The sequence below is a fragment of the Schistocerca piceifrons genome, chromosome 1 (assembly GCF_021461385.2).
Source record: "Schistocerca piceifrons isolate TAMUIC-IGC-003096 chromosome 1, iqSchPice1.1, whole genome shotgun sequence".
In the NCBI taxonomy this organism is placed as follows: domain Eukaryota; kingdom Metazoa; phylum Arthropoda; class Insecta; order Orthoptera; family Acrididae; genus Schistocerca; species Schistocerca piceifrons.
In genome coordinates, this window is record NC_060138.1 from 833,128,006 (window position 1) to 833,409,464 (window position 281,459).

Genomic DNA, 281,459 nt, shown 5'->3' on the forward strand with positions numbered 1-281,459 from the left:
GAAATTAGTTAATATACTTTTGTCCAAAATTCAAGCAACAAACGGGAGTTTTGCAAGATTGCGTTTATTTTACCAAAAACGCTATAAACAAGTGATTGTAAAGTAGGGACAATGTATAGAATAAAGAACGTAAACAACTGCAACAAGCATAGAGATAAACAAAAAAAATTTCGTTTTTTCCAAGTGAACGGGTTTGCGCACACATTCCGACAACTGGTTAATGTGCTCAGTATGTGATGTGGCCACCTCTGGCAAGTAATACAGCCCTGAAAACGACGGGGATTGCTGTGAATGACGTCATCCTTCACATGTTGAGGCAATAAGGCCGATTCTTCTTGCAGAGCTGGTCGCAAGACTTAAGAGAGTGGTTGGTGAATGCTGACGTGATGCAACCCGTCTCCCTAGTGCATCACAGGCGTGCCCTATGACGTTCACATCAGAAGAGCGAGCAGGCCATGCGATGCGTGCAGAATCTACTGTTTCAAAGAAAACTGTTCCTGCGTAGCGACAAATGCCGGCACGATGGTCAGGAACGGAAGAACAGAAGAGAACATAAGCGCCGCGCCGCACAGCTGCGGCCGGAGTAGACGACCAGCCGTGGTAAATTGGAAATTTGTGGTAAGGTCTTATGGGACCAAACTACTGAGGTCATCGGTCCCTAAGCTTACACACCACTTAATCTAACGTAAACTGACTTACGCTAAAGACGATACACACACCCATGCCCGAGGCAGGACTCGAAACTCCGAAGGGGCGAGCCGCGCCGACCGTGACAAGACGACTTAGACCGCGCCGCTACCTCACGTGGCCGACGATCCGTCATAGAAACGCTGCGGCAGTGACTTATGAATTGTATTGTTTTTCTTGCATTGAAATGGTATATAACGAAGGACATTGATTATTTGCATGTCGTCATTTGCTTGCGACTCACCTTTGTAAATATGCAAAGTATTGTCAGTTAATCGTACTGTAATAAACTCCATTAAGACGATTTGCTTGAATTGTTGTCTAGCGATCCGAGAAAACAGCTTCCTAGGCACCCTATATCAGATTAGTGGGAAGGATACTACAAAACCATCAATCACCCGTTCTCTAAGAGGTCGAGCATTAGCGCCCTTGAATACGAAGTCTGAGCCCACAGCACTTCGCAAGAACCGAACATGAAGTACCAAGATCTCATCATGAAACGTGACAACAATTAAATCTTGGCGATTCACCCGTACAATTTCATAAAGAGGTGTTAATGTGGTGAACATAATCTCTGCCCACACCGTTAGGGATCCCCCTCAATAATGATCTCTTTCCATACTGTTCGGGTCCCGAAATCGTGTTCCACGTACCCTCCAGATGCGAATACGTCTCGAATCACTCTCTAGGCCAAATCGGCAGTCACCTGTAAAAGGAACATTGGCCATCTGTTCGACCGTCCACGTGTCATGTTGACTACTCCGCTGTAGGCGTTCCCTTCTGTGAAGACGCGTTGGAGGCAAATATACATCAGGTCTCCGACAATAAAGGCCACTTTGCCGAAGCCTTCTGTACCCCGTTTGCCTCGGTACAACACGTCCAGTGGGTGTAGCGAGGTCAGGTGGCAGCTGCCGTGCAGTAGTAAGCCGGTACGTCGTGCCCCTACAGCCAAACAACAGTCCTCTCTTTGTGATGTCACACGTGGTCGGCCCTGCCATGGTCTTCGGGATACAGTTTATGTCTCTATAAATTGTCGCAACATCCGAGAAACAACAGAAAGATTCACACTAAGCCATCGCGCCTCGTCAGTCTGCGACAGTCCTGCTTTCATTCGTCCTACAGCCCTCCAATGCAGAACGACTGTTAGCCGTCTTCTCTGTGCCATACTGCACTGTCTCTGATAGTGCACACAACGATTGTGATTGTGGTACTACGCGGCGAACGCTATCCCGTTCGATAGGTACCCTGACGTCATCGTTGGCGTGGTTGTCCGTTGATCGGAATGCCATCTTCAGTGCAAAACACGATCCTACGGGTATCTGTTGACAGTTTGTACGACTATATCGTGAATTAGACACAGAAGAGGGAATAGGGGTTTGTTGCTTTAATTTTGGACAGCACTAGTATGTCAACAATTTTACCTGTCTTGATTATTGAAATCTGTGTTAACTCCTAATAGCTTTAATTTCAAAATGTATTTCACTTATAACTGGTTTTTCATTAAACTTCGGTTCCACCTGATTTGACTGTCTGATTATTGATGAGTAGTACAGTAATAATGCAACAAATAGCCGACTAAATTTCGACTGCAGCGCTTTTAAATTTGAATAGAAAATTTGTTCCTAGGTAAATGACCATGTGTTCCTTGGAACATGTTTTCATATTTGGAAAAACCTTAATTTTCCGGAGTAATTTTTGTACAATAATTTCAGGAAAAGACAGTAGCACATAAAAAGTGAGTATCAACATTTAAGAATGGAATAAGAATGTATTTTAAACTTCGCTTGCAGAGAGAGCTGAAAGGCTGAAATTTGTAGCATGGGACAAGTCTCTCCCCTACACTGTGACTGCAACATAAATCTGTCAACTAATACAAATACTTGAAGGTAAAACTTTGTAGGAACAAGAAACGGAATGATCACGTAATCTGTTGTAGCTGACGCAGCTTTCAGACTTCGGTATACTGGCACGATATTGGGAAAATGGCGTCATTCCACGAAGGGGACTGTTCAAAATTCACTTGTGCATCCAACTGTATAATATTGCTCAGGCTAGGGCAATTTATACTTTTCGCATTAACAACAGTTACTTGCAACCATTTACATCTACGTCTACATAACTACTCTGCAATTCATAATTAAGCGTCTGGCAGAGGGTTCATCGAACCACCATCAAGCTGTTTCTCTGTTGTTCCACTCTCGAACAGTTCGAGATATAAACGAACTTTTTCCGTAGAACTCTGATTTCTCTTATTTTATTATGATGATGATTTCTCCCTAAGACACAGAGAAATTACGGATATCGACTGCTGGATCGAAATAGTGTCTGTTCTTTCAGACATGTCCGAAAGAACGGATACCATATATATTTTCTCCCTAGATTTTCACACTCTGAGGAGAAAGTCGGTGATTGAAATTTCATGAGAAGATCCTGCCACAACGAAGAACGCCTTTGTTTTAATGATTGCCGACGCGATTCGCATATTACATCCGTGGCACTCTCCCCTCTTTCGCGCCAAAAAAAACGAACTGTCCTTCTTTGAGCTTTTCGATGTCCTCCGTCAATCCTGTGTGATGTGGAACCCTCAACGTGTAGCATTGCTCCAGAAGAGGACGGACAAGAGTAGTGTAGGCAGTCCTCGAGTGAAAACAGTCGGGTAACATGTTGCGTATCGGAAGCCGCAGTGACAACCGAAATTCCAGCCGGTATGTGCATTCATCAGTGTGATATGCTGCAGAAAACATCAATAGGTGGTCGTCACTTGGGTCAGGTTCCATGTACATATTGCAAACAGAAGTTGTATCTAATGATAGCCACATCTAGAAACGCGTGATGTTAATGTGCAGCTGTTGCTGTATTTGCAATCGTAAAGGGTGACTGATAAATTTCTTTCCACACTCAAATAGTAGATGAGAGACACTACTTTCCTAAGTACCATTTCCTTCCCTAAGCAGTAGCTCTAACTAGTCGGCTATGGCTCAAATTCTAGCACAGACACATTTCGAAATTGGGGAAGACTACGTTTGAAGGTCTCGCCTGTGGAGACGTTATTTGTGACTGTGCGTACGCCAACACTGTTCAAAGATAGGATAGAACTAGTTCATCCATTTTCTATGGTGCTTTCTAACAAATTTCTAATGTAACGCAGGAAAACCTCAGTAAACTTCTTCCGGATGACTCAGCTTCTGTGACATGAGAGTCCATTGCCTTAACTAATGCGTCACCTCATCTCATTCCTGATTCGACGTCATGACTCTTGAGATGGTAGCTGTATTTATCGTTCCATTCTCATCCACATCTATGCTCCACAAGCCACATTGTGGTGTGTGGCAAAGGATTTTTCTGGTTCCACTATCTTTTACCTTTCCCCTGTGTAATCCACCGCTATTATTTTATTGCTTATATATATATAATTGATACCTGCTGTAGTCTGGCTATCTGGAAAATTAGGCATCGGACATTCAGAAGTAGCCAGTTACAAAGGGCGAATTTACTTCCAAGGTACCTGCGCCGATACCTAAAGTTCTGACCGTGAGCCTACGACGTCTGGCCCATCTGTTTGTGCTGTGTCGTGCAAACAAGACACAACCAGTGCAAAAGCACCACAGGCACAAATATGCAAGTTGGTACCAGTGCCATAGAGACGCGCCACTTGTGCGAGTTCCACCAGCACCACGGGCGGCGCTGAGGATGAAGACATCGACTTCGCCTCGGACAGTTTCCGTCCGAGTACACTCCTCCAGTGACCGGACGACAACGGACAAAAGCCTACACGGGAGATAGAAGACAAGCTCTCGCCCACTTGGTTATAGATCATAGTCCAGAGCTGACTTTGACTCAGACAGGGAACGTCGTTTAGTGAACTCTTGGAATTGAACAGACAGTTGTTGTAATTGCCTTTGTTATGTACTGTGAAGTTTACCTACCATTATTTGCTCTTAGCCATTGAGGGCCTTCTTTGGCTTATATTACAAACAGTGTTGCGGACTTCATATTCAACAGCTTTGTAACTATTACAAACTCAAGTAAACCTTTTAACTCATTTGTGTGACTTTGTTACTAATCTCTTGGAGTGTAAAAGAACATTCGTTCTCCTATCTCTATTACCAGGCCCTGGGGCATAGCTGTGTAATAGTGGCAGGAAGTCCGCCTGCTTAGCTGGCAGGTAACGTGCTTGCCTCCGATGAAAGCGGGCCCGAGTTCGATTCCCGGCTGTGTTGGAAATTTTCTCCGCTCAGGGACTGGGTGTTGTATTGTCCTCATTATCATTTCATTCTCATCACCGTCGCGGAAGTCGCGCAATGTGGCGTCGAAGGAAATAAGACTTGCACTGGGCGGTCTAACTTCGCCGAATAGGGGCCTCCCGAACAACGATGCCATACGCTCATTTCAGTGGCAGGGAGAAATTTTCTTAGCGGTGTACTGCACCAGAAGCCGTTTCCGGATCTCAGAAACTCGGCTTCCACAGCAATAGTGAAAAGGTCATTACAAAACTGGCGAGGAGGCTTCACAAAAGTTTTTCCACAGTGTTACATGATTCTGACCCTTCCAAAGTGTTCTACTGATAATGAAGAGGTTGTAATATGTGAACAGTTTTGTACGGCATAGTTAATTTTATTGCACTTTAAATTCAGGTAACAAGTCTCCACTTGTTCTGATTGCACTCACTCTACTGCTGAAATCACTCATTTATCACGATCTGGAATGAGATTACCACTGTCGACATAGTACCGTACGTTCGCCCTTCATTGCATAACAACGACCCGGGATACGAAACTTAGATCTGAGCTTCAACATTCTAACTTTGCTCACACACATACGATATCTGTCCGAGTTATACCTCTGGTAAGACTATCAGTATAAGATTTCCTCAGAATACTTCACATGTATGCGCGATCGCAAGAAGCGCAGGCACTCAGAACCTGCTCTGTAAGCATGCTCCGGCTCTACTAGCTAATTCTTTACTACCGAAAGATCTCCAGGCGGCAATTAGTTCCTTTTAGAACGACGAGGCATCCATGACAGCAATGCCGCTGTGACGTAGCAAAGAGGGTAAGGTTACATTCGATCGACATCTGTACCTTTGCACCAGTTCCATCCTCGTATGACACGTGGGAAGAATACTTGCTGGTAAAACGCAATATTAAATTTATATAATTTTATCGCTATGGTCATTTAGCGATACGTATGTGGGAAGAAGTAGAATGTTCCTCGAATCTTTCCGGAATGCACCCTCTCGAAATTTCGACAGTAAATCTCTCGCCGATGCACAACCCGTCTCTTGCAGCGTCCGCTACTGAAGTTTGTTGAGCTTCTTCATAACGCTATTGCATAGAATAAACGACCCCGTGGCGAGACACGCAGCTCTTCGTTGCATCTTCTCTGTTTCTTCAGCTAATTTTACTTGTCAAAAGCCTCGGATTGATGAAGAGAGGAGTATGTGGAAAGCTACTTCCACTCGATCGCGGAGCCTCCGTGGCGTCGAGCGAAATCACGGCGCTGCAGCGAGAGAGGAAGCAGTCTGGACGACGTGCGCCGCGTCAGACAAACTAGACGTGTACTGCTCCGCAGATTGAATCGGGAACGTAAATTGACAGATCTCGATTAACTTTATACACTGATAAACTTCTAAAGTCGAACTAGACAACGGTTGGTAGGCTCTCTTTAACCTGCGAGACAGGGTTGAAGTGCTCACTGTTCGAATTTCAGTAACCAACCAATACCCCGCAGCTATCTCAATACTTTCTTAAGGATTTCAAGATCCGAACACTATATATATATATATATATATATATATATATATATATATATATATATATATATATATATATATATATATATACGAAGGCCGTTCAGAAAGTAACCTCCGGTTGATTTAAAAAAATACACCAAGTTAAATAAAAATATTTTAATATATACATCTTACAACTACATCTTTGCACTATTTTTCTACATAGTCTCCATAGCGATTGAGGCACTTATCGTATCTCTTCACAAGCTTTGAAATTCCTTCTGCATAAAAATCACCCGCTTGTGCCTGGAGCCAGCCTGTGACCGCATCTTTGAGCTCTTCGTTGTCATCAAACCGCTGTGACCCGAGCAATTTCTTCAAATGCATGAAGAGGTGATAATCACTTGGCGCCAGGTCTGGGCTGTAAGGTGGATGGTTGATAACGTCCCACTTGAAGGACTCAAGAAGGGCCGTTGTTCTGCGAGCAGAGTGAGGACGGGCGTTATCGTGCACAAAAACGATACCGGAAGTCAGCATACCACGGCGTTTGTTCTGTATAGCCCGTCGTAACTTTTTTATTGTTTCACAGTACACGTCTTGATTAATGGTCGTACCACGATCCATGAATTCAACCAACAACACCCCTTTGGCATCCCAAAACACCGTTGCCATCAGTTTTCTGGCTGAAAAATCTTGCGAGGCTTTTCTTGGTTTGGTAGGCGAATTTGAATGTGCCCACATCTTTGATTGTTCTTTTGTCTCAGGGTTCACGTACTTAATCCAGGTTTCGTCACCGGTCACGATTCTGTTTAACAATGGTTCTCCTTCGTCCTCATAACGTGACAGAAAGTCTAATGCAGAGGCCATTCTTTGAGTTTTGTGGTGGTCGGTAAGAATTTTGGGCACCCATCGTGCACAGAACTTACGGTAACCCAATCTTGCTGTCACTATCTCGTACAAGAGAGTCTTAGAAATCTGTGGAAAACCAGTAGACAACTCCGACATTGAGAAACGTCGATTTTCACGAACTTTTGCATCAACTGTCTGAACGAGTTCGTCAGTCACCAATGATTGTCTACCACTCCTCTCTTCATCATGAACGTTTTCTCGTCCACTTTTAAATAAACGTACCCATTCACGGACAACTCCTTCACTCATAACTCTTGGTCCGTACACGGCACAAAGCTCACGATGAATAGCTGCTGCAGAATATCCTTTGGCTGTAAAAAACCTTATGACAGCACGCACTTCACATTTGGCGGGGTTTTCTATTGCAGCACACATTTCAAACTGCCACAAAAACTAAACTAGCGCAGGTACGACGTTCACTCGACCACGGCTTGATGCCGACTGACCTGTTGAGTGCGTGAACGCACAGATGGCGTCGCTACTCCCCCCACAGCCCGCACTGTGACCAATCGGAGGTTACTTTCTGAACCGCCCTCGTATATATACTTTTTTTTAACTCAGCGGTACATCTCGGCTCCGGAGATTTAAAATAGTACACAAGTATTTACAATCTGAGTCCCAACAATACAAAAAATATTTAATTTTAAAATTTCTCACAAAATTAAATTTTATCATCGTAGTAAGCGATGAATACAAGAAGAAATTGGCAAAAAGTAAATAATCAGCTGTTTTAAGGAGGTGGTTTCACTTTGGAACCACTTGGACATACAGTTTTCAACCACCCATCATTTCACGTGATATATTTGAAAGCAAATTCGTGTTTTTCCTAGAAACAATCTCACATCTCGAAACTTCATGAACTCATAACGCCTAAAACAAATTATCTCCTCAATATGAGCACTATGCGTATATAAACGCGTGTCATACTCTCATTCCGTCAGGTAGCGCAGGTTACGCGCCGAACGTTTCTATGAACACTATAAGTGAATTGCTACAATGCACTACATTCGTAGAAGTGCCTCATTGTACCACTGGGTGTCTTTCTCTTCCAGCGGCATCAATGGTTTCATGCGAAAGACAATGGTACTTCAAAACAAAATTAATAAAATTGTGGTTTCAGAGAGAAACTACAACCACTGAAAGGATAATACCACAAATTGACTGTAATTTGCTGCTGCGTGACAATAGGTGTCCAACGTAACGCGGTAGACAGGGGCGTTGGAGTGAAGTACTGTGTTGTGTGTGTGTGTGTGTGTGTGTGCGCGCGCGTGTGTGTGTGTGTGTGTGTGTGTGTGTGTGTGTGTGTGTGTGTCGTTGAGGCATAAATAAGGTAAGGAGAATAGCGACTTGCGCCGATATGTGTCGAGCAGGGCTAGGGAGCAAAGTGAGATTGCTAGGGGGAAATACGGTAGCACCTGTGTTTTCTATTAAATCTTGTGGTTTTATTGTAAGGAATTACGTTTTAAAACCCTGAGCTTCAAAACAGTGTTTTGTAAAAAATGATTTCTCATTTTAAGTTTTATCACAAGTTTTCAAAAATAAAAACCTGTTATTTCTGCGGCTGTGGGAGGGCTGCGAGAGGGCAGGATAGAGGCTTGTGTGGTTGGAAAGACTGCAACAACACAACACAAATACAATTAACAGCCAATAGGGAAACTGTCAGACAAAACAGCGCACTCAATTTTCCGTAGAAACGAACGCTATATATTTATTCAGAGAAATTCAGCTTCCAGCTACTAGATGGCTCCGCACTCTGGTCTCTCTTCCTCTACAGAATTTCTACGTCCACTGAAAGACAACAGTCAACCGGAGAAGACTAAAAAGAATGGGACGCCCTTACGATTGTTATAGCCTTTACATATTTGAAAAATAGTTTTCTTGTCCACAAGAAGTCACTAATGACTACAGTCAAAAGATTTAAAACACGAGCAGCGTGTTACGTGGCGCACCGTTGCCATCTCAACCGTCGCCTGCCAGCGGACTCCCAATTCCGCAAGCTCCAAAAACGCTCCCCGAAATTGTTTGTAACATTCAGGCTTTATACCCAGTTACCCTTCGGAGCAGAAGGTAAGCAAATTAGCCACTTGTTTCTGGAGCTAACAGCATTCGCCGTGAAGTTACTGCTTCTTTCCAGACTTTCAGAATCGTCATTCCAGCGGGTGTTGGGAAATACCGGCCATAATGGAAAGTCGCAAGCCTTTGATTCACCCGTGCCCGTTACAGCAACAACCCAGTCAAGACAATCAGGGAAACGTGTTTCATCACCTCCAAAGGAAAGAAAACCTCATTCGCCATATAGAGGCTCCTCCAATATACAACATCGGATCAGAAGTATCAGCATATCGATATATAATGCAGAACTGATGTCACGAAACCCGACCCACCAGTACAAAAGGCGGCAGGGAATATTGTATTCCCAATACATAAACAGTAAAATGTAAACGTTCAGGGCCGGAAATGTCACAATTAATTAAACGTTCCGGGCTTTTATACCGTGGTCGAATGGATTTCACTTTAAAATCCGACCTTTCGTATCCGTCTGCGGAGGACACTTTCAAGGGGGATGGTAGCTTTGTTGAATGTCCGATTCACACCCTGGATCGCTACTGACTACAGCAATAATCCGCTTCCTCGAGCTCCCGCGCAGTGGCCTGACGTCACATGTTTTGAATACGATGTTGTTGGCGGCAAGAAAATTTCTCCACTACCTCCCTACAAAATTTGACGCGCTATCAATATGGCTTCAGGCTTTCCAAAGCGAGGAAGATAGTCCTTTTCAATTCGTCTGATCAGTGGAAGTACGTTAGGTGACTTCATAGCATAGAGTCTTACATGCTTGGTAAGAAGATCTAACAAAGCGACCAGATACTCCCCTAAGGAAGTGGACCTGCATAATCTAAACTGACGATTTGGTTTGGTCATTCAGTCCATACTGGGTTAAAGGATAAGGCATTTTATAGGTTAAAAGGTTACCCCGTCTGGCAAATGGAACAATTTCTTAACAGTTTGTGAACTTTCTTGTGAGGATTGGGTACGTAATAATAAGCTGAAACTTTAGGTTTACAGGCCATAAGACCCGAGGAGAGGTGAGTATACCGGATGAGATGTTCAACATAATCTTCAGGAATACAGACACACCACTTCCCTGTTAAAAGAGAAGTTCAATGAAACAAAACTCCATTTTGAAGTTTATACAATTTTGACAATGAGTGATCAGGATTGTTTTGAAGAAGTTGGTTAATTTTTAACCATTTGCGATCGTTGTCTTGTAGAGTGTTCATTTGACAGCAGAGACGAAGAAAGTAACTCCGATGCAGAGGATCTTTTATGAGAAGTACCTTATTATTAGAAACTCAATATTAATTCAATAGGCTCCGGCAATCCTTCCGGCATACGTGAAAATGCATCAGCAATAATGTTATTCTTGCCCTTTACGTAAATAATTGCAAAATCATACCCTTGTAAAAACAGGCACCATCGGGTAAGCCTAGGACGATCAAGTTTGGAGGAGAGTAAAAAGCTCAGCGCTTGATGATCTGAGTATACTTTGATTTTATGCCCATGAATACAGTAATTAAAACGGCGAAAAGCCCACACAGCTGCTAATCCTTCTAATTCAGTTACCGAGTACGATCTCTCACACTCGGTTGGGACTCGACTGGCAAAACTAATTATTCTGATTTCATCTTTGTCCGTCTTGAAAATGCCCTCCGCAGATGAGGACGAAACGTCCGATTTTAAAGTGAAATCCATTCGACCACGCTGTAATAGCTCAGGACATTTTATTAATTTTATTGTAATACACAAGCAGTAACAGCAGAGTATACCGGACAGGGGTTCTCAGTGACTTAGAACGTAGACTAGTAATTGGATGTCGCCTGAATTACAAATCCATCAAGGACACTTCAACCCTTTGAACCTGCACGCTTTGACTGTTGGTAATGTGAATGTGAAATGGAAACGCAGAGAAACAGCTGCAGCTAAAGAAAGGCCAAGCAGACCTCATGTATGGACGGAGAGGGTCCTTCGGTCATTGTGAAAGATGGTTGTAAAAAGACTCGTGAAATCAGCGGGAGGAATCACTCCTGAGTTCCAGAATGCTATAAGAAGTCCAACGGCTATGCTTAAGGAGATAAAAATAAGGCGGTATAATGGTTTAGCAGCTCCTCATAAGCTACACATTTATGAAATCAGTGTTAAACGATGCTTGTTGTTGTGTACAGAGCAACAGTACTGAACAATGGAAACGAACGATTTCGAACGATGAATCACGCTATACCCTACGGCAGTACGATGGAATGGTTTGGAGGTGGCTAATGCTGGGGAAGGTTATCGGACAGCATGTGTAGTGCCAACAATGAAGTATGCAGGAATAAGCTCATTTTATACCACTGTATACTGTGTACAGAAGAGGAACAATTCGAAGACAATCATTGCTGGTGTCAGCATAACAATGCGTCCTGTCATAAAGCGAGATGTATGAGGCAATAGCTTGGGCCAATTGCGTCCCTAAAATGGACCGACCTCCTAAGGAGCTGACCTGATAACTATGGAACACCTTTGGGATGAGTTAGGCTGTTAGTTCACATCAGACCCCAGCGTCCAACATGACTGCTTTCTCCAGTTTCGGCACTTGAGGAAGACTGGGCCAACGTTGCTCCACACTCCGACACCTCCGTGAAGGTATCTCCTGCAAAGCTGAAGCCGTCATAAAGAAAAAGATGTCTGGGTACTTTTGATCATTTAGTGTATTCGGATAATAGCCTCCAAGACGCGCTCAGGAAAGATCTTACAAATCATCGCCAACTCATGAAAAATGTATTTTAATTACAGTTGGTGGTATGCCGCCTGACTATGTTGGATATGTTTCGTGATTATATTAGATGGGCAGAAATCTTGCAAAAGCCATTCCTAATACTGGCCTTGTTCACGTAAAGGACGTATCGAAAACTTACATCGGAATAGCTGTACACAAATCGCAAATATCTTGATAATTATCTGTCAACTAACGTAAAACTTAATTTCTTCATGCGTAGCTCCACACCCTAGACAGAATGTCAACTTTAGTGTGACGAGGGGCTTTCAATAAGTAATGCAACAAATTTTCTTCTGAAAGCAGGTCAATTTTACTCAGGATTCCAACACACCAAATTATTCACTACTCTTTTGGCTATAAAACCTTGTTTTTCGTCATAATCTCCGTTCAATGCCACGGCATTACGCCTCCTTGTTGGAGGGGCTTGTTTGACCGCATGGGACCACCCTACTGGTCAACGTCTGAGCCAATCATCCATGTATTGCTTCTCGTGGAATGCATTCTTCATCGGGCCAAACAGACGGAAGTCGTAAGGTGCGAGATCCGGGCTGTTAGGTGGATAAGGAAGAACAATCCAATGAAGTTTCGTGAGCTCGTCTCGAGTGTGCATATTTCTGTCAGGCGTTGCTTGGTCATGGAGGAGGGAAGTTCGTTTGCAGTCTTGCCGCGTCGAACACGCTGAAGTTGTATCTTCAACTTCCTGAGGGTATCGCAGTACACTTCAGAGCTGATCGCTGCACCATGAGAGAGGACATCAACAGAATAACTCTTTTTAGAGTTCCAGAAGACCAACGTCATGACGATACTGGCTGAGGGTGCGGCTTTGAAATGTTTCTTCGGAGGAGGGGTAGTGTGACATCACTCCATGTATTGCCGTTTTGTTTCCCGTTCGAAGCGATGGACCAGTGTTTCACAGCCTGTGACGATCTTCGACAAAAAATTGTTACGTTCAGCATCTTAACGCGCAAGCCACTCTGCACATATCTGTTAGGCGACGAGGAATCCAGTTTCAGTGAGCACCCACCCTTGAGTACGCAAACAGCTGGATAAGTGTGTCGGCACTACCGACACAGACGTCCAGTTGAGCAGCGAGGTGTCTGACTATGATCTGTCGATCGACTTGAATGAGAGTGCCCGCACGTTCCAACATTGCATGAGTCAGAGCTGTGTGCAGTCGGCCGGCACGTGGGAGATCGGACTGGTTTGTTTAATGTCGTTGCGATGATAATAGACGCCTCGGCCAATGACTCACCGTGCTTTTGCTCACTGCCACATTTTCGTAGATATTCTGCAGGCACCTATGAATATTTATGGTACCCTATTTTTCCGCCAAAACAAACTCGCTCGATACCACATCTCTGTATTCCAACACACCATATTATTCCCCACTCTTTTGGCTATAAAACGCTGTTTTTCGTCATAATCTCCGTTCAATGCCATGGCCCTACGCCTCTTTGTTGAAGGGGCCTGTATGCCCGCATGGGACCACCCTACTGGTCAACGTCGGAGCCAGTGCTACAGAGGCTTATTGGAACTTCATCAAACTACAGAAGCCGAAGCGGGAATACCACACGATGTGCCACAACAAATTCCGTATTTTTTTCAACCGAAGGCCGAGAAAAATAATGTTTTGCATTACTTATTGAACATTCCTCGTATTACATTACTGGCCGAAAATGGCTACAGATCGAAGCAGGCCAGTAATTTAATACGGATGCATAAAAATTCCTCACAGTCTACGGTGGACACTGAAAATGATCTGTGATTTCGGTAATGTAAAACTGGAGCAAATTTTTTCCCGTAATTGATATTTCTCCTCAGAATAATGGTTTTTCTCTTATAAACAATAGAGAATCACGGAACTCTTACTGTTTCGAAAAATTAAGACGACTTTCCGGGCAAACAGGTCTTCAGTTGCCGTGTGTAGGACGCCCCGAGTGCAACAAATCCGAAAGCAGTGTCCACAAAGACTGCAGCGGGGTTACGTCGCGGCGCTGCGTGGCGCAGAGCGACGGCTACCTCGCCGGGAGAAAATCTTGTTTCGTGGGGACGTGAGTGGGGAGCATAACGGCTGCCAAACGCACGCCGCCCGCGCCTTCCTCCCGCGGCTCTGCCAAGAAATATCGCCCGCCCCGGCCTTCCTCGCCGGCTCTGCTCTGCTCTCGAGAGCGAGGTACGTGGACGCTGTCTGCGGGAGCACCAGCAGAGACCGAGTGCACGGGGTTTCTCTCCAGGATTTTGCCGGCCCTCGAGGCAGTTACCTGCTGAAAAACTTGCGGCCTGCCGGCGTCCTGCTCCCCATACCGCCTTACTTTCCTTATCCCTTCTCCTTCTACAAGTGTTATCCTCTGTGTCTCATTCTCTCCTTTATTTTCTGTCCCCAACATCCATTGCAGTGGGTGAACCCGTCATTCACACGTATTCCGATTGGAGTATGTGTGGCTGAAAAGTTAACTGAAGTCCATACAGGATGTTCGGAAATCCCCATTACAAACTTCTAGGACTTTTAGAGGGCAGCGAGTACGTAATATTCTGAACAGGAACCCATGTCCGGAAACACCATCCAGCGACGGTACAGAGCATCAAAGTTATAGGCGCTGGTGCTTGTTAATCTATATGAGTATGTATAGAATGATTGCGTGATGCTGTTACAAACTTTCTAGAATAATGGAGGAGTATAAATGCATCAATTTCAGGTAAGGCTCCCTGGTTTGGAAACGAACGAATCGACAGTTATAAGCGAAACCTGTTCTGAAACCTCTGACAGGGTAGCGATACTGTTGCTAAGACTGTAGGGCAGGAAATTTTCGGGGGTGGTAGCATGAAGCAATACAAGGAAAAATGTCCAATAAACATGCACTCTAAAATGAATACCTGAGGATCACTTGTTCATCTTCGCAACTGTGAAACACAACGGCCGGCGAAGTGGCCGTGCGGTTAAAGCGCTGCAGTCTGGAACCGCGAGACCGCTACGGTCGCAGGTTCGAATCCTGCCTCGGGCGTGGATGTTTGTGATGTCCTTAGGTTAGTTAGGTTTAACTAGTTCTAAGTTCTAGGGGACTAATGACCTCAGCAGTTGAGTCCCATAGTGCTCAGAGCCATTTGAGCCATTTTGAAACACAACGCCTCTATTTAGCAAGTGCTCACAGCTCTCAAGGTAAGCATTTTAGAGCCTATGCTTAACAGACAGTTTGCCTTGGTTTGGTCCATAGTACCACAGGTTCGTACTACCACTTCTGAAAGTTGCCTATTTCCAATCTTAGCAAAAACAGTAGCATTACATTATTCCACTGTCAGAGATATCATAACGGTTTTCACTTACAATTCTCGTTCCTTTCCGAACCACGGCCTCTTACCTCAGGCTGATACATTTATGCTTCTCCATCATCCTACGAGTTCCTCAAATCATCACAAAATTACCCTGTAAGTCAATATACGTACATTTACAGGCACCGGCGCCTGTAACGTTGCAACCCTGTAGCGCCGTTGGATGACGTTTCCGCACATGGGTTCTAATTGGAAATATTATACACACATTCTCCTCTAAAGATACTAGAAGTTTGTGACGGGAATTCCCGAACACCCTGTATATGAAGTCGCCCTGGCCAAACAAGAGTTTTTCTTTATAGCGTGTGTCATTTGTTCTGATTCAAGTGTACTCTCATTCAAACTGTTGCTGTTGTTAGGTCTACAGCTTTGCTTCCACCATTTTTTTTTCTCGAAGTTTGAAGCTTGAAACTTAAGAAAGATTTACGGTTCCATGTATTGAGCACTGCTGGCTGCTACTATCTCCCATGTTTCAGGCGGTATACGAATCTCGCGCCGGAATAACTCTGCATCTTTTGAGGGAATCCATGAATCGATCCAGTTTTGCACTTCTTCACATGACTGGAAGCGGTGGTCGGTCTGGGTGCGTGCTATTGATCGAAAAGAATGGTGGTCAAGGGGAGCAATGTCTGGAGGATACGGCGGATGGGGTAGGACTTCCCACTTCAAAGTTTCCACGTACTTTTTGACGGGGTTTGTGACATGGTGTCTAGCATTATCATGCTGCACATTCACATTTTCATGCCTGTTGTATTGTGGACCGTCCGTATTTTAGTTCTCGACTTAAACGCATCAGTTGTTTTTGAAAACTATCCGCAAATGAAGAAAGTTGGACACGTAAGTTGACGTATTCAGTCGAAAAGAACTATATGATGCAATCACAAATCGACTAATTTTGTGGTGGCGTTATGTTTACAATTTCCTGATCTTATTGTATGACATTTACGACCTTCCACCTGCCAACCACCACTTGCCTCTCCTGTTATCTATTAAAAAACGGCGGGAGCAGAGTTGAAGTCATAATATAAAACCTTTATTCGCTAATCTTTTTGCCAATAACGTTTTATTGCCTTGACACGTCCTGTGGCTTGAGCCGAGCAGCTCCAATATACAGGATAAACTATGTAACTTGGGCACCATCAATATTTCGTAAGCGGTTCTGGATATCAACGCCAACACGACAGAAATAGAACACAAAGGGGCCACTAATTTGTTCCATTGGCACCTCTTGAATGTATATTATCTAAAGCGATACTGAAGCAGCTATGTTGCTGTTGTTATTTTAAAGTAATGGAACGATTAACAGTGATACGATTATTCTTTTTAATGTGGTTGCCTTTGTAACAGCGCGAGCAGAATCAGTTTCCGTAACGAAGTAAAATCTAACACTCTTCTGGTTTACAATAAATGTGATAGCGATACCAAAGAAGCCACGAAACAGCTGCTGGGATGTAATATAATGGGGGACACTTACCGTCGTAACTTAAATTATCTAGCTAATTGTTTTGAGAAAATACCTTTGAAGACATTAATAAACGTCATATATCTTAACCCCTCTTTCCACGTGTTGTCGAATACTGCTACAAAAATACATCTTTCCAGTTAAAATACCGGAGAGACGCGAAATGTTCGTGTTATGTAGATCATTAGGTGTATATAGCAAGCTGATATTCTTTAATGTTTTTCAACAATGTTAGTATCATAAATGATATTAATTTTCATATATGGTATAACTGAAAAAATTAATAATGAAGATTTGACGAAGCCTAAAGGGAATTCTTCGCCCTTATCAGTAATATAACGTTGCACTCCAGTGCAAAACATATCCACAGCAAAACTGTGAAAATTTTAACTCAACTAAAAATAGTTATCTCACTTTTACATGCTAGAATAAATCCCATAATATTAATTTACACTTAATTCACTATAATGTACAGAGAATACTGAAGTCTGTCTAAGTCACGAATTATTGGGCGATAAATCTTCGCTCGACAAGAGAAACTTGCGTCTTTAGATACCTTTCTTATTAACGTAAAAGTGTACATCAGGGTCACTATGACACTGCAGTTCTTGCAACTACGCATGCATCACTGCACATACACAGCCAGCTGACACTACTACAAATTCACTACTGAGTGATACCTAGTGGAGGACAGACGTTTGAAGTTATGAGACACTGTTGTTTAATTAATTGGAGAGAACTCTTGTTCCAAGGCACGCTGTGACCCTGGAGTACAGATCATGTAACTACCTTTATGTGAAAATGGCACGTAGGAATGATATTTTACTGAAGGACGAGATTTTACAGAAGGCATTGTTTGAAGAATTCAATCGTGAAAGTAACGTAAGCGACTTAGTAATGTAAGTGATTCTGAAGCTGATGCTCTTGCAGCAGTTACGCACAATGGCGAAATTTATCAGTTTGCCGAATTTCAGACAACGATAAAGAAAATACAGTTTCCCATAGTGATATCGGTCATATTGGAACACAACTACCCCTAACAGAGAATGCCTGCCATTTGCCTGTGACACTGTAGTCCTTATACCAAGACTGTGGAACTAAAGAATCAATCAATTTACGAATAACTGAGGAAACCTCAAAGTATTGTATATTTTGTGCATTTAAGAAATGAATAGCATCATCATCTAATCAAGCTGCAAATAAAGTCTTTATATTCTGATAAGTTACAAGTTTCTTTATTGAAAATCTTCCATGGAAGTTTTTCCTCAGTCTCGAATTTTGGATGTGTTAATACTAATACTGATTGAGAAAGTACCTGATCGGGGGTGAAATAAAATGCGTTTAGTATATGACAGTCCAATTTCACTACAAAACATATTTTATATTCAAACAGTTTCTCTGGCAAATAATTGAGGATCACTGTGAACCTCGTGTACAGTTCGTGCGACGATTTCAGAGGACTGCACTACTAGGGTTAAGAGACTTCGTTTCTTCTCACTGTGCAGAGGTGCCACTTTATTCAAAGTAAATTCAGCCCTGTCACCGCACCGACAGTTTTCAACGTACAAAATGTTTTGATCAATGTTTACTTATTAGGGTTCCGTACCTCAGTTTGTAAAAACGGAACCCATATAGTATCGCTTTGTTCTCCGCCTGTCATTCTGTCTGACTGTCCGATTATTAACGAGTAGACGAATGTAACATATTAAGGACTACGGTCCCTTGGCGGTGTAAAAAAATTAATCTTTTATGTCACTGCAATCAAAAATACGGCCATTTATGACATATTTTGAAATTCGCTAACTAACACACAACTACATACAGAGCACTTACCGTTGACCTGGAATCTCGAAAGTTGGTAAGAAGCATGTTTACGCACTACGACTAAAGGGAAAAATCCGGAAGTTGTTAATCTGCAGTTATATCACATGATAACTGTTTTTGTGATCTGTTATCCGATCGTCTCTGCGCACTTCTATTAAAGCCTCTTTTTCTCAGGAAAGGGTTGATCCATCAATTTCAAATGATCCCTCTGCGGTGTAAAAACTCAAAGCTTCTGGGTCAATGTAATAAAAACACACAGCCATTTCATTCACATATTTATACTGTCAGAATCACTTATCAAGACCTATGGGGTGCTTTCCATTGAACAGGAATCAATATTTGGCCAAAAGAAAAATTTCACGATACAAGACAAGGAAAAGAATCCGAAAATTATTAATTTGTAATTACATCACATGGAAAAAAGTTATCATTTGTTATCCGCCTGTCTGTCTGTCCTTCTGTTAAGACCCTTTTTTTCTCAGGAATGGATAGACGTATACCTTATATTGTATGGAACTGGGGACCTAGAAAAGACGGAGAGGCTTCGTCCCCGCCGTAGCCCTCTGTGGTTCACAACAGGCTACAGCAGTCCACTCACCCCACCGCCGCCACACACCGAACCCAGGGTTGTTGTGCGGTTCGGCCCCCAGTGTACGCGTACGTGGAGACAGTGTTTGTGCAGCAATCGCCGACATAGTGTAACTGAAGCAGAATAAGAGGAACCAGCCCGCATTCGCCGAGGCGGATGGAAAACCGCCTTAAAAACCATCCACAGCCTGGCCGTCACACCGGACCTCGACACTAATCCGCCGAGCGGATTCGTGCCGGGATTGGCACGCCTTCCCGCCCGGAAAGCAGTCCGTTAGACCACACGGCTAACCTGGCGGGCACGTATACCTTACTAGTATCGACATCGAAAAAGGGCAAAATTCTTTGAGATACTCGATTCCCAGGGTGGACGAACTACACTCTTGGAAATGGAAAAAAGAACACATTGACACCGTTGTGTCAGACCCACCATACTTGCTCCGGACACTGCGAGAGGGCTGTACAAGCAATGATCACACGCACGGCACAACGGACACACCAGGAACCGCGGTGTTGGCCGTCGAATGGCGCTAGCTGCGCAGCATTTGTGCACCGCCGCCGTCAGTGTTAGCCAGTTTGCCGTGGCATACGGAGCTCCATCGCAATCTTTAACACTGGTAGCATGCCGCGACAGCGTGGACGTGAACCGTATGTGCAGTTGACGGACTTTGAGCGAGGGCGTATAGTGGGCATGCGGGAGGCCGGGTGGACGTACCGCCGAATTGCTCAACACGTGGGACGTGAGGTCTCCACAGTACATCGATGTTGTCGCCAGTGGTCGGCGGAAGGTGCACGTGCCCGTCGACCTGGGACCGGACCGCAGCGACGCACGGATGCACGCCAAGACCGTAGGATCCTACGCAGTGCCGTAGGGGACCGCACCGCCACTTCCCAGCAAATTAGGGACACTGTTGCTCCTGAGGTATCGGCGAGGACCATTCGCAACCGTCTCCATGAAGCTGGGCTACGGTCCCGCACACCGTTAGGCCATCTTCCGCTCACGCCCCAACATCGTGCAGCCCGCCTCCAGTGGTGTCGCGACAGGCGTGAATGGAGGGACGAATGGAGACGTGTCGTCTTCAGCGATGAGAGTCGCTTCTGCCTTGGTGCCAATGATGGTCGTATGCGTGCTTGGCGCCGTGCAGGTGAGCGCCACAATCAGGACTGCATACGACCGAGGCACACAGGGCCAACACCCGGCATCATGGTGTGGGGAGCGATCTCCTACACTGGCCGTACACCACTGGTGATCGTCGAGGGGACACTGAATAGTGCACGGTACATCCAAACCATCATCGAAGCCATCGTTCTACCATTCCTAGACCGGCAAGGGAACTTGCTGTTCCAACAGGACAATGCACGTCCGCATGTATCCCGTGCCACCCAACGTGCTCTAGAAGGTGTAATTCAACTACCCTGGCCGGCAAGATCTCCGGATCTGTCCCCCATTGAGCATGTTTGGGACTGGATGAAGCGTCGTCTCACGCGGTCTGCACGTCCAGCACGAACGCTGGTCCAACTGAGGCGCCAGGTGGAAATGGCATGGCAAGCCGTTCCACAGGACTACATCCAGCATCTCTACGATCGTCTCCATGGGAGAATAGCAGCCTGCATTGCTGCGAAAGGTGGATATACACTGTACTAGTGCCGACATTGTGCATGCTCTGTTGCCTGTGTCTATGTGCCTGTGGTTCTGTCAGTGTGATCATGTGATGTATCTGACCCCAGGAATGTGTCAATAAAGTTTCCCCTTCCTGGGACAATGAATTCACGGTGTTCTTATTTCAATTTCCAGGAGTGTATCTACATACAGAGTGTTTCACAATTCCTGTTACACACTTCTGCAGGTTGTAGAGGATACTTAGTAGATGAAGTTTCACGTAGCAAACCCCGTCCGGAAACGTTATCCAACGACGTTACAGAGCATCAAAGTTATAGACGCTGGCGCCTATAACTGTATGTACATACAGGGTCATTCCGTTATGATATTACAAACTCTCAAGGATGATGAAGACGCATAAATGTATTAGTTTGAGATAAGGGTAACTGGTTCGCAACGAACGAGTCGAAAGTTACAAGCAAAACTCATTCCGATACCTCTGACGTTGGTACACCTGTACTGGTATTGTTGTTGTTAAGAATGGGAGGTATGCAACTTTCAGGTGTGGTAGCATGGGCCAGGACAAAAAAAATGTGCCATTAACAAGGGCTCTAAAATGCATACCTGAGGAGCTGTGAGCACTTCTTCATCTTCGGTAGTATGAAACACATTTCGTTATTGAATAAGTGCTTATAGTTCTCAAGTTAAATATTTTAGGGCCCATGTTTACTATACAGTTTTTCTTGTTCTGGTACATATTACCACCTCTGAAAGTTGCCACATTACCACCTCTGAAAGTTGGCTTCCCTACAATCTTACTAAAACAGTACCACTATATTATTGCACTGTGAGAAGTATCAGAACGGTTTTCGCTTAAAACTTTCGACTCGTTCATTTCTGAACCAGTTGCTCTTACCTCAGACTGATACACTGATGCTTCTCCATCGTCCTTGACAGTTTTGTAACATCATCAAGGAATCACCCTGTATACACATACATTTACAGGCGCCGGCGCCTATAACATTGACGCTCTGTAGCGTCGGTGGGTGACGTTTCCTGACTTGGGTTCCTGTGTAAAACTTGATCCACAAAGTCCCCTCTACAACCTCCAGAAGTATGCAACACGGACTATGAAGCAGCCAGTACGTACTTAAGTTCGTACGGAACCCTCGGTGCGCGAGTCCTACTCGTACTTATCAGGATTTTTTTTTATTACTCCACTTTTCTCGAAATTTTGGAAGCACGAGGTGTCTGCACCTGGGAGGTTATTCGATAGTTGTCAGTCGTACTGGAATCCTCTATGCTCCGCAACGGAATGTGCCATAATTTTTTGTCCTCTACATTGGCCACCTAAGCCTCGGATTACTGCGTTTAGGTCGAAAGATATATCGAGTTTATCTAGTGGAAACGTGTAAAAATGAATTTACTCGGATTTAGAATTTGTCTGTTTCGTTCTCAGTGTTCTGCTTTCTGCTTTGTGTGACGCCCGCTATATTACAGAAAACCGTATGGCAAGTGTCGGTGATTATTCTCAGCTCTTAAGACGAGCTAATAACTTTACGTAATTAGGAGCAAAGAGTCGTAATCGCCTCTGGACTGTGTCGAGTGCTGAGTATGCATAAGACAAACATTAATGTTTTACAAAACTGATATTTGTACAAGTGAAATTTAGACACACTATACTGATGAATTAAACGACAGTAGACTTTTATTTATCGTCGTGGTTCCTAACTCCTTTGCAATATTCTTAGAGAAATACAACATTTTATTTCAGTTTTCGTGAGCTGAGTAGTGAAACTCTGGAGTGAAGATTATTGAGCAAGATGTGCTTCATCGTTTCCTGGCTATTCGTAAAAATAGTTTTTAGGACCTTGTAAAACGCTGTGGTATCCGAAAATCTTATAAACTAAATAACAAACCATGTAAGTACACCCGCCACCTCACAAAATGTTCGCCTCGGAGGGAAAAGCCAGTTATACAGTGACTTTTCGTAGTAATTGACTGAAAGTCATCGAGAAAAACAGCAGCGAGATCTGGCGTTCCCCAAGGTAGCGTTCCTTATCTATATAAACAATCTGCGATACAATCTGAGCAGCCGTCTTAGGTCGTTTCCAGATGACACTATCGTTTATCGACGAGTCAAGTCATCTGAAGATCAAAACAAATTGCAAGACAATTTAGAAAAGATATCTGTATGGTTTGAAAGCAGGCAGTTGCCCGTAAATAACGAGAAGTGTGAGGTCATCCACATCAGTGCTAAAAGGAATCCGTTAAACTTCGGTTACACGATAAATCAATCAAATCTAAAGGCCGCAAATTGGAAGGAACACATAGAAAATGTTGTGGGGAAGACTAACCAGAGACTGAGTTTTATTGGCAGGACACTTAGCAAATGCAACAGATCTACTAAACAGACTGCCAACACCACGCTTGTCTGCCCTCTTTTAGAATACCGTTACGCGGTGTGGGCTCCTTACCAGATAGAATGGACGGAGGACATCGAGAAAGTTCAAAGCAGGACAGAGAGTTTTGTATTATCGCGAAATATGGGAGAGAGTGTCACTGACATGATACGGAATTTGTGGTGGACATCATTAAAACAAAGGCGGTTTTCGTTGCGCAGGAATCTTCTCACGAAATTCTGATCACCAACTTTCTCCTCTGAATGAGAAAATATTTTGTGGACGTCGACCTGCTTAGAGAGAAAAGATCACCATGACGAAATAATGGAAATCAGAGCTTGCACGGAAATATAATAGGGGTTGTTTTTCTTTCAGCGAGCTATTCGAGATTAGAATAATAGAGAATTGTGAAGGTGGTTCGATGAACCCTCTGACAGACACTTAAATGTGATTTACAGAGTATCCATGTAGATGTAGTTGTAGATGAGCCACTGCTGGTAGAATAGAAGGCTCTAATAACCATAACAAAGGTCAAAAATTAATTAAGATTGTAGTGTTTATTTTAAATCCTTTGTTGTCCCATTGTTTTTTGCGTCCATTTTTCGTCATGCGGTTGTGGCTTCTTAATATTTGATTGTCAGGTTTTTGTCGATATTTTTCATAACAGATTCACTATGTACTTTTCCTGAAACACATCTACAGTTAATTTTTGAATGTTTGGTGCTGCCAATCCCGGCAAGTGCACCCACGCTGGTCACGTTGTGAACTCATGGCTCAATCGTCGAAAATCTAGGTAGTGATGGTTCCAAGCTCGGATGCAAAGACTCCTAGGTGTTATTCTGCGATATTCAAAAGTTTTATAGATGTGTTTCATAAACTATTCTTGAAGATTAAACTTTTGCAAGTTAGGACAATGGTGCTGTAAAAAAGTAATCAGCACTCCGAATTTAAGTTATACTTCCTTTTTATTACTTTTGTTGCAATATCACTTCACAATATAAAACATATTTCAAAATATCTTCCTCACTGTTAAAGGTCACATTTCATAAACTGACTACAATTTGCGTCTTTTTAACATGACGACCAAAGCTTGACTCTCTAATAACCGCTTACGCGCCCAAAAATCAGAGTTACGTCAAAGATCATAGTGACAAAAGAAAGAATACACATAAAAATAATATCATTGCAATATATACATATCGATGTATCGAAGTACCTCTACATTAATGAAATCAAATCTGAATGTTGTCACAGAAATATGTTAACTATTTTACAGAAACACAGTAGAATATTGCTGGTATCGAGAGGTTCAGGTGAGGTGCCGTAATGGTTACGTAATTCAAGTACCATTACAAGGCTTAGTGTCAGTAATCACAGGTATTGTATGTATTGTATTGTGTATTAACCTGGGACCCAGAAACGACGGAGAGGCTCCGACCCCGACGCAGCCACAGTGGTCCACAACCCCACGACGGCTACCGCAGTCCACTTCTCCCCTCCGCCTCCCCAAGCCGAACCCAAGGTTATTGTGTGGTTCGGCTCCCGGTGGACGCCCAGGGAACGTCTCACACCAGACGAGTGTAACCCCTATGTTTGCGTGGTAGAGTAATGGTGGCGTACGCGTACGTGGAGAAGTTGTTTGCGGAGCAATCGTCGACATAGTATAGCTGAGGCGGAATAAGGGGAACCAGTCCACATTCGCCGTGGCAGATGGAGAACCACCTAAAAACCACCCAGACAGGCCGGCTTACCGGATCTCGACACAAGTCCGCTGGGCGGGCCAGTCACAGGTTATTGCTGTGAATTAATGATTAGCGGATTTGTGCAGAGTGATTTCGTTCGTGCCGCGCGGAGTGGCCGCACGGTTTGAGGCGTTATGTCACGGACTGCGTGGCCACTCCCTCCGGAGGTTCGACTCTTTCCTCGGGCATGAGTGTGTGTGTTGTTCTTAGCATAAGTTAGTTTAAGTAGTGTGTAAATCTAGGGATGACCTGGCAGTTTGTTCCGTTAGGTATTCACACGCTTTTGGACATTTTGAACATTTCGTTCGTTTATTGCTACTCTGCGAAATTTTAATCCGGTTATGTAACCTAGTAGGAATTGGGACGTAGATTGGTATCCTATAGAGGGCAGACTAGAGGTGGTAGCTTCACAGTAGTCATGTCTTTCGAAAATGACTGTTATGATTTGTACCTAGCACATGTCGTTTCTTCTCATAAGCACTTTTTTAAGTAGTATATACAACAGCAAGTTGTTGAAAGTTTCGATAGATAGAACAGTCTTGCCTTAATTTGTATAACAACCCCTTAATTATCTGACTTTTCTTTAAGTTTAAACTCTTATTTTGTTTGTTCCTGAGGAAGAACAACTTTCAGCCACAGCAGTGAAAGCAGGTGCTGTTGTTTAGGAGACCGAGCAGCGACTGGGAGCTTGTTACCTCACATTTCCTCGTCGTCCGGGCAGTAGTTACTCCAAATTGGGACGCGAGGTTGGCATGCCTGCACGGGCGGGGCGCGCGTCCTGAGCGCACGCGTGCTGTGCGTGCTGGGGACACGTGGCCGCGTCCCGCACGTGTTTGACATTTGCCGCCGTGGAGCGGGCGGGGCGCCGGTAGCCGGAGCAAAGCCCCGCGGCTCATCCCGTACCGAATAACAATAGCTGTCAACTTTGAGCCCCGGTGTTTCTGTCCAATAAAAACTTCCGGCGTTTCAAACAATTTCATAAAGCAGAAACACAACAGGTTATTTTAATCATACAGGCTCATTCGTCTAAAGTTACCACCGCGAATTTTTCCGCAACCTCCCAAAAGTGCTTCTGACAGTTTCCTGCCTAATAAATCCTCTTTTAACAGGCGAAACAGAGCAGAAGAAATGGAACAAACGCTAACGATAGGGGTCGTCTATTGAGAGAGAGCTTTTGAGAATGAGAAATGGAAACAGTCCACGTATTGCAGCTTGTGTGGCTTTCCTTTTTACTAATTTTTTGTATTCTCTTTATTTTTATTTATTTTACTTTTTACCTTTGTCGTTAGTCTTCGTGCTGCCTGTATTAAAAATCCATCACTACAGGTTTCTAATTTTGTATATCTTCCATAAATTATATTTCACCAGTTGTTTCATCTGCCAGTGCGCGGTGAAAAGTACTACCTCAGAATTGTTTATGTTGAATCCGCGAAAGCTTTTTTAAATAAGACAAACTTTATAAACAAACTGCCTATTGGCTTCTGTCTCGGGTTCATCTAATGATTTTACTGACGTTTCGCCAGCACGAGTGGCTGGCATTGTCAAAGCTTCACCCTCCATTGGCGGTGGTGAACCGTGAAGCTTTGATAATGCCAGCCACTCGTGCTGGCGAAACATCAGTAAAATCATTAGTTGAACGTCTGCCGAAGAACCCGAGACAGAAGCCAAAGGCAGTTTGTCAACAAGTGGCCACGAAAGCCTTAACAATTTTGTAAACTTTATAAGCATTTTACATCATAATGTTCGAAAATTTTGGGTATACTTATTGATGAAATACTGCGCTGAAAGAAGCATATTACTCTGCTTGTACTTTAAGTTCTCCTGCTTTTGCTCTTCGTATAATTACTGGTGTTGCAAACCTCCTGATATATCTTGCATATTTCCACTTTCTAATAACTTACACGTTAAGTGTGTGGGCTACCTCGTCACTTAGAAGGAAAGTACTGATTGCACAAAAGAGAACAGTAAGAATAATATGTGTTGTTCACCCGTGGACGTCATGTAGGTGTCCCTTCAAGCAGCTAGAAATTTTAACTGCGCTGTCACAGCGTATATACTGAAGAAACTGATACACCTGCATAATAGCGTGTAGGGCCCCCGCGAGCACGATCAAGTGCCGCAGCACGACGTAGTATGGACTCGACTAATGTCTGGAGTAGTGCTGGAGGCAAATGACACCACAAATCCTGCAGGGCTATCCGTAAGAGGGGGGTTGAACAACACGTTGCAAGGCATCCCAGATATGCCCAATAATGTTTATGTCTCGGGAGTTTGGTGGCCAGCGGAAGTGTTTAATCTCAGAAGAGTGTTCCTGGAGTCACTCTGTAGCAATTCTGGACGTGTGGGTGTCGCACTGTTCTGCTGGAAATGCCCATGTCCGTAGGAATGCACAGTGGACATCAATGGATGGAGGTGATCATACAGGATGCTTACATACGTGTCACTTGTCAGAGTCGTATCTAGACACATCAGGGGTCCCATATCACTCCAACTGCTCATGCCCCACACCACTGTAGAGCGTCCACCAGCTTGACCAGTTCCCTGCTGACATGCAGGGTCCATGGATTCATGAGGTTGTTTCCATCCACGTACACATCCATCCGCTCTTTGCACTTTTGAAACGAGACTCGTCCGACCAGGCGACATGTTTCCTCTCATCAACTGTCCAATGTCGATGTTGACGCGCCCAGGGTATACGAGTGGTCTTCGGCTCCGAAAGCCCATATCGATGATGTTCCGCTGAATGGTTCGCACGCTGACGCTTGTTGATTGCTCAGCACCGAAATCTACAGCAATTTGCGAAAGGGTTGCGCTTCTGTCACGCTGAACGATTCTCTTCAGTCGTCGTTGATCCCGTTCTTGCAGGATCTCTTTCTGGCCATAGCGATGTCGGAGATTTTATGTTTAACCAGGTTCCTGATATTCACGGTGCACTCGTGAAATGGTCGTACGGGAAAATCCCCACCTCATCGCTACCTCGGAGATGCTGTGCCTCATCGCTCGTCCTCCGACTGTAACACTACGTTCAAACTCAATAAAATGTTGATCATCTGTCATTGTAGCAGCAGTAAACGATCTAACAACTGTGCCAGACACTTGTTCTCTTATGTAGGCGTTGCCGACCGCAGCGCTGTATTCTGCCTGTTTAAATATCTCTGGATTTGAATACGCATGCCTATACCAATTCCTTTAACGTTTCAATGTATATTCGCTAATGACATTCCTCACAAATAATACAAAAATGGTTCAAATGGCTCTGAGCACTATTGGACTTAACTGCTAAGGTCATCAGTCCCCTAGAACTTAGAACTAATAAACCTAACTAACCTAAGGACATCACACACATCCATGCCCGAGGCAGGATTCGAACCTGCTCCGTAGCGGTCGCGCGGTTCCTTACTGTAGTGCCTAGAACCGCTCTGCCACTCCGGACGCCACAAATAATCCATCACAATTTGAGAAGAATAGTGATGTGAAACATTTCTCCTTGACAACGAATTTCTATTCAAAAATTTGTTTGTTTGGTGCTTCATTGAACATCGGTGACTGGGAAACAGCGTGCGTAATCGAATCCGACGCCTTGGGTTCACTGTCATCGAACATCTTCCGTACAATCCCGACTTTGCCCCATCCGATTTTTATCTGTTTCCAAAACTTAACGAAAACTTCCGAGCCTGCCGAATTGGCCGTGCGGTTAAAGGCGCTGCAGTCTGGAACCGCAAGACCGCTACGGTCTTTGGTTCGAATCCTGCCTCGGGCATGGATGTTTGTGATGTCCTCAGGGTAGTTAGGTTTAACTAGTTCTAAGTTCTAGGGGACTAATGACCTCAGCAGTTGAGTCCCATAGTGCTCAGAGCCATTTGAACCATTTGAAAACTTCTGAGGAATTCACTTTGGTTTGCGATTAAGCGGTGCAAGCATAGGTGAGGTTGCGGCTCCGTCAAAAAAGTCAAACATCCTACAATGACGGTATAAAGAAACCTGTAATGTGTTCGACGCCAGGGTGACTACGTTAAGAAATAAAAATTTGGACTTGAAGAATAAAGATGTGGAAAGTTGATAACGTTTGTTTAATTTAAAAAGCGTTAAGAAATTTCGCATATAAATTCGGAGGCCTTAGTTTTCACTTGTATCTACCTCTTCACTCCGTAAGCCACCTTATAATCTGTCGCGGAGGGTACATCTTCTGCCACCATCATTTCTGCCTTTGCTGCTCCATTCATGAACGACTATCGACAAGCCACCGTATGAACTCTGATTAATCTAAGTTTATGGTGGTGATAACTTCGCAAAATATAAATGGAAAAAAGTAACATGTAGCCTGCCGCATTTAGGATCGTACGCTCTTGGAATTTTAGCGGTAAGACTATTCGCAACGCTCAATGCCTTTCCTATAGTGACACTTCGTGACAGATTAAAACTGTGTGCTGGGCTACAGTCGAACTAGGAACCTTCATTCTGGGTACCTCTCTTGTAGTGTCTGCCGCTAGGGTTTGAGGAACACTTCTCTACCGCTAGCATTGTTACTAACGGAACGAGTGACGAAATGAGCTGATCTCTATTGGATCCTCTCTATCCTGTCTGTTAATCGGATGGTCGCACGCTGATAATCTGTACTCAACATTTTTTCGAACAAGTATTTTCTACACCTCTTCTTTTACGGAAGTCCGCAGCTCATGGTCTTGCGGTGTTGTTCTCACTCACCGCGCACAGGGTCCCAGGTTCGATTCAGTCAGAGATTTTTCCTGCCTCGAGATGATTGGGTGTTGTTGTGTCGTCTTCTTCATCATCATTCATCCTCATTACGGTCGGAGGAAGGCAACGGCAAACCACCTCCACTAGGACCTTGCCTAGTACGGCGGTGAGTGTCTTCCGCATCGTCCCCTACGCTCCTCGGAGTATGGGACCTCATCATCATCATCTATCATGGAAAGCGTTCAATTCTTCACAATTCTTGCAACGAATCGCAATAAGTTTTATGTTACAATTCTACTCGAAATCGTCCTGAACAGTTACTTCTCCGTATTTTACAATTATTACTGTTTTTGACAATGTAATAGAACAATAATAGAGTCCTCTGTCTGTATACGATTAATTTCCTATTATAGCATACCAGAAACAGATTTCTACAGGAATTTCATACGTTGTTCAGCAAGTGCGATTGAAACTATATCACATATATTTTCGAGTTCTCCATGAGAGTGGTGATTGAGTGTAAAATATGCCATTGCTGTAAGTATTCTACCTTCGTGCAGAGTGGAGTGTTATAGGGCTTACGACTTCCATGTGTTTTCTGGTTATCCACTGTTCGATCATCGCCCGCTCATTCTCTTTTTGGTTTTCAGTTATTTTCATAAATAACTTAAGATGAATGCCGGCATGGTTCCGCCATAGATGTGATCAACTTCTCCTTTTCTGATCACCGAAGACCTCGATTCTGACTGTACGTCCATACTGCATTGGCGCTGACATTCTCCCTGACGAAGCCAATGGAACTGTCGACAGACCAAAGATGCATGTTTCGGCATTTTACCTGGCTGTTATTGGTAGATGTGGCTTCATCACTAAACAAGATACATAACGCATCTGGAATATCCTGTCTTAATACCTATGAACGGAAGTTAAGACGATTCTCATTTTCATGAGAGAGATGTGATAGGGATGGCGAGAGATGTGATAGGGATGGAACCTATGCTGATGGAGAATGCGTTGAATACTTGCATGACTTGTGATACTTCCTCGCGCTGCTGTGCTAAGGTTCTGATCAACTGCAACAGCAGGAAGAAAATTAATTTCCCCCTCCCACCCCCCCCCCCCAACCCAACTCACACAACCTCTTCTGTCGTCTTTTGTTTCCTTCTGCTATAGCTAGCAACTATGTAGGTTGAATGGCACAAACGAGTGTCAGTGTGGGAACTTTCCAAAATACGATATCTCGTAAACGACTCGCACTAGAATCTTGCAAAAAATGTTACTAAGATTCTAGTATGCCATACTTTCAGTTAGTTAATATCAATAGGCATTGTTCAGTTTTAAAAAAAAATGTATGTTTGCGCAAACAATACACTTTTTAAGTATTATTACAATCTGTTTATTGTCTAACAATACGAGCCCCCGACTACTACTCAATTCTGTGAAAACCGTACATCGTTAGCGCTTTCTGCTTCTTCAATATTTGTGTAGGAAGTTGTAGGTCATTCACCCTGTGTATGGGATTTCAAAAGCTCTTTCTTGGGGTGACATAATATTCGATAACACTAAACACACTGTACACATTTACATATTACTTCCCTTAACTTACACAATCGTCTGTTATACCTTAACTGAATTACAGCTCATCCCTCCCACCACAACACCATCACCGCACATGCTCTACTACTTACGCACCCAAAAATTTCTGATAAATGGCCGTACAATGGCCGACTGAAATCGTCATAAAAATCACAGATTCAGCTGCAGTCGTTAACTTCACCTTTTGGAGGAGAAGCAGTGACTCTCTTTGTTTTATTGCGTCATAACTCACTCTCTCTCTCACTATCTCTCTCTCAGTCACACACACACAATACAAATATGCGTGTTTGTGTGTAGTGCAATGCGTAAAATAAAATATAAAAGAGGCAATATACATTTGTAGGAAACTTGATAAACAAGTCTTAACCGGTGCCCTTTTCGTTGATGAACTCCGATCGATTTTCATCCCATCTTTCTGTTCTTTAGGGCTTTGCAATTGATACATGTACTACCGCGAGACAAAAGCGAGAAATGAAGGTGTGTAGCTGGGAGAAACAGAGGGAACACAGCGCGTTTTGTCTGTGTTGTCCTACCAACAATGGCCGTGATTCACTGCTCTCCATAAGTGTTATTACCTTGCATTGCACGCTACGAATATGAATAGGAACTCGACTACTCATTGTAAGCAACCAGTATTGTGTGGGATGCAGAGTAGTATACGTGTGGGGCGCCGAGAGGTCATGTACAGAGCCACAGGAACAACAAAGAGAGACCACACGTTACCCATTCAATTCAGCGTTCGAACAGCCCAAAGACCTTCACAAATGATCAGAAGAAAATGAGAATACACCAAAAAACACACGATTGCGATAGAAACTAAATGTTTTAAATATTCACTGTTCTCATAATCCATTGTTTCGTTATCGGCTACCCATAATTTATCAGACTATCAGTATTATCACATTAGAGAAGAAGCCGTGACACCAAGAATAGTGCTTAACTCAGTATGAGTTCTTATTAAAAACTGACATGATTCGTAAGTTCATGCACACATTACCATTAGTGAGCTGGAAATTTTTATGTTTTCCAATTGATAACGAAACTTTCGAGTTTATTCCTATAATCACTAGTACCGTAATCAGTGCTGTCCATCCAAACCACCAAGTATATTATAATGACACTGAGAATGCCCACACATGTTAACAAATCACCATCATTTGGTTAGTAATGAAGCTTTAGTGGTACGTCGATCAGCGTCGTCGTTTCTATGGCAGTAATGGATGAATAAATAAAGTTTGCCGATGACAGAAACGAGGCGTGGAGGGTATAGACTTCCTTCAGCAGTTTCAAACGATTAACACTGAGCTCAGAATTTTTCCTAAAAACTGAAAATCTACGACACGATGCAAGGCCAAACCTGGGTGAACATAATGCCCACCGAATCACGATAGAGTGCCTTGTGGGTTGAAAAATGCATTGAGTGTTGTGATTCCGGTCGGCTGGCCGGTTACAGAAAAACTGCTATTCCGGTGTCCAGGAAAAATGCTGCTTTGCTATTACAGAATGGCCACAAGTGAAATCGCCCGGTAAACACTCACCAGATACCAATCTTAAAAATATGATTTTCACAGTAAGTCTTCATTTACCATTTCCTAAGGGCGCATGACATTAAAACATTGCGTAACTTACCTAGATTCTGAGCTTACCACTAAGAAGAGCGCATAAAAGAGGCTGAATATAAGAAGGCCACGTTTATTCATGCTTAATTAGTTACTACCGTTCCTTTTTGTGTTTTAATAAACTTTTTTTCAAAATGTTTGTCAGCTTTACACAAAGAACCTCTAAACAAGATGATGATGATTAGTGTATTAGGGCGCACAACAGCGAGGTTATCAGCGCCCGACTCTAAACAAGTTTTAATCTACTTCAATTCGTCATAAATCCACGCGGATGATAGATTCGTGGAAAAGGATTGGTCAGGGCTACACAATGCTGTAATTATATTACGTGTGTATCTGAGTGATTCGGCATTCCAGCACATTTGGATAATCAGATTCAACTGAAACAAGCAGTAATATTGATTTTACACGAAACTGTTATAGAAGTGTTGACAACCGACTCTTTCGGTTATTGCTTAACGGCTCGTTTATGAACGTTGTTATATGCATTTGCGTGTTATTAATTTTTGCATATATGTTATATGAGTTCTGATTTATGTATACTGTCCAAATTTTGTCAATTTTTAGAGTGCAATCACTGAATGAATTACAATGAATTGGTCTCATTGACGGGAGCACTTTCGTGCACCTGTAATTTTTCAAGGATTGATTCAACTTGTGGAACTATACTTCTGTAATCTCGGAAGCGGCCATATTTATAACTTAACACAAACTTTGCCATTACAGTATGGTGCTTTCACTCGATTCAGAGCTAGTCATGCTATCCTTCTGCAACGGCCAGGATGTTCCGGTGCCCCGCCGGACTTTCTGCTCGCTGAGACAACTCTCATCTATCTGACTTTCCAAGCGACTTGTGACGACCATACCCACATGTTTAAAACTGTCGGCTGTTGACAACCAAGTAGTGGACGTTACCTTACCTCGTACAACACTTCATTTTCTAATAACTTCTCGCACTCCAAGTTTTTAATTTCCTCTTTCTATCTTTCTAGATCTGTAGTTATTCACATTCAGTATTGTAGGAAAGTCTGCTATCGTTTTAAATTCTAAAATGGTTACATTTACAGGACGGTAAAAAAAAAAAAAATAAAAAATAAAAAAACTCTGAAAAGTTTGTAATGATGTTGCAGGGTAGGCTATCTTATGAAATAATGTTTAAGAAAAAATTCGATACGTTGCCCCGTTTCCGAGGTAAATAACACTGAAGTTAGCTAGTCGGGCCGTCGAGTGCGCAAACGTAGGCGGTCCGCCAGAGACGTGGTCACAAAACGTGTTCTTCGTTTGATTTCCTAAAACCGAATATGAGAGCCACACAAAATTTGTGCTTGGGATGGTAGTAAGTATCGAATCCAAGCCAAAGGCTGAGCTATCTCGTGCGCTATCATCTACGCTATGAGAGCAACTGACGCTAATTGTATCTGGCGGAGTGATTGAATTTGCGCGCATTGGCCTGGCTAGCTAACTTCAATGCTAATTAACCCGGAAACAGCGCAACATGTCGAATCTTTTTCTCAAAAGTTTTTTTTTTTTTTTTTTTTTTTTTTTTTAGCACAGTCTACCCTGCAACATCATTGCAAGCCCCTGCACACTGTTTCTGACAGACTGGTTCTCTTAACAATTGTTTCTTATCACAATCAATACTGAAACGCTCTTACAAGCATTGCGCGGTGTTTGTGACCACCTGTACACAGGATGTCCCAGGAGGAATGTTCAATATCCACGGATGACAGGAACGCTCATTTGAAGTAAAAACATATGGACGTATACCATTGTCCGAATGTTTTCCGAAATGAGCACATTTAATATGGATTTCTTTTCGGGCTAGTGACGTGGACGTGTGTGTCTTTCCCACCCAACGACTTCGACGTTTTATTTTAGACCAGCGTACATCGTTGCTTTCGACCACTTAGCTTGGGATGTCTTTCTGCCAGTAAACTAGCCCGTTGAACGAGCACTTGTCTATGGTGTGTTGTGAATGAAGTAGCGCGAGACATTGAGAGCGTACCACAGAGAAGCATCGCTTAAGGGGACATTGTACGTGAAATTCGTTGAAATTTGACACTTTCTGTTTTCTATTCCATAATGTACTTCGGACTTTCCTGAGCATTTTGGTATATAATGCATTAAAATCAGACAATTGTGGGACCTTCAAATAATATTTTGAATGTTGACATGTGACTGTCAAATTTCGCGGCTACGCATATACTGCCACAGTTGAGCAGTCATATCTTGGGAACTACACAGTCTACAAGGCTGTGAATTTCTTTGTTTTGTACCTACTCCTACGTCTCAGAAGTTGGCATTACGAATAAACAAATGAGTCCTTTGTTTCTGATACCAGTTTTAGTGTGATTAGTGTGATTATCGGCTATTTTTCTAGTAACCTAACTTCTATTGCTTTTTATACGTAAATAAAATGACTAAGCGTAAAACTAACTTCAAGAAACGCAATTTTTGGGGTAACAGATATGTGAGACCTGCATTTTCTTCTGAAGTACTTGAAAACACGTGTGCTAGCAGTGAAGGAAGCCACGATAACGTTTCTGAAGTGACCACGCTCCGTAGTGCATCGCAAAGGAAAGTAACTTTAGAAACGGGTGACAGTGGTAAAAGTAATGATATTATGGACAACTTCATTATTGATCAGCAAATCCTTGCAAAACCAAGCTGGGTAACACAAAACTGTGTGATGGCAAGACAATAAAATGTGCTGAAAGACTAACGGACAAAGTAATTGATGAATTACAGGAATATTATGGGAAGGCCATTAGAGATAACTGTGACAGTTAAAAGAAGATGAAAAGAGCTGTGTGGAGCACTTTCTTTCATCGAACATTAACTGATGAAAAGCTGTGTGATGTTTTGTGTCCACTTCCGCCAAACACTTGGTGTAAATACAGGCAGGCCGAATTTTCTGGCACCCTGCGTGAATTTACACGTTAACATTCTCCCCCTTTGGTAATAATGGAGGCAATCAAACCTATTTACAGAGGTTTGGTGTGTTTACAAGGGAAGACCCAGATGAGTCCTTCAATAAAGCTGTGTAGTGCCGGATGGGGGGGGAGGGGGGGTGGGCGGTGCCGGATGCCTAAAAATGTATTTGTTGGCCTTATGACTAAAGATAGCAGTGTCTGATGCTGTAATAACTTTTAATGGTGGGAACATTGGAAGACTGAAGCTTCTGGAGAAGTTAGGGGTAAGATTTTAACTTTTAATGGTGGGGACATTGGAAGACTGAAGCTTCTGGAGAAGTTAGGGGTAAGATTTGGACAGAACACAGCTAAAGGACTGCGGGAACTGGATGATCTTCGTATACGTAAAGCAGAGTTAGCTGCTCAACAAACGACAAAAGAAGCAAGAAAGAAAAGGAGGAGGCAAGCACTGGGCTGTTGTGACACTGAAGAAGACACATACCAGGGCAATTATAGCGCATAAAAGATGCAGAAATGTAAGTCTGTATAAGAATTTGTAATGTAAAAGGTTTTAAACCTCAATGTATCTGAACTACATTTTTTTGCAATAAATTACCCGTTTTCTAAACCATATTGGTGGTAGAGACATGAAATTTTCACAGCATGTCAAGTGTGAGATTCAACACATATGGAACTAGAATAACTAAAATATCCTGAGTTCTTTTGTTATTATGTTCATTTATTTACAAAAGTCTGAAAAAATTGAGTGCCTTAGAAAAAGATAACATGCCCCACAATACAATTTTAGTAATAATTCCAGTTCAGTGTATCTAGAAAGGTGCATTCTATAATTATTGAAAATTGTATGTTGGTGTCTTAAAAATTTTCCAAGATAATGGGTTTAAAAATTCGGTAATTTAACATTGGCGGCATAGGACACACAATGTCCCCTTAACTGTGTTTGTAGGCACGCTGGCTGTAACGCGATGGTAGTGCTTCTGATGCTGTCGGAGAAGACGGTCGTCGCTATCCGTCTCGTCGAATTCCTGAACGTAGAGTGTTTACCAGAGCTTTCGGCACATTGCGGGAAACAGGTATTCTTCCGTGCTCCCGTGCTCCTTATGAACTTCTAATTCAGCACTCTGCACATAAACAGCAACATATTGTTGAAATGGTGCAGCGTAGTCCTACCACCAGCGCACGGGTACTTTCTGCACGTGTCAGTGTGCAACGAACACGTGTACGGCGAACATTACATGCGGAAAACTTGTACCCGTTTCACACACAGCGTTTCAACAATCTTCACGTTGGCGACAATGGCACACAACGTGAAGATTGTCACTGGTTAAATGACAATCTTCACTTCCTTCCATTAATACTATTCATTGGTGAAGTTACGTTTACACAGAATGGCATCAACAACACACATAATAATCGTCGATAGCAGCAAGAAAATCCACACGCTGCGCTAGAGACTTGTTTCGTTTCTCTATTAGTGTTTGGTGCGGTTTCATTGGTAACGTGTTGATAGGTCCAGTTACTTTAGAAGAGCGAATGGTGGGACGGAATCACTTGCAGTTTTCTAGGAATTTCGTTTGTTGAACATGTTGAGGACGTTGCTTTGACCATGAGAATTCTAATAAACTTCCAGGATGATGGAGATACTGCACATTTTACCAGACGTGTAAGGGAACAACTCAACAACACTTACCCTGATTGCTGGATCGGTCGTGGTAGTACAATCAAGTGGCCACCAAGATCGGTAGACGTTACGCCATTAGATTTTTTTCACAGCTTTCAAAGACGTCTGAGGTGTACCAATGTTGTTGCGGTCTTCAGTCCTGAGACTGGTTTGATGCTGCTCTCCATGCTACTCTATCCTGTGCAGGCTTCTTCATTCTCCCAGTACGTACTGCAGTCTACATCCTTCTGAATCTGCTTAGTGTATTCATCTCTTGGTCTCCCTCTACGATTTTTACCCTCCACGCTGCCCTCCAATACTAACTTGGTGATCCCTTGATGCCTCAGAACATGTCCTACCAACCGATCCCTTCTTCTAGTAAAGTTGTGCCACAAACTCCTCTTCTCCCCAATCCTATTCAATACCTCTTCAGTAGTTATGTGATCTACCCATCTAATCTTCAGCATTCTTCTATAGCACCACATTTCGAAAGCTTCTATTCTCATCTTGTTCAAACTATATATCGTCCATGTTTCACTTCCATATATGGCTACACTCCATACAAATACTTTCAGAAACGACTTCCTGACACTTAAATCTATACTCGATGTTAACAAATTTCTCTTCTTCAGAAAGGCTTTCCTTGCCATTGACAGTCAACATTTTATATCCTCTCTACTTCGACCATCGTGAGTTACACTCCTGGAAATGGAAAAAGGAACACATTGACACCGGTGAGTCAGACCAACCATACTTGCTCCGGACACTGCGAGAGGGCTGTACAAGCAATGATCACACGCACGGCACAGCGGACACACCAGGAACCGCGGTGTTGGCCGTCGAATGGCGCTAGCTGCGCAGCATTTGTGCACCGCCGCCGTCAGTGTCAGCCAGTTTGCCGTGGCATACGGAGCTCCATCGCAGTCTTTAACACAGGTAGCATGCAGCTACAGCGTGGACGTGAACCGTATGTGCAGTTGACGGACTTTGAGCGAGGGCGTATAGTGGGCATGCGGGAGGCCGGGTGGACGTACCGCCGAATTGCTCAACACGTGGGGCGTGAGGTCTCCACAGTACATCGATGTTGTCGCCAGTGGTCGGCGGAAGGTGCACGTGCCCGTCGACCTGGGACCGGACCGCAGCGACGCACGGATGCACGTCAAGACCGTAGGATCCTACGCAGTGCCGTAGGGGACCGCACCGCCACTTCCCAGCAAATTAGGGACACTGTTGCTCCTGGGGTATCGGCGAGGACCATTCGCAACCGTCTCCATGAAGCTGGGCTACGGTCCCGCACACCGTTGGGCCGTCTTCCGCTCACGCCCCAACATCGTGCAGCCCGCCTCCAGTGGTGTCGCGACAGGCGTGAATGGAGGGACGAATGGAGACGTGTCGTCTTCAGCGATGAGAGTCGCTTCTGCCTTGGTGCCAATGATGGTCGTATGCGTGTTTGGCGCCGTGCAGGTGAGCGCCACAATCAGGACTGCATACGACCGAGGCACACAGGGCCAACACCCGGCATCATGGTGTGGGGAGCGATCTCCTACACTGGCCGTACACCACTGGTGATCGTCGAGGGGACACTGAGTAGTGCACGGTACATCCAAACCGTCATCGAACCCATCGTTCTACCATTCCTAGACCGGCAAGGGAACTTGCTGTTCCAACAGGACAATGCACGTCCGCATGTATCCCGTGCCACCCAACGTGCTCTAGAAGGTGTAAGTCAACTACCCTGGCAAGCAAGATCTCCGGATCTGTCCCCCATTGAGCATGTTTGGGACTGGATGAAGCGTCGTCTCACGCGGTCTGCACGTCCAGCACGAACGCTGGTCCAACTGAGGCGCCAGGTGGAAATGGCATGGCAAGCCGTTCCACAGGACTACATCCAGCATCTCTACGATCGTCTCCATGGGAGAATAGCAGCCTGCATTGCTGCGAAAGGTGGATATACACTGTACTAGTGCCGACATTGTGCATGCTCTGTTGCCTGTGTCTATGTGCCTGTGGTTCTGTCAGTGTGATCATGTGATGTATCTGACCCCAGGAATGTGTCAATAAAGTTTCCCCTTCCTGGGACAATGAACTCACGGTGTTCTTATTTCAATTTCCAGGAGTGTATTTTGCTTCCCAAATAGCAAAACTCCTTTACTACTTTAAGTGTCTCATTTCCTAATCTAATTCCCGCAGAATCACCCGACTTAATTCGACTACATTCAATTATCCTCGTTTTGCTTTTGTTGATGTTCATCTTATATCCTCCTTTCAAGTTACTATCCATTCCGTTCAACTGCTCTTCCAAGTCCTTTGCTGTCTCTGACAAAATTACAATATCATCGGCGAACCTCAAAGTTTTTATTTCTTCTCCATGGATTTTAATACCTACTCCGAATTTTTCTCTTGTCTCCTTTACTGCTTGCTCAATATACAGATTGAATAACATCGGGGAGAGGCTAAAGCCCTGTCTCACTCCCTTCCCAACCACTGCTTCCCTTTCATGCCCTTCGACTCTTATAACTGCCATCTGGTTTCTGTACAAATTGTAAATAGCCTTTCGCTTCCTGTATTTTACCCCTGCCACCTTCAGAATTTGAAAGAGAGTATTCCATTCAACATTGTCAAAAGCTTTCGCTAAGTCTACAAATGCTAGAAAAATGTGTTTGCCTTTTCTTAATCTAGCTTCTAAGATAAGTCGTAGGGTCAGTATTGCCTCACGTGTTCCCATATTTATACGGAATCCAAACTGATCTTCCCCTAGGTCGGCTTCTAGCAGGTTCTCTATTCGTCTGTAAAGAATTCGCGTTAGTATTTTGCAGCCGTGACTTATTACACTGATAGTTCGGTAATTTTCACATCTGTCAACACCTGCTTTCTTTGGGATTGGAATTGTAAGTATAAAGATAAGTAAGGGAGATAATCTGCCTCGTCACATCATGGACGCTGCTGTCCTTATTAGGAAACGTGAAGAGGCACTCACACAAGAAACAAGCAACACAACACGTTTTCGCAAGAATACACGAATACCGTGAAGTTGATGGCGGGATGTTCGGGTATTTGTTGTGAACTGTGCTACAGCTGTAATGTGATGTGAATAATAATTATTAGAGGTGGACGTATTAAAAATAAATATATATTTTTCAAATGATACTTTGTAAAACGCATGTTGTAATGTGTACTAACTGTTGTGTTTGTGTACATGTGTAAATGTGAGAATCTACTGAATAATACAGAAAATAAATAAGAATGTGCATAAATGTGTTCTGTCTCGGAAATCATTCTGATAGGATATATGTCCACATGAAATATTTAGCTTCAAATGATCGTTCCTGAGTATGACCATTCGTCCTGTGACACCGTGCATATCATCTAGTGGATAACGTCGGAACTTCCATGAGGCTTTTTGCGTCTGATGCTATTGTATACAGCGAAGTGGCAACGCTAGGAAATCGTAAAGAAATGCAGGAAGGCTTGCAGATGATCAGTGCTTCGTGCAAGGATTGTAAACTGGGCATCTACGTAAATAAATGTAACGCGCTGTGCTTAAATATGCAGAAAAACCCATTATTGTATGTTTACGCGACTGCAGAACAATCACTCGGAGTTGTTGCACCCATAAAATAGCTAAGAATATGCGTACGAAGAAGTTTAAAGGATCAGACAAACCCAATCGCAAGTAAGGAAGATGCCAGACTGAGGTTCATTGCAAGAATCCTCAGGAAATATAGTCTACTCACAAAGGAGGGAGCTTACAAAACCCTAGTTCGACCAATACTTGAATGATGAACCTCGTCAGTCTAGGATCCGATCCTCTTGGAAGTGATAGAGGAAATAGAGAATATCCAAAGTAGCGTAGCACGTTTCGTTAAAGGGTTGTTCAGTAAGCGTGAAAGCATCGCGGAGATGCTCACTCAACTGCAGTGGCAGACACAGCAGGAGAGACGTTCTGCATCACGGTCACGCTTACTGTTAAAATTCCAATATCGCGCGTCCCCAGAAGGGTCAACCAGTATGTTTCTTTCTCCTAAGCACATCTCGCAAAAATACCATGAAGATAAACTCAAATAGGTTCGATCCCGCATGGCAGGTTACCAGCAATTGTCCTTCCCGCGAGCCATCCATGAGTGCAACAGGAAAAGATGGGAAGTGACAGTTGTACACAAAGTACGCTGCGCCATACACCGTAAGGTGGCTAGCACAGTATAAATGTAGATGTAGGGATGATACGCCTGGTATCATTTCCTTATTATTTTATAGAGAACAGGCCATTTCATGTAAGTCCCATTTTGTCCTTGCCATCCTCATCATTTCCGTCGGGACGAACAAGTTCAGAACTGTAAGTATTGCGACACTGATCTCATAAATGTACGAACTTAAAATCAGTAGATACGACGGTAGTACTGTGCCAACTATGTTGAACAGATGTTTCACTGGAAAGTTGTTGAGGAAGTAAATGCGGTATTCCATCATATTATGACTACCGATTACTTACAAATCATACGCAGATAGTGTTGTAAGTGATTGTGAACACTGAGTTTAAATGAGACGTAGAAATGGCTTGAAAAAATCTGGTTGACAACGTTAAACGCAATGAAGTTCTAATAAATATTTTAAATGAAGAACAACTAAATTTCATCTAGTTTAACTATTTTAACACTTGATGTCATATATACCATGTACACGCTATTGCTAGAGGAGCATTCAGCATTTCAGAAGGCATCTTCAGTAATAAATTTATGTGTATTTGGTTTCAACTTTGGAAAGAGATGACTAGCACTCTTCACTCTATTGTGTGAATCAGTACAACCAATTCAACAATGTAATACAGGTATTTGAAGTAATTTCACGTACTGTACCACCACCCTTGCTGTGTATATTAATATGATATTTATTTGATGTGCTCGTAATGTAGCAGTTCTTGCCGGGTTCTGAGGTTATCGTAACTCCTTTCTTGACCGCAGGGCAACAGCTAAAAAAAATTCATAGAAGTAAAGCAGACACTGATTGCACAAATAAACAAAACAAGAAAGAAATGGAAGTCGTACTTACGTCTGAACTACGACAATTGTATGAAAGTCCTCCCATATGTTCCACACACAAATTGTGTGATAGCTGATGTGTCACCGTGCTTGTACCCCTTTAACCATTAGCGTATACAACGACTTTATGCGGGCGATGTAGTTGGACGATACCAATTGTTTCGATGAGCAATTGGTAAATGTCGGTCAATTCCACTCGTGCAGCTCAGCGACGATACTGCATCATTATCGGCATTAACAACGTCTGCAACTCACATGGATGGAGCATTGAAACTACAGATGCCTTTATTGAGACACATCGCTGGTGTCCAGCATTACTTCTCTGTAAATGAGTCAGCAACAGTTGGTCAATTTTACATCCGTTATGAGTGAAGCGTCCTCCAGGGCGTAGGAATTATGACTTTTTGTAGTATGATTTGTAACTCTTCTCGGCAAAGATTGCTGTGGCAACAACACAAGGTACGTTCGTCCAAAGTGACATGGCTACTACAAGTTCTGGCGTCATGGATCATATTTGCTAAATTTGATACTCATTGGTCATCAAGATGCCAGACATTACTTCAAAATTTTTCAGTCTGTGGGAAGGGGTAAAATGCTAAGTACATAAAGTACATGCAGACAATGACAAACTGTGTTATCCTCATGAAACTACATCGAGAGATTCTGAAATAACAGCAATGAAGTGGAGAGAGGCATAATACGAAGTGGCTGGTGGTATTTTCGAATTCTTGCTTTAATCTTTTAATGGTTTCGTGTGTTTTGGAGTAAAAGCTTTGATTCCATAAATTCTTTGTGTGCCTTTGACCTCATTTGTAAGATTTATTTTCAGCATACCAGTCACACCTTTAATTTCACCCTCATTAGAAATTGGACATACGCTTATTTTTCATCTTAAAGTTTCCACGGTATCAACGCGGCTTTATTACATACTTCGCTTAGTACATACATGTCCACTTCTTTTATATTGAGTTTCTACAATAGATGCACGTGGCAGCTTTTAGCTAGAGTGGTTCTAGAGAGACCATACTTCTCGAGTTGCGGCTTTATAAACATTGCTGTCTGTATTCGGGCCGTGGACAATCACACTTTGACCCAAACTGTGTAAGAGTTTGAAATTTGGCTTGGGTAAAGCATGTAACTTAAGTCTGTACTATTGCTTAAAATATTCTCGCTTTAAACAAAGCCTTCTTCACACAGCAAAATAAAATCACTTTATTTGTTTTCTTATAAGGAGCACTCAAATCTGTCTATAACTGCAAATAGGAACATTCATTGTTTTCTTCCAATATAATCCGTCGTTCAGTGCGCAGAAGAAATAAAGCAAAAGAATCATCGACTTTCCTAATTCGTCAGTTTTTAGGTCGAGAAATAGGTGTGGTGTTATCTACAGAAATGTACGCAACAGATTTGCTACCTTCAGCCAACGAAGCGACAGCAGACTGCCAAAATAAATTGAAACAAACTCCGAAACCTCATATTACTTGGAGAAAAATGTTCTCCCACATAATAGTTTTAGGCGTAACCTGTTAAAAAAAAAACGCCATCAGCAGCTTTCGAACTCATGACCTGCAGCACGACAATCTGACGCTCTACCAACTCCTTTAACAGAGATCTTCACATTCAGAGCACATGGACACGATTTTGCCTATGCGCCGTAGTTCTGGTGTTACTTTTAATTATCGTTCATGCATCTTCTACTGGACCACAGCATAAACTAAATCGGTAGTTTAGTTGATACTCTATCGACACACAACGTTTGGTACCGATCGGAGTGTCAGACATCTGGTGGTTTGGGTGTGAGCTCTCCTAAATGGTCCATACTGCTGTGACTGCTTCTCTGCTGACAACATAATACGCTCCGCCTCCGTTTATCCTGGCGGGTCCTCCGCTCGTGATTCCAGCTGTCTATTCTGCATACATAGGGGTGTCAGGAAGCTTTTGATCAGATGGTGTAGTTCATCGGGAATCAGTAGCAGGTCACATAAACAGGAAGAAGCGGTAAAGGCTCTGTGCAAGTGCAAGGCAGAATTGTCCTAGGACACACAGATGCACACAGAACTACGTCAGCTATACGCCTAATCGTAAACTTATAATGTGAAAGAAGCCAAACCTGTGCTGGCTTCGAGACGCGAACAATAAATGGCAGCTACTGGACAGGGAGAAGTAATCGTTGCGTGCAAATACTGGTAGTATGCGGCGTTCATGCCCGACCTGTATTAACGACGGAAGGAGGATGAAACACTTAGTTCCAACAAGAGCTTGATACACTTACACTAGTTATTGGCTTACCCATACTGTTTATACAAAGCTCAACAACGGAAGGAGGATGAAACACTTAGTTTCAACAAGAGCTTGATACACTTACCCTAGTCATTTGCTAACCCATACTGTTTATACAAAGCTGAACGAAGACGAGATAACTGCCGTCGGTACGATAAAGTACGAGCCCCATAATAGGTTATTTTTCACTGTTGATTCGGCGATCCTTATTTTAAATGCAACAAGTTTACCATCACATGAATGTATGCTTTGGAAGAGGTGCGTTTGGAAAACATGAGAAACGTTAAGAAGTCTTGCAGAGGAGTACTAAGAAAAGAACTGTCTTATACTGTGCAGCATAGTACAGTGAGGACTACGAATCGCAGTGACAGGAGTGAACTCGAATGTCAGTTACTGCAGTGACCATATGAAGCAACCACCTGCTGTAGACACGAAAAGTACGAGTATCAGATAAGTGGAGAGACACGACACAAGACTATTATTTATTTACCACCTCGGATACCAACCCACCGTGGTTGTGCAGCTCTGCTGAAACATTGTTCTAGGACTCTGCCTAAGACCTAAGGAGACAGATACTACAGCTGCATTAGGAACGGAAGAGGGAGATAAATGCTGTGACGGGAGGTGAGAAGGTGTTGGTGGCAGTTTTTGATAGATGCACCTACCTAGTGGTTACAATTAAACTAAGGGTCTGCCGAGTGCTGCAGTGCGTGCTGTATACGTATCGTGGACTATGCTGAAAAAAAAAATAGTTTCACTTTCTACCACCAGGTGAGAATATGGCACAGTAAGCAGCCAGAACATGAAATATTTCTAGGTTTTACATCAGTATGCTGTCCGTCACTTGGCGACATCTGTTGGTTTCTTTTGTGACGTGGCGGTGTAAAATGTTGAGAAGGCTGAAGTTTTCTATACGAAACGCAATGACTGTTGAGAAGAACGACCTGCACTTCTGGTAAGGTTGTTTCGTCGAAACGGCAGCAGTAGCAGCGCTGCATTGCAGGAATGTCACCGATAAAAGCAAGTGCGAAGCGGCCCCACGTCGATAAATGAGCTATAGAAAATAGTCAAGAAATATGAAGAAACAAGTTAATTAGATGGTGCAGCAGGGAGAGGAAGATGGGCCAGCCCCATGGCAGTTGTTGATGAAGTTGCTATAGCTGTAGCCGACCGTACAGCACGTGCCTCAAGTTTGTAGCCAGTGCTCGAACTGTGTCATGGGAATTGTCTCTCCCTTGGTCAAAAGTTCAAGAGATTTTACGGCGGATTTTACACTGGTATCCATGCAAGATTCAGAATGTGCAGAAAATGAAGCCCCAAAATAGGATACAACGCTATGAACTAGCCCTTCATCTATTAGCGTGCTTGGAAATGGATGAAATGTAGCTGGGGAATATTCTTTCGGTAGAAGAGGCACATTTTCTCTGCACAGTGTCGTGAATGCACAGAACTGTGATACACAGGACTCTATTCCGCCACATGGTGTGCAAGAACATTCACTACACTCAGCTTCTGTTACTGTGTGGTGTGGCTTCATAAGTTCCTTCATTCACGGTACGTTTTTCTTCGAGGCGATGATACCTCGCGGGCCTGTTAGGAATACAGTGATATCTGCACATTACAAGGCCTTCTTTGTGCAGAAAGTGAGCCCAGATTTTCAAGAACGCAACTGTATCCATATTACTATTTTCATGCAAAATGGGCGACACCACACTTGCCAGGTGAAAGATTTGCTCCGAGAAACCTTCAGTAACGACCACATCATCTCTAGGCAATTTCAAGATGTGTCGTCTTACAGATCCTCCAGCCCAAATCTGTGTGACTTCCGGGTCTTAGGATATCTGAAACACCGTGTCTGTCAGGCATGTATCCGGCTCTTCCTGATCTGAAGGATAGCATACGATGATGTATCGCTCTGATTACACTGGATGTGCTACGGGCAACTGTCGACCATGCCGTGTTACGTATGCAGCCTGTTGCTGAGTCGGGAGACTATATTGAACACATGTTGTGAGTTGTGACCGTATGCTAAGAAACATGCCACAACCATCGTTATCATGTATTTGATCCTTCCTGCACCTACACCACATTCTGACTCTTTACAGTCCCAGATTTTCGACTGGTGACAGAAAACTGAATTTTTTTTTCAGCACACTCTGCAAGCGCTCTGATTAATGAACACACCTGCAATGTTTCAGCGTCCTGCGATATATACAACCAGCACTACAGTTCTGAAAACACCGTCAGTTTAATTACAACCACTCGGTACCAACTGGGCTCAGCATTAGATCAGTAAGCTCTGGGTGGATGGGATGGAGGAAGGTCTCTCTTGCCCTTGGTCATGGCTGAAAATTGTGCTCTAGATGCAGCAACAACTACTCTCCATTTCACGCTCTTCGCTGACAAGAGACATCGAGGCCTTTTGTCCAGATAGCCGAGAGACTATCGTAAGGAAATGCAAGTAGACTTGAACAAAGTTTTTTACTGGCGAAATGAGTGACAGCTCTCTCTAAATGTATGCCATAATACCTATAACAAAAAGAAAGATTCCACTGTAACGGATTATACCATTAATGGCGAAAATCTAGAGCAAGTCAAATCAATAAAATCCTTATCAAGTAGGCATGACAGAGACAACGAATGAATTCAGAGATTTGTTGGATAGCAAGAAAAAGGTGTAGCCCAATCTAAAGTGGAACAAAGTTGCTAGAGACATTTTTGCTGCCATTATCATATCTCTCGTTTAGGGATCACGAGAAAAACGAGAGATTTTGGCACATACTGAGACCTGTTGCAGACATTTATTCATCACTATGTCCGAGATTGGAGTTACATAAAATCGCAATTGTTGTACCCTTCATCACGAATTGTATAGTGGCTTCAGGAGTACATATGTAGGATTAGATATGGAAGGCATTTGAATATTAATGTGGCCTTAATGTTACAGAAATAAGTAAAATACGGTTATAATAAAGTAATAAATAAACGTAATTAATGTAAACCTAGTGTGATTTATGGATAAATATAATTACTGTAAAGCTAGCGTGTTAGGGACATAAAAATATAGGCTACTTAGCTTACAACCTGAAACTATTTTAGATATATCAACACTCTGTCGCATTCTCACAAAATGAATGTTATACAAGAGCATTAATGTAAAATAGCAAAAATATCCTCACGTTCTTTGAACCTTGATCATGCATAAAAATAGTTAAACTGTAAGTTAGTGACAAACATACATGATCTATAATACGAGTGGGGCCATGGTTATATCTTAAATGTACATATCAGGCAGTAAATAAAAAGAAAATATACTCTAGTGAGAGGTACAATCAGTGTGGCGCGTGAACATTTGTGTGCTAAGTTTTGGAAAGAGTACACTCAATTTAACGAGCAGAGGATAATATCTAATTTATTGTGAATCTTGTCCACAGTTTTAGATAGTGACATAGAGAGCGGTAAACGCCAAGTAAACTTTAATCTCCTTTGCATTTATTCTACAAAATATTCGTGAAGAAGGATACTCGTACTGGTCGTTTTAACATCACAACCCTTACAAACTTTCATGTATTCACTTTTCCTTATATATTTTTGGGCACCTATGTTTTGTAATTTGCATTCAAATTAATTTTTTATGTTTCATGTTCATATGATTGTTAATTACCAGCTGTACTGTGCACTTCCACCGCAACAGCTGGTACCTGGTCCCACAGATTTTTGGAAGCGGGCAAAAACAAAAACTTCTACTAGAGATAGATTAGCATCACTTGTTAGTTGGTATATCAAGCTTTGAAACTTACTTCCTAAAACCAGAGCTCTCAGTGTTGCACGTGAACTGTTCGCCGTTGAAAAACGCCGGTACAAAGAGTCATTTCGCTTGCAGCGTTCGAGCAGCATGATGTACAGAGGTTATCAGCAACACAGCACCCCATCTAAATGAGGCCGGCCACTGCGAGTATATCTGCAATCTGCCAATGGCCTATACTGACAGTTAGATATCTGTTGTTTGAGTCTTAACAGAGGAATAGCTGATGTCTGCAGTGGAAATAAATATAAATGTCAAATAACAAGCCGCGCGGCATAGCGGCGCGATCTGTGGCGTCTTGTAATGGTTCGTGCGGCTTCTCTCGTTGGAGGTTCGGGTTCTCCCTCGGGCATGTGTGTGTGTGTGTGTGTGTGTGTGTGTGTCATCCTTAGTGTAAGTCAGTTTAAGTTAGACTACGTAGTGTGTAAGCGTAGGGATCGATGACCTCAGCAGTTTGGTCGCATAGTACTTACCACAAATTTCCAATTATCTCAAATAACAAGTTACCGGACTGTATTTTTTTACTACATAGTTGAGTGTGCGCCATTTCAAATTTTTTGTTAGATTAAAACATATGCCAGAGTGAGGCTGCAAGCGTGAATCTTGCCTTTCGTGGGAAATGCTCTTCCTTTTTTTTTCTTTATATCAGGCTTGAAATGGAGGCTCCCTATCGGGCCCTGTACTGAGCACCATCTTTCATCTGCCTCTACATTTATCCATTTATAATGTCATCCAATATTGTAGTTCTCTTCCTATCATTTGTCAGTATGTGGGTGTTATGTTGACGAGTTGTGCAACGTATTGATCTGACAAGTACCCTTTGAATCCTCCAAGAAGCAGTTTCCACCCTACTCTACTACAGAAGTCAGGCAGACGCTCCTGATGTACCAAAAAGAAATGCCTGAAAAACTTTCAGCAATAAATATCTTCTGGAGTCGTCCGCTGTAAGGAAAAGACACAAAAATATTCTATTTTCTTACGTAACTAGTGGGATACTTGGGTACTGGAGAATTGCTAGTTAGTGTAAGAAAAACATTAAACGAACGGAAAATATTATTCATTGCAAAATTTAAGAAAAATCAGAATAAACTTCTATTTGTAAACAGATACACAAATTTCCAGGTTCTTTTCGGAATAGGAGGTTACCTCTTATGGATAGGAATCCTGTTAATGACATTTATATACAAAGTGTGGGAAAACTCTTTTATCCCTTTTCTTTATGAATGTTATTTAATCGGCAGAACGGCTGAGCCGCACCTTTTCAACTTGAATGATTATCCGATTGCAGTTTTCTAAGTTTGGTCGAGTCTGTCACGTGAGAAATGTAATGGAGTGACGTGAATAAAGTATGTTATTTCCAAGGGAGGGAAGATGGGGCTCGCCTGCGCTGTAGCGCACAGTACCTTGAGCTGTGACGACTGCTGCCTGCATCGTTCGCCACTGAAAAATAACAAACTATCTCTCTCTATCTGGATTGACCTTCGCTAATCAAATTTTCACTGCGCCTTGATGAAGTCAAGGACTCCTGCCTGCCCCTAGTCTAGTATAGAGAAAGGGTATATCATCCGCTGTCTTTCCCTCACTCCTCCGGCTCACTGTGTCAGAAATAGTCCACCAATCAGCGTTACTCTTACAAACAGGAGACTGGCTAAGCCGACCAATCCAAAAATATATAGTATCTGTGTTAAGAATTTACTGTCCACTTGTGAGAATTCTGAAACCACACACTAGGTTCATCAAAAAAATGTGTATGCTGGGGCTCTCCCAAACAATACAGTGGGTTTTGCTTTTAAGGTGAACACACAGACCATTATCCCTTTCCTCTGACATTAACTGTTTTGGTCTGTGGGTGGTCGGCCAGCCAGCATAGCTGTGTGCTAATGCACCCTCGTACAGACTTTCCAGCGGTCTGGTTGCCTCCACCAAAAAAAAAGAAAACTCCTGTGGCTGTCGTGTCTTGAATATTTGTGTACGTCAGCCTCGAGTTTTTAATCTCAGTGCGCACTTGCGATTTATTTATTAGATTTGCATATCGATTAAATGGAGATATGTAAAATTGGCTCTACCCTATCGAGTTTGGCCTCAAATGAAACGTCCTGATATGCAGAATACGATGGTGAGGTCGGAATATGTATGAAATGAAGGTCAGGAGACCACATCACTCTTCCTCTTATTCGTTCCACATTTGCCATTATAATTATTTGCTTCAGACAATATTTATGCAGTATTTCTGATCATTTCCTCTACTTTATTCATTACTTATTCATTCGTAAGTCTCTCAGTCCATTTAACCTTAAGCATACATTTATGTTTGAAAAGTTGCTAAACATTTTTTTCACTGTCCGTGATTCACTGCTACATTACACTACAATCCAGAAATAACACTTAGCGAATCTCTTCTTGAGTTATGATGGAGTTCTTCTAGCTGTCAGTAGCTAGTTGACTTTTGAAGGGGCTCTGTTTTCCACTGATATTCTTCTCTTTATCTCTTCTTTCTAGCTTCTATTCCATGTCGTTAAACTTCCCAGTTACATAGAGGATTTCACTTCTTCCATCATTCTTTCATCTAAGAATGTGTTACTGGTGCTACCTTCTTGACTGTCTTCATCATATTTATTCTTTCCTATATTTACCCTCATTCCACAGTCTGCACCCGTTCTCGCAATACTCTTCAACACCTGCAGTAGCTCATCATCTGATTCTGCCAGCACAGGTCTATAGTATTTATTCTTCTCCTCCAATTACAATGCCCTTCGCGACCTCTATGGCCTTAACTGTAAGTTCTTCTTCATATGCAGAGTGATTTAGCTGTCCTTATCCCTGAGTTTTATGCAACCTACAACGCCCTAAAACACCATGCTCAGTATTTTCGTATTGTCTTGCTCACTAACATACGTAAACTATAGAAAAATTAACAGGATCTTTACATAGGAAATTTTATGTAGTTAAGTTTCGTACTGGGATACTTTCTCGGTAGAGGCCATGGTTTTCGAGTTATTCAAGAGAAACGCTTTTTAAGCTCACTTTTTCACCTTTTTCGTGAATAATTCTAATACTGCGCTACCTATTGAAAACGGATCCCGGCACAGAATACAACTACATTAAGTTTTGTACAAAAAGGTCCCGTTCATTTTGATCTGTATGAGTACTAGTTTGCATATAGCGAGGGAGAGAATGTGATAATCTCGTGTGTGGTATTGGAAGGCTAAAGCCTAAAACCGAGCAGTAAGAGCAGCTGAATCATCCTGTATGTCGAACAGCTTCCGTGACAGCGCTATACTTGCCGTAGTCCTCTTTCAATGCTTATCTCTTCCATCTCCTCTTTCTATATTCTGTCAGTTTTTGATTTGTGTACGTCTTCTACAAACCTTTCTACCTTTCCAGTCTGTGCCAACGCCTTTTCAAATCTCAGCAGTATGCTCCCATTACTGTATCTAGTTAGTGCCTTTTCACAGCACATAACACAGTAGGTATTGAAATCCATGGACAAGAAATGAAAACTTTGAGGTTCGCGGATGATATTGTAATTCTGTCAGAGACAGCAAAGGACTTGGAAGAAACATTGAACGGAACTGAAGTATCTTGAAAGGAGGATATAAGATGAACATCAACAAAAGCGAAAAGAGGATAATGGACTGTAGTCGAATTAAGTCGGGTGATGCTGCGGGTATTAGATTAGCAAATGAGACACTTAAAGTAGTAAAGGAGTTTTGCTATTTGGGGAGCAAAATAACTCATGATGGTCGAAGTAGAGAGGATATAAAATGTAGACTGGCAATGACAAGGAAAGCGTTTCCGAAGAAGAGAAATTTGTTAACATCGAGTATAGATTTAAGTGTCAGGAAGTCGTATCTAAAAGTATTTGTATGGAGTGTAGCCATGTACGGAAGTCAAACATACACGATAAATAGTTCGGACAAGAAGACAATAGAAGCTTTCAAAATGTGTTGCTACAGAAGAATGCTGAAGATTAGATGGGTAGATCACATAACTAATGAGGAGGTATTGAATAGAATTGGAGAGAAGAGGGGTTTGTGGCACAACTTGACTAGAAGAAGGGATCGGTTGGTAGGACATGCTCTGAGACATCAAGGGATCACCAATTTAGTATTGGAGGGCAGCGTGGAGGGCAAAAATCGTAGAGGGAGATCAAGAGATGAATACATTAAGCAGATTAAGAAGGATGTAGGTTGCAGTAGGTACTGGGAGATGAGGAAGCTTGCACAGGATAGAGTAGCAGGGAGAGCAGCATCAAACCAGTCTCAGGACTGAAGACCACAACAACACAAACATACGCCGGATGAGATATGGAGGCAGCAGTCCCGCCCCGCGCTCACCATTACACTCCTGGCAGGCAGTCTGAGGTGACGAGTGCACCTGTTACTGCAGGCCCGTGCTCGCTGCTGTCGTGCGGCGCGGGCCGCGAGTGCCGGCTGGACGGGGCGGGGCGCGCCTCCTGCGAGTGCCGGCGCCGCTGCCCGGCGCGCGCGCGGCTGGTGGTCTGCGGCAGCGACGGCCGCCGCTACGCCTCGCACTGCGACCTGCACCGCCAGGCCTGCCTCCAGCGCCGCCGCATCGCCTTCGACCACAAGCTCGCCTGTCTGCGGCAGCCGACGCCCGCCGCCGCCGCCGCCGCCGCCGCCTCCGCCGAAGCCGACGCCGACGCGTATGCTGGTCAGTTCTCTACTAGATCGATACTTTGTCAACACGTTTTTATTAGGTCGCCTTCATATCTACCTTTTGTCCATGTTTTGCAATGGCTTTTAAACTACACTACTGGCCATTAAAATTGCTACACCAAGAAGAAATGCAGATGATAAACGGGTATTCATTGGACGAATATACAGTGTGATTCAAAAAGAATACCACAACTTTAGGAATTTAAAACTCTGCAACGACAAAAGGTAGAGCTAAGCACTATCTGTCGGCGAATTAAGAGAGCTATAAAGTTTCATTTAGTTGTACATTTGTTCGCTTGAGGCGCTGTTGACTAGGCGTCAGCGTCAGTTGATGCTACGATGGCGACCGCTCAACAGAAAGCTTTTTGTGTTATTGAGTACGGCAGAAGTGAATCGACGACAGTTGTTCAGCGTGGGGCTCTGAGAATCCGCGGGAAACAACTCAGTATGAACGTGACTCGCCTAAGGTGAACGTTTTCTGTGCCATTTCAGCCAATAAAGTTTTTGATCCCTTTTTCTTCGAAGGTGCTACAGTAACTGGACTACAGTATCTGGAGATGTCAGAGAATTGGCTGTTCCCTCAGCTCGAACAAGAAGCACAACAATTCATATTTCAGCAGGATGGAGCGCCACCACATTGGCACTTATCTGTCCGTAACTACCTGAACGTCAACTACCCGAGGCGATGGATCGGCCGCCAGGCAGCCCGTGACAGAGCACTTCATGACTGGCCTCCAAGAAGCCCTGATCGTACCCCCTGCGACTTTTTCTTATGAGGCTATGTTAAGGATATGGTGTTACGGCCACCTCTCCCAGCCACCATTGATGATTTGAAACGAGAAATAACAGCAGCTATCCAAACTGTTACGCCTGATATGCTACAGAGAGTGTGGAACGAGTTGGAGTATCGGGTTGATATTGCTCGAGTGTCTGGAGGGGGCCACATTGAACATCTCTGAACTTGTTTTCCAGTGAAAAAAAAACCTTTTTAAATACTCTTTGTAATGATGTATAACAGAACGTTATATTATGTTTCTTTCATTAAATACACATTTTTAAAGTTGTGGTATTCTTTTTGAATCACCCTGTATTATACTAGAACTGACTTGTGATTACATTTTCACGCAAGTTGTGGTATTCTTTTTGAATCACCCTGTATTATACTAGAACTGACTTGTGATTACATTTTCACGCAATTTTGAGGTACAGCTGCCCGTGCAGCTTCAACTCGATGACACAGTTCATCAAGAGTAGCGACTGGCGTATTGTGACGAACCAGTTGCTCGGCCAACAGTGACCAGACGTTTTCAATTGGTGAGAGATCTGAGAATGTGCTGGCCAGGGCAGCAGTCGAACATTTTCTGTATCCAGAAAGGCCCGTACAGGACTTGCAACATGCGGTCGCGCATTATCCTGCTGAAATGTAGTGTTTTGCAAGGATCGAATTAAGGTTAGAGCCACGGGTCGTAACACATCTGAAATGTAACGTCCACTGTTCAAAGTGCCGTCAATGCGAACAAGAGCTGACCGAGACGTGTAACCAGTGGCACCCCATACCATCACGCCGACTGATACGCCAGTATTGCGATGACGAATACACGTTTCCAATGTGCGTTCACCGCGATGTCGCCAAACACGGATACGACCATCATGATGCTGTAAACACAACCTGGATTCACCCAAAAAAATGACGTTTTGCCATTCGTTTACCCAGGATCGTCGTAGAGTACACCATCGCAGGCGCTCCTGTCTGTGATGCAGCGTCAAGGGTAACCGCAGCCACGGTCTCCGAGCTGATAGTCCATGCTGCTGCAAATGTCGTCGAACTGTTCGTGAAGATGGTTGTTGTCTTGCAAACGTCCCCACCTGTTGACTCAGGGATCGAGACGTGGCTGCACGATCCGTTACAGCCATGCGGATAAGATGCCTGTCATCTCGACTGCTAGTGATACGAGGCCGTTGGGATCCAGCAAGGTGTTCTGTATTACCCTCCTGAACCCACCGATTCCATATTCTGTTAACAGTCATCTCGACCAACTCGAGCAGCAATGTCGCGATACGATAAACCGCAATCGGGATACGCTACAATCCGACCTTAATGAAAGTCGGAAACGTGATGGTACGCATTTCTTCTCCTTCCACGAGGCATCGCAACAACGTTTCACCAGGCAACGCCAGTCAACTGCTGTTTGTGTATGAGAAATCAGTTGGAAACTTTCCTCACGTCAGCACGTTTTAGGTGTCGCCACCGGCGCCGACCTTGTGTGAATGCTCTGAAAAGCTAATCATTTGCATATCACAGCATCTTCTTCCTGTCGGTTAAATTTCGAATCTGTAGCACGTCGTCTTCGTGGTGTAGCAATTTTAATGGCCAGTAGTGTATGTTCCTGGTAAGCTAGAGACTTTAAATTTTAAACACAACTCAGAAATGGATGACTGTGCAGTATTAACTCGCTTTCTTGTCGGTCTTTTCGGAAGGGGTGCCGGTGAAAAATTTTGCCAGTACCTCACTTCTCAGCTGCCCTGAATAACCAGTGTTTTGTGTTGATAGTGTTGGAATGCATTCCAGGCGATACGTGAGCGGACGGGCATAGCTGAGCAGAGAGATGTGGGTAGAGGAACTGAACAGAGAGAGGGGGAGGAAGAGATATGTACACTATATTTGGCACACATGTGCAGTCATAGACATAAAAATTGACCACCGGCCGGCCGCCACAGAGACTTGTCCGAGTCATTCACTTAAGGTGGCCAATAAAACAGACCGCACCTGACAACGCTAAGTCCTGACATCTGCACACTCTGGCCACACTGTAATATGCAGAAGTATCAAGAGGAAGTGTTGTTTACTTCCGAGATGTTATTGTGCGAAGTGAGCCCGTGGTCTAGTGAGAAAGTATCCAAATTCAACTGTTTGGGTATTGAATTCAAGAACAACACCCAATACACCACGTATATTTTTGGATAGGGTCCGCCTTTAGCAAAACACAATTTTGTTTTTTAACCCAAACATGTTTCACTGCAGTTTCAGCATCTTCAGTGGGCATTTATTTTTCATCTGTTAAAGATAAAGAGTGTTCTTTGCTGTTTGTATACATGTTGCTATTAGTTTTTAAATCGTAATTACAGATATTTATAACTTAAAGTATATAAATTGTTTAAGCCAAAATTTATCTACTTTAAGGTATAAGTGGTTGCAGATGACAAACTGTGCAACAAAACGGTCACTGTAGAAACTCAACACATCAGAAAAACCACATCATGTGGTAAAAAGATGTGATTTCGTAATTTACGTGTTTCTTCAAATATCTGTAATTCAGAAAAGAAATACAGTCCTTGGCAAGAAGCACAGGACTAAATCCTCATGAAGAAACTTTTATTTTTTAATCACGTTTTGTGACAAGAAGAGAAGTTCTACGTTCTAAAAAGTTTACTTCCAGGGGATACAAGATTTTATGTCATCCTGTGAAGATGAGATCTTCACGTTCATTTTAATTTAATATACTTATCATTCTATTCTCAGGAGGAAGACTAATTTTGCCTAATTAATATTAAGAAGAAATATTTATCTCATTGATGTTAGCAAAAATGGCTAGGGCGTCGGGATTACAGAAAAATAGGAAGCCGACCAGAACAAAAGGTGACAGAAATCTGCTAAAAAAGGTAAGAAAAATGAAAATCGGCTTAAAAAGTTAAAAATGTAAACATAAAAAATACAAAAAATACCAAAAATAAAAAGGTAAAAAAGTTGGTACACCGATGGCCTCTCTTAATAATAATAATATTTAAAAAATTAATCCTAGAAGGTAGCTGAAGAAGGCAAAACAAGATGAGCGTTTGGAAGGGCTGTGAGGGGGAAAAAAAGTGGTAATCATCGTGCATTCCAAACTTACAGTCGTGTGTTCGTGTCGAACAGTATCTCCTTGATTTTTGGCATTTCGGCCCTTGTGTAAGATTATGAGTCTGACAGAGCATCGAAGATAATTCGTTTCACATTCTATCCAGCAACAATAACAAATACTTCCAGACAGAAACAATTCCGCAGGACAGCTCGAGCGTTTCGTCGCGCTGCAGCGGCTATCGGCCACATGCCCCACGCCACACGCCGCCTGAAATCGGCCGCCACCCAAATGAATGCGGCGCGACGCTGTCAGTGTGTGTATCAACTGTCATTTTCGAATTTGAAGTTCTAGTTATCATCTTGCAGTTAAGCATTGGATTTTGCATACTTGAAAATCATTAACTGCGGTTAGGCGTTGTGGAATTGGGTCGCATGTGGAAAAAGGTGTAACATCTGCAAGACATTATTTACTTTGGGTATAATAGAGGGGTCAATGCAGAGGAGGCAGCTCGAAAGATTTGAACTGTATGTGGAGCGAGTGCTTTTGGAAAAATACGTCAGAAAAAGATATTCTTGTTTCAACGTTCTGGCATGAATGATTTTCCACATTAAGGAAATCTCGAGTACTGATATAAGTGATGGATTACAATTTAACCATCATGCAACGTTTGCATTTAACAGGCAAGGTTCAGAAGTCTGGTGTAGGAGTACTGGCTGCTCAAATTCGAAACAACGAAAATCAAGAGAGTGATCATTATTGCAGTTTTGCTTGAATGTCATCAGTACAGTCACTGAGCATTCCTATGCCGATCACTGAGCGTTCCTATGCAGTACTGTTACTGGTGACAAGTTATGATGCCTTTACAGTTAACTTACTAAGAAGAAATGAAAGGCTGATCTCTACCAAAAGACGTAATCTCGAGCAAAGTGTAGTGTGGACATAATATTTTCCATCTGATAGCTCCAAAAGTTCTCCAAGGGTGTGTCCATCACAGCTGGAATTTGTTGCCAACAACTGAGACACCTTTCGGTCGCAGTGTAAGAAAATCGACCTACAAAACTACATCACATGTGTTATTGCATGGTAACGCACTCTGTTGATTTGAGAAATAAAACTATCCAGGATAGTGACAGGGAAGTCATCTCTCAGGCGCTTGCTACTCTGATCGTATTACTCGTAAACATTTACCTTTCCCACACCTGATCGATAAACCGTCAAGGTAACTCATTTTTAGAGGAAAATGCTCGTGAAACTACACTGGTTTTATGGCATCGTTAGAACCAGTTGGTTTGTACAGGCGTTGATTCTGTAAACCACTTTAGCATTGTCCGATTGTTTTAGATATTGTGAAAGAATAGACTGTTTCTGATTAATTTCTCTTTGATTATTTCTGTTGAGTTCAGTAAACTAACGGAAAACGCAATTAAAATATTCACTGTTCTAATACAAATTAAATTCAACTTACTACAGAAACATCACGACGGCAGTCTATCTTAGTAAAGCATTAAGCGTCTGTAAGACGATTGCGCCTATTTTAACACGATTTTGTAGGATATTACCGACTTTTGACTTTGAAAAGTCTGTATTTAGTTCTTGTCCTATATCATTCTCAAGTATTATGAAAATGTGGCAGTTCATGGAAAAAATGATGTATTCACAACAAAAAATATATCGGAGGAAAAAAAGTGGCATTATGAATTTTAATTTTACAGTACCATAAGATTTTCGCTCTGGCACTAACGAGTACTGAAAGTAGCAAGACGAACTTTGCTCGAGTGTTGTCTTACGAACCTCTTATTGAGTTTCTATCTGCCTGCTTTTAGCTCTGCTACAAAAGAAATAAAAATTTGGCTTTCCGCGAGTCTCGAAAGCAGCTGGCATCTGGAAGCCAAACACGTTACCTTGAGGCTAGTGAAGAGATGCGGCATGTGCGTCATTTATTGCGGGCTAATAGAGATAAATCGCAACATAAGAGACGAGAGTAGTTGTATTTCCCGTTTGGAACGAGTTTCGTGTACTCAGAAGCATTAACTGATATTCTTATATCACGTCTCAAGAGAAAATCACATTATTCAATTGAAATTACACGATAATATCAAGATAACTTAGCAGGATAGTTCTATGCCATCAAGCAAGTAACTTGTCGGTCACGGAGTTGCCGAACATACTCTGTGTTGTTCACAAGTTTCAGTTATACTACCAGGAAGGATACAAGCTGATATGTTCTGAGACTGATCTCGGATGTGACTATAGCTTCGTCTCAAAGTTGTGGGTGGCAATGGCCGGAAAATTCCTCATTACATGTCAGTGAGTGTTATTCGCATTTCTGTAACTAGTTTTAGGGGCTAGACTGTAATTACTTGTAATACATCGATGTACTGAGTGAAACTAAACGGCATAAATTAATAACTGCTAGAGTTATTTGTGTTTTACTGTCTTAATCGGACTGAAACCTTGAAAGCGTATTCACCAGACTCGATTCACAATTTTGGAGTTTCTCCAATGGCTGAGTTATCAACGTATCTTTGCTATACAATATTGTTATTGAGATCACCGTCATTGGCACACTCACCATAATACAAGCATGACCTGGATTCCTGTTGTCAGCTCTTCTGAAGGATATTCTGCCGTTGCTCGAAACGTGAAGATTTAAGGTGAATTCGAATATTCCAATGGCGAAAATCTGATGTTTCTATTCTTTCAGCTCTAACATTCAAAAAATTGTTACAATAACTGGTAGGAAACCAAACATTAATAATTCAGTCATAATTAGTGGAATCTGACAAACTCCATCTGTTATATGATAACTCTGAAAAACTACTTTTTTCATCTGCACAGCACAGCAGTATGATCTGAAGGGTTTCGAAGGATTCCTATGCTCAATATCATTGTGACCGTTTTCAGTGACAGTAGAGGAGGAGAAAAACTATCTGACTGGAAATATACTTTTCCAGTGGGATGAGTGTGAGCATTCACTCATTGGTGTAGTAAAGGCTAGGGCAGAAAGAAGCAGGTTTCCCACAAAATAAACGATGAGAGACACTGTAATTAACGCTTAAAGTAACCCTCTCGCATACGTAAATTTTCAAAATCGCTCTCATTTATTAAATATGAATTGTTCAGAAAGTAACAGCTATATCTAGTGAAATGAGTAGGTTAATGCAGCTCCAGTGCGTCACTATCAATGAGTTGCCAAACGTTTTCCGAATAGCACTTGAGATAGAAATATGTCTGTGTCCGAAAGAACAGATTCTACGAATCGAAACAGCCTTGTTAATCAATTAAATATCAAGGGACAGATGTCCAGGCTGTCACAGGGCGTTAAAATACAGCTATGGCGACAGATGAAAATTTGTGGCTGACCAGATTTGAACCTGGATTCGTGGTGTCTTTTCTTTCGGACATGTCTCGAAGGACAGACACCATACATATATGCATATACAGGGGGTTTCAGGAGGAACAGTAGATATTTTAGCAGGTGATAGTATAGACGTCTTGCATACAAAATTCCATATGTATGTGTTCACTTTTTATTCAGTGCAGAGATACAGCTGTTAGTATGCAACCCTAACAAACTCAAAGCAAAGGCAAATAAGGACGTTCAAAGTTGATTTTCAAAAATTCCCCCACCAACTTCAATGCATTTTTGCCTTCTCTTGATAACACCACGCACAGCTCTTAAGAGGTCGTCCCTGAGTTCCTTAATGATGGCAGCGTTATTCATAATCCGAGCGATCAAATCGGCTCTTGGGTTTACTTTTTCTTTGTAGACTTCGCCTTTCAAGCATCCCCAAAGGCAAAAATCCCACGAGATAAGATCCGGGGACTTTGGTGGCCAAGAAAAGAGCACATATCTACTGATCCATCTTCCGGGAAATGTTAAGTTTGGATGATGTATCACCTGATGACTAGAATGTGCAGAAGCCCCGCCATGCTGGAGGAACATACGCATTCTTGAAGCTAAAGTAACCTCTTCCAATAATGCTGGAAGCTCATTTTCAAGGAAGTGCAGACAACGGGGCCCTGTAAGGATCAACAACCCAGCTGTATGTAATCAATGAAAATTGGACATTTGTTACTCGTATATGGCATTTTCTCTGCAATTTGTCTATACTACCATCTCCTACAATATTTACTATACCTCCTGAAACATCCTGTATAATTATTCCGGTCTCGTCGGGCCATCGAAAGTTTCCAGTGCTAGACGCACGTCATCGTCCGAACCCTCGCGGGAATGGCTGCGAGCGAGTGGAATAATGGACGTGGGGATACCGCGCATGTGGTACGCTGCAAAGATGGAAATTTGCGTCTGACGAGGAACGTGTGTAGATAGGTCCTATAGGGAGATTGGGCGTTGTGTCTCGATAGTGTAATGGTCAGCGCGTCGGCTGAGTAAGCAGTAGGTCTATGTTCGAACCCCGGTCGAGCAAAAATTTTCATCTGCCGCCGTTGCTGTATTACAACGCCCTGTAACAGTGTGGACGTCTGTTCTTCGATATTTAAGATGAAATTTTTTTGGAGGTAATATAGGTGATTTGCGAATATTTGTCTTGCCATCTATGTAACGGGACTTCACCGGCATCCATTCCTTAGTCATTGCTTTGTCATGGTGCTAACCCATGTCATATACCTGCGAATCAGATTGTAGCGCATATTTAGTGAAATATCTAATGGTAATTGTACAAGTATTTACGAACAGTAGAAGCAGGATTGCAGCGAGCTGATAATTTAACCAAGTGCAACATAGATTACCTGTGTAGTGAGTCATTTCAGCTGCATACCTGACGTTATTATTTGCCAATCAGTTCACTGCAGAATTAATGTAATACCCGCACGATGATCTCTGTAGTCATAATGTATCATTAGCAGCTGGTGAATTGAGTACTATGTGCGTTAAATCAGATTATTCAAGCTAAAGGCGAACAAAGAGATGACGCCACCACACTACTTTACTTGGGCAGTCAGCGCTAGACTAGGTGCGCCACCATTAACGTTACTGTAGGCAAATGCTTCCAATGGCGCTGAGCACTATGGTACTTAACATCTATGGTCATCAGTCCCATAGAACTTAGAACTACTTAAACCTAACTAACCTAAGGACATCACACACATCCATGCCCGAGGCAGGATTCTAACCTGCGACCGTAGCGGTCACGCGGTTCCAGACCGAAGCGCCTAGAACCGCACGGCCACAGAGTGCGTTATTATGCAGTAGCGCATGTGATGTTTAGTAGGTCGATTTTCTTACACTTCGACCGAAAGGTGTCAGTTGTTGGCAACTAATTCCAGTTGTGATGGACACACCCTTGCGGAAGAATTCGTAGTGCAAAACACACTTTTGGAGCTATCAGACGGAAAATATTATGTTCACACTACTCTTTGCTCGAGTTTACGTCTTTTGGTAGGGCTCAGCCCTTTATTTCTTTAAAGTCTGATTTTAAAATATGGTATATTAAAACTTAACGGTAAAGCCATTATAACCTGTCGCCAGTAACAGTATTGGATAGGAATGCTATGTGAGCGACCTGATGACGTTCAAACAAAACTGCAATAATAGTCACTCCACTGATTTTCTTTGTTTCGAATTTGAGCATGCAGTACTCGTACATCAAACTTCTGAACCTTGCCTATTGAATGCAAACGTCGCATGATGGTTAAATGGTAATCCATCACTTACATCAGTAGTCGAGGCATCCCTAATTTGGAAAATCATTCGTGCGAGAACGATCTTTGTTGAAACAAGAATATCTTTCTCTTGCGTATTTTTCCCAAAATCACTCGCTCCACACACATTTCAAATCTTTCGAGCTGCCTCCTCTGCATTCAGCCCTCTATTATACAAATAGTAAATAATGTGTTGCAGATGTTTCACCTTTCTCCACTTGCAACTCAGTTTTACAACGCTTAACCGCAGTTAATGATTTTAAAGTATGCGTGTGGCGTGTGGCTAGCGGCCGATAGCCGCTGCAGAGCGACGAAATGCTCGTCGCTGTCGTAAGCTGTTCTGATCGCGATGCAGCCACGAGCTGTCCTGCGGAACTGTTTCTGTCTGGAAGTATTTGTTATTGCTGTTGAGTAGAATGTGAAGCGAATTATCTTCGATGTTCAGTCAGACTCATAATGTAACTTTAGAATGCACGATGATTACCGGTAGATCACGGACTCGCACCGCACAACATCTCGGAAGTAGACAACACTTCCTCCTGACATTTCCGTATATTACAGTGTTGCCACATTGTGCAGATGGCCGGACTTAGCGTTATCAGGGGCGGTCGGTTTTATTGGCCACCTTAAGTGAACGACTCGGACTTAGTCTCTGTAGCAGCCCGTCAGCGGTCAGTTTTTATGTGTAAGAGTGTACATCGGCAAAACTGTGGATATGAAGCTAATATATACATAAATAATTGTTCAGATAAAAATATTATTTCATCAACGTGTTTACAATCCATTGAGAAATTTCACAGACTTTCCCCTGGCCTCTCACAATTGGTAGCCCGATATGGACAGTCTTCATAATTTGAGTTTGCGAAATTTTAGTACCTATAACGACGTTTATAAGATTTGTAACGGAAAAGGCCGGGCACATGCACTAATAACAGAAGATTAACTGTTCACACGTTAATTATGTATCACGTGAGGCCAATATACGGGGCTAGGAGAAATTATTTTATACTTTGAAGTCTGATTTTAAAATGTGGTATATTAAAAGTTCGTTTTTATTTAAGTAATTAGTGTCCTGTAACTACTATGCTGTTGGCCCTAATGACACAACATCTGCAGTGTGAACCCTAATCCTACAAACACAATTTTTTCAAGGATATTTTACGTACCCGCCCTTATAGCCAAGGTCGGTAATGCTTGACTGTGCATTAACGCTCGGCTCGGAGAGACATCATTTCAAATCCTAATGGTAGATAATTTTCACTGCTACCAGTAGGCCGGCAAGAGAGGAGTGGTGGTGGCGTAAAATTCCTGATGACCGGTCTTTGCGCCAATGTCTAGGATTAAATTCCAGAATTCTCCGCATTTGTTATAAAGTGTGTTCATGTGATACTGATGATGGTGATCTGTTTGTCGGATGGGGATGTTGCGTTTGGTGACCCCTTGGCGGTATCCGTGACGAATAGGCTGTGTGCCGCCACTGGTTTCCAGCCTTCCCGTCCCTTCATTCACAGCACAAGCCCAAGACTACACTGTACAAACACTCATCATAGCCAGCCAAACAGCACAGATACACACTGAACACTTCATAACAAGTCTGAGGAAAGTAACGGCAAACCACCCCCGTAACGATATTTGCTATTACAGCGATGCATCCACTCCCCTGTGCTCTTTTCCTGATCATGGGCCAACTTTCAAGCTTTATTTTCTGAATATTTTCATATAAGTGAACTATGGTCACTACAACAATGGCACCACACGTCACCACAGTTTTCCCCAATGCCACCGCGAACGTGTGACACGATGGGAAAGTTGTCACACCAACAGTTGCGCACATTTTACTCCTTACCTCGATGCCTCTGTGACGGAAGTTACGACCACAACGCCCACTGATGAAATCACGTGATTCTTTTATGGGTGGCAGAGGAAAGCATTTCCGACACATCACTGTTCAGAGTCGAAACGAAAAGGCCTGAGAGAGGATGGAGAGGTGGGGAAGTGATAAACGGTGTGAAAGAAAAGCCTCTCTTCAATTGTGGATTTCATTTTACATACTTCACAGTCGAAAGCAACAGTTTACAATGTGACGTGCAAGGGAATCATGTTCTTGACAATCTTTCACACTGCTGACACTCCCAGGCGGTTCAGTCCTTCTCTGAGGATATCACTGGGCTGCAAACTCATTGAACATAACCTCACCCCTTTGAAGTGTGGCACGACCGGCAGCTTTGCTCTGGAATAAAAGGTGGAATACTACGGTTTGTTCAAAACTATTCGACGAAACGTGAATGTGACCCGAAGCAGAAAAATGTACTCGGGGTTTTTTACCCCTCCTTCTTTGTATGATCCAGTGGAGGGGAACATTGATACACATCTGAATAAGTTGACAAAGGATCACTCTAATTATCCACTACCACACGTCTTAGCGACACCATGCGTACGTCAATATTTATCATTCCAGGTCTACTGCTTATCTGTTACCTATAGCCACCAATGTTTCCGCGTCAGCTGGTCTTTTGCAGCCCATGCTACGTTCTACCTTTCGAGTCTCAAGGTCCATCGCAATATGTTTTACCGCGTCGCCGTTCATCGTACTTACAATCTGAACGAGAGCGCCCGCGACTGTGGACAGCTTCGGTGGTGCACTTGCACCATACGGGCGTCCCTGTTGTACACTAATCCACCATCGCCGTACTGCCTGTCGTAGGTGCCGGTGGTTGTTGCGGTGCCGAAGTTCCAATGCTGTGTAATTCCTGCGACGCCAAGGTACCTTAGTACCGAACTATACTCGGGAAAAAAGTACATATGAACACTTATCCAATTATCTGAGATTCATAGGGCGCGAAATTTGATATCGACTTCCGTAGAACGGCTGTTGCTAAGCAACTGGACGTTGTCAGAGCAACGACTATTTCTGTTCAATACTGATACACATCTCATACAGTTGTGTACATTACAGGACCAAGAGATAGGTCTTTCCTTTTTTTCTTTTTTTTTTCCAATGGTCTACATCGTTTTGTCCCTTTCTAAGATGGTTCTTACGCATCGCAGAAACAATGTTTCCACACGGAGAATTAGCCGCGCAGTATGACCACAAGTGTTTCACGAACGGACATCACGTCGCCTCCAAAAACCCATACAGAGGGATTGATAGTATACTGTGTCAGCGTAATTTGACATGGGCCGTCAAGAATCGATTTCTGCCAAGACCGTACGAGGCCAAATGCTCGGCACAGGCTTCAGTGGCCGACGACCAACGTCATACACTGCCTTCCCTTGACTTCTGGCCACTTTGTGTAACGTACGTCATTATTATGGCTTCCAGATACTTACACGAATATCGCTCCGACTATTACTTTTCAACGATGCACACTGCAAATTCTGCTCATCGTGCCGAGAATGTTTCAGCATATGAGTACACCTCTGAAAGACCACCTGGCTGTAAATAATTCGTCAACTGCACGTTACGTCTCTCATTGTGTTGTGTTCCAGGATGTCACTTTCATTACTGCTAACCTTTGTGCTGCGGCAGGGAACTGGACGGAACAGGAGCAGACGACACCTGCTGCGGATGCCTCGCAGGAGCTGAGTGCTTCGCAGGAATCTGGTTCAGACCTGGACTTTCTCAATAACTCCGTTCCGGACGATCCAGGGCCGCGCGTGTGCACTCTGCAGCAGTACGAGATCATGAAGGTAAGGGAGCACCTAACGACGTGGGACACGTCGCACCTACTGTTGTCACATTCACCCCAAAGTGTTTCGACACGGTAATACATTTAGTTATTTTCTTCTGGTTGGGCCACACAACCTCAATAAGTTTGAAAAGAGACATGATTCCACCAGGCTCTGCATAAAATTACTTTATTTGCACTATTATTTTCAGACACCGTCCATTTTCAAGTGCACCTAAAAGACATGCAACACACGATGATAAAAATTAAAAAGACGACGAGTGTAATCTCGTCTTCTTCTTCATCACAAAAATTAAAAAATTATAATATATAGAAAAGAACGCAAAAACGTGAAAGTTACATATATAACACTGTCTGTAGCGCTGAACAAACATAATAGTCACCAACAACAATCGATGTGGACACGTCGTCGTCAGTTTGTTGAAAAATCGTGTGCCATGAGATCTGTGCGCTGCAAAATTGTCAACGGTCATCTTCTAAAACATGAGGTGCATGACATGCTACATACTTTCGAGAACGATAATATTACTGCCTTTTTAAGACGTCATATATAGCCCGAGCACCAGGGAAGCGAACCATGCAATGTTTACTACTAATCACACACTGAATGTCGCATTTGCATAAGTGCATAGGGAAATTTTAACTGACAGTTAACGAATAAATATGAAAGGAACTTAATGTACTACAGAAACGATTCCAGAGTATTTCTCTGTCTTGTACTAACAGTTAGGTGGGTGACATTGATACTTACATATACAAATCGATGTGACACATAAGCTCAAGTACAGAGGAGTTTAGTGTAATAGTCAAGATAGAGCACAAATATTTATACGATACATGTTCGGGCTCTGTTTGTAAGCGACACATACAGAGTCAAATCTCGAACTTCATATCTTAGTGCAAAAGGTTGATGAATTGTTTGAAGTCATACCCATGACTTTTATTGCAAAGCAAGCGTTTACAATTGTAGCACATCATAATGTGGAGTAGGCACTGGAAATGAAGCGCTGGGAAAACAGGCTTGTTAGGGCTCATATATAACCTATGTCTATAAAGAAAATAATTAAGGTAAAATATAGTGGATCGAAGGTAATGGAAAAAGCATTAGAGTTGAAAATGTACATAGTGTTGTACCTGGTCTATATCTATGCACCACACAGCATGTGCATTTAGGCATGTGTGTGTAATTATTTGTAGTTGTTGATAGCACAGCACAAACCATCTCTAAAGGTAACTGTTATGTTTGTTTATCGCTACACCCAACGAAATTATATTACTTTGGTATTTTTATTCCATTTTAATAAAAATTTTAATTGTTTTAATTTTAACTATGGTATGTTTTATGTCCATTAGATGAACTTTAAAACCGACAGTGTCTGAAACTAGTAATTCTAATAAAGTTTTCAAAACAGCACCAGGTGGAACCATGTCATTTTTCGAAATTATAGTTTACTTCTGAATAGGACCGATCACTACAAACAACTACTTTCCTCTCCTCTGTAAACACTACAAGAAAAGCGAAAGACGCGAGCTGTAACTTCACTGAAATACGTCGGAGATTCTTTTCGGATATTGCATAATTTAACTCCGTGTTGCACAGTGCTCAGATCTAAAGTAAACAACATCGTTTGTTATTTGAATTATCTCTAGTGATTTATTCAAATCGTAAGATTATTGTGAAACGTAACATATAGAAACCAATCTATCCTCAAGTAGAATAACCAGAATTTTTATGTACCTGAGTGTGTAAATAACAGTGGAATAATTTGTTTTGACGTACCATATTATAATACACACACTGCTATACGAATTCTCTGATAGAATGACAGTTTGGTAGCCTAACATCAGAGTTCCTATACAATTAATTATAAATTTTACTATCTGAAAGTGCATTTTCAGCGAATATCTACAAGTAGTTTATAGTTAACATTTTCGAAAAATCAGTACATTGTTCTCCATGTAGCCAAAATGCTCTTGTAAGGAATTCCATATGAGAAACTACATCAAAATATTAACACACGCTTGCACACATAGTAATCCATTCACAAATGACACGGGAAAGCAGTTAGACAAATTTGCACTGATTCCAAATGTTAACTTGTGAAAACTTATAGCGACGGTCAGAGTTTTGTTATTGTTTAATTTAACGAAAATAAGTATGCATTTCTGTACTTATTTAATCTATTTTAAGTTCGTGTATTTCATTGTTGTTGGTTAGAAATAAGTTACGGTTTGTTAAAATATCGCACCAACCACTTTTATGAACACTTGCTTATCGTACTTTGTCGTATTTGTAGTCTCACTGCTCAAAGTAAAAGTATTAAGGAACTGTTTCTATTCTTGTCGAACTATCACCATACTATTAATTAGAAAACTGTTACCTTGCACCCTGGAGGCGCTTCTCACGACATTAATTACGAACTATAAAATTTTCCATTATTTTCAAATATTGCAATATTTGTTTCACATTAAGCTCTGTTAACATAATAATTTTAAATGGTGACAGCTGGTTTAAAATTTCAATTAACATAATCCTGCGAAGCTGAAACAATTTAGAAAAGTCGTGTCAAAACAAATTTAAATTACTTTACGGTCATGTAATATTTAATTGGGTTGAGAGATTCCATTTATAAAGAGAATTGTAGTTTATAAATTTCACACTGTCATAATCATAATACTCGGTAATCGACAATGAATAAAGAAAAAGAACTTTTAAAATCAAGGGCAGAAGTATTTTCATTATTCGTAAAATTTCACTGAAGACTCGCGTCGACCATTCTGTTCGGAGTGACTTTGTGTAACCATTATCACTAAAATTAAATACTGTCGCTGCTGGCCTATATTTAAATTGTCTGTTCTTCAAAAGAGCCAAAAACATACGATCATAGTCACGCTAAAGCACACGAATTCACATATAACTTCTCGACGTTACTCTCGCTGATCTCGTCGCAAACCACTTGAGAACTCTTTCACTCTTTTACTCTTGGCATTTTGGGTGCATCCGTCTTTCATGCAGGTCGTAGATGTACTACCATCCACACAGTTCAATTCCATACTTTCCTGAATACGAGTCCTTACTTCTACTCAGGCAATGTACTCCTTACTACAATGGTAATAACGGTAAAATGAATTTTGGCAGACGTCTCCCATACAAAAATTATAAAAGTAAAATACAAAATCCTTACGTATTTAATCTAAAAGCAATTACAATTTGGGATTAATTTTGCACATACATAAAAATAAGTCTTGAAATGTATTCATATTACGATAATAGCTAGTTTAGCTGCCACTAGGTGAACATTATTTCGCTCAACCTTATAACTTCCGAAAATATGACAAAGAAGTAATAAAACATACTATAGACACTTCTGTGCCCTGTACTGTTACAATGTACGTAATCTGTCAAAATATAATGGCGTTTCGGATGAGATGAAAACAATTGGGTCTTTAAATTAGATGTGTTTACGATGCTTATATCCAAGTGTCAAGTTTCCAACACAACATTATGTCTTATTAATTATTATTTTACTGTGGCCGCATATTTCTACAGCTTTTCTTTTCAAATATATGTCTAAGTAGCGCCTTGAATGTGCTTTCCACTAAATTCGCTGTTCCCTACGGAGTATGAAAAAAAATGATCGTATGGCATTTGTTGGCCGGGATATACCCTTCGCGTTTTGGCCGCCGTATTGCAAGTCTTTTGATTCAAATGGCTCTGAGCACTATGGGACTTAACTTCTGAGGTCATCAGTCCCCTAGAACTTAGAACTACTTAAACCTAACTAACCTAAGGACATCACACACATCCATGCCCGAGGCAGGATTCGAACCTGCTATCGTAGCGGTCGCGTGGTTCCAGACTGTAGTGACTAGAACCGCTCTGCCACTCCGGCCGGCAAGTCTTTTGACTTGACGCCAGTTCGGCGACTTGCGTGTCAGTGATGATGAAAATGATGATGATGGACACACAACAGCCCGGTAATCGAACCCGGCTCCCCTTACGTGGTAGGCGGTAACGCTACCCCTGTGCTACGGAGGCGGACTTTGGAATATGAATCATCTTAGTAAATGTGTACCTGTACGAGAAAGTAAAATTTTCTGGGAAAGGCGTTACTAAAAATTTCCGTGGCCGAACATTTCTTCAAGTAACATGAAATCGTAAGACAGTAGTAAGTTGTACCCTCTAATCAATCTGTAGCAGAGCGTTTGTTGGGTTTAGAAAATTGGTAGCAGACTGAAACAAGTTGAATCTAACACATTATCAGCCTGGTCTGCTGTATGATATCTTACCGTCCAATCGTCCATTTAACCGTAATATCTAACACACGCAATTTTTTTTAGTCTTTCTCCACACCGATTCTCAATGATGACACTACTTATACTCCTACATAGTCTTTCGAAAAATGACGTATTGTCAATGGAGATTATGTGATTGACTGATTATATTCTTTTATTCTCTTACTACAAAGCCAAAAATGCATTTTAAAATACAGAAACCGGTTTCGAACAGTGAGTGTTCATCATGGGACTATAAATGGTTAAAAAAAGGAGACATCGAATCATTATAAATTGTATGAAGTCTGCCAAATAACTTTATATGTTATAATAAGAGAAGAATAAAATCGTACCTAAAAGCATGCTGCAAGCAATGACCTAACGTTCCTATCTTGTTTTCAATATAAGTATGAGCATGAGAAGGTAGAGGTCCAATCCAAAAATAACCTTGATTAACATCTCCAACATCATCATGTGCCTATGAAGTGTTCTCTCACCACATTCATTCTCCTCCCCAATCTGCCAACAATAAAATTTAAAAACTGTTCTTAATTTTTAAACTTTATTCAAACATTATCTAGAAGTCATTAATATTTCTCTAGTTATAACGCCGCGTACCACATGTTTTATGGCACATTTTTTTCTTGTTTTATCATTATAAAGATAGTTATTTGCTAGATTTTGTTGATTCTTTTCGCTCTGCCTCCTCTTTTTTATTTTGTTGACGACCACTGGCTGATCAAACTGGTTACTTCATTGTAAAATGATGTTACCACTCGATGCTTACGATATTCTTTCCAAAATTTGTGTAATAATTGTGGAACTGATGATCACCATACAGGAGGTCAAGAGTCCTGTCCAACAACGTGACACGTTAATGTACAGTGAACAAATCCTTGGCTGTAAACTAACATGAAACAACCAGCTACTAACCTTCTGGCAGCAAGCCCACAATGGAATCGACGAAAGTCCCTACTACCATACCCTCGTTATGTTCTACGCATAAAAACACTTCATTCAGCCACTTCTTTCCACCATGTAAACATCACCTGGATTTCTACATAATCAAAGTTCCATCACAACATCGAAGGACTTGAACGCTATGCAGTTATCTTGCACTCTCTTACCGTCCCAAACATGCAGTTTGTCGATTCAGAGTCAACTCTGACCCACACTGAATGTCTGCTACACAGGCCAGAATAAGTGTGGTGTTTATGAGGGACATTCAATACGAAATGCAACACATATGTCTATTTGAAAACAGAATTACTTTATTCAGGATTCGAGTACACCATATTATTCTCCATTCTTTTGGCTACCAAACCTATTTTTCAACATAATCTCCGTTCAATACGACGGCCCAACGCCAACTTACTGGGAGAGCCTGTATGCCAGCATGGTGCCGTTCTACTAACCGACGTCGGAGCCAACATTTAGCTACATCAGTAACCTCCCCAGCATCCACGCACTGCTTCCCGCAGAGTGCATCATTCATTGGTCCAAACAGATGGAAGTCGGAAGATGTGAGATCCGGGCTGCATGATGGATGAGGAAGAAGTTGAGTTCCTCTCGGGTGCGCAGACTTGTGTGAGGCCTTGCGTTTGCATTTTTTTTTCTTTTTTGCGACACATGTTGAAGTATTCTTTTCAGTTTGCTGAGAGTATGTGCAGCCTCTCGTGCACTGGAGATCGGGCAGGTTTCGTGATCTTGTTGTGATGATAGGCGCCTCACCCAACGACCAACTGTGCATTTGTTCACTGTCAGGTTTCCGTTGCATTCTGCAAGCGCCTATGGATCTGCGATGCTCTGGTCTTCCACTGCAAATACATCTACATATACAGGGTGAACCATCTAGAACTTGCACAGCAAAAAATGTGGAAATGTAAAGTGCTATTGATGTGCGATTTTCACGAAATAGACCGGTAGTCAGGGGCTAGTACTTTTGGGCAACCAATATAGTGTCAAAATATTTTGAAACTGTATTTTTGTGCATACATACACTTTTTTAGATAGAACAGTCCCTACTGATGTTAACAAACTAAAGGTAGAGTGAATTAGAAGGTGAGTGGTATCTGGTGAAGGAGTCTAGTGGGAGTCGTTTACGTGAGACTGTACTTTTAAAAGTTCACGTACTGACATCTGCGCAATAACTGTGGTAACACACACTGAAGAACAGCACAAGTTCATACACCAGTTATGTGGATTCTGACCAGTAACGAGACAACTGAACAATTAACCACCGGCAGCGGCAGTAAACGCTTGCAGTCTGCTGCACACATGCTAACATTTCAGCGGAGATGTCAAGGCAGGCTGCGGTAATCATCGGATGTAGTTGAAATTGCTTTTAAGTCAGCGTCTTTCAGATTTCCCCACATAAAAAAGTCCACAGGCATCAAATCCAGGGAACGGGCCAACCAAGAAACAGGTCCTCTGTGTCCAATCGAACAATTTGGAAACAATTCGACAAGACATGCTGCAGTACTTCGTGCAGTATGGGCTGGATAGCCATTGTGTTGATACAACGGGTTCCTCCTAGCCCGTAGAGAAACCTCTTCTAGCGTCTGTGGAAGATGGTATGTTAGGAAGCTACGATACTTGTGCACGTTCTGTGTTCCGCCTATGAAAAACTGGCCGATGAGCTGATAGTTCGCTATCCCGCACCACACATTTACACTCTATGGATGCTGACGTTCCGCCTGACGAAGCCAACGGGGATTGTCAACAGGCAATAGTACATGTTTCGGTCGGTTAGCTGCCCACGATTTATAAATGTGGCTTCTTCACTAAACAAGTCACATGATTCGTCTGGAGTAACCCGTCGTAACGCTCATGTACAGAAATTAACGCGATTCTCATAATGGTTTGCATGCAGCTCTTGATTGAGAGAGATGTGAAGCTCTTGGTGGAGAGATATGTGATGGGGATGGGAGCTGTGTCGATGTAGGACAATTTGACTCATGCCACTTCCTCGTGCGATTGCGTGGGGGCTTTGTTGCATTGTCTATGTGTTACACTACCACTTTCACGTAACTGATAGAAGAGGGTGATAAATAATTGCCAAGATGGCTACGTCTATTGGGATGCCTTGCAGCATACATCGTACAAGAATGAACTGAATTCTTCCTACACACTCTATACACCATGAGCATATTGGCTTTTTGTGCATTGGGAAATCCATCGTCTACTCGCAATCCGCTGCTTGGATTGTCACACTATCACGCATTCAAGGAACACACAAGCACACTGTAAGCAAAGGTAACAACGTCGTACCTAGCAACTCCGCAAACTGAATGACACAAATAAGTGTCAATGTGAAAACTTTTCAAAATAAATATCACACAAAGGACTCGCATTTGAATCCTGAAACACACACCACTCACATTCTAATGTACCAGTCTTTTAGTCTGTTAATTTCTATAGGCATTGTTCCGTTTAGAAAGAAGTATGTTTCGACAAAAGTACGCATTCTAATAATACGAGCCCCTGCCTACTACTCCACTCTCTTAGAACCACACATCTACAGCATTTCCCATTTCCACAATATTTGGGGTGCACGTTTTAGGTGATTCATCGCGTGTACACCGCAAATTACTGTTAGTACGTGACAGAGGGTATCCTGTACTATTACTACTGGTCTTTTCATTTCCTATTCCACTCGCAAACTGAGTGAGAGAAAAACGACTGTCTGTATGCCACCATACGAACCCCACTTTCTCTTATTTTCGCAGTCCTTACGAGAAACGTACGTTGGCGGCAGTAGAGACGTTCTGCAGTCAGCTTCCAATGCGGGTTTTCTAAGTCGTCTCAATAATATTCCTCCAAAAGAACGTCGCCTTCTCTCCAAGGAGTCCTATTTGACTTCACTAAGCATTCCCGTAGTTAGAACCTACCAGTAACAAATGTAACAGCCCACCTCTGAATTGGTTTGATGTATTCCTTTAATTCGAGCTGCTGTGGATCCCAAACACTCATGCAGTACTCAAGAATGGGCCACACTTAGTGTCCTGTATGCGATCTCCATCAGCTACGAACCACATTTTTCCAAAATTGTCCCAATAAACGGAAGTCGACCATTCACCCTGCCTAGTGCAATCCTTGTATGTTCGTTGTAGTTCACGTCACTTTGCGCCGATACGCCTACATATTTAATCGACGTGACTGAGTCAAGCAGCACTCTGCTAAAACTCTATTCGAACATAACGGGTTTGCTTTTTCCTGTTCATCTCCATTGACTTACCTGTTTCTACATTTAGAGCTAGCTGCCATTCGTCACACCAACCAGGAAATTCGTCTAAGTAATCTTGTATCCTCCTATAGTCACTCAAGGACGATACCTCCTCGTATACTACAGCATCATCAGCGTATAGTGGCAGATTGCTGCTCACCCATTCCACCAGATCGTTTGTATACACAGAAAATAACAGCGTCTATCATTCTACCCAGGATCACTCCTGACAATAGCCTTGGCTCAAATAAACAGTCTCCATCGAGAATAACGTACTGGATTCTGTTGCTGAAGAAGATTTCAAGTCACTGACATATGTGGGAACCTATACCGTATGCTTGTACCTTCGTTAACAATCTGCAGTGGGGCGCCGTGTCGAAAGCTTTTCGGAAATCTAGGAATTTGGAATTTGCCTGTTGCGCATTATATACATGGTTCGCAGCATATCATTAGAGATAGGGGCAATCCGAGTTTCAAACGAGCCGTGCTTTCTGAAACCGTGCTGATTCGTGGACAGAAGATTCTTCATCTCAACGTAATTTCTTATATTCTGATCAAGGATGTAGGTCTGTAATTTTGTGGATCCGTTCTTTGACCCTGCTTAAACTCAGGAGTCACGTGTGCTTTTTTTCATTCGATTGGAATTTTGCGCTGGGTAAGAGACTCACGATAAATGAAAGCTAAGTAAGTACTCTGTATAACCTAATTGGGGCTGCTTGGAACTGCGCCCGAACCCCAAACCTGGCGCTGTAAACAGTATCTATGGCCTATGTTCACTGGAGTTCTAGAGAAATTCTCATCTGACCTAAACCTACATTTCTCTGTTTCAGGATAATCTGCTTCTGTACAACCACGCCAGGCTGATGGCAGAAGACAACCGCAGTTCTGGTAAGGAGTATCTGGTGAGCATCATGTTCAGCCATTACGACCAGAACAACGACGGCGCCCTGGAGAAGGAGGAGCTTGACGAGGTGAGGGTGCACTCCTTTCCTTTCATCTACATCTGCATCTGCTTCTACAAGATTACTCTGAAATTCACAATCAAGGGCCTAGCAGAGGCACCATCCTAGAAAGGTTGAGATAGAGTGGCGACGGCAGGCAGCACACCGCATGCCTCTTTACCCACCCCGCGTAACACAGAGTGCATCCCATTAGTACAAAACAAAAGTTCAGAGGTGCGAAGTAGTACTTTAAATTTCCGGTCGATAATAAAGAGAACCTTAGATTTTCTCATGCATGATTTTAAGTGTGTGTCTTATTTCAGCATCGACAAAGGATCTTGGCCACAAATTGTAGCTGTTTAATCACACATGGCTGTTAGCGTGTCGGATCTGAACGCGAGCTCGTAACGTCAGCGAGGAATGAACCATCTTTTGCCGCAGATCACGACCAAGGAGCAGCTGCGGCAGCTGTCCAAAGGCTGCACGCTGGGCCACATGGTCGACTTCGACGACGCGGACAAGGACGGCCATCTCGACATCAACGAGTTCTACATGGCATTCAGCAAGCTCTACAGTGAGTAGTCGGCGACTGCTCCACGGCACACTTCATCGCAATACTGTACGCACACGATGCTAAAACGCTCGTTTCTTATATATTTCTCACTGCCCTACTTCCTCACTCGCTGGACATTATTTGAAGGACCACTCGCGACATCTTGCTGTACAAATCAAATGCTGGCAGCATTTCACAAAACGCAGTCTCTTAAAAATACACTACTGGCTACTCCACGAAAATGACGTGCTACAGACGCAAAATTTAACCGACAGGAAGAAGATGCTGTGATATGCAAATGAGTAGCTTTTCAGAGCATTCACACAAGGTTGGCTTCAGTGGCGACACCTACAACGTGCTGACATGAGGAAAGTTTCCAACTGATTTCTCATAAACACACAGCTGGTGAAACGTTGTCGTGGTGCCTCGTATAAGGAGGAGAAATGCGTACCATCACGTTTCCGACTTTGATAAATGTCGGATTGTAGCCTATCACGATTGTGGTTTATCGTATCGCGACATTGCTGCTCGTGTTGGTCGTGATCCAATGACTGTTAGCAGAATATGGAATCGGTGGGTTCAGGAGGATAATACGGAACGCCGTGCTGGATCCCAATGGCCTCGTATCAATAGCAGTCGAGATGACAGGCATCTTACCCTCATGGCTGTAACGGATCTTGCAGCCACGTCTCGATCCCTGAGTCAACAGATGGAGACGTTTGCAAGACAACAACCATCTTCACGAACAGTTCGACGACGTTTGCAGCAGCATGGACTATCAGCTCGGAGACCATGGCTACGGTTACCCTTGATGCTGCATCACTGACAGGAGCTCCTGCGATGATGCACTCAACGGCGAATGGCAAAACATCATTTTTTCGGATGAATCCAGGTTCTGCTTACATCATCATGATGGTCGCATCCGTGTTTGGCGACATCGCGGTGAACGCACATTGGAAGGGTGTATCCGTCATCGCCATTCTGGCGTATCACCCGGCGTGATGGAATGGGGTGCCATTGGTTACACGTCTCGGTCACCTCTTGTTCGCATTGACGGCACTTTGAACAGTGGAAATTACATTTCAGATGTGTTACGACCAGTGGCCCTACCCTTAATTCGATCCTTGCGAAACCCTACATTTCAGCAGGATAATGCGCGTCCGCATGTTGCAGGTCCTGTACGGGCCTTTCTGGATACAGAAAATGTTCGACTGTTGCCCTGGCCAGCACATTTTCCAAATCTCTCACCAATTGAAAACGTCTGGTCAATGATGACCGAGCAGCTGGCTCGTCACAATACGCCATTCACTACTCTTGATGAATTGTGGTATCGTGTTGATGATGCATGGGCAGCTGTACCTGTACACGCCATCCAAGCTCTGTTTGACTCAATGCCCAGGCATATCAAGGCCGTTATTACGACCACAGGTGGTTGTTCTGGGTACTGATTTCTCAGGATCTATGCACCGAAATTGCGTGAAAATGTAATCACATGTCAGTTCTAGTATAATACATTTGTCCAATGAATACCCGTTTATCATCTGCATTTCTTCTTGGTGTAGCAATTTAAATGGCCAGTAGTGTGAATAATGCCATGGGAAGCATGGAATAAACAATCTGAGGAGACAGCAAGTTCAATAGTTTTCGAGGAAAGTATTCACAAAAGTATGCATCTATATGAGGCAGTCATAGAGATGACGGCTTGATAAGGGTAGGGTGAGTGTCTGCACGAAAGTATGGCACAATACGACTAAAATTTTCTATGTGGATGATTTCTGTCTATATTAACGTCTTCAATTTTAAAAAATCACCCAGAACTTTAACATATTAACAGTTCAGGTATCTTACGAATACCTGTGGCTCAACAATGCTCCACACACAATCACAGAAAAATTTTTCTGCGCATCCGTGCAGTGGTTATTGGTTTAATTATCATGCTGAACTGTCTAAAGGAGTATTATACGCACAGATCATGTTATTCGCCTATACGATTCTAGAATATTACTTATGAGAGTTGTGGATATGTAAAGCGAGATCCACAGAGAAGGAATGAGTGACAAACAGCGTATTCCGCATGTTGTCAAAATCATCCTGGTACAACGGTCTTTGCTTACCTTTGGACTAAAACGGAATCTTTATATTAAACGTATTTGCAATTTTTAGAAGATAATTTATTAGTAACACCAATAATTTTGGCTCCTACGGTTTTAAATTGAAATACATCAAATAATAAGTTCCCTTCGTGAGCTGAAAGGCTAATTATAGTTATAATAAGATAAATAATCACAGTTCAAAAAATTGTAATTTTGTTGGGATAATTTACGTGAATGTATCATCATTTATTTACGAGTCAAAGATATATTAGATAAATTCAGTCGGGTGGTAATATACTGCAGTCAGTCTGTTGAATGTACGTCCGCAGCTCGTGGTCGTGCGGTAGCGTTCTCGATTCCCACGCCTGGGTTCCCGGGTTCGATTCCCGGCGGGGTGAGGGATTTTCTCTGCCTCGTGATGACTGGGTGTTGTGTGCTGTCCTTAGGTTAGTTAGGTTTAAGTAGTTCTAAGGTCTAGGGGACTGATGACCATAGATGTTAAGTCCCATAGTGCTCAGAGCCATTTGAAGCCATTTTGCTGAATGTACGTCCATTTCGAGCAATGTTCAACTGAACGTGTCAGACATTTCCTCCGTATTTCACGGATTTTCAGACGATTCTCCAATAAAACAGTCAGAATAGGAAACGACATAAATGAGCCAAAACGTTATGATCAGTACCCACCGCGAAGTTGAGTGCCTCCTGGTAGTGTTACGGTCACGAGGCGAAGTTAGGAAATCATTTAAGCGGAAGAGAGACGAACGGGCAGTTAGTCATCTTAGCGAAGACACAGGCCGCAAATGCGGAAATCCACTACTATAAGCGGTCTTGACAAAGGGCACGTTCTTATGGCACTGCGGCTGGAAGCGAGAATCTCTCAAACGGCGAATATGGTCGCCTTTTGGCTTATTTCTGTCGCGAGCGCCTGTGAAAAGTGGTTGAATGATGGCCAAATAGCGAGTAGACCTTATGGTATTGGGTGGCCACGTCTCATCATACAACGTAGAAGTCGGAGGATCCCCCCACTGTGTGATCCAAGATGGGCAGCGATCTGTGGGAGATATGACGACAGAGTACAATGCTGATGCAGACACAAGTGTTTCGGACTGCACCGTTCGAAGACCGTTGTTGAAATCGGAACTCCATATCACACCAACCCTACGTGTTCCTGTGTTGACCCATCGACATCGTCAGTTATTATTGCAGTGGGCACAGCATCACTGATTTTTCATTGTGGATCAACAGAAACGTGTCGTTTGTTACACCAGATCGCTGGTTGGTTCCTTACAAGCCGTCATCCAGGCGAATAGCTGCACGAAATATCCACCATGCCACACATCCATGCTGGTGGGGGAAGAGCTATGCTATGGGGTACAGTGAGTTGGACTTCCATAGAATCTGTGGTGGTAATGTAAGGCATCATGGCAGCAGTGAACTACGTGAATATTATTGCAGACCACCTGCATCACTTCATGCAACATCATCTTCCAGCAAGACAACTGTCCGTGTTTCAAGGTTAGAATCATTATATAGTGATTCGAGTGGCATTATAGTGAACTTTCATTGATGTCTGGGCTAGCAAATGTGTTTCATCTATACCCACTGGAACACATATCGGGTGCAAGCTGCTTGTCTGTATACCACAATCCCGTAATTTACGGGAACTGCTTGACCTATACATAGACATATGGTGCCACATACTTCTGGAATCCTGTCAAGGACTTGTCGAATTCGTGCCAAGCAGAATCTCTGTTGTACTGTGTTTGAAAATGGTAGTTTGAAAAGTGGAACAGGACGCTAATAAACAGGTGGTCATAATGTTTCGGCTCATCGGTGTATGCTACTAGCACTTATGACCTGAACGATGTTTTTCTATCAAGTAGGTCCCCACCGTAGGAGTATTTCGTGAAGTACTCGTGAAGACATCGTCTGCCTGAAAATGCTTACAGATGTTGAATACATAAAAGATTATACATGAGTATTAGTTTAGTTTCCCTTTGTTTCGCATAACTTTTATTCTGCAATGAAGTCGATACTTGTACGTAAATGCGCCAATGAAATACGATAATGGGCTCATTGGAAACCAATATCTCAACACTGCCGCAGCACAGCTCATTAAGGAAAGATTCCTCACTACGTTCAACTGCAGAAAAAAAGGGACTATCATTTTTTTCTGTAACATCAAAAGTAGCCCCCTTGAACTGAGACATTTGACGCAAAAAAAAAACAAACGAATATACTCTTACATTCATCTATTGAAACGCTCAAGACAGTTTCATTATTGACATAGAATGAAAATCACGACAAGAAATAAAAATGCCCTACAGCCGTCCTTAAGATTTTATTTTATTTTGTCGCTACCAGTTCCGACGCTTCATTGCGTCATCTTCAGGCTGTTTTAATGCGGTACAGGTTGATACGATCCCCATGCATAGCCCATCAGTTGCCAGCATTACTGGATTCGCAGATAATGTGTCAGCAATCAACCTGTACCGACCGCATCAAAACAACCTGAAGATGACGCAATGTAGCGTCGAAACTGGTAGCGACAAACTAAAATAAAATCTTAAGGACGGCTGTAGGTGTTTTTATTTTTTGTCACGATAGTAAACGGCCGTCGTCCCAGAGACGTCCTGCTAAAAAGACAGACATACGAAAATAGAATGAAAATTGTTAAGCTGCATATGAAAAGCGTGTATGAAAGCCACATTACTTCTGAGCTGGATCTGTTTCTATTAGAGATGTAATGGCGTTGAAAATCAGCAGGCCGCTTACGGGCAAACTTTCAGAAACGCCATATAAACGGTACTTCCTCACAAAAATTCTATTCTGTGTATCTCATTGGCCACTCTATTACTATTCCTACTCCGTGGCACAGTGTACAGATAAAATAAGAGCTAATCGGTATGCGATAATGAGAAACCTATCAGCGTTGTGCAAGAACGTCAAAACAGATTCAATAACAGAACACCGGGACTGGTTCACAGCATTATGTATGCTGAATTACGAATAAAGAGGAAGATTAGGGCTTAATGTCCTGTCAGTGATGGCAGCAATTAGAATTCCACAATAGGAACGGGGCTGAGGAAGCAATCTGGCCTCGTTCTTTTCAAATGAACTGCCTGGTATCCGCCTTAATCGGTTTGGGTAACTCACGGAAAACCTTCATCTGGGCGACAGAACCATAATTAATACCTGGCTCCTCTCAAATGAAGATTCATTACCTTAAGTACCGCATCACCGCGTCACGTCACTCGGTGCAGGCATCAGGAAAGGACAAGTTGAGCGAGACTTCCGATAGAGGTACAAACAGAACTGACTATGCAAAAAGGAGCTACGCTATTTCGTTAACATTTACTTTGAACTACCAAAAATTATCATTAATTATAGTAGTCAATAAACCCAAACTGTAAGTTCTGTTTTTCTTCTCTATACCACTGACAAAAAAAACTTTTGTCTGAATTTCACACCAATGTACAGAGTGCCATGTGAGAATTCAAGTAAGAATATGGAACATTTTTTTCCGGATGAAATATTTCGTAGATGCTATCCAGTAGAGCAATAAACGGCCTTCACTCACATGATACCAAATCTGATCGTACAGTCCTCGTATATGCCCTCATTGTGATTGCTGTTAGAATGTTTATGATCGGCCTAAAGGAAAGTGGTCGAAGAGGAGAAGTAAGGATAGCCTAAATTATCAGCTTACCATATATGTGTAGATAATGAGAGATGGAGCTCTATTTCGTCTGGAGAAAGGGTGGATGTTCCATAAACCAACACACCATTTGCATCAAGTAACTCCGGAACACAGGAAGTCTAAATGAGGATCGCCACGCTATACACTGAACCCCATTTATTCAGAGTACTAATTCTCTAATTTGCTTCACCAACGAGAAGCGATCGCAAAAGCACTGACATTCTTCTTTCAGTTTAACCGTTAACGAAACTGCTGAATGAAATTAAATGAGAACAGTTGGAAGGAGGGTGACGTTCCCTGAATGTCTCTCGAGCATGCAGCCGGAGTAACTGGTCGTCATGGAACGACTGTTCGATTAGATTAGATTAGATTTACTTTCATTCCAATTGATCTATAGTGAGGAGGTCCTCCAGGATATAGAACATGTCATAAAAAGAATAATACATGACAAATATTTACAACTGAAACAAATAAGCTAATGCACCTTCCACAGGTCCCAAGTGGAACGATCATCACTTTTTTAATGAACGCTATATGAAAGAATCATTTACAAACACTAATGCTCTGAATTTAAAATAAAAAAGTTTTTTATTTATAAGGTAATAAACATATAATAGAACTACTATAATACTTATTTACAACGAACAAATTACTGCACTGAAATGGTGCAGAAGTTAGAGTGTACTTACACACACACACACACACACACATACACTTATTTACAATGAACACATTACTGCATTGAAATTGTGCAGATGTTATGTTGTACTTATATATATATATATATATATATATATATATATATATATATATATATATATATATACTCCTGGAAATTGAAATAAGAACACCGTGAATTCATTGTCCCAGGAAGGGGAAACTTTATTGACACATTCCTGGGGTCAGATACATCACATGATCACACTGACAGAACCACAGGCACATAGACACAGGCAACAGAGTATGCACAATGTCGGCACTAGTACAGTGTATATCCACCTTTCGCAGCAATGCAGGCTGCTATTCTCCCATGGAGACGATCGTAGAGATGCTGGATGTAGTCCTGTGGAACGGCTTGATATGCCATTTCCACCTGGCGCCTCAGTTGGACCAGCGTTCGTGCTGGACGTGCAGACCGCGTGAGACGACGCTTCATCCAGTCCCAAACATGCTCAATGGGGGACAGATCCGGAGATCTTGCTGGCCAGGGTAGTTTACTTACACCTTCTAGAGCACGTTGGGTGGCACGGGATACATGCAGACGTGCATTGTCCTGTTGGAACAGCAAGTTCCCCTGCCGGTCTAGAAATGGTAGAACGATGGGTTCGATTACGGTTTGGATGTACCGTGCACTATTCAGTGTCCCCTCGACGATCACCAGTGGTGTACGGCCAGTGTAGGAGCTCGCTCCCCACACCATGATGCCGGGTGTTGGCCCTGTGTGCCTCGGTCGTATGCAGTCCTGATTGTGGCGCTCACCTGCACGGCGCCAAACACGCATACGACCATCATTGGCACCAAGGCTGAAGCGACTCTCATCGCTGAAGACGACACGTCTCCATTCGTCCCTCCATTCACGCCTGTCGCGACACCACTGGAGGCGGGCTGCACGATGTTGGGGCGTGAGCGGAAGACGGCCTAACGGTGTGCGGGACCGTAGCCCAGCTTCATGGAGACGGTTGCGAATGGTCCTCGCCGATACCCCAGAAGCAACAGTGTCCCTAATTTGCTGGGAAGTGGCGGTGCGGTCCCCTACGGCACTGCGTAGGACCCTACGGTCTTGGCGTGCATCCGTGCGTCGCTGCGGTCCGGTCCCAGGTCGACGGGCACGTGCACCTTCCGCCGACCACTGGCGACAACATCGATGTACCGTGGAGACCTCACGCCCCACGTGTTGAGCAATTCGGCGGTACGTCCACCCGGCCTCCCGCATGCCCACTATACGCCCTCGCTCAAAGTCCGTCAACTGCACATACGGTTCACGTCCACGCTGTCGCGGCATGCTACCAGTGTTAAAGACTGCGATGGAGCTCCGTATGCCACGGCAAACTGGCTGACACTGACGGCGGCGGTGCACAAATGCTGCGCAGCTAGCGCCATTCGCTCGGCCAACACCGCGGTTCCTGGTGTGTCCGCTGTGCCGTGCGTGTGATCATTGCTTGTACAACCCTCTCGCAGTGTCCGGAGCAAGTATGGTGGGTCTGACACACCGGTGTCAATGTGTTCTTTTTTCCATTTCCAGGAGTGTATATACAAATCAGTTGGTTCTACTGAGAAATTCATCAACGGAGTAGAAGGAGTTGGCCACCAATAAATCCTGTAGGCTTCTCTTAAACTGAATTTCATTTGTTGTTAATCTTTTTATGGCCGCTAGCAAGTTTTCGAAAATGTGTGTTCCTAAATAATGCACACCCTTTTGTACAAGAGTAAGTGACTTTAAATCCTTGTGCAGATTATTCTTATTTCTAGTATTGATTCCATGAATTGAGCTGTTGGTTTGAAAAAGTGATATATTTTTAATGACAAATTTCATTAAGGAATAAATATATTGGGAAACAGTAGTTAGTATCCCTAGTTCCCTAAACAGGCTTCTTGACTTCACACCACATATAACTCTTGCGGCACGTTTTTGTGCCCGGAAGACTTTAGCTTAGCTTGATGAATTACCACAAAAAATAATCCCATATGACGTTATGGAAGTAAGTAAGCATAGTATGCCAGCTTTTTCATTTTTATATCCTCTATGTCTGACACAATTCGCATTGCAAATAGAGATTTGTTAAGAAGGCGGGTTACTCATCCTGATTGACGTACCGATATGGAGGATAAGACATACGCTATCTGATGAAAAGTATCCGTGGACATTGTGATGACTTGGACTGTCCCGGGGACAATTTCATTGACGTGCCTGAATATTTGAGCACGAAAGACATTCGATTCGTCCTCAGGAGCTGAAACCACAGAACGCTGGGATCTGGAGCGAAGTGGGCGTTGTAAGTCATCCCTAAAGTATTTCATTGGAATGAGCTCGAGACTCCGAGGAGACCAGTCCATTTCAGGAATGTTACTGTCCTTGAAGCTTTCCCTCGCGGATGCAGCTGTCTGACAGGATGGCCGGGATGCAGTGTAACGCTAATAGACACAAACCACGTCTCCGAACTGTTCCTCCAATGTGAGCAGTATTCAGTGCTGTAAAGTATGTTGGTATCCTTCCGCTTTCAACATTTTCTTAAGCGCTGTAAGGGGACCACACCCAAAACATGGAAAACACACCCATACCGTAACACCACCTCACATTCCCTTCACTGGTGGCACCTACGAGTAGTGGCAAGTAACGGTCTGCAGGCTTTCGTCAAACCCAAACCCTTCCAGTGGACTGCCACAGAGTATAGCGAGCTTCATCGCTTCGAATCACTCATTTCAAATCATCCACTGTCCAGTGAAGTCACTCTTTACATCACTTCAGGCGTCGCTTAATAATGAGTACAGAGATGTATAGCATATGAGGATCTGCTCAACATTGTACCCCATTCTTTCTAACTCCCTATTCACAGTCATTGTGCTAGCTGGAATCGGGGTATCACTTTGGAACTCACGGGCAATTACTTCCGCTGACTTCATGCGGTGTTTTACAACTACTGTTCACGATGATTGTTTATGTTATGAGATCTGGTAGGTCTTATTTTAGCTCTGGTTCCACTTAACAATCACATTACCAACAGTTGATTTGACTAGTATGAGAAGGGTTAAAATGTTCCTCTCGGATTTGCTACTGGGGGGGACATCCAACGATTACCATACGTTCTAAGTCACTGGGCTCTGTTGACTTACCCATTCTGTTGTTAACACTTCTCTACCGACAGTATAATACTCCCCGCCTCCTTTTATACTGGCGGTCCGTCTCTCGTGCCATGGAATGGTCGATTCGAATTACAATGGGCTGTCCAGACACCTTCTATTAGGTGATGTTTAATCTCCGTACGCCACCAAAAATGGATGGTGAAACTCTGACAACGTCAGCCAATCTTGTTGGCGAAACGTAAGAAAAATCATAAAACAAAGGTCGGTGGAGGATCCCGAGACAAAAGTTAACAACCAACAAGTCAATGAGCTGCCACTAATTCCTCAACAATTTCTGATGAAAAGTAGTTTGTAAACTTGTCGCTTCAAATTCCGATAAAATCCCAATCTTTCGATTACAGCCTTGATCGTCATCGTCAGGGCCCCTATGTCTGATTGTCATGAAACCGGCGAGACTTACTCTTTTATATCCAAGAGACGGCATCTGGAGGGCTGGATTACGTAATCCAGCCTCCGACGACGATGAGGGAGGAAGTCATCAAAATCTTAGAATCTTATCCCAATTTCAAGCGGCACGTTTACTGAGAACTTTTTATCCAAGGACTACGTCGCGAAAGATATCGTGGACACACTCAGCAATTTTGTATTTAGGGACTATATATCAGTAAAATGTCGACACACTTTATTATTACGGAGAAGGCGAAACACCATGCAAGGGATGAAATCAAAGTGCGTGCAACCAAAAAATTTAACTAATTTGACATAAAAGACTAACTTATTTTTATTTGTGTAGCCCAGGATAATTGTAAAACGTAACCTTTCATGGCTGTAATAAGCCACAATTCATAAAATATTCTGGGGTATTATGCCGTGGACGCATGGGTTTCACATCAAAATCAAACGTAGCGTCCCCATGTGCGGATAACATTTTCAAGGGGGATCGTAGCTCGTTTGAGTGTCCGACTCACGCCCTGGCTCACTACTGACTGCTGCAAAATTACTTTTATGCGTGTTCCCACGTAGTGGCGTGCCGTTAGAACTTTGAATACCCGAACGCAACTGGCCGTTGTCTGTTGCCGACGTCCGCCGTTGCGTGGAAGACTCTTTCACATATTCTTCAGCACCGATATCAGCTCTACGGCCACTCTGTTCAGCATTTCATGGTGTCCACTTGTGGCTACCAGTATTTAACTCCTACGAAAATGAATGTGATGGTTTCCTGGATGCAAAGCATGTCAATCTCCCCTCTTTTTCAGTTGCCCTTACGCTCTTCTAGTCGTTTTTGGGCCGTTCTTTTTTGTATTATCCACTTCACATCCCCACAACTACATGGAATGCTATAAGAAAGAAGATGGTAGCTTAGACCACATGCTGTACCGAAAACCCACGCATACAAAACATTACCTACACCGGTAATCTAACCATCACCTAAAACAAAAGCAAGGCATCACGAAAACATTGGCGCATGGAGCAAGGAACGTTTGCAAACCAGAGCTCCTTGACGCATAATTAAAATGTCTCATCAATGCATTGCTCAAGAATGGTTACTCGTCCGATGAGGTAAAAAGAGCGTTGAGACTGCCGTGCAAAAATCATAGTGATGCACAAGCCCCCGTGAAATCGAAAGTCTTCCTGCCTTTCGTTAAGGACGTTACTTACTGCTTAGGACAAATCTTAACAAACGGAACATCAGTCTTCTGACTGGCTTGATGCAGCCCGCCAAGAATTCCTCTCCTGTGCCAATCTCTTCATCTCAGGCTAGCACTTGCAAACTACGTCCTCAGTTATTCAATTATTTACTAGATGTATTCCAATCTCTGTCTTCCACTACAGTTCTTGCCCTCTACAGCTCCCTGTAGTACCATGGCAGTCATTCCCTGATGTCTTAACAAGTGTCTATCATCGTATCCGTACTTCTTGTCAGTGTTTTCCACACACTCCTTTCCTCTCAGATTCTGCACAAAACCTCGTCATTCCTTACCTTATCTGTCCACCTAATTTTCAACATTCGTCTGTAGCACCACATCTCAAAAACTTCGGTTCTGTTCCGGTTTTCCCAAAAGTCTATGTTTCAGTACCATTCGATGCTGTACTCCAGACTTACAATCTCAGACATTTATTTCTCACATTAAGGCCTACGTTTTATACTAGTAGACGTCTCCTGGCCAGTGCTATTCTGTTTTTGACATCCTCCTTGTTCCGTCCGTCATTGATTATTTTGCTGCCTAGGTAGAAGAATTCCATAACTTCATCTCCTTCGCGCCCATCTATCCTGATGTTAAGTTTCTCGCTGTTCTCATTCCTGCTACTTCTCAGTGCTTTCGTCTTTCTTTTATTTATTCTCAATCCATATTCTGTACTCATTAGACTGTTCATTCCATCCAGCAGATCATGCAATTCTTTTTCGCTTCCACTCATGATAGTAATGGCATCAGCGAATCGTATCATTGATATCCTTTCACCTGGAATTTTAATTCCACTCCTGAACATTTCTTTCTTTTATTTCCATCATTGCTTCTTCGATGTACAGATTAAACAGTAGGGGCGAAAGACTACATCCGAGTGTTTCGTTCTTGGTCGTTCTCTCTTATTATTCCGTCTTGGCTCTTGTAGTAATTGTATATTATCCATCTCTTCCCATAGTTTACCCTTATTTTTCTCAGTTTTTCGAACATCTTACACCATTTTACATTATCGAAAACTTTTTCCAGGTCAACAGATCCTATGAACGTGTCTTGATTTTTCTTTAGTCTTACTTCCATTATTAACCGCAACGTCAGAATTGCATCTCTAGCGCCTTTACCTTTCCTAAAGCCAAACTGATCGTCATCTAGCGCATCTTCAATTTTCTTTTCCATTCTTCTATATACTGTTGTTGTCAGCAACTTGCATACATGAGTTGTTAAGCTGATTGTGCGATAATTCCCGCACTTGTTGGATCTTGCAGTCTTCGAAATTGTGTGAATGATATTTTTCCGAAATTCAGGTGGTATGTCGCTAGACTCATACATTGTACACACTAACGTGAATGGTCGTTTTGTTGCCACTTCCCCAAATGATTTTAGAAATTCTGATGGAATGTTATTTATCACCTCAAATTGGACAAGAATGCTCGAACACCCTAGAAATGTAGAAATTTATAGGATTCCATATAGTTGTGGGGGCGGTGTTTGTGGATACTACAAAAAGAACAGTCGAAAAACGACTAGAAGAGCACAGGGGCACTGTGAAAGAGGATACTGACAGATCAGCTAATTCGGGGCATGGTTTACAGCCATGATACCACGGCATTCTAATTGATGGGACTCAAGTGCTGGCAAGTACAAGAGGACATCATGAATGATTATAGAGAGAGGCCATAGAGATTATTAAACACCACAGGAATATCGACAGAAAGGAGGAGGGAGTGAAACTGAATGATATCTGGAACCCGGTACCAGTCTTCCACCGTGGCGTGATGGCAACAGCGGACGACGGCAAACGACAACAGCAAACTGCGCTCGGGTGTTCAAAGCAAGTGATGTCACGCCAATGCGCGAGAGCAAGCGTAAACAGAATTTTGCTGCAAGCCAATAGAGAGCCAGGGTGTGAACCGGACACTCAAACAAAGTAAGATCCTCCTTGGAAATGTCCACTGTAGGTGGGGACGAAACGCTAGGTTTTAATGTGACGTTCATTTGACTATGACTTAATATCCAGCAATATTTAATTAATAGTCTAGGATAAGCCATACTCTATTGAAAAGAAGAAGCGGCTCTTTACTTGCTGGGCACCCTGTCGGCTTTCCGCAGGCGTGTCGGTGGTGTCGCTGGACAAGGCGCTGCAGGTGAACCGGCTGTCGGCGCGCGTGGGCGACAACGTGGAGATCAAGTGTGACGTGAGCGGCACGCCCCCGCCGCCCATCGTGTGGCGGCGCCACGGCGCCGACCTGGCCGCGCTCGCCGGCGACGGCGTCGGCGTCCGCGTCTTCAGCGACGGCTCGCTCTACCTGACGCGCGTCCAGCTCGTGCACGCCGGCAACTACTCCTGCCACGCGCAGCGCAACAAGGACGTCGTGCAGACGCACGTGCTCACCGTGCACAGTGAGTCCAGACTCATTCTTCCTATCAAGTACTTTCAAAACAAACACAGATTCCAATACTAATTCTGGGCAGAACCTTGCAGCTTTGATTACTTACTTTCACTGAGTAGCGAGAAACTACATACTATTTTCAGTACAACGTTTTTTCCCTTACCATGTATTTACGAAAACGTATAAGAAATTCGAACCTTCATTTATATTTCATATTCCTTAATACAATGAATGATTTGGTTGTGAATTGTGAAATATACTAAACTTAGCCCAAATTATTTGATTTAGCCCTCTTTCGAACTGTTACTTTGTCTAATGACTATCGGTTTCGGATCAAAGTACCATCATCAGACCATCTTATGATCAAAGAGTGGAGTTATTATTATTATTATTAAGGTCATTATCATATGCGTCAGCTACAAAAACAAGAAAAAATGCTCATGTGCAACTACTTGTACGATGAGGGGCGGTCAATAACCAAAGCAGCATTAATTTTTTTTAGCAGGTTGGGTTTACTCAGGATTCCAATACACCATCTTATTCCCCACTCCAGCCGGCCGCAGTGGCCGTGCGGTTCTAGGCGCTGCAGTCCAGAACAGCGGGACTGCTACGGTCGCAGGTTGGAATCCTGCCTCGGGCATGGATGTGTGTGATGTCCTTAGGTTAGTTAGGTTTAAGTAGTTCTACGTTCTAGGGGACTGATGACCTTAGATGTTAAGTCCTATAGTGCTCAGAGCCATTTGAACCATTCCCCACTCTTATGGCTACAAAATACTATTTTTCAATGTAATCTCCATCAATGCGACACACTTACTCCACCTTATGGTACTACTCTACTGGTCGGAGCCAAAGTCTTTCTGCATCAACAACCTCCCCACCATCTTTTGTCGGCGGAATTTCCAGTAGCAACGTCCAGCGTAAAATTAACTCTTCACCCACGAAAGAATATAGGTACATTCAATATAACAGATTGGGCAGTTCCATTTCCTTCAAGTTTATTCTCGAAGCTGATTATATGTTTGTAGAAGGGAGTGCGGTGGCGGCGTTGACGATACACACGTCGACGAGGCGTACTGCTTCAATGCTGTTGCAGGTATAGCTCACAGCGGAATGGTTCCGCAGGCGTGCACTGCCCGCTTATACAGGGTGTTACAAAAAGGTACGGTCAAACTTTCAGGAAACATTCCTCACACACAAAGAAAGAAAATATGTCATGAGGACATGTCTCCGGAAACGCTTACTTTCCATGTTAGAGCTCATTTTATTACATCTCTTCAAATCACATTAATCATGGAATGGAAACACACAGCAACAGAACGTACCAGCGTGACTTCAAACACTTTGTTACAGGAAATGTTCAAAATGTCCTCCGTTAGCGAGGATACATGCATCCACCCTCCGTCGCATGGAATCCCTGATGTGCTGATGCAGCCCTGGAGAATGGCGTATTGCATCACACCCGTCCACAATACGAGCACGAAGAGTCTCTACATTTGGTACCGAGATTGCGTAGACAAGGGCTTTCAAATGCCCCCATAAATGAAATTCAAGAGGGTTGAGGTCAGGAGAGCGTGGAGGCCATGGAATTGGTCCGCCTCTACCAATCCATCGGTCGCCGAATCTGTTGTTGAGAAGCGTACGAACACTTCGATTGAAATGTGCAGGAGCTCCATCGCGCATGAACCACATGTTGTGGCGTACTTGTAAAGGCACATGTTCTAGGAGCACAGGTAGAGTAACCCATATGAAATCATGAAACGTGCTCCATTGAGCGTAGGTGGACGAAACTAAAATGAGCTCCAACATGGAAATTAAGCGTTTCCGGACACATGTACACATAACATCTTTTCTTTATTTGTGTGTGAGAAATGTTTCCTGAAAGTTTGGCCGTACCTTTTTGTAACACCCTGTATAGGAGACGTGTGACCTTCATTACGTAACGCGCTGATAACAGACTTAGACTCTGCAGGCACCAGCAGGCGGGGATTATCCCGTACGCGTGCTGTAGTCGCACTAGCGGCACGCCTCCCCATGTGCGCCGGCCTGGCGCCGAGCCAAGTTGGGCAGGTTGCGTCACCGACCCGCTAGGCGCTCAGCGGGCAGTGGGGCACTATGTTTTGAATTTTTTCAAACTGCTGCATCCTTGACCGCCCCGGTTCGCGATGTACGCTCCCCGGTTACAGGAGTCAAGGATCACACTTTATTAATAATTATAGTAATTATGGCTACAAAACACTATGTTTCAATGTAATCTCCATCAATACGACACACGTACGCCGCCTTACTGGGAGGGCTCGTGTGCATCCATGGTACTACTCTACTGGTGTGAGCCAACGTCTTGCTGCATCAACAACCTACCCACCATCCTTCATCGACTCAAACAGATGAAAGTCGGAAGGTGTGAGGTCTTGGCTAAAGGGTGAATGGGAAAGAACAGCCCAATGAAGATTTGTGAGCTTCTCTCGCGTGGGCAGCCTTGTGCGAGGCCTTACGTTCTCATGGAAAAGGAGAAGTTCCTTTGAATTGTTGTGGCGACAAACACGCTGAAGTTATTTTTGCAATTTCCTGAGAGTAGCACAACCGTCTGGGGCTGACCGGCAGGCGGGAGATGGTATAGGATTGGCCTACCTTGTTGTGATCTCGACAGACGCCTCGCTCAACAACTTGCCGTGCTTTTGTTCACTACCGGGTCTCCGAAGACATTCTGCAAGTGAATATGACTATCAGCGATGATTTGGTTTTTCGCCAAAAGAAGTTCAATGACAGCTCTTCGCTTGGAACGCACTATAGTTACAGACGTCATTTTGAAGGCAACGTATAGCGCCACCAACTATTGGAACTTCATGGAAATATAGGAGCTGAAGCGGGGAGATTCCACGATGTCCCAAAACAAATTACGCATTCTTTCAACTGAAATTGGCCGAGAAAAAAGTGTTGCATTACTTATTGAACGGCCTACATACACTACTGGCCATTAAAATTGCTACACCACGAAGATGACGTGCTACAGACGCGAAATTTAATCAACAGGAAGAAGATGCTGTGATATGCAAATGATTAGCTTTTCAAGGCATTCACACAAGTTTGGCGCCGGTGGCGACACCTACAACGACAACGTGCTGACATGAGGAAAGTTTCCAACCGATTTCTCATACACAATCAGCAGTTGACCGGCGTTACCTGGTGAAACCTTGTTGTGATGCCTCTTGTAAGGAGGAGAAATGCGTACCATCACGTTTCTCAGTTTGATAAAGATAGGATTGTTGGCTATCGCGATTGCGGTTAATCGTATCGTGACATTGCTGCTCGCGTTGGTCGAGATCCAATGACTGTTAGCAGAATATGGAATCGGTAGGTTCAGGAGGGTAATACGGAACGCCGTGCTGGATCCCAACGCGGATGAATCCAGGTTCTGTTTACAGCATCATGATGGTCGCATCCGTGTTTGGCGACATCGCGGTGAACGCACATTGGAAGCGTCTATTTGTCATCGCCATACTGGCGTATCACGCGGCGTGATGCTATGGGGTGCCATTGGTTACACGTCTCGGTCACCTCTTGTTCGCATTGATGGCACTTTTAACAGTGGTCGTTAAATTTCAGATGTGTTACGACCCGTGACTCTACCCTTCATTCGATCCCTGCGAAGCCCTACATTTCAGCAGGATAATGCACGACCAGATGTTGCAGGTCCTGTACGGGCCTTTCTAGATACAGAAAATGTTCGACTGCTGTCCTGGCCAGCACATTCTCCAGATCTCTCACCAAATGAAAATGTCTGGTCAATGGTGGCCGAGCAACTGGCTCGTCACAGTACGTCAGTCACTACTCGTGATGAAGTGTGGTATCGTGTTGAAGCTGCATGGGCAGCTGTACCTGTACACGCCATCCAAGCTCTGTTTGACTCAATACCCAGGCGTATCAATGCCGTTATTACGGCCAGAGATGGTTGTTCTGGGTACTGATTTCTCAGGATCTGTGCACCCAAATTGCGTGAAAATGTAATAACATGTCAGTTCTAGTATAATATATTTGTCCAATGAATACCCGTTTATGATCTGCATTTCTTCTTGGTTTAGCAATTTTAATGGCCAGTAGTGTATATAAACAATCAACACCCCATATTACACACTAATGTCGGAACACTCAATCTAGCTGAGCATCTCGGCTGATGTTTCATGTAGGCTCTTTGTATCTCCAGTAAAACGCCTATTAGGGCACTCATATTCTATTAAGCTGTATACAAACGTCTCTAGAATGATAAAAGACTGGAAATTGAACATTTGTGGTGCCAGTAAGGTCGATGTTCGCGAGTTTAGTGACTTGCCACTGACGTTTCCATTCAGCATCTCAATTGCACTCAGTGGAGATCATTTCGACATCTTCTTCATATGCTGGTATTCAGAAATTTATGGTGTTTGCTAGCCAGCTAAAGTAGATATTCGTGAAGAGGGGGTGAGTTATTTTTAGGAATTTGCTACAGAGGTTGTAAAGAGACACCTTTCGACGAAGAAGAGTTGGACAGATCTTTGATAGTACTGGTAACCAACATGCAGGCGTAGATTTTACTGATTCACTGACAGTTATCATAGCCTTTGTCAAATGAACGTCAAGTTTCTTCGCATGAGCTCTGCAGAGTGAAACTGGTGCGCTATATTCTGTTGCAGAGTATAGCGACGCAGGGGATGCTCCGTAGTGAAGCGATACATTTGCTCCGCATGTTCTACTTACCAGTTGCTCACCAGGTTCACACGTTCACTCGTCTTTGCACCTTCTTAGCTATGTTGTAAAAGTGTCTATGGTTTTCAGCGCTCTGTTTGAAGTGACACCTACATATTTTAGCTTATTATTGTATCTGACTATGCTCAGATGGCTAAATCGTGAAGTGATTTTTGCTGATGTTGGGCGATTAGAGAGGCCAGACGACATAGGTATTTTAAAAACACTTCTGACTACAATATAGGAGCTATCAACAGAGCATAGCTATAATAAAAACATTTGCTAAATATTTTTCTGTATGGTAGCTGAAGTATGGTGTCAAGTGAAACCTTCAAATACATATAGGCAGCCTCTTACGTATGGTTCGCAGTTGTCACCTTCACTTACCCAAGCAATTGTGTCATATACTAAAAGTACATGTCAGTGCTATCCTTTAAATAGAAGCAAGTACGGCCAGTGATGATAAAAGTGCCTCTTATGTGCAGAGGCTTCTTTTATGCCTTAAAATGGTCTGAGCGATGTTTTGTAGCGGAAAGCATCGTATACAAACGCTGGATGAAAACATAGCAGTTTGTATATATAATTCTGTCTTTATTGATTCACTGCAGTTCCGCCTGACTGTTTCATTTTTTATGTCTTGTTAGTTACATTCTTACATTCCATAGTTTCATGCAACTTTCATTTTTAGATATCTTTTGAATTCTGACTATTTTTTGCGAAATAAAAAAGAACTCTGTGCTTAGCGGGCAGTTATATCATTTGAGACCGCAACTTGCGCCTGTAGAAATCACTGCATTCGGTAGTACTTTTAGTGAATGACATGACTACTTGAGTAAGCGTGCTTGACAACTGCACTTGATGGTTTAGAAGCTGACAATATTTTAAGACTGCACTTTATACCATGAGTTAGCTATCACAGAGAAAAATATTTTGTAAATATTTCTTGAAGAACTACATACTCTGATTTTTTCAAAATAGGATAGCCTGATGATGTTTCTTGCTACCGAAACCGGCAGGTGATAGTAATGGACACTGTTCTAACCTCTAGTATGTAAGCTAAATGTAGGCTTAAATTTAGTCTTTCGGAAACTAATGTTGGTGTTCGTACAGAGCGAATCAGAACACCACTGACAAACTTTCAGAGGCTGTTCGAGGATATCTTCTGTATATTTTGCTACAAGGGACCCATGCTCCAAGCAGCTCGTAACAGAGTAGTAATGTAATTGTGATTTATTCAGTTTGTTACTAAAATCACCCTTGTTCCTGTGAAAATACCATCATAACAGCGAAGAAGCCTGCAATATGCAACAGCCAAAACATGGGCCACACAAGACAGAGTAATACAACAATTCTCAGACAGGCACAAAAGTCCTGTGATGTAGCTGCCGTCGCTATGGGAACAGCTGAGCTTAGCGACGCTGTGCGTCCCTCCCCCCCCCCCACCCCCACCGCTCTCTATGCTCCCAGCCCCCCCCCCCCCCCCCCCACTGAATTCTGTGAACCCATAACGAGGTGCATATCAACCTGATCTACAACCAAAACCCATCCATAATCACACCGTCGACATTATCACTGCTGAGCACCGTTTACAGTACTATACAGACATAAAGCTAACTGTGGCAAGAAACAAAACGAAATGCAAAAGCTCTGTAACGAGTCGCCGGTGACCATGGATCCCTGATACCAAAATAGTCAGAAGGTATCCCCGAACAGCCGTAGAGTTCTGATGCACCTTCGATACTGTTGACAAGCTTAGTAGTGTAAACTTCCGCTGTTTGAACCCCTACACATTTTTAAGAAATTACTCAGAGTATTGGGTTGACCCTACAAATAATATATCTCTTCTGGCCACCACTTGTCAAGACTTTGGTTTCGTACTCCATACACATCCCGACGAGAGGCCGTAAATATCTACAGTGACTTTAACTGTTTCCTTCTCAGGAAAAAGACCATCCTTGTATGTCTGTAATAATCAGCATGCCTCTGAACAGATAACGTTGTAGTGTATGATTTGGATCGTCATCAGGCATATGCAGGAACAGCAACAATTAGAACAGCTTATCTGCTGAAGTCAGCGGAATATCGAATATTCAGACATTTATGCCGTCCTTACAAGAGGTCACTCCTACATTAGGTAATGAAGCAGTAAGGGCTGGTGGGTGAAGGGGCCGTAGATTGTTTTTACATCGGTTAAGCAGTGCAATAATAATAATAACAACGTTAATAACAATAATAATTGAATGTAAATGGTAAGATCACAAGAGATGTTGATAATTCACTGCACTATATGATGTTATACCAAGTCAGAGATAATAATTAGCATTATCATAAGAAAGTGGACGTAAGTGAAGGACGGTGGCAGCCGAAAATCGTGTCTCATCGACTATTTGCGTTGTTCTCAGCAGTGACTTGGAGCCTTATATTCTATTCTGTAAGTACTTCAAAGGAAATTTTGTTATTCTCTAATAACGTACAGCAAGCTTGCTTAGTTCCAAGACCTCACTTCGACATTGTCTCAACTGGATGACAATATTGCTCGCTCACAAAGCACACAAGATTGTTTAGAGTGTTACTACAAGTTTCTGCCCTCGCAATATACTACATAACTGTCTTCATTAATGGCACTTGTCCATTAGATAAGAAAGTGGCATTCTATCACTTTTGGACCTTCTTTTTCGTTTTCAGCAATACCGGAAGTGAAGGTGATGCCGAAGATACAGTACAGACGTCCTGGTGAGCAGGCGTCCATGTTCTGCCACGTCGTGGGAGAGCCTTTCCCTAAGGTAAGAGCAACACCAACACATGCTGTAACTGCGCAGAAGCGTCCATTACTACGAATTACGCAGTGGCTTAAAGTCCTTGTAGTAGTTGCTAAATTGCGAAATGCTTCTTGTAAGACTCAGAACACACTTCAATATACGAAAGACGTATAAAGTCGAAGAGCACATATCTCAATAACCCATACATTTCACACACTCTACGACTTCCAAAATTTCTTCAAAAATTCATGCCTATTGACGTGGAAAGCGCGGTAGGGAAAAATTATTACTGTCCTGCGGCGTGCTTTCTGTTTCTGGTTAGTGAAGGAATTCCTTTCCCTCAGTTCCCGTTATGTGAAAGGCTCGTATGTCTGCTATTTATGGAGTAAAAGGAACCTATATTGATGATTAATCAGCAGTTGACATCTAGGTCATTAGAGACGCAGTTTGAGCTCGAGATGAGACGTGTCTTATTCAAAGGCATCTGCCTCAGGCTATTTATGAAAGTTACGGACAACCTAAATGAGAACGTCCGCACGGGCATTTGAACATCTGTCGTCTTGAATGCGATTCGAGTATTTCACCGATCTCGTAGCGGACTTGTCTGCCTGTGAAATGTCTGGCATTTCGCACAGACTTTTCTCAGATACGTGCTGGTGTCCTAGGGTCGCTACGAAATAGGCTCTTCTATCTGCCGCTCCACACTGGTACAATCTCTAACTTCATAGTTGGGTCTCTTTTTCAGGCGAAAGGGTATAAGACTATAAACAGGAGAAAAATGAGATATTGTAACTCCCTTAAGGAGGGACTTCCATTAAAAATACATACTATTTAAAAGATCCAAATCCACAATTCTGAAGAAACAGTATGAAATTTTGTCCCATGCTTTGCATGAAAGTAGCTCATTTCCAGTTTAGTTTCTTGTATTCTACACTCCTGGAAATTGAAATAAGAACACCGTGAATTCATTGTCCCAGGAAGGGGAAACTTTATTGACACATTCCTGGGGTCAGATACATCACATGATCACACTGACAGAACCACAGGCACATAGACACAGGCAACAGAGCATGCACAATGTCGGCACTAGTACAGTGTATATCCACCTTTCGCAGCAATGCAGGCTGCTATTCTCCAATGGAGACGATCGTAGAGATGCTGGATGTAGTCCTGTGGAACGGCATGCCATGCCATTTCCACCTGGCGCCTCAGTTGGACCAGCGTTCGTGCTGGACGTGCAGACCGCGTGAGACGACGCTTCATCCAGTCCCAAACATGCTCAATGGGGGACAGATCCGGAGATCTTGCTGGCCAGGGTAGTTGACTTACACCTTCTAGAGCACGTTGGGTGGCACGGGATACATGCGGACGTGCATTGTCCTGTTGGAACAGCAAGTTCCCTTGCCGGTCTAGGAATGGTAGAACGATGGGTTCGATGACGGTTTGGATGTACCGTGTCCCCTCGACGATCACCAGTGGTGTACGGCCAGTGTAGGAGATCGCTCCCCACACCATGATGCCGGGTGTTGGCCCTGTGTGCCTCGGTCGTATGCAGTCCTGATTGTGGCGCTCACCTGCACGGCGCCAAACACGCATACGACCATCATTGGCACCAAGGCAGAAGCGACTCTCATCGCTGAAGACGACACGTCTCCATTCGTCCCTCCATTCACGCCTGTCGCGACACCACTGGAGGCGGGCTGCACGATGTTGGGGCGTGAGCGGAAGACGGCCTAACGGTGTGCGGGACCGTAGCCCAGCTTCATGGAGACGGTTGCGAATGGTCCTCGCCGATACCCCAGGAGCAACAGTGTCCCTAATTTGCTGGGAAGTGGCGGTGCGGTCCCCTACGGCACTGCGTAGGATCCTACGGTCTTGGCGTGCATCCGTGCGTCACTGCGGTCCGGTCCCAGGTCGACGGGCACGTGCACCTTCCGCCGACCACTGGCGACAACACCGATGTACTGTGAAGACCTCACGCCCCACGTGTTGAGCAATTCGGCGGTACGTCCACCCGGCCTCCCGCATCCCCACTATACGCCCTCGCTCAAAGTCCGTCAACTGCACATACGGTTCACGTCCACGCTGTCGCGGCATGCTACCAGTGTTAAAGACTGCGATGGAGCTCCGTATGCCACGGCAAACTGGCTGACACTGACGGCGGCGGTGCACAAATGCTGCGCAGCTAGCGCCATTCGACGGCCAACACCGCGGTTCCTGGTGTGTCCGCTGTGCCGTGCGTGTGATCATTGCTTGTACAGCCCTCTCGCAGTGTCCGGAGCAAGTATGGTGGGTCTGACACACCGGTGTCAATGTGTTCTTTTTTCCATTTCCAGGAGTGTATATACATATAAACGTCTTTAGAGAACTCAAAAAATTTATTTTCAAAAGTAACATATGGACATTTTTCCCAGAAACTGTTCAAATACTTCTACAAAAATTTCTCTGTTTGTTTTCCTTACATGTAGTAAGTTACTCTCATGAAGTTTCTTGAATACGTCGAACAGGAAAATTTTAATAATTTTCAATTATAATTCTGTAAGTATAATATAAAATTCATACAAAAATCCAAGTACTTTGCTCGATATCTCACTCAGCTTGCAATCATAATTTCAAAGTTTACACTCAGGATAACATTTATTGGGTTTATAGAAATAAGTGTAAAAAAATTCATGATTCTAGGCTTCACAGATTCTAAGAAAAAGGTATATAAACTTTAAAAAATATAATTTTCAGGAAATGCAGTACTAAGTTAAATGTAACGTTTTTTATTATGTCGCCTCTTTGAAAGGTCTCGGAAATCTACTCAGCGCCCGCTGTTCCTTCAAGGCTTCTCATCTGGTATCTTGTTTTCTGCCTTCTTTTCTTTACCAGGTTTTCAACTGCCTTTCCAGCTGCAGAAAGGCAATGAAAATCTATTTTTCCCAGGAAGTCTTGAATGAAATTTTCTACCTTCAAGCCCATTCTATCTAATACCTTCATCTTCCCCACCTTCCCATAATTAAATACAAGAACTGCATCATAAGCTACAATTCTGGATGAAAATTCGTCATGAGTACGTGGCAAAACAAGAATTACTTCTTCATAATCAAAGCAGCTGGGTTGTTATTGTACGAGGTGGCCAATGGTGTTCACAGCATTCGACGCTCCGCCTATTGTCTACCACGCCACAACAGTACTGGCTGCTAATAGCAAACGAGGGTAGGGCTGGAGTTATCCAATGATGAGAGGAGTATGTGGATACAGAGCGTGGTTCAACTGTTTAGTCAACGAGTAACTGACAACAGTGCTACAGCGCTAGTAATGTTGATACACGCCAGCGTGGGCTAGTAGCCTGGGTACCATTCCCGAGGGTGTGCAGTTTTCTAACAGACGAAAAATATCAAGTAAGGCGACCAGGAAAGGGAAGAGGGAGGGTGAAGTACAAGATGGGGAAAAGAAGCAAAACAAGAAGAATACGTAAACAAAAGTTCGATGACACGACGGCCGCCGAATATTCCCCTGGCGCATGAATGGTTTGTGTCATACACATTGGCCATCTTACTTTTCTTTGTTGTAGCCGTCCAACCCCATGTTAAAAGCGCTATTATGGCAGACGATTTACATTGCCTACTAGAAGCAATATGGGTTTTCCACTTGTCTCCCAATACTGTAAATTGGGATTCCATTTATTTTGAACGTATAGGGTAAAGACCTAATGGGAGGTGAATGGATGACATTAGACAATGTGCAGGATCAGCTTGGCTGTTTATTACTGAAGACTATAATGCATGGGAATGTCTACAGAGGGCTTTATCCAGCACTGAATATTGCAGCTACTGATGGTTTTGTTGTTTCCAGTCAGCGTTCATAATCCTGTTCTGCGTATGGGACTGAAAGAGGTGGTGCGGTGATTAAGATCTTGGGTTTGCAGTCGGTAGGACACCACATTTAGGCTTCCCGTGTATTCCCGATACTGCTTACCACAAAGGCCACGCAGATGCCTATGGAAAGAAAGTGGGCGATTTGCCATATCTAACGTACTTCGTCTCCGATGACCTCGTCATCACCAAGACAGTAAACACTAACGATTCTTCTTTGTTTTCTACACTGAAAAGTAGGTTATGTGGATCTAGGGCTGTAAAAATAAAGACTAAATTTTGTATTATATTTATTCAGTATTGTCAAGAAACAGAAGTATTCCTCACTTCATACTTTACTGAACATCATTCAAGATGTAGTCATTAGACATAAATACTTTTTTGCCAACCTATCAAGTTGTGTGTATAGCCGAGCTCGTGAATATGCCGTTTGAGTGGGATATTTTCCAGTACCGACTTTCTCTTCTGCTGTCTGATGAACACACACCGTGGCTCTACTGATGAACTTGCAAGAGTAGAACTATGTTGCGTCAAAATTATTCGAAACTGAATCGCGGCGCTGCTACTTCTGGTAGGCCGTTACCACACACGCGGCAGTTCTCCCACCTGGCTGTCCTCCTCTGGAGCGACAAGGCGAGGCGGAGTGCGGTCGTCGGACAGCAGAAGGCCGCAGCCCCGTTCAACAACCCCGCCCCCTAACGTTGTGGGCTATCTAAAGACGGCAGTTTGTAGTACGGTGGAAACTGTAGCGTGTGTAAAAGGAATTGGAGGATTACGAATAGCAGACTCCACCTGAGTCGGACACGAAATGCATGCGAGGAAAGATGGTGGTGAGTGACTTAAACGTAGTCGGTACTACGTGTCACTGATAATAAGAAGGCTACGATAACTAGCGAGTCAGCACGAACGTGTGGGAAGCAGAAAGGCCAGTAACGAAATGTTTCCGTTTCTCCGATTCCGCTGAAGGCAAAGGCTTGGAAGAATTTGAACACTACCGACCTTATCCGAATCGGGCAGGAACTCTGTGCTATGAGGAAAAAATGCGAATAACTAAATCTCTGAGATAGTAACGAACCGATACCTCGACTCTTGTCGCATATCCATTACTCAGTAATTAACACGAGAGTGGATCAAAAAATAATGTCTCCTGTGTCATAAAATTTCAATAAAGAATTTATAACTGTCAAATTAGTACAGGTCATAAACTGAAGTCTCCTCCGCACAACAACGACTTTCAACGTAGTCGTCATGCATTTGTACCCATTTGTGCCATCGCTGAACCCAGGCATCAAAATGAGTTTGAAAAAGTCACAGATTGGCTTCTTGAACCATTTTTCTCTTGATGATTTTAAAGGTGGTGACTGTCGTCTCTAACGCGCCTGTCTCCGCGAATTACCTCTTCAGCGCGTCCTCGATTGGCATCATTGACAGACGTAATCGAACGGTGGCCGCACGGTCTATCTGCAGCGTCATTTTTTCCACTACCAGCTTCTTCACCCAATGCCTCACATTGCTGATGTCCATTACACCATCGCAATATATTTTGTTTATGGATGAGGCTAAAAGAGCTTTAAAACCATGGATCAAGGAGCAAAACGCTGAAATTTTACAAACTGGTTTTGTTGCCTGGGTTCGACGATGGTGCAAATGTATACAAACGCATGCTGACAATGTTGAACGGTTGTGTTGTTCAGAATTCAGGGAATGATCTGCACTAATTCTGCTGTTATACACTACAACACAATAAAACGAGGCATCACGAAGGAATTTACGGAACGGGAAGCAAATCCGTAGCTGTTATGTAGATCTACAGACAAACAAAGTAACTACACTTTCAGAAAAAATGGATGGTTTATTGAAGAGCTTCACATATAACGCGTTCCACCTCTGGCCCTCACGCAAGCAGTAATTCGGCTTCACATAGATTGACAGAGGTGTTGCATGTCCTGCTGAGGGATATCATGTAAAATTCTGTTCAATTGGCGTGTTACATCGTCAAAATCGTGAGCTAGTTGGAAGGACCTGCCCTCAATGCTCGAAACGTTCTCAGTTGGGGAGTGGCCCAACGACCTTACTGCCCAAGTATGGTGTGAAAAGTACAAAGACAGGCAGTAGAAACTCACGCCGAGTGTGGGGAGGCATAATCTTGCTGAAATGAAATCCCATGATGGCTTTCCATGAAGGGCAACAAAAAGGTGCGTAGAATATCATGGACGAGCCATTGTACTGCAAGGGTGGCGTGGATGACAATCAAAGGGATCCTGTCGGGAAAAGAAATGGCACCCCAGACCGATTCTCCTGTCTGGCCCCATTTCGAGTGACAGTCAGGTTGGTATCCCACCGCCTGCTGGGGCATGTCTAGGCAACTCTTCGCTTGTAATCGGGGCTCAGTTCGAAGTGGGACTCATCACTGAAGTCAATTCTTCTCCAGTCAATGTGATTCGAGGTCCAATAAGTGTCTGGACACGACCCGGACATCGACTGGATACTGACATGACTGTCGCGTGCCATATGGCCGATAGCGAGGAGCGACGATTTGGGGCGCCATTTCTTTTCACAGCAATTCCTCTTCGGCTGTCATCCACGACAGCTTTACAACATAGCGGTACGTCGACGATTTTCTACGCCCCGTTTTGTCGCCCTTCATGGGAAGCGATCCTGACCCTACATTTCAGCAAGTTAATGAGCTCCCACAAGTGGCAACAGCTTCTACTGCTTGTTTTCGTTTTCGGCAAACCTTACCTTGGCCAGTAAAGTCACCGGATCTCTTTCCAACAGATAACGTTTGTAGCCCTACGGACAGGGCCTTCCAACCATCTTGGAGGTCTGACGGTCCAATGCGCCATTTCGACGGAATTCGGCACGATATCCCTCGGGAAGACATCGAACAACTCTATCAATTAATGCCTAGCCGAATAACTGCTTGCAAAGGACCAGAGGCGGACCAACGCGTTACTGACTTGCTCAATTTGTGAAGCTCTTTCTCTTGAATAAATCTGTCAATTTTGCTGAAATTGTAATCATTTCTTTGTCTGTAGATTTACTTCACTTCTACAAATGGTTCAAATGGCTCTGAGCACTATGGAACTTAACTGCGGAGGTCATCAGTCCCCTAGAACTTAGAACTACTTAAACCTAACCAACCTAAGGACATTACACACATCCATGCCCGAGGCAGGATTCAAACCTGCGACCGTAGCGGTCGCACGGTTCCAAACTGAAGCGCCTAGAACCGTTCGGCCACTCCGGCCGGCGTAAAATGACAGCTCGACCAATGGACTGCCCTTTTATACCTTGTGTACGCGATACCACCGGCATCTTTATAAATGCATATCGCTAAGCAATGACTTTTGTTACCTCACTGTAAGGTACCGAAATAATTTACACGAAATAAATTTGTAACACAAAAAATCAGATGTTATCCATTTTCCATTTCATTTATAGTACCTGGAGCAATATAATACCCAGACTGTATGGTAATACCTCCATAAGGGCAAGGAAAAATACGTTATTCGCCTTTGTAGGTAACTGTTCACAAGCCCCATTGGTGTCTATATCCCTACCTGATTAATTTACTCTAATCATGATTCATTGAATACATACGTGTTTTATCACGACTGACTATTGATGTCACGTTTGGTTTCCTCATCTTGATTGATTTACAGAATTCTACATTTATTCGGTTATATACTTTTATGATAAGTTTTGCCTTTACTTTAAAGTGATTTTATTTAATGTCCTCTTGCTACGAACAGAAAATAAAGTTTTATCGACTTAAAACCTGACGAATCAGGAAAGTCGATGACTCTGTTGCTTTATTTTTTTCCGAACACTGGACGACAGATTAAGCTTGAAGAAAGCAATGAGTGTTCCTGTTTGCAGTTATAGACAGATTTGAGTGCTCATTATAAGAAAACAAATTAAGTGATTTTATTTTGCTGTGTGAAGAAGGCTTTGTTTAAAGCGAGAATATTTAAAGCGTTAATACAGACTTCCGTCTTAGAGTGTATGTTGAGTATTAAATCATTTATGGCACAGGTGCATTACTTTTTGATCCACCCTCGTATTTACGAAATATGTTTTCCAGCCATCTCTTTTAGAGAAATATTCGTTTTACGCCTCTCGGTACTCTGCACCCTGTTCCTGACGAGAATTTCATCCTTAAGCTTCGGCACTCCTCTTCGTCTTGGTTATAGAAATGAAAGTCGAGGTATTAATTTTTTTTAAGAAAAGCATAGTATTCATTTGGACGGTAAGACAAGAACATGTGTTTTTGCCTCGAACCGTGCCCCAGTAGCGAGCCATTACACTGTTCATCCAACCTCCTGAACATTTCTCCTTCTGGAGTCTTTCGTCCCCGTTTAACTGCCATGGCAGACAAAAATCCTCTTAGCGCCGTGCAGCGCCCGCTCGGCAGACGGCCGGCAGTGAGTGGGTGGGACGTCCGCAGGTGGAGTGGCTGAAGAACGACGAACCGCTGCGCGCGCGCCAGTGGCCGCGCAAGTACGACCTAGTGGGCAACGGCACCGAGCTGCGCACGCGCCACATCGCCTACGCGGACACCGGCGCCTACATGTGCCAGGCGCGCAGCGTCGGCGGCCTCACCAGGGACATCTCCTCGCTCGTCGTCCAGGACGAGCCCACGCCCAGTGAGTAACCTCGCGCGCGAACCGCCGCTGCGCACCGTACGATTCCCATACTTCGTGACAGGCTCGAATTCGGGACCTTCGCCTTTCGTGGGAAATTGCTCTACCGACTAAGCTACTCAGGCACGATTCATGGCCCGTCCTAACAGCTTTACTTCCACCTATACCTCATCTTCTACTTTCCACACTTCACACAAGCTCTCCTGCGGAACTTACAGGACTAGAACTCTTCGAAGAGAGGTTACTGCAGAGACATAGTTTAGCAATAGCCTTCGGATCGTCGATTGGGCAGCCCACTCGGTAAAGCACATGGCTGCGAAAGGCAAAGGACCCGAGTTCGAGTCTCGGTCTAGCAGACAGTTTTAATCTGCCAGGAAGTTCCAGTTTTTGAGGAATTTTAAACGTAGCTCTCTTGATATTTCACATGGAAGGCTGAGGATTTTACTCAACATAGCTACACATCTCCTCTTCCAAATTCCAGCTTTTCAAAAATCTGTCGCTTATAGGAGTGGATGGAAAATTTTCTTTTGCGTGTCATTACATACCCACTTTACCCACCTTATTCACCTAATCTTGCGCCCTGATGGGAGCGCAAGTTGCCTAAATGTGTGACAGTCTTGATTCTAATAGAGTGGTGCCTAAGTTCGTAGAGTCTTCCCGCAAATTTGGTAACTACAGCACTTAACAGAGCGTTTAGTCATCAATAATATATTCTCCTTCACTATTACAAGAGCCTGCCAACCCTGGAGTAATTTTTAGATTCCGCAACAATAGAAAGCACGTGGTTTTGAAGCGAAGAACTTGTCGATGCATGATCGGAGCGTATTACCATCCGGAGTGGAAGGTCCTTCATCGTTGATCGATAGGGAGTGGGAAAAGATCAAATCTCAGGGCGCAAGATTAGGTGAATAAGGTGGGTAAAGTGGGTATGGAATGACTTCTCAACTCAACTCCCGTACAGCGTATTTTGTCAGTCTTACAGAACACAGGTAGGCGTTAACATGGAGCAGCATCATGTCTCACAGTCTTCCTGGTCGTTGTTCTCGGATTGCGTCTCCAACACGTCCCAGCTGTTGACAATAAACGTCAACGGTGATAGTTACAACTAGGGGAAACAATTCGTACCACATCACACACTCTCTGTTCCACGAGGTACATAACATTCTTTTGTGGATGCTGGAGGGCTTTGTACGGAGGACTGCTGCTTGATTTGCTCTCAACCATTTCTTTCTTTTACTTACATTAACATAAAGATACCATTGCTCCTCACCATTATCAGTAGAAGGTATGACTGGTCGGTGATGTTCACGAGCCAAATGGCGACGAGCAAGCAGAGAGCACACATGGCCACCCTCTGGTATTTGTAATACTAGCTTAGAGCATGAGGTACCCATACACTATCGATTTTTGAACTTTCCCCATTGAGTTTACACCACTGGCCATTAAAATTACTACACCAAGAAGAAATGCAGATGATAAACGGGTATTCAATGGACAAATATATTATACTAGAACTGACATGTGATTACATTTTCACGCAATTTGGGTGCATAGATCCTGAGAAATCAGTACCCACAGCAACCACCTCTAGCCGTAATAACGGCCTTGATACGCCTGGGCATTGAGTCAAACAGAGCATGAATGGCGTGTACAGGTACAGCTGCCCATGTAGCTTCAACACGATACCACAATTCATCAAGAGTAGTGACTGGCGTATTGTGACGAGCCAGTTGCTCGGCCATCATTGACCAGATGTTTTCAATTGGTGAGAGATCTAGAGAATGTGCTGACCAGGGCAACAGTCGAACATTTCCTGTATCCAGAAAGGCCCGTATAGGACCTGCAGCATGCGGTCGTGCATTATCCTGCTGAAATGTAGGGTTTCACAGGGATCGAATGAAGAGTAGAGCCACGGGTCGTAACACATCTTAAATGTAAGGTACACTGTTCAAAGTGCCGGCAATGCGAACAAGAGGTGACCGTGACGTGTAACCAATGGCACCCCATACCATCACGCCGGATGATACGCCAGTATGGTGATGACGAATACACGCGTCCAGTGTGCGCTCACCGCGATGTCGCCAAACACGGATGAGACCATCATGAAGCTGTAAACAGAATCTGGATTCATCCGAAAAAATGACGTTTTGCCATTCGTGCACCCAGGTTCGTCGTAGAGTACACCATCGCAGGCGCTCCTGTCTGTGATGCAGCGTCAACGGTAACCGCAGCCATAGTCTCCGAGCTGATAGTCAATGCTGCTGCAAACGTCGTCGAACTGTTCGTGCAGATGGTTGTTATCTTGCAAACGTCCCCATCTGTTGACTCAGGGATCTAGACGTGGCTGCACGATTCGTTACAGCCATGTGGTTGGTTGGTTTGTGGGATTAAAGGGACCAGACTGCTACAGTCATCGGTCCCTTTTTCCAAATCCTAAAAACACCCACAGAGAATAAAAACGATTAACAGAATAGAGAACAGACGACACAGAACAAGAGAAACGTAGATAAAGACCAGGCAAAACGAATTAAATCACACAGAGTGTGACGGTGGTTGGCCGACCATAGGAACAAAAGAAAAGGAAAAGCCAACCACCGAGAACACATTAAAAACTGAATTTAAAACCGTAGGCCAAAGGCCAGAATCAACACAAAACAATGAAATAAAACACAAACACTCAGATTAAATGATAAAAAACCCCTGCCCGAAAAAACGTAAAACTAAGCCAGCCATAGCAGGGTCATCAGATAAAAGGGCAGGGAGCGTGTCAGGCAGTGCGAACGTCTGCCTGAGCACAGCTAAAAGCGGACACTCCAATAAAATGTGCACCACAGATAAAACGGAGCCGCAGCGACACAGAGGTGGGTCCTAACGGCGCAATAAGTGGCCGTGTGTCAGCCGAGTGTGCCCAATGCGCAGCCGGCACAGGACAACAAACTCCTGGCGGGAGACTCGAATGGACGACCGCCACACAGTCGTCGACGCCTTGATACGACGGAGTTTGTTTGGTACGGGCAGGCTGCGCCATTCAGCGTCCCATAAATCGAGAATTTTGCGGCGTAATAGTGCCCGCAAATCAGTCGCCGGGAGGCCAATCTCCAGAGGTGGTTGACTGGTGGCCTCTTTCGCCAGGCGGTCAACATTCTCATTCCCGGGGATCCCAACATGGCCTCGGGTCTAAACAAAGACCACAGAGCGGCCGCAACGGTCAAGAGTATACAGGGACTCCTGGATAGCCATCACCAGACGAGAACGAGGGAAACACTGGTCGAGAGCTCGTAAACCGCTCAGGGAATCGCTACAGATCACGAAGGACTCACCTGAGCGGAAGCGGATATACTCTAGGGCTCGAAAGATGGCGACCATCTCAGCAGTGTAAACGCTGCAGCCGGCCGGCAATGAACGTTGTTCACTATGGTCCTCTAGAGTTAGCGCATACCCGACACGACCAGCAACCATCGAACCGTTAGTGTAGACAACGTCAGAGCCCTGATACGTGGCTAAGATGGAATAAAAGCGGCGGCGGAAGGCCTCCGGAGGGACTGAGTCCTTTGGGCCCTGTGCCAATTCGAGCCGAAGGCAAGGGCGAGGCACACACCACGGCGGCGTATGCAGAGGGGCCCGGAAAGGAGGTGGAACATGGAAAACCCCTAGCCCGGAAAGAAGCTCTCGGACGCGGACCGCGATCGTATAACCAGCCTTGGGCCTCCGCTCTGGAAGATGGACGTGCGACTGTGGGAATAGTAGCCGGTAGTTAGGATGCCCGGGCAAGCTGAAAACATGGGCAGCATAAGAAGCCAGCAAACGCTGGCGGCGTAATCGCAGTGGAGGGACACCCGCCTCCACAAGTATGCTGTCCACTGGGCTGGTCCGGAAAGCAGCAGTGGCAAGGCGTATCCCGCTATGGAGGATTGGGTCCAGCACCCGCAAAGCAGATTGGGATGCTGAGCCATAAGCCAGGCTCCCATAATCCAGACGAGACTGGATTAGCGCCTGGTAGAGCCGTAACAGGGTAGATCGGTCGGCGCCCCAGTGGGTGTGGCTCAAGCATCTCAGAGCATTGAGATGCCGCCAACACGCCTGTTTAAGCTGCCGAATGTGAGGCAGCCAAGTCAGCTGGGCATCAAAAACTACACCCAAAAACCTGTGGGTCTCCACCACAGCAAGGAGTTCGTTGGCAAGATAAAGCCGCGGCTCAGGATGGACTGTTCGTCGCCGGCAGAAATGCATAACGCGGGTCTTAGCAGCCGAAAACTGAAAACCATGCGCGAAAGCCCAAGACTGCGCCTTGCAGATAGCGCCCTGTAGCTGACGTTCAGCAGCTGCAATGCCAGTAGAGCTGTAGTAAAGGCAGAAGTCGTCAGCATACAGGGAAGCGGAGACAGAATTTCCCACCGCCGCAGCGAGCCCGTTAATGGCTATTAAAAACAGGCAGAGACTTAAAACAGAACCCTGTGGCACACCGTTCTCCTGGACGTGGGAGGAACTATATGAAGCCGCGACTTGCACGCGGAAGGTACGATACGACAGAAAATTGCGGATAAAAATCGGCAGAGGCCCCCGAAGACCCCATCCATGAAGCGTAGAAAGGATGAGATGACGCCATGTCGTATCGTACGCCTTCCGCATGTCGAAAAAGACAGCGACCAGGTGCTGACGGCGGGCAAAGGCAGTACGGATGGCCGGCTCCAGGCTCACCAGATTGTCGGTGGCGGAGCGGCCTTTACGGAACCCACCCTGAGACGGAGCCAGAAGGCCCCGAGACTCCAGTACCCAATTCAAGCGCCGGCTCACCATCCGTTCAAGCAACTTGCAAAGAACTTTGGTGAGGCTAATGGGACGGTAGCTGTCCACCTCCAGAGGGTTCTTTCCAGGTTTCAAAACGGGGATGACAATGCTTTCCCGCCATTGCGACGGAAACTCCCCCTCGACCCAAAGACGGTTGTAAAGGTCGAGGAGGCGTCGCTGGCAGGCGACTGAAAGGTGTTTCAGCATCCGACAGTGGATGCCATCTGGCCCAGGAGCGGTATCAGGGCAAGCGGATAGGGCACTGCGAAATTCCCACTCACTGAATGGAACATTGTAAGATTCTGGGTGGTGGGTGCGGAACGAAAGTCTCCGACGTTCCATCCGCTCTTTAATGGAGCGGAAGGCCAGTGGGTAATCGGAAGAAGCGGAACTAAGAGCAAAATGCTCTGCCAAGCTGTTGGCAATTTCGTCGGAGTCTGTACAAACTGCTCCATTCAGTGAGAGCGAAGGGATGCTGACAGGGGTCCGATAGCCATAGAGGCGTCGGATCTTGGCCCAGACCTGCGATGCAGAGACATGGAGGCCAATGGTGGACACTTACCGCTCCCAGCACTGCTGCTTGCTTTGGCGGATAAGGCGGCGGGCCTGCGCACGCAGCCGTTTGAAGGTGATGAGGTGTTCAATGCAGGGATGTTGCTTGTGACGCTGTAGCGCCCACCGGCGATCTTTAATCGCTGCAGAGATCTCAGGCGACCACCAAGGCACAGTCCGCCGCCGAGGGGACCCAGAGGAACGGGGGATGGCAGATTCGGCGGCAGTAACGATGCCTGTGGTGACCGATTGAACCAACGCATCAATGTCATCATTAGAGAGAGGCTCAATAGCGGCAGTGGAGGAGAACAAGTCCCAGTCAGCCTTATTCATAGCCCATCTGCTAGGGCGCCCAGAAGAGTGACGCTGTGGTAGTGACAGAAAGATCGGAAAGTGGTCATTACCAAACAGGTCGTCATGCACACTCCATTGGACAGACGGTAAGAGGCTAGGGCTACAGATCGAAAGGTCAATGGCGGAGAAGGTGCCATGCGCCACACTGAAGTGTGTGAAGGCACCATCGTTTAAAATCGAGAGATCGAGCTGCGACAATAAATGCTCAACGGTGGCGCCTCGACCTGTTGCCACGGACCCACCCCACAGAGGGTTATGGGCGTTGAAGTCGCCCAGTAGCAAGAAAGGTGGCGGCAATTGAGCTATCAGCGCAGCCAGGACATGCTGCGAGACATCACCATCCGGTGGAAGGTAAAGACTGCAGACGGTAACAGCCTGTGGCTTCCACACCCGAACAGCGACAGCCTCTAAAGGTGTTTGGAGAGGGACAGACTCCCTGTGCAGAGTGTGAAGGATATAGAGGCAGACGCCACCAGACACCCTTTCATAAGCTGCCCGGTTCTTATAATAACCCCGATAGCCATGGAGGGCGGGGTTTCGCATTGCTGGAAACCAAGTTTCCTGAAGAGCAATGCAGAAGAAAGGGTGAAGGCTGATAAGTTGGCGGAGCTCAGCTAGATGGTGGAAGAAACCGCTGCAGTTCCACTGGAGGATGGTATTGTCCATGGTGGAGAAAGGCGTGACGGGACTGGGAAGGCAGATTACGCCGCTGGGTCACCTGCTGCCTCCAATGGAGCACCCGTGCAAGTGCTATCCATGGCGTCTGAGGGACCGGCGAGATCGAGGTCCTCAGCGGATGCAAGGATCTCCAGCTCATCCTCAGACACAGAGCTTTGAGGTAGCGGTGGAGTAGGTGCCACTGCAGGTGTCTTGGTCTTACGGGTCTTCAAAGTCGTTTTCTCTCGCTGGTCCTTAGGTTGCCATTGTTGAGAGGGCTTATTGGAGTCAGTGTCTGGGACCGAAGAGGATCGTGAAGCCCATCGACCAGCGACCTGTGGCTTCTTCAGCCACTGGTTGGTGTCTGCTGTGCCGCCGGTAGGAACCTGGGAAGAGAGTGACCCAAGGGATCCCTTCTGAGAGAGAGAAGCAGAAGAAGACTTACGCTTCTCCAGCTTAGAAGTGGGGACTGGTGTCCCCAGTGGTTTAGTGGGTGCTGCTACCGAGGTAGATGGTGTGGGAGCAACAGCAAGAGAAGGGACCCCCATCGTCAAGGGGGCAGGTGAGGTCCTCTGACTCTGAGAGCTGACTGTATATCTTGCAGCTGAAGGAGCTGGAGCAGGAGTGACAGTGGAGGCATAAGATGACATCATGTGCACGGGATGTAGCCGTTCAAATTTCCTCTTAGCCTCAGTGTAGGTCAGTCGGTCCAGGGTCTTATATTCCGTGATTTTGCGTTCTTTCTGGAAGATACTGCAGTCCGGCGAGCAACGTGAATGAGGCTCTCCACAGTTTACACAGACGGGAGGCGGAGCACATGGAGTATCGGGATGAGATGGGCGTCCACAATCTCGACATGTGAGGCTAGAAGTACAGCGAGAGGACATGTGACCGAACTTCCAGCACTTAAAGCACCGCATTGGGGGAGGGATATAGGGTTTGACGTCACATCGGTAGACCATCACCTTGATCTTCTCTGGTAAGGTATCACCTTCGATGGCCAAGATGAAGGGACCGGTAGCTACCTGATTGTCCCTCGGACCCCGATGAACGCGCCGGACGAAATGTACACCTCGGCGCTCTAAATTGGCGCGCAGCTCGTCATCAGACTGCAAAAGTAGGTCCCGATGGAAAATAATACCCTGGACCATATTTAAACTCTTATGTGGGGTGATGGTAATGTTAACATCCCCCAACTTGTCACAAGCAAGTAACCTGCGTGACTGGGCAGAGGATGCCGTTCTTATCAAAACTGACCCAGAGCGCATTTTGGACAAGCCCTCCACCTCCCCAAACTTGTCCTCTAAATGCTCTACAAAGAACTGAGGCTCTGGTACAGACGAGATACCTGGGCGAATACACGTCACTGTCATTCATTGCCTTTCGTTCCTCCCATGGTGTGGCCAGGGAGGGGAACGATTTGGGGTCATAAACGTTAGCTTTAAAATGAGCCCTCGAACGCTTAGAGACTGCTGGTGGCTGGCCGCCAGCGTGAGATGATGTACCTCGCTTCATTGCGGGTCATCCGCCCTGATGCCACCTACTCCGACCAAGGGCCTTCCCCACGGCGCCACCCAGCCGCGGCAATAGCCACCTGGCAGGATGGCCATTGCCGGGAGTCCTGATGCCCCAGGGAGATGGGCATCTACTCCTTGGCATACGTGGGGAGTTAACGGCGCAGGCATCAGTAGAGTGATCCCTGTGTTGTCAGGGGGCTACAACCAACAGGGTACATGGTGGCCTAACCACAACGGACTGGCTACCGTGCTGGACCTTAGGTGCAAAAATGTCCAAGGTCGTCGTCGCAGTGAAAAGCAACACTGCAGAGTGCAGCGTGGTAATCGCACCCAGGGACGTATCCTCGCCCAAGAGATGGGAAACGAGCGGGACACCATTGCAACGACGAAAATGCCGGCTAAAGGTCTCAATGTACGACGGATACAGAGCACCATGTAAGGCGTCCTTCCCCAATTGGCTCGCTCTTCGGAATAATTTAGAAAGATGGAGGTCAAACCCGAGAGGGGACCATCACATAAGGCCGAAACATTTGAGACTCCTTTTAGTCGCCTCTTACGACAGACAGGAATACCGCGGGCCTATTCTAACCCCCGAACCCGCAGGGGGCTTACAGCCATGTGGATAAGATGCCTGTCATCTCGACTACTAGTGACACGAGGCATTTGGGATCCAGCACGGCGTTTCGTATTACCCTCCTGAACCCACCGATTCCATATTCTGCTAACAGTCATTGGATCTCGTCCCACGTGAGCAGCAATGTCGCGATACGATAAACCGTAATCGCGGTAGGCTACAATCCGACCTTTATCAAAGTCGGAAACGTGATGGTACGTATTTCTCCTCCTTACACGAGTCATCACAACAACGTTTCACCAGTCAACGCCGGTCAACTGCTGTTTTTGTATGAGAAATCGGTTGGAAACTTTTCTCATGTCAGCACGTTGTAGGTGTCGCCACCGGCGCCAACCTTGTGTGAATGCTCTGAAAAGCTAATCATTTACATATCACAGCATCTTCTTCCTGTCGGTTAAATTTCGCGTCTGTAGCACGTCATCTTCGTGGTGTAGCAATTTTAATGGCCAGTAGTGTAACTCTTGGCCTATGGTGGAATAATCGCAGTTACTCACAATTACCAGTTCTTGAGTACAATGACGTGGATTATTGTGGATTAATGCGTTCAAACGATCATCATCAAATCTGGAAGATCTTCCTAAAAGTGAAAAGTCATCAATGTCAAAACGATCCCCCTTAAAACAACAAAACCATTTTCTTGCCAGACTGTGTCCCACTCACGGCGAAAGCGTTTCTAGCTGTTTCCGTTGTGTCACCTCTCCGCTGAATCCAAACAAAATAATATGTCGCAAATGGTCCGATTCCTCCACTTGGCATCCATGTTACAACGCCCACAGCTCCACTCACTAACTCTAAATGACAAAATGAAATTATGTAAACTCAGTAGCAAAAATATACTACAAATAAAGAAGACAATCGATAAATAAACCCATAGCAATCGGATACCAATACGCATAACAAAAACGCTAAGAACTTTCCACCAACCTGATGCATACAAACTCATCCATAGTGCATGTCTCACATTGGGTTAAAACAACAGCCTAACACGCAATAAAGTTTTATCATCGACCGGTTTAGACTTCATTTGGATGTCATCTTCAATTTTCAAGCAACCTGTCCCATGGGTCGTCCACGCAAAGGTCATTGAAGATATCGACCTGTGCCTTTACCATGACTACAGTCGACGTTCATGTGTATATTTCTGTGATTTCTTAGCTCCCACCTTGGTCTCTGTTTTACCTTGACAACGGCGTCACTTCGAGTCCTCACTGGATGACAGTCCTTAGCGGCTATACAGCTATATCTACATATTTTAGTTTTTTTTATCATTTAATGCAATTATTTTCTGGTTCTGTGTCACGTTGAGCCAGCACTTACAATTAAAAAGGAGAAAAACTTCTGTTTTGTTCTTTTGCTTATCGGGTGGAAACTATTAAGAACGACTTCCCTGTAACTCGTTCCAATGTCACTATGTGGCATTTCATCTTCTTTCAATCTGCAGGCTCACTAATTTTGACATAAAAAAGAATACTTGTCTGATGGTCCGTGATTATCTACATATTTATATATTCGCACCTAGTTTACGATAACTTGTTCGGAAATTCCATATAACATGAATATCTCACATTTTGTGAAGCGTTTACCATTGGACAGGGCTGACATAAACCGTTTTCGGTCCGAAATTTGCATACTGTTTAATCCGTCACTCTGCAGCCATCAGTCCGCAGTTTACGATCGTGTTGCCGCGTTCACATTCCGAGGAGCCGCCAGCAGCAGTTAGATGGGTAAATACTACATTCTGCTTGCTGTAAATTGTCGATTTCAACCTACAAGATTTCAAAAAAATAAACTTTAGGATAGAAATCTTAAAAATAAATGAATGGTTTTTGTAAGAGAACACATACATATAAAAGATAGGGAAATGAACAGGGAAATCTACTGCTTCAGGTCGGTAAGAAAGATACCTGTTGTGATCTCGTGAGGTGGATCTGCCCGGCGAACGACATCAGAAGGATCGACCACGTCCAGAATTTTCTTACTTTGGCCATGGCTGATACTGGTGCTTCCCCTATCTCGTCGGGAGCAGAGAGTCAGAGCCCAGGATATATTACATCACAGTATTTCACAACTACATACAGGTAATTCTCGTGCGTATCAGCAGGTCCTGGGTGGTGATTAAGGGAGGAGGAGAAAGGAGCCTATTCATCAACGAGAGTGGTGACGGCAGTAGACATTTCATTGATGGCTACGTCCTGTCGTCCAGATTTGTCATTATTTGAAATAACTGCTTCAGCAGCAATGATGTAGTGGGTCGAATGAACAATTTCTCATATAAACGCTCACAAAACCGGGATGAACAAACAATTCCAATTGCCAAAGGTCGCAGTTTTTAGCTGATATTATTCAGATGAATATACAGATTTGCCAGGTTTCTCAGTTCAATGGATATAGTGAAGTCATAGGTGACTATATCAATCACGTTATCACACGAACAACACACACTTTTGTAAACGTATAGAAACTTGGAATTAAGGCACATACCACGTGGAATCTGTTCCAGCTCTTCCAGACAGGTGCCACAACCCCCAGAATTATTTCCGGAACTTTAGCTGGACCACCATTGCAGCTGGAGAGAGCTGTCAGTCAAAAATCGTAACTGTCACGTACTTAGTAGTCTTTCACGCAGTTGGCGAGGCTTGCACTGGAAATAGCCTACTGACGGCGCCATGACTACCACTTGTGGAAGGCTATTTCTAAACTGTCCGTTAGCCGATTACATCCCACTGTATACGTTGGCGTGATGTGCAAACATTCCTTTAATAAATTTAAACGATCATTTCTTGGTACAATCTAATATTTATTTACGTTTTAGACGAGGTTCCGCCTGTTACAAAGAGTATAAGCTATATATAAACATAGCCGCCCGAACAAATTTGACTGAATGCTGCAGCTCACTTCAGAGTGACACAGATACGTGACAATATTTTTCAGCATAATTACCAAGTCTCTGTAAACAATAGCCGGTACGTTCTACTAGTGGTTCAGTTTCTCGACGATAGAAATCCGCTTCTTGGTCATGACGTCACTCCAGAACCACTGAGTCAACAGCCTCATCGTTGGACAATTTCTTCCCACACACCCCAGCCCCCAACCCCGGACTGTCTTTCAGGTTCCCGAAAAGATGGAAATAGCGTGCTCCAAGGTATGAACTGTATGGCGAGTTAGAATTATCTGCGTCTATGCGGTCTTGGTCACATTGTTCATATCATTTCACTTCGGCTGGACGTGACATTGTATTTGGTCCGTCAACCCCCAGAATTTCAAGGAGAATCTGTGTGAAATTTTCCCCCGAAAGAATCATATTGTCCCAGATACTTTAAATTTGAGGTTCGTTTCCAGAAACAACGCTATGTCAATTTCACACTATGACGCACATGTTATCTGTACCGCAGCACACTATGTCTACAGGAGTTGTAGCTACACTTAGTCGAGAGCATACGATGTTAGCAACAAATGCCTATGTGCTGCTGATGTAAGTGTAAAATAGGGGCGCTACTCAAGAGCAACATAAGGCACGAATGCCTTGAAACACAACTGCTGAAATGTATTCACGACAGTACACAAGTGTTCTACCACACATACATACTCCACTTGAGGAGATCGTTGGACAATACCCCTAGCCTGTGGCACTCCTGGACTGAGGCTAAATCCAGTTGGTGCACACTACTGTCCTCTCTACAGGGTAGGCATTGGCGGGTCAGTGCCGTGCATTCATCTACATCTACATCTACATCTACATCTACGTGATTACTCTGCTATTCACAATAAAGTGCCTGGCAGAGGGTTGATTCAACCACCTTCAGGCTGTCTCTCTACCGTCCCAGACTCGAACGGCACGCAGGAAAAACGAGCACTTTAATTAATCTGTGCGAGCCCTGATTTCTCTTATTTTATCGTGATGATCATTCCTCCCTATGTAGGTGGGTGCAAAAATAACGTTTTCGCAATCGGAGGAGAAAACTGGTGATTGAAATTTCATGAGAAGATCGCGTCGCAACGAAAAACCCCTTTGTTTTAAAAATTGCGACTCCAGTTCACATATCATGTCTGTGACGCAATCTCCCCTATTTCGCGATAATACAGAGCGAGCTGCTCGTCTTTGAACTTTTTCGATGTCATCCGTCAGTCCCACCTGATGCGGATTCCACATCGCACAGCAGTACTCCAGAATAGGGCGGACAAGCGTGGTGTAAGCAGTCTCTTTAGTAGACCTGTTACAGCTTTTAAGTGTTCTGCCAATGAATCGCAGTTTTTGCTTTGCTTTACCCACAATATTATCTATGTGGTCGTTCCAATTTAGATTATTTGTAATTGTAGTCCCTAAGTATTTAGTCGAATTTACAGCCTTCGGATTTGTGTGACTTATCGCGTAATCGAAACTTAGCTGATTTCTTTTAGTACTCATGTAAATAACTTCACACTTTTCTTTATTCAGGGTCAATTGCCACTTTTCGCACCATACAGATATCTTATCTAAATCATTTTGCAAGTCGTTTTGATCATCTGATGACTTTGCAAGACGGTAACTGACAGCATCATCTGCAAACAATCTAAGACGGCTATTCAGATTGTCTCCTATGTCGTTAATATAGATCAGGAACAATGGAGGGCCTATATCACTTCCTTGGGGAACGCCAGATATTACTTCTGTTTTACTCGATGACGTTCCGTCTATTACTACAAACTGTGACCTTTCTGACAGGAAATCACGAATCCAGTGGCACAACTGAGGCGATACTCCGTAGGCACACAGTTTGGTTAGAAGACGCTTGTGAGGAACGGTGTCGAAAGCCTTCTGGAAATCTAAAAATATGGAATGAATTTGACATCCCCTGCTGATAGCACTTATTACTTCATGTGTATAAAGAGCTAGTTGTGTTTCACAAGAACGATATTTTCTGAATCCGTGCTGCCTACGTGTCAATAAATCGTTTTATTCGGGGTACTTCATAATGTTCGAATACAGTGTATGTTCCAAAACCCTAATGCAAATCGACGTTACTGATATAGGCCTGTAATTTAGCAGATTACTCCTACTTCTCTTTTTGGGTATTGGTGTGACTAGAGCAATTTTCCAGTCTTGAGGTACGGATCCTTCTGTGAGCGAGTGGTTGTATATTATTGCTATAAAAATGGAGCTACTGTATCAGCATACTCTGAGAGGAACCTGACTGGTATACAGTCTGAACCGGAGGCCTTGCCTTTATTAAGTGATTTAAGCTGCTTTGTTACACCGAGGATATCTACTTCTATGTTTCTCATCTTGGCAGTTGTTCTTGATTGGAATTCAGGAATATTTTCTTCGTCTTCTTTGGTGAAGGAGTTTCGGAAAATCGTGTTTAATAACTCTGCTTTAGTGGCACTGTCATCAGCGACTTCACCGTTGTTATCGCGCAGTGAAGGTATTGTCGAAGAGCGGCGAATTCTCTTCGAGCAAGACGGTTTGATGTGAGTGGCTCTAAAGCGACGACTGGAACCGGCTCTAGTTGAAAACCTCGCTGAAAATCTAGAGCATCCTCTCGAATGCACTTCGCAGTAACTCAACCGGTTAAGCTGCGGAGCGCGGCTTGCATCCCAGCGTGCACCCATATTAAGCGCCTCATTAACAGTTGCACGTAATGCGTGCCGTAAACACAGTCCCGCGATGCTAGAAACGTCTGCATCCGACCGACAGAATTTGCTGAAAAACTCGCTTCCCATGCGCTTGTATGCTGCCCCGTTTCTCTCCGTTGCTGGAGGGACGTCTATATTGCCAGGGCTGCGATACGGTGTCAGCAGGAAACTCGGAACTTGTACACTTCTTTGAAAATGCACCAGTCTTGTTGTGCAAACGTCTTAGCGTGGAACAACTTCTGCAACTTTCTTTCAGAAGTTCCTAATGTATTAAAAGGGTCTTCAGTCGATGTTCAGTCGGTCGTTTGTTCTGCTAAAATATGCGTTTCCTGCCATCAGACAAACGAATAACTATTAAATCCAGCGAAGATTCCTTTAATACAAAAGCAGAAACGCTTTTCGACGTAAATAAGTACAAGATGTTACAAAAATGACTTTACAACTTTGAAAATTCTTACAAATGTATTGATACGAATGACGGACATATATTTGGCATAATTTTGTAAGACAATAGACGACTCACGGATTGCGCAAGTACGAATCACAAATAGATGGAAGCATTTGGGTATGGCGAATGCCTAGAGAACGTTACTTATATCTCGTATGTTGGCAACAGTGAAGTACGGCTGTGGTGGTAGTGTTTTTCGTGGTTAGAGTGTGGTTCCTTATTGGACTTAAGAGAATGCTTAATGCGTGAGGATATGAAAACAGTTTACAGCATTATGTAGTGCGTACAACACAGGAACATCTAGGAGATGATTAACGTTTGTATTTGCTTTACAGCGCACCCTGCCAATGCAGCATCTGTGGACAATAACGTCTCTGAAATGGACTGTCCTGTCCAGAGTCCTGAGCTGAAGAGAATGGAACTCCTTTAGGATAAACTATAACGTTGACTACGTTGCAGACCCAAGCGTCCATCATCATTATCTCCTCTTTCGGAATAATATAATTCCATCTTCTGGCCTACAATAAACCTTTCACCATTTGTTATCTGTGGAACAAAAGTTCCGTGTTCCACTTTATAAATTAGAGAAAATAGGATCCCAACAGCAAACACTGTCTTGCTGCCGTCGTCTGGTTTCAGCACTTGAGAAAGAAAGGTCTACAATTCCTCATCAAACATAACGTCGAAGAGTGAACAGACCCCACAGGATACACCTGATCGGCGGTGTGTCCAACGAACGCAATGGACCACTCCAAAACAATAATGACACTGAAGAAAATTGGCCGCAAAAATTAATCCGTTATCATTTTCGTTAAAATATTTTGTGAAATTTCGTTATTCGTTAAAAGGTTGTAGAAGAATATTCTAAGATCAGACTCAGTTTCTTTGGAACTGTGCTGAGAGAATAGAAAGTGACGACTTGAAGACTGCTACGGTTAATTGTACAGTATACAACAGCTGCCCCATAAATGTGTGATCCCTGTGGCGGAATGTACGAGGGTCACTAAAAGAAATGCACACTATTTTTTTTAAATCCATCTTCTATTCTACATGTCTAAAAGTTTTACAGTGTGTAGATACATCCTTTAGGAACAATATTTTCATTTCTCCAAATAATTTCCATCCCTCTCAACTGCCTTACGCCATCTTGGAACCAGCGCCTGTACACCCTCACGATAAAATTCTGGACCAACCTGTTGGAGCCACTGTTTGGCAGCGTGCACAAAGGAGTCATCATCTTCAAACCTTGTTCCACGAAGAGAGTCTTTCAGTTTTCCAAAGAGATGATAGTCACATGGAGCCAGGTCCATCCGAGTTTCGTGATCGCTTCCATGGCTTTTTGACTGACATGTGGCCGTGTATTGTCGTGCAACAGCACAGCATCATGCTTTTGCCGATGTGGTCGAACACGACTCAGTCGAGTTTGTGGTTTCTTCAGTGTCGTCACATATTCATCAGAATTTATGGTGGTTCCACTTGGCATGATGTCCACAAGCAGGAGTCCGTCGAAATCGAAAAACAGCGTAGCCATAACTTTTCGATCACAAGGTGTGGTTTTGATTTTTTTTTTTTTTTTTTTTTGCCCCCTTGGGTGAACTTGCATGATGCCAGTCCATTGATTGCCTCTTCGTCTCTGATGAAAAATGATGGGCCATGTTTCATCACCTGTCACAATTCTTCCAAGAAATTCATCTCCACCATTCTCGTACTGTTCCAAAAGTTCGCTGCATACCGTTTTTCTAGTTTCTTTGTGAGCCACCGTCAACATCCTGGAAACCCACCTGGCACAAAGCTTTTTTAACGCCGACACTTTCAGTATTCTGCAAACTTCCTTCCCCTATCCCAACGTAGCGTGACAACTCGTTCACGGTGATGCGTCTGTCAGCAGTCACCAATTCGTTAACTCTCTGCTCATTGTCTGGAGTTTGTGCAGTACGAGGCCTGCCGCTGCGAGGACAATCCTCAATATTGCCGTGCCCGCTTTCATCACGTAACCTGCTTGCCCACCGACTAACTGTATTGCGATCGACAGCAGCATCTCCATACACCTTTTTCAACCTCTTGTGGATGTTTCCCACAGTCTCGTTTTCACAGCACAGGAATTCTATGGCAGCGAGTTGCTTCTGACGAACGTCAAGTGTAGCAGCCATCTTGAAGACATGCTGTGACGGCACCGGTCACGGGAACAGGTTGAACTAAATTTGAAAACAAACGGGAAGGATGTATCTACACATTGTAAACTTTCACACACGCAGAATGAAAACTGTATTTTTACAAAATAGTGTGCATTTCTTTTGGAGCGACCCTCGTAACTGATCCACGAAGGAAGTGGTTTACAAGGCGCTTGTTCGACCAGTTTTTGAGTGCTGTTCATCAATCAGCGATTCTTACTTTGTATAAACGACAGAAGAGATAGATAAGACCCAACGAAGAGTGGTGTATTTCGTCACGGGCTCCCTTAGTCGGCGTGAGAGCGTTACACAGATGCTTCACAACCTCCGGTGGTAGACATTACAAAAGAGGCATTGTCCGTCACGGACAGGTTTACTATTAAAATTTCCAGCACTTTCGAGAATAGTCGGAAAACACTGTAATTTCTCCCACATAAATATCGAGAAATGACCACGACGAGAAAAGATGAGAGAACAGAGCTAATACTCGTGAGCTACCGAGGGCTTCCACCACTCCTGCTAGTAAAACGACTGCGAGTAAGGAGTTAAAAGAGATGGCGTGCAGTAGTCGACAAGCTTACCGACAAACATTGTTCACAAGTGCCATACGCGAGTGAAACAGGAATGGGGCAATGAGTTAGTGGTACGAAAAGTACTCACCATGAAGAAGGAGCCGATTAGACGGCTGATGAGGAAGTATGTAACCGGTACAGCATCGGTATGATAGACTCCGCTTACAGTGTCGTACCCGTTTGATACAAGTGTAGACAGCTACACTGTCGGTGATACACCGCACGACGATCGAAATGACGTGTATTTACTCAGCATGTCTGTCGATGGACTGGGGGTATGACATGTGCAAAGGTCTTACTCGAGCTATCTGAGTCGGATATCAAAGAGCAACGGTTCCCAACCTGCGGTGTAGCTACTCCCGGGGCAGCGAGCGGAGCGGATGAAGTTGTCTTCGGAACAGAAAAAAAAGGATTTCATTAAGTTATGGAAGTAAATTATATTCAAAAATCAAGTTCTATTGCCAATATTTCGTTAAACACTGATATGAATTGTTCTCATCGTCTTCACCAGAAGACTAGTTTGACACAACTCTTCGCACTAATCTATCCCGCGCAAACTTCTTCATCCCTGCATAACTACTGCAACCCAAATCCGCTTCAACTGTCTTATTGTAGTCAAACCTTGGGATCCATTTACTATTTATATTCCTGAAATTTCTTCCGTTACCAAATTAATTACTTCTTTCCACCTACCCTATCAGTCTGTTCTTTCAGTCGAGATGCACTAAATTTTTTTCCTCCTCGATTAGATTATACACGTCTTCATTAGTAATCTTATCTACCAATCTAATCTTCAGCATTATTCTGTAGCATTTTTCATTTCGGTACAAATCTGCGCTGCACATAAATACTTTGATAAAACGCGTTCTGTAAGTTTAATTTGCAGTAGATGTTAAAATATTCCTCTTTTTCAGAAGGCTTATAGAACTGCAGTTTGTCTACACCTATATACGTTCTCCGCAAGCAGACATACGGTACGTGGCAGAGGGTGCCTCGTTCCACGACTAGCCATTTCCTTTCACGATCCGCTCGCAAATGGAGCGAGGGATGAACGACAGTCTATACGCCTCCATGCGAGCCCTACATCTACGTCTACATGATTACTCTGCATTTTACACTTAAGAGCCTGGCAGAGGGTTCATCGAACCATTTACGTACTACTTCTCTACCATTCCACTCTCGAATGGCTCGTGGGAGAAAGGAACACCTAAATCTTCCCGTTCTAACTTTGATTTCTCTTATTTTATTATGATGACCATTTGTCCCTACGTTGGTGGGTGTCAACAAAATATTTTCGTATTCGTAAGAAAAAGTTGGTGATTGAAATTTCGTAAATAGATCTCCCCGCAAAGAAAACCGCCTTTGTTTTAGTGACTGTCACCCCAACTCGCGTATCATATCAGTGACACTCTCACCACTATTGCGCGATAGCACGAAACGAACTGCCCTTCTTTGGACTTTTTCTATATTCTCCGTCAATCCTACCTGGTAAGGATCCCACACCGCGCAGCAGTATTCCAGCAGAGGACGGACAAGTGTAATGTAGGCTGTCTCTTTAGTGGGTTTGTCGCATCTTCTAAGAGTCCTTCCAACAAAGCACAGTCTTTGTTTCGCCTTCCCCAGAATATTATCTATGTGTTCTTTCCAATTTTAGTTGCTCGTAATTGTAATTCCTAGGTATTTAGCTGAATTGACAGCCCTTAGATTTGTGCGATTTATCGTAGACCCAAAATTTATCGGATTTCTTTTAGTACCCATGTGGATGACCTCGCACTTTTCTTTGTTTAGTGCCAATTGCCACTGTTCGCACCATACAGAAATTCTCTGTAGATCATTTTGTAATTGAAATTGATCGTCTGATGATTTTAAATGACGGTAAATTACAGCATCATCTGCAAACAATCTAAGGGGGCAGCTCAGATTATCACCTAGATCATTTATGTAAATCAGGAACTGCAGAGGGCCTATGACACTACCTTGCGGAACGCCAGATATCACTTCTGTTCTACTCAATGATTTACCGTCTATCACTACGAACTGTGACATCTCTGAGAGGAAATCACGAATCCAGTCACACAACTGAGACGATACTTCATATGCACGCAATTTGATTAATAGTCGCTTGTGAGGAACGGTATCTGGAAATCTAGGAATATGGAATCGATCTGAGATCCCTTGTCGAAAGCACTCATTACTTCATGAGAAAAAAGAGCTGGCTGTGTTGCAAAAGAACGATATTTTCTGAATCCGTGTTGGTTGTGTATCAATAAGTTATTTTCTTCTCTTATCTTGTCCACATTCGCTCCCTTTAATGTGTGTCAGGGCGCTGATGACCTCGACGTTGAGCGCCCATAAGCCCCAACACACACACACACACACACACACACACACTTATCTTGTCTTCACGGTCTTTGCACGAAATGAACGTTTGTGGCAGTAGAATCGTTCTGCAGTCGAACGCAAATGTTGATGCTCTAAACTTTCTCAACAGTGCTTCCCGAAGAGAACGTCGCCATCTCTCCAGGAATTCCCATTCGAGTTCACTGAGCATTTCCGTAATACTCGCGTGTTGATAGAAACTACTGGTAACAAATCTAGTAGAAAATTTCTGAATTGCTAGACTGTTTTTCTTTAACCCGACCTGGTTGGAATCTCAAACACTCGATTATCACTCAAGAGCGGATCGCACAAGTGTTCTGTACGCGGTGTACTTTACACAAGAGTTACTCTTTCTTAGAATTCTCCCAATAACTCAAAGTCGACCACTCATATTCCCTACCGCTGACTTTGCAACGTTACACTTAGATACTTAATCGACGTGGCTGCTTTACACAACATACCACTAATACGGTAATCGAAAATTACGGGTTTTTTTTAGCACTCATCTGCATTAACTTATATTTTTCTACAGTTAGAACAAGCAGCCATTTATCACACTAAATATAAGCACAGTCTAAGTCATCATGTATCCTTCTAAAGTCATAACACTTTCTCGTGCCGACACGTCATCAGCAAGTTTCAAAAATTGATGCCCACGCTACCCGTCAGAACGTTTACTTACATAGAGAAGAAGCGTGGTCATATCAGATTTCCTGGCTGCAGAAAATATCCAGTTGCTAGACTGTTCTCCTTCAACCCGACCTCGCCACCAATTAACACGCTTTGTGCAAGACAACGTACTTGGTTCTGCTACTTAAGAAGGCAGCGAGCTGCTCACGCATCTGTGAACCTATTCTATATGCTTGAATCTCCGTTAACAACCTGTAGGGGAGCACTGTGTGAAACACTTTCCGGAAATCTAGGAACATGAATTTCGTCATTCCCTCTTCATTCCTGTTTCGCACGAGATCATGCGAAAAAAAGGCAAGCTGAATTTCACAAGTGCGAGGCTCTCTAAATCCGAATTGATTTGTGGACAGGAGTTTATCTGTCTCAAGGGAATTTCGCTTTTTTCCCGTCGCTTGGAGCTCTGCATTGTGCGTGAAATTTGCAGTAAATGCAAGCTAAGTAAGGGACCAACGCCGAAGCTTACTCTCAATAAAGCCGAATTCGGACTCCATTTGGACCAGGCGACTCATTTGTTTCGAACTCTTTCATCTGATTCTCAGTGCCAGGAAGGGTTATTTCTACGTCCTCCGTGCTGGAGTCTGTGCGACGGCCAAACGATCCGTACGATGCTCTTGCGTGAATGATTTTTTAAACACGAAATTCAATACTTCTGCTTTCCTTTCGCTCTGCCTTATTGCCACGCCAGGCAGGTCTGTGAGTGACGGAATAAAAGACGTCGACCAGTCTAGTGATTTTACGTATGACTAGATTTTTCTTCGGTTCTCGGCAAAATCTTCCCTTAACGTATGCCGATGGAAGCTGTTGCAGACTTCGCGAATCAATCTTTTACAGGCAGCACGGATTTCTACTGACTCCTGATTGTCGACATTTCTACGTTCTTTTTTGAACCGAGAGTGCAACAATTTCTCTTTCCTCGGCACTTTCCAAATTTTGCTATTAAAACCACGTTGCGTCTTTTTCGTTGTTAACCCTTTTACTCGGCACATACCGCTCCAGAGCGCGATTTGTGATATGTTTAAGCTTTGCCCTTAATTTCTCTTAATCCATAATATTGGAACCAAATGATGTCCATTCAGTGTCTGAGTGGGATGCTAAGAACTGCTTATCTGCTCTTTCTACCACAAAAATTCTCCTGGCCTTCTCGATGGATATACAGTATTAGCTTTAGTAACCGTCGTCGCTACGAAGATATCATTAGCACTAATCCCACATCTCGGAACCGACAGTGCAGCTAAGGTCAGACCTGTTTCCAACTAGAGGGTCTAAAATAGAACGACAATTATTTTTCTCCAAAAATATCAAAACCCGGCCAGAAGTTTTAGTGTCTCATTCCCTCTTTCAGTCCGCTCAGCATAGGCTTATGTAATTCGAACACATTCCATTACTATTGTTTTATATTTGTTCGTGTACATCTTTTAACGTCTTTTCACTACAACACCCATTCCTCTCAATCTACCTTCAGTGTCGGTTGCCGTATACGAGAAAACTGCAGTTTCTTCGGCAAACCTTAAAGGTTCCTTTCTTCGCCTTGAACTTCCATTTAGTTTCCAAATTTTTCTTCAACTTCCTTCACTGCTTGCTCTGTGTACAGAGTGAATAAAATTGGGGATATCCTACAATTCTGTCGCACTCCATTTTGAATCACTGCGTCTCGTTCGTCACGGTCGACTTCTATAATTTCAATTTGGTTTCTACACAAGTTGTAGGTATGTGAAGTAAGTAAACAATAATTCCGCAGAATATTCAAAAATACGCATCATCGCGGTCCCGATATGGCGCAAACCGCAGCCTGTGAGACTGATATGGGAACGATGTTATCTGAAATTCGGCACGCATTCAGAGATAACCACAGCTTATCTCTTCCGGTAACTTGCTTTGTGCGGGCGGCCAGTGTTTCGTCCGTATTTCCGCCTCACTTGTTATTCATTGTTTCACGAAACAGGTGTTCACGGGCCAGCAGAGCATATGCCGTGAAGTCTCCCTTCATTGCTGTGGTGGATTAGTGAGAAATATGATCATATTTGCGACCGGTTCATAGGGGTGGGGTGGGGTGGAGTGGGGGACGTGGCGATGTTCGTCGGGCTCTGTTCGTGTTTAAAGACAGAAAACAGAAAAGCAGTGAGAGTTACTTGATAATAAACAACAGATGGTCTATACTTGGCAGAACACTTTGGCAATAAACTTACTCTTAACTTTGAGTAATACGAAATGAGATGGACACACAAGATAAAGCGGTAGTTTTCTTCGTAAACCTTTTACAAGACAGGACAGAAGTTGATACATTTAACTGTTAACAGAAGTAATCATGACGATGATTAACGTATTAAGTTGGCTAAACTATGTAATAAACAATACATTATATTAGCAGTTACACACTAGTATGCAATACTTTCGCATGATGCATCACTGCTAAGTAATATAGTGTGATGAAACTCGGACCATACGCAGACAGAACTAGTACACAAGATAACTGAAAGAAATACGCAGTGAGAGGGACAGAAATGACACTTTTATTCAAAGATAATAATTATTGCATTGAATTCGCCGTGATACATTATGGTCCTCTAGACAACATAAAAGGCAGGAAACGGTGTAAGTGGGCTGTTTAGGTTTTTATGTTGGTAACGCCACATAGCGCTCTGTATGAAAATCACTGACTGCGCTGTGTGCAGTCCGTGGCTGGTTGGACTCAGTGTTGGAATATACGCTTCTGTAGTGTTGGGCAGTTGCATGTGAACAGCGCGTAGCGTTGGGCAGTTGGAGGTGAGCCGCCAGCAGTGGTGCATGTGGAGAGTAAGATGCCAGTTTTTTGAGAGGTCACTATAAGAAGACGATTTGGACGTGTGTCCGCCAGAAAAAGGAAATTTGTAAAGATGGATGTCATATATATGATGATTTTTGAACATTATTAAGGTAAATACATTGTTTGTTCTCTATCAAAATCTTTCATTTGCTAACTATGCCTATCAGTAGTTAGTGCCTTCAGTAGTTAGAATCTTTTATTTAGCTGGCAATACTGGCGCTCGCTGTGTTGCAGTAGTTGAATAACGAAGATTTTTGTGAGGTAAGTGATTCATGAAAGGTATAGGTTATTGTTAGTTGGGGCCATTCTTTTGTAGGGATTTTTGAAATTCAGATTGCGTTGGGCTAAAAATATTCTGTGTCAGTTTAGTGATGATCAGAATAAGTGAAGAGAAAACTGTTTGAGTACGTTGAGTTTTGCTCAGTTGTTTGTAAATCAAATAGCATAAGAGGTTTACTAACACAGTAATTCATAATTTTTCTAAGGGGACGTTTTGACGGTTTTTGTGTCAGAGCGTTCTAGTCGTCCACCAGCCCGTTGGTGTATGTGGACGTGTTACAATATCTCTCCCCAACGCACACCACACATGGCTGATGGGATTGAAGTCGGGGAAGCGGGCAGACCAGTCCATTCCCCAAATATCCTCTCAGTCTAAGAGCTCCGCCACTTGCGTTATTCCATAAAATGAAGTCAGGGACGAATGCAGCTCTGAAAAGACGCACCTGGCGAATGAATACAGTGCCACAACTGCGTTGACCGGTGGGTGTCCCGTGTGCAAAGATTTGCAGGTCACTATGGCCACTATGCCTTACCACATTATCACTAAACAATCATGTTCAACAACGTTCCAGGATGCATTACATGTCCCCACCTCTCACCATATGAATGTACGAAGTCGAACATGGTCGCCTTGGTGGTCCAGTTGGTATGGTGTCTAGATCTATGAACATGGCAGACTCACCAGTCTACTTTATTGTGACACTGTACTCCTTCCGCAAGTGCATCTTTTCAGGGTGCCTTCGGCCCTGACTTCATTTTTGTAGCTGGCATTTCTCGACAGATCTGAACAGTGCAGGTGGATGAGCTTATGTAACAAGAAGATATTCGGCGAATGGAGTGCCCGCCCGTTCTTCGACTTAAACTGCATTGAGCTCGTGTGGCATGCTTTGGAGAGGCGTATTAGAGCACATTGACGTGCACCACCGACCATCCAGCAGATGTCAAACGGACCGGTGGGGGAATGAAACGCTCAGCCACAAGACCTCCGTATTAACCTCGTTGCCATCGTGGCAGCACGTAGAAGAGCATCAGAAAATGGCTCTAAGCACTATGGGACTTAACATGTGAGGTCATTAGTCCCCTAGAACTTAGAACTACTTAAACCTAACCAACCTAAGGACATCACACACATCCATGCCCGAGGCAGGATTCGAAACTGCGACCGTAGCAGCCGCCTGGTTCCGGACCGAAGTGCCTAGAACCACTCGGCCTCAGCGGCCGGCTTGAAGAGCATCGAATGCCGTCTGTGGTGATCATACACCGTATTGATAACCATGTCCTGATTTTTGGAATGTACAGGGGCCATCGTGAATAGCGGTAACTTCAATGTAGTCATTGTCTATGGAAAAAAAAGTCATTTCTGCTCGTCTCATTGCGTATTTCCTTCACTTTTGTATGGTACTGTAGCAGTTCTTGTCAAATACGGTCCAAGTTTCATCGAGCTACCTGTATTTTACTTGGTAGTGACACATGATGCGCGAGAGTGGCGTATTTCTGATAAGGAGAATCGAGAAGTAAACGCCTGGCTTGTAACATGAACTTTAGTGCATAAAGAACAATTTTCAGACAGAGTGCAATTTCTTGGACCACAGGACGACAGCATACAGCAACTGAGTCTAAATTAAACTGAACTGTCATCATATAGGGGAAAGTATGGTAGTACACACTATTTTCGAAAAAGTTTTATGGTTACCGATCCCAAACACCCAAATTACAGGTTTCAAGGTGAATTTTCGCGTGTGATTCGACAAAAAAGATATGGACTAAATTAACTTCGAGGGAAAAGGGCCAGTTACGAATTGACCGAGGCCAAACAGATAGAAAATAAAGGTTAGAGTTAAGCAGAATCAAGCGTCTGGTTGACACATTACCTTTTACAATAAAATACCTACAAGGGAGTATTATTTATTTGATCGCTGACCGAATATTATTTACATTTTGATATTTTAAAAATAAGCGTTTTCTATTCTTCTTCCAGTGTAAAGTTTAGTTTGGCGCAAAATGGTTGTAGAATATGTAGTGTAATACCTGACCTGCTTCACACGTAACGGTCACTGTAAAGCTGAGAATAGCTGTCGCAGAGCTTTTGCATGTTTTTTTATGAATACTATCAAATGTTTTCCAGACTTTACATTGACGGAAAACTGCTTTGACCGCTTTATTTCTCAAGTTACTTTCATTAAATAACTGTTCACTGACAGACGCTCCTTGATTCTTCATACATCAGTGATAGGTCATGGCTACCCTTAACTTTACAGAGATTGGCTCAGATCGCGTCCCTTCTCAAAGCGTACGGATCCGTGTCACTGGCGTAACAGAAGTGTTTCCGAATGTGGTAGAACCTCCTAGTTGCTGTAGCGGTTCACTTCCTCGCTTGATACGTCAGTATCGATTACTTCAGTAAAACTCAAAGCTCATGGTGAAAGTACAATTTACTCATCCATGAGATGTTCAATTACGATTATGGTGCGAAAACAACAACTATTTTCATTTCAATCAATGTATCGTGATATATGCAAAGTGTGATCGAAAAGTCGTGTGTATCAAAAAATAATCATACATATAATTTCATATCCTCACATATATTGTTTAATTAGTTACAAGTTCCCTAGATCATCTGAATGCTTTTTTTATCGAAATGAGTCAATTTGTAGGACATGGATAGATGACTGCTGTTAACATTAATCATATTTTTAGTACTACTCATGCAACTACACTTAAAATATATAGAGTTTCCCTCCTAAAAGTCATCAGGCTAATTTTCTCTTGTGTTGCGCCATGTATTTGCAATCTCGTTGTTGCAATGTGCAGCTGAAATCAACCCAAACACATATAGCGCATCAATTCTTTCTTGCGGGCCGTGCGATTCTAGGCGATTCAGTCTGGGACCGCGTGACTGCTACGGTCGCAGGTTCGAATCCTGCCTCGGGCATGGATGTGTGTGATGTCCTTGGGTTAGTTAGGTTTTTAGTAGTTCTAAGTTCTAGGGGAGTGATGACCTCAGAAGTTAAGTCCCATAGTGCTCAGAGCCAATTGAACCATTTGAGCCAATTCTTTCATGCGACACCCAGTGTAGATGGAAAGCGTCGGTTTATTTCCCTTTACAAACAAAATGATTTTTAAAAATGGAATTTTACGTGCTTATTCGGTAGAGCGATTCTAATTTGGTCTAGTGCGATCTACGTTTTATCGATTTGTATCAAAAGGCACAGTACTGAAGCAGCGACGACTTCACCCCGGGCCGCGCGGACTGTTGCCGCCACTCAGTAGCGCCGCTCAGTCGCTGCTGGTGTACTGATTGTGCTCTGTGTTTTACGTACCCCGTCTTCACAAATCGATGAAATGTATATCACACTAGACTAAATTGGAACCGCTCTATCGAATAATCAAGTAAAATTCCGCTTTAAAAATCATTTTTTTTACAACGAGAAACAAACCGACGCTTTCCGTCGACAGTGTGCTCCGCATGAAAGACATGATGAGCTGTATCTGTTGGTCTTCCTCCAGCTACACACTTCAAAAACGACGTTCCAAATGTCTGCGGAAACAGCACGCTAAATGGGTATGATCACTCTTGGGAGAGGCACTCGATATATACTCCACTGAGGTGACACAAGTCATGGGACGGCGGAATGAACATATACAGATGACGTTAGAATCGCATACACAAGGTATGAAAGGGCGGTGCATTGGCGAAGTACTCAAGTGATCCATGTCAAAAGGTTTCCTACGTGATTATGTCATGGGACATTCAGTTTCGGAAATCGTTTGGGAATTCAGTATTTCGAAATCCACAGCGTCAAGATTGTGCCGAGATTTCCAAACCACGGACTACACAGTGGCCTCCGGCTTTCGTTTAACGACCGAGACCAGCAGGGCGTGCGTAGACTTGTCAGTGGTAACGGACAAGCAACACTGCGTGAAATAACTGCAGAAATAAATGTACGACTTACGACGATGTTATCCATCATAACAGTGCGTCGAAATTAAAGGGCATGGCAGCAGACGACCGACTCAAGTGCCTTTACCAACAGCACGACATTATTTTCAGTGCCTCTCCTGGGTTGGTACCGATATCGTATGGACCCTGGACGACTGGAAAAACCGTGACTTGATCATATGAGTCTCGATTTCAGTTGGTAAGAGCTAACGGTAGGATCTGAGTGTGGCGCAGACCATACGAAGCCATGAACCCAAGTTGTCAATAAGGGCACTATGCTAGCTGGCGCAGGCTCCATAATGGTGTGGGCTGTGGTTACGTGGAACTGACTGGGTCCTCTGTCCGACTGAACCGATCACTGACTGTAAATGCTTATGCTCGGCTACTCGAAGACCATGTGCATCCATTCATGGACTTCATGTTCCCAAACAGCGATGTCATGGCACCGAACCACAACTGTTCGCGATTGGTTTGAAGAACATTTCTGAAATATTTGAGAGAATGATTTGCCAGCCAGGTCGACCAAGATGAACCCCATCGACCAGTTATGAGGCATAATAGAGAGGTCAGTTCATGCACAACATCCTGCAGCGGTAACACTTTCGCAGTTACGGACAGCTATAGACGCAGCATTGCTCATTATTGATGCAGGGGACTTGAAACAACTCAACGGCTTATTGAGTCCATACCACAACGAGTTGCTGCAGTACGCCGGCCAAAATGAGATCCGACGTGATATTAGGAGGCACCCCATGACTCTTGTCGTCTCAGTATATGTATGTGCTCAAAAAGGTTGCTTTATTCACTAACGCACACACAAACTCGTTTTACCATGTCAAAGGCCACTTTGTGATGGTATTGGCACTGTTGTAGTTAAACTTCTGAGTTACGTTAATCTTTAGTTGCTCCAGTGAGACTTCTGTTTTTATAGTTCCCTTATTTATGGTAGCACCACAGGAAGAAGTCTGAAGACCTTAAACGAGAGAATGTGAGGACCATAATCCTTTACAGATGGTTCTATCACAGAAAAATTAGTTTAAGAAATTATTTGTTTCACTAGCTGTGTTAGAAGTGGCATGTCTTATTATCATCAAGAATATCATTAGTCTTCCTGCGGCAGTAAAATAAATTGTGAAATGATGTTTTGGTACACAATATTTCACTGTAGTTTCAAAGTAAACAGGTTCCATCACCCTGTGACTCGATACAGTGCAGCACTATCAAAATCTGAGATAGTGCGAGGTGTTTTTATGAAACATGTGTTGATTTCTGGTTAACTGAACTGTTGTGTTCAACAAGGAAAACTCTTTGTTGTTCGGTAAACAGCATGTTCTGTCAAGCATTGAATTGCCTATACGTCATGTGTCACATGCCCATTTTTTGTGTTGCCTTCTTCGTACTACCTTTAATGGCATGTTGCGGTCGATAATCTGTCTACAAACAAATTTATTATCAAACATCCTGGCAGATTAAAACTGTGTGTCGGACCGAGACTCGAACTCGGGACCTTTGCCTTTCGCAGGCAAGTGCTCTACCAACTGAGCTACCCAAGCACGACTCACTCCCCGTCCTCACAGCCTTAGTTCTGCCAGTACCTCGTCTCCTATTATTCAAATTTATTATTTAAATGTAAATTTATTATTTAAATTTATTATCATGTGCACGACTTTTCTGTTGCACTGTAGTTGTAGTGACGACATTATTTCTCCATATACAGGGAGCGGACAAAAATAGATTACCATGACTAATGCGATATAGGAAACCCGTTGGCATGCAAACCAGCTTCCAGTCATTTCGAAATGGAAAAAAAACAGGTCCTGTATGTTTTTCGAGACAACTTATACCTTACTTACTGAAAAATAGATGTAGTTCAGACAACGACGATGGAAGTGCATAGCGATCACGCACTCTTTGCTCCAAAGTACACCACAGACACTCAATATATTGAGCTCTGGTGACTGCGGTGACCAGAGGAGATGCGACAATGCATCGTCGTTCTCATAAAACCCGTTCTGGACGATGCGATCTTCCACAGCAACCATGAGGCCCGTATAATACCACGATATGGCTGCCCAGTCATCACCGAACCACCCCCATGTTTCACTCTTGGTACGTAATCTTGGTCAAAAGCTGGAAACAGTTTGAAAAGAGACTTATCCGACCAAATGACTTTCTTTCGCTGCTCCATAGTCCAGGGTCTACGAATTTGGCGCCACTTTTTCTTGTTACGAGGATCTTCATCACTGATGAGTGGTATTGGTATTACAGCTCTTCCTACAATCCCTGCTTATTGAGTTTCCTTCTTGTCCTTTGATGCTGGCAAGTTTCTCGAGTGCAACGTTCATTTCTACGTCGACTTTTGCAGCTGCCGTCCTCTTATTTTCCGTCATAATCCTTCTCAATGACCATCCGCGACGATCACTAAACACCCAGTGTCGTCCGCATTGTGACTTAGCAGATGTTGTTTCTCCATTTCGCTACTTTTGATATAAATCTTAGATACGGTGCCTCTTGAATCACCAAACACTTCGGTTCCCTTGGTTACGGTAGAACGCACCACACGAGTACCAATTATTTGCCCCGTTCCACTTCATTTATCTTCCAGTAATGCGCTCCCAACTACAGAGACCAGTGTTGTGACAGCAACTGACACCTGCAACATATTGAGGACATTGTAAGGGTGTGGTTCGTGGTCAGATGTGACAGCGAAACCTGCAGTTTTGCCTAGCACCTGCATTTAAGTTCAAGTACGTATTTCTCGATGTGTTTCCATATTTTTGTCCACTGCCTGAACGTAGTATATACTGATCATGAAGCGACAGCAGTGAAAAAATGTATTTGTATTGTCCATAAAGCAAAACCATGTCTATTCACTCTCTCGAGCTTGGTTGCTAAACTGGGAACCAGTAGCGGTGAGAGTTAGTCGCTGATCGATGTGTTCCATTGAAGTCGCAGACTAGATGCGGTGAAGTGTCCAGTATTTATCCAAGCGGTGCTGTGTGGACAGGGTGGTAGCAAATCCACTCATGGTACCGCGCTTGCTAGATCATCAAAAATTTCAAAATATCTGGAGTATCTATCAAGATATGGGTCTGAGCACTATGGGACTTAATATCTGAGGTCATCAGTCCCCCAGAACTCAGAACTACTTACCCAACTAACCTAAGGACATCACACATATCGATGCCCGAGGCAGGATTCGAACCTGCGACCGTAGCGGTCGAGCGGTTCCGGACTGAAGCGCCTAGAACGGCTCAGCCACATCGGCCGGCGAGCCGAAAACAAAATTTTGCGTATGGGACATGTTGGATTAAAGCTGTTCAGTGTTACTATACATAGAGGAAAAACACAACTCTGATCGCCTCTATACATGACTGACTGACAAGTGTTACGTAGAATACTGCAACGCTAGCAAGTGGCGACTAACTGACGCCTATACCCAGCAGAATTCTTAGGGCCGGGTACCAGCACATTTTAAGCAGTGTTGTTAGCGCAAATTAAGATGACACTCGGTGAGGTGGTTTGTGGGAGCGAGCGTAAAGGCATTTCCCATTTACGGTCACTCACACCAGCCACTGCACCGAGTGCCATCTTAGTTTGCGCAAATAATACTTCCACATGGAACGCTTGTAATCTCTTACCGTCGACGTATATCGTGCTAGTTATCTGTATTACATAACTGACCGTCTGAGTTCTAATCTTTAACTGAAGTTCATTTTTGTACAACACTAGACGAATTCTTCCGCAACTAGTTCAGTATATTGTGTAAGCTTTAATGCAGTCCTGTATTCATACAAATACACTATAATAAAGGTGTCAAATGCCATCCTTAGAAATAATGTTAATCGGGCTTTCCTCCTGTTTTCTCAGTTTGTATAGACACAGTATCTATAATTCACTCTTAAAATAATACAATCTTTAAACAATAGCGTGTCACCAGTTGCTACTTTTTGTGATCTTTCCAAGATTTTTGATTCTGTAGATCATGATACCCTTTAGAAAAAAAAGTTTATAAAATTGATGGCTTTACACATCATAGTTAACAAATAGAATGCACGTAGTTCTGCTGAGTAATTCAGACTAGCTATGTCGGAAAGGTAGAAAATTGTAGTGACGGGGAAAATCACAAAGGGATTTCCATAAGGTCCACTTCTGCATTGGTTCGTATTCCTTATATATGTGAATGACCTTCCACTTAACATCCAACAAGCAAAATTTGTACTTTTTGCAGATGATACTGGTGCTGTAATAAATCCCACTAGAGGGGAAGCAACAGAATAGTTGGTAGATGATATTTTCCAAAAATTATTAAGTGTTTCTCTGAAAATGGCCTCTCCATAAATTTTGAAAAAAGACACTACAATTCGTTGTGTAAAACAAAATAATGAAGAATGCATGGGAACGTGCATGCATTGTCGGATGTCAGTTCGTGGATTGGAGGTCCATGCCTGTTGCACTGGTCAGTTACTGCTAATTGTTGTTGACACTGGAGTTATTGTTCGACGATGTCCCATATACACGTGCTCGATTGGAGACAGATTTAGTGATCGATCAGGTCAAGGGACATGCCAGCACTCTGTAGAGCATGTTGTGTTGCAATAACGGTATGTGGGCGAACGTAATCCTGTTGGAAAACACCGCCTGGAATCCTGTTCGTGAATGGCAGCACAACAGGTCGAACCGCCAAAATAACGTACACGTTTGCAGTTGGAATTCTCCTGCTGTCAAACGAAATCGCACCCCAGAAGATAACTCCAGCTGTAAGTACAGTGTGTCTAGCATGCAGACAGGTTGGTTGTAGGCCCTCAGCAGGCCTCATAATAACCATCATGAGAAAACGCAACAGACTTCCTTCCTGCCCTCCAATGAGCTCTTGCTTGCCATCACTGAAGCGGTAGTTTGTGGAATGCACGCTAAAGAGCGTCTGGATCGGAGCTGTCCTTGAAGTAACCGATTTGTAACAGTTATTTGTGTCCCAGTGATGCCAACTGCTGCCTGTATTGCTGCTGCAGATGCGGTACGATGCGGCACAACCTTAAGTCGAACATGATGGTCTTCCCTCTCGATGTCCAGAGCCCGGTCTTCTTGCGACAAAACATTCTCGTGACCACCGCTGCCAGCAGTCATGCACAGTGGATACATTCCTGCAAAGTCTTTCTCCATTGTCGCAGATGGAACATCCATCTTCTCGTAGCCCTATTACATGACCTCGTTCAAGCTCAGTGAGTTGCTGATAACGGCGTCTTTGTAGCCTTAAAGGTATCTTGGCTAACATCAATTCGAAGGTAGCCGACGCTCACGACCGTTACAGCGTGTACTTAAAGCTAACATGATTTGCATCCTCATAGTGGTCCTACTAGCGCCAATCTTATGCGACTGCGCGAAATTTGAATAGATATCGTATTTCGGATGTAGAAACACACATACGAACATTCGCGTTTATGTCGCACAGTTCGTCCTTGGTGCTGCGATTTATCCCGTTAGTGTATATTCACTAATGAAATTAGTCATGAATAATCCATCACAATTTGAGAAAAAAAGACCTTTAGCAGCAATCAGAAAAGCCGCAGTTTTAAATTTCACGTTCAAGGGATCGTTCACGCAGGAGAATCGTACTAACATACCGTTGTTTGACCATCGAACAGACTCCCGTGTCAACGACAAAGTAGTCAGCATTCCCGGCAGAGACAAACCGCTGAGGAGTTGAAATCAAGTAAGTCATCATTACTGGATGCAATCCCAGTCTGCTTTTTCAAAGCATATTCTAGATAATTGTACCCTCATTTAGCTTGCATTTATCGCGAATCTCTCTTCCAACGCAAAGCCCCAAGCGACTGGAAAAAAAGCTCATGCGACTTCTGTGTATAAGAAGGGCAGACGAGCGTACACACAAAATTACAGACCAATATCCCGGGTTGCTGCAGAATCCTTGAACATATTATCGGTTCGAATACAATAAATTTTCTTGAGACCGAGGAGCTTAGGTCCACGAATCAGCATGGGTTTAGAAAACATCGCTCGTGTGAAACTCTATTTGACCTTTTCTCACATAATATACTGTTTATTATGGGTGAAGGGCAACAGGCAGATGCGATATTTCTAGATTTCCGTACGGCTTTTAACATGGTGCCCCATTGCAGGCTGTTAGCGAAGGTAGGAGAATATGGAATAAGTCCACAAATATGTCAGTGGGTCGAATACTTCTTAAACTATGGAATTGAGTGTTCACCCAGAGACAAGGGTATCGTCAGGAGCTTATCAAGGAAGTGTTATAGAACTGCTGTTATTCTCTATATACATACACTATGTGATCAAAAGTATCCGGACACCTGGCTGAAAATGACTCACAAACTCGTGGCACCCTTAATCGGTAATGCTGGAATTCGATATGGTGTTGGCCTACCCTTAGCCTTGATGACATCTTCCACTCTCGCAGGCATCCGTTCAATCAGGTGCTGGAATGTTTCTTGAGGAATGGTAGCCCATTCTTCACGGAGTGCTGCACTAAGCACAAGTATCGATGTGGGTCGGTGAGGCCTGGCACGAAGTCAGCGTTCCAAAACATCCCAAAGGTGTTCTATAAGATTTAGCTCAGATCTCTGTGCAGGCCAGTCCATTACAGGAACGTTATTGTCGTGTAACCACTCCGCCACAGGATGTGCATTATGAACAGCTGCTCGATCGTGTAGAAAGATGCAATCGCCATCCCCGAATTGCTCTTCAACAGTGGAAAGCAAGAAGGTGCTTAAAACATCAATGTAGGCCTTTGTTGTGGTAGTGCCACGCGAAAGAACAAGGGGTGCAAGCCCCCTCCATGAAAAACATGACCACACAGTAAAACATCCACGCCCTGCCATCGGATCGCCACATTGTGTACCGTGATTCGTCACTCCACACAAAGTTGTTCCACTGTTCAATCATCCAATGTTTACGCTCCTTACACCAAGCGAGGCGTCGTTTGGCATTTGCTGGCGTGATATGTGGCTTATGAGCAGCCACTCGACCATGAATTCTAAGTTTTCTCACCTCCCGCCTAACTGTCATAGTACTTGATGTGGATGCTGATGCAGTTTGGAATTCCTGAGTGATGGTCTGGATAGACGTCTGCCTATTACGCATTACTACACTCTTCAACTGTCGGCGGTCTCTGTTAGTGAACAGGCGAGGTCGGCCTGTATCTCTTAACGTTTCCACTTCACTACCAAATTGGGAACAGTGGACTTAAGGATGTTTAGGAGTGTGGAAACCTCGCGTACACACGTATGACACTAGTGACACTCAATCACCTGACCACGTTCGAAGTCCGTGAGTTCCGCGGAGCACCCCATTCTGCTATCTCACGATGTCTAATGACTACTGCGGTCGCTGATTTGGAGTCCCTGGCAGTAGATGGCAGCACGATGCGCCTAATATGAAAATCGTATGTTTTTGGGGGGTGCAGATACTTTTGATCACATAGTGTAAATGATTTGGCTCTAAATGTAGAAAAATGTAAGTTAATGCTGATGAATAGGAAAAACAAATCCGTAATTTTCAGATACAGCATTAGTATTGTGCTGCTTGACACAATCACGGAGTTTAAAATCGATAAGAAATAGAACGAGCATGTGAGGATTGTGGCAGGAAAGGCGAATGATAGACTTCGGTTTATTGAGAGAATTCTAGGAAAGTGTGGTTCATCTGCAAAGGACGCTTGTTTTCGAGGAAAACTATTGATTAAATTTAGAGAACCTGCATTTGAGGCTGCAGAAGGAGTCTCTTGCTTCCAACATACATTGCGCGTTGTTGTTGTTGTTGTTGTTGTTGTTGTCTTCAGTCCTGAGACTAGTTTGATGCAGCTCTCCATGCTACTCTATCCTGTGCAAGCTTCTTAATCTCCCAGTACCTACTGCAACCTACATCCTTCTGAATCTGCTTAGTGTATTCATCTCTTGGTCTCCCTCTACGATTTTTACTCTCCACGCTGCCCTCCGATACTAAATTGGTGATCCCTTGATGCCTCAGAACATGGCCTACCAACCGATCCCTTCTTCTAGTCAAGTTGTGCCACAAACTTCTCTTCTCCCCAATGCTATTCAATACCTCCTCATTAGTTATATGATCTACCCATCTAATCTTCAGCATTCTTCTGTAGCACCACATTTCGAAAGCTTATATTCTCTTCTTGTCCAAACTATTTATCATCCATGTTTCACTTCCATACATAACTACACTCCATACAAATACTTTCATAAGGACCACGAAATACGACACGAGGAATTGGGGCTTATAGAGAAACACATAGTCGTCTTTCCCACATGCTGTTTGCGAGTGGATCAAAAAGGAACTGACTAGTAGTGGTAGGGGGTATCCTCCGCCAAGCGCAGTATATATTAAAAAAAGGTCTTTTGATCATTTCCCTAATAATCAAGTTTTAAATCTAATTCATAGCACTTTTTGTAGACAACGCCTTCTATTTCACTGACGAATTTTTACTTAAAAACTGGTAGCCAATAAAAAATGTAGTTGCATGGGTAGGACTAAAAATATTAAAGTGCTCATTAATGTTAACACTAATCATGTATGCATAATTTGTAAACCGACTCGACCTCATCATTTCGATAATAGAATCGTTCGAATGATCCATGGAACACGTAACTAACCAACTAAGAGAGAAACCATCACGTGCCACAATTACCTTTTGAGGAACAGGAATGATGACCGTATCGGCTCTTTGGTTGTCGGAAGCTGACGATCATCTTGCCAAAGTAGTTTAGGTGTCATGAGATGTGTGTACTGTTCTTCACCCAGGCGTCGACGAAAATTTAACAGAAAGAGCGGTATGATGTGCTGGGTACATACTCGACTGGTCACTGTTTTGTCAACACAGTACATGGACATAATCGGCTACGCCCATCCACCATCCACACACTCCTAGTCGATATAGTTCGCCTTTGCCTGATAGATTCCAGTAATCGCCGTTCTCTCTGCAAACGCGGCACTCGCTAATGACCGGCACTGACGCTAAAGCAGAAACTGCTCTCATGAGTAAACACAACTCTGTGCCATTGATCCCTCAAGTTGCCGGTTACTCTGCACTGCTATAAGCGGGCTGCAAGGTGATGTGGGGAGGAATCCAAGTGAGCGGATCCTTCGCTCGTAGGCCAGCTTCTAGCAACGCTTCTTGATGGTACCAGCTAACGCCCTGAGACCAGTGTTGTCCATAATTGTAGTTGCGGTCGCCGTACCATGAACCCTCAGTGTTCGTCTTACGTGGATGTTTCACTCAATTTAGTGTTATTGTTCGAAGCATATCGACTAGGCTGTTTACCTTTCTCGGACCACCAGCATCCACGGTGGAAAGCAGCAGACTTCGTGCTAATACGCTAAGTTATTCTTTTGAGCAACTCTCCAACGTCTGCCTGACTCAAGATAGGCCCTCAATGAAATTCATTTTACTCCACGAAATGATATGCTCCATCCCTCATGATCTGACTGATTTGCTGTGTCGAGCAAGTGAACATTACAGTTTCAACAAGTGAGACAAAGTAGATAGGTTATGAACCTTATCATGCGAAATACCCTCAGACTTCAAAAAGAACATAATAATTCCAATCCCAAAGAAAGCAGGTGTTGACAGATGTGAAAATTACCGAACTATCAGTTTAATAAGTCACGGCTGCAAAATACTAACGCGAATTCTTTACAGACGAATGGAAAAACTAGTAGAAGCCGACCTCGGGGCAGATCAATTTGGATTCCGTAGAAATATTGGAACACGTGAGGCAATACTGACCCTACGACTTATCTTGGAAGCTCTGAAGGTGGCAGAGGTAAGATACAGGGAGCGTAAAGCTATTTACAATTTGTACAGAAACCAGTCGAAGGACATCAAAGGGAAGCAGTGGTTGGGAAGGGAGTGAGACAGGGTTGTAGCCTATCCCCGATGTTATTCAATTTGTATATTGAGCAAGCAGTGAAGGAAACAAAAGAAAAAATCGGAGTAGGTATTAAAATCCATGGAGAAGAAATAAAAACTTTGAGGTTCGCCGATGACATTGTAATTCTGTCAGAGACAGCAAAGGACTTGGAAGGGCAGTTGAATGGAATGGATAGTGTCTTGAAAGGAGGATATAAGATGAACATTAACAAAAGCAAAACGAGGATAATGGAATGTAGTCGAATTAAGTCGGTTGATGCTGAGGGAATTAGATTAGGAAATGAGACACTTAAAGTAGTAAAGGAGTTTTGCTTTTTGGGGAGCAAAATAACTGATGATGGTCGAAGTAGAGAGGATATAAAATGTAGACTGGCAATGGCAAGGAAAGCATTTCTGATGAAGAGAAATTTGTTAACATCGAGTATAGATTTAAGTGTCAGGAAGTCGTTTCTGAAAGTATTTGTATGGAGTGTAGCCATGTATGGAAGTGAAACATGGACGGTAAATAGTTTGGACAAGAAGAGAATAGAAGCTTTCGAAATGTGGTGCTACAGAAGAATGCTGAAGATTAGATGGGTAGACCATATAACTAATGAGGAGGTAATGAACATAATTGGAGAGAAGAGGAAATTGTGGCACAACTTGACTACACGAAGGGATCGGTTGGTAGGACATGTTCTGAGGCATCAAGGGATCATCAATTTAGTGTTGGAGGGCAGCGTGGAGGGTAAAAATCGTAGAGGGAGACCAAGAGATGAATACACTAAGCAGATTCAGAAGGATGTAGGTTGCAGTAGGTGCTGGGAGATGAAGAATCTTGCACAGGATAGAGTAGCATGGAGAGCTGCATCAAACCAATCTTAGGACTGAAGACCACAACAACAACAACATATCTCCCTATTCTGTGAGCAGCGCTGCTATTATTCGTTTATTGCCCCGTGTCAGTATCCCATGAGATACACTGTCGGAAAAAAATAGAGTAGCCTTTTAGAATTTTTCCAACTCGGTCACTATTTATTGTTGCAACAGTGGACATGGAGTACAGGAAATGGTTACATTTGCACATGAGTAGCACGAGTGGTTCTGAGGTACCAGGTAACGATTCATGCTGCAACACTCATATTAGTACGTTGTGTACCCTCTACAGGCGGCAATGGAGGTGTTGACTCTGGCATCCAGTCGATCGTACAGATTGCGAATACTGTTATGTCCATCCTGCTCGTCCTGTTCAGCTAGGTCCGTAAGAGTTGTTGCTTGACGAGTCGCACGAGCCACTTCTCCTCCCATCATTTACCACACGCGCTCGGTTGGAGACAAGTCCGGAGATCGTGACGGACAGGGAAGTTGCTGCACATCTTGCGATGCACATTGAGTTACACGGGCAGTGTGTCGCGAGCATTATCCTCTTGGAACAACACATTAGCTTTCTGTTGCAAGAACGGCAAAAGGACGAGTCAAACAACATTCTGTAATTACCGAGCGCTCGTTCGCGTCACCTCCACAAACATCAAAGATGAACGACAGTTGTAGCTTATTGCATGCTAGATCATAAGGCCTGGTGTTGGCCGGTTTGTCTTAGACGAATGCATTCTACGAGGCAACGCTCATCAGTGCTATTTCGAACGCGCAAACGACCATCACATGCGTGCGGGCAGAATCTGCTTTCGTCGCTGAAGACCATGGCGCGCCATTCCGTCTTCCAAGCAATCGCCTGACGGCGCCATTCGATGCATGCATGTCGATGCTCTGGTGTGAGTGGAATACGGGCTAGAGGTGTCCGTACCAGTGGTCCCGCAGCTAATAACCGTTTCACAATAGTTCATATTGACACGTCTGGACTCACAAGCCCTCTAATGTGTGGTGTGGTGGCTGTACGGTCTGCCACTGCTGCCCTTACAATGCGACGATCGTGGTGAGCGACTGTGCTGCGTGGGTGTCCAGAAACTCGTCTACGGGTGGGAAAATGTTCACGTGACCATGATACCAGCGTCTTTGCACAACTCACCCAGTACGTCCAACTTGTATGTAAGTTCTCCGAAAGGACTGTCCCGCCACTCGGCTGGCCACAGTTTGACCCCTTTCAAGCTCGCTCCGTTTGGCTAAGGGAAGCATGAGTGCGCCTCCATGGCGTGTATGCCTGCTTTCTTAACACGCTTGCACCACACTGGCCTCGTAACTGTGAGCATTCCCTATTAAAGGGTACACGCAGCTGGTGCCTTGCTAGCTAAATCAGTACGCTATCTGCTTGGCTGTTATCAGTACATCTACTATTCCCCCAGGTGGCATATGAAATCATCGAATTAAAATCAACGTCGTCTTTCCAGGTGCATTTCTTTTCCGGCAGTTTATATTGTTTATTTGCAGTGTGTATAGGGACGTTCAGTTTTTTTTATTTTCTTCTAGTGTATTTATTCCTAATTCAGCTGATCACAAAACGCTCGCCTGCTCTGCTTTGTAGCTACTTATTTAAATGTCACATTCTATTTTCATAGTTTTGTAAGCGCCTAATCACGCTCAGATTCCTTTGGCTGTAGTCCAGCCTCTTTGAGCTGTAGTGTATTACGCATCACGTGATCGTCAGTGCTGTGTTGCAGCGGCACCCAACGAGGAGAGGCGCTTCTTCTCATTCCACGACTGGGGCGTGTCCGTGTACGAGCCGACGGCGTGCCGCCTCTACCACCAGATACAGGCCACCGACATCATCCCAGGAACGCAGGTACTGCCGCCACTCAGCACCAACGCCATACGCTTTAGAGAACACTCTACAGCGTATCCGTGAAGTTCAGATAACATGCCAACAAATATTTTCTTGGGAACCATTAGAGAGAGAGAGAGCACCTCGGATTGCTGCAAAACTTTTATCAGTTTTCAAAGATTTTTTTCTGTTACGCCAGAATTTCCGTGTGTGGCCCTACTCGTCCCTCATACAGTAGCAACGCGTTATTCCAGTTCTGCCTACGTACATATGAGCATTGCAGCATCAACAGTTCTGATTGCTTCATTGATGCGTGTACGAAGAGCAGCAGTCTGACGTAACCTCACAAAAAAGAAATCTAATGGAGTGACACTGGGAGAGCGCAGGGTACCATGTGATGGGACCATCAGCACCCATCCACTTCTCAGGAAATGTGTCACTGGATCATCCAGCACGTTCTAACTCCAGTGTGGGGGTGCACCTTCTTGCTGAAAGATGATGAACGGTTGCAGCTCCTTGATCCGTGGCAGCAGCAACTATTCAAGTATATCCAGATAAATATTTTCCGTTACGCTTTTTTCTGGGAAGAAAAATGGGCTTATCACGCTATCTTGTACTAGACCACACCAAACATTAAGCTGTCCAAGATTTATCCATGTCTGTTGTGTCGGTTTTCGGAGCCCCAGATCCTAATTTGGCGATTCACTTGTCGGAAATATGGAAAACTATTTCGTCTGAATACGAGCACTTCTTCAGGTAGTCATTGTCAGCATCAGTGGAGGCCAGTACTGTCCACACGAGTACATAATGCAGAGGACGATCGATTGGCAGCCGTACATGGACCATTTGCACTTTGTTCGCAAAAAGGTGTAACCGCCTCTGTAACACTTCACGGACCGCTGATCTTGCTTCTTGCAATTCGCGTTATACACGATGAACTGACTTCTGTGAGCTGCGTTGATATGCAGGTTGCACTCTGTCAGCAAGTGCTTGAAACACGGGGGGACGTCCACTTCGAGGAAAGTCTCAGATATTGTCTGGATCGTTAAGGTTTTTGAACCACCATATTATGCTTGTGTTTGGCGATGGTGTGCTCCCACACTGGCGTCGATAACTCTGCAGTACCCTTTTCACAGATTTGGATTCTGCATACCAGATGACACATTGCAACTTATCCTGCCCTGTCGCCGTTTTGATGCACTCCAAGTCAGGTCTGCAATGCATTACAAAGGAAAAATACTTTGAGATGTTATTATTTTTTGAAATGGCATCGGGACTATATGAACGCACTCTATTTTCAACATACAATATCACTGCACATTTCATGAGAAAAGTAGACACTTGATTGCAAAGAGCCTAAAATCAGTTTCATCAACAGACTTGTTCTTAACCTAAGTGAATGTGAATGGGCATTTCAGGGATCAATTTGCTTCCCAGCGAACTGAGGACAATTGGATAGTGTTCAAGGGGAGTGATAATTGCGGAACATGTAGCAAGTAACGTCTTGTCTTGAAATTTTTCTCTTGTTTCAATTTCATTCTGGTACACACAACGAAGTACTTGGATTGTAAAAGGTGTAAGACAATGACATAGTCATTCGCCCAGAGTTTACAGTCTTTATGTCGTAGAAAGAGTGACGCAAATAAAATAAAAATTAGGGATGAGATTAAAACTCAAAATGAAAAGGATTCAGTATTCACTAATGACGTTGGTAGCCTCATTGAAAGTGAGTAAGAATCATGTGACCTGTTGAATGGAACGAACAGTCTAACGCGAACACAATGTGGATTAAGAGAAAACCGAAAAAAGACGAAAGTAATGAGGAGTAGCAGAAATGAAGTTAGCCACAAAATTGACATAAAATGTTTCGACCTAACAGTACACGAACTGAAGCAGTTCTGCTACAATGGAAGCTCAAATGGTTCTGAGCACTATGGGACTCAACTTCTGAGGTCATTAGTCCCCTGGAACTTAGAACTAGTTAAACCTAACTAATCTAAGGACATCACACACATCTATGCCCGAGGCAGGATTCGAACCTGCGACTGTAGCGGTCTCGCAGTTCCAGACTGCAGCGCCTAGAACCGCACGGCCACTTCGTTGGAATCTATTAGGACATGAAGACAAAGCATGGAGGTTATAAGAAACAAAGAGGGCATAACTCTTTAAAAGAAGTCCTCAGCTATAAAATACAGATTTTAAGGAAGAAGTGACTCATGGACCGTGGGAAAACCGGAAAAGAAGAGAATGAAACAGTTTGAGATGTGGTGCTGCTGAATGCTTCTGAAAATTGTGTGTGCTGTAAAGGATAAAAAATGAGGATGTTGTCCACAGAATTGCTCAGCAAAGGAATATTTGCTAAACATTGACAGAAATGAGGGTCAAGATGACAGAAAGTGGTTTAAGACGACAGGAGATAATTTTCACAATACTAGAGAGAATCGTAGAGGATAAAACTGTAGGAGAAGGCAGAGACTGAAACATATGACTTGTAGAGGGTAAATATCTATGGGAAAGAAGAGGCTAAAATATACCCAACTAATAATTGAGGATGTTGGGTGCAAGTACTATAACGGAATGATGAGTTTGGCAGTTATGCTGTAGTTTTATTCATACAAATGATTTCGACTTAAGCCCAGGTCATTATCCACTTGAAAACGTGCATGGCCTTCGAAACTTATAGATTTTGCTATGTGACTGTGCTGTTCGTGGTTAGTACTTAACACAAACTGTAATGACTCGGAAATTAAATCGAAACCGATTGTGTAAATAAATCAACAACATAATTAACAGCTGTAGTGTTTTTTTTTCAGTAAGTAGAAAATAACTAATTTATTGCTAACTGCAGACATTCATTTCTTAACAGTATGGTTATGGTTACTGAAGTTGGTCCAACTGAGGGCGTCAAATATCTCCATAAAAGACAAGACCTCGTCCTTAATTTTGCGTTTTCCACCGCAGAAACAAAAATAACAAACAAACATTCAGTATTCATTCCACTCAAGATTTCTCCTTTGTCCACACATTTATGCTTTTCGTTAAGATCATATACTGACAAGGGGAGGCCACGATGTTTGGAACGCGGATTTACTGCAAAACTTCGTACACTCGTAGTACTCCATGAGGACAACAAAATGTGTAAGCAGTAGCGCGTACTTCTCAAGTGTTATTGAGAAAATCGCAAGATAATTTCGGTCGTCGAATATATGTCTGTGGGTGACCATTAAAACCATAAAGCGGCTGCACCCGAGTGGTGCCTTCACTGTAGCTTAGCGTGTTGGGCCAGTGCGATAGCCACCTTTTATAATAAAAGAACTGAGCGAACGGATCATCGAACAAACTGAACGGGTGTCATCGGACGTCCGGCCTGAACAAATTCAGTGAACAATATAGAACAATTTTTTTTTAAGTGTTTGGCGTTCAAGCCGCTGGATCACTTTATGCGTTTGGTCGTTTATTAGTCGATAGTTACGAATATTATATTACTTGTGACCATAATAATTATTAGACTGCCAAATAACATTGTAAATTTAATAAAAGTTCATCCGATTACACGTATTTTTCCCATCATATCAATTGTAATATAAATATTAAAGAAAATGACTGTGTTGAAAATAAAAAAAAACTGACGAACGGAACTCGATCCAGCGGCTTGAACGCCAACCACTTAACAAAGAAAAAAATTGTTCTATATTGTTCGCTGAAATTGTTCAGGGTGGACGTCCGGTGACACCGGCTCAGTTTGTTCGTTCATCCGTTCGCTCAGATTTTTTTTATTAGAAACAGAAGCTAACGCTCTGACCGAACACGCTGAGCTACCATGCGGGCACCACTCAGCTGAAGCCGCTTCGTGGTTAAAATAGCCACTCACAGAAATATATCTGACGACCGAAACTATCTTGCGATTTTCTCAATAACGCTTGAGAAGTACGCACTACTGCTTACACATTTTGTTGTCCTCAGGGGTAATACGAGTGTACGAAGTTTGCAGTAAATCCGAGTTAAAAACGTCGTGGCCTCCCCTTGTGAGTTGCACTATTGTAATTAAAATGTTACAATATCATGTGTAGTACGCACATAAACAAATTTATGTGTAATACGTAAGTAAACAGAAAACAAGTAAGTTAATAACATTTGTTATTTACATGCTGCAGTTAAGTATTTAACACAAAGCTGTTGGTGTGCGCGGTAGCTGGTGGTGGCGAGACGTGTGTGTTTGTGTGTGTGTGTGCCGTGCCAGCAGCAGTACGTGTGCGGCGACAAGGGCGCCAACTGCAGCTGGGGGCAGGCCATCAACGTGGCCAACCGCTACGTGTACGTCGCGCAGCCCCGCAACGACCGCGTGCTCGTCATCAGCAAGATACAGATGGTCGTCGTCGACGTGAGTAAGCCTTGCTTCCGCACACTGCTTCCCCTCTAGTACTCTCAGATCTTACATCGAATGTACAAAGGAATCGTACTGGCGACTGTCAAGGAGTTTTAATTTTCACCTCGACAAAATTAACTTGCGACCTTGAAAGGTAATGATGCCAGTCCTGCTCCACAATTCAGCCCTCAATGTGGCACATTTTTCTTAACCATGCATGACTTGGTCGTGACCTGGTAGCAGAAGTTTGCATCTTGGGTGTTCAACAAACGTTCCGCCTACAAAATTATCTAGTTGTTATTATAGAAATTCTTGCCACGCAATGGTGTCTTCACCAGAGAAAAGAGGAAGAAGTAACTGCGTGCTGTGTCAGGAGAATGCGGCAGGGAGGCAAAATGTGGTAGCCCAAAAAAGCAGCATGTCTGACTGTGTGCTGTGCAGAATGACCGGGTGCGATGTCATGGGGCAGAAGTACCTCCTTGAACCGAATCCCACGGCGCTTCGTCCTAACAATCACCCGTAATTCCGTCATAAGATTTCTGTAGTGTGCTCCTGTGTTGGTTTGTCACTTATGAGCATAATCTGTTAACATCACTCTATTACAGTCGCAAGAAATGTCCAGCGTCACCATGCCCGATGATGGTTGAGTCTTCGCCTTTTACGGCTTTAGTGAATCCCTATTTTTCCACTGCTTGGTTTGCTTTTTTCTCTGTCTTAATGATAGACCTAGCAGTCGCCCATAGTGACTGGCCTGCTAGAGAAGTTGTTGGTGTGACAGTGATGCCGTATTCCCGCTGATACCTCAGTTCAGTGATCAGTTCTAAGGAGTGTGAGCAGTCGCATGACTCTTTGTCATGTTCAATATTTCGTGCAAGATGTTGCAAGCTCATCCAAGACATATTCTCTTCAGTTTTTCCCCTATCGCCTCGATTCTGGTGCGTCGGTTGTAGATCACAAAGGTCTCCACACCTCTTGCTGCTCCTGGTTCTCCACAGAGAGATGTCTACCAATTCGTTCTTCGTCATTCAGACTTGTTTGACCACTATGGAACCGTCCATTTCATCGACGGGCTGCTTAATTTTGTTTTGACTCCTCTTGTGGCGGCCCACGGCACTCTGCTGTGTGTACGAAGACTGCAGATATGGACCAGCAAGCAAATAATAAAATGTAAAGGCAACATGTCTCTGAAATAAATTTTCCTGAGCTCCTTGGACATTTTCATAAACATTCCCAAGAGATAATTCGCTTCATAAACTACATATTTCCGTTACAACATTTTTTTTTAAAAGCTGTGTTACACTTGGGCGACACGTCCCACTTTGGTTGAGTATCATATGTTCGAGCCTTCTTTACATATATGTAACACCATACTTCAAACTATATTGGTAGTATTTTGGTAATTTAAACACAGCTCACTACAAAAATTCAACTCACGACTGGGGCATTTTGGAAAACTGTTGTAAGTTACACCGGAAGGACTCCGTAAGAAAACACTGAGAATTGGATTTACATGTATCCAGCTACTTCTAAATTAAGTTTTTCATCTGCCAGTTTTTCGATATTTCCTCTGATAATTTTCTTTGTCGCACAACAGCTAAGGAGGGATGAGTGCCAGGTTGCAAGGTTCTTGAGTCGATAAACAAGTGAATTTAAAAGATAGTCTTGGAGACACAATTTTTGTTCTGTAGTATGAGAGACATACGCCTTCAGATGACTTTTCAATCCCATGCTTAATATGAAAGTGAAATTATGATGGAATCAGTAAATCACTGCTTGCAACGAAATTTAACAAGAGACTGGGAAAGTTGGTCTAAAAGGTAAAGTGTAATAAACGAAACATTAGTAAGTTAAATCAGTTTTAGCGCCAAATAAAATGAAAGTAGATTCTCCAAAATCGCATTAGGAAATCACTGAATTCAGAAGTAAGGATCTCGAGATTTTTTCACTGTAGGGTTTGGGATTAGAGAATCCAAAATTATCTGTTTAGTGTTGAAGTTGGGAAAGTAAATCATCTTCAGGCCTGATAGAGTAACTTTCATTTTCTTCTGCGGCTATGGAGCCCAGGCCGTATGAAAAGTCTGCTTTGTTTTAGAGCAACAAGTGCGAAGATTATCGCATACTGTCGTCACCAGTTTCGTATTTTAAGGCATTATTAGACAGCGGCTGTGTAGAAAGACTGCTAGTGTAAGCTGAGGTCTCCTTACTTTCGGCTTAACTCACTTTGTCGCCTCCGGTGAATGTAATGTTTGCACTTTTTTTAAAAAACCCGCACAAAATGTTTGAGATCTGGTGAATGAGCCATGCGGGTTCTTAAAGAGTGACACCGTTTGGGGTAACTCAGTGGTTACCTCACTGGCTTCGAATTTGGGAAGATATCAGTTCAAACCCGCGTTCGGTCATCCTGATTTAGGTTTTCCGAGATTTCCCCAAATGGCTTGAGGCAAATGGTGAGATGGTTCCTTCGAAAGGGCACGAACGCTTTCCCTCCCCATCCTTCTATAGTCCGAGCTTGTGCTCCGTCTCTAATGATCTCGTTGACGACGGGACGTTAAAGACTCATCTCCTCCTCCTCCTCCTCCTCCTCCTCCTTTACAGATTGACTCCGCAATCAGGTCCAGAGAGACGCACGAATCTGCCAGTTGGTTTGTCACACTGTGCCTAACGCATCAACATACCTTAGTGCCATGTTATCCCATCCGCTGATATCAGATTACGACACTTCACCAGCTGATTCTCCTTCAGATAGTTCCTCATTTCTCCTCACGAGTGAACAAACCATTTCCAGTTCAAGGATAAATTTCATGTCCTACTAACGGAGAAAACTCCTCTGTAGGGAGCCTACCAAGTGTACTGCACAGCTACAGACGCAAACTGCCACTCAGGTGTCATGTAGCGGTAATCTAAAACTGCTAGGCTGCCACTTTGGTGCTAATTCGCTACCACAGATGCCCTCTGTACTAAAACCTATTTTATTTCGGCCTATCCCTAACCAGTCTTGTGATTGTTGCTGCATTCAGGATGAAGCCATAACATTTGTCCTCAGTGGTATGGGTGGGTAAGGATGAGGTGTTGGGCTGCAGGTGGTGGTGACGGACAAGTTCCCCGTGGAGCTGCACTACGTGCCGCACCTGGACCAGGTGTGGGTGCTCAACTGGCGCGCTGAGCACGACAGCGGCGTCAAGACGATCCAGGTGATCCGCGACGCCTCGCAGAAGCGCAAGCACCACACCGTGCACCCCGAGCCCATCGACGGCCAGTTCGACCTCGTCCAGGGGCTCTTCGTGCCGCCGCTGCAGGTCTGTACCTGAGTACTCTCTACACTGGGAGGATCGTAGGTTTCGTGGGACAGATATTGTTTTTGTGCAGTCTGATGCTGTTACTGCTAAAACTGTTTACAATTACGTTGTGTACCTTTTATTAGTTCATTTCATTAGTGGCTTATGGTGTGTGTGTGTGTGTGTGTGTGTGTGTGTGTGTGGGGAGGGGGGGGGGCGTGTCTGACGGTGTGCATAGAGGGCACGTGCTGGACAGAATAAGATAAAGGTGATGAGGTACTGAAAAGGTGTATTGTAAGTAGACACATAAGACAATAAGCCGGGAAAGCTTTAAACAGACAAATATTGTAGAAGTTGCCTAAGAATACTTGCTCAGTAACAGATTCAGCAGGAGGGAAGTAAAAGGAAAAAGCTCAAGAGGAAGGACTAAATAGAAAAACCGTAAGGACAGACAAAGTGAAACTGCTGCATTTTCGTGTAATGTGAGTAAGGGATAGATACAGGATACACAAAAATGGGTAGCTATCACTCCATAATTCCCCAAGTTTCATGTAGAACATTAAATAAAAAATAATTAATTAAGGCAAGTTAATTAAAGAACTTGAGATCTGCTCTTACTAACGTGCTGTATTTTGCGGACAAAGGAATGAGGGAGCATGAAGACCTTCCCATTGTGTGACACGTCCTCTGTGACATTGGGCGGAATTGTTGTGAAATTTGGTGCCAATGTGACTTAGTTTATCCATCTTACACCTTAAGTAAAAAATTCTGAGCCCTGACCCTTTTCTTCCCGTGTGTCGACACATTGCCGTTTGAGGCGTCGCCGAGCCCGAGGGTGACGTCCAAGGGCACCACTTCTTTGAGCTTTTACATAGGAAGGCTGTAGGAACCTTTCAGCCAAATTTCATACCTCTGTATCGCGACTGAAGACGATTATGTGGTTTCAAAAAAGTGACCTTCTAATTGTGATGCGGTGTGTAGAATAAGGTGACAATTAACCTTTTACTCATTTAACGTCACTATCTATGTCTCAATATCCTCACAAGCATCAATCACGCTCACTACTTGTAGAATCACCTCTCTGGAAACGAAGTAATGTGTGTCAAGTCTTCGTGCCCTTTAGCTTCAGTAGCTACAGCGTGCGGCTCCGAGTTTGCTACCAAAAATGGAAAGTTTCGTCGGATGTGGGTGAATTATTAACAGACTTCGAAGGAGACTAAAAGCCGCTACAGATTGATTCGTGCAAAACATAACATTGAATTTACGCATCACAGACAAAGGCAGTAAAATTTTGTCTCGTAAGGAATCACAGTGTAGTACCTTTGCCTTTAAGTACTGAGTTTCATTCCTAAGCTTAGCCTAGGTAACATTAACTTCTGGTTACTAAAATACGACTTATTTTTCGCACTGTGAGAATACATTATGTTATTATTTTTAATCAATGTCATAACGTAGTCGTGTGAGAATGGTTGGTGAGTATATGTAGAACTTGCGATAGGTATTGTTCGTAAGAGCACAGCTGGACAAGACTTAAGACGATAAATCGAAAAAAATACTAGAAATCAAAGAAAATACTAGTTTTGCATCATCTCCTTCATCTCTCTTTCCCATCCTTTATCCGTTGGTTATACCCCCGGCATCCCTCATAAAGTGTCTTAGATGAATATTGGTAAGTGGGTAGATATACTTATTACTGGTCGAGAAGGAATGCCGCTTGAGGAGCAAATACAGGTGCGATGGTCTTCATTCTGCATTGTAGAAATAGCGGGAAAACATTTTCTTCCGCATATGAAGCAGACCACATTGCTTCTACAGAGGAAGCTGATTTCTGATGTTGACTAACCAACGGCCATCCACATCGTGAACTTATAGTACAGATGTCCAGTTATCAAATTTTGAAACCGGCAGAGATTGGTTGCATCTATTTCAGCAACGCTTCGGCATTGTGTATCACTTGGCAGTGCTATCATCGAATTCTTCGGATCTAATAGCCTAGTTTTCTACCACATGGGTTATCGAAGAGCCTGCAGTGATTTTTGAATGAATCCGAAAATGAAAGTTGAAAAATGTAGAAAGTACCAGTCTGGGACAGAATGTCCAAACGAGGTCGCTCGACGACACACTACAAGGAAACAGTTGCCAAAATGAAATATGAGAGTGGAGAAAGACATGTAGAGATTAGGTAAATGCAATGTTATGAAGTTGGTTGCAGTTAGTACGAAGGGACATCAAAAAGTGTGTTACACAGTAATGTGGCAGACCAAGTAACTTTTATTGAATGCTGCACTATACCACAAATTAACACAGATACACGACAGTATTTTCCTGCGTAGTCACCAGGTCACTGTAAAGAAAGATCGAATCGTACTATCAATGACTCAGTTACTCGACGATAGATATCTGCAAGGAACCATTCGAGCACCACTTTCTGATCATCCACGTTGTCAGGAAGCCTGTGATTGCTGCGAATTAGTTCCTCGACTGCTTAGACAACTGCGTCTGTGGTCGACGTCGATTGCCTTCATTCCCGATCAGTATCAACCACGTCTTTAGCACAGCCCTCGACTGTACGGCCTTTGCCACATGATTAGCACCTTTTTACTACGGCAGGATATGATATTGCATTTGGCCTCTATATCGCCACAATTTTCCGGTGAACGTTTGTGCAATTTAGACTCTATGCCAACAAGACTCGCACTGCTCTGTGCACTTCAGCTGTGGAGTACGTTCCCAGTTGCCGCACCACTTTACCCCACACCGTGATGCATCTTTTATCAGTACCACCGCTGAAGTGTGCCTGCACCACACTTGTTGCGCAAAGGTTTTAACGTGGGACGAAATGTGTAACTTAGTGTTTGAAGTCCCCTGCTACTTATTTGACGTCTGTGGTGATTTCGCATCATACGAGTCCCATTACGATACTTTTCGTGACATACCAGAAATAAATCTGTAGAAAACCTTGTCTGTAGGTTTCCATTGCAGATATCTATTCTAGGTTAGGAACTTGCGCTTAGAACGTAAAATTTTTATGCCCTTTATAACTGGGCACTGTATACAAGCCAAACACATTTGCTTAACTCAGCGGTAAAGACCGTGAGTATGTGAATTTTGTCTTTTAGGTTAAATCTATAGAGCGTGCAACTCCTCCTCTCTGTTAACACAAAAAAGGTACCTTTTAGCTCAGTTTGATGTTCGAAATTTACATTGGGGATCACCACATCGTCATTTGGGTGCTCGACCAACAATCAAGTATAATGTTGTAGATTCCGCATCCTCCGACATGTACGACAGTTTGGATCTAAATGTCACAAAACAGTAGTTCATGTAACTCACACTCTAGCATCCGTCTAGTATCTGTGACGACTTCAACGAACAGTATAAAACTAAAGTGAATAATCAGAGTTTTTGTTTTATGTCTACCAGTGAGTAATATTAGTGCCCTTCCGAAAGTAAAGCCTTCTTCCCCGTTTCTTAGAGATTTATAACATCCGAATGAAATACCGATTGTTTTAAAGTAATTTAAGTTTCGTTGTATTTACCAAAGGAGCAACTGCGTAGTCTTCCGGAATGATATGGAAATGCGTAAAAAACCGAGGCGCGCCTTTCAATTCATTTGCAATTCTTTCTTGTTTCAATTTCCACAATCCCACTGTGGCTCTGTAACACGACACATTTCTAGTATTCCTTTCTGTCATACGTATTACTTCTGAATACACATAAATACTAGCAAAAGACGCAGAGAACGAAATAATGGAGCTTACTGCAATTACGCACTCATACTTAATTTTGTACTAATTTGTTAAATCAGCGTCATGTTGACAGCAGCGTGGTGGAGCAGTGGTATAAGAGAATGGAATTTGATTCGCTAAACAGTGGTTTGAGTTTCCATTGGCAATCAAAATTTGTCTTCCCATGGTTTCTATAATTCATTGAGAATACTGGAATGGTTCCTTAAAATAGAGACATAGCCTGTGCTTTGTCCTCGTATGAGCTTGTGCTCCATTTCTAATGGCCTCGACGTCGATAGGGCTTTAAGCTCTAAGCTTCTTTCCCTACTTCATGCCGACTGACATTTTATGACATTACGAGTATTCAGGTCAGATAACTGCAACGTTCAGCTCGACTGCCGAGCAGGTCTGGCTCCAATTAAGCAGAGTGACAGGTGGGCGCGGGATTTTTCCCCGTGGCTCCGTGCAAGCGCAGGTGAGGCGCTGCTGTGGCTAAAGTCAGCTAAATATAAGATGGATGTTACATTTTCAGGGATACTACATTACACACGTTACATACATAACACAACAGAAACAAACACAACATCAAAATCTTAAGGTACTGGCCTTTAACACTGCTACACCACGAAGATGACGTGCTACAGACGCGAGATTTAACCGACAGGAAGAAGATGCAGTGATATGCAAATGATTAGCTTTTCAGAGCATTCACACAAGGTTGGCGCCGGTGTCGACACCTACAACGTGCTGACATGAGGAAAGTTTACAACCAATTTCTCATACAAAAACAGCAGTTGACCGGCGTTGCCTGGTGAAACGTTGTTGTGATGCCTCGGTAAGGAGAAGAAATGCGTACCATCACGTTTCCGACTTTGATTACGTTACATTTCAGATGTGTTACGACTCGTGGCTCTACCCTTCATTCGATCCCTACGAAACCCTACATTTCAGCAGGATAATACACGACCGCATGTTGCAGTTCCTTTACGGGACTTCCTGGACACAGAAAATGTTCGACTGCTGCCCTGGCCAGCACATTCTCCAGATCTCTCACTAGCTACAAATAGCTTTAAGGCAATTCCTCACCTAATCATCCAAGATTATTATGAAAAATAATTCAAATGGTTACGTATGTCAATGGCCATTGATAAAAGTTACACTAAATCGCTGTGGAAGTGGCAATAACAAACACTAAAACATATGCAAGAAAAAACATGTATCTAGAGGCCGGAAGTACGCTCTTTCTAGCTGATAAGATGTATTTTGTAATTTTAACGTACCCACCTACCTCATATAGTAAAACCAGATCCATGAACGTTTATGCATTTTCCTAATAACTTATGTGTCACACTATATTGTTTTTATAATAATAGGACGCAAATTGATCGTAGTAATTGTGGGCTTATTCTAACACTGTGTACATTCGTGCAAACGATCTTAGTTTTGATGACGGTCTTTTCTGAATAGTTAAAGCAGATTAATTAGTGTATAAACTAACAGAAAATATTTACAGGCGATCGAGGCACGCATAATTATGGTGTCTGCTCTTGGTTAGTACTCTGTCGTTGTTGGAGGTTTCCGTCTGTTGCGAGTGGTACTGTGTTGATGGATGTGCCTGGTAGTAGTTGAGATAATCTGGGTGGCAGAGCACCCACGATAGTTAAATACCGTTTCGGGTGAGTGCGATCTCTAACTTCTCATTTGATTTAGAGTGTCTGACACCAGTTTACGGTGATTGAGTATGAACGCCCATACGAACTTCATCTTCGTTTGTGAAACTAGAGGCAACTAAGAACCATTTTCTTGCAGTTAATATTGAGACTCGCTTGTGATAAACATGTTTACTTGTAATTGCAGTGATTACTTAGAACAAAGAAATTTAGTTTTATGTCGTGATTGATTCTGAAAATTCCTGCTGTTGGTCTTTTCGTGTTTGCTTCATGAGTAATGGGTTTTTAAACGTCTTTGCAAGCATGTTTTGCACTTACGTTTCTCTGTTACACTACATTAATTATTATTTACATCTACATCCACACTCCGCAAGCCACCTGACGGTGTGTGGCGGAGGGTACCCTGAGTACCTCTATCGGTTCTCCCTTCTATTCCAGTCTCGTATTGTTCGCGGAAAGAAGGATTGTCGGTATGCTTCTGTGTGGGCTCTAATCTCTCTAATTTCATCCTCGTGGTCTCTTCGTGAGATATACGTAGGAGGGAGCAATATACTGCTTGACTCCTCGGTGAAGGTACGTTTTTGAAACTTCAACAAAAGTCCGTACCGACCTACTGAGCGTCTCTCTTGCAGAGTCTTCCACTGGACTTTATCTATCATCTCCGTAACGCTTTCGCGATTACTAAATGATCATGTAACGAAGCGCGCTGCTCTCCATTGAATCTTCTCTATCTCTTCTACCAACCCTATCTGGTACGGATCCCAAACTGGTGAGCAATATTCAAGCAGTGGGCGAACAAGTGTACTGCAACCTACTTCCTTTGTTTTCGGATTGCATTTCCCTAGGATTCATCCAATGAATCTCAGTCTGGCATCTGCTTTACCGACGATCAACTTTATATGATCATTCCATTTTAAATCACTCCTAATGCCTACTTCCAGATAATTTATGGAATTAACTGCTTCCATTTGCTGACCTGCTATATTGTAGCTAAATGATAAAGGATCTTTCTTTCTATGTATTCGCAGAACTTGTCTACGTTGAGATTGAATTGCGATTCCCTGCACCATGCGTCAATTCGTTGCAGATCTTCCTGCATTTCAGTACAATTTTCCATTGTTACAACCTCTCGATATGCCACAGCATCATCCGCAAAAAGCCTCAGTGAACTTCCGATGTTATCCACAAGGTTATTCATGTATATCCTGAATAGCAACGGTCCTACGACACTCCCCTGCGGCACACCTGAAATCACTCTTACTTCGGAAGACTTCTCTCCATTGAGAACGACATGCTGCGTTCTGTTATCTAGGAACTCTTCAATCCAGTCACACAATTGGTCTTGTAGTCCATATGTTCTTACTTTGTTCATTAAACGACTGTGGGGAACTGTATCGAACGCCTTGCGGAAGTCAAGAAACACGGCATCTACCTGGGAACCCCTGAGTCTCATGGACGAATAGCGCGAGCTGGGTTTCACACGATCGTTTTTTTCGAAACCCATGCTGATTCGTACAGAGTAGATTTCTAGTCTCCAGAAGAGTCATTATACTCGAACATAATACGTGTTCCAAAATTCTACAACTTATTGACGTTAGAGATATAGGTCTATAGTTCTGCACATCCGTTCGACGTCCCTTCTTAAAAACGGGGATGACCTGTGCCCTTTTCCAATCCTTTGGAACGCTATGCTCTTCTAGAGACCTACGGTACACCGCTGCAAGAAGGGGGGCAAGTTCCTTCGCGTACTCTGTGTAAAATCGAACTGGTATCCTATCAGGTCCAGCGGCCTTTCCTCTTTTGAGCGATTTGAATTGTTTCTCTATCACTCTGTCGTCTATTTCGATATCTACCATTTTGTCATGTGTGCGACAATGTTTGGGTTCCTCTTTATCCGCTATTTTGTAAGGCCACCATCCATAAATGTACGAATTATTTGCAATAAACCTTTATTTGATTTAAATGATAGTTATCCTGTTTTCAAAAACATTATTAATGATACAGTTAATTTACTTAAATTATTTCGGTAACCAATCTAGTACTTTATAGCTATCTAAGGGAAGCTTTTTTAGTAAATGCTTGTCATATTAAACACAACTCTTTTCTCTCATAATGTACAGATCTTTAGCGAATGACCCACCCGTACAACACTGTAGTGCGCCAAGCTAATTGTGCACTGGCCTCACAAAGAGCAGGCTGTAAAACCTCTGGAAATGTCATAATTTATCACAAAAATTGATAACGATTATACTCGTAGGTTCTGAGATAAATTGAGGTCTATGGATACCATGGATATTGTCACAAAAGCAGTGTAAATCTATTTGTAAACGTAGACTATTTGACAAAAGTGAAAATTTTCGAGAGTATATAGACACGGAGGATATGACACAATCCCGCAATGAAGAGCTTTGATGATGTACACAGTTTAGGAAATTGTGGCTGTTGTTGGAGCTTAGAGAATTTACCGAGAAAATCGATTACGCTAAAGATCTGTACATCATGAGAGATAAGAGTTGTGTTTAATATGACAAATCTAAACTCAACACCAGTTTAGTGGACAACAATTACTTCAGAGTTTGACTGGACTGACTATCGTCTTCAACCGCCCATTCCCATGGGCATAAACGTTAACAGACTACTTGGACAGGACGCGCGGGGTACCCGCGCGGTCTTAGGCGTCTTGTCACGGTCCTCGCGGCTCCCCCGTTCGGAGGTTAGTGTCCTCTCTCTGGCATGAGTGTGTGTGTTGTCGATAGCGTAAGTTAGTTTAAGTTACATTAAGTAATGTGTAAGCTTAGGGACCGATGACCAAGCAGTTTGGTCCCATAAGACCTTGCCACAAAAAAAATTACTTGCAACAGTGACGCTGAACCAGTGTGTCACGAGAGGAGACAACTTGCTATGCCGAAGGCGTACCCAGTGAGGGGCAGGGCAAAGCAGCTTAACTGCCTCACCTCTCCTCTTCCTACTAGAAAAACATTTGTCTTCGTACGGCGTCATCGCATCCAGCGTCGCCAGACAGTCGTCCTAACACAGTATCAACTTGAAGAAAGCCAGAATGTGCAATGGGTATTGACTAACAGCGAGTGTACCCACAGCAATTCGTTATGAAATCTAAGCTTACAGTAGCATTGCAGATGCAGTTCACTATGTTTTCCTCGTGTTACAAGGAAGTGTAAATAAACTGTCAGATTTTGAGTACAGCAAGAATTTAGATCCATCTGAATGTTATCTGTCTGCCAGCAAAATAATATGTGCAAAAATCGCATAAACTACATTTGGTCGTATATTATAGGTATGTATTAGCAAGTTTAGTGGGTAATAAAAAAATAAAGCTGTAGTGATTGAAAATCTGCGTTTAATTGTGCTGAGTTCCCTCCACGCCTCTGCTTTCACGAAACTAATATAAGCAGCAACCCATCCCCCCCTCCCTCCCCCACTCACACACACACCTAGCTAGGTTTCTGAGAAAGCTCTTGAATGATATTCTCATTCTGAAGTATGAGTTTTTTATGATATGATTGTCCACTTTTGGATGTACCTGTTTTTAATGTGGTATTGCTGTTTCGAGTTACATGTCATAATCAAGTATAAGATTCGATGTCATCTTACGACACAGAAATACGTAGGTTATAAATAACAATGTACACGCAGCAAGCGAATAACACAAATCTACGTATCTCGTTGCCCATGTACTCATGTCATGGCTAACAAACACTGACTTTATTATCATCAAGAGTGAGATAGCCCTACAGGATCGTTCTTATTATGAATCTGTTTCTATATCTACGCCATAATATGGCATCAAATCTTATGCTTGATTATGCACATAAGCCGAAATAGCAATGGCACAATAAAAACAGTTACAACCAAAAGCGAAAAGTGGCGTCATTTAAAGAATTAATAGAGAATGTGGTCGTTACTGCAAGATGTTAGTGATATGTCGTAGTATACTCGTAACTGTTGCTTCGCATGTTCGTGGAGTATTTCCGCTGACAAACTGCTAGATAGCTGTAGGGAACTTGCGTGGTGGCTACTTTAAGCGCACGCTGTGCCTGCAGGACCTGCGCTACAAGTTCCAGTACGGCTACGTGTCGCACTGGAAGCAGCGCGGCCTCTACAAGATCGACCTGGCCAACATGCGATACGTCCGAAGCGTCGACCTCTCGCTCTACAACTGCGTACCACGCCATCTGCAATTCTCATCTCTGTGTAAGTACCTGCTACGAACACGCTCTCACTATTTTTACCCGTAGGACTTTCTGTACTATTTTGACTTCTGTGATTTTTAACGGTTTGTGACAGATATGTCACAATACTACACCTAGCGTGTACTGCCCACAGCTGAGAAGAATGCAAGTAACAGGAAAGCAGCAAAGAGTCGGATGTGTCTTGTGACATACTCTAGGGAACAACAGTTCACGTTGTTCTGACAATGTTTTTTGTAAACCCCTCGTAGCCAGTTTTGTAAAGGCCACGTCGCTACTACTGTAACGGTAGGCCGAGTTTGTGAGTTCGTGTAACATCTTCTGGTTCAGTACACCGATAAGACATTTCTCCCTGCTACTATTACACAGCTATGCCCCAGGGCAGGTAAGAGGATACAAATAAGTAACGAAGTCACACAAATCAGTTAAATGGTTTACTTATCTTTGTGACTAGTTGAAATATGAAGTCTGCAACACTGCATGCAATAGAACACAATAAAGCTCTCAATCGTTAAGTGTAAATAATCGTAGCTAGACTTCACAGTAAATAGCAAATGCAGTTTACGATAACTGTCTGTTCACTTCTAAGAGTTCACTAAACGACGTTCCCTGTGTAAGTCAGTCCTGGACGATGATCTATAACCAAGTGGGCGACAGCTGCTCTTCTATCTTTCGAGTAGGCTTCTGTCCGTTGTCGTCCACTCATTGGCGGATTGTACTCGGCCGGCAGTTGGACGAGGTTAAGGCGATACCTTCATCCTCAGCGCCTCCCGTGGCGTTGGTGAAACTCGCGCAAGTGGCGAGTCTCTACGGCACCGGCACCAGCTCGCATATTTGCGCCTGTGTTGCTTTTTACGTGGCTTTGTCTGTATCTACATCTACATGATTACTCTGCAATTCACATTTAAGTACTTGCCAGAGGGTTCATCGAACCACAATCATACTGTCTCTCTACCACTCCCGAACAGCGCGCGGGAAAAATGAACACCTAAACCTTTCTCTTCGAGCTTTGATTTCTCTTATTTTATTTTGATGATCATTCCTACCTATGTAGGTTGGGCTCAACAAAATATTTTCACATTCGTAAGAGAAAGCTGGTGATTGAAATTTCATAAATAGATCTCGCCGCGACGAAAAACGTCTTTGCTTTAATGACTTCCATCCCAACTCGCGTATCATATCTGCCACACTCTCTCCCCTATTACGTGATAATACAAAACGAGCTGCCCTTTTTTGCACCCTTTCGATGTTCTCCGTCAACCCCACCTGGTAAGGATCCCACACCGCGCAGCAATATTCTAACAGAGGACGAACGAGTGTAGTGTAAGCTGTCTCTTTAGTGGACTTGTTGCATCTTCTAAGTGTCGTGCCAATTAAACGCAACCTTTGGCCTTCCCCACAATATTATCTATGTGGTCTTTCCAACTGAAATTGTTCGTAATTGTTACACCCAGGTACTTAGTTGAATTGACAGCCTTGAGAATTGTACTATTTATCGAGTAATCGAATTCCAACGGATTTCTTTTGGAACTTATGTGGATCACCTCACACTTTTCATTATTTAGCGTCAACTGCCACCTGCCACACCATACAGCAATCTTTTATAAATCGCTTTGCAACTGATACTGGTCTTTGGATGACCTTACTAGACGGTAAATTACGGCATCATCTGCGAACAACCTAAGAGAACTGCTCAGATTGTCACCCAGGTCATTTATATAGATCAGGAACAGCAGAGGTCCCAGGACGCTTCCCTGGGGAACACCTGATATCACTTCAGTTTTACTCGATGAGTTGCCCTCTATTACTACGAACTGTGACCTTCCTGACAGGAAATCACGAATCCAGTCGCACAACTGAGACGATAGCCAATAGGCCCGCAGCTTGATTAGAAGTCGCTTGTGATGAACGGTGTTAAAAGCTTTCCGGAAATCTAGAAATACGGAATCAACTTGAGATCCCCTGTCGATAGCGGCCATTACTTCGTGCAAATAAAGAGCTAGCTGCGTTCTTGCGTCTTGTTCGGGCGACACATTAACGTTTTCACAGATGCAAGTATGTCAACATTGCGAAGTTCGAACGATGTAAATGTATTAAATGGGCCTACCTTTCAGCATTGTACTAATACTACCAGAATAATGTTAATAAGACTTCCCATTTGTGCGGCTACAGCATGTGTGGTATGAGTATAAATAGTTTATTAATTTCAAACTGGTACTGTGTGTGCACTACTGAAGTACTCTTTTCCTTTACGATACACATTTCGCTTCAGTCAATCAAAACATCATCAGTGGTAAGGTTGTCTCATCCATTTCTTCCTTACAGTGAGAATATAACGTTTGCGTACACGTTTTGTGATCGAAAGTATCCGGACGCTCTGTGTGATGCTGAGTTGATCAATACTGAAATGTCCCCTTAGAAAAATTTATGAATTACTGTGCTGATAAACCTCTTACATTATTTGATTTTCAAACAGCCGAGGAGAACTGAACGTACACAGACATTTCGCTCTTTACCTATTCTGATCAACACTAAACTGACAGCCAATATTTTTAGCCAACGCAATCTGACTTTCAATAATCCCTACAAGAGAATGGCTCTGACTAACATTAACCTTTACGTTTCACAAATCACTTACCTCACAAAAATCTTCGTTACTCGAACTACTGCAATACAGCGAGCGCCACTACTGCCAGCTAAATAAAAGATTCAAACTACTTAAGGCACTAACTACTGATAGGCATAGTTAGCAAATGAAAGATTTTGATAGAGAACAGACAATGTATTTACCTTAACAGTGTTCAAAAGTCATAATATATATAGCAGTTCATGGCATCCAGTCTTAGAAATTTACTGTCTCTGACGGACAGACGTCCAGATCATCCGCTCTCAAAACTCCGCCATCTCTCTCCCCACATCCACCACTGCTGGCGGTTCACCTCCAACTGCGCAATGCTACGCGCTGTTAACAGCCAACTGCCCAACACTACAATAGCAAATACTCCAATAATGCAAACCAACCACGGCTTTCACACAGCACAGCCAGTGATCTTCATACAGAGCGCATCGTGGCGTTACCAACATAAAAACCTAAACAGCCTACTTGCAATACGTGTCAAGAGAAGGGGACCCGCGGGGAGTGCTGTGCTATCAGTAGAGGGAGCAGCAAAAAGCAGAACGGGTTACTCAGGAGAGATTAGTGCCATCGAACGTGTGTTATTCATTGGATGTCAGATGAGTAACAAACCCACAAGGTACTTTTCAACTCTTCTAAAACTGCCCCGGTCGACGGTCGTGAAATAATTGTGAAGAAGAAACGCGAAGGAATAACCATAGCTAAAACAAGATCAGGCAGACCCCATCTGGTGTCGGGGGGCGACCGTCGATCATTGCAGGGAATGGTTGTAAAGAAAAGCATGAAATACGCCGAAGGAACCACTCGTGACTTCCAATGCTACCAGAAGTCAGGCTAGCACAGCAGAGGAACAGTTGTGCAGCCGTCTCGACAGCGGATGAGCCTCTGTTTTTAACGCAGGACAATGAGGTCATCCTCACCACAGCAGTCACTGTGAAGGTAAACTATCCGTTCGTGGGAAAACCCTGGCACAATTGCTCCTTTGTTTTCTTCCAGGCTCATCGAATTTCCGCGTTTTTTTCCATTACAGCATGAACATTGAAATTCGTTAAGAATATCAGCACTTTTTACCAGGATTTGGTGCCATTTGATCCAGCGCACATCGATTTCTGAGGGTTGACTCATTCAGAGGAATCGTTGAGTTATAGAAACCTGATGAGCGAATTCCATTCAGTCATTTCAGAAAGCCAAACAGCCGCAATTGGCGCCTTGAGTAATGCAGTAATCTCAGTCAGATACCAACAGATGGGTACTCTCAGAACCATACAAGAGAATCAACGAAACACAACAAGGCTGACAGTGAAGACTGCCACAGTCGAGTCGATGTATGGAGATCCCAGACAGTTGCAGTGACGGAACTGGATTCTGTAAACGTCTCTATCGCAACGCTTCAGTGTCGCCGGAGCTTTATAGACGGCTATTGTTTTCGCCTGCTGCCGGTTGCGTTTTGCAGCTGAAAGTGGCAACAGCGCCGCCAATCAGGGTTCATCTTACACCGACTCGACTGTAGGAATGCAAAAGAAAGAATTCCTTTCCCACACCTTGTCTCACCCCGCGCAGACATTCCTCTGAGCTGTCTACTGTACATCTGTCACTGACTGATCATGGCACATGTCATACAAAAATATTTCTGGACGGTATTTCATGTTGATATTAGGGATAAAAATGTTAATTTATAGACTCACGTTAGGGAGAAGAAATGTTCAGATCCCTAGCTTCAAATTAGGCATTGGTCTTACCGCAGTGAATACACCGGTCCCCGTCAGATCACCGAAATTAAGAGCTGTCGGGTGTGGCCGGCACTTGCATGGGTGACCATCCGGGCCGCCATGCGCTGTTGCCATTTTTCGGGGAGCACTCAGCCTCGTGATGCCAATTGAGGAGCTACTCGACCGAATAGTGGCGGCTCCGGCCACAGAAAACCTTCATAAAGACCAGGAGAGCGGTATGCTGACCACATGCCCCTCCTATCTGCATTTTCAGCTGAGGATGACACGGCGGTCGGATGGTACCAATGGCCCACTTGTGGCCTGAAGGCGGAGTGCTGAGCGCTGGCTTCAAATTCCATATTTCTCTAAAATCACTTGCTGAAGACGTGATAACGATACAGTCAATTTGCTACTCTAATCATGTTTCATTTCTGGCTACTGACATACGCGAAACCACATTGTTACAATCTTATTTTCCTCCAGTTCGCTACTCGGAGTCGAATTTTTGACAAAAAATGTGCACGTTTGGAGAAATGCTTCCGCTGTGTTGAAAATACGAGATTTATTGATTGTGAGTGGGTTTGTATATCGGTGAGTTGGGATGGGGCTGTGTATATAAACTGAATGTACTTATGCTCTTTTATGCTTCTTTGTGGTATGTAAACTGTGCTTTCTAACATGCACTGTGTCACTGTTTATCCGATAATCACCTCTGTTGTCTTGCTTTATGTCTTTTACCAGTAATTTCGTATATTGTAATCACAGCAGGCGTTAGTGTGTCTGCCTGTTTGTGTGTGTGTGTGTGTGTGTGTGTGTGTGTGTGTGTGTGTGTTTGTGTGTCACGTGCTTGAGTCTTTGATCGTTCTTTTAGAGCAGAGAACAGGGTACCATTGCAGAGATTCATTATCTGTTTTCATTCTACTATGATTTCTTGTACATGGTAATTTTCTTATATTATAAGTTTATGTGGAGGGCTTTTGTTCCATTCAAGAATATCACATTGGTGTTTATATCTGTTGGTCTGTAGCTGGTATCCATATCGACTCTGCAAACGGAGAATGATTGCTGTGACTCTGAAGCACCCTTCTATGTTCACTGCTTCTAACGCTAAACTTTCTACCCGTCTTTCCAAATGTAAATTGAGTTGCACTCTTGAGATGTGAGCTAACAGATTTCAGATTGTTCTGTTTTCAGTTCTTGTTGCTTTCTCGTTTCCAACCATGCAAGATGCTTTGTTGTTGTGGGCGAGTGTCTGCCATTTGTTTGTTGTTATGGTTGATCCTTATTCAGACCTGTTGTCTCGGTTTGTGTTCTGTGTATTTAAGTACTGTGCGCTTTTGTTTGTAAGTTGTTGTCGAGCTGTGTGTTGGACATCTTTTTCATTTTTGTTGTGGTTCATTTTGTCTATCATATTTGTCTCTACAGGTGCTTGTTTGACATTCTGTAGCTCATTTTTGTAGTTCTCCTCACTGGCTGGAGTTTTATTGAATGTGTGTAGCATCTTCAGGTTTGTTTGTGTGTGTAAGTAGGTCTGAGTCTTCGTACACGGTTGTGTTAGTGGTCGTGAGTTTCCCACATATGGAAAATTGTTGTTTGTTGTATTTGTGGAGTAAACTGCGTATTGTGAATTGTAATCGACTGAAAGGTTTTAATTAAAAATAAGAGACTTAATATAAAGAGTAGATAAAAATAGTATAGTACGGAGTAAGAGCAACATTCAGCTTAATTCAATGAAAGCGATATATTGAGTTTGTTTCTGAAGTCTATCTAAACTGAGAATGGTTCCATGTCATTCTAGTTTCTTAGTACTTACCCACACATACAACAGTGGAAAACGTGATGATTTGAAACAAACGAACTGCTGTGTTTCTCAAAGAGCATTTGTTATCCTAACGTTCTCGTGCGATTTGCGAATGCTCCCAAGAGGGTTTAACACTGTTCACTTTGTCTCCGCCAGCATTTTGAGATTATCTAGCTTTTTTTTTTCATTATCAATACAATACTGAAATAGGATGAGTAAGAAATGTTTGAACGCTATGGTTGTAATTCTCGCAACACTTTCAATGCATAGAAACTGTAAACAATTTTATACGAAAAGTTTTGTGCCCTTGCCGGACTCAGACATTAGTATCGGCGAGAGGCGGGGACTTCGTGTCTGCTGGATAGGCGTTCTGGCGGCGTAAGCTAGGACGAAAGTGTGTGCTGATGTTTTCGAAGCTTTCCGATCACCGACACTACTTTCACTACTTTCGCACCGCTACTCACTTGCTCTTGTCTTTCCTCTCGGTTTGCTTCTGTAGCTTTGTTTTGTATACTGTTAAGGATTATTTACATTCATGTTTTTCTTTTATTTTGTCCTTTCGGATTTATGTGTAATTTTTGCTGTTGAGTACTTGGGCCTTTCAGCCACTCGCTGTTTCCTCAAAACCGATGTGTGGCAGTCCCACATCAGGATAATGCGTCGTTAAAAGGCGCCAAGGCATACTCTCGCGTGCGAATAAGCAAGTAATGATCAATCAAAAACGTCCGTAGCTTTGCCTCCATCAAATAACGCTGCAGGAACAACACCATGAACAGACGCGGCGGCAATGACAGCAAAGGAACAGATGTGTCTGCAACAACTACAATAGCAAGAGCAGGTGCAGCAGCTGCCCAAGCAGGATTCGAGGTGATATGAAACGGGAGGCCGGCCGGTGTGGTCGAGCGGTTCTAGGCGCTTCAGTCTGGAACCGCGCGACCGCTACGGTCGCCGGTTTGAATCCTGCCTCGGGCATGGATGTGAGTGATGTCCTTAGGTTAGTTAGGTTTAAGTAGTTCTAAGTTCTAGGGGACTGATGACCTCAGATGTTAAGTCCCATTGTACTCAGAGCCATATGAACCATGAAACGGGAGCATGCCGCCGGCAGGAAGATCATCTGCCGGGTAGTCTTTGCCCCCACTTCAACCATTCGCTGACGAAGCTGTAGAGACGGAGGGAACTACATGCGTAGATTTGTGCTGTATTACAAGGTAATAAACATATCATATCACGGAGTAGTTTGTGCAAGGTTGTGCACAAACTGTCTCAGCCCCCGGTTCTCGAAGTATTGGAATGTAACTGATTGTGTAATTTGCTGAGAGAGCATTTCTGCGATCGACAGATATCGTGACTGTGAGATTGCAGTTTACTCATACAACAAGCTAAGCAAAACGGTCTTATGTGTCGTAGACAATGGATCTGCAAGGGATCGCCCATAAATTGATGTTTTAGTGTACTAATTGCAGTGTCTCATGCGATGATTCTTTAGGTAGTTGTAAGATAATCACTGGACGAGGAGGTCGAGAATAGAGCTATGAAATAGTCCAACACCGAGTTACGCAAAATCGCAGATATAGCCTGAATGATTGTCTGCAGTAGGGCAAATGAATTTTCAAATAGTTGGTAAGTAGCTCAGCTCCCCGCCATGCGTCGACAAGTAAGTGATCTGGATGACATCTAGGCTGTGACCCCTAAGTAAGAAAGCCTTTCTTCCTATCAGGTAGATTTCAGTAGACTTGGCGAACAGACAAACTTAGTCAGGAGTCTAGAAGCAGGTTATAGTCTTTAAATAATAAGAAAAGTTCCATCTAGGCTGCAGATTCGCTTCCAGAGAGGTTTAAGTCGTGTCCACCCTGTAGGATGCTGCCGCTTTACTTCCCCTATCTGAGCCAGCTCTTCGTCTCTAATGACACACTCGTCGATGGTACGCTAAACCCTGATCACCCTGCCTTTCCTTTTGTTTCCAGATTTCTCTAGCTTGCCATAGAATTCAACACTTGTTAGTATGTATCGAGAATTCCGTGATTGAACTTGTCATTTTAACTACCCTACCGCAACGACGTCGACGGTAGTGTTTTCATATGATGCAAATTCTTTTTTCTTGCAGTAGCTTAACCCCGCTTCAGTATTGTTACTCTGAGGAATTGTCTCGTACATAGGAAACCAGAAACAGATAATTGATTCACAGTCCAGTTAAAGCAAGCTTCCGTGGTATTGTGACTTTACTGAAAGATTTACGCCAACGTCGAGCTGTCCCTATCCTCGCAGAATTTCTGCGATTCCACCCACTCAGCTGGTATTTTCAAAGCTCGTTGCCGTTTCATTGCCACAAACATCATTTTTCGATTATCGCGACTGGACCAGCCGTAAATCATTTCTGTCGGGCGTTATTTACTTTCCTAATGCATGATCACCGCCCTCGCCGCATCCCGCACGTTGCGCCCTGTCCACCTGTGACGTCCTGCCGTCACAACACATCGTTTCCATTAGCGCTCGCATTGATTTACTGCAGGTTCCCCTCATCGTCATCCGGTGTGTTTAGTTTCACTCCTACAGGGACGGTGTATCGTACGAAATGCACTCTTGATCGAGAAGGTGTTCCGGTATCCATGTAAATCAGGCGGACAACATGCAGAAGGGCTAGAGCTGAAGTGTTAAAATACCTTTAATTACGAGGGAAAATCAGTAAGCAATGGCAGTTTTTTCTAGTTCATAAGGTGACAGAGCTGGCTCAACGTCTACAGACCGTAAGGTCAATGTTGTACTTGTGCGCTAGCAGTGCTGTTCCACTCAGTAGCTCTTTCGTAGTGATTCTATAGAACGTTGTTAAGGGTCTAATTCTGCGTTTAATATTCGCAAATGTAGCTGCATGTCCTTATTGAACGAAAAATTTTCTAATGCAAAAATTGTTTGAAAAGTGGACGAGTATCTGTCTTTGACGGCGAACGTTCAGGTGGGCCATCCACTTCGAAAGCTAGCAGTACCATTGAGAAAACAGTGAATGATTCGTGGAGATCTTCGTCCCAAAACTGATGGTCTTGTGCAAGTTGAACACTACCCGAGGTTCAGCGTTTGCAGTGGTCCACAATGCTGTAAATCGTTGCAGTGCCCGTGCTCACTGTATACCACATCAAATGACAGACAAGCGCAAACGGGGACAGATTTTCAAGTCATATTTGACGCGTTTTTAAGAGGAAGGAGACGACTTGATCGGTGGAATAAAAACCTTTGATGAAGACGTCGGTGAATTACAACGAATCGCAGAGTAAGCGGCACAGTTGCGTACCTTCACATGAAGTAAGAATGTTTAGAATACAAATTTCTGTGGGAAAGCTGATAATGAAAGTGTTTTAGTGTGTGAATGATCCTCTGATAATTTATTACAGACGAATGGAAAAACTGGTAGAAGCCGACCTCGGGGAAGATCAGTTTGGATTCCGTAGAAATGTTGGAACACGTGAAGCAATATTGACCCTACGACTTATGTTAGTAGAAAGATTAAGGAAAGGCAAACCTACCTTTCTAGCATTTGTAGACTTAGAGAAAGCTTTTGACAATGTTGACTGGAATACTCTCTTTCAAATTCTGAAGGTGGCAGGGGTAAAATACAGGGAGCGGAAGGCTATTTACAATTTGTACAGAAAGAAAATGGCAGTTCTAAGAGTCGAGGGGCATGAGAGGGAAGCAGTGGTTGGGAAGAGAGTGAGACAGGGTTGTAGCCTCTGCCCGATGCTATTCAATCTGTATATTAAGCAAGCAGTAAAGTAAACAAAACAAAGTTCAGTGTAGGTGTTAAAATCCATGGAGAAGAAATAAAAACTTTGAGGTACGCCGATGACATTGTAATTCTATCAGAGGCAGCAAAGGACTTGGAAGAGCAGTTGAACGGAATGGACAGTGTCTTGAAAGGAGGGTATAAGATGAACATCAACAAAAGCAAAACGAGGATAATGGAAAACAGTCGAATTAAGGCGGGTGAAGCTGAGGGAATTAGATTAGGAAATGAGACACTTAAAGTAGTGAAGGAGTTTTGCTATTTGTGGAGCAAAATAACTGATGATGGTCGAAGTACAGAGTATATAAAATGTAGACTGTCAATGGCAAGGAAAGCGTTTCTGACGAAGAGGAATTTGTTAACATCGAGTATTGATTTAAGTGTTAGGAAGTCGTTTCTGAAAGTATTTGTATGGAGTGTAGCCATGCATGGAAGTGAAACATGGACGATAAATAGTTTAGACAAGAAGAGAATAGAAGGTTTCGAAATGTGGTGCTACAGAAGAATGCTGAAAATTAGATGGGTAGATCACATAACTAATGAGGAGGTATTGAATAGAATTGGGGAGGAGTTTGTGGCACAAGTTGACTAGAAGAAGGGATCGGTTGGTAGGACATGTTCTGAGGCATCAAGGGATCACCAATTTAGTACTGGATGGCAGGGTGGAGGGTAAAAATCGTAGAGGGAGACCAAGAGATGAATACACTAAGCAGATTGAGAAGGATGTAGGTTGCAGTAGGTACTGGGAGATGAAGCAGCTTGCACAGGATAGAGTAGCATGGAGAGCTGCATCAAACCAGTCTCAGGACTGAAGACCACACAACAACAACAACAACAACATGTAGTGGGACGGCAACAAAAAATTCTCAGACTCTGAGGAGAAAGTTTGTGATTGAAATCTCATGAGAAGTTCCTGTCGCAACGGAAAATGGCTAAGTTTTAAAGACTGCCACCTCACATATCATATCCGTGGCACCGTCTCCTCTATTTCGCTATAATACAAAACGAGCCGTCCTTCCTTGGACTTTTTTGATGTTTTCCGTCCACCCTCTCTGATGTGGGTCCCATACCAAGTTCCAATGCTCCAGGAAAGGCCGGACAAACATAGCGTTGGGAGTCTCTATAGCCGAACTGTCGCGTTTTCCAAGTGTACTGCCATTATTTACTGGTTTGCTTTCCCCAAAACATTATGTATGTGATCGCCTCAGTTAAAGTTATTTGTAATTGTAATCCATAGGTATTTAGTTGAAATCAGAGCCTTTAGATATGTGTGATTTATCGTGCAACCGAAATCTAGTGCATTTATTTTATTACTCATGTGGATGAGTTCTTGCTTTTGGTTACTGTCAAGTCCATTTTTCGCACCATACATATATTTTGTATAAGTCATTTTGCTATTTGTTCTGGTCATCTGATGACTTTGTAAGACGGTAAATGACAGCATCAGCTGCAAACAATCAGAGGGCTGTTCAGATTGTCTCATAATACGTTTATGTAGATCATGAACAGCAGAGGAGCAATAAGACTTTCTTGGGGAACGCCAAATATTACTTCCATTTTACTTCATGATTTTCCTTCAGTTACTGCGAACTGTGACATTTCTGACAGTAAGTCAGGAATCCACTCGCACAATTGACACGATACTCCACAGACACGCAATTTATTTATAAGTTGCTTGTGAAGAACGGTGCCAAAAGCCTTCTGGAGATCCAGAAATGTAGAATTAATTTGACATCCCCTGTCGATAGAACTCGTTACTTCGTGAGAATAAAGAGCTAGTTGTGTTTCACAAGGACGATATTTTCCGAATATGAGTTGTCCACTTGTCAATAAATGCTTTTCTTATAGGTAATTCATAACGGCCGAGTATAGTTTCTGTTTCAGAGTCCTACTGCAAATCGACGTTAGCGTTATAGTTCCGTAGTTGGAAGATCTGCAGCTAATAGGCACTTGGCGCAGGGAGTGATAACTGACCCTTAACATAGACAAATGTAATGTATTGTATGATTATATGATAGCGGAACAAACAATGGTAGCAGTTACTTCTGTAAAATATCTGGGAGTATGCGCACGGAACGATTTGAAGTGGAATGATCATTAAAATTAATTGTTGGTAAGGCGGGTGCCAGGTTGGGATTCATTGGGAGAGTCCTTAGAAAATGTAGTCCATCAACAAAGGAGGTGGCTTACAAAACACTCGTTCGACCTATACTTGAGTATTGCTCATCAGTGTGGGATCCGTACCAGGTCGGGTTGACAGAGGAGATAGAGAAGATCCAAAGAAGGGCGGCGCGTTTTCTCACAGGGTTATTTGGTAAGCGTGATAGCGTTACGGAGATGATTAGCAAACTCAAGTGGCAGACTCTGCAAGAGAGGCGCTCTGCATCGCGGTGTAGCTTGCTCGCCAGGTTTCGAGAGGGTGCGTTTCTAGATGAGGTATCGAATATATTGCTTCCCCCCACTTATACCTCCCGAGGAGATCACGAATGTAAAATTAGAGAGATTCAAGCGCGCACGGAGGCTTTCCGGCAGTCGTTCTTCCCGCGAACCATACGCGACTGGTTCAAATGGCTCTGAGCACTATGGGACTCAACTGCTGTGGTCATAAGTCCCCTAGGACTTAGAACTACTTAAACCTAACTAACCTATGGACATCACACACATCCATGCCCGAGGCAGGATTCGAACCTGCGACCGTAGCGGTCGTGCGGTTCCAGACTGTAGCGCCTTTAACCGCTCGGCCACTCCGGCCGGCATTTAGAATTGTGCTGCCCCCTGTGAGAATCGAACTCACGACGCCTGGTTTACAAGACCAGTGCTCTGCCCCTGAGCTAAGGAGGCTACGCGACTGGAACAGGAAAGAGAGGTAATGACAATGGCATGTAAAGTGCCCTCCACCACACACCTGTGGTAGGCTTGTGGAATATAAATGTAGATATATATGTAGAATTCAGCGGACTATTCCTGTTGCCTTTTTTTGGGTGTTGGTGTGACCTGTGAAACTTTCCAGTCATTAGGTACAGATTTTTCGGCAGTTGAGCGGTTATATATGTTTGCTAAATATGAAGCTATTGCATCATCGTACACTGAAACGAACATAACTGGTATACAATCAGGAACAGAAGGCCTGGCCTTATTGAGTGATTTAAGCTACTTGGCTACACCAAGGACATATCCTTGTAAGTTACTCATAGCGGTTGTTGTTCTTGATTCGAATTCTTGAACATCTAATGAATCTCGTTCGGAATTTCAGAACGCTATGTTTAGTAACTCTCCTTTAGTGGCATTGTCATCAGCAGTATGACCACTGTTATCGCGCAGTGGAGGTATTTATTGCGTCCTGCCACTGGCGTGTTTTGCTTACGACCAGAATCTATTTGGGTTTCCTGTCAAATTTCGACACACAGTTTAGCTGCGGAAACGGTCTAAAACATGTCACGTTGACGATCGCGCTTAACTTCGTGCTTCTGTAAAACTTGGCGTGTACATAGGTAGCCATGTGCCGCCATTTGTGGTAACCACATGTCGTGTGCTGCGCAGACGGGCTGGTCATCGTGGAGTGCGAGCAGCCGGCGGGGCAGCTGCTGCTGGACTACCTGACGGACGCCGTGGTGTCCCACAGGGCTCAGGTCTCGGGCCGGCCCTACGTGTCGCCCGACAGCCGCGCCGTCGTCACGCTGGACCGAGGCCGCGACGGCGTCACGCTCGTGGTGCAGCGCGTGCAGGGTAAGCACTCTCTGGCCCTGTAAGCCACCAGCACGCTCACTGTTCTGCCTCTGGAATACTGGAGCTCCTACAAATCATTTTCATTACATCTATCAGTTTTTCCTCTTTCCTGTCGTCTTCCATAGTTTAACGAAAATTATTATCACTCAGCCACGATGTTACAAAAGAACGTCGCCTGTCACCCGATTTGTTCGTCTTTTATTAGTATAAGTTAATCAAGGAATAGCCACACGGTCTGAGGCATGGGTGCCTGTGTTGTCCTTACAGTTAGTTTGAGTTAGATTAAGTAGTGTGTAATCCTAGGGACCGATGACCTCAGCAGTTTGGTCCCATAGTACCTAACCACATACATAATCTAGGAATAGGACAATCAAGCACCTAATGAGACATACTGACATTCATCATTCAGTGTGCTAATCTGCACTGCTCTAAAGCTATGCAAAAAATATGAAGACCTTAAGCAGCATTCCACCTGTGATCTCTTAGGTTTTCTCGCTGTGATTGCTTGATACTGTGGAAGTACACTATTAATCATTTCACCAGCTCAGTTAGCTGCGTGCCGAGGAAACTTGGAAGTTTTTAGAACAACAGTGTCATTTGAGCACATGGAACGAGTACACATAGTTGTGAAAGTCACAACGCCTAAACAAGACGAATAGGTCGGTCGTGGAAATATTGTGTAGAGAACGGAAACAACTCTGCAGAACACCCAGAAGTAAAACATTCAGCATTCCAAATGTTTCTCTTGACAACATTTGATATCCATCACCACCGATAAAATCCTCTGCAGCTACGAAAATTATTTATTTCTAAAAAGGAAAGCACAAATCAGTTTCAGGACCTGCGTTCCATCATCAGGCGCTTCTGCAAAATTAAAAATCAGTAATAACACCTATCCACATTGCTAAAATGAGAAACGTTAAACAGAACCAACATAAATTCTTAGAAAGAACCCCTGCACATACATTAACTGAGTTTGAATAGGTTAAAATATGGTAAAATCGTGCATACCTGGTACGTGGCATGAAAAATATTATCCTCTTCAATCCTAAGCCTGCGAGAAAGCTTCTCGCATAGGAGGACCTAGATAAAAGGACAAAGGTCCCCAAATGAAAGAGCGAAACCACCCTTAAATGGAATCAAATACGAAGTATTAAAAGTTCGACATCCCAAATCCTCATTACAAAACTTACAACACTCTGGGCTTGCGCGCGTACCACAGATGGAACCACTTGTAGGTAGGTAGGCGATGTTTCAAACACTGAAACATCCAAAAAAGACGGTTATACCACACTGTGTACCTCAGGCATGTGGTTGTTATCAATGATTTTTTCGTTTTATTTCAGATTTTTTTCATATGGTCAGTACTACTATGAGCAGTGTTACTTAAAAATTTTTCATTATGATTTTTATTGTAATGGCTCTTATTAATATGATCAGTATTGCTCTAACGCATGAGTAGCTGCTTTTGCTATAATTTCTGGTGGACTAAGAGTGTTTTATAGATTTCTTCTTGCTGAGTTGTTCCACCACTTTGCATCACTAAATAATGCTGACAGTTTGGGAATATGCTCCCTAAGAGAGCTACACGAACTCTTGAGTCGCAGTACAGGAACTACGTCTATTTATTTTGGTTTGATCCTATTAGTTGGTTTGCAGTTAATCCTAGCACAAACTTGGTAATCTGTAATTAGAGTCTCACTGATACGTGTGAGCAGTTATCTTTCACTGCAACGGATTCTAGTTTGTGGTTTATTAGACGTGGGGTTAGCAGTAACATTAATTCAAATTTTCACCCTCAGATTGTGTGAGTAGTCCACTGACTTAAGCTGTTGGCACATGGAATGAGGCAGGCAATGTTGACATGCACGCAGACAGGACAGCCAGCGTCGCGAGACAGAGCGCCGTCGTCACAGGGCACGAGCTGGCTGACGTGATTTTGCGCTCTCAGCGCTCTCCAACGGCAGTTGCAGGCTTTATTTGGCTAGCAAATCATGAAATTTGTTCACGAAAATGGACGTGAACAAAATTCCTACGTTTATCTCTATTAAAACCCAAATTTCCTCCCTCTATCATAAGCTAATAATGTTCTCTATGTGGTGCGCAAATAGAAACATCAGTATCTGTGAACATGTAATTACACAAAAAGAAAAGGTACATGGACATCATCTCACAAAACTTCCCCAAAATGAACAAACTCACTTCTGACAAAGAGTGCATTTATATCAACATAACACCAAACATTATAGAAATCATACCTACTAATTTCATAGGGAAGAATTTCATAGGGAAGTCTGACAATCTTTAATAAAATGAGAAGGTGGGAAAACATTTGCATAAGCAGGGCGCAAACCCTCTTTCACTTTTTTTTTTTTTTTTTTTTTTTTTTTTTTTTTTTTTTTTTTTACTTCCATAACGTGGAGCCTCTCCCAACTACACTCTGCTGAAACTCCTCTGTTATACTTCTTACATTTTCTGTTACAGCCTCCTAAAGGCTTCAATTGTCGAAATGTTGTTAATTGGCTTTTAATTACAAGAAATTCTGAAAGGATCGACAGGTTTTTCATTAATCTTCAATGGTCCATTGCCTTACAATGGCATATCCTTGCATTTGCAACAAAACATATCTATAACGATTCACGATTTATTCTCGAGACGTTCAATGTTCTCGTGCTTAGAAACAGTTTATATTTTCATGGTATAAAATACAACATAAAACCCTGTGAATATGCTTCTACTGAACGCGAAAAATACAACACGGCACCTCACTTTCTGCTTGTGGCGTATCGGAATGTTCTTACTTCCTATTGGTTCTACTTTACATGACACATTGCCGAAATATCGAAGAACTCATTTTTTGTTTCACTTGACGGAATGGCTTCTCAACATGACATAGCGCGAAGTGGCGTCACAAAACTTGTAGCGCGCACGTCAGCGTTACCTAACTCGTCCCGTGTGCCAACGGCCTTACGTTTTCGGATACACGGCCGCTCACACCGATACTTCAGTATTGGTTTCTGCTGGGAGCGGCTCCGATGAGTGTGTATGTAGCAATAGTGAGTCGCAAATTTTACTCCAGGGGTTACGTCTGCAGGTATAAATTATATGATTCCCTTTCTTTGACTTTCATTCTTCGAAAGACATCCTACCTACCTCCATGCGGATCCATCTGTGATACACCGTTAAGCCCAGTCTGTTTTCAGTTTTGTGATGGATATTTGAGATATCGGACAGTTAATACTTTATAACTGATTCCATTTAACAATGGCTTCGCTGTTTTAATTGGGTATCTTTGTCCTTTCATGTAAGTCCTCCTCTACAAGAGGCTATCTGGCATCCATAGAATTGAACAGGATATCCTGTTTCATCCCATGTACCACGGACATACTATTTTAACGTATTTTAATCTATTTTAACCTCAATTAAGCATCCTTTATGGCCTCTCTTTTTAATGCACGTATAGGGATTTTTTCTAAGAATTTATGTTGGTTCTGTTCAGTTTTTCTTATGTGAACAATGTGGGTTTCTTATCTTAACAATGTGGGTTGGTGTTATTGACTTATAAATTTACAGATGCACCTGAAGATGGGACACAGGTCCTGAAACCGGATTGCGCGTTCCTGCTTAGAAATAAATAATTTTAGCAACTGTGATGATTAAACATTCCGCTGTTCAGTTACGGCAGTGCAGACAAACACCTGAAATTATAAGAAGAAGAGCTATCGATATTGCATTGCGAAATATATCTGTATCTCTTTAGCCTCGAACTAGTAATGCAATCGATGTGCTTTCAATACTTTGTTTGACAGCTTGGGTAAACATTTTAAATCCAAGCAAACTTTTCAAAGACGTCTAAATCATTTAGATATCTTATTGAAGTTACACAAAAACGATATTAAGTGATATCTTTACTATTGTACGCCACTTTACAAGGACAGGAAAACCAAACACAAATATCTGAACTGAGACAACTGATTTAAATTTTCTTATAGGAGATAAGGACTGCCCAAGACGAGATTCTCAATAAATGTCTAGAGAAGATCTGAAAATGTAATGGAACTCATGAATCGTTATAACGATCCCACCAACTTAATAAACAAATGGCGAAAACGTTTTTATCAATGCTAGTTCTAAGGTACTAATCACAGATAAAAATGGAACTCATGAATGGTTATAACGATCCCACCAACATAAGAAACAAATGGTGAAAACGTATTTGTCACTGCTGGTTCTAAGCTACTTATCACAGGCAAAAAGGAAAACGAGATGAGAAGGCAAAATGTGGGCTCATGCTTTGGAACTAGCATGTATGCTGCCAATGATGATGGTAGTAATAACCACGACTATGAAACAATTATTCATGTGTACCACCATTATTTCGTGGCTAGTAGCAGTCTGATGACTATGATGAAAGAGTTCAGTGGGTGGTGTAAAGTAGAAACTGCTACTTTCTATATTTGATCTTGTCTTTTTGCTAAATGCGTCATAGAGAACGCGTTTCATCAGCTGACTGTAAGACGTTCTCCCCTTGGCTACAATTATGGGATCACCAGACATCTGGGTCAAGGCAGCTTTTGAGAGCAATATTACTCTTCAGTTGCCGGCCGGAGTGGCCGAGCGGTTCTAGGCACTACAGTCTGGAACCACGCGACCGCTACGGTCGCAGGTTCTAATCCTGCCTCGGACATGGATGTGTGTGATGTCCTTAGGTTAGTTAGGTTTAAGTAGTTCTAAGTTCTAGGAGCTGATGACCTCAGTAGTTGTCCCATAGTGCTCAGAACCATTTGAACCATTACTCTTCAGTTATTGAATATATGTATCATAAACACTCCCTTCGAGAAGCTATAAAATCATATAAGTCAGTGATCAAGTCATCACTAATCTAAGAAAACATTTCCATCAATCGATATAGTACAGCTACCTTATTTTCCTCTGAAGTGTGTTGAAAGTCATGCTAAATCAATGTTTGATAAGAGGTATTCGAAACCACAAATCAAAAGCAAAAGCTTGGGTCTTGTGGGACCAAAAAATAATGTTTCTACCCTCATGGTTACATCAATTCCACATTTGGAGCCACGTCAGTTTGAACAAATGTCCAGTAGTAGCACTGTATTTTTTTTTTCAAATTAAATTAGACTATAATCTGAGGTTCCTTCAATAAAATTGTTTGATGTTCTTAGTGGCTGGCTATTCAGCGGATGTCTTACGTGTGATATTGTGTTTAACTGGTCACCTGAGGAATGTACAGCTATGGTATTGATGGTCGGCCCGTACAGAATTCATGATTCGATTCCTGGTTATCACATGAGATTTTCCTGGAATTGGATGAACTGGATGTGAACTGATTCCACTTCTTCAGGTGAAATGAGTAGATGACAAAATAAAAAAATAATTTACGCAGAATCTGCAGACATGGCGTCAAACTGAAAGCGTTCTACCGAATTGAAATACGCTACATACGTTTGCTTAACACTACATCACTGTCCGAAAATTTTAGATTTTCCTTTTGCAAATAGCTATAAATGATTTTCAATTAGAATTTTTTAGGGCAGTGAACAATAATGGGTATCTTAGGACAGGTTGTGATATCGGCTTCACCAAAAATTTATCTAATGTCTTCCCTGTTGTTTCTGTCTAGCGTGCAATTTTTTTTAGAGGTTTCTCACACTGCACTTTAGATTTTATAAATAATTTGCAAGTAATCTCAATGTTGTGCATCTGTATGACAGTCGTATATGCAATACACCATTATGTTTAGTGTAAATAGGAATTAAACTTTAACTAGTATGTATTATCTGAATGTTATTTACTTATAAAAGAAATATTATAGTTAGTGTTTTCGAAAGAAGACTTTAAAGCTCTTATAGTATAATTTAACAAACCTGGAACGACTACCGTCACCTAAAGCAATCCACAACGATTCCTAATTAGTGGAGGAAGTTTAACCATAAATCACGTTCCCTGTACGATCAGTATACGACCTCATTTTCAGACGACGGCCTCAAGTTTCTGTTCGACGTGAAGACGACGTTGAACGTCAGTGACATCGCCTTCTACCCGTCGAGAACGAACCACGGATACGACCTGTACGCCAGCGGAACCGATAAGGAGGACATACTCTTTCTGAATCTAGTCACAGGTAAGCTGCCTGACGTGTACGACACACGCCTCCTGCAGTTACTCTAGTTCCGTGCTTCCTCTTGTTTAATTTGTTGACGCTGTGTACCAGAGAAGTAAAAGCAGGCTAAACAATGAAACAAAACAATAACCCTCTTGGGAAGGTAATGAATCGTGTTCGTTTTTGCGTATGTGTTATTTGAAAACTTGGCATTTTCTTCTCGCACGACTTCCATCGCTTTATATTCCCAGCTTGTTTACAAGTTATATAAAATGTTTTACAAAAATAACTGTGTTACTCGCTTCTTAACAAATTAAATTTTCGTTGTCAGTCTTTCCGTTCAAAAGTGAAAGAAACCCGTTAAAATATTTTGAAAAACATTATGGATGAATTTTTCGTAAGGAAACGAATCGCAGATTTGACGAAGAAATCATAAACGAAAGAAACTAATAGGGAGCAAGTGTTAGTTAAAAATGATGCATTCTGGACGAGCAAGTGGATTATTCAAGCAAACGAAACGAACAAAATAATAAGAAAAAACTATTAATTTCCATCGGAGACTTATGTCAGCTCTCTTTGGGATCGGGAACAGCAGAAGCACGGGTCATAGTCGTGCGAAATGAGTTAAACCTAAATCGAGCTCTGCACCCGCCGGTAACTAACTACATTAACAATACGCCTAGAACGGCTCTCTTGTTGTCAACGCATTCAGTTTTCTTATTACACAATCACAAATCGCATGAAGAATTGATTCTTTCAGAGGAGAGCCATTTCTGGTGGGGTGACCCAAAGACACATCCACTTCAACGTACACAACTTTCCAAACAAGAGGGACAACAAGGAAACCACATTGCTTCCGAAGTTTCTCAGTCGGGAAGTTTAGTATCGGTGTGTATTACCAGTAGGGACTTAACCGACGGGACATAGATTTTAAAGTGCAAAAACTATTTCAGACTCTCAAGGTTGCACAGGAAATTATGGAGAGTTGCATGTGTAGAATTACTAGGACACGCAGGAAAAGGAAGAGGTCATGGAGTAGGCTGTAGTGGAAGACATAACTGAAAGTGTGTGGGAAAAGGTTACTATATGTGTCAGGGATATTCTTTTCTGAATCTCAGAAGATAAGACATACAGAGGCAAAATAAAGTCATAGATGTACTATAGCCGTTTCTCAGGCCTGAATGTTTGTTTGGCTGAATGAAATATTCTAAATTATGGAAAGAGTGTTGATACGTCTGCAACTGTTTTATGTCTATCTCTCTTTTGTCATGTGAACTACAGAAGTTAAAGACTATACGTCTCATTTTTTGTTCCTGTCATAATTTCTTACTTATTTTTATATTTTCTATCATTCTGATTCGTCTGTTGCACTCTGTAAATGTTTAAGGAAATCATCAAAATCTTGCACGGTTTCTGCTTCTGCGTCACCTGTCGTGTTGACAGCTCAAATATTACGGGTATATCTACCCAACATATGTCTCTGTTCTATTTTCTTCATACTCGTACTGTTTAAGTTTTCTTTCTCTCTTATTAAATTTTTCTTGTGCCTTTTCACAATCTTTTGGTGTCATTTCTGAACAGATATTATTATTATTATTATTATTGTCATTATTCAGGATACTTTTTTATCATGTGTATATGATGTATCGCCAAAACTCTCGATTGCTCTTTAACTGTTTCCTAGTTCCAGTTCAGATGATCTTTTATTTCCCCTCAAAGAACTGTAGCTAAGTATGCGTACTTTTACGTTTGTTTAAACTGCATTTTACTAGAGGCTAAACCTGACTCGTCTTTCATTCTAGAATAGTTTCCTATTCTTACATAAATTCTCCTAATGTACGTTACTTGTGTCCCGCTTTGTGAGTTTGTTTCTCCCCATTTTTCTATGTGTTATTACTACGCATTTTAAGAGTTCTTATTTACTAACAATTTAAAAATTATTTGCCAGACATGCATTTTGAACAAATATTTTCTTGCCTTTGTGAAGTGTATTGTAATTCATTTTAAGCTCTAATTGGTCAGTGCAAGGGAAGTAATTTTTTCTTTCTTTAAGAATGTGTTAGGGACATGATAACGTTGCAGCAATGAACGGTATGTATGGAAAGTGCGACCAGTGGCTTTATAATGTTTCTTACAACTTTTATTTGAGCGTTAGTCAGTTTTGGTGTCACCGTAAACTCAGCATAAGGTGGTAAGTATTTATAGGTACCTTAAATTTAGAACCAAACATTTATCCGAATGGGACGGAAGTTGCTGGATGTGATGTACACGTACAGACAAAAGAAAAAGTTCATAATTTCAGAAAAATTGGACGATTTATTCAAGAGAAAGAGCTTCACAAATTGAGGAAGTCAATAACACGTTGGTCCACCTCTTGCCCATATGCAATCAGTTATTCGTCTTGGCATTAATTGACAGAGTTGTTGGATGTACTCCTAAAGGATATCGTGCCAAAATCTGTTCAATTGGCGCGTTGGATCATCAAAATCCCGAGCTACTTGGAGGGCCCTGCCCAATCTGCACCAAATGTTCTCAAATGGGGGGGGGGGGGAGGGGGGAGATCTGGCAACCTTGCTGGCCACATGTTGGCAAGCACTAAGACAGGCAGTAGAAATTCTCGCCGTATGCGGGCGAGCATTATAGATATAAGCCCAAGGTGGCTTTCCCTGAACGGCAACAAAACGGGGCGTATAGTATCGTCGACGTACCACTGTGTTGTAATGGTGCGCGGATGACAACCAAAAGGGTTCTGCTACGAAAATAAATGGTATCCCAGACCATCATTCCTGGCTTTCTGACCGAATGGCGGCCAACAGTCAGGTTGGCCTTCCATCGCTGTCTGGGGCGTCTCCAGACAAGTCTTCAGCCTGCAGTATCATTGACTGGAGTAGAACTGTCTTCAGTTATGAGACCTTCTTCGAACTGAGCGCCTATGAAGACGACCAGGACAATGTTGGGATACCAACCTGACTGTCGCCAACCGTTAGGCCCGCAACCAGGAGTGATGGACGGGATGCCATTTCTTTTCATAGGCAGACCTTTTTGGTTGTCCTCTGCGACACCCTTACAGCATAGCGGTAGGTCGACGATATTCTGCGCACCATTTTATTTCCCTTCATGGCAAGCCAATCTGGGCTTACATTTCAGCAAGATAATGCCCGTCCACACATGGCGAGAGTTCCTACTGCCTGTTTCGTGCTTGCGAACAGGTGGCCAGCAAGGTCGCTGTATCTCTTCCCAATGGGGGACGTTTGGGGCAGTATGTACAGACAGGGCTCTCCAACCAACTCGGGTATTTGACGATCAAACTCGCCAATTGTTCGATTTTGGCATGATATCGCTCAGGTGGACATCCAACAACCCTATCAATCAATGCCAAACCAAATAACTGCTTTTATAAGGACCACAGTTGGACCAATGCATTATTGACGTCCTCAAGCTGTGGGGGTCTTGCTCTTTAACGAATCATCCAGCTTTTCTGAAATCGTAATCATTTGTTTGTGCGGGCATGTACACAACATCTACCGATTTCCGTCTCGTATTTCATCTGTGATTCATTCAGTTAGTGGTTGAAATTTCGTTTCAAGCATTCTTTATTCAGTTGTTCCTTTATAAGACCATAGTCACCACAGGTATAGCTTCAGTCTACTTGACACGGTGGACGGCCATTCACGAGTAGTGTACTGAATCCGGCGAAGTGATAAACTTAGGCCATGTGAAGTGTAGTCTTCAGCGCTTTCCGTATCTTTGTGACATACATGTTGTTTTCATTACAGACAGTGGTCAATATAAATTTTGCATAGTGTCGAAACTGTAATGTTCAACTTTTTGATCCAGAAATATGTTATGATATGTACATATTAATTTTTTGTAATGTAATTCTGGCGGAAACAGACCACGCTCCTATAGTGAGGGGGCAGTTTCTGCAGTCTATGGTAGTCGTGTTACCTGTAAATATTGCAGTAATTATACTGGGTGTCATTACGAGATTTGCCAAGAGCAGGTATTGCCTGCAGGGGGAGCAAATATTAATACCAATTGTCGAAGACAGCCGAATTGTATATTTTATTGACCGGTTTCGCGCTGTCAGTGTCAATTTCATCATCTACTACTGTACTTTATACGTACGAGGTGCATTCAAGTTCTAAGGCCTCCGATTTCTTTTCTAATTAACTACTCACCCGAAATCGATGAAACTGGCGTTACTTCTCGACGCAATCGCCCTGCAGACGTACACATTTTTCACAACGCTGACGCCATGATTCCATGGCAGCGGTGAAGGCTTCTTTAGGAGTCTGTTTTGACCACTGGAAAATCGCTGAGGCAATAGCAGCACGGCTGGTGAATGTGCGGCCACGGAGAGTGTCTTTCATTGTTGGAAAAAGACAAAAGTCACTAGGAGCCAGGTCAGGTGAGTAGGGAGCATGAGGAATCACTTCAAAGTTGTTATCACGAAGAAACTGTTGCGTAACGTTAGCTCGATGTGCGGGTGCGTTGTCTTGGTGAAACAGCACACGCCCAGCCCTTCCCGGACGGTTTTGTTGCAGTGCAGAAAGGAATTTGTTATTCAAAACATTTTCGTAAGATGCGCCTGTTACCGTAGTGCCCTTTGGAACGCAATGGGTAAGGATTACGCCCTCGCTGTCCCAGAACATGGACACCATCATTTTATAGCACTGGCGGTTACCCGAAATTTTTTTGTGGCGGTGAATCTGTGTGCTTCCATTCAGCTGACTGGCGCTTTGTTTCTGGATCGAAAAATGGCATCCACGCCTCATCCATTGTCACAGCCGACGAAAAGAAAGTCCCATTCATGCTGTCGTTGCGCGTCAACATTGCTTGGCAATATGCCACATGGGCAGCCATGTGGTCGTCCGTCAGCATTCGTGGCGCCCACCTGGATGACACTTTTCGCATTTTCAGGTCGTCATGCAACTCTGGAGGCGATCTGTTCAACAGTCATTCGGCGATCCCCCAAAACAATTCTCTCCACTTTCTCGATCATATCGTCAGACCAGCTTGTGAGAGCCCGAGGTTGTTTCGGTTTGTTGTCACACGATGTTCTGAATTCAGTAAACTGTCGCACCCACGAACGCACTTTCGACACCTCCATAACTCCATCACCACATGTCTCCTTCAACTGTCGATGAATTTCAATTGGTTTCACACCACGCAAATTCAGAAAACGAATGATTACACGCTGTTCAAGTAAGGAAAACGTCGCCATTTTAAATATTTAAAACAGTTCTCATTCTCGCCGCTGGCGGTAAAATTCCATCTGCAGTATGGTGCTGCCATCTCTGGGACGTATTGAAAATGAACGCGGCCTTATTTCAACACAATGCGCATGTTTCTATCTCTTTCCAGTCCAGAGAAAAAAAATCGGAGGCGTTAGAGCTTGAATGCACCTCGTAGTTTAAACATAAGTTTAAGAACTATAGTACTACCAGATTACTCCTTAGAGATGTTAGGCAATTCTAAAGCCAATCTTTAATGCTGTCAGCTAACGCTATTCTGTGTATTCTGATGATGCTCTTGTTCATTTGAAGAGCGAAACAGGTCAATATTAAATACAAAGTGCGATTTGTGGCTGTCTTAGAAAACTCAGTCATTACGAGAGTTGGGTTGTTTCAGAATGGTTCAGACAGAAATAGTGTAAGATGAGAGGCGCTGTACCGTCACTCAATGGAGCAGGGAATGAGACAGAAGAACATCGCAGTCAATGTCGCAATCAGACAAAGTGATGTCTCTAGCTTCCAGAGCAAGTTTCTAGCGACAGGATCAGTTCCGGATCGTCACAGAAGTGTCCATGAGAGAAAAATAACCTGTGTGCAGGACCCATATCTGTGTATGATACCAAGTAGAAATCCTCAACACACCGCTCCACGTCTACAGCAGCAGTTCCAAACAGCTCTGGGGGTGCAGGTATCAACACAAGCTCCATGAGTAGGGATTACGTGCCAGAAGACCTCTCAAGGCTCCTCCTCTAAATCGGATTTGGAGAGGGGCTCGTGTCGCAACGGCATGGAAACACTCGTTGTGGACGAGGTAGCAGTGGGCCACATCGTTCTTTTTTCTCAGACCGGTACCCGTCTCCTCGCTGACGCTACTGCTATTCGTTTGTGGACGCAACGGTGATAATGTTTACACCCTAATTGTACGCAGACAGCCATCCTTATCAAGGTTGTTCAGTTATGTTTTGTGGTGGAACCATACACTATGTCATCAAAAGTATCCGGACATCTGGCTAAAAATAACTTACAAGTTCGTGGCGCCCTCCATTGGTAATGCTGGAACTCACCTTGATGACAGCATCCACTCTCGTTTGTGTGTGTGTGTGTGTGTGTGTGTGTGTGTGTGTGTTGTGCCATAGCGTAAGTTAGTTTAAGTTAGATTAAGTAGTGAGTAGGCTTAGGGACCGATGACCACAGCAGTTTGGACCCATAAGACCTTACCACAAATTTCAAAAAAATTTCCACTTTCGCAGGCATACATTCAATTAGGTGCTAGAAGGTTTCTTGGGGAATGGCAGCCCATTCTTCAAGGAGTGCTGCACTGAGGAGAGGTATCGATGTCGTTCGGTGAGGCTTGGCACGAAGCCGGCGCTCCAAAACATCGCAAAGGTGTTCTATAGGATTCAGGTCAGGACTCTGTGCAGGCCAGGCCATTACAGGGATGTTATTGACGTGTAACTATTCCTCCACAGGCCATGCGTTATGAACAAGTACTCGATCGCATTGAAAGATGTAATCGTCATCCCCGAATTGCTCTTCAACAGTGGGAAGCAACAAGGTGCTTAAAACAGCCCTATGCTACGATAGTGCCACGCATAACAACGGTTGCAAACCCATCCATGAAAAACACGATCACACCATAACACCACCGCCTCCGAATTTTACTGTTGGCACTACACACACTGGCAGATGACGTTCACCGGGCATTCGCCCAACCGCCATACCCACACCCTGCCATCGGATCGCCACATTGTGTAACGTGATTCGTCACTCCACACAACGTTTTCCCACTGTTCAATCGTCCATTGTTTACGCTCCTTACACTAAGCGAAGCGTCGATTGGTATTTACCGGCATGATGTGTGACTTATGAGCAGCAGCTCGACCATAAAATCCAAGTTTTCTCACCTTCCGCCTAACTGCCATAGTACTTGCAATGGATCCTGATGCAGTTTGGAATTCCTGTGTGATGGTCTGGATAGATGTCTGCCTATTACACATTACGACCCTGTTAAACTGTCGGCGGGCTCTGTCAGTCAACAGATGAGGTCGGCCTGCACGATTTGTGCTGTACGTGTCCCTTCACGTTTCCGCTTCACTATCAGATCGGAAATAGTAGACCAAGCGATGTTTAGGCGTGTGGAAATCTCTCGTACAGACGTATGACACAAGTGACACCAAACCACCTGACCACGTTGGAAGTCCGTGAGTTCCACGTGGCGCCCCATTCTGCTCCCACACGATGTCTAGTGACTACTGAGGTCGCTGATAGGGAGTACCTGGCAGTAGGTGGTAGCACAGTGCACTTAATATGAAATACATTTGTTTTTGGGAGTGTCCGGATACTTTTAATCACATAGTGTATATGGCCACAGGACACCCCTTGTGAAAATATTTTGGAGGATGACTGGTGTGAAGTATCGGGACGACATCTTTGCATACACATTGGCCCCATTTGGTGAACATATTGGAATGGGATTCACACAGAGGATGACAATGCACGCTCTTATGTCATAATCTTGTAAAAACCTTCCAAGTGGAGCATAGAATGAGCACTATGGAGTGGCCTCCATATTCTTCAGGACGGCATCATAGAGGCAACTGTGCAGCAGTGAGGCAATATTCTACGGCCTTATTTGGACAGTTTCCTAAGGCGTAGGCCTAACTCCAATAAAAAGTGTCTCAAACTAAGAGGGCCAACTGGTTAATGAACAATGTGTTTTTCAAGATGACAATGAAAAGAAACTTAGTGTTTGCAGTGGAATATTTCGTATGGTTTTGTTTTGGTTCTTTTTTGTGTTTATCACGCGGAAGTGTGTCTATTTTCTTTATTTTTGTTTTCTTACAACTGTACCTGACAGAACAAAATCAGTTTTGTTTTCTATTATGTCCATAAATTGACAATAAAGCAATATTCAACATTTATTTTCACCACTGTTCAAATATTGTAACAAAATTATTAATTTAATAATAGACCTCACGATGCGTCGTGTAAGCGACAAAGCTCTCAGTGATAGGCGAAACATCTCTGTCACTACTAAATTGATGCTCTGTGGTTTATAGCATCTGACGTTTGAGGGGACTTCCCACCTTAATGAGAGTCGATATAAGAGGTTTAACTCGCACATCCAGTAGCCTGCTTCCGCATAGTGGTCAGGGTGCAGCCGTGTGCAGCGAGCTCGCTCGTGCCCGCAGGCAAGGTGGAGATGATCACAGGGGTGGGCCGCGCGATGCCGGCCCGCCTGTCGCAGTGGGGCGCGCCCAACCGGCCCATCGCCGCCTCGGGCGTCTTCGGCCACTACATGGTGACGTCGGCCAGCGGCGCGCTCTTCGTCATCAACGGCGAGACGCGCACCGTCAACTGCGAGATCGGCGGGCTGGCGCGGCCGCGCGCTCTCGTCTGGGTGACGATGCGCCTGCAGTGACGCCGGCCCGCACGCCTCGGCGCGGCGCAGACGTCCTCCGCCACTCACCGCTGCCACCCGGCCTCCGACTCGCAGCATCCGTTCACCAGACTGGCAGAATTCTTCCTCCCTCGCTGTACTCAGTGACTCTCCCGTCTAAACCCGCGTGTCTCAAGACTGTCAAATGAATAATTTCGTCTACAGTCCACGTAATATGCAATTAGCTGTCGTCACAGCAGCGTCTCCCCCCTTCCCCCATCGCCCCTTCACGTAACTCTCCCTATTGTATACACGCAGACTGAAGCGACGAATGAAAATTTGTACCAAGACCAGGATTCAAACCTGGGTCTGCAGCTCAGTAGGCAGACGCGATAACCACTACGCCACCCTGGCACAGTGGCTTTGCATAACCACGCAGACTGCCACAGCGCGCCTCCTTCCTCAAACCAAATTCACTCCTCAGCCACCAGGTATTCCCGCGAAACTCGAACAGAATTGCAGAGACTCTCCAACTCTATTGGAATATCACCTTAGTAATACTGTTCGACTCCAGGGGGAATCCCAAGTGAACTGAGGCGTGAATAGGAATTTTGACTGAGGAGTGAGGCGAGCGATAGTAGTCCGTGCACTTGTGCAAAGCCGCTGAACCAGGGTGGCGTAGTGGTTACCGCACCTGCCTAGCGAGTAGGAGATCCGGGTTCGGATTCTGACTTCGGTACAAATTTTCATTCGTTACTTCAGTCTGCATATACACATCACAGATGTTTCGGACTACAAAACGGCTCCGAACAACGTAGTTTCATTTGATCTCTTCTGTTTGGCTGTGAGATTATTTACTATCACCATGGTAAAAGGGCCGGGTCTCTGAAGCGTCACTAACATTAAACCCTCTTACGGACGACTTTTAGCATCGTAGGCAATTTTCTGTTGATATGTTTGCTGCGTCCAGAAAAAAATTAGACAGCTATATGGAGCTATGCCACATGATAATTGCGCTACGCAAATCATGCAGCCCGAAGCACACTCTGAACAGACGTGCCGTTTTTTAAGTCGGCACCGTATCTCCGTTTTACTTATAGACTATTCCACACGACTTTTACGAGTACACATTTCTTACTTTACATACTGTAAAACGCAATATTTTTTAAAGGAAACATTTACGCAAGTCTCCGTGAAATATTCATGTAGGCTTTGCCGAACGGAATGTTTCGTCAATGTACGCAGGCTTTTTTCGCTAGTAGACACAGAAACATGCTTTACTTTATAGTAAGTCTATTTTCTATCTTCTATTATTAATGTTTTCTGAGTGGTTACATGACGATGAATTGGAATTCTTAGACTACATGAATCTAACGTTCATTGTACTCACAGCCCTATACACTATCTATTGTCTGACGGGACAGCTTTCTTAACAATCACTTGCGAAACCTTTAAACACACAGTTATGCCTCATTTCCTTTTATGATAGCGTACACTATATTCATTTCAGGAGTTTGGGAGCGAGCTTTAAATGTAGTCTACATCTTTGCCCTCTGATAATGTGTTTACCATTTTGGGACGTTTCATGTAACTTATTCCAACTAACTCTTTTAGAACCTCTTTTCCACTATTGTGACATTGTTTCATCAGTGCAGGTCAGAGACATCTACATTGTACGTGAGAGAAGCGTTATAACTTTATAGCAACTCTACAGGAAAAAAATCAAGAGATAAAACTGGGAAACGAGAATCTGCCGAATGATCAGTGTCATTATTCTACCCTGTCTGACGCAATTAAACTATCACTTTTTCGAAACCCCGTAATTGTCTTGCACTGCGACGCAAAAGTTTCATGTTTGGCTCAACGGTGCCTACAATATTCCTCTACGTGCAAAAACGTGGCGTTCTATGACGGCATCCTCGGGCCTGGCGACGATTCAAATAGCATGGTGCGCGACATATGCGAAATAAAGGGCAGAGCTCACAAGTCCATGTGAGGTGTAAGTCGGGTTAGTGGTGTCACATTGGCATCAAATTTCACTCCTATTCTGCCAATGCCACCACGGAGGTGCCACTCGACGGGAAGGTCGTTGGTTCTTACCACATTTCACACCTTTTCATGACGCCTCTGCGATGGAGGATTGAACAACGACGCCCAGCGTAAAAATCGCGCAATTTTTTTATGGACAGCCGAGAATAATATTTCGGACACACCGCCGCTCACCACCGACATAAAGGGCGGCAGTGGGAGGCGTACATCATGTCATGCAAAACATCCCTTCCCTTGGGGCGCTGATTCCCACACATTCGTAGTCAAAACCTAGAGCTTGCAGTATGATGAGCAACAGGACGACGTTCTTGAACACTTTTGAAGCTGCTGACATCTCTATGACCATTCAACTCTTTTCTAAAGACGTCACTGGCCAGCCGCCACAATGAAAATAATTGCATCTTTTTGAAGCGATGCGCGACCCCAATTATTGCTCTGGTGTACTGTGAAGAGCCACTAGCGACCGTTCAAGACTATCAGACGAAATGTGAACATTCTCCAAACCAGAGAAGGGTGTTTATGCTTTTTCAGTCCTTGTGCTTTGCACAAACTTTTAGCGTGATCATGGACTGGAGAGAATTGTGAGTCACATTCACATGTACATGAATAAAACGGCAAAGGCTTCCTCTAAAACCCCAAGCATTGTAACACCCTAAACTGTGACGGTTCCTTGGCGCCAGCAAGTAGGCAACCCATTGGACACCCCTCAGATTCGGTATGCCCGCAAGCAGGCCCTATAGCAGCAGTGTAGCGCCACTAAGCTCAAAGGTTTCAAAAGATTGCCTCCCTGCAGGTACCTAGCGTTCTGTCACAGCTTGTCTCTGTAGAGTTGCGTGTTATATTTCTGAACAATGGTTTGCACGTAGTACCACGGGTGTTCACATTCTTGGAGTCTTAGAATAACCCTTCGCTATTCTTTTCACACATATGTCAGTGTAAATGTCCACATCCCCCCTCCACTCCCCCCATCCCCCCCCCCACCTCCACCCCACGCCGACGGTGTAAGAACACGAGGCCTCAAAAAGCGCAAACACCCATTGCTGTTTCGGAGCACGTTCAAACTTCGTTGAACGGTTTTGAACGGTTTGTAGAGGTTACACACTGTACGACAGAGCAAAAATTTTGGTCGCACTACAGTCCAAAGGGACGAATCACGTTCAGTGGTGTTTCAGCCACTTGATGACCTTTGAGAAAGACTGAATCGTCCGGGTGGTGTCAGCGGTGTCAAAGGTTGTCAAGAACGTCATGCTGTTGCTCGTCACACTGGAAACAGTGACCGAGAAATGTCTGGGACTCAACACCCCAGCGGAAATGGTGGTTTAATTGACGCCCTTATGCGCCCTTTATGACGATTCTGAGCAGCGGTGTGTCTAGAATGTTTTCTCGGTCACCCATGAGAAAACCGGATGATACCAGCGCCGGCTGTCGCGGCTCTGACCTCCATCGCACAGGCGTTACAACAAGGGGTGGTATGTGGGTAAGGGGGGGTGTGAAGACCTCCCCATCATGCGACATACCTATGGTGGCACTGGGCAGAATAGTGGCGAAATTTGGTATCAGCGTGAGACCATGAACCCACCTTGCAATTACATGAACTTCTGAGCTCTGGCCTACATGTCGACACCTTGCTGTCTGAAGCATCGCAGAGACCAAGGGTGGTGTAGCAGGGCCTCACGTTTTTCCAAAGTTACAGAGGAATTTTATAGACACCACTGAGCTAAATTTCAAACTTCTGCTTAGCAATGGGAGACAATGACGGGGTTTCGTAAAAATGTTCGTTTAATTTTATTCCATAGTGTAGTTTCATGGACATCTCCCTCGGATGTTAGTAGTTTCTCTGATCACAACATCGATCCGCAGTGTCTAGTTGTTAATGAATTTGATGAAATTTTATGAAAAATTAAAGTCAACTGATTCTTCGAGTCATCTGACCAAAATTTCTGTGTGGTTTGAGAGTTACAATGTGTAGGCCGGGTTAATTGTTACTTCGTCGGTTCGTTTTTCTTATCGCTAACACTTTAACTTCTGAACAAACTAACAGAGATGCGTAATGCATTGGGTATTCAAAAATTGAGGAAAAACTGTAAACCACATGCTTGATGGGGTACAATGAAGACTTATTTTATTAACGATACAAAACGATAAAGAAAGATACACTTTATCTCCGTGAACCGGTGGTTAGCGTACAAATAGCCATGGTTGCGGATTTAGTGTTTCTTAATAGCACTTCACACATTTCAGATAGAGCGAATCGCCTCACAATTTTCAGTCAAATGAGTCTTCAAAAGCTTTAGTCGACGGTTTTTAGTATTTTACACGATGGTCGTTAATCACGTAGAGACCATTACATGAGTAAGACAGCTATGTGCATTCATCGACAGTGTTGTAAATTGAGACAAATAGGGGCATCTTTACTAATATTACCCCTTATAACAAAGCCAGAACCATTTACAGATCGCTCTGTTTTGTCACGTCAGCGCAGACTATTATTATCTACACGGAAACTATTAGACAGTAAACCTTAGCTCAAAACTGTGACAGCCTTTTATATATCCGTTTGGTGTTACACGTGGCTTCTGTAGCATTAATGTCTCAGTTCCAGAATGGCAGTATAATGCTTTCACTTTCGTATGCGACGATCAACAGATGTAATAAGATTTCTTGCACAGTTATTCAGCTGTATAACAAACTTTTATTTCGTAATCTGTTTCAGTCTTGCAGTTTGTAACAAGCAATAAAAATCAAAATGTGAAAAATATGCCTCAGGCGATTTCATGCTGAACATTGAATATTTATACAAAGACTGACATTGTTAGTCCAACAATGCCTGTAACCATATACAGATAACGAAGGACAACTAATGACGAAGTATACTTCGAACTTATACATACAGTATCAATACGCAGTGTTGTAATACCATTTTTTACGCAGGTATCTGATGATGTAAAAAATGTAAGACCGAAACTGGTTATAAAATGAAGTTTTATTATACAACTGAGTGACTGTGGATCGTGAAATTCAGAAAGTGTTAAATACTTAGTCGTGGATTCCATATTGCTACCATAGAGTGTAGAGCCTTGCAGACTTCTTCATTCGCTCACATCCTCATAGTGACACACTTCTTTGACAAAAAGAAAAAAAAAGGGTTTAATAGAGAGCGTGTAAGAAACTGACATCTGTCGCAGTTCTCAAATTTGTTACATGCAGAGAAAAATAAGTAATTTCATACCCCACACAATTTCATTTTTCGCTTTTGTACCTTCTGACTGGTTGGATGACACTGTAATAACTGAGCTGCTACTGATGAATGACGCGCTCACAATAACATATTGAGTTTATAATTTGTTTCCCTTGCATGTATGATAACAGTATGTGTGATGGGTTATGTGGATTTGTTGTTGTTGTTGTTGTGGTCTTCAGTCCTGAGACTGGTTTGATGCAGCTCTCCATGCTACTCTAGCCTGTACAAGCTCCTTCATCTCCCAGTACCTACTGCAACCTACATCCTTCTGAATCTGCTTAGTGTATTCATCTCTTGATCTCCCTCTACGATTTTTACCCTCCACGCTGCCCTCCAATGCTAAATTTGTGATCCCCTGATGCCTCAAAACTTGTCCTACCAACCGGTCCCTTCTTTTTGTCAAGTTGTGCCACAAACTCCTCTTCTCCCCAATTCTATTCAATACCTCCTCGTTAGTTATGTGATCTACCCATCTAATCTTTAGCGTAGTATTTTCGTACGAAGAATCAGCATCTTGCTTTTAGCCAATTTTCCAAATAAGTACTGACACACCTTTACGTTACCTTCAAGCCATGGTTACTTAACTCCGAAATATGCTGCTAATTCTACTAACGTAAGACGAAATTTTCATCTGACAGTCGTATCTCATACTATTTCAGACGCCTAAAGGCACCCATATTCCTTCAACAAAGATTTTTATTTATTTTAAAATTATTTTCATTCTATTACTATGAGCCCAACTGCGTGGACTCTGACTTTCATTGAAACAAAATTATGTTTTCAGAGTAACGTAGCACTTTAAAATATTTGTGAAAACATTCAGTTTAATACCTGGTACTGGATTAGCTGCCGTAATTGCTGTACTTTTACAGTACAATTTCTCTATTTTGGAAACCTAGAAGGAATGTGTAAAGATATTAAGTTTCTGTTACTCACTTCGTATTTGTTAAATTTTTACAAGTGGGATTGCCTTGAAGAGTTGAAACGTCAGTTTACAAAGAAATTAACCTACTCATTGCACTTACTGGAGTAGTGATGACAATTTTTCTTGCACTCTTCTATAGTATCAACTACAAAAACGCAGTTTTCTAATCGGAGGTTGAATGTAATGCTATGTACCCAGTTGGCTTAAAATATGAAAATGGTGAACGAATGTGAGCTGTCGCCATGAAAGGTCCGCGGTGGTAGTTTTACGAGGACCTCACAGCTCCATTCTTTGGGTCCCAGAGCGTGTGGGTGGAAACGCAGCGCCCGTTTGCTGAGACGTGCAGTCCTGGCCCTCTCGTCCCGATTGCAGGCGCAACTGGTGTCCGCAATTCTTTCATTGTCTAGTCACTGTGTTTCTTTTCCTCACTAAAAGTTTTGTCTGCGTGTTCATGTGATGTACAGCAAACGAGAAGAAATGAACTTCTACAATTCACAAATGTGTACATAATATTTTTACATAGATTTAAAATTTTCCTTATTGTGAAGTACTGTACATCATGGCACAAGTTTAGTTCTATAGCGTAATTACATGGTACAACAATAAAAAAATTATACTGATTTTTGTATGTAAGACATGTTACACTGCCTTGTACATAAGTAGCTAAGTTATAGAATGAAGCATTTGTTAATCGTTTACACATGTAATAAAGATCAAAGTCGTCGAGTGGAAAGAAACAGGACAGCATTGTACTTAACATAGCGATTTCACACACTCACATATCTAAAAGAATAATAATATTCGCATATTACAACACAGCTTGCTTAGCATACCAGCGTACACCTAACGTTTGATAGGGAAGGGAGACGGGAGCTGGAGGAAAAATGCAATTGTGGCAAAGCGGAGCAATGCATGAAGTAATGTCCTGAAGGCCTCCACCCACTGCATAATTACGTAGTGGAAGCAGGAACAGCTTTCGCTGCCCCCACATACCTACAGGTTAGATATAGGCGAGGGAGAAATTGGAACGAGACTTGCCTGATTATGACGATGAAATACTGTAGAGGAAGACGCAATTATTACCTCAGATGATTCAGTGCATAGGTGTTCCAAGAGTCCACTATACATTAAAATGCTATAATAACGCACAGGACAGCACCAAAGGCGGCGCCATTATGATACACGTGGAACTGGCGCATACGTGCGTAATTTTAGCTTACTACCTCCCCCTGCTGTTGCCAATGGAATCGAAGGGAGCATTATGACTTTGGACTATGACGTCAGTGAGGGCATGAGAAAAGCAGTGAGTGAGACTGACTGACTGAAACCATGAAAAGCAGAAAATTTCCCACATCTGAATGTCCATCATTTTATTCTGACAGTCAGTGAAGCCAGTGACCGAAGCTGAGAGCTTTGCACAAGAGTTGATTTCCATTTATTTTATGTATAATTAAAAATAAATCAGAACAATCATAAGAATCACTTAAAATAATCATCTTATCATTGTTAAATTTACTATTGTCAGTGTACTTGGCTTCTACTTACAGCATGTGTTTCACAGTTGTCGTGTGTATTGTGTCCAAGGAAGTTACTTGAGTGACTATGTACATTAATTTACGAATATTTCGAAAAACTTTCGTACTACAGATCATCTACTTAAATGTGCTAAATGCCAGAATAGCCTGCATTCTCAGATTGACAACCGTATAGACTGCGTAGATCATGCATGCTTTGGTAAAATATCCTTTTTAAATGGATGGAATCTGTCTGTTACACGTGTTCTCACAACATATTATATGCCTTTGTTATTTTAATAAAAAGTGTTTAAAACGAGAACAGCGTTCAACACATATACAGTTTAAGAGAAAAGAGATCTGTTGTTCCCTTGACTTCCAATCCTACATCAATCTAAATTTATATTGCATATCTCATGAATGAAAGCATACATCTATTTATTCTTTACTTCTATTAATCATGACTCATATATCGCAGCCACATTTGCGAAATTAATAACTGTAGCTCACTGCATACTATGAATGTTCTTTGTAGAACAGCAAGCTCCAGATTATCTGGTTAACGCAGATTTGAGATTTCCCAGCTACACATAGATCACGGATAATCAAAAATAACATGTTTTCCCCTGAAGCTTCTATTTGCTGTATTATCAAATGTGAATTCCCACTACATTACTTTCGTGTTACTCATCGAAAACTGGTAATTTATTTACAACATTAACTTGGAAAGCACTGTATTCCTTACTACTCTTGGGAAATAATATAAGTGTATATTTTTTATTTTTATAATTATATATTTTATGATTTTGGTTGAGGTGGCTTTAAATATTGTAGGGTAGCAAGAGACTTTTAATTAACTTATACCGCGATAACACTCGTACGGATATCGGCTGCCCCGAAGTACGTACGATATAATATTTTTTTAAACACAGCGCGCGACTCACCGCCTTCTAATAAATAGTTTGCGTAAGCGCTGCTATTTAGAAAAGAAATTATGCGTATTCTTACGCAAACTGTAATTATTAATACGAGTCTCAGGGGCTACTGGTTATTTATGTACCAAATTACACAAAGATTAACTGAGATATTGCGTAATGTAATGATTTTTTAATATTTATTTTTCATTATTTGCAAGGCAAAACTGGAGAGAATCTCGTCTGCCGTTAGGCGGCCAAAGTGAAACATACTGAACTCACTCAGTATTCTAAATATTAATAAACAAAATCTATTTTGACTCTTTTTAACTTTGAAATTAATGAAAGATCAAAACTGAGAAGCCTCTCGCATTTACATTTAACATTATGACATGATATTTTAATTAAATAATACAGTCAGCGTAATGACCGACCAAATTCTGCTAGGGGAGATGAGCTCCCTGTACTGCGAAGTTCTGTAAAAACTTTGTTAATTATAATTAATGGTTGCGATCATGAGAGGTGACAACTAAGTCAATAATAGACACTTCCTAATAACAATTCCTATTATATTTTTCAAAATACAGATAAAACTTACGTGAATTATCAGACAGCACAACAATGGCGGCCTACCGCTAGACGAAACAAAACAGGAGAGCTAGTTTAATCGAAGGATTGTCTCTGATCTTCATGGCCTATGTTACACAGAGATTATACCAAAAAAACTGTGTTTTGTTAATTACATCGATATTTGTGTTTTGAAAATAATAGCTTACGTTCTTTACTATTTGCTATACATTGCGCACACGTACACAGTCTTGAAATAATTTATAATTCACACGTCTCATAACAAAAACTTCCTTTCCCTTTCTCCAAATGTCCATTTATGTGACGTACCGTCACAATTCCCACAACATTACTTACGCGTTACTCATCGAAAACTCGTAATTTATTTACAATATTAACTTGGAAAGCACTGTATTCCTTACTACTCTTGGTAAATAATCGTCTTGTGTTTCACATTCACTTTTTCCTGATAAGGGTTCTCTTTTCCCGCGCCAGATCATCGTCATACAAAAAATGATTCTTTTTTGCATACCATAATAAAAGGCCAATGCACTTAAGTGGGTCAGTGTGCATATAAAACATGTATCACAATGACAACAGAGTATTCTAACCAGAACTGGCATTTTAAACTGTTTTAATCGCCAAACCATTCATGGGTAATCCGCACACCGTACAGTTGGTAAATCTGAAGTTTGCTGCAACTCGTTTCAGTGTCTACATCACTGTTTTATTCGTCTATGTTCTCCCATTGTTATACACTGAAGCACCAAAGAAACTGGTATAAGCATACGTATTCAAATACAGAGATATGTAAACAGGCAGAATACAGCGCTGCTGTCGGAAACCACTATATAAGACTACAAATGTCTGGCGCAGTTGTTAGATCGGTCACTGCTGCTACAATGGCTGGATACCAAGATTTAAGTGAGTTTAAACGTGGTGATATAGTCGGCGCATGAGCGATGGGACACAGCATCTCCGAGGTAGAGATGAAGTGGGGATTTTCCCGTACGACCATTTCACGAGTGTACCATGAATGTCAGGAATCTGGTAGAACATAATATCTCAGCGAAATCACTGCGGCCGGAAAAAGATCCTGCAAGGACCGGACCAACGCCGACTGAAGAGAATCGTTCAACGTGATAGAAGTACAACCCTTCTTCAAATTGCTGCAGATTTCAACGATGAGCCATCAACAAGCGTCAACGTGCGAACCATTCAATGAAACATCATCGATAATACGAAATAAAACTTCACGGCTGAGAGGCTATGCGATGTTGTTTCAGTGCTTACAAAATACAAGCATACGAAATAAAACTTCAGGGGTGAGAGGCTATGTGATGTTGTTTCAGTGCTCACAAAATACAATCATATTTACAAAGAACTTGACAGTATCGGCCCTCTTATCAATATGACGTTGCACTTGCTTTGGCCTGGATGCTTGTGCTGATTCGGATTGCAGGGATGTCATAAGGCCATTGTACAATCTCCTGAGACAAGCTGGCCCTCAACTGTTGTAACTGGTCGTTGATATCCTGCATAATAGCAACGGTATGGAGATGATGTCTGAACTGGTCCCACACATGTTCTATCGGCGACAAATCTGGGAAACTTGCTGGTCACGGCAGTACCTTATCAGCACGCAGAAAGTTCACAGAGAAAGGTGTCATACGTTCCCGAGCATTGTCCTGCTGGAAAATGGCACCACGATACAGTGTTATGAGAGGTAACACACGAGGATGCAGCATATCCCTGACGTGCAGTGGTGCCGCCAATCACTACCAGACGTGACTTGAATTCATACCCAATGACTACCCACACTGTGGCTGATGAACCTCTGCTAAATGTTGGAAGAATGAGACCTCTCTCCCGGTCGGCACCATACATACAGACGGTGTTCATCCGGAGTGATGCAGTACCGTGATTCATCTCACAACTCAGAGCGACGCCTTTCATCTGCAGTCATTGCTTCCCAGTCCCGCCACCTCTCCAAAGAAAGCCGTGACACTGCTGTGTTAACAGCAACCTAAGCCTCGGATGGTAATTCCCTACACCGGCTGCTGTCAGTCTCCAAATAATGATGGAGAGTGATACAGAATGTTGCAACGACTCCATTACTTCCTTTCATATGGCAAGTGCGGACGTGACGGGGTTACGATGTTTTTGGTTCCCAACACAGCGGTCATCCCTTGCGGTGGTCAGACGTGGTTGACCGGGCCATTGTCACATGCGAATGCTACATAGATCTGACTATTGCACGATTCGAACAACAGGTGTAATGAAGACCCACTATGAATCTCTTATCATACTCTGTCAAGTATCGATAACGCTGTCTCGCACGAGCGCTTGGCATCTCACAGTCCTTCAGAGTGATCACTCAACAATTGACACTATTCATGCCTCTTGTGTACCACACCAAACCTGACGGCACTACACACGAACAACTGTAATGCACACTGCTGGTTGTTCTACCACTCAAAAAAGTACTGTAACATTAATTGTTTACGTACCAGGCGATGGTGTGTACATGTACGAAGCTTCACTGACGTCCGCCGCATTTCTTAATGATTCTTTTTTTTTCTCAGGTAGTGTATATTTTAATCATTTACAAAAAAAACTAAAATTCTTCTTCTTTAAAGATTCTGCACCATATTTTGTTCTTTAAAATTGTCTGAATGAAGAGAGGAATACTAGTCCGCAGCGAGGGACAAGGGAGTGAAGTAACTGTAAAGAAGAAAAATCGGCCTCGTCCACCATGACATTGCGCAAATTTCCAATGGCTGTAGGTGGAGAGCCGTTTTAATAAAGTTCCTATAACTCAAGACTTTCTGTGAGAAAATGAGACAGAGGACACTATTAACAGTGATTATTTCCGTTTGACACTGTTAGGACAAATATTTAACTAAGTGCAGCTACAGCTACGAAGACACATTCAGTACGTTGTTCGGACGGCCTGGCGGTGAAAACGGTCTGGCAGATTTCGCAGGCTGGAATTTTAGAGGTATTCTGTGACAAAGCAACTCTACTCCATGGATGCTTCGTTACAGTTCTTGCAAATTCCTCAGTGTGATTGTGAGTGGATGCAGAGTTAACACCCTTAACGACCACATTTTGGCTGGCCACCGACGCAATCTCCAGCTTTCAGGTAAGCTATTGAGCTCGTAAGTAAACAAAGATTGGAATTATCATACTGGACGAACAAAGGTACAGAGTCATGCCCTATATCTTAATGCCATACCACATTATTACAAAGAGTTTATCACGGCTTTGTCACATTGCCTCCACACTTAAAACAGTCATTTCCCCTAAATCTAAAGTAAGACTTCTTTTTCCAGACTCCAAGGCCAAAGATTAAGCTGCGACTTGGGTTTCTGGTAACCTTTCTGTAGTAGTAACTGTAGAGACAGTAACAGTCAATGACCTGTGTGTATCGATTCTTCCCTTGAAGGCAACTGTAATGTCTTTCCCCGAAAATCCGCACTTCGGGCCTTCCGTAGTTTTATAATGATCTCTCAGTTCAATTATACTCTGACTGTGTACCCTACATATCAACAGAACCCTTCATCGTGTTCCTCGGACATTTTCATGATTGTTTTTTATCATCTATGTTCATATTAGTTTCAAATGGCTCTGAGCACTATGGGACTTAACATCTGTGGTCATCAGTCCCCTAGAACTTAGAACTACTTAAACCTAACTAACCTAAGGACATCACACACATCCATGCCCGAGGCAGGATTCGAACCTGCGACCGTAGCAGTCGCGCGGTTCCGGACTGAGCGCCTTAACCGCGAGACCACCGCGGCCGGCGTTCATATTAGGGTCCTACAGTAACAATATTTATAGTACAAATATGGTCCTTCTTACACAATTATTTGATTTCTAACCCTTATGCATGCTGTGTCCGACATACCAGAAGAAGATAACGGCATTCTCAGAGAATTTCAGATATCGAAGCTCGTCGATATCGCAGGAGTGAAGCTTTCTGCACTTGCACACATCTGGCCATTAAAACTGGAATACCAGCAAACGTTAAATAGGCATTGTTGTAAACCGAGAATTCTTGTCTGCTGTCGGACATGAAATGGCGAGAAGATGATTTATGAGACTACCCCACTCTGGGCGCCAATAATTAAGTGACATCAATTATTAAATGAAACCAGACACGAAATGTTATAACATTAAGGTGTTGATATATGAAACTAACAGACTACTTGATGATTAAAACATGAAATAAATGCTTTTATTTCAGTGCTGTTTGCACAAACCAAAACAAAATTGTAAATGCCAGCGCCGCTTTGATTGGACGTCGACACGACTAAGTTATTAAGGGGATGACGAGGGGACGTATCGTCTCGCCATTATTCGCGATCATTCGCCCTGAACTGCTGTAGACGGGAGGCGCTGTGTCGGTACGACGCATCGCCTCGGAGCTGTGCGGCGGGAGCCGGCTGCCCTCATCAGCAATTGTGACTGTGCGGCGATGTCCTAGTAGGATCTCCGTGTTGTCTGCCTGTTGTCGACTGCGAGACCGAAGCTGTGATATCATGGTGTCGAAAGGGGATATCAGCGGTGAATGGAAGAGCCCTCATTTCCTCTCGCTTCCGCACCGTCTCGCCGCCCCCCTCCCCTCCCCCCTCCCCCCATTTCACTTCTCATCCAGCCATCAGCTCAACTCCTCTTCCAACCTGTCTTCCTTTCGGTGTTGTCATTGGCGGACAAAATTTTCAATGCAGCCCAATGACAGATCGCCATTTCACAGCCACGTCTCTCCGTGTAGTGTGGAAATTTCGCCGGCCGCTGTGGCCGAGTGGTTCTAGGCGCTTTAGTCTGGAACCGCGCGACCGCTACGGTTGGAGGATCCAATCCTGCCTCCGACATGGATGTGTGTGATGTCCTTAGGTTAGTTAGGTTTAAGTAGTTTTAAGTTCTAGGGGACTGATGGCCTCAGATGTTAAGTCCCATAGTGGTCAGAGCCATTTGAACCTTTTTTTTATTGTGGAAATTTCCTATCTGGCATGAGGTGGTGTGTATCTTGAGAATCGGCATCTTTCTCACGATTTCACGTACTTACGATGTTTTCCTGCAGTCAGAAGCTGTTGTGAGAGCAGCTGCACAAAGCTTCTTTGTAACTGTTCTCTCTGTGTGAGGCCTGGACAGACTCACGTTTGGACTTCGTCCCAAAGCCCTTTGACGCCAGTGATTTATGAGGTACGTCCTTATTGTCGAGAAAAACATCTCAAGAACCCTGACTTCTTTCACACGCGTCCCTGCGCAAATCCTCCCCGTTTTGTGTATGCTCCTCCCTGTGTCCGACGGGTGCTGGAACTGTCGCCACATTTCTGCTTTCCAAAGGAGGTAAAATGACTGCCGCCAGGCCAGAAGAACTCGTACATTCCCGATGAATGATAAACTGCTGTCTCGACAGGGTACGAGGCGTAACACGATCTTCCCACAGTAAACCAACATTCAGATTCAGTTTATGAATGGGAAACCCGCTCCATAGTCTTTACATATATACAGATTATAAATGGCATTTCCCCTGCCTGCTTGTGTGGCTGTGATATCATGGTGTCGGAAGGGAATGTCAGCGGTGAATGGAAGAGCCCTCATTTCCTCTCGCTTCCGTGGCGTCTCGCCTCCCTCTTCCCCCCCTCCCCACCCCTCCACCGCCCCCCGGGATTTCGCTCCACATCCAGCCATCAGCTCAACTCCTTTTCCAAACATTCCCGATGTTCCGTCCTAATGGCTGCAGGTGTCCATCAGTCCTCAGCACGCTTCTCGTTGTCAGCCAGGTCCCCCCTTCTTGAGTGAGGCGAGGGCGTGAGCCCAGCTTCCCGCTTTGTGCTTGCAGAATAGCTGCAGTGTCCTCTCTTCGGGCGCTCGCCGCAGGGTATCCAGCTCCCTCCTCCTCCGCGGCCACTGGCGCTGCGAGCTGGCGAAAGTGGCAGCAGCCGGAGGCATCACAGCATTAACTGTACAACACGCATGTATAGAAATGGTTAGTATTTCAGCGCAGCCACGCAAGCAGGCAGGAGAAATGCTATTTATAATCTGCATATATGTAAAGACAATGGAAGGAATTTCCCATTCATAAACTGAATCTCAATGTTGCTTCACCGTGGGAAGATAGTGTAATGCCTCGTGGCCTGTCGTGGCAGCACTTTATCGTTCAGCGATACTGTTGTCGCCATGGTCAGGATCCCATGATTGTCATGCAATGGGTTCACGACAGCCCTAGACCAGCTTCTCTCATCCTTTCAATACTCGCAACCCGATTTCCATTACGTATGTACGAGGGCTATTCGGAAAGTAAGGTCCGATAGGTCGCCAAATGGAAACGACACTGAAAATCTGATGACATTTTGAACAGATGTGTCGTGCAGTGTCTCTAGTACGCCTTTCTATCGAGTTATGTCGCTCTGTTGGGTTCTGAGCACACAATGAGCACGTAAATATGCCTAGAACAATACTATCTCCCACTAAGTACGGGTGCGTGCTGAGAGAGTTCGCTGATTTCATGCTACCTGACCTAACGTAATTGTCATGCAGTTCATTTTTCAGGACGCCCCTGCAGCGTTTTTGATAGGAAGTGTTTGATCACCCACCATACAGCCTGGACTTGGCTCTCTGCGATATTCGTCTATGCTCACATGAACTGCTGGCCATGAAGACAAGCTTTTGGCAGAAACAACGAAATGCAGACCAATGTAGGGAAGTGGTGGAAAGCACAGGCGGCTGCAGTACGAGGGCATTGAAAAGTTAGTAGAACGCTACGACAAATGCCTAAGTCAGAGAGTCGTCTAAGGAGAGAATTAGTTGGAAAGTGTACCAAACTGTTGCAGATAGAACACTTTTCATTTTCACTGTGGTTTCCATATAGCGGCCGTCGGACCTTTCTTTCTGAATAGGCCCCGTCGAAGACCGTGAATACAGTTCTCTTACTGATGTTCACCACAAATACAGTCGTTAAAGTCTTCATTTCTCGTCATAAGTCTCTCGTCATAAGTCTCTCGTCATTACATCATATGAAGAGAGGGCTTGGAGGCTATACGACTAAGAGGAAGGATCGCTTTCAGCCCTTTGGCTGTATATTAATACAAGTAGACCCTCCACTAATAGATTCATTAAGGTAATTCTGGTGTAAACCAGGAATGTGTTTTGTGTACCTTGTTATTTATTTTATTTATTAAAGACCTTGTGAATAATATTAATAATAACAACAGTCTTTTCGCAGAAGATGCAGTTATCTTACAGTCTGGAAGAAACTTCTCGTACATTCAGTCAGATCTCCATAATATTTCAAAGTGATACAAAAATTGAAAACTTGCTTTAAACTTGAGAAATGTAAAATTGAGCACTTCACAAAACGAAAAAACTTAGTATCCTATAACTCTAATGTCATTGAGTCACAACTGGAATGGGTAAACTCATACAAAAGTGTAACACTTAGTAGGGACGTGAAATGGAACAATTAAACAACCTCAGTCGTGAATAAAACAGGTAGCAGACTTAGATTAATTATACGAATACTGGGGAAATGCGATCAGTGTACAAAGGAGATTGCTTGCAAATCAAACGTGTGACCCAACCCAGAATACTGCTCAACTGTGTAGGACTGGCACGAGATAGAAGTGACAGGGGATGTTGCACGTATACGAAGAAGGGCAGAATGAATGGTTACAGGCAGCCGTTGTGGCCGAGCGATTCTAGGCGCTTCAGTCCGGGACCACGCTGCTGCTACGATCGCAGGTTCGAATCCTGCCGTGGGCATGAGTTTGTGTGATGTCCTTAGTTTAGTTAGGTTTAAGTCTAGGGGAGTCCGCCCCCGTTAGCTGAGTGGTCAGCGTGACAGAATGTCAATCCTACGGGCCCGGGTTCGATTCCCGGCTGGGTCGGAGATTTTCTCTGCTAAGGGTCTGGGTGTTGTGTTGTCCTAATCATCATCATTTCATCCCCACTGACGCGCAGGTCGCCGAAGTGGCGTCAACTCGAAAGACCTGCACCAGGCGAATGGTCTACCCGACGGGGGGCCCTCGCCACACGCCATTACATTACAGTCCAGGGGATCACTGCACACCAAGAGGTTGAACGTTGATGTTAAGTCCCAAAGTGCCTAGAGCCATTTGAGCCATTTTCGAATGGTTACAAATTTATTTGACCTTGAAGAGAGTGTCACAGAGATGTTGAAAGAACTTTAGTGGCAGACTTTGGAGATAGACGTAAACTATCCAGAGGAATCCTGCTTATAAAGTTTCAGAAACCGGCTTTAAGTGGTGACTCTGGTAATATACTTCAACTGCCTACATGTTTGTCCCATAGGGATTGTGAGGACAAGTTCACAGTAGCTACAGCATGCATAGAGGCATTTAATCATTCTTCCTGCTCTCCACGTGTGAATGGAATGGGAAAAAGCCCTAAAACTGGGACAGTGGGACGTACCCTCTACCAAGCAATTCAAAGTGTTTCGCGCAGTATGGAGGTAGGTGTAGATAGGTAAATAGAAATTAACGGAGATGTCCGCTGGCCGATCCGCATATGCACAGCAACGCGTCATTGTTGCAGTATTCGTGCAGGCACTATTCGTTAATGTGTAGCGAGCTGCCTGTGGCTCAGTTAAGGAGCGTAACACGCAAAGCACAGCGGGAAAACTGTCGAATCTCAGGCATTCTCCTGCTTGGCACAGCGCAGTTGCATGTCTCGGATGAGACTTCCCCAAGCGGCAACACCTAAATTAGACATTCTGTGCCGGAGATGCCCGCAGTGGTCTCCAGACTGGTTTCGGCCGCCTGCGGGCGCCTCTGCTGTGAGAGGGGTATTTGCGGCTGAGCGGGTGTAAAGCGGCGGTGGCAGCGCCGACCACTGTGAGGTGGCGCCAGCCAGCCAGCCAGCCAGCTCGCTCGCCCTCGTGCCTCGCCAGGCCACGGGGGGCCGCGCCGGCACAACTTGGCGGAAGCTTACGCGCCGGAGACCGGATTACGGCGGGTTGCCGCCCCGCAGGCGCAGTGCGCCGCCAGGCTTTGTCGCGTGTGACAAAGGGGCGGAAGCACTCGCTACGAAAACAGTATTAACTGCCGACCGCGCTTCTCGCTGTGTCACTAGCGTTACTGCTGCTGCTGCTACCGTAGAAAGCCAGAATAAGCCTTCTGACAGAACTCCAGGAACACTGATGAGCGAAATCATTATGATCACTGCATACCAAAAGATTGAACGTCGTCTGGTGACGCTCTGGGCACATGAGAAGGTACATAAAGTACGGAAGCGGAGCACAACAAATGGAGAATCATTCTAGCGATGAAAAGGTCCCATAAAGAACTCTGATGAAGGGCAGAATGTTATGGCCCGATGACTAGGAACCACCATCTCGTAAACAGCGAAACTGGTCGGCTGTTCGAATGCAACTGTCGTGAGCATCGAAGGAAATTAGTTGAAGAACGGTAAAACCACGAGTATCTGAACAGGTCTTGGACGTCAACGCCTTCTCAAACAACGTGGATATTAACGGTTTGCCTGCTCAATAGGTGCCGATTGCAGTGGGCAAGGGATTATCGAAATTAGGACAGAGGATAAGTAGAAACGTATCTGCTGAGCTGACGAATTACGTTTCTTGTTACACCAGATCGATGCTCGTGTCAGGATACAAAGCCAAAAACGTAAATGCCAGCTCAAGCCATGCACTACACTATAGACACAGGCTTGGTGGAAGCAGGATTGGATACTTTTACGTGGGTTTCCATGGGGCGCGTTGCGGGCTTTCAAAATAGTAAATGAAAACGAATGAAATGGTGTGATGTCCATCAACTACGTACCTTCCTACACAGGGTTGCAAAATTAAAAGTTTTGGCTAGTTTCGTTATCTAGGGGCTGGGATATGTAGTTGCCGCATTACAGGCCAAATACTGCTGAATCTATAGTATACGATAAGAATACACACATGAATCGATCGGTCGAAGGTTTCTATCACTCGGCAATGGCGAATTATGAATGTAACATAGAAATTTATAAATGAAAGATTGCAATTAAATAAAATCTGCAGGTACTATCTTAACGACGTTAAATGATGAGTACAATAGTAGAAGTACTTTTGAGAATGCGGTATATTTCTGCAAAACACTTACTGGTGTCGATGGTTCAGCAATTAAATGAAATATAAGTTGAATAACGGGGAAAAAGTAGATTCCTACTGCACGTAATTAGTTATGAACAAAAACTCAGCTCGCGAGATATTCACTTCTAAACGCACACTACGTCTTCACTGAAGAAGCCACGGAAATCTCACAAGTGCACAAGTCGTCACTCCAAAAGATTTCTATCTGCCGCGACCACGCGCAAACCGCTTGGCACACTCCAAGTCTCGCCGCGTCCGTCGTGCCGTCGCGTCCAGCACTTCCCGTTCTGTGCCGTACTGTCCAGAACTGCCCCTGTCCTCCTCGCCCAAACTTGCTTCCATCCAGTCTCCCCATTCACGAGAGCTGTGATTGGCTAGAGCGCTCGCGCCATGTCTTCAATCCAACGTACACTGACAAACATATTTAAACACATACGAAATACTGGAGTTACATTCAAATAACTTGAAATTAAATAAACATTCCTACGGCTGGACCATAAACACGCTCTAACACACATTATTAGATTCATAAACAAATTAAATAAACATATATCAAATGAATAGAAAAAAAGGTAGGCCAGTAGCCTAGTGTCTCTGTGCTTTCTAAAACACAGTAAATATTTAACCAATTTCTTCATGAATAGTATATATCGGATATAAACAAAGACATAGACGAATAAATATATTTAAAAGCATGCTGCTACCGTTTTTTCGTGTAACTGTGGAGTACTTATGGCCTTACGCGATCGATAGTAATTTGCCACTTTGACCTACAATGACTCATGTACTATTCAAGTTACATGCCTGTAATATATATCAATTTAGGTTTACACTAATAGCTTTCTAAAGACGCGTCGATCGAAGAAATCGGATGAAGCGTTTAAATTTCGGAAATTCGTTGCTGGGTGTTACTTGTATAATTTACAGTCAAATACTAAACTTTAAAGTAATAAAGATATTGAAAATCTGATTACACCATCAGAATCGTCGTGCAAATAATAGTAATTCACATGTTTCTTTTTGAGTTATCATGATTCATGTGGCTACTATTAATTTCTATACGGTGAGATGTCTGCCATTGAGGTTTCACAAAGTCCGTCATCTTTGGCACTCCCGGCGTAGACATCTCCTTCATCGACACAAAGTACCGCCCTCGTCACAGCGGAATTCCCAGCCACGTGGCTGGACCATGCGCTGGAGCAACCCATCTCGTCCGGCTAACGTTCGCCACCACGTGTTTGCTGCTGGGTCCCGGCTGGCCGAGCGGCCCGTGCGGCCACGCTAACGTAGAATATTTTCAAAGCGCCACAATTCGCCCTTTAACTCACAGTGTGGTAGGAACTGAAGTCACCATGGCAGCTCAGAACTACGTGATCATTATTGTAGAACACCTGCTGTACACCGTGATGCTTGATGTCTTGTCTGATGACAATGGCATCTCCCAGCAGAATAACTGTCTGCATGATAAGATCATAATCATGCAAAGATGGATTCAAGAGCGTGAAAGTCAGGCTACCGAATACGCTTTATCTGAACCCAACGGAACACGTCAGGGGCGCTACTCAGCACCAGTTCCGGGCACGACAACTACCGGTCCGTAATGTACGGGAACTGTAGGCCTGTGCGTAGATATCTGGTCCCACATATCTCAAGAAACTTAAGCAGGACTTGTCGAAAATATGTACCGACACGCTACTCAGCAGCGGATAATAATGTTTGTGCTCATCAGTGTACTTCATATAGTGCTTAGCTAGCGATTCCACCTCGGAGTTACTAAGGTATGTTAGCTCTCAACAATGAGATAGCTGATAGGATACCTTGTAGTGTAAGTTAGAGGTTTGTGTAAAAGCACCATTTGGTTCAAATGGCTCTGAGACTATGGGACTCAACTTCTGAGGTCATTAGTCCCCTAGAACTTAGAACTAGTTAAACCTAACTAACCTAAGGACATCACACACATCCATGCCCGAGGCAGGATTCGAACCTGCGACCGTAGCGGTCTCGCGGTTCCAGACTGCAGCGCCCAGAACCGCACGGCCACTTCGAAGCACCATTTAAGTTGCTGCTACGAAATGCTTTAATATCCGCTACGAGTTACGATCATTGTTGTTCCTCAAGTGACCTGCGTTATAATAAAGAAAGACGCGTGCGTTAATTAACGCAGCTATCGCTGTAAGAGAAAGAGTAATTTTCACGTTCTTGCAAGTGCGTAGTAGCTTTCTGTAGCTCTATTCCTAGCATTATGATATAATAGTAACAACACAAGTGTCATTGTAGCCTAATGAGGACGAGCCAAGTTGATGTGAGTCAACAACACATTGTACTTGTTCTCGTACCGGTTTTAGATAAATTAATACTCCTTCGTCAGCTGTAAGTTCTGCAGGTAAGTATCTTGCAGAAACAGTTTGAGTTCGTCGCGCAGTTGATGCCAGTGATTGGTCCCGTTTAAGACTGGTTCCAGCTGCACTCCCTACAATTGTCTACGGCGAAAATTTCCTGTGTCTCGGAACCTTCAACATTTAACGCCGCTGGGACTGTGGCATGGGTATAGTCTATTACAGAGCTTTAAAGGATTGGGCTCTGAAAACCAAAACGCTGATGATGCCTCCGTGGAGGTAAGCTGTTAATATCACCACGAAACCACACTCAGTCCACACGGAAAGTTCAATCGCTATTGAGAAGTAATGTACAGCACAGCTACTCCTTATACTTACGTAGTATACCTGGTTGTATCCTGGAAGTCCTCAGCTAATATACAACCTGAGTATCCAAAAGTTGTGTTCCTGGACAAATGTTGATTCGCCTCATTAATTAAAACTAGGGCGTGTGGACGGAAAACAAGAATGAGCCAGAGGAGCGTGGGGGGGAGAGAGGGGAGGTAGCGTGCTACCGCACAGTCGGATCCTGGCGACAAGGAAGGAGGGATATTCCGTGTAATACCAACAGCGGTAAAAAAAAAAGAATGTACCAGTAGGAGAGTAGACGTTAGCTAAAATTTCTGAGGACAATGTCAAAATGTGTTACCTCGATATTATTATACAGTACATACCATTTATTCACTAAGAGTTTCAAAGTGCTGGAAAGGCGTCCACAAAAGCATTATCTATCTGAGACCAGTGACACACATACGGTCTACTGGCAATTTTATCCTGGCTAGAGTGACGAGATATTACTTGGTGTCATGTCATATGATAATTCCCTTACCTATAAATAGGAAACATCTAACATATTGAGACAACGTCCATTCCGATTACATCCATGGGCTGTCGTTGCTGCCGCTGCTCATCGACCAGTAACTGTCGTTACTTTCCCAAATCAGACAGGAATAGATTAGAGTCGCACCGTAATCTGAGTATGACTTCTCCATCGACTGGAATACTCTGGTAATTCTATAATGCAGTGCTGTAACTGTCAGACTCTGTTCTAATTCGAAGTAGGGACTTGTCACGTATTTATAGGATGATATGAGGTCTCCTCTCTGGAGTGCGACGTGTGTACCTATGCACACAACACCAGAAATATTTCAGAAACGTTCCAGAGAATTCTCGAACATAGTCGTAACTCGCGAAGACCTAAAAAACAAACTCTTCCCGTTCAGACTTTGTAACACATGAACCAGTGGGTACATGACCTATAGCTGTCTCATGAGATGGCTTCATATAATGTTTTAGCTTATTCGTCATGGCACGGCCTTACATGGGTCATAGGGAAACTTTAGCTCAATCCAGCGAATGTTCCATTTGGTGGCCTCATCAAATGCCTATTTGCCTCTTTCGATATTTACAGGATCTTCAAGACTTTTCTGAGCGAACAAAGCTTCACCGCAATTTTATGTTAATGTTGCGTGACGTCTCTACTTATTAAGGTAGTTATATTTAATGTGAAAGCACATTGCGCTTTATATATACGATAGCACAATTGCAGTTCGAGAAAAAATCTGCGTGAAATTTACAGTTACTGTTTTCCTTTTAGCTTCACAGTTTCTTCTTTTACCTATAATTCCCAACATCTACACACTGATGTAAGTAATGCATTTGGAGACACAGAATAAAAAGAAATTATGGACATCTAAGAAAACTCTGTTGCTGGAAGAGACAAGGGAGTTTAGCTATCCCTGACTTTGATGATACAGTAGAAATAGAAGTAGGAAGTGAGCATTCAGACCTGCGGAACGGAAATTTTGTCGCCAACGCACACTGACTTCAACTGCCAAGTGGGGTTGGTGCGGCGTAAGATTTACTCGTAAGCACTCTGCAGATTTAGGATACAGTGAATTTTTTACAGGCGTTCCATATCCATCATAATAATTTACGTTCAACATAGAGAATGAACTCGCTGTAGACAATTTTAAAACTAAAGTGGCCACAGATAAAGTTATTATACATAATAGATTGACCATTCATACAGTATAGCAGAGCCGTTTACGTACGAGCGTTGGAACTTTTAAATAGAAAACTAAATGAAAAGTCCGATCATCTGCAATAACTGTCTTTATTGGTGTCAGTTAAAGTCTCTAACGTACTTCAATAAATACTACTATTGCGGACTATTGGACTTTCCATTTAGTTTCCTATTTAGAAGTTTTAACAATTGTATGTAAACACGTGTGTTATACTATATGAATGGACAATCCATTATGTAGCATGAACTTGGCTTACACTTTTGAAGAGAAGAACGCTGTGGCATTTCGCTTGCTTCCGCAGGTGTCACCACATCTGATGTCCACGTTTTTGTTGTAAGAATATAAGGCATTGTTCCTGCTGTTTTTTAGGTTTTATTCCGCGCTGCGTCGTATTGGTTAGTACCTTCTTTATGAATTATGCTGCATTCGCATTTCCCAGTGAACCATATAGCAAAACACAGAATTTTGAGCTGCGGTATGCAGTAAATTATTTATTCATGTTTGTCCAGTATTTTTAACACTTTATCCATTTATCATCTTATAATAAACAAGCCCACAGTAGTATTTTACATTCTATTACATTTTCTTTGCACATTTTACGTGTAAGTGTTCACTACATTATAAATTAAATACTACGTGGAAACGTTGTTGAATAAATGTATAACAAACTTAACTAACTCCTGTATGCACACAGACACACACACACACACACACACACACACACACACACACACACACGCACACACACACACAAATAAAACACTACTCTGTTTAAAACATTTTAAGGGTCAAACTTATTTCTCTCTTTTGTAATTTCTGATATCTGAACTGTAACACATGTTGCAAACAAGTTCGCTTGTACTTATCTCTTTAAAGCTACTATCGAAATTCTGTCCAGACGAAGAAACAAGTTTTTATGTGCCTGTTGAGCGAGTGTACAAAATCCGTAGTACTTTTAATCGACAGCTGTCCGTATTAGCAATGTAACGACGTTCAAAATCTGCAACGCACTCAAGAGTGAATCTTAGGTTATAACTACATCATACGACCTGAGAGACAATATACACTCCTGGAAATGGAAAAAAGAACACATTGACACCGGTGTGTCAGACCCACCATACTTGCTCCGGACACTGCGAGAGGGCTGTACAAGCAATGATCACACGCACGGCACAGCGGACACACCAGGAACCGCGGTGTTGGCCGTCGAATGGCGCTAGCTGCGCAGCATTTGTGCACCGCCGCCGTCAGTGTCAGCCAGTTTGCCGTGGCATACGGAGCTCCATCGCAGTCTTTAACACTGGTAGCATGCCGCGACAGCGCGGACGTGAACCGTATGTGCAGTTGACGGACTTTGAGCGAGGGCGTATAGTGGGCATGCGGGAGGCCGGGTGGACGTACCGCCGAATTGCTCAACACGTGGGGCGTGAGGTCTCCACAGTACATCGATGTTGTCGCCAGTGGTCGGCGGTAGGTGCACGTGCCCGTCGACCTGGGACCGGACCGCAGCGACGCACGGATGCACGCCAAGACCGTAGGATCCTACGCAGTGCCGTAGGGGACCGCACCGCCACTTCCCAGCAAATTAGGGACACTGTTGCTCCTGGGGTATCGGCGAGGACCATTCGCAACCGTCTCCATGAAGCTGGGCTACGGTCCCGCACACCGTTAGGCCGTCTTCCGCTCACGCCCCAACATCGTGCAGCTCGCCTCCAGTGGTGTCGCGACAGGCGTGAATGAAGGGACGAATGGAGACGTTTCGTCTTCAGCGATGAGAGTCGCTTCTGCCTTGGTGCCAATGATGGTCGTATGCGTGTTTGGCGCCGTGCAGGTGAGCGCCACAATCAGGACTGCATACGACCGAGGCACACAGGGCCAACACCCGGCATCACGGTGTGGGGAGCGATCTCCTACACTGGCCGTACACCACTGGTGATCGTCGAGGGGACACTGAATAGTGCACGGTACATCCAAACCGTCATCGAACCCATCGTTCTACCATTCCTAGATCGGCAAGGGAACTTGCTGTTCCAACAGGACAATGCGCGTCCGCATGTATCCCGTGCCACCCAACGTGCTCTAGAGGGGGAAAGTCTACTACCCTGGCCAGCAAGATCTCCGGACCTGTCCCCCATTGAGCATGTTTGGGACTGGATGAAGCGTCGTCTCACGCGGTCTGCACGTCCAGCACGAACGCTGGTCCAACTGAGGCGCCAGGTGGAAATGGCATGGCAAGCCGTTCCACAGGACTACATCCAGCATCTCTACGATCGTCTCCATGGGAGAATAGCAGCCTGCATTGCTGCGAAAGGTGGATATACACTGTACTAGTGCCGACATTGTGCATGCTCTGTTGCCTGTGTCTATGTGCCTGTGGTTCTGTCAGTGTGATCATGTGATGTATCTGACCCCAGGAATGTGTCAATAAAGTTTCCCCTTCCTGGGAATATGAATTCACGGTGTTCTTATTTCAATTTCCAGGAGTGTACATAGGCGGAAAAAAAATCAGAACAGCACAAAACAATTAATTTAGAATAATGAAATTTTGGGAATACATTTGTCTAGGTAATATATTAAAGCGATTAACATTGCAAGTTCACAGGTTAATGTAAACTCGAGATAAGCCATTGTAAATGTGAAATGCTCGTACATTAATAAACTGTGTAGTCGCCAGAATGTTGAATGCAAGGACGCATGCATTTTGCTATACATGAATCGGATGTCAATCTGAGGGATGGATTTCCAAGCCTGTTGTACTTGTCGGTCAGTACGTGGATGATTAATGCTGGTAGTGGATGACGCTGCAGTTGTCGTCCGATGATGTCCCACATTTACTCGACTTGAGACAGATCTGGTGATCAAGAAGACCAAGGCAACAAATTCACACCCTGTAGAGAATGTTGGGTTAGAAGAGTGATATGTGGGTGAGCGTTATCCTGTTGGAAAACACCTCCTCGAAAGCTGTTCATGAATGGCAGCACAAGAGGTCGAATCATCACATATTTGTATTCAGGGAGGTGTGGGATAACCACGAGAGTGCTCCCGCTGTCATACGAAATTGCACCCCAGACCATAACTCCAAGTGTAAGTGCAGAGTGCCTAACATGCAGGCAGGTTGGTTCCAGGCCCTCAACTGGCTAACTGGCTCCTTCTAACCTACAAACAGCCATCACTGACACCGAAGGAGAACCAGCTTCCAACAGAAACCACAAAAGACCTCCGCCCTGTCCTCCAACGAGCTCTCGCTTGATACCACTGAACTCGTTAAATGTTGTTGGTTTAAGAAGGGCGCTGTCCTTGAAGTGACTATGGGGTGTTCACAAAGTCTCTTCGCAGTGCCGTATGACTGTTCGCTGCCTGGGTTTTTCAACGAAACAATAAACGCACAACGATACTGCAGTGATAATCTGCACCCATTCAAAGGAGAACCTGTGTTAAGTGAAATGCTGAACGGTTATTTTCAACAAGATGGTGCAACCGCGCATACAGCTCGCGTTTCATTGTCACTGCTTGCTGATGTTTTTGGCGATCGCATAATTTCACAGGGACTTTGGCCTCCACGATCGCCTGACCTAACACAATCTGACTTTTCCTTTTGGGGTGCAGCGAAAGCAACTGTCTATAAAAACCGTCCAAAATCCATCGATGAATTGAAAACTGTAATATCCACTTTCACTGCTTCTGTTACAGAAGGAATGTTACAGCTTGTGTTTGGAAACATGATTAGACAAATTGAATTGTGTATTCAACAACAGTGGGGACACTTTCAACATTTGATGTGAAAATTTGTAAGTAAAAATAAATATTCAATAAATTAATAACGTATTTCACTGAGTTTCATTTAGGTATACTCACTGTGGCATACGGCACTCGCGGCTAACAATCATGCGGCACTGCGGAGGGACTTTTTGAACACGCAGTAGTTTGCAACAGTTCGTTGTGTCACTGTAGCGCCGGCTGCTGCCCACTTTGCTTTTGCAGATGCAGTACGATGCGACAGAGCAATATGCCGAACAGGATAGTCTTTCCTCTCGGTAGTGCCAAGTGTCCGTCCGCAATAGGGTCTTCTTGCGACTGTAAATTCCCGTGACCACCACTGCCAGCCGTCATATACAGTGGCTACATTCCTGCCAAGTCTTTCTGCAATATCTCAGAAGGAACATCCTATTTTTCGGAGCTCTATTACACGATCTCGCTCAAGCTCAGTGAGATGCTGATAATGACGTCTTCGTCGCCTTAAAGGCATCCTTGGGTAACATCAAACCATCACGTTCAATGTCCAAGGTAACTAACACTCAAGACAGTTATAGCATGTATTTAAAGTAAGCCTGATTTTTATCGTCATATGCGACTGGCGCCTGATCTGAATAGACACTATCTTTCACATGTAGAAACATCCCAACCAACTTACGTTTATGTCACTCAACTCCTTCTTGGTGTTGTGTTTTCTATTTTTCGTCAGTGTATTATGCCGACAGTAAAAACTAGATTCTAGCCATCTAAATGCCCACTCCTAGTCGCTGGCGCTGAACGATGAGACTGTTCCGTTGATGGACAAGCGTTAAAATCGATTCTCAAATAAGTATTGTTAACATTAATTTTTAACGTGAGGAAGAATGTGTGTGGGAATGTCGGTTGTTAATACCCGACATAAATCATGTTCTGCCCCCTTGAAAACACCACAACGGCTCAACTTATTAGAGAGATCAAAAACATTCGCAGATAATTACAAGTCTCATGCATTTTGTGTAATTTTAATAAAAATATCATTTGTTATGGGTCTTTATGGGCGAAACGAACATTTATTTGAAGCAAAGTGTGTTCATAGGTATCAAGTAACGGCATACAGATAAAAAATTACACAGAGTTACCATTTTGAATGAATGAAGTTTCATAGAACTTTGTTATGCAGGCAGCAACAGTCGTTAAACTTCATAATGAATCGATGTAAAATGAACAGCAAGACAGCCGTAATAATGTTGTTCTACCAAGAACCGACGGAAAATTCTGTTAACAGCTGTAATAGGTGACTTCTTATTGTGAAAGATGTTTCACTGTATTAGAGCAGCATCCTCAGGTGAACTACATAAGAAGGAAAGAATCCTGTGCAATACATATGCCTTTTTTTAAAACATTCTAAATTTTTCCGAGAATTTCAAGAACTTTTCTAATTTTTATATATCGTATCCAAAGTACTTAAACAGGCCGAAAAACAAATTAAAACATATTTACAACATTGTGACATCAGTACATCAAGATGCTCCCTACGTTCGTAGTCAAAAATAAAAACCCTGAATTGGGAGGTCTTCAAAATAACTGAAATAGGAAATCGGGGCGAGTAATGTGGCGGCGTACTACCAGAAAAAGCATATGTAAATAAAATCAGTGAAAACGACAGATATAAATAAGGAGAGATCAAAACTGGGGCCTCTAGCGAACTAAATAACCACCCACTCCCCCTCATCTCGATGCTTTCTCACATCCCCCTCCCTTTACTCACGCTCACACTATTATGAATAAATGTCAAGACCATAAGGCTGATTGAGCAACAAGCTGACAACCGTATCTGTGTGTAATTCATAAAATCAAAAGCGCAACATACTGACATAGCAATTGATACGTTAAAATGTTTTTGTAAGGCAGACTATATCAAGTAAAATGACACCTAACTGTGACAGAAATTTAAGATAATAAGATAGAAAAGGCCTAAGATAACTTGAATTAACGTGAGACGAAAATCTATACACACCCTGCGGTTTCTGCAATGATACAGCACATAAAGCTGTCTGGTGTGTGCTAGAGCGGGAAGTTCACATAATCTAGAAGGAGCTACTGAGCAACGATAAGACCGCGAAATAAGGTTAACGCTACGGGATTTCTGAATACGGAGTTACATTCTTTAATTTAAAAAAGAATGGTATTTTGAACATACATTAACACAGGAACATTTAAAGCCGGCCAGACTATTTCTAATTCACGCTAGACAGTGTATACTACTGGCCATTAAAAGTGCTACACCATGAAGAATTGCAGATCATAAACGAGTATTCATTGGACGAATATATTATACAAGAACTGACATGTGATTACATTTTCACGCAGTTTGGGTGCATAGATCGTGAGAAATCAGTACCCAGAACAACCGACTCTGACCGTACTAACGGTCTTGGTAAACCTGGGCATTGAGTCAAACAGAGCTTGGATGGCGTATACAGGTACAGCTGCCCATGCAGCTTCAACACAATACCACAGTTCATCAAAAGTAGTACTAGCGTATTGTGACGAGCCACTTGCTCGGCCACCATTGACCAGACGTTTTCAGTTGTTGAGAGATCTGGAGAATGTGCTAGCCAGGGAAGCAGTCGAACATTTTCTGTATCCAGAAAGGCCCGTAGAGGACCTGCAATATGCGGCCGTGCATTATCCTGCTGAAATGTAGGGTTTCGCAGGGATCGAATGAAGGGTAGGAACACATCTGAAATGTAACGTCCACTGTTCAGAGTGCCGTCAATGCGAACAAGAGCTGACCGAGACGTGTAACCAATGGCACCCCACACCATCACGCCAGGTGATACGCCAGTATGGCGATGACGAATACACGCTTCCAATGTGTGTTCACCGCGATGTCGCCAAACACGGACTGACCATTATGATGCTGTATACCCTGCATTCATCCGAAAAAATGACGTTTTGCCATTCGTGCATCCAGATTCGTCGTTGAGTACACCATCGCAGGTGCTCCTGTCTGTGATGCAGCGTCAAGGGTAACCGCAGCCGTGGTCTCCGAGCTGATAGTCCATGCTGCTGCATACGTCGTCCAACTGTTCGTGCACATGGTTGTTATCTTGCAAACGTCCCCATCTGTTGACTCAGGGATCGAGACGTGGCTGCACGATCCGTTACAGCCATGTGGATAAGATGCCTGTCATCTCGACTGCTAGTGACACGAGGCCGTTGGCATCCAGCACAGCGTTCCGTATTGCCCTCCTGAACCCACCGATCTCATATTCTGCTAACAGTCATTGGATCTCGACCAACGCGAGCAGCAATGTCCCGAAACGATAAACCGCAATCGCGATGGGCTACAATCCGACCTTTATCAAAGTCGGAAACGTGATGGTACGCATTTCTCCTCCATACACGAGGCATCACAACAACGTTTCACTAGGCAAGGCCAGTCAACTGCTGTTTGTGTATGAGGAATCGGTTGGAAACTTTCCTCATGTCAACACGTTGTAGGTGTCACCACCGGCGCCAACCTTGTGTGAATGCTCTGAAAAGCTAATCATTTGCATATCACAGCATCTCCTTCTTGTCGGTTAAATTTCGCATCTGTAGCACGTCATCTTCGTGGTGTAGAAATTTTAATGGCCAGTAGTGTAAAACGATACAGCCTACTGTAAGATAAATTCTTATGCATTGGTTATTAGAAAGTAAAAAAGAAGGATACATCATACTGATCTCTATTTCAAGCAATATTTTATGGCTGTAGTTGACACTCATACAAGAAAGTTTTGTAGTTTGCCTGAAGACAATGAGATACATTGTTTTGACTTTAATATATTAGTATGTGCATTTTCAATAAAAGTACAGAGTTTTCCACGAATCTACATGTGGCCGGGAGAGTTCGCGCTATGTTTAAAAGCACTTTTGTAAATTCATTCCCTGTATTTGTCCTATCCGAGCTCGTGCTCTTCAGCTGATCATTCAGTCGCCGAAGGGACTTGAGACCATAGTTTTCTTGGAGATTTCTCTGATGATTCCGTTTGTAGTTGCTTGTGTATGATAGAACACTAGGTTCGCCATACAACGGTCCAGTGTAAAGAGTGGAAACCTATCTGAGCCTTCTCATTAGGCAAGAAATCAAATGGTTTAGCGACATAAAACAAGTAGTGAAAGATGTGAAACAAAATACACTAACTTATTCCATGTAATATTAGGTACCAGCTTGTTAACTGATCACTAGACGAGCATCACTACTCATCGCGCCAGAATATGCCCATATCTTGACTATACCGATCTATGTTTTCAGTGAGTCTCTGATACTTTTCAGAAAAGTTCGATAAACTCTAGTTTGAACTTATACGAACGTGAATTCTAGCTACGCTTGCGATCGTAGCAAACGATATATTAGTCGGGGCTAACGAGTTGCCACCCCGTTTGTGGTGGAAACACTTAAGCCACAGACTCCGAATGAAGGGGGTGCATTTCTCCGGTGGTGTCGTAGAGATGTTCGAAACTATTTTCCGTTTACTTCTGTTAAGAGTTTTGGTGTAACAGGAATCTTCCACCTGTTGTAAGAGGATGTTGAGATGCTGTCATTGATGTGTGCGGCTATGCCCCAAGGCGAAAGCTGTAATTCGAGCAAGAATTCTGCCATTCAGTCCTTGAGCCAGATGCAAAAGTAATCCTGTCTTTTACTACAAAAGTTTTAAATAGAACTGAGTTCCTTCAGCTACTAGCAGAGCGTCCGAAAGCGACTCAGAGAATATGGATGGCAGTATTGGTACATTTTGGGACCAGATGTGACATTTCGAAGCCAAATACAAATTTAAAAATGACGCCACTATCATGACTGTAGGCTTCACTCATCTGGAACGTTTCAACGAAAGCCCACTTACAATCAGAGAAGCATGTCATAACGTATAACGTACAGCAAAAAACTAGATAACTACATTCCGCTATCGTAACACCAACAAGACATAGATACCATGCGCTAAACCGTCAACGGCAGCTCTTAATCATTACATTCCGCATGCTGTTTAATCACCGGCGATCCAAGCATCTCCTCTAAGGCTTCAACATTATACCACCTTTCCTGTGCGGCTGTGTCGTAGAGGAAGACTAAAGTAACATTTTCTTTGGTGGATGTACCAGAAAGCCTCGTCATCGGCGCTGGTAATTCGATTTTGTACTGTTTGCATCAAAATACATTATTTTCATTGTATAGAACACTGTAACACATTTTGAGAGGAAGTAAAAGTAATATTCATGAAATGATAAAGCAATTTTAGTGCTGGAATTTTTAATCACGTGTGCCATATTTCAAACTCACTGTTAAACTAGCATAATGATTTGTTTATGTGGCTAGATAAAGTTAACCGAAAGCCAATAAAACAACATTGAAAGTCTCATAACGTCACCCAGTGTTATCCTATCGAGGAGTTTCATAGTTTCCCGTCAGTGAAGTGAGCTACAGGAATCGTCCTTCAGAAGACTGCAGTATCGTCTGAGGGAGTAAATGTTCTGCCCTCACTCAGAGCGTGAGACTATGAGAACACTAAAGCCAACAGGTCAATCCTGTTGACAGACCAAACATAGCTCAAGGCACTTATTTTATTTAAATATTCTCGGAGACTACTGTTAGTTGTGAAAATGCTGTTTTGTTAAGTTCACTACTACGCTTGTCAGAAATGACTTCGTTACGTATTTTGTGAGTTAATCATTTCCATGGAGAGAATTAAACTTTGCAATGTTTGTTAAATGAATGAACTGGCGACACTTTGCACTCGGGAAAATTCTGTTAATATTAACGAAGCAATTTTAGTGTCTGAATTTTTAACGTCCACTGTAGAGCAGACAGTTAACAGGAAATTGCTTCTGAAGTACATTTATTGAAAATGTTTCCGACGAAAATAGCTCTTCCTCTTGTCCTGTTAACAACAGTACGCAATTCTATTACGCGTTCAAAAGCTCTTTCTCTATATGTTATTGCTGTCAGACTCTGCAGTAACTGAAATAGAGAGGGGGTGAGGAACTGTTTGCGCTCAATTAAAAATAAGTTTTTCTTAGTTCCTAACAACATATTTTCTATTCTTTGTTTCCATTTCAGGCTTTCTGCAGCGTAAATTGTCCACAAATCATAGATAATCGCGTGCCAGTGATTACACTGAACAACAAATTTGACGTTAAAGTGTGTAAATTGCGTGATTTTGAGTTAGCTATGTTTATTTCAATACAAAATGGTACAAAATCATCATCTTCATAAGTATTTGGCTCCAGTTTTTTTAAAGTAATCTACATTTTTGTATAAATAACTCACTAATTCATGTTCCAAGATTCAACATAACAAATTTTAAGTGAATAATTACTTGAATTATGTTATGTGTTATGCACTGATAAATTTCAGTGCCATTCTGGAAGTACAAAAGAAAAATTTTAAGAAGAAATGAAGGTAATATTACATGAATGAAAATACTTTGTAAGTGTAGTTTGTACCAGAACTATGTAAAGCACAAAACAAAATATTTAAATTAACTGGTCATAAATGTGTATAAAGGATTACAAATATTAAATGTCCATATGTACAGTACATACAATTACATATTTTGTTCAGAGATAAATTCAGAAGATGGCCGTTTTCGCTTGATTTGGCGTGTATACACATACTCGGAAGCATCCCTTATGACAGTCCAGCAGGAATCTGCTAAAATAGCAGGGCTCCACTTTCCGGCATACCTCTTCCCAAATGTGCCAATATCTTGATGAAATCGCTCCCCATATTCATTACTTACCGCATCACAATCTTTGGGGAAGAAGTCAAGATGACTATGTAAGAAATGCATTTTCAATGACATGTTGCAACCAAGTTTTTCGTAAGATGACAACTTGTTATCTACAATCTCCTTGTAATTTATTGCTCGTTCGTTCCCTAAGAACTGTAAACAGACTGTCTTGAAACATTCCCATGGATGCTTCTCATCACCTTGTATGATTCCATCAAAGGACTGTCTCCAAAAAGCTCTTGAATTCGTGGGCTTACAAAGATGCCCTCCTTTACTCTGGAATCACTTATGAAAGGGAATTTTTATCTTAATAACTTAAACGCCTCACCATCTTTGTTCATTCCCTTAACAAAGTTTTTCATGAGACCCAGCTTGATATGCAAGGGCGGAAGTAGAATCTTTTTAGGATCTACTAGAATTTCGTTCTTAATGTTCTTTATACCTGGTTGAAGAGATTTTATGGTTGGCCATTCACGTTCACTGTAATGAGATGCGCGAGCTCGGCTATCCCATTCACAGAGTAAGCAGCAATATTTAGTATACCCTAACTGCATACCTAATAGCAGTGCCACCACTCTCAAGCCACCACAAATCTGCCATTGAGAGTCATTATACTTGATGGCTTTTAGTAAAATTTTCTTGTTTTGGTATGACTTCTTCATATGCACACTATGCCCAACTGGAATAGAAGGAAGCTCATTACCAATATGTAAAAGCATTGCTTTTAAGCTCAAATTTAACGAATCAATAAAGAGTCTCCACTCATCAGCGTTTTAATTAATTCTGAGAGCCTTCATTAGACCATTTATATCTACACATGCCACAAGACTATCTTGCTTGTTGAAAAAAGTAGTGAACTGTTGCTCTCTTCTACGGTAGAATGAAAATTGCGCTGCTGCAATCTTGATGCTAAAATCTCAGCCTTAGCTTTAGAGGTCTCCAAATCTCTAATGAGATGAGTTAATTCATTTCTAGTTGATGATATATTTGGAAGAAACTCTGGATCTTGTGCTGTACATGGTTCAGGACATTCAGAATCCGCCCTGGTGCGGATCCCAAATACTCGAGCAGTACTCAAGAATAGGTCGCACTAGCGTCCGATTCGCTGTCCCTTTTACTAATGAACCACACTATCCTAAAGTTCTCCCAGTAAGCCGAAATTCGCTCATATTTTATCAACACAAAATGTACGTAGTCTCAAAATACGCAAAGTGGTTGGATAATAAATATATAAATTTTATTAGTTAAAAGGAATTCTGTTATATGTTATAGAGCGCACGACAAAGTGGTGGGCTTGGCTGCAGATCGCGGTACAACAGCGACCTGGCGTCTAAAAAAAAAGAATACAGAAGGCCAAAGAAGAGTTAATCATTTAAAACAACAATGATGTAAAAGAATAAGAATTTTAGTAGTATGCCTGAAGTAGGTCTGAAGTAGACACAGAGTTCGTCGTTTGTTCATGGTTAGGACACTAGTTCGGCGTTTGACGCTTAATTAATATTATATCTTGCAGTAAGAGAATTTATGATCTGACTTACGTATTTACATCGATACGTAAAGAAAGGAAAATTAGTAAGATCCATCACTTACTTAAGGCTCATGTTTCAGTTTAATTCTGAAGAAGAGAAGTCTGTTTTCACTTACGGTGAGTGAACAACCATATAAAGTCCGTTGTAAAAAAGGGAATAATTCTTGGTCGGAGATTGTTCTTAAGTTGATAGAAATGGGAAGTTTTGAAGCTAAATGCTTCCAAATGGTTTATAAAGTAAGGACTGAGCTGTCCTAGAAAGTTGAACAGAGGTTCAGTGTAGTATCTGAAGTTAATTTCGGAATAAATTTTGTTTGGGTTGAAAAGTGACGCAGCTGATTTTGGTTGGTTTTTTGTTGTCTTCGGGGTAGTAGTTCTATATTGTAAAATACGTGAACCTATCAATTGACGAGAAAGTGACGACAAGCGTAAGTGAAGCCTCTGTCGTATATTGCTTTATTTTGATGATAGGTGTCGGTATACATATGGTATATTTGTCGGCGGTTGTGTAAGGGGTCCGTAGGCCCTTATTATAACTTTGCACTTGGCACAGGTCGATAGGACGAACAATCGATTGTGACGTGTTGAGAGAGCGAGTGTCGAGATGCACCAGTGTGGTTGGCGGGTATATGTGTGTGTGAAGGCCATTGTTGAAATACAGGATCTTTAACCGAGAAGGGTGTCGCCATCGCCGTGGTTAGACCCATAAGTAATAGATTAATACCGGGAAAGTAAAGAAGTATCAATACGAAAGTGATCGATGACGTTACTAGTGCCGATATTTGGTTTCGCGTCTACCGCGCCGGCCTAACCTTGGATTGCAGTGTTGGATGCAGTGAGGGATTAGCGTGTGACGATAATGGAAAATGAAGAAAGCCTGTGCTAAGATTAGCCGTAATTAGATATGTATGAAGAAGGCAGTGGCTGTCTCCTTTTTGTGTTTTGAGAAGAATATAAGTTCGTAATTAGTAAAACTGTGTTGGTGTTCCTTATTACCAGACATTCAGTATTATACACTCCTGGAAATTATAATAAGAACACCGTGAATTGATTGTCCCAGGAAGGGGAAACTTTATTGACACATTCCTGGGGTCAGATACATAGATACATCACATGATCACACTGACAGAACCACAGGCACATAGACACAGGCAACAGAGCATGCACAATGTCGGCACTAGTACAGTGTATATCCACCTTTCGCAGCAATGCAGGCTGCTATTCTCCCATGGAAACGATCGTAGAGATGCTGGATGTAGTCCTGTGGAACGGCTTGCCATGCCATTTCCACCTGGCGCCTCAGTTGGACCAGCGTTCGTGCTGGACGTGCAGACCGCGTGAGACGACGCTTCATCCAGTTCCAAACATGCTCAATGGGGGACAGATCCGGAGATCTTGCTGGCCAGGGTAGTTGACTTACACCTTCTAGAGCACGTTGGGTGGCACGGGATACATGCGGACGTGCATTGTCCTGTTGGAACAGCAAGTTCCCTTGCCGATCTAGGAATGGTAGAACGATGGGTTCGATGACGGTTTGGATGTACCGTGCACTATTCAGTGTCCCCTCGACGATCACCAGTGGTGTACGGCCAGTGTAGGAGATCGCTCCCCACACCATGAAGCCGGGTGTTGGCCCTGTGTGCCTCGGTCGTATGCAGTCCTGATTGTGGCGCTCACCTGCACGGCGCCAAACACGCATACGACCATCATTGGCACCAAGGCAGAAGCGACTCTCATCGCTGAAGACGAAACGTCTCCATTCGTCCCTCCATTCACGCCTGTCGCGACACCACTGGAGGCGGGCTTCACGATGTTGGGGCGTGAGCGGAAGACGGCCTAACGGTGTGCGGGACCGTAGCCCAGCTTCATGGAGACGGTTGCGAATGGTCCTCGCCGATACCCCAGGAGCAACAGTGTCCCTAATTTGCTGGGAAGTGGCGGTGCGGTCCCCTACGGCACTGCGTAGGATCCTACGGTCTTGGCGTGCATCCGTGCGTCGCTGTGGTCCGGTCCCAGGTCGACGAGCACGTGCACCTTCCGCCAACCACTGGCGACAACATCGATGTACTGTGGAGACCTCACGCCCCACGTGTTGAGCAATTCGGCGGTACGTCCACCCGGCCTCCCGCATGCCCACTATACGCCCTCGCTCAAAGTCCGTCAACTGCACATACGGTTCACGTCCACGCTGTCGCGGCATGCTACCAGTGTTAAAGTCTGCGATAGGGCTCCGTATGCCACGGAAAACTGGCTGACACTGACGGCGGCGGTGCACAAATGCTGCGCAGCTAGCGCCATTCGACGGCCAACACCGCGGTTCCTGGTGTGTCCGCTGTGCCGTGCGTGTGATCATTGCTTGTACAGCCCTCTCGCAGTGTCCGGAGCAAGTATGGTGGGTCTGACACACCGGTGTCAATGTGTTCTTTTTTCCATTTCCAGGAGTGTAGTATTGAACAGGACGAACTGGAAAGTAACAACTTCCGTAGCAGTCAATTCCGATTGCCAGCCCCATTAGGTTCACGGTCATGTTAATAATAAATATTGGGTTGCTATTCGATCACATCAGGTCGGGATATTAAACGGAGGTGTTACAGTTGTGACTACTAACCCCTTGTGGAGAGTGTAAGCGATTGTGTGATTAAATTCCGGTCATTTCACCTAAAGAATTTATACTATTGTAATAGCTGTTCTTCCCATTTCATACTAAAATAAGCAATTGCGAGTTCAATAACTGTGAGCACTTACGGTGATGACATTACTATTGGATAGTAAGTAAAGTGAACAGTTACCGGACATACTAATAAAAGTTCTTATTCTACATTGCTGGAAAAATATATTTTAAAAAGGGTTAGTAACCGTGAATGTCCAACGCCTGATGAGGTTGAGTCTTGCACACTATTTCATACAGGGACAAACGTGGGGGTGGAGCTTAGTGATTTGTTTTTCGTTATTTTTGATTTACTATTCAATACCGAAAATAGGGATTTTTTAAAATCTTTTCCAGCAAAAGATAATCTAACAACTGAAATTGTTGAAACATAAAAGACTGAAATATTGAGTAACGTTTTTCAAGGACAATAAATTAACGTTCATCGTTAAATTAAAATCAAAGTCCCACTGGTGTCCCAACTTATTGTGTAGTTAATTAATACTACTTATATTCTTTTGTCAATGTCTCTGAGCATTTTAAATGCAGAAATAATAATACAAATACTTCTGAAGAGAAATATTTAGTAACGTTTTTCTCTAACGTGAAAAGAAAACATAAGATTGAATTTTGACAGTTACGATATAAAGTTTAAGCTGTCAGAGAGGTTAACTGCCTCTGGTAAAAAAGTTATATTTTATCACATCGAAACAATACGCAAACAGTAGTCATTTGTTTATAAGATCAGCTGATCGCAAATAGGCGTTTTTGTGTCGTTAATTTTCTTTAACGTTGGTTTAACAATCTGATGGAAATAACGATTTCTTTTATTATCTACAGAAACATCTTTTTATATTAATCCTCTTCAAATACAGGGCACAGACATAGGATTGTTTTATCGTAGGCTAACATGACTTACAGATTGCAATACTCGGGTACGTAATATGTTGTGCGTTTATGCACTGAGAGTCCCACTAGCATCTATCTCGGCATTTATTTGAGCGGAAGTTATAAGTATGGCAGTAATTTGAGAATTTGTGATTTGCCGACTTGGAATTACAACGTTGTGAGTTTTGATTTGGGTGTTGAATTGAGACGGGGCTGGACATCTTCTGAAAAGAAAAAAACTATTTATCCAATGCGTCGGTGCATATAATGTACGCCTACCCTTTTCAACACTAACTGCCTAAATAAAACTGTGGTGTTACATTACTGAAGGAAGTTGTTGTTATCAAAGTATAGGCCCAACGAACATACATTAGTTTAGAGAATCCATCTCTAAAGATTCTCTGTAGTGTACTCGGAAGTTTTCTTATATATTGTGGATTGATTTACGATACTGATCTTGAGAGATCACAACTGTACATCAATATACACTCCTGGAAATGGAAAAAAGAACACATTGACACCGGTGTGTCAGACCCACCATACTTGCTCCGGGCACTGCGAGAGGGCTGTACAAGCAATGATCACACGCATGGCACAGCGGACACACCAGGAACCGCGGTGTTGGCCGTCGAATGGCGCTAGCTGCGCAGCATTTGTGCACCGCCGCCGTCAGTGTCAGCCAGTTTGCCGTGGCATACGGAGCTCCATCGCAGTCTTTAACAATGGTAGCATGCCGCGACAGCGTGGACGTGAACCGTATGTGCAGTTGACGGACTTTGAGCGAGGGCGTATAGTGGGCATGCGGGAGGCCGGGTGGACGTACCGCCGAATTGCTCAACACATGGGGCGTGAGGTCTCCACAGTACATCGATGTTGTCGCCAGTGGTCGGCGGAAGGTGCACGTGCCCGTCGACCTGGGACCGGACTGCAGCGACGCACGGATGCACGCCAAGACCGTAGGATCCTACGCAGTGCCGTAGGGGACCGCACCGCCACTTCCCAGCAAATTAGGAACACTGTTGCTCCTGGGGTATCGGCGAGGACCATTCGCAACCGTCTCCATGAAGCTGGGCTACGGTCCCGCACACCGTTAGGCCGTCTTCCGCTCACGCCCCAACATCGTGCAGCTCGCCTCCAGTGGTGTCGCGATAGGCGTGAATGGAGGGACGAATGGAGACGTTTCGTCTTCAGCGATGAGAGTCGCTTCTGCCTTGGTGCCAATGATGGTCGTATGCGTGTTTGGCGCCGTGCAGGTGAGCGCCACAATCAGGACTGCATACGACCGAGGCACACAGGGCCAACACCCGGCATCATGGTGTGGGGAGCGATCTCCTACACTGGCCGTACACCACTGGTGATCGTCGAGGGGACACTGAATAGTGCACGGTACATCCAAACCGTCATCGAACCCATCGTTCTACCATTCCTAGACCGGCAAGGGAACTTGCTGTTCCAACAGGACATTGCACGTCCGCATGTATCCCGTGCCACCCAACGTGCTCTAGAAGGTGTAAGTCAACTACCCTGGCCAGCAAGATCTCCGGATCTGTCCCCCATTGAGCATGTTTGGAACTGGATGAAGCGTCGTCTCACGCGGTCTGCACGTCCAGCACGAACGCTGGTCCAACTGAGGCGCCAGGTGGAAATGGCATGGCAAGCCGTTCCACAGGACTACATCCAGCATCTCTACGATCGTCTCCATGGGAGAATAGCAGCCTGCATTGCTGCGAAAGGTGGATATACACTGTACTAGTGCCGACATTGTGCATGCTCTGTTGCCTGTGTCTATGTGCCTGTGGATCTGTCAGTGTGATCATGTGATGTATCTGACCCCAGGAATGTGTCAATAAAGTTTCCCCTTCCTGGGACAAAGAATTCACTGTGTTCTTATTTCAATTTCCAGGAGTGTATTTTAACACCGCTAATCGTTTCTACTGATTCCACAACTAAGAAGGTAGATTGTATTATGTTGTAACTGCGTATTGACACTATTCTTTGAAAGTCTGTTTGATACGCTAGTCGGGTAGTGTCGTCAATTTATGGTGTTATACCCTGGCAGTATCTTCTCTTGATATCTTCACCGCAATCTTCAGATACGTCACTCAGGCAACCACAGCTCAGAAGTGGTGTGCTGTTTTTCTCAGAATTTATGTTATACTCTAAAGTGATTATCCATTGCCATCCTCTTTGGGATCTTCTGTTGAACACTGGCCGGTAATAACGTTTCTTCAGGGGTAGCAGTTCACCTACCACAACTGTCATATGCTCGTTCCATGCTATATCGCTTCGCAACGTTACGCCGAGATATTTAAACGACGTGACTGTGTCAAACTTGACTCTACTAGTGCTGTATCCGAACATTACAGGTTTGTTTCTCCTACTCATCCGCATTAACTTATACTCATCTACATTAAAAGCCACCTGCCATTCATCACACCAACTAGAAATTTTGTCTAGGTCATCTTGTATGAACCTACAGTCTCTTATCTTCCACACTTCCCGTACGCCACAGCATCATCAGTGAACAACCGCAGATTGCTGCCCACCTTGTCTGGCATATCATTTATGCACACAGTAAACAGCAACGGTCCTGTCACACTTCCCTGGGTCTCTGCTGTTGTTACCTCTGTCTCCAACGAACACTCACCGTCGAGGACAACATGCTGGGTTCTATTATTTAAGAAGTCTTCGAGCTAGTCACATATCTACGAGCCCATTCCGTATGTTGTAACCTCCCCACAAAAATTTTACATATGACAATATTTAATTATGAATGCTAATGGACATTGCTCTAAGTGTAACCTCTCCACTGAAATTTTAAAGACAGAAATAATAAATGAATAGGAGCCAAGAATAACCTCCCTGCAATGAAATGTACAGACAAAGGCAACAAAAATGTGAAATTCGCAATCTGACTCTGGTGTAAGCTCCCGCAAAAATAATGAAAAACAATTCAGTGCTAATGAAATCTCAGTGATAATTCAATTACACCGAAATATCGGTCTTTGGCCCTGTGCAAAAATCAGAATTAAATTCTTACCTCATTGTAACTGCTAGTCAAATTTCTGCTCTTATTCTTGCGCACGGCTTGGAGGAACTGCATTGCAAATAATAATATTCCTTTTTTTTTCGTGATTTAACTGAAATTTTTCTTTAACGGAAGTGGAATGAAATGGGAAGTGCAATTAAATAAATTTTGTTTTGTAAAAACTGCTTTGGAAAAAAATTATTATTGGGGCACTTGTTGGAGATTAATTACAATAAATAAACTTTACATTATCTGTTGATTACCTTAATTAACAATATACCTCATTTAGCCTCTTGACCAGAATGCCATGTCGACGCTCGCCGACTCCTCACACACACAACTCCACTCGACTGCTATTACCGACATACTGCACGCAACTGAACAGAGCTACTGCTCTCAACAACTACTGACAGAGTACTGCTCGTAACACTCGCGCGGTCAAGCGCATACTCTCTGGTCAGAGACGCTGCAGTGCCTCGCCATCGCTGCTACGTTACATACGTGTTTCATAACCCTCCACTGGGGGGGGGGGCAAAAATTTGGTAGCGATGGTGAGTCATTTGGACTTGCCAAGTGCGGCAAAATTTTTCTTTAATTAATAAACTTCTACAATTTACAGAATATATAGATGTAGTACATAAATTAAATGTTGTGCACACGCACTAAGTACAAAATATATCAGACAAAGACAAAATGTGAGTACAAAACATAGTAGCAAATCAGAAAAATGTATATACAAATTATTTGATAGATAACAGAGTGCACACGCACTGAAAAAATTCTTTAGCATATTCAGAACAAATAAACAGACTGGCAGAAAATCGTGTTGATAAGTGACATGAGTGTACTCGCACTGGAGATGAGAACATACAATGAGTACAAATCATACTGAAAAATGAGAAAAGTGCACAGGCACTGAAGTTCAGTAGAAAACATATTAACACCTAACATAAGTGCACATGCACTGTAGTTCAGAACATATCATTAAAATAAAAAATGTATATACAATATAAAAGACAAGAGTGTACATATACTGTACTTCAGAACAAATCGAAAAAATGTCTTTAGCATTTTCGCAATAAATAAACATAATGGCAAAAAAAAATCATATCGACAAGTGACATAAATGTACTGGCACTGGAGTTCAGCGAATCGAAAAAAAGTATAACCCACGAACATAAATGATGTTACCAAAAAAAATGATTTTCATTATGTGACAAGAATTAGGATAGGAAAGGGAAGGATTGCATCATGGTTGTAGCACTTTAGATTGCACACAGCTGTTCTGAAAGTCCATATCTTTCCACAGAAGTACAACACCAAGTGACACAACTTGAAGTTCTTTTCCCATCAGAATTTATCAGCGTAGCCAAGACACTGAATTGTCGTAGTAATATTCCATGTTTTCATTTTGGCAGTACATTAGGTACACCAAACAGTGGGACCATAATAACGTCTTCATCGCTCACGGTAGTGGACAGCATGTCGTGTCAACACCACGCTCTTACAAGGCACACCAACGTAGAATTAGTGCAAAACCAAATATAGTGCTCCATGATCACTAGGATAAACAGGACAAATGGACATTGCAGTAATTCAGGGTAGTTAGCTCATGAGGTGAAGCACATTAAGTCACATAATATTGACAATTACAGTCTTCATTAGTAGTTTGCGGCATTCATAGCCCAGTTATTGAACATTTCTGTACCAAGTATGTAGTATTACAGAAAAATGTTCATTAACTGTTTTACATAGAATCAGCAACCTTCTTTTCCTAGTTACAAAGCATTATTAAATAATCGCATTCTTTTCCAGTTACAAAGCATAGCATAGTTAATTAATCATTTGTCATTCCAATATAGTACTAATCATTAGCCTTTTCCTAATTACAAAGCATTATGAAACAATCGCATTCTTTTCCAGTTACAAAGTATTTCATAGTTAATTAATTATTTGTCATTCCAATAGTAATAATCATTAGCCTTTTCCTAATTACAAAGCATTATGAAACAATCGCATTCTTTTCCAGTTACAAAGTATGGCACAGTTAATTAATTATTTGTCATTCCAATAGTAATAATCATTAGCCTTTTCCTAATTACAAAGCATTATTAAACAGTCACATTCTTTTCCAGTTACAAAGTATGGCATAGTTAATTAATTATTTGTCATTCCAATAGTAATAATCATTAGCCTTTTCCTAATTACAATGCATTATGAAACAATCGCATTCTTTTCCAGTTACAAAGTATGGCATAGTTAATTAATTATTTGTCATTCCAATAGTAATAATCATTAGCCTTTTCCTAATTACAAAGCATTATTAAACAGTCACATTCTTTTCCAGTTACAAAGCATAATTAAGAATCATTAGCCTTCTTCTAATTACAAAGCATTATGAAACAATCATATTCTTTTCCAGTTACAAAGTAACAACATTGAAAACAAGAGCTAATCAATGGCATAATTAATAACAATTCATTGGGTGTCATTAATTATTGGCACTCAGTGGCCAGCAAGTATTGAATAGAATAAAACATTGTTCATCATTCAGTATTATTCAGATCATTATGAAGTCATTATTAAAATAAGTTAATTACAGTCATAGCATTAATAATCACGGGCATTTTAAATAGTCTCATTACAACAAACAGTGGCAGTTATTAGCCAGTTACAAAGCATTATTTTATATATATATTTTTTTGTATCATTAAGAAGTCATTACTCAAGTGACATACTATTCAAAGTTGATCAGTATAATTCAGAATTATCATAAACTAGTGACATTATGTGGGACTGGTAATACATTTTTTTTTTGTTAGCAATGCATTGCGTTGGGATCGATAATTAACTGCTGAGGCATAACACTATTTGTTTTTGACCTATTGCTGCAAATGAGGATAGGTAACGTCATTCGTCATGAGTCAGCTGTAGCAAGATTATGTAACAAGGCAGTATATGTGATCTCATTCATAAATGATAAACACAAATGGGTAAAAATAAAAATGCAAGTACTAGAACAGGTATAATAAGTAACAGGTTTAGTAAGTATCATGAAAAGCTTCTCCTGGAAAAAATACAAAATGGATTATTGAGCTGAAAGAAGAAACGCACACTATGCTGAAAAGTAGTGAACTTCGAATTAACAGGTAGTGAAATGTGTATAAAAATGTGTTCCATAGCTGTCCTTTCCAAAACTTTCCGTCATTCTACTATGCAATATAACACCTGCTGTCAAAGGAAACTGCAACAAATACTTAAATAACTACATAGCATAAATATAACTTCACCATTATCCTCATCTGTAAAGAAAAAACTTCATTATTCATTATCCATATTATCATAACTTCATTATTATCATCACCTGTAAAGAAAAACTTCATTATTCATAATACCATATCCTTCATCATTATTCATCAGTATTCATTATCATCTGCAAAAAAATCACTTCATTACTCATTATACAACTATTCCTTATCTCTAGCATATTTCATCACTAAAACTAAGATGTGTAGTTCTGTCTGACAGCCTGCATCAATCACATTGTATTCTGAAAGAAAAAATTAGTTAAGACTGCTATTCTACGATGAGTATAGTATATTCTTGTTAATGCTTGTTAATCCTGATCCATTTACTCTTCCCCATAAAGTTATTGAATCTTCTTTCGTTTATTCCGTAGGTGAAATTCCCATTTCTGTTGAATTTATTTCTTACATGCATCATTTCTTTCTGAAATTGATGAACAAAGATTAATGTCCTGCATTTAAATCATATACCCATTAAATAATGACTGGTTTATGGTGACACAATTAACCATACAGCATAACATGACAGAAAACGTAATATGTCAAAGACATTGACAGTGTTCAAAGCCAAAATGTACAGAGAATATCACAATGCAGCAGCAAAAAATGTAAAACAGTCACGATCTTGAGATGTCATAAAGCAAAAAATGTCAAAGTCAACTGGTGTGTGTTATATCTTAACTATTTCACAATACATACAAATAAAACTGGAGTACAATCATACACAAAAAAAAGGTGGAAAATGTGCACGGTCTGATGTGTAACGACAAGAAAAGCGACCTGCTAACCTTACCTTGCCGGGCACTTGCCAAGAAAAAATACGATAATCATCAGTAATTAGTCAGGTGAAATAATTGCATTAGTAAATGACATCATAGTGTGTTGAATCATAAAGTGTCTTCATTCAATGAACGGTTTAATGTTTGAGATATGGCGGTTGCCTTTCGATTTTCTGGTTCTCAAAGTTTCGACGTGTACAACATTGGGGTGAGGGATGCTGCGAATCCGATATGGACCTGCGTATAGAAGTTCAAATTTACTGCACTTACCTTTTAATTTGCTGGATAAATAGTGTGTACGTACTAATATCTTCTGTCCAACGTGAAAGTCTCGGCGTCTACAAACCTGTTTTTGCTGTCTTCTCCGGCGCTCTGCGGCACGTTTGATGTTGTTCAGCGCAATGTCAATTATTTCGTGGTGTCTCAGTCGACGACATTTAGGGAAGTTTACTAATTCTTTAATTTTGTTTGGTGGTTCAACGTTTTTCAGTATAACAGACGGAGATAGCATAGTGGATTCATTTGGAATGGAATTAATTACATCTTGGAATGAGAGTATGTGTGTATCCCAATCAATATGTCTTTTGTGGCAGTATATTCGGCACAGCTTACCAATTTCTTTCATTAATCTTTCACAGGGGTTCGAAGAAGCATGGTACTTGGATATATAGATCGGAGAAATGTTTCTGGCTCGTAACATGCGCGTCCATACGCTACTACGAAATTGAGATCCATTGTCAGAAATTACTTTCATCACATGCCCTACATGAAATAGAAAATGTTTTACAAATGCTTTCGAAACAGTTTTAGCAGTAGCTTTGCGTAATGGAGTGAAAGTAACAAATTTTGAAGTGAGCTCAACAGCGACAAAGATGTAGCAAAAGCCTCTGTTAGTTCTCGGAATAGGACCAAAAATATCTACAGCGGCCATGTGTCTTAATTTAACAGGTATAATGGGATATAAAGGAGGAATATGTGAAGTGGTGTCTGATGTAGCTTTCTGGCAAATTTTACAAGACGCTAAAACTCGTCGTATACGTTTCTCCATGTTGGTAAAATAACAGTTCTGTCTCAGTATAAGAAAACATTTTCGTGCTCCGTAATGTGCGTAGCTTAAATGAGTGTACCAGATTAATTTGTTGACCAGTTCGTCAGGAATGCATAATAACCAATTGTTGCTGTCAGGATGAGAGCGGCGAAACAGAATGTCATTGCGCACTGTGTAATGGTTTCTAATCGTAACATTATTCTTATCTTGCCAAAGCTGTTTAATTTCTTTCCACACATTGTCTTTATTTTGCTCCTTTGCTATGTCCTGTAATGACGATGAAATAAAGTTTTCAAATGCAACTTGCTGAATGTACATGACACTGAAATTTGTTTTTCAGAAGTTGGTTGCTACGTCTCGCTGATTGTTGCCGAGAGAACGCGATAGTGCGTCTGCTATAACATTTTGTGTGCCGGGAATGTGAACTATTGTAAAATTAAATTCCTGTAAATAAAGTTTCCATCTGCTTAATCTGTCGTGAGTGAATTTAGCCGAAAGTAAAAATTGTATCGCTCTGTGGTCTGTGTAAACGGTGGTATGTCTGCCATAAAGAAAATGCCGAAATCTCGTAAAAGCCCATACAACACATAATGTTTCCAGTTCTGTAACGGAATAATTTCGTTCAGCGGGTGACAAAATGCGACTTGCAAATGCGATGTTTTTAATTACTGTAGAACCGTCTTCTTCGATCTCCTGGAAAATGTGTACGCCTAAAGCGGTGTTGGAACTATCAGTGGCAATGGAAAAATTTCTACTAAGATCCGGGTGCGATAAAAGTGGAGCATTCAACAAAGCATGTTTCAGGTTCACAAATTCAGAATGCGCTTGCTTATCCCAAGACCAAATAGTGTCTTTACCTGTTAATTGGCATAGTCTAGGCGTGTCTAAAGCAGAATGGTGAATAAATTTACGAAAAAAGTTAATTAAGCCCAAAAAACTGCGTAATTGCTTCTTCGTCGTAGGAACGGTAATGTCACGTAGAGCTTGAAGTTTTTCCGGATCAGGCGCAATGCCCTCTGCTGAAATTACGTGTCCAAGAAATTTTATAGAAGTTTTGCCAAAGTGCGATTTACTAAGATTAACTGTAAGTCCTTGTGCATGAAAAGTTTGTAACAGTTGTTCAAGAATCAGATTGTGTTCAGTCCAATTAGCTTCTGCAATAAGAATGTCGCCTACATACGTCGTAATTCTGTCCTTAAGTTCTGTCGGAAGTATTGTGTTCAAACCGCGAATAAAAGCTGCAGAAGAAATAGTTAAGCCGAACGGTAATTTGCAAAATTGATAACAGTCGCCAAAACAGAGAAAAGCTGTATATTTTCTGCAATTTGGATGAAGTTGAATTTGCCAAAATCCCGATTTCAAATCTAGTGTAGAATAAATAGCTGTACCATGAAATTTCTGTAAAAGTTCCTCTAGTGTCTGTGGTCGATCTGTTTCATTAATAATAATGTCATTAATGTGACGTGAATCAAGTACAAGGCGAAGTGAGCCATCTTTTTTCTTAACAATATGTAGCGGGTTTATGTACGGACTAACTGCTGGTTCAATAATTCCTTGATCAAGCATATCCTGCAATTCCTTTTTAACCTGTTCTCTGTGAATATATGGAATGGGATAATGCTTAGCTTTAAATGTATCGTGCTGTTTGACTTGAAATTCATACATAAAGCCGGACATAGTACCAGGAATGTTGTCAAAAACTGGAGCTTGCTGTAAAAGAATTTTGTGTAATTGCGTTCGTTCGTCGTCTGTAGTTGCACTGCTTTGTTTAACTTTATCAGAAATCATTTGTATTACGTCGTAGTCAGCTTCGTCTGGAGTATTATAGTTGTGTACGTACGTATCCGCGAACAATGTGGGATTACAGTCTATGTCACGTGTTGCGGAAATGACCTCTGTGCGGTTAATTGTTTGTTCTTCCGCAGATAGTGAGTGCTGAAATTCTATAGCAAATTGTATATTTTCATCCTTTAAATTAAATAAGAATTCTGAAAATCAATAACTGCGTCGTGTTGTACCAGAAAATTCGTACCTAAAATAACGTCTGTAGTCAATAAAGGAACAATCCAAAAATTAGAGTGAAAAGTATGACCTCCAATACAAAATGATAAATGCGTCTGTAATTTAACGTCTACACCTTTACTCGGTACTGCTCCTTTCACTTTGGTTTTGCCTAAAGGTAACGTGGGATAAGAGTTCTCTTTGTTGCACTCGTTGAAAGTCTCTTCATTTATTACTGATATAGGTGAGCCGGAATCGATTACTGCTGAGAATTTCGATGAACCAATTTTAATTTCGATAACAGGATGCGAAATAGTTTTCTGAACAACTGGTCTTTCCTGCAAGAGAGTGTCTCTGATGTCTTCAAAAGTAATTACATTTTCGTGAACAACATTTTGCGTGTCTGAAGTAGTGCTTGTATTATTGGAAGATGCGATCTGTACAGTATCTAGTCAGATTCTATCTGACGTGTTATTATTATTAGGAGGATTCTGTGGCATTTCTACTATTTGAACAGTTCTATTACTTCTTCCAGACGTATTACGCTCTGGATGATATCTACTGTCGGGTTCGTTCTTGAGAATAGGTTCTCGTGCATAATTTTGCTGTTGGTATGACCGACTGTTGTTAGATGTACGCTGAAAATTGTCATTATTTTTACGTCTGTCGTAATAGTCATTCCTATACGGTGCATTGCGATGGGAATTGAAATACTGTCTTCTTTGTACATAGTTGTTTCCTTGCTGCCGTACGTTACTATTTGTTGGATCTTGATCTATACGTGCACGCGGCGGAACATTAAAGCCTGGTTGACCTTGTGCATTCCATTGTTGGTTAGGTATGCTAACCGGCTGGTTTTGATGTTGTTGTTGTGAAACACCTCTATTGTTACTAAAGTGTGATTCCTGTTGCTGAAAATTTTGACGATATTGATAATTAGAATTTTGTCTGTTACCAAAGTTCTGGTAGTTGTCGTTTCTAAAGCGTCTGTTATCTTTTCTATTGAAATTACGTGTCTGATCATAATTGCTGTACTTTTGTTGACCTTGGTTGTTACACGAAAAGTTTTTGTTTACAAAAGAATAATCAGATTGCTGTACTTCCAAGAGCTGTAAAAGATCTCTGAATGCTGAAATGTTTTCTTTTTGCTGGCCCGGTGGGAAGTGACACTCGTAATGACCGTGGTAATTTAGAGATGCATAATTGTATAAGTGCGGATTCACTGTACGGTTCACTTAGGTACTGGTTTTGTTGTACCATGTGCTCAAAAAATTGCGTTACACTGGGAAAATTTGAGTTTTCATAGTTTGGCAAACTAATTAGTTGGTCTTTAATTCCGCGCTGTGTCGTCTTCGACCAATACGCTGACAGAAAAGCATTCTGAAATTCCTCTACCGAGTAACACTGTCTCGCGATCGGTCTCATACGAGTTGCCGGTTCGCCTTCCAAAAAACTGCAAATAAATTCAAGTTTGTGTGTTACAGGCCAAGTCGGTGGAAGAGCAAAGCTAAATTGTTGAATCCAATCCAGTGGGTGAATCTGCGCTCTATCGTTTTTAAATACTTTAAACTTTCTCACTGACAGAAAATGTTTGTAATCGAAATTATCATCTCTGTGTGATGGAACAGGTTCAGGATTGTAAGAGAATCTATTGAACTGTGGTTGTTCGGAATCTAAGTCCCGTACTCTCTGTAGATTACTCAAATTATACACGTTGCGTGAGTCTGACAAATGTTCATAAAGTGGCGTCTGTTGTGGTATGTTATTAACTGAAATGTTTTTCATCTCTGTTACTTCTTGTTGTAAATTTGACAACTTCCTACGTAACGTGTTGTTAGATGAATCGATCTCATTAATTGTCTGCTGTAAATTTTGAAATTCAGGTGTTTGGTTAAATGAAACCGGTGAAGTATCGTCTGATTTATTGTCATTAGCACTTTCGATAGCATCAATACGACTGGCCAATGCATCATATTTTTCAGTCAGTAATTTTGCCTGATCATCGGTTTTAGTGTCAGTGGCATTAATCTGTTTTTGCAATTTACGCGTAGTTTCATTCAGTTTTTTAACGTCAGTTTTGACGACATCGCAATCCTGTGTTAGTTCTAATTGTTCGATTCTGTCGGTCACTGTTTGAATATTTACTGTGTGTGTATCTGTTTTTAATTTAAGATTGGAAATTTCGTCACGTAATTCTGTGTTCGACTGTTTGATGGAATTAATTTCGTCGGACACTGTAGCAATATTATTGTCTACATACGTCTTCGCTTTCGCAAACATTTTACGTTTGTCTTCTTGTCTTTGTGCAGTGATTGTTTCCATGACCTGACGTTTGACTTTATTTTGATCCTGAATAAATTTGTGGAAACGCGTATCACTGTTTTGTATGTGAAGATTAAAGCGTTCGTCAATCTGAGTGTTCTGCTGTTCGAATTTCGCGTCTATCTTTGCGTCCATTGTGCGCGAAAGTTCTACCGTCATTGCTTTAAACTCGTCCCGTAATTGTGTAGCTTTTTCAGAGCATTGTTTAGCGACTCCGCTAATTTCGTCTCTGAGTGTTTCTGTTGCGGCTGTTTGCATTTCTCTTAATTCTTGCGCAACAGACTTAATTTCTTCGCTATTTTTTCATGAAGAAGCCTCAATTTCCGCGCGCAACTGTTCCTTAGTGTCATGGCACTGCGCGGCAACGGCTCTAATTTGTTCACTAAGCTGTCTGGAATTGTCATCTAATTTTTCATTTAAGTGTTGTTTGAGTTTTTCGTTATCTTGTTTGACCTGTTCACTAAGTTGTTTGAGATCTTTACCACTGTTGTCTTGTTTTTCGTTCTGTTGTTTGACCTGTTCACTAAGTTTGTCTTGTTTTTCGTTCTGTTGTTTGACCTGTTCACTAAGTTTGTCTTGTTTTTCGTTCTGTTCGTTCCTAAACTGTAGCATTATTGCCATAAATTGTTCCAAAGTAACATTACCTACTCCATTATCTGTGCTGTTTGATTGCGTACCTGGAATTGTCGCGCTTTGTGTGACCATTTGGTCATTCTGCAATGTACAAAAAGGATTATCAGTCGGACCTACACTGTCACTCACTATTTCGGAATTAAATAAATCCGTCGTATTTTGTGTATCCTGTTCATTTTCATTAGACAAATTTGTCTGCACGTTACTTGAGTTTTCCAAACCGGTTGTGTTAGGCTCGACAGCGCTCATTACAATAGAGCGTCTCGCGTCATCAATTGTCGTCAAATTAACAGACGAGACAATTGAGTTCGTTTGTTCATCATTAAGATAAGAGTCATCATTAGTGGTTGTAATGCACTGATTGTCAGTGAACGCAGGATTGTCATCATTACACTGCGTGTCACAATTACTATCGGTCACGCTGTTTAAGTCGGTAATTTCATTCAAAATACTTCGCGATACACTATTCACAGTCTTTCGCGGCATTTTTACAATAGTCACAATTTTTCACAAAATAAATAAGCACAATGCAAAAGCAACACACAAATACAACAGAGCAACGAATTGCCGTTGACCTGTAGAAAGAAAGTCACAAGTTAATAAAAGCGTAGCGCCAAATCCTAATTATATCTAAACAAATAAGAGCAGATATCTGACTGTTGTTCAAAAGACTCTCAACGAAATACGATCCTGGACTGGGTGTCGCCAAGTGTAACCTCCACACAAAAATTTTACATATGACAATATTTAATTATGAATGCTAATGGACATTGCTCTAAGTGTAACCTATCCACTGAAATTTTAAAGACAGAAATAATAAATGAATAGGAGCCAAGAATAACCTCCCTGCAATGAAATGTACTGACAAAGGCAACAAAAATGTGAAATTCGCAATCTGACTCTGGTGTAAGCTCCCGCAAAAATAATGAAAAACAAGTCAGTGCTAATGAAATCTCAGTGATAATTCAATTACACCGAAATATCGGTCTTTGGCCCTGTGCAAAAATCAGAATTAAATTCTTACCTCATTGTAACTGCTAGTCAAATTTCTGCTCTTATTCTTGCGCACGGCTTGGAGGAACTGCATTGCAAATAATAATATTCCTTTTTTTTCGTGATTTAACTGAAATTTTTCTTTAACGGAAGTGGAATGAAATGGGAAGTGCAATTAAATAAATTTTGTTTTGTAAAAACTGCTTTGGAATAAAATTATTATTGGGGCACTTGTTGGAGATTAATTACAATAAATAAACTTTACATTATCTGTTGATTACCTTAATTAACAATATACCTCATTTAGCCTCCTGACCAGAATGCCATGTCGACGCTCGCCGACTCCTCACACACACAACTCCACTCGACTGCTATTACCGACATACTGCACGCAACTGAACAGAGCTACTGCTCTCAACAACTACTGACAGAGTACTGCTCGTAACACTCGCGCGGTCAAGCGCATACTCTCTGGTCAGAGACGCTGCAATGCCTCGCCATCGCTGCTACGTTACATACGTGTTTCAATGTTCGTACCTTCGTTAACCCGTCTGCTGTGGGGTAATGTGTCGAAAGCTTTTCAGAAATCTAGAAATATGGAATCAGCCTGTTTCCTTTCATCCATAGTAAGCAGTATATCATATGAGAAAAGAGCAAGTTGAGTATCGCACGAGAGACGATTTCTAAATCCGAGCTGATTCGTGGACACGAGCTTTTCGTTCTCTAGGAAATTTATTATATTCGGACTCAAAATATGCTCTAGCATTCTGCAGCAAACCGATGTTAAGGGTATTGGTCCGTAACTTTGCGTGTCCGATCTTTTCCAGTCTCTAGTCGAGAGATTCCCAATGAATGTAAACTAAGTAAGGAGCCAATGATGTAGAGTACTCTTTGTAATACCGAAATGGGATTCCATCTGGACCTGGTGACTGGAGACTTACTGGTTTCCAACTGTTTCAGGTGTTTCTCTACGCTAGTGGTGTATATTACTATGTCATCCCTAAAGGACTCTGTGCGGTGGTCAAACGACGGTACGTTTGTTCGATTCTCCTGCGTGAACGATTTCTTAAACATGGAATTTAAAACCTCGGCCTTCCATTTGCTACTTTCTACTGTCAAATCAGACAGGTCAACGAGTGACTGGGTGAAAGCCTTAGACCAGCTTAGCAATTTTGTATAGGACCAGAATTTTTTCGGATTCTCCGCCACATCTTTAGCTTAATTATGACGGTGGTATCTGTTGTGTGCTTCGCACATAAATCTTGTCGCAGACGCACGAATCTCTACAAAGTATTACCTGTCATCATTAGCGTCCTCTTTTGAACCGAGTGTGCAACAACCTTTGCTTCCTCATCATTTTCCAAAATTCGTTATGAAACCACGTTGGGTCTTTTCATTCTTACTTATTGACATACTTGTCCAGAAAATGAAATAGAATTTGCTTAAACTTTGCTTATAAATCCTCTATGGGCATCATTCTGGAACTAAATTATTGTAGTTCATTGTGTAAGTGAGTTGCTAACAACTGCTTATCTGCTCTTTCTAGCAGAAACACTCTCCTAGCCCTCTTGACTGATTTATTGACCTTCGAACTCATAGTCGCTATGATGACATCATGGTCACTAATCTTCGTCTCTATAGTGACGCCATCGATAAGGTCCGGCTTTTTTGAAGCTACAAGATCGAAGATACTTCGATTGCGTGTTTCGGAGAACGTGTTCAAAACTACTTCACAGGACTGTCTGTCTGTACCCTCTGCAAGAATCCATACACATCCCAGTCTACACTCGGCAGGTTAAATCACCAGTTCGTATTGCATGATCTGGGTATGTATGTACATCTGACCACAGATCACAGAAATGTCACTGCGGACTCAGGTGGTAGGTAAAAAATCCTACAATTAGCTTGGTTTCACCTAGAGCTGCTATGTGCGACCAAATAACTTCACTATCACACTCAATTTCAACCACAGTAGACACCATACTTTTGTCGACTGGGGCGAACACGCCCCTCCTACGGCGTCTAATTTGTCTCTCTGATAAACATTCCAAGACTCGCTAAAGATCGCAGAGCTTTTTCCTTTGGGTTTTAGAAGCTCTCAGTCCCAAGAATAATTTGAGGTTGAGAACTTTCGTGGAGGACAGTAAATTCGGAAACTTTGTTATGAATACTTCAACGACTTACTGATAAAATGTTTACAGTCTAACTGTCTTTGCTCTGAACGCGGTCTGAATTCCCTAAATGCATATTGACGAGCGATTGTTCATGAGAGTACCTCAAACTGCCGCCTAGCCTGAAAGAACTCCCATGTGTACTCGACAAGTACTCTGCTACCCGAGTAGATGCTTCCTTTGTGTAGTGCACCTCTGACCTATCAAGGGGACTGCAACAAGTCCCTATCCGATAATGCAGGTCCAGGAATCTGCAGCCACGACCGTCACAGAGACGCTGAAGCCTCTGGTTAAGACTCTCCACTCGGTTCCAGACCGAAGGACCCCGATCAACTCTGGGAACGATGCTCCAAATTGCGAGTTCTCTTGGAGCCCGTATGTGAGCTCCGAGTAACTAGCAAAAGCCTGCTCAAGTGTTCCTCCTCGGACCCTGCTGAAGTAACGACCACCTGTTCATTCACAGGGTGAATAGGCGAGGCCTTGCTGCCAGCCTCCACGTTGGCCCTCCTCCTCGAGCGGTGCGAACGCGTCACCACCGTCCACTCACCCCGCAAGCCCACCGCGTCGGGTGCACTAGAAGGTGCCTCGGCAGTAGAGGCCTTGGGCGAAAAAGTGACACCTGAGGTGTCCCATGTGACAGTCCGGATTGTCCGCCTCCGCTTCATCCTGAGGCGGTAGCCTTAAGGCAACAGATCGCAGCCAAAACCACATTCAATTCTCTGCGTACTACGGCCACCTCCTCTTGCATCGGTACGCAGCAGGCACACGTTCTATCGGTGATACATCAATGAACTATGTAGCTGGTTGTTCAGAAGAAATGACAGCTGGGTTATAGACTGCCTCGATCTACACTTAAAGCTTGCAAAAAAGTGGGACCAAACTTCTTAAATACCAAAACACGCAAGTAATTCGACAAACGTATACCGGGCGATCAAAAAGTCAGTATAAATTTGAAAACTTAATAAACCACGGAATATTGTAGATAGAGAGGTAAAAATTAGCATATGTGCTTAGAATGACATGGGGTTTTATTAGAACAAAAAAAAACAAAAAACAAAGTTCACAAAATTTACGACAGGTGGCGCTGGACAGCAAAACGTTAGTGACTGCGCATGACAATCGTGTCTAAAAGGAGCTGTAATGAGAGAGAAAATCAAATGCGCCACCAGTCGCAGCATGTTGACGTTACCTGAAAAGCCGCCTTTAGTGAAGCTGTATTATCAGAATGCGGAATGTGCTAGTTCAGCGTTACGACCCTATCGCCATAGGAAGGGGATTCCGTTGACAAATGCAGCTGTAGCGAGAATAATTTCGAAGTTCGAAGCCACGGGTTGTCTAGACGATAGGCCCCGCAGTGGCCGACCGAGCACAGGGTCTAATGCCGCTCAGACAGTTCAGGAAGAAATGGAGACTGTAGCGGGTTCGTCTATGCACGGGGAAGTCAGTGCCTGTGCAGTCGCACGTCGCACCGGCATTCCACACTACTGTTTGGGTGGCACTGAGGCGTACCCTCCGATGCTATCCGTACAAAATCCATCGGCATCATGCACCTGGCGATTTAGTGAAGCGGAGGGCATTTGCGGTGTGGGCGTTTCAAAAGATGGCGGAAGATGACGATTGGTTGCGTAGAGTGTTGTGGACCGACGAAGGTCGTTTCACGCTCCGAGGGTCTGTCAACGCCCACAACTGCAGAATTTTGGCTACCGAAAATCCTAGAACTGTCGTGGAAACTCCATTGCACGACGAGAAAGTCACGGTATGGGTTGGATTTACCACATCTACCGTTATCGGGCCTTTTTTCTTCGAGGAAATGCGTGATTCTGGTTTTGTAACTGCTACCGTGACGGGTGAGAGGTACACCGACATGTTACAGAATCGCATCCTCCCCAGCCTGGCTGATAAACACCTGCTGGAACATACGATGTTTATGCAGGATTGCGCTTCATCCCATATTACTGGACGCGTGAAAGATCTCTTGCGCGCATCGTTTGGTGATGATCGTGTGCTAAGCCGCCACTTTCGTCATGCTTGGCCTCCCAGGTCCCCAGACCTCAGTTCGTGCGATTATTGGCTTTGGGGTTACCTAAAGTCGCAAGTGTATCGTGATCGAGCGACATCTCTAGGGATGCTGAAAGACAACATCCGACGCCAATGCCTCACCATAACTCCGGACATGCTTTACAGAGCTGTTCACAACATTATTCCTCGAGTACAGCTATTGTTGAGGAATGATGGTGGACATATTGAGCATTTCCTGTAAAGATCAACATCTTTGCTTTGTCTTACTTTCTTATGCTAATTATTGCTATTCTGATCAGATGAAGCGCCATATGTCGGACATTCTTTGAACTTTTGTGTTTTTTTTGGTTCTAATAAAACCCCATGTCATTCCAAGCATGTGTGTCAATTTTTACCTCTCTATCTACAATATTCCGTGATTTATTGTTTTCAAATTTATACTGACTTTTTGATCACCCAGTACTATTAAGAAAGCACAGGACAAGCTAAATACGTAACTTGATGCCCTGGACATTTGTCACAGGCGATAACTGGCACAGAACTGAGCGGCTAACTACGTTGATTGCAGCATTACCTGCAGATATCTCTAAAAATGGTAATATTTGCCATATGGGCACTGAGAAAAAGGAGAGGTTCATATTCCAGTCTATAGCCTCACTTGCACAGTAAAATTTATTAAAACACGCCAATGTTTGTAGCGACTCGAGGTTATGGCGAAATAGTGACTATGCTGTATCTAAATGGACGCTTGACGTTCGAAACGAGTAATCGAATAAATTTTACTCTGCAAATGAGACGAGTTGTATGTTACCACTTCCTAAAGTAGATTCAAAAATTTCATTATCAATCAGCATTGGTGGCTGAAGGCTTTCGGCGTAAGAAGTCACCCCCATTCTGGCAACGGCCTTGTTAAAGAAGGCGGAGGAGCGGACAGGGGTTCATGGCACTCTCTTGTCCTAGGAGTGGGAAACTGCCCCTGAAGGCGGAAGAATCAAAAAAGATCAACTGCATGAGGATGCAGGCACAGCACTGCATTAAAGACACGTAACGTGTATCCACAGGACATGTGGCTTGTAATTCAAGAACTGTCATGATGATCTCTCCATTGGCTTCAAATGGCTCTGAGCACTATGGGACTTAACATCTGAGGTCATCAGTCCCCCAGAACTTAGAACTACTTAAACCTAACTAACCTAAGGACATCACACACATCCATGCCCCAGGCAGGATTCGAACCTCGACGTAGCGGTCGCGCGGTTCCAGACTGAAGCGCCTAGAACCGCTCGGCCACAGGGCCGGCGATCTCTCCTTTAGAAAAAGACTCCGGATTAGTCCCCCATTCGGATCTCCAGGAGGGGACTGCCAAGGGGGAGATTACCATGAGAAAAAGATTGAATAATTAACGAAATAGTAACATTCTACGAGTCAGGGCGTAGAATGTCAGGAGATTGAACGTGGTAGGAAACTATAAAATCTGAAAAGGGAAGTTCAAAGGCTCAATCTAGATATAGTAGGGGTCAGTGATGTGAAGTTGAAAGAAGTCAAGGATTTCTAGTCAGATGAGTATAGGGCAAATTAATAGCAGCAGAAAATGGCATACCGTGAGTAGGATTCGTTATGAATAGGAAGGAAGGGCAGAGTGTGTGTTACTGTCAACAGTTTAGTGATAGGGTTATTCTTACAGAATAGACAGAAAACCAACAACGACAACGACAGATCAGTTATACATGCCGACGTCGCAAGCTGAAGATGAACAGATAGAGAAAGTGTATGAGGATAATGAAAGGGTAATACAGAATGTAAAGGGAGATGAAAATCTAATAGCCAAAGGGGACTGGAATACAGTTGTAGGGGAAGGAGTAGAAAGAAATGTTACAGGAGAATATGGGCTTGGGACAAGGAATGAGAGAGGAGAAAGACTAATTGAGTTCCGTAACACGTTTCAGCTAGTGACAGCGAATACTCTGTTCAAGAATCACAAGAGGAAGAGGTACACTTGGAAAAGGCCGGGTGACACGGGAGGATTTCAGGTACATTACATCATGGTCAGACAGAGATTCCGGAATCAGATAATGGATTGTAAGGCGTATCCAGGAGCAGATATAGACTCAGATCGCAATACAGTAGTGATGAAGAGTAGGCTGAAGCTTAGGACATCAGTCAGGAAGAATCAATACGCAAAGATATGGGATACCGAAGTACTAAGGATTGACGAGATACGCTTGAAGTTCTCTAAGGCTATAGATACAGCAATAAGGAATAACTCAGTGACATTACAGCTGAAAAGGAATGGACATCCCTAAAAAGGGCGATACAAGAATTTGGGAAGGAAAACATAGGTGCAAAGAAGGTAACTGCGAAGAAACCATGGGTAACAGAAGAAATGCTTCAATTAATCGATGAAAGGAGGAAGTACAAAAATGTTCCGGGAGACTCAGGAATACAGAAATACAAGTAGCTGAGGAATGGAATAAATAGGAGGTGCAGGGAAGCTAAGACGAAATGTCTACATGAAAAATGCGAAAAATCGAAAAAGAAATGATTGTCGTTAGGACTGACTCAACATACAGGAAAGTCAAAACAGGCATTAAAAGCAAGGGTGATAACATTAAGAGTGCAACGGAAATTCAACTGTTAAGTGTAGACGAGAGACCGGATAGATGGAAAGAATACATTGAAAGCCTCTTTCAGGCGGAAGATTTGACTGATGTCATAGAAAAAGGAACAGGAGTCGATTTAGAAGAGAGAGGGGACCCGGTATTAGAATCAGAATTTAAAAGAGCTTTGGAGGACTTGAGATCAAAATTAGATAATATTCCAACATAATTTCTAAAAATCATTGGGGGAAACAGCATATCTTCTATCATCACTACATGTGGTATCGATTCGCTACTGCCGCATTTAAGAAGAAGATCAACAACCAGAGGAAATCATCATTTCATCCGAATGAGGTAACGAATCATTTTCAGAGTAGAATGTGGGAGTGCAGTTAGACCGATAATTTAATAGGTAATTTAACTTTTTTGCACTCATGTGTCATTCTGTGCCTCTACCGTCGTAACAGGCTGCAAACACAAAGTTTGTAGACTTTAATGTTACTGCTTTTAATTAATGGCATCCTAATGTGAACATCATTCTTGACTGTTACAAGACATCCAATGTTTGTACTTCCATTTTATGTATGAACTCGAGTGTATATTATGCAGGTTGGTCCATTGATCGTTACCGGGCGATATATCTCACAAAATAAGTGTCAAAAGAAAAAAACTACGAAGAACGAAACTTATCTGGCTTGAAGGGGGAAACCAGGTGGCGCTATGGTTGGCCTGCTAGATGGCGCTGCCATAGGTCAAACGGATATCAACTGCCTTTTTTAAAATAGGAACCCTCCATTTTTATTACATATTCGTGTAAAGAAATATGAATGTTTTAGTTGGACCACTCATTTTGCTTTGTGGTATATGGCGCTGTAATAGTCACAAACATATGGCTCACAATTTTAGACGAACAGTTGGTAACAGGTAGGTTTTTTAAATTATATTACTGAACGCAGGTACGTTTGAAATTTTATTTCGGTTGTTCCAATATGATACACGTACCTTTGTGAACTTATTCTGAGAACGCATGCTGTTACAGCATGATTACCTGTAAATACCACATTATTGCAATAAATGCTCAAAATGATGTCCTTCAACCTCAATGCATTTGGCAATACGTGTAACGACATTCCTCTCAACAGCGAGTAGTTCGCCTTCCGTAATGTTCGCACATGCATTGACAATGCGCTGACGCATTTTGTCAGGCGTTGTCGGTGGATCACGATAGCAAATATCCTTCAACTTTCCCCACAGAAAGAAATCCAGGGACGTCAGATCCGGTGAACGTGGGAGCCATGGTATGGTGCTTCGACGACCAAGCCACCTGTCATGAAATGTGCTATTCAATACCGCTTCAACCGCATGCGAGCTATGTGCCGGACATCCATCACGTTGGAAGTACATCGCCATTCTGTCATGCAGTGCAACATCTTGTAGTAACATCGGTAGAACATTACGTACGAAATCAGCATACATTGCACCATTTAGATTGCCATCGATAAAATGGGGGCCAGTTATCCTTCCTCCAATAATGCCGCACCTTACATTAACCCGCCAAGATCGCTGATGTTTCACTTGTCGCAGCCATCGTGGATTTTCCGTTGCCCAATAGTGCAAATTAAGGCGGTTTACGTTACCGATGTTGGGGAATGACGCTTCGTCGCTGAATAGAACGCGTGCAAAAAATCAGTCATCGTCCCGTAATTCTACATCTACATCTACATGATTGCTCTCCAATCCACATTTAAGTGCTTGGCAGAGGGTTCATCGAACCACAATCATACTATCTCCCTACCATTCAAAAGCTTTCCGGAAATCTAGAAATACGGAATCAACTTGAGATCCCCTGTCGATAGCGACCATTACTTCGTGCGAATAAAGAGTTGCTAATAAAGAGCTGCGAATAAAGAGCTGCATTGCACAAGAACGATGTTTTCTCAATACACGCTGATTACGTATCAATAGATCGTTCCCTTCGAGATGATTCATAATGTTTGAATACAGTATATGCTCCAAAACCCTACTGCAAACCGACGTCAATGATATAGGTCTGTAGTTCGATGGATTACTCCTACTACCCTTCTTAAACACTGGTGCGACCTGCGCAATTTTCCAATCTGTAGGTACAGATCTATCGGTGAGCGAGCGGTTGTATATGATTGCTAATGGAGCTATTGTATCAGCGTAATCTGAAATCTCTTGTGCCCAGTGGCAGGACTGTACACGACGTTCAAAGTCGTTGCCATGCAATTCCTGGTGCATAAAAAATATGCTACGGATGCAATCGATGTCGATGTAGCATTCTCAACACCGACGTTTTTGAGATTCCCGATTCTCGTGCAATTTGTGTGCTACTGATGTGCGGATTAGCCGTGATAGCAGCTAAAACACCTACCTGGGCATCATTTGTTGCAGGTCGTGGTTGACGGACACTTGGATGATGTCGTCCAGGATACCGAGCAGCATACATCGCTCACGCCTGTTGGGCATTTTGATAACAATAGCCATAATCAACACGACATCGACCTTTTCCGCAATTAGTAATCGGTCCATTTTAAAATGTCCAAATGTGTGTGAAATCTTATGGGACTTAACTGCCAAGGTAATCAGTCCATAAGCTTACACACTACTTAACCTAAATTATCCTAAGGACAAACACACACTCCCATGCCCGAGGGAGGACTCGAACCTCCGCCGGGAGTAGCCGCACAGTCCGTGACTGCAGCGCCCTGGACCTCTTGGCTAATCCCACGCGGCGGTCCATTTTAACACGGGTAATGTATCACGAAGCAAATACCGTCCGCACTGGCGGAATGTTAGGTGATACGACGTACTTACACGTTTGTGACTATTACAGCGCCATCTATCACAAAGCGAAGAAAATGGTCCAACTAAAACATTCATATTTCTTTACGTACTACACGAATATGTAATAAAAATGGGGGTTCCTATTTTAAAAAACGCAGTTGATATCCGTTTGACCTATGGCAGCGCCGTCTAGCGGGCCAACCATAGCGCCATCTGGTTTCCCCCTTCAAGCTAGACGAGTTTCGTTCTTTGTAGTTTTTTCGTTTGATGTTTATTTCGTGAGATATTTGGCACGGTCACTATCAATGGACCACCCTGTATAGTGGGCCAGATAAAGCATAATTTCGAAAAAAAAGCTAATTCGGAACGGTAGCTGGCTTCTCGTCAACCATTCCCAGTCTTTCATGTATTGATAATGTCAGCTGCTAAGTTTAGTGTAGCCACATACCAAGAAGATACGATAAAAAAATGTTGTTGCTGCATATATAACTCTTTGTCAACGACCTTGCCGCCTTGGTAACATCGGATCCCGTCAGATCACCGAAGATAAGCGCTATAGTGCTGGGCTAGAACTTGGATTGGTGACCTTCCTGTCTGTCGAGCGCTGTTGGCAAGCGGGGTGCACTCAGCCCTTATGAGACAAACTGAGGAGCTCCTTGAGGAGTAGCGGTTCCAGTATCGTAAATTGACATGCTGACCACATGCCTCTCCATATCCGCATCCTGTGACGCCTGTGGTCTGAGGATGACACCGCTGCCGGTCGGTACCATTGGTCCTTCCAAGGCCTGTTCGGACGAAGTTTTATTCAATTCTTTCCTGTGCCACTGACAGCTATAATAGTGGGTAACAAATTAAATATTTCCTCTAGTGTGGTATCTATGGGCACAATTGTTTTTCTCAAATCGTGGTGGATTACTTATGACGAAATTCATTGGCGAACACATGCATTGAGATGGCGCAGTTAAAATGTCTAGCTCCTTAAAGAGGTACCTGCATGATGTCCGCGGGTGAACGCCACATATTAGTCTTACTGTTCTTTTCTTTCTTGCAATCAACACTACCTTTATAAGTGATCCGTTACCCCAGAAAATAATTCCATAAGACATTACTGAGTAGAAATACGCAAAATATGTGAGGATCTCGATACGTTTATTCCCAATATTATGAATTATACGAAGAGCAAAAGTAGTTGAGCTGATTGTTTGAGCAGTCACATAACATGCTTCTTTCAGATCACGTTTTGACACACGGAAATCTACAGCATTCTACCCTATTTATTGACTGCCGCTCATGTGCTATGTCCGTTGTTGGTATGATTCTATTCGTTGTACAGAACTGGATACAGTTTTCTTTTTTTTTTTAATTTAGGGAGAGACCATTTTCTGCATTCAGTTCATTGAGATCCAAATCGTCTGTGTGTAAAGCTATCAATTCCAATAAAACATGAGTTTGTCTAAGAGAGTAACGCGATCTGTGCAAAACAAAAAGCTTTCGAACGGCCAAAAAAAACACCAACTGGCGGTATGTTCTCATTTAAGGTTTGTAATACTTAGTGGGTTAATATATAAATAGCATTTTCAGTCGAGATACCTTGCTGAACCTTTTAATCCCATTTTTGCTGCTATGTTTAGAAAGTGATTGTTAAAAGTACTTGCAACTTTTCAATTATCATTGCAATTTAATTTCATTGTTATGGAGTCTTGTACACTGGTTGGCTGTCCTGTCTTCCGCGTGACGATATCCCTTATAACTGATTTCTTTTGTTGCACTCTATTTTTTTGGCGCCCATGATCAGTTGATCACCGTCAAAAAATAAGAGAATTCAGGGCTCATGAGGAAATATTTTAGTGTTCATTTCTCACAAGCCTTGTTCGAGAGAGGGATTGTAGAGAAATACCATGAATGTGATTCGACGAACCCTCTCCCAAGCACTTAATTGTGAATTGCAGATTAACCAAGTAGATGTATCAGTACATAACCTAGTGGCTGCGGCATTCATGTCATGCGCAGATAGTATTTCTGTCGTCATATAAGGGGGCGATCAAAAAGTTTATGTTAGAAAGCTGGATAGTCCAGAACCGGTATTCCAATCAGGCAGAATCATTGTGAGCATTGAGGCAATCATTCCACTAACGCACCAGTTCGATGATACGATTTTGGTAAAACACCACGTCCTGCTGCGTGAAGAAGCCCATCCTCGTTGACAGCAATCGCCCACCCTTCAATGTCTTTATAGGGGACTATAGACACGAGAGTCGCGTGTGGAGAGATTAAGACTATTGGGCAGGTGCTCGAGTGTCTCTCACATGAGTTGGCGTAACTTCAGCATTTCGACATCTGCGATATGGATACCAGCGTTATCATGAAGCAGCAGCACAGAACTTGGAGCACTATTCTGTAATAGTGGTTTCCGACATACATGCTGCCACGAACATACTCTTCATTCTCCTATGGATGTCTACCATTAGGCCTTTTTCACTGCAAACTTTTCAAAATGCGCTGTGTTTTAAGTGTCAAATTAATTATGAGCCATAACTAAAAAAAAACAAGTTCATTATCAAACTGCAATATGTGGCTGTAAGTTGCGGAAAAACAATATTTTCTTGCCAAATAGTGTCCTCAACATCGCATGAGAAAGACTGCACAGCGGAGAACACACACGAATCCCAAAACAGTGGATTTTTTTTTTACGTGAAAACGATGTTTTACCGAGAGACTAAATACGGAAACAGATGTAGCTTTGCTTCATTTACGTAAGACAGTTTTTAAAGGCAAATGGGTTGGCATGAAATTTCACACCCCGTGTACTTCGTGATACGTTTTGCGTGGAGCGACCAGCTCGTCAGTGATTGTGGGTACCCAATGGCGAAGGGCGGGGGTGGAGTGATGGGTTGGTGTGGTTAGAAGGGGGGGGGGGGGGGGCGAGGGCGAAGCTTGACACACTTCGCGCGGCCCTAAAAGTCACTCTACTTCTACGCTCTGTAGTCACATAGTACGAGCGCCACGACATCACTTGTGTAATGCAGCACGTCAGCGGGCGTCGTGTCGCATCATCTGCTCCAGCCGGTGACAGCGCGGTCCGTCAGCTGGTAAGCACTTAGGACGCTGGAGGGGGGTAGGGGGACGTCGGACTGTTCACATGCTTCTGCTTCGATGCCCACGAGAAGATCAGGCCGCAGCGCGTACATCACAGCACGTGACACTGCAGGTCTTGCGAGCGCCAGCAGCCGTCTCCAGAGGAGAGGGAGTTAACTGTTTCAGACGAGTTTAATTATTTTCGAATGCGCGTTTAAATGCAGGCAAGCTCCTCATAGCATGCGACAAAGACCTTTAGCGCGTACCTTTGCGATTACATACTGCATATTGATTTTCCGTGGGCTCTGCACGGAGCCAAGCTTTCGCGAAATGTGGCGGACAAGCCGACTAATGTGACGTCACAAGTTCGTTACAAGGCCCGTATTTCTCACAGGCCACGCCTCTGCATCGAGTGACGTGAGCATCGTGGCGAGTACTAGGAGCTTTTCCACTTTCCGGATGAGGAATTCGTTGCTGGATAGAAGATAATCGCAGTTAAGATGCTAAAGCGTAAGGAACGCCTATCATAGTTGGATACAGCGCAGGCGACACCTATTGACAGGGTGGAGACTGGGTAAAAAGATAAAAAATCGTATACCTCGGAAACAGCAAAAGTGGTCTCATGACCGCAGACCATGAAGAAAAATATAGAAAACCAAGCTAGTAAGCATCTAGGCATTTACCAAACCGGAAAAAAGAAAGACATCGACAAAGTTAGGAAAACCTCCTCGAAAGTTAAAGATCCAAAGAAAGAAAAACTAACAATAAATAGCATCCGTTTTACTAAAAACGTCTTAATAGTGGATGTGGCTACTGTAGAAGATGGCAAAAAGTTAATGGACAACGAGAAACTGAAAACTGAGGTGAACTGTGGGTCACCTAAGAAGAAACGCCCGTCGCTCATTCTGTGTGATGTTTTCAGCAACATGGCAAACGAGGAGCTGATGAGAAACGCCTACGAACAGAGCTTGGACAGAGAAATGAGTCGAGAATGGTCAAGGAATTCCTCTTAAATTTAAGAAAAGTTGTGTGGAAAAAGCCACGTTATATCATGTGGCATACGTATCTCCTGCCACGAGAAGAGACTGTTAGAACGAGACTTGCGCCATAGTATGGTGTGTTTCCGGGTTCCGCTTAATATGTCAGCGGTCCACTACACACATAAGACGACTACACAGTTAGTGGAGGCTGTGTGGAGGGGGCTGGGTGCTTGTTTAGGTTACAGGCTCTCGGAAATCTACAGAAATTGTGTCAGTCTAAAATGGCGCATGGCAAACACAGGACCATGGTAGACCTTACAACAATCTGTATTGTAGTTTTAAACTGTCGTAATTGAATTGGAAAAGAACCAGTGCCCCAGGCATTAATAGAAATCACTGAAGCTCAAATTGTTATAGATAGGCAAAGCTGGCTAAAGAGTGATATCAGTTCATCCGAAATTTTTACAAAGGACCTAATTATGTTCAGAAAGGTTAAATCAAATACTGTTGATGGTGGAATGTTTATTGCAGATAGAAGTAGTTTACCTTGTCGTGAAATTGAAGTAGATAATTCCTATGTGTTAGTATGGGTAGAGGTTATACTTGACAGCCGGAATAAATTAATAACTTATCGATCCCGTGACTCAGAGGATACACTTGCTAGACGGTTCAAAGAAAACAGCCTCATTGCAAATAGGTACCCCACCCATACCCGTTGGTGATGGTTTCAATTTACCCTTGGTATTTTGGCGAAAATGCATGTTTCAAGTCGGCGGTAGTCATAAAACGGCGGCCGAAATCATACTAAATGATTTCTCGGAAAATTATTTTAAAAAATAATTTCAGGGGCTCACTCTAAGTGTAAATGGTGTGAAAATATTCTTGACATCTTATCAACAAATAATCACGAAGAAATAGTGAGCATCATGACAGATAAAGAGATTAGTGACCCCAAGGTGGTTGTAGACTGAATATTGTAACATCTAAACCCATCAAATATAAACGCAAAATTCATCTGTTTTCAAAAGCAGAAAAATGTTCGCTTGATGCATTCCTCAGCGACAGTCTGCACTCCTTCCATACCAACTACGTAAGCGTAGACCAACGTGGTTTGAATTCAAAGAAATAGTATCGACGGCAACAGAGATATACAACAAACAGATTAACTGATCCCCCTCGTTACATAAAACGGCGGCCGAAATCTACTAATGATTTCTCAGAAAATTATTTTGGAAAATTATTTCAGGGCATGCTGAATTTTGAAAAATGCAAAATCCTCAAAACTGACGAAGTTTTACAGAAGCTGAAATTTAGCGAAAACAACAGTGCGAGATGTTTCCAACAAACTCAATATCTCTACACCTGGCACAAAACCTAATGGGATTCCACTCGTATGTAAGTACGCCAGCGGTAAGACGCAGTCAGTACCTTCACTACGTAATGACAGTGATGATATTACTGATAACAGTGACATTAAAGCAGAGTTACTAAACACAGTCAACCGAAGCTTCTTCAGGAAACAAGACGAAGTAAATATTCAGGAATTGTAATCAAAAAAGACTACGAAGATGAGTTACTTAGAGGTAGATATCCTCGGTGTAGCAAAGCAGATTAAATCATTAAATACAGGCTAGGCCTCCGGTCCTGACTGTATCAGTCAGATCACTTTCAGACTACGCCGATATTGTAGCTCCGTACTTAGAAATCATATACAACCGCTCCTCGTAGAAAGACTCGTGCCCAAAGACCGGAAAATTGCACAAATCACATCAATATCCAAAAAAGATTGGCTCTGAGCACTATGGGACTTAACATCTGTGGCCATCAGTCCCCTAGAACTTAGAACTACTTAAACCTAACTAACCTAAGGACATCACACACATCCATGCTCGAGGCAGGATTCGAACCTCCGATCGTAGCAGTAGCGCGGTTGTGGAGTGAAGCATCTAGAACAACTCGGCCACAGCGGCCGGCGGGTTGTACATCCGTAGCGGTCGCGCGGTTCCAGACTAAAGCGCCTAGAACTTCTCGGCCACACAGGCCGGCTTGTCATCACAACGTGAAATTATTTTGTAGGCTCTCACCTACTTACTGAGAAACGATCATCATAGTATCATAACAAAATAACAGAAATCAGAGCTCGAACGTGTGGATTTAAGAGTTCGTTTTTCATTCACGCTGTTCAAGAGTGTTGAACGGTAGAGAAATATCTTGAAGGTGGCCCGATGAACCTTGTGCCAGGCACTTTACTGTGAATTGCAGAGTTGTCACGTAGATGTAGAACAACACAGGAGGCTGTACATTGGGTTCCTACCAGTATCTGCTAAAGGTTACTCGATGCTACCTAGATGTCGTAAGTGCTTTACTTATGGACACGTTGTGAGTTAACGAGCATTGCGCTCTGATTTAAATATATGGCCGAAAGAGTCAGCCTACAGGAATTGTGAAACGAGCCCTGTCGTCCAAGACAGCTAGCCACAAAGGGCGCAGATTCACCACGAGATGGGGAAACCCACAGGCGCTTATTGTCTACTGAGGCCTAAGCGTGGTAGTGTGCGAGCGAGACAGACAGACGAGCACCTACGTCATAGAGAAACCCAGTAGAAGCCATTTGTGGCCGAGGAGACGTAGCAGTGTTAAATATGGCGGACCTAAGATCGGCCATAAAGGGAAACATTTATGGAAACTATTTAACTCTGTAGTAATTCGGGGAATCAAGCCACAATAATTTTAATCTGCCATCCTCCATAAATTTTCATGGTGATCCCAATAAAACTTGAATAGTGATCAAATCTATAACAGTTTAGGATTTACTGTTATAGTGAAATTAACAAGTTTTGTAACAAAGACCTGAATGCTAAAATCTGAACACTTTGGTCGACCTTAACATTCGACATTTCATATAGAAGCGCATAATTAAAATGGCAAACGTTGTAAATATCAATTCTGTAACTTTATTTGTTTAAAAGATATATTAAATTTAAATTATCAGTATTTTCAGTTAAGCATCACATCATCATTTCTTCCTCAAAAAACAAATTGAACGATGACAGCATGACACCTTATTGAATCATTAGGTAATAGAATGTTTGTTGTAAATTTTAGTGCATAATACTTACTTTTGTTGTTTATTTATTTATTTATCAGAAAGCACATTGGTGCAAGAGGTACAGCTCGGCTGGAGACACCAACGCGTACAGTTCGGATACAGACGCGAAAGCGGACAGTCGTTGTTTAGGCAGCTAGGAAGTGAAACGACTTTGAAAATTTCGCTTTATGTGTTATCGCGGGACTTAGTCTCTGAGCGGTGAGCAGCGGCGCGCCTGGTGTGAACCCTGCATAGTTCACGATGAGACTGAATGATCGAACTGTGTCAAACTGATATGCGCTCGACTGTAACAGTAACTCTAAATACGACCACTTTCGCTATTAGTTTTCTTTCTGAATAAACATTATTCTAACCAAATCTTAAGTGTGTGACCTACATCATTTTTGGGTAGTTAAGTTACGTCCCGATATTATTATTACTGTTATTATGTGATATGTTAACTTCGTGTTTCGCAAACTTGCTGTCAGCTAGACAATTTAGCCAAAGGGTCACAAGTGTATAGTTTAGGGTGTGTAATGCTACGCTTGCGGTTCAACCCCTAAACGAGTCTGAGCCAAGACATTTCAACGAAGAGGAACCGCATGTGAGCCCAAACATCTTTGAGATGTTAGCTCGCAACGTGTATAAGTTCTGTGATTCAGATAAGATAGTATGTGGGTATCTTGGGGAAAAATATCATGAAAGGAGTAAGCGTCCCAGGAAAATGAGTCCAGCAGTATGTATAGCCTACAAGAAGCAGGGGACTGATGTCAGGCGGGCGGGGAGTGGGAGGGGGTGAAGGAACAGCAATCGGAAAGAATTGTCTTACTTATTAAATGCTACTGAAAAGACAAATAGAAAGGACAGATTACGGGTAATTACAATAACGCAATGAATAACTCATGATTAAACTAACAAATAGTTAAAATACTTCCCTCAAACTCGCTTCTAAACGATTAAGAGCTGAATTGCGTGGTACAAAATTTAAAACGGCGCTGTGCTTGCTTGGCGAAAGACAGATGATTAATTATGCTACTCAGACAAATCACTCAACTGACACGCTGTTCTCCTCCGTCTACGGGAAGTGACAATAGTGCGAGTATAAAACACCTGTAGACCCTTGTACACCCTCGACAGTTAGACGATAGCTATAAGGATATGCTCAAAGTGTCTGTACTAGAGGTGATCGTTACCCTAGATACAGCCTTTAGATATACAGTGCGTACAGGACAACCCATGCGATATTTAATTAAGTTCCCTGTTCCCGAATTAGTAAACAGAATCAGTTAAAACAGTGAAAAGTTCGACCTGCGTAGACAAGTTTACTGAGTTAATTAAAAAAATGCGTAGAGGACGAGAAAAAGTATCAGACTTACAACAACTATACAAATAATTGGTAGTCACACACGGGCGCGTGGCCTTTGCTCATACAAAACTGTGGCCACAACGTTACTTTTATACCCATCACCCGCCATTCAGTCGTTAACAATAGCACAACTGAGTGCAATGTGCAGTGCGACGGTGCCTACAGGAATTACAGAAGCTGTCAGAATAACAGAAATTCGACGTAATCTGTATGCAAGAAACGTACTAAGTACGAGGAAGGATCTGTAACATGTCTGCAATAGCGCAAGTCATAACGCAAGAGAGGTGCCCAGTTGCAGGAGTAATAGTACTCAACTGGGGATTAAAAGTAACGAAAATGACTCAGTTGTGCGATGAGCACACCGTAGTCGTCGAAGTTATTATTCCAGATACCAGATGGTTTATTTTCAGAATGTATTCCCAATACAGCGATGAAATATCCACACACTCTAAAAATCTTATAGTTAAACTTTCCTCCAGACATTTGAGTCTCATCTTTATCTACAATTATGATGGAAGCTGAAGAAATGAATCATAAGTGGTGATTACGAAGCAAGGGGACCTGCGCTCAGGACCCGGACGTCGCACAGATTTTACTTTATTTCTTCAGCTTCCATCATTATCGTAGATAAAGATGAGGCTCCTCCTATTCCAGAGAGCCTCGGCAGTAGTGACGATCTAAGAATTTGTGAAATGAGATTTGTGTTAGGGAGGGCACTGGATTTGAGTAGCCCGCGCAGCAACGTTAGCTGTAGTGCTATGTTGGTGTAAAGGCTAGCATTGCTGCCTACTAAGCAACGAGACGTGGGTCCACATCCTGGCCGTGAAACAAATTTAATTCGTTTCTTCAGCGTCCATCATTATCATAGACGCCGAAAAATTGAAGCACATTTCTCAGACTCTTTATGGTAAGATTGACGTAATTAGTATCGACGCAAAGCTAAATCTGTAGTGGCACATTAAACACCAGAAGATAGAGCCCATGAACTGGAAGAAGCGATTCTGGAGCTGCAGTTGCATGTGCATAATCTTCGTGGTAATCCTCCTACCTTTCAAAACAGGGCGGGCACAAGCTCCAATATAGACGTTATATTTGCAAGGGCTTGTGGAATTAAAATTTCCGGAAGACAGATGAGTCAATTTTATCAAGAACGTCAGCTTGCAGGTTCGACACTGAGGCCTCATCTCAGGGAACACGACTAGCGATCATAATCCGATAAAATATTGCCTCACTAGGTACGCTCTGGGATCAACACAGAATTCTCTGGTTAAGATGATAATAAATTTAGGAAAAGCAAACCAGGAGCTTCGGAGCACAGAGTACGTTTCGCCATCCTTAACGGAACCAGAAGACAATGTTGACGACGAAGCCATTGAATTATTTGACGCTATATAGAAAGCAGCAGAAAAGGCTATGCCACTGATGAACGATACAGCGCAACTGACACCTGGAAGCTCATAGCTTACTGAGTCTAGAGGACAAGTTCAGGAAGCAAAAAGAACATATCAAAGAAGTTTGTATGACAGACAGTTTAAACTGCTCCAATAAAGGCAACTAAAAGATAGATATAAACGTGAGATAAGGTCTGTAAGTCCAGCTAGCTGGGACAGGTTTACTTTCAGAAGTCTGGCTATAGATCCCTGGGGGTACGCCCTGAGAAAATAAGATCCCCCATTGTTCTATACACAAGCCAGACTAAAGGACGGGTGACAACAAACTGGAAGCAGTCCGCTGAAATTCCCCTTCAAGCTCTTCTTTCACGTGACGGTGAAGAGAAGGACAATGAATGTCACAACAAACTGAAAGAGGAGCTCGAGAACATCAAGACAATACAGCCGTTGTATATCCGTCTGTTGACATACAGGTGGCTGAAATCATATGCGATATGAAAATGAAATGAGCACCTGTCCCAGTGACATATCAGATGAGGTCCCTATGTAGTTCCTTACATGAACTTATTAATTAATGAATTGATTAACCACGGGCGCTTTCCAAATTGTTGGAAAATGGCAGAATGTGTCATTATAAAAACTGGAGAAGATAGAGATCCCATATTTCTCGAATCGTATCAGCTCATTTGCCCAAAAAATGTACTGGGTAAGAATTTGGTGAAAGTGCTACTCAAGAGATTAAAATGTCACAGGATTCGATTTAACAGAGCTTAGTATGACTTCAGGAAGCGTAAATATACTGAAAACACAATTCATGAGGAGAAAAAATTAGTATACTCTGCAGACACAACATGTGTAGGTATACGGGGTATGTCTGGGGAATCTGATAACTTAGTTTATCCCTCATGCTTTAAAAGACTAAGGGAAACGTGCTGCCCAGGAATGTTCCACTCATGCCTACTTGGATTAGTGCAAAGACCGAATCTGACGCTATCAAATCTCGCATCGACAGTTACGAAAACTATTACGAAACTCAGTTAGGGTCCCGATTCCTGGGAGGTTAACTTACAGCCACTTATCGACAGACTACGAAGCAGTCAGGAATTGTTGGCAGTTGTTGCATATGCCACAGTCGAGATTCGCTAGAAAATAAATGTGACAAAATCCTTGCAATCTTGCATGAGTGGTGCTCACAAGTACGACTCAAGGTAGCTTCACAAAAATCGGTTTACACGTTACTTGAAGAAAAACTGATTAGGGATCCATTGACTAAAGTAAATCGGGAGATAATTCGGAGGTATTACCATCAACCAGAATTTACGTGTACACTAAGACGAACGCTGGACCTTCAATGCCCACATAGAAATTGTAGCAAGACGGAATGGTACAATGAATAAAATTGTTAGATTGGGACTGGTTTCGTTTCAACTGAATGTAATTAGACTGTAGCACTGGTCTACATTAAATGCAGTTGTGGGTTTTGGTGCCAGCGTTTGTGCGCACAGGTCACGACTGGTCAAATCTGTGGCTGTAGTAGAAAAGTAAAGTGAGGATTTTTGCTACGATGAAGCGGAACCTTCAGCGCCACATCTACGGACGTCCTAACTACTCGCATATTAGTGGGTATATGTCCCGTCGATTTACAAACAGGAACAAAGGCTGTCATCCATTGGCTGAAGAAATAACAATATCAAAAAATACACGAAATTCTCTGAGAAGCGGCAAGAAACACAACAGCAATAAAGAATTTAATATTTGCGGAATGGCAGCAGAGATGGAACTCATTGCACACCGGAAAGGGAACGTTTAAATGTCCTCCTGGATTAATTGAAAGGCTTAAGACCACACGTTCTGAGCCAGTAGGGGACTGGTCCACTACCTTTCCGTATGAGGGCCATAGAGGTGAGAGGGTAACGAGCAGCTGCCCGACCAAATCGTGTTCTGTGGGAATTTCCCATAGCTGAAGGTGTAGCAAGGACTGCTAGGAAGGGTTTAAGAGGTATATATTTTATTACTTGATTAGAGTAAAAGGGAACTTCGATACCGTAAATCTTGTAGATGATACTGTCTCAGAAAAAGCAAGGCGTGACTGTAGCCAGTAGATATCATAACGGAGTTGAGTAAGGCTTGTATACAATCCTAGGGAACGTGAATGAAACCTAATAGTTCTAAGATCACACGGCCCCTTAAGGGAATGAGTGAAAGGAGTTGGCCACAAGCGTACCCAGGAAGACTGAGAAAAGTTAGCGAAGTTTAACTGATACACTCTGATACGTCTCCATGCTTTCTGGAGGTAGCGAAATATTTCTGGACTCGATGGAGTAGCTGACCAAGTAGACAGCAAGTAGATATATTTCGATAGTACTAAATTGTATGTATGTCCATCTCAGACTACAATAAAGATAAATAGTGATCATATGCAATAATAGTAGCAATATTATAATACTATTATTGTTGTTTGTAATAGTAACATGGTTTTCAATAGCAGTAGCATTTGTTGACAGAAAATCAAAATAAACACAAAAAATGTTGGTGGCAGCAGGAGTAATTTTCTTATTATTTTGAATTTTAATAGCTACATTGTTTGTTGTTGTAGCAGTAGTACATGATGATGTTACAGTAGTAATAGTAATAGATATAATTTTAACTGTGAATTAATCAAGATAATTTGAAACAAAGAAAACCTATGGCTCACTTACTGTCACAGTAATGGAAGACGCGAGTAAGGGTGGACAGAGGTGCCATAGGAATATGATAGGTAGCCATCTAAATGTTGCAGTGATAGTAGTAGGAAAAATAAAGACAAGAAGAAATGGTACAAATGAAATGACACAAATTCAGAGATTTTACTGGTCTCATACATATGTGATTTTATGTATATAAACTGAAGTGCTTCAGCCTATATACATAGAAAGAAAAAGACAATATTACAGTCAATGTAAACTTAATTTACGTCCAGAGTAGAAAGCAAATGGATAAGAAGATAATTAGATTATCACGAAAATTCAGCCACATGTAATTCTACACGTAACATCCCATAGTTTTAATCAAAACAGTGGACTATAATAAACAAATAAAAGAAAATAAATAAAAATTAAAATATTATAGCACCTGTCGTAGGCAGCTTGCCCTGTACGTTTCTCAATGGGTTTCAAAATCTGACAACTTGGGTCCATTGTTTCGTGGGATCTGCGGCATACTCGAATCCTACCATCAGTTTTTACCAACTGAAATCGCTATTCATCTGACCAGGGCAAGCTTTCCACTCTCCAGTCGACTAGGGTCCAACCGATATGGTGACGAATCCAGGAGAGGCGCTGCAGACGGTGTCTTGGCGTTAACAAAGTCACTAGTGTCGGTCGACTGTTGACATAACCCATTAACACCAAATTTCGACGCACTGTCATAACGGATACATTAGTCGTACACCTGACGTTGGTTTCTGCTGTTATTTGAAGCAGTGTTGCTTGTCTGTTAACACTGACATCTCTACGCAAACACCATTGCCCTCTGTAGTTAGTGAAGCCCTTTGGCCACTTCGTTGCCGGTGGTTGGAGGTTATGCCTGAAATCTGGTATTTTCGGCACACTTTTGGTACTGTGTTTCTCGGAATACTGAATTCTTTAACGGTTTCAGAAATGCAGTGTTCATGCGTCTAGCTCCAACTACCGTTTCATGTTCAAAGTCTGTTAATTCGCGTCGTGCCGCCGTAATCACTTCGGAAGCCATTTCACATGAATCACGTGAGGGCATATGGCGGCTCCGCTAATGCACTGTCCTTTATACCTCGTGTACGCAATACTGCCGTCATCTATGTGTTCATATCGCTGTCCCGTGACTATTGTCACTTCAGTGTATTAGAATGTCCGCCCCCGGTAGCTGAATGATTGCCGGCACAGTAGCTCAGCGTGTTCGGTCAGAGGGCTGCGTGCTCTCTGTAATAAAAAAACTGAGTCAAGGAATCAACGATCAACTTGAACGGATGTCTTGTGACGTCCGCAACGACCAAACACAACGATCAACAACGAACAAAATGGAAAAAAAAAGAAAAATTGGTCAGCGTGACGGATTGTCAATTCTCTGTTCCCGGGTTCGATTCCCGGCTGGGTTGGGGAATTTTCTCCTCCCAGGGACTGGGTGTTGTGCTATCCTCATCATCATCCTCTCATCCTCATCGACTGCAGGTCGCCGAAGTGGCGTCAAATTGATTATTAGAATAATACTCTGAACAGTTTGCATTTGACAGCACTGCTAACGACGTTGGTACCAGCGTGCTGTTTTCCATTTCTAACTGTAAAATCAAAGTTCAATACTGAAAATATGCGACAAGAAATAGTACGCATTACTACAAGGAAGCAAGTTTCAGTTTGAAATCTCATTGCATTTATTATTGGTTTAGTAGCGATTGTCTGTGGGATTGACTAGATGTTTCCCTTTAACTGCGTAAGTGAATGCCTAGAATATTACTATTACGGTGTTTTATTGCTTTACTGAATGGATTCATAAGTCCAAGTTAGTGTCCTTATAGGGATGGTGGCTGAGCGGTTCTAGGCGCTTCAGTCTGGAACCGCGTGACCGCTACGGTGGCAGGCTCGAATCCTGCCTCGGGCATGGATGTGTGTGATGTCCTTAGGTTAGTTAGGTTTAAGTAGTTCTAAGTTCTCGGGGACTCACACTGGACTCGCATTCGGAAGGACGACGGTTCAATTCCGCGTCCGCCCATCCTGATTTAGGTTTTCCGTGATTTCCCTATATCACTTCATGCAAATGCCGGGATGGTTCCTTTGAAAGGGCACGGCCGATTTCCTTCCCCATCCTTCCCTAACCCGAGCTTGTGCTCCGTCTCTAATGACCTCGTTGTCGATGGGACGTTAAACACTAATCTCCTCCTCCTCCTCTCGGGGACTGATGACCTCAGATGTTAAGTCCCATAGTGCTCAGAGCCATTTGAACCAATATTGCTTCAAAATACGTAGTGTTTTTGTCGTGAGTAAAGTCTCAGTGAATTCTCGGTGTTCTGTAGTTTTATAGTTTTGAAACTTTGGACTAACTGATCAAATGCGGTCAGTGTGAGGTCGTATTGTCGTATTGTCCTCCTGTTTAGCTGAGTGATAACGTGTTTGCCTACCATGCAGCGGGCCCGGGTTCGATTCCGGCCGGGTTGGAGATTTATCTCCGCTCATGGACTGGGTGTTGTGCTATCCTCCCATCATTTCATTAACACCGACGAGCAAGTCACCCAAAAAATGGCATCATATGAAATAAGATTTGCACCTGGCGGCCGAATTTCCCCGGACGGGGCCTCCCAGCCATCAATGCCACACGATCATTTCAGGTGAGGTCGTATTGCTATCTGTTTCCATCATGTTCCGTTTTTTCTTATCCAGAAGTCAAGACAACTCACACACAATCCCAGACGTCTTTGGTTTTCAGCCGGCCGGAGTGACCGAGCGGTTCTAGGTGCTTCAGTCTGGAACCGCGCGACCGCTACGGTCGCAGGTTCGAATCCTGCCACGGGCATGGATGTGTGTGATGTCCTTAGGTTAGTTAGGTTTAAGTAGTTCTACGTTCTAGTGGACTGATGACTTCAGATGTTAAGTCCCATAGTGCTCAGAGCCATTTGAACCATTTTGACTTTCACAGAAGCGATAGATACAGTCACAGAGATTCGTACAAAAAATTTCAATATATATATATATATCACTCTCTCCCCGTTTCACCAGACTAACTACAATCGGTCAACTCAGTGTGTTCAGTTTACACCACCTTTTAGACCGATAATTAATTCTTAATGTCATTCAACGTAACCATTAAATCTAACACGCACCGTGGCATGAACCAGCACAGATAACATAAGTAACATTAATTATAGAAGAAATAGACAATGAAACAAAAATTACTTCTGTTATAAAAAACAGCCTGAATCACGAACGACTGTTCCGCGCTAGAGTTTGTGTCGCGTATCCTAAATCCTGTATCTCTGGCAGATTGAGTACCCAAACCACTGGATTTATACTGAGTGGAAATGGTGGCTGTGCTGAGAATCAGCATCAAGTCCTGGGACTCCGCAGTGCTTTCGGAAGCCGCCACACCGGTGCTTCTGTGACGCTGCGGCTGTTGTGTTTATGCCCGAGCGGACGATTGCGTTCCGTCGTGGAAAGCCATTACCGGTCGTTAGCCCTGGCGTTCCGTACATCTGCATGCCACATTCAACAAGGCTGTGGACCGTGATGCGTGCCATTTCACATTCTCGCTGCGTATTTTCCAGCCCGGCCTTTACCTCTCCTTCTAAATAAAATATTTTAATTAAGGCGGCTGAACTGGCAGTCGTGACATTAAAAGCCTCACTAAACAAAAGCTAACTCGTGCGTCACACTTTGGATGGAATGCGGCAGATTTCACATAAGGGCGAATTTCAGGCAGTTCTCGCTCGCATGGATGATATAATTTGAAATATCGGTTTTCTGGAACCTTGCGACATGAACGACATGTTTTATATTCATAACACGCATTCTAACGAAGCGGCTAGACGCTTTGGAACACACTTTTGTTTTGACGAATTGCACCTGTAACATTCACTCTTTGAATAAAGTGATTTAATATCGAAAAACGAAAAATATTCACTTTAAATAAATAACTTATGTGTCATCTTTTAATGAAAGTAAATTATTATTGTATTACTACTATTATCGTAAAGTTCGTAAAGTCCCTGACTGCAGGTCACAACTACAGTTTTTAGTTTATGAGTCAACTTTTCAAATCGTTTTTGAGCAGTCCGACTCAATTTCCAGGATGTTTCTCGTATGCATAAGAAAACGCAAGGGCATATCTTTCCTGACGCAGTATAGTGTAATGTCCTGTGAAGGAATGACTAACCTTGTTCAAGTCTTTTTCCTACACTACTATCTGTTCTACTATTCTGTACCTAAACATTATGTGAGACATCATAACAGTACAGTGGGGATTATTGGTCGATTTTCCACCTACCTGTAACATTGCTCCTAGACTATTTTACATTGTAATGGAAACATGAAAGAAAAGTGACGCTGTGCTATATTCGGTAATAAGTAATCGTGCAGTGGACTACCTTGTTCCTGGCCATGTGGTAACTTCGAGTCTGAAACTTTGATGTATGAACTTTTTACCTGAGAATCTCACTAAAATTTCTGATTTTCCTGCCAAAACGTTGCACGTCTTAATGGGTCGAGCTGCGGACATAGACGATATGTGAAGAATGAGTGCATGATATACTCAACTAGATCAAAGAAAGTGGAAATACGAGCGCATAGTTATTGCACTCCAGATTTAGAGTAAAATGACATTTGATAGGTGCACAAATGGTTCGAATGGCTCTGAGCCCTATGGGACTTCTGAGGTCATCAGTCCCCTAGAACTTAGAACTACTTAAACCTAACTAACCTACGGACATCACACACATCCATGCCCGAGGCAGGATTCGAACCTGCGACCGTAGCGGTCGCGCGGTTCCAGACTGTAGCGCCTAGAACCGCTAAGCCACCCCGGCCGGCGATAGGTGCACACGCCACGACAAAAACATTCCAGGTACAGGGGAGATCTCATTCCTGAAATACAGCTCAGAAAGTTTATTCCCATTTCAATAACAGTCTGTGTACATAAATGGTATGAACAACAGTTGAACCAATACGAACGACAACCTCCAAACGCTAAATCATTTCCTACACATGATGGCCAAACAAACCTTTCAGAACGCTCAGTCGTTTCCTATACACGTGGACCAAACAAAAGCTTCACTTTCAGAGAGCAAATGAACCGAAATATATCGAAATAGCGTCAAAAAACTAGAAAATCCTACACAATACGACAGAGCATTTTCAAAAAAACCGCACTGATGCACGCCTCGTTGACTACAATTTGTCGAGGCAAAGAGCTTAGTAGTCACTAACCGACACGTGGTACGAAAAGGCTAATAGCTAAAAATTTTACATTATGTTATAAAAAGTAGACGGTTAGACATTTTAGAAGAATTGGGGATGTACGTCACGAAACACAAAAAAACCGGATAAGCCTCTCAGTGAAGAAAATGAGTTTGCAGCTAATGCATATCTGAATATTTACGACGATCCACTTAGCTCAGTTAGTCGCTGCTTCATGCATACATGCTCTACTCGGTAATGGGCCACAATATGCTCTCCGGGCCGCGTCTGCGCTTTCTGACATAATAAACACCTCGCTGCCGGGAGAAGAGTGCCATCGAGCTGCAACAAAGAATTTCCCTAGTCGCCCATTCCGTTTCGTCTCTCCTAAGGTTATGTGCAGTCGTGTAAACATATAGCAGCCTGAAGTACAGCGCCACCCAACACCGGAAAATATACCGATTGTCTCTTTTATTTTAAAGGCTTCACCTTGCTCTAAACAGGTTTCACTCTTTCAACGACCTATATTTTTTTACATAAACGATGAATAACTGATGGTAATATCATTGTAGTTATTGTCATATTTTATGGTTTTTATGATCGAAGAGTGTGCATCTAGCGCAAAGAGTTGGGAAGTAATAGTACACATACGTATTATATACATATACACTACGCAGTATATATAATACGCTGATTTCTGACTTTGTGTTTAGTTGACAACGCATGAAAACTTGTTCATAAAATACTGCCCTCAGATATCAGCATGTTAATAGCACTTTACTAACGTCATAAGTATCTACATCTACATGGATACACTGTAAATCACATTTAAGTGTCTGGCAGAGGGTCCATCGAACCACCTGCACAATTCTCTATTTTTCCAATCTCGTATAGCGGCCGGAAAGAACGAACACCTATATCTTTCTGTACGAGCTCTGATTTCCCTTATTTTATCGTGCTGATCGTTTCCCCCTATGTAAGTCGGTGTCAATAAAATGCTTTTGCATTCGGAGGAGAAAGTTATAGATTAGGATTTCTTGAGAAGATTACGTCGCAACGAAAAACACCTTTATTTTAATGATGTCCAGCCCAAATCCTGTATCATTTCTGTGACACTCTCTTCCATATTTTGCGATAATACAAAACGTGCTGCCCTTCTTTGAACTTTTTCGATGTACTCCGTCAGTGCTATCTGGTAAGGATCCCACACCGCGCAACAGAATTCTAAAAGAGTTACGGACAAGCGTAGTGTAGGCAGTCCCCTCAGTAGATGTGTTACATTTTCTAAGTGTCCTGCCAATAAAACGCAGTCTTTGGTTAGCCTTCCCCACAACATTTTCTATATGTTCATTCCAATTTAAGTTGTTCATAATTGTAATTTCTATGTATTTAGTTGAATTTACGGCCTTTACATTTGACTGATTTATCGTATAACCGAAGATTAACGAATTCCTTTTAGTATTCATGTGCATCACCTCACACTTTTCGTTATTTAGGGTCAACCGCCAATTTTCGCACCATTCAGATATCTTTTCTAAGTCGTTTTGCAATTTGTCTTCATCTTCTAATGACATTATTAGTCGATAAACGACAGCGTCATCTGCAAACAACCTAAGACGGCTGCTCAGATTGTCTCCCAACATCTTTGATATAGATAAGGAACAGCAAAGCGCCTGTACCACTACCTTGGGGAATACCAGAAATCACTTCTGGTTTTCTCGATGACTCCGTCAATTATAGGAAGTGTGACCTCTCTGACAGGAAATCACAATTCCAGTCACACAAGTGAGACGATATTCCATAAGCACGCAATTTCACTACGAGCCACTTGTGTGGTACAGTGTCAAAAGCCTTCCGGCAATCCATAAATACGAAATCGATCTGAAATCCCTTGTCAGTAGCATTCAACAATTCATGAGAATAAAGAGCTAGTTGTGTTTTACAAGAACGATGTTTTCTAAACTTATGTTGTCTGTGTGTCAATAGAAGTAGATCTAATGAAATTAACTGAACTTGTTTAAGGCATTTATTCGAGCTTTTCTATTCTGTATTTCAGCACCTGTAAATGGGCTTTGATGGCAGAAAGTCGTTATGATTCTATCATAAAAAGTGATTGTGTTGGAAAATTGGAAATTTGTAGTAAGTTCCTATAGGACCAAACTGCTGAGGTCATCGGTCCCTAGGCTTACGCACTACTGAATCTAACTTAAACTATCTTACAAAGGACAACACACACACACACACACACACATGCCGAGGGCGGACTCGAACCTCCGGCGAAAGGGGTTGCCCAATTCGGGACATGGCGCCTATAACCGCGCGGCCACACCGCGGACTTGGCCGCAGTGACGGCATTTTAATTTACACAAGATGGAAAAATGAAGAGGGCATGTCGTTTGGTTGGTACGCTAGATAACAAATTATTACACGCACAGAAACCATCTCAAGAATATTACAAGGGAAGGAGTTTGTATAACGAATAAGCAAAATAACAGGATAACTAACTAGTCGGTCGAAGGTAACGTTGAGTGGGAAGCAACATCACTGAAGAAAATACTCTAGTTTTTAATTTGATGAAGCAATTAACAAAATGTATCTCGAATGATTAAACTGAGAAAAGATGTGTAATGGCCGACCTAATGCAAAGTTAAGTCTAGACTCTCGCGCAAAACTTGCTTTGCGTAGTGAATACTAATCGATAATTGCTACGCAGTGGCAGCGTACCCGCCAAAGGCGACGCCTCGTTTGCCATGGTCTGAGCTGAGGGCAGCGTTCTTCATTTTTTTCTGGCTACAACCCCGATAAATCCCAATACCTGCGGAGCCCAAGATAAATCATTTCCCCAATCAGTTCGACCATCTATTGTCTTACTGGCACATCTTTGAACAACATGATAACCATTATCTACAAGGGAAATTTTAAGACCGGCTCATAAAAAATATAAAGCTCTCTCTGTCTCTCTCTGTCTCTCTCTCTCTCTCTCTGTCTCTCTCTCTCTCTGCTCGCGATCACTGATTTCATTTGTGTTCGGGCATCCAGGAATACTACGCCATCACAAGTGATACTGGAGGCGATGTATATAAGCTGTGTACTTTTGCCGAGAAGAAAGCCCTCTGCAAATCTGTTAATCTCAGAAACACTTCGCAAAAATGATATTTTCTCGGTTTTTCATCCCACATTATAATCCTTTACGGCATTCTTTCAGCTTTGATACCTACTATCACTGAGTTAATTAGTTAGCTAGTTACTTTCATGTTCCATGGATCATTTTGGGCGATAGATCGTCATGATGTGGAACGAGTCAGTTTACATTCATATTACAAATCAATTTATACATCTATTTGTACTCTAAATATCACCATTATTTTTCCTCCCAGAAATGATAACAAGATGCACAGATTGAGTCAGCAATTACTACGCACCACCTTTTACACATTACAAACATAGATATTCTTATACTGAATATACGGTCAAGGAGAAACTTTTTCAATGTACAGTGTGATCGTAATTAAAGTTAAAGTTTCAAAACGCTGTAAAAATAAGACCACTGCTCAGACTGACTTCAAACTGCAACCGAATATTGTCGGAGGAAGGGGAAAACGTATGGCAGAAGATAAAAAATTCTGCGAAAAAATTGATCAATAGATGGGCTGTATGTGTCAGAATAAGCAAATGAAAACACCTGTCATGCGCACGACCCATTGAAGTTGGTATAAACACGCCGGGTACACGGATTTTCCTCCTTTCTTGTCTGCGGGGTTTGCCATGACTGTCTCAATGCAGGATCGCGCTCTGCTTGTAATGCTGTATTTCAAAAATGATGACTGAACACACGTCGCTCTGCTGAAGTTCCAGACACTGAAGGATTTGAAAAAAGGCATTGGTCCGATGACTGCCATGGGTCTGGAGAAAATGATTCGGAAATGCGAAAAGACGGGTTCTTTTGGTGTTCAACCTGGTAAAGGGAGGAAACGAATTGATTCGACGTCAGTGGAAGCAGTGGCCACAGCAATGCAGGAGGAGACGAGTGGTGGTGTGCAAACGTGTAGTGCACGGAGAATTGCCCGAACATTGGACACACCCGTGAGCACGGTGCGTAAAATCCTACGAAACACCCTTCTTTGCTATCCATTCAAAATTATCCATGTGCAGGAGTTGCTTCCTGTTGATCTGTCAGCAAGAGAGACCTTTGCTTTAGAATTTATTGTTCGCATGGAAGTGGACAATGACTGGCAGTGGAAGATTTTGTGGACAGACGAAGTCCACTTCCGTCTGAGAGGATATGTCAATACACAGAATTGTCGAATATGGGCAATGGAAAATCCACACACAAATCAGCCAGTACCACTTCATCCTGAAAGGGTCACTGTGTGGTGCGGGTTTACGGCATGATTTACCATAGGGCCATATTTTTTCGACGAGACAGGTACTTCCGGTCCTGTTACCTGTAATGTCAGTGATAAGCACTATGAGTCTCTTTGCGCAACCTCGTTATTCTAGCTCTCCAACAGCGTGAATGTGTGGATGGGATCATTTTTATTCAAGATGGCGCACCTATTCACATTGTAAATCCATTTAAGCAGCTGCTGAAGCGCCATTTCCAAAATGCTAGAATTATCAGCCGCCATTTCCCTACAGCCTGGCCGTCCAGATCCCCTGATCTTAATCCGTGTGACTTCTGGCTGTGAGGCTATCTGCAAGTGTGTTCCTATTGCAAACGTAGCTGCATTGAAGGCACGCAATGCGCAACTCATTCTGAGCATGACCCAGGAAACACTTCAATCAGTTGTGGAACATACTGTTTCCTAATTTCAACTTGTTGCAGAAAACGGTGGACAGCATACTGAACATGTTTTGCGCCAGTCACACGGATATTAATAATCCAATTTGATTTTTATTGATTTTTTTTTGAAGGTTTTGGCCTCAGGACAATTGAAAACCGATTTTTCCCATTCGATGTGATATGACGTTGCCGTGGTGGTTGGGCTTACGTAACTAACAGTATTACACCGGTACACTCACGCACAATGAGTAGTACAATTTGTGTAACGTCAAACATATACCTTAGGCATTGTTATATGATTCATTTGTCGTTTGTAGTCTACCACTACTAAATTATGACGCTTACAGCACCATTTATTGCTACATTCTGTATTTTTCTTCTGCCATACGTTTTCCCCCTTCTCCGATAATATTCCGTTGCAATTTGACGTCATTCTGACCAGTGGTGTTATTTCTACAGCGTTTTGAGAGTTTAATTTTAGTTATAATTACCCTGTATTACCTTGCTATCTGTTAGACATTTTATATCACTGGGTAAGTGGTCAAAAATTTTTGATGCAGCGTTGTGCACCCCTTTATGTGCTGAAGACAACCTTAATGTTGAGTAATAAATCTCATTTTTTTTCTTGTATTGTAATTATGTACCTCATTGTTCCTTTTGAACTGCAGTGGATTATTTACAACAAATTTCATGAGGAAGCAGTAGCCAGAATGCCCAACTCCTTAAACAGATGCCTACAAAATGATCGAAGGTGAGCACCACATTATTCTTGCAGCACTTCTTTTTTTGGTTAATGGTTTTAGGGCGCAAATCTGCTACGGTCATTAGCGCCCGGTCCGTGACTTAGGTAAAAAAAAATAAAAAATAAAAACTGGAAACCAGCAGCAATGGGAGCGATACTCAAGAAAGTGGAGAAACTAAAAACAGAAGGAAATCTTAAAAAAAAACGAATTAGAAGAGGGGTTGTTTGTCCCCAAAAGAGCTTCAAATGACTGACGCCATCTCACTGGCACTAAAACTCGAGAACGCGATCGGCTGAGCGCGTGTCATCTGCTAAAATGGAAGATATATCAGGCGACAGCTGTAGACGGGCGCGTAACGGAGTAAAATAGGGGCACTCAAGTAAAAGGTGTCTTGCCGTCCACAGTTGAGAGCAGTGAGGACAAAGCGGGGCAGGATCGCAACTTAAAATATGTCGGTGACTAAACAGACAGTGCCCTATCCGGAGTCCAGTTAAAATTACCTCCTCCCGACGACGAGTTCTGGAGGAAGAGGTCCAACCACAGAGAAGAGCTTTCACGTCCCGCAATTTATTATTGGAAGTGTTGACGAATGTGCGTGCCATTAAAGAGCAACACACCGACATAAAACACTCCGTAGATCGGCGAAGGTAATCATGCGAATAGTAGGCTGAAGAAGAGAGACTGCAGCCTTGGCCGCTATATCGGCCGCTTCAATTGTACAAATACCAACATGTCCTCGGATCCAGAGGAACGCCACATAGACGCCCCCCAAGTGGATCAAGTGGAGGCAGTCCTGAATCTGGTGGACCAGAGGGTGGACAGGGTAGAGAGCTTGGAAACTGAGGAGACAGCTGAGCGAATCTGAGCAGGTAACATACTGTATCCGCTGATGGCGACGGATGCGTTGGACAGGATGGAGAACAGCGTAAAGCTGTGCAGTAAAACCCGAACACTGGTCGGGAAGCCGAAATCGATTAGGAGTGTAGCCAACAATATAGGCACTCCCAACACCAAACGATGTTTTTGAGCAATCAGTGTAAATATATGTGGCATCCTTCATTTGTGCGCATAGAGCAGCAAATGCCCAACGATAAACAAGAGAAGGGGTAGCATCCTTGGTAAACTGACAAAGGTCACGGAGCAGGCAGGTCCGAGGCCGGAGCCAAGGTGGTGCTGTACCCCACGTTGTCAAGAAAGTTTAAGGAAAATGGAAGGAAAGAGAATGTAGCAGTTGACGGAAGTGGATTCCCGGTGGTAGTAGAGAGGAAGGGCGGCCTGCATACCCTAAATCCAAGAAGGCGTCGAAGAAAATGTCATTGGCCGGATTAGCAGGTATGGAAGACAGATGGCTAGCACAACGACGCAGAAGGTCAGCTCGCCGATTGGACAGCGGAGGTTCAGCAGTCTCAGCATAAAGGCTTTTCACAGGGCTGGTGTAAAAAGCTCCAGACGCTAAACGTAGTCCACGGTGGTGGACAGAGTTGAGACGCCGAAGAATAGACGGCCGAGCAGAGGAATAAACTATGCTTCCATAGTCCAATTTCGAGCACACTAAGGCGCGATAGAGGCGGAAAAAGACCTCTCGGTCCGCTCCCCAGGAGGTACCATTCAGGACACGGAGGGTGTTGAGGGATCGCAGACAGCGAGCCGAAAGATAGGAAACGTGGGAGGACCAGCACAGTTTTCTGTCAAACATAAGACCCAAGACTTTAGCGACGTCCGCGAACGGAAGGTTGACAAGGGCCTAGATGCAAGGAAGGCGAAAGGAACTCCGTAAGACGCCAAACATTGACACAGACCGGCTTACTGGGAGAAAAGTGGAAGCTGGTTTCGATGCTCCAAGAGTGGAGGCGATCGTGACATCCATGAAGACGTCTTTCAAGAAGGCTGGTCCGTTGAGACCTGTAGTAGATCGCAAAATTGTCCACAAAGAGGGAGCCCGAGACATCAGGAAGGAGACAATCCATAATTGGATTTATGGCAATGGCAAACAGTGCAACACTTAGCACGGAAAAAAGAGAAAGGGAGGAACAAAGAAAAGAAAAGGAAAGAAGAGAGGTCTCAAATGCAGCAGCGGAGAAAATGGTAAAGAGAAGAGGTAAAGAAAAGAGAAGGACAAAGACGTGCCAGCAGAGAAAGCGAAGAAGAGAGACTGTTTTACAGTTTCGAGCGTCTGTCTCCGGATGTAGGCACTAAACATACTCCCAGAGGGAGAGAAACTGAAGGGAAGAGGAGGCGGTGGTGAGGGGGGGGGGGGGGGGAAGATAGGGGGATGGGGAAGGATGTGAAAAAGGTAGGTATGCAGCTCGGAAAGGAAAGAGGGTCACACTAGCTTGGGGTCCTGTGCTCGCTAAGCACGTGTCCACAAAAGAGTTGTGGATCCCCTGGTGGGGCAGCATGTTTTTGGGGAATGAAGGTCTTCTTTCTTAAAGATGAGTTACCCCAGAACATTATTCCATGTGACATTATAGAATGAAACTATGATTCTAGGTGTAAATGTGACTGAAATAAATTGTTTTAGGAATTCCGAAATGTGTTTTTTCCAATTAACATTCTCATAAATATGAACACCTAATAATTTTGAAGTTTCGACCATTTGTATTATTTCAGCACCATGTGTTACACTTATCACTGGTGCAGTACCCCTGGAGGTGCAGTACCCCTAGAGGTGCAGGACTGATTATGATGTCTCTTTGTGAAATTCAGGCCAGTCCATTCGTAGAAAACCAGTCAATGATACTTTTGGGAAATCCGTTCACCATTTCTTCCATTTCTGTACATATACTGGGAGTGATTACCATACTGGTGACACCTACAAAAAGAACTAATTCTGCCTGTTGTACATTAGACGGTAGATCATTTGCATATATGAGAAACAGTACTGGACCCAAGATTGAGCCTTGGGGAACCCCATATGTGATTTCTTTTCAGTCAGAATTTTGCCCCTAGATTCTGTTGGTTGAATTACTACTAAGAACATCTTTCTGTATTCTTTTGGTTAGGTATGACATGATCCATCGGCTAGCTATATCGTCAACCCCATAAAACTGAAATTAATCTAGTAGTATGCCTTGGATAGGTCACAGAAAACACCTACCAGTGCTATTTTGTTATTTAATGCTTGTAATACCTGTTGCGTGAACACGTAAATGGCATTCTCAGTAGAGCAATCCTTCTGAAACCCAGACTGTGATTTGTTGAGGATATTACTGTCGAAAGGTGAGATACTATTCTAAAATACACCATCTTCTCAAAAATTTTGGAAAATGATGTCAGCAGTGAAA

The 281,459-nt window shown here is 43.0% G+C and overlaps 1 protein-coding gene and 2 non-coding genes across 3 annotated transcripts; 1 reads left to right on the forward strand and 2 right to left on the reverse strand.

The window, feature by feature from the left end:
- The first annotated feature begins 53,019 nt into the window (after positions 1 to 53,019).
- Positions 53,020 to 191,904, forward strand: LOC124775451 (follistatin-related protein 5-like). Its single transcript, XM_047250286.1, has 14 exons — positions 53,020 to 53,386; positions 66,424 to 66,584; positions 75,914 to 76,054; positions 76,466 to 76,598; positions 89,963 to 90,253; positions 97,648 to 97,745; positions 106,032 to 106,230; positions 146,138 to 146,259; positions 150,482 to 150,619; positions 153,685 to 153,900; positions 163,339 to 163,489; positions 176,943 to 177,128; positions 183,121 to 183,267; positions 191,675 to 191,904. Exons 1-14 carry the CDS (start codon positions 53,020 to 53,022, stop codon positions 191,902 to 191,904), a joined length of 2,580 nt encoding a protein of 859 aa, XP_047106242.1.
- Trnat-ugu lies at positions 176,172 to 176,243 on the reverse strand. Its single transcript has one exon. It is a non-coding gene; the product is annotated as a tRNA-Thr (tRNA).
- Positions 191,905 to 192,204: 300 nt separating the features above from the next.
- Trnas-acu lies at positions 192,205 to 192,276 on the reverse strand. The gene has a single exon. It is a non-coding gene; the product is annotated as a tRNA-Ser (tRNA).
- Between the last annotated feature and the right edge of the window lie 89,183 nt (positions 192,277 to 281,459).

Excerpts from the sequence above, each read along its gene's own strand:
- LOC124775451 (XM_047250286.1), top strand. The coding sequence starts at position 53,020 with ATGGAGGCAGCAGTCCCGCCCCGCGCTCACCATTACACTCCTGGCAGG. Across the intron at positions 90,254-97,647 it reads GCACGTGCTCACCGTGCACA|CAATACCGGAAGTGAAGGTG; the intron begins GTGAGTCCAGAC and ends TTTCGTTTTCAG. Across the intron at positions 153,901-163,338 it reads TCTTCGTGCCGCCGCTGCAG|GACCTGCGCTACAAGTTCCA; the intron begins GTCTGTACCTGA and ends CTGTGCCTGCAG.